We start from the raw sequence: 288,358 nt of genomic DNA, 5'->3' as shown, positions 1-288,358 counted from the left end.
TCAGATGATGAATAGTCAGGCGACAAATACAGTCAGATGATGAATACAGCCAGATGACGAATAGTCAGGCGACGAATACAGTCAGATGATGAATACAGTCAGATGACGAATACAGTCAGTTGATGAATACAGTCAGGCGACGAATACAGTCAGATGATGAATACAGTCAGATGATGGATACAGTCAGATGACGAATACAGCCAGATGACGAATACAGTCAGATGACGAATACAGTCAGATGATGAATAGTCAGGCGACAAATACAGTCAGATGATGAATACAGTCAGATGATGAATAGTCAGGCGACAAATACAGTCAGATGATGAATACAGCCAGATGACGAATAGTCAGGCGACGAATACAGTCAGATGATGAATACAGTCAGATGACGAATACAGTCAGATGATGAATACAGTCAGATGATGAATAGTCAGGCGACAAATACAGTCAGATGACGAATACAGTCAGATGATGAATAGTCAGGCGACAAATACAGTCAGATGATGAATACAGCCAGATGACGAATAGTCAGGCGACGAATACAGTCAGATGATGAATACAGTCAGATGACGAATACAGTCAGTTGATGAATACAGTCAGGCGACGAATACAGTCAGATGATGAATACAGTCAGATGATGGATACAGTCAGATGACGAATACAGCCAGATGACGAATACAGTCAGATGACGAATACAGCCAGATGATGAATAGTCAGGCAACGAATACAGCCAGATGATGAATACAGTCAGATGACGAATACAGTCAGATGATGAATAGTCAGACGACGAATACAGTCAGATGACGAATACAGTCAGATGACGAATAAAGCCAGATCACGAATACAGTCAGATGACGAATACAGTCAGATGACGAATACAGCCAGATGACGAATAGTCAGGCGACGAATACAGTCAGATGATGAATACAGTCAGATGACGAATACAGTCAGATGATGAATACAGTCAGACGACGAATACAGTCAGATGACGAATACAGTCAGATGACGAATAAAGCCAGATCACGAATACAGTCAGATGACGAATACAGTCAGATGACGAATACAGCCAGATCACGAACACAGTCAGACGACGAATACAGTCAGACGACGAATAGTCAGACGACGAATACAGTCAGACGATGAATGCAGTCAGATGATGAATAGTCAGACGACGAATACAGTCAGACAATGAATACAGTCAGATGAATACAGTCAGATGATGAATACAGTCAGATGATGAATACAGTCAGACGACGAAAACAGTCAGACGATGAAGAATACAGTCAGACGATGAATAGTCAGATGATAAATGCAGTCAGATGATAAATGCAGTCAGATGATGAATACAGTCAGACGAAAAATACAGTCAGATGACGAATACAGTCAGATGATGAATAGTCAGATGACGAATACAGTCAGATGATGATACCAGATTATCCCAAAACCAAGGTCCGTACCGAACCGTGACTTCTGTGTACCGTTACACCGTTATAAAGTGATATGAAAGTACAGAGTAGGATTTGCTCAAAACGAGGAAGAATTAGAATTATTTGTTTACAGCTGATGAGTGACACATTGTTCACAAATTAGACTGTGTCTGTTATTTCACATCCAATCAGAATCTAGAGTCTGAACTATCTGTTTATTAGTAATAGTAATATTATAATACTGATAGTTTGTGAAATTAAACACAATGCACGACTCACCTTTGCGACCCCTGACTTCTGTCACATAAAGCAGCCGTGTGTTTCCATCTGATCATGGTGTGGAAGAGGCTTTATCCTGAATAAAACCAAACGCAGAAGTTCATATTCACTCTATACTCAAACAGAGACTGAGAAATACTCAGTGATTTCTGATGAAGAATGACTGCGATCCCGTAATGTTTATTCTAACAAAGCACAAACATCAAGTCAATTTATTTACAGCTCTTTTTTACAAAACACAAAGTAGCTTTAAATATTGCTGTATTAATGTCACAAGTGCTCATTAGTACCAAAGTTTGGGAACTAACCCTAATAGTATATATCAATAATACTAAAATAACACTGTATATGAACAGGCATGATATAATTACCAAAATATGACGAGGTGTGGCAAAACACACATCACTGTTTTAAAAAACCTGTTCATTCAGTGTTGCCCAATGAAAGTTAAAGTCAGAATAGCAAGGGGGAAAAAAAATAACTGAAGTTCCCTAAACATAATTTACCAAGGGCATTCATAATAGTTTCTGCAAAAATACTATAATTACTGCAATAAATCACAATAAGGCTTGAGACACAATTACCACAAATGAAAGACTCGTCTTACACAGGGCCATCCCATATTCCTTTAAATAATTGTGGTATTTTATGGTAATATTGTGTGCAGGTTCAGTTAGACACACCGAAACAGCAGGAACACAATGACATGAACACGTGAAGCTACAGCTTGTATATAGATTGTGTGTACAATCACCATCATATAGTCTCAAACGCGTGTGATGTCACTCGCGACCCCCTTATATGACGGTGATGACGATGATCTTTCCCAGCAAATACTATTATATAACATTACAATATTAAACTGCGCCTCTATATGAAGTATAATCTTATGTTATTAACAGTTAAAATGCGCTGTCATTATATATTACAAGAGGAACAGAAAACGAACCTTGCGCGAGATCCTCATCCTCAGCATCCGCTCCGCATCATCAACATCAGGAAGCAGAAACAGCAAACGCTTCCTATTGGCGGATCGTGATCCCCCCCACCCCCGGTGACGTCAGCACGCGCGCCCTGGATGCTGTAAATCACAGTCTGTTACAGAATTTTCAGCACATGCTGTAATATTAAAGCTAATCAATCACCTGCCTAAGATAACAGTACAACATGAAATTGTGACAACATGCCCCAATCTGGCCTTCATGAAGAATACTCTTGTCCTGAAAAGGCAATTTAAGAGTTCTATTCAAATCTGCCTTTAATCTTAAAGTGACTCTTGTGTAAATGTATTGTGCTCACAACATATCAGTGTTATTTTATGATCACTGAGAGAACTGGAATGCCTCGGTCTCTGATGCATTTTGAAAAGGGAAAAGGGTGGCAATACAGTCAACTTCAAAATTATTGCCACCCCTAAAAAAAAAAAACTACACAAAGATATGAATATATTAATATTATATAATAATATTTCAAATCTTCCTTACAATGTTTGGAGAAATTGCGCATTCATTTAGTAAAATTTATTCCTTCAAAAGTGGTTTAATTTTTTAAGTAATAGTGTATTCTTTTAATAACATATATGGACCAAAATTATTGGCACCATTTTTGTTTATGACCATTCTGTTGTCCAAGGGTATTAATGTGAGGTTGCACATTTTAAAAATCATTTTCTCATCCATCAACACGGGTAAAACCATTTGATTGTAGCGCTGCACAGATTAGGGAATAGTCATAAAAAAATCAGTAGTCAATTGAAATGAGCAATTTGCACAATTAGGGCAATTATAAAATATAAAAAGCATGAAACAGTTGTAATTTTGCCAGGAAGAGGACGGATGCACATAGAATTCTCATTCAGTGAGGAGGATGATAAGAGAGTCAAAGAAGATTTGGGAAAGCATCATTTAGTTTTGGGGTTTTCACATTTTAAAATCCACCAAAAAAGCCCTTCCTAAGAGCAAGCCACAAAATGCAGTGCTTGAACTTTGCAAAACATTATTGTAACTTTGAGCTGAATTGTGTGATGTGGTCAGATGAGACAAAAATTTGACGTATTGGTCATGCACATATTCGTCATGTTTGGTGGTAAAAAGGCAGTGCATACAGAGAAAAGCACCTGATTCCCGCTGTGAAATACGGTGGTGCATCATTGATGCTTTGGGGCTGTTTTGCTGCTACTGTCTTGGGACTCAAGATTGAAGCCTTAATGAATTCTCCAAAATACCAGGAAATTTTAACCCCCATATCTGGTTGCCTTTCAGCAAGAGAACGACCCCAAACATCCATCAAAATCCACACAGAAATGGCTTCAGGAGCACAAATTGAAAGTTTTGCAATGGCCTTCTCAGTCTCCAGATTTGAACCCTGAATGTAAAGAACGTAAAGAAACTGGAAATATCCTGCAAAGCATGGCTAAAGATTCCTCAACAGGTTTTCTCCAACGTTGTTAGAAATAATCTCAGTGCTGGTATTCTTGTCAGAGGAGGATTTAGCAAATATAATGGGGGGTGGCAATTTGTGGGAAATCAGTATTTTAATTAAGTTACCACAGAAAACATTATTTTGTTCCAAAAAACTGTGTAAAAATAAAGATATGCAGTGTATCCTTTAACTTAAGCACAAAATATAATTTATTGCATGTGTTGTTATTGAAAACTGTTCATTTTAGATCATTTTCGTAAAATGTGCCAATAATTTTGCATTATACTGAGTCTGTATAGGCCTGTGTGTGTGTGTGTGTGTGTGTGTGTGTGTAAAGCAGGGCCATAACCATGCCTTGATGTCTTTTTAATAAAAAATAAAATAAAAAAATGTAGCCTATTTTATTTGAAAATATGCACACATTCACTCTTCTTCATGTAAAAAATACAAAACGTTTTTTGTCTCGTAACATTCACTTATGAATTACAGTGGTTACAGCCCTGGTGGAAAGTAAAGGAGACAGACAGTGATGAAACAAAATAAATTTTAAAAGGTAAATGCTTCCCATTTTTAAATAGATCTGTAGCCAAGTATTCGTCACGCTCCCACTATTAGCTAATCTTGTATTAGGCTACATTTATGAAATCTAGTTCAAAACCACCTGATGCTTTGGTTGTATCACGTAATAGGCCCTAATGTAAAATATATGAATTTATGTATTTTATACCACAATAAAAAGCATGTATTAAAATAATGTATAATAAAAATACATACATTTCCAATCAGGCACTGACTCAGACTCCGTCGTTCTGGGGTCCTTGAGAGGAGCGTTGGACGCGCCCGCGACTCACTCGAGTCACTCCGCGAGGATAAACAACGGACGAGGTGGGTTCAATATACCTGTAAATTACTATAATGAGAGAAGCATAGGGCTTCAGTATATGTGAAATCAGTTACCAGACTGTAAGTTGAAAACGCCAGTCACTGTCACGCACTGCGGGAAGTATAGCTTTTTGTAATGAAGAATTAAGTAACTTTTACTACATTGGTGCAGCCTTGTGTATAATAACGTGGATCGAAGAGTTCGTACTTAAACCTTAAAAATAGTATTGTTTCTTTCATCAGAAGCTGTAAAGACTTTTAAAGATTTATCTGATGATAAATGTTATTTAAATCGGCGGTATTATTTTGGGGTCTAGGGTGGAGGAGTGAATTTGGCGCGAAGAACTCGGACCGCCTGTAAACTGTTATAAACTGGAATAAAATCTTGCCAAATGTTCATTATAATGGCACCTGAGAGACCATATCAAATTCTACATTGAGATTCGTTATTTTTGGACAAATTATTGTTCGATTGGCGAAGATAGTCCTTCGAGGAAGGCTTTAAGAGCGGGCAGAATCTATGGAAGTTTTTTCCTAACATAATTAAAATGAAAATGCTTAAAAAGATCAAATAATAAATCAAAGTCTCAAAACAACTGTTCAAACAACTGTTCAAATGATAAATCAAATGGTCAAAATATTAAATAATAAATCAAACTCTCAAAATGGCTGCACAAATTATAAATCAAATCATTTCCTCATTCGGATTTGATTTTTCATTTTCATTATCAACCCAGTATAAACCTGTCATAATTAAATCTATAAGTCAATGCTCAAATTATAAATCAAATGCTCAAATTATAAATCAAATGCTCAAATTATAAATCAAATGCTCAAATGACAAATCAAATGCTCAAACGGAAGCCGGAAATGATAAATCAAATGCAAATGAGGAATGTCAATCAAGTAGTGTGGGCGGAGCTTTGAGACAGAACTGCCGGGGTACCTCAGCCGCTATCTGTGTACATGACTGTGTTTACCTCATCAACGACATCGATTATTTTTATTTTTTGTATATAAAATGGGCAAAAGTTTAATAACTAAACTTTTAAGGGATGCAGCAGAGGCCCTGGAGCAGAGCTCATTGACAACAGGTGAAGCAGTCGATTCAATAATTGACAAGGTAAACATGGTGACACCTTTTATGTTCCCTGTATGAAATAAAAATGAATAAATATGACTAAACCCATATATTGCTATTATTACCTTCTTTATTATTTTTCACATGCAAGATACATGGGTGCAACATAACATTCTAATCATTATTAATTAACATACAATTTCAGAGGGCACTAATTAAATCAATCAATTAATCAAGTTAATGAATGGTGTTATAAATTGGGGAGATGACCACACAACATTGCCACCTGAATTTCTATTTTTGCTGTCACATTCCAATAATGGATCCAAAAATGTATGAAGAAAACATGAGCTATAAAACTCTAGGCACATACCCATTTGGCATAAAAAAAAAAATATTCTAAATTATAATTATTCTAGACAGTGGAGATAATAATTCCACATACAGGAGTAAGGTATAGTGATATAACAAGAAGATACAAACAAAAAGCCCATACTTGTCCATGGACTATAGCTTTTTTATAATTTACTTGCCAGCAACTATTAGAACATAAAAAATAACCTATCCTGCAATTTCAGTTTAAACGAGCCTATTTCTTTCATTGGGCCTTCAGAACCTCTTTAAACCTTAATAAACATTGCACTGAAATAAATTTGAAAAGAAAAGGGTGGATTGAATTGACAGATGGGGAAAACTCGCTTCGAATAAAAAAATTAAATAAAAATATTTTCGGAAAAAAATACAATACTTTTTAAACCTTTCGGCATCCCGTACATTCAGTTGTGCTTCTTGCTCGTATTCAGTTCTGATTGTACGTATGGTAACGCGGCAACTACGCATGACTTGTAGGCTAGTATGATTGCCTAAAGCAGGGGTGTCAAACTCATTTTCACTGAGGGCCACTTCAGCATTATGGCTGCCCTCAAAGGGCCGGTTGTAACTGTAAGACTTTTAAAATGTTAATATTGTCTCTTTATTTGATTATTACTTATTTAAGTTACAAATATTGTATATGCATTTGCAAGGGTGTTTCTAGGTTTTAAAAACATCAGGGGATGAGCCCGAAACATCAGGGGCTGGGTAATAATGATTTGATACAGAGAATAATCATGTATTGTATATATGCAGGGGCAAACTGGCTCAAAAAGTCAGCCTTGGCACTGTAGCCACTCCAGCACACATTACCACACAGTCATGCGTATTCAAATGTGAGGTAGTTAGGGGGGTTTGGGGACATGCTCCCCCGATAAAATTTGGATTTCTCGGACCTACATATGTGCATTTTAAGGTGTTTAAAAGCCAACAAATTTGGATAACAATAGCTTTAAAAGCATGTCAGTGGGCAGTAGCATAAATTATTTGTCAAGATAACAGATTCTTAAAAATGAGAATGAGGATAAATATTGCAATAAATGATCCACACTACAAAATGGAAATGCAGAATGTTTCTGCTTATTGTTGACAATACACAATCACATATTCCAAACAGGAATGGTCTTAAATGAGAAATCTTTCAAGGATTATTTTGCATAGATGTTACATTTCAATCAAAAACCAGTGCAATCTTTTTGTGTCCAGAGGAAAATGAGCAATTTATATTAGCATTAAAGATTGGTTTCAGCAACTTGTTTCTTTCCTGAGTTAATCAATGTTTTTGGCACTAATCAGTTTAAAGTTCAATTGTTCACTCATAAAGACAGTCACTTGTCGCCACCTACTGGCTTAATGATGCAAGTGGCGCAAACTAGAGCCCTGCACGGGCCTCAAATCTAGGCCCGAGATGCTCAGGCCCTAGCCCGACCCGTGTCCGACAGCTCATCAGAATTATCAGCCCGAGTCCGACCCGAGCCCGTTTTTTTTTTTTTTCACAGCGGCAGACTGCCATTAAAATATGTCCGTTTTGTTAGTTATGTTTCTTTTCATTTCTTTATTAAGCTAATTTAGACAAATGTTTGGAGCATTTAAAAAAAATTACGACCAAGCAAGCCGAGCCAACAGCGAGTAAAACATGTTTGATCAATCTAAACAAATTAAATTAAATAAATCAAAAACAAACTTGCAGGTTATCTTACCTCAAAAATGCACCACAGAACATGGGCATTCTTTTTTCCAGTAGTTTCCAACAGTTAAACGAAGTCCAATCAAACGAAAAGTTAGAACAGTCTCTTACAGAGCATCGTGGAGAAAAAGAATAGCATCCACAGTGGAAGATTTTAACCCAGTCCTCTCTTCTAGCACTCGCGATTTTTCTCTTAATACTCTCCATTATTTGCACATGAGGTGAATCGTTGGTTGCGCTGACGGGAAACCTTCTGTGTGTGCGTGTGCGTGCGTGCGACTGTCATGTCAATCATATGTCAGTGTAATTATAAGATTATGAAAGTTATGAGGTTATTAAATGTCTTTCTATGTTTGTTTTTCTATCGCCGACGTCAACTTCTCATATTTTTTTTAATTAATGTCTAAAAATATAAAAAGAAGGATAACTCAAAAAAGGCCCGAGGCCCGGCCCGCATGTGAACTATGACGTGAAAATTGGCCCGAAGCCCGGCCCTAGGGGCGTAAAAAAGTCGGGGCCCGTCGGGCTCGTGCTGAAATGCAGGGCTTTAGCGCAAACACAGACAAGCGGAGTGATACAAATGGTGAAAAGGATAATACTGGTAGCCTACATATTATATTAAATATTATGTAATATATTTAAATAAATATATTATTATATTCAAATAATATAAAATATCAATATATTGTTCTTCAATCAGTTCTATGCAGCAGAATCAGATTTAACAGATTTATTTTTTGACCAATTGTCAAAATAAAGTATAGTCCTACAAAGCTATTTTTATCAGAGCATGAGCAGAGCAGGGAGAACGAGAGGATCGTGATTCGTGTAATTTTACCATGGCTATACACACCATGTTACAGCACAGTAGTGCTATTGCAAAAAGAAACAAGTCCAGAGAAATTACATGTCGGCACGTTTTTTTTTGCGGACTTTGCCTTTGCCTTAGCGGAGTTGCCTTCGCAACACAAACACACACACACACACGCACAGAGGTTGCTTGCGGAACATTGAGCAGAACGCGCTGTGAACACGGAGCGGAGAGCACAGCGCACACACACAGCGGAACGCGCTTAGAAGTTATGCATCTTCGGAAGCGGACTCGCACGCAAAGTCATAAAACACGCTGAGCCAGAGTCAAACCATCGCCGAACACGGAGGGGCGCGGCGGCTTTTTAGTATCTTTCGGCCAAAAAAACGAAAATGTTATTTTCGGCCGAAAATTTTTGGCAGCCTAAAGTTCGTTGTATCCCTAATTTTAAGACGCCCATATGCCCTCGCGGGCCATATAAAATAATGTGGCGGGCCGGATTAGGCCCGCGGGCCTTGAGTTTGACACATGTGGCCTAAAGGGAACAGAATCGACTGCTTCACCTGTTGTCATAGTTCCTTATGCCATCACAAAATGTTACAAATGGTTTATTGCACATCACATCATTTTGTGTCACACACTGTGTGTTTGGACTTTTTTGACACATCTTTTCTTGCAGCTATTCGGTGTCCGATGTGCCCGGCCCGGCTGATTCACATCACTGAGCACTTGAGGGACACCCACAACATGCTCAACCTCGAGCAACGGGCAATTGTCACCAAATTTGCCCGCCGCAGAGTGAAGCTGGCCAACGTGGCCTGCCCACTCTGCGGAAAGGTCGTCAAGTACCCGGAAAAACACCTGCTGAATGGGCACCGGGACTTGACGGTAAGTCACTGTTAAAACTGACACGATCGTGATTGACCCGTTGTTTTAAATCAGTGTATGAAACAGCTGTCTGTTAATTGTTGATTTAACGAATGCAATCATGTTTTTTATCATGTTTCAGACCCGCTCGAGGTCGAGGGCAGTGCGGGCGTTGGAGAGGGTCGGTGACCGACACCTGAGCCGGTCGGTCCTCTGCCTGGGAGAAGTCGTGGACCATGGGGATGGCTGGGTCGCTGTCACGTAGAAGCTGCAGCTTCCCCATGGTCCACGACTTCTCCCAGGCAGAGGACCGACCGGCTCAGGTGTCAACCCTGCCACCTCAAGTGCTCGCCTCACCAGCCGGGACGGAGGTGGACGAGCTGCAGGAGATAGTTGGTACGAATCCGTTTATCGTCACAATCCTAACAGTAACTCAGATTACTTATTAGTTATTAACAGCTACAATTTTATTATATTTTTTTTATCAGACGAACTTTTTCCCCCAGTCGAGGACCTGGCGGAGCCTCTTCCCCTGTACGAGGAGTTGCTGCCGGGCGGGCCGTCGAGCCCCGACGACCTGGAGGCCCTCATGAGTATGAATCCGTTTTTATAATCACAATCCTAATAGTGCTGCAGTTACTCGATAAGTGGTCCACTAAATTGATTTTTCATTTTGTATTTCAGATGAGAGCTTTAATGCCCCCGATTTGGGAGACGAGTGGGAGTGTTTGTTTTGATTTTTGTCTGTTCGTCTTTTCTTTTCTCTGTGTTTTTTATAAATAAAGTTTTAAAAAATTTGAAGTTGGGTGTCTGTGTCCATTGTGTTCTTGTCTTTCTCGTGTTTTTTTAGTACACCACCAATCGGACACGTTCCACTAACTTTCAAATGATTTCAGTGCTCAGTTTTGCACAAAAATGCATTTAGGTTTAGGACCTAGCACAGTGTCCGACCCTAACACTGCTTCGAAAGGGCCGATCGACCAGAGGGCGCCATTTTCCGTCTCGTCACGGACCCCTGGAGCGGGCTGAAAAGTTTGGTGGACCTGCGACCTCGTTCAGGGGTCGAAAGGCCGAAAAAGGGTGAAAAACACGCGTTTTGTATTTTGCACTGAATGAGGTCCCGGAAGGTCACAGCAAAAATGTTGGCGTTTTACATTTAAAACTATCATTTCTCAGTCTAAACCTAAAGTGACGTTGACAAACTATATATCATTTGGAAGCTCAGAGCATCTAGTTTTGATATTTGGTGTCTGATTTTCAATACATACGACAAAGGAACAGAAATGTATTCATTTGTATTCATTTAGTTGTTTTTAGCTTCCGGGACATTATTATTATATATTTTTTTAACCACTGAAATGACTGGAAAATTAGTGGATCGTGTACAGTTGAGCGTGCTTAGTACACCAGGGGTGGTTTAATACACGTTTTCATTACTTAAAACGAACGAGGCCCCGTTCAAAAATGTCATACACTGACAAGGGGTCAAAAAGGTCAAAAAACGGAACGCGCATCCGTAAGGAGTCGGAAGGTCGTAGGACGCCGAAACTCGGCAAGTTCCGTCGTCTAGTGCCCTTGAGTCGGGCCCCAGAGTTTGAGGGCCCTAGCCGCTTTCTAAGCATTTTTCCATCCCTCGTTCATGATGAGACCAGAGGTTGTGGATGGTGACTGACAATGTGGATGGTGACTGAAATTTTGAATGTTGATTAAACCACCCCTACTGTACTAAGCACACCCGACTGAACACGTCACACTCATTTTCAAGTCATTCCAGTGCTCGATTTGCATAAAAAATGCAGTGTCCGTGAAACCACTGATTTGCGGCCACTGAATAGGTTGGATCTGGGACATTTATGTCCTATATATAACCTATATATAGGTTATGTGTCCCTAACCCTAACCAGAATCCAGAGTTTCGAGAAGATCAAAGAAACTTTAATTTTCAACCCCCAAAAAATGACAGGCATACCCCTTATATAGCCATCAAACTCATTCCACTTTCGTATACAACATAGAGGCTGAAAAAATTTGCCTTTGATCTAGAGCCCTGCGCTTTCGGTATGTCGATCGGGGCATGCCCAGGGGTCACCGTGCCGAAGCGTGAAACTAGGTCCTTTCGAAAAAAGATCAAACTCGGTCCACTTTCGCACCACTCATAGAGGCTGAAAGTGACTGGTGATTGGACGACCTTTTCCTCAATCCACCTTCGCATCCCCTAGAAGCTGAATGCGGAGCTCAAAAGTCTATAAATGATCCTTGCACTGGTTAACCTTTGTCATTTTCACCCACGATTTTCACATTTTTACTCACCATTTCACTGCCATTTACACACAAACACACACACTGCACCCGGTTCTTGACGCGTTCCTCACTCGTTTTATTTATTTGTATATTTTATTTGAAAAATACGAGTCCATCTTTTGGTGGGTCTGTTTAAGCTTGAGTGGGTGTGTTTGCTGACTCTTTTCCTTTATCGCTCTTTGCAGGAGGCGCCGACTGCAGCGAGGCAGAGGGACCTCGATGCGGCGAGGGGCTCCGCATTTCCGCCGGACCTGAGCCATGTTTATATTTTGTTGTGTTTAAATTTGATGGTTTTTTTTAAAATAAATGTTCTAAAGTTCCCTTTGTCTTGTCTTTTTTGATGCTTCAATATTGCACAAACACATATAATTAAAAAAAAAAAAAACAGACAAAAAAAACATTGATAAAAAAAAGATTATTTTATTTCATAATATTTTGATGAAAAATTTCGTTGACCGTTTGGACGCTTTCTGAAGCTTGGGACTAGCTAGAGATAGTAAAAAAACTACTGGGTGGATTTTTATCATTCTAGGGTGGTTTTGCTCACACAATGCCAACACACATTTATGTTCAAACACCATGTAAAAGTGAATTTTGCATAAAAGGTGCCCTTTAACCTCCACAGTCTGCATGGCAAACCTCATCAGCTGTGGAACTGTGATGAGACGGGCTTCGGAGATAAGCCAAAGTCTAAGGAGAAGGTGATCTGCCAGAAGGGAAAGCGACACATCTACCGGCAGCAGACGAGCACCAGGGAGCACATCACTGTGCACGTAGCAGTTAGTGCAGCTGGTGAAAGTGTCCCTCCCTTCATAATATATCCCCGCTTCCTTCCCAGTGTGGCGTATGCCTTGGGTGGGCCAGAAAATAGCCTTACAGCTACGCGGACAAAGGCTGCATGACGGCAGAGCTGGTTGGACCATTTCATTAAGTATGCCCCTCCTGCACGCCCTCTAGTCCTTATAATGGACCAGCACGAAACCCACTGTGGCCGTCAAATAATAGACATCTGCAGGGAAAACCAAATTGACATTCTCCTCCTACCCCCCCCACACAACTCACATGCTGCAGCCACTGGACATTAGTGTTTTCAACCTCCTGAAGCATGGGCCTGGTGAGAGGAGACATGGTGGTGGGCAAGAAGCACTTCTCCTCTGAGCTGAAGCATGCCTATGAAAAAGCCGTCACTGCAGCCAACATCAAGGCAGGATTCCGGAAGGCCGGCATCTATCCTCTGTCAAGAGAAGCACTGAACATGACACAGGTTAGGTTCTTCATTGTATTCCCTAAAAAATGTCTTATTAATTGTGTTAAGCAACTTAAATCTAACATAATTTGAAGAATACCAGTTTTTAACTTGAGCACTCTCTATCTAGATTGTAAAGCTCGTGCCCAGTGCAGCCGATGCGCCCACCTCCTCCACGGCAGCTGCTGCTCCCTCATCTGCTGTGCCCACCTCCACCACTTCACCTGTCTGTCCTACTTGCAACAAAAGTACATAAAATCACTTGGTGGTAACTGGCCTCACTCCACAATATTTAGCGGACATCCTGCTCACACCCACCTTTGGCCAGAGAGCGGAAGGGATACGGCGTCGGGTGCCACTGCAAGCCCGGGTCATTACAAGTGACGATTATGTGGCACACTTTGACAACCTGGAGGCCAAAGAAAAAGAAAAAGAAGAACAGAAGAAGAAAAGGAAGGAGGAACAGGAGAAGAATAGGGAAGCAAAAAGGGCTTGACAGGCTAAGGCAGCAAGAAGAGGAGTGCCTGCAATGGATGATGGCAGCTACTGTTCTGTTTGCAAAAGCACCTTGCCACCAGGGTCCAACGCAGAGGTGGATGAGTGGATCCAGTGCGACCTCTGCCAGCTGTGGTTCCACATGGCGTGTGTGGACGCAGACACTGTTCCTGACGGAGAGTGGCTGTGTCACTTGTGTGGTGTCACTATGTAAATAGATATAGAGACAGAGCTCATTCAGTGAAGTGAGTTTAATCAACAACGTACTCAATGCTCCAAGGTATGACACTTCTACACTACTTTCTAGTCATTCTACAAGAATAAAAGAAACATCAATGTATCATGGAAACGCTTCCTCGTGCCGAAATCCTGCAGTAATAAAGCAGACATTATGTAAGATCTTTCAGACTGCTAATCATGCGAAGGTCCTATGGGATCCGAAAGTGAAACCGAGAGGACTTTTTGGCGGTCATTTGAATATAAGAAGCATTGTTGTAAAGAGTGAACAGTTGTCTCATTTATTATCAAATTCAAATTTGAACTTCCTTTGTATCTCTGAAACGTGGTTGCAACAATCATCATCTTCTAGTGTATTTATTATGCCTGGATATCAATGTTTTAGACTGGATAGATCTTCTGGAAGGGGGAGGGGGAGTGTTAATTTATGTTAAAGACAGCATTAAGTGTGAACGTCTCATGTTTAACTCTGCTAATGATTTAGAATTTGTGGGGTTGAAAATGATTCTATCTCCTCAAATGTCATTTACTGTTTTATGTGTATATAGGCCCCCTTCTGCTAACAATACATTCTATGATCAACTTACAGGAATTTTAAAAGAATGTAATCTTAACAAAGAAATAATTCTTATGGGTGATTTTAATTTGAATTGGGAAGATAAATTAAAGAGGAAAAAATTGCAAATTGTTGCAGAAAAATTTCATCTAAATCAGTTCATTAAAGGACCAACTAGAATTGCTAAATCTTCAAAGACACAGTTAGATCTAATATTTGCTAATAAACCTGAAAGGATAATCAAGAGTTATAATTTAATCACTTATCTGATCACAATTTAACCTTAGTTGCACGGAAACTAACGAAAAACAGATTTAAAAATAATATAGTAACCTCTACTAATGTTTTTCATTGTATACCTAAAGGAAAATTAGTAGCATTTGATGAGGAAATAGCTGATCTAAAGTGGAATGATATCTTATCTTCCAAGGATATAGATTATGGTTGTAATACATTTTATAATAGAATTAATACTGTGAGAGATAAATTTACTGCTAGTGTTCAGAAAAAATTCAAGCATAAGAATGTTTTACCGTGGTTCAATGAGTATTTATGGAAGCTGATGAAGAATAGGGATTCAGCATTAAAGAAAGCTATTAAGACTGGAAGAGACACAGATAGGCTTTGTTACAAAGGTCTGCGAAACAAAGTTATTCGAGAGCTGAGAGTAGCCAAATCCAATTATTATCTTCATCTAATGAATGAGGCAAAAGGTAATAGTAAGCTAATTTGGAAAAACATAAATACTCTTTTACGAAAGGGACCAAATTTTTATAGGAGATGTTAAACTTAAAGTGAAGGGAAAGCTAATTGAAGATGATTGTGCCATTGCTACTATTTTTAATAACTTTTTTATTGACTCCGTTAAAGAATTAGGGGATACATTTTCAAGAATGGAAATAAATATTAGTCCAATTGAGGATGTACAGTATGTAAAAGTTTTAATCTAAAGACAAATGAAACGCAAGTTAATAAAGTTATTAGCTCATTGAAAAATTCTAAATGTAAAGATGCTCATCATTTGGATACTATGTTTGTTAAAACTCACAAAGATAGTTTAACCCCGGTCATCACTCATTTAATTAATTTGTCATTTGAAGGTAGTGTTTTTCCTACTGCGTGGAAAAAAGCCATTGTTACTCCTATTTTTAAATCTGGAGACCATATGAAGTTAGTAACTACAGATCCATAAGCATACTGCCAGTACTCTCAAAGGTTGCAGAGAAGATAGTTTTTGAACAGCTGACATCCCATCTTAATACCATTGAGTCTGGCCTACATTGTATGCAGTTTGGTTTCAGAGTAAACCATTCTACCGAAACAGCTACTTTACATTTAAAGGGCATGTTGCAGGTTAGAGTACCCAGTAAGCCAATTTATAGAAAAATAATGTAGGAACTAGATTTAAATATAAACATATACTTATAAAACGCTATTTAGGCTTCTGGAGTCGTTTTTGTGAGAAAATTTTACTTCCGCATTTGAAAACCGCCGAACCTGAAGTGACGTAACGGGAGGGAGAGCGGTCAAAGTAAACAATAGGAAAGCAATGGATCGCAATGACAGCTCGGAAGCTGAGGAAATTGTAGCCTAAATGTTTACTCGTATGATATATATAATTCATGTAATTGATATATATATATGATGATATCATATAATTATGAGCCTGATATGAAGCCAAGTGAGCAGGACAGGCCAGGATTAGACAGAACAACGGTGAGTTGTGGTGTGAGGAGAACAGGGCGAGAGAACAGTGTTAGCTTATAGATGTATTCACGTTAGCCGACGACATGTATAACACTATGCTCAGATCACAATACTGTACAGATTATTATCATCATGTATCAGGCAATAGCAAAGCTAGTATTTAGACCCTTACCTGCATGTGTTGTGTGTGTCAGCCATTAGGAGACAGTTTCCAGAGGAAGAGGGACTTTATAAAGGCTTTGAATTGACCCATTTGGTGACACAATCGGCAACACAGGATAGTTTATCTTACAGAAATATAATGTATAAAACTGACATTTGGATATTTGACTCACCAGTGACCAAATGTTTAACTTGCTGCACACGTAGTGTATTTTTAGTGCACACTGAGTGTCAGGATCCCACAATTTACCCATTCGTTCCAGCCTGTATCCACTTTTATGTCCTCAAACGCTCGTTTTTTGGGGTCGAGAGCTAATAAAAATCTTATTTCTGGGTTTTTTAGCTTGTTTGCTGTACACCTTGTCACACAGCAGCTTTTAGGCATTTTTCTGTCTTTTGTTAGAAGCAAGAAATGACAAGGAGGCAGCCTCTCGCAATGCAAAGTCAATGGAGACGGTTGGATTGTTTTCCCCCTTGGTGGACGTGGTCTTCAGATTATGACGCGTTGCGTCTCTATACTCGAAAAAAACTTTCCGAAACTTGTGACAAACCAGAAGGAGTATTTTTGGCACAGAAATACTCCATCAAACGTACAACTTAATTTTTTAAACGTTGTCCATGTTTAGCATGGGAATCCAACTCTTTAACAGTGTAAAAAACTCAGTATGCATGAAATAGCATGTCACCCCCCCTTTAACATGTCGTGAAGTCAGCTAAAATGGGCCATCAGGTAAATTGGGCTAAATAAGGTTGTAGCATCATATCTCTTTAAATTATTACAGCCAATCACAATAACTGATCTTGCATTGTTGCTTCAGATAGATAAAATAAATTATTATTTATAAAGTAAAATTCTAGCTTCCGGCCAAACGGCCTACGCTGTCTACTTGCACCTAAAGTGCAACTTACACAACTTGTGAAATACAAATGTTCATTCTTTTAGCAGGAAGCTAGTTATTTTACTTTATAAAGTTTTAAATATGGACATTTTTCTTACACAAACACATCACTTCACTTCAAAAGGCCTTTATTAACCCCCCGGAGCCGTGTGGAGCAGTGGCGCCTCCAGGATTTTTTTCATAGGGTGGCCGAAAGGGGCCAGCAAAAATGTTAGGGTGGCACAATACTGTTGCATGCCTAATTCTAATGGCAGACAAAAAGTTTGGCGTTTTCATTACTTTTCAAGCATATAACGTTATAGGCTTCAAAACTTCAGTACTACTATTCATAGAGCAAAAACAAAACAAAAAAACAAACAAAAATAATTTGCTGTGCAATTTAACTGGAAGTAGCCTGTTTATTTGGAGTGCTCATTCATTTCAACAGAGAATAAAAGTAAACAAGAAAGCGTAGATTGTTAACTCATCACTTTATTAAAACAATTGTTACACTGCTGCAAATGTAATACAATGTAAAAAGTTGAAAGAAAACTAACCGTAGACATTTTACAGTTAACAAAGAAACTTTTTACAAGTTATATTGCATATTATTCTTAGTCACATATTTATACTACAATTACTAATTATAAAATAATATTTTAGAATATTATTTAAGAATATAAAAGCAGAGTAAGAAGATATACTAATTCATATTGAGTTGTGTGCATAGGGTGTAAGAAGGCATAGGTTATGTAAATGCATTTTATATATGCAACAACCTAATATATATATATATATATATATATAATAAAGCCCTAACAGCCCTAACCATAACAGCACATTAGCTACTTTTGTCTATTATCCATTTCCTTTGTCTGTAGTCACAGTTGTCTTTGCCTGTATTCGCTCAAAATCAAAACAGCTTTATTCTCCTGTTTCCATGTCTTCTTGCAAATACATCAACAAAATCTTCCAGGTTAATGGCCCGAGCTCTTTCTGATTCTACACTCAGAATTCCTAAATTACTCAGTCTTTCATCGCTCATGGTGCTTCTTAGGTAGGTCTTAGTTCGCTTAAGTACAGAAAAACTACGCTCACAAGCTGCTGTGCTGACAGGCAATGCAAGTGCAATTTTACAGAGTTTAAAAAACTCATTAAACACCTCTTTAAAAGGCTCAATAAACACTATCATTTCAAGTAGATTTTCTGGTGTTTTTAATCCATTTTTCTTCTTTCTCATAATTAGTCTTTTTATCTGAGGAACTTCATATTTCAGGTCATCAACGCTGCAGTTGTATTTCGAGGCAAACACAGAAATAGCATCTTGATCACAGAATGTTGGGCTGGAAGGGTTTACAACCTGTATTCCAATCAGCGTGTCACAGTTGTCTTTAGAAAATCTTCTCTTTAATTCACAGAGCAGAACATCAAGGACAGGTATAAATGTGGATGTATGAAAGGTGTCTTTGTCCATTTCCATTTGTCTTTTTACTATTGGAGAGGTAACCCAATGTCCATCTAGTCTGGAGCTGACTTTTACTTCACGCTTTGGAGTTAAAGGTGAAATGTTGCACTGTTGGGCAAGATTCACACTATTGTCCCAGATCTGCTCAAAGTGTGATCTCTCTCTGTAGTCAGTAAAAGTCTCAATAAGAGAACCAACAAGGGCAATGGCAGTGCTAAGGTTAAGTTGTGGGGACTGTAAAACATCAGACAAGTGTTTTGCATCTCCAAAAACTTGAGTGAAGATTACGAGCAGTCCAACAAATTTCAAATCAATTTGAGCTAATATACCACGTGCCTCAACAGCCCTCTCTCCATTGGATTCCTGTGAAATTTCTTCAAGTACTTTGATGATAGCCGGTAGTCTGTCTTTCACAGTTTTACAGGCAAAATATCTACAAGCCCATCGAGTGTCTGATAGTCGTTGCATTTCATGAGGTGGCCCCTCATACATTTGCTTCTGAACATCTAACCACTTTTGGTGGACGTAAGACCCTGATATAAAGACATACAGCTTTTGAAGCAGTGAAAAGAAACAATGCGCATCAGGGACTGTTTTAACAGTGTCCACAAGTACAAGATTTAGGCAATGCGCATTGCAGTGCACATAGAATGCCAAAGGAGCTTCCTTTCTAATCCGTGCTTGTACCCCAGAGTTTTTCCCACTCATTACTGAGGCACCGTCGTATGCTTGGCCTACTAAATTATGTTTGTAATCAAGGCCATAAAGCTGAAGCTTTTGAATGATTTTGTCTGTTAGAGCCGCAGCATCCAAGTGTTGCGCAGCCTCAAAATGTAGTAAGCTTTCATGTACTGTGCCACTGTAGTAATATCTTAAGACCATCGACATTTGCTCTTTCTTACTCACGTCTTTTGTTTCATCAACCATTACACTAAAGCATTCACTCTCTTTAACCTCCCTTCTTATAGATGAACGGACCATTTCAGCAAGACAATCCAAAATTTCATTTTGTGTCCCGTGACCTGTGTAAGTTGCATTGTGTTGCTTTGACATCTTTCTTTTAACCGTTTCATCATGTTTAGCGATCAATTCCATTATAGCAAGGAAATTACCCTTATTACCATCCGTATCTCTGTGGCCTTGCTGAGCTATATTCTGTGTTGCTGTAAGTAGCAGTACCTCAGCAACTGTCTTTATATATTCACGATTTGCCTTGACCAGTTTATCGTATTCATTACTTAAAGAGTTCAGCAGAGAAGAGCTGGTTGTAGCTGATCTTTTATACTCTGTCCATGCTAGCATTGCATTGATGTGAGATTCTGATTTTGTGTGCGCTGCAAACCCTCCGTCTTTGTAAGTGGCCTTTTTCCAGTTTCGAAAACCCTCAACAGATGTAAAGACTGAATCACCAGATTTTGGAAGACAGAAGTGTCTGCAGGCGTAGCAGTAAGCAGAGTCCTTACTTTGAGAGTATTCAAGCCATTTGTGAGTCTTAAACCATTCTGCTTTAAAACAGCGTCTTCTATCCCCCTGGGCAGTTCTTGGAAAGAGCTTTAGATGGGGCTGTTTAGGATCCTCATCTCTTGATTTTGATATATCTATAATGAAGCAAAAATCAGCATTAATAGTGCAATTCGTTAAGTATATGATCATTCATTATATGATTTATTTAATGCTTATGTTTTAGACAGATACATCTCCCCAGTTTACTTAAAATATTTACAAATGATATGAACAATTTTAAAGTCTAAATAAAGTAGTGCTTACCAATCTTTTTAAATTCAAGGCCCAATTACAATTTCTACTCAAAATGTCATAAAAAGCCAAATGCTAACAAATATCCTTATTTTTACTTGTTTTAATTCATTTGAAAAAAATATTAAATTATTTTAAGACCCCCTTGGACATTTGTTAAGGTCCCCTGAGAAAAGCCTAAACACCTTCAGGAATATTTGCTAAGTGTGCTGTTAGTGAGTGCAGCACAGCAGTCCGTACCTGATGGGTCACAGTCTGTGTGTGCAGTTGTCTCTTCCAGCTGGTGTCTGTCCGTCTCTTGCCTGTCCGTCTCTTCCAGCTGCTGTCTGTCCGTCTCTTCCAGCTGGTGTCTGTCCGTCTCTTGTCTGTCCGTCTCTTCCAGCTGGTGTCTGTCCGTCTCTTGCCTGTCCGTCTCTTCCAGCTGCTGTCTGTCCGTCTCTTCCAGCTGGTGTCTGTCCGTCTCTTGTCTGTCCGTCTCTTCCAGCTGGTGTCTGTCCGTCTCTTGTCTGTCCGTCTCTTCCAGCTGCTGTCTGTCCGTCTCTTGTCTGTCCGTCTCTTCCAGCTGGTGTCTGTCCGTCTCTTGCCTGTCCGTCTCTTCCAGCTGGTGTCTGTCCGTCTCTTGCCTGTCCGTCTCTTCCAGCTGCTGTCTGTCCGTCTCTTGCCTGTCCGTCTCTTCCAGCTGGTGTCTGTCCGTCTCTTGTCTGTCCGTCTCTTCCAGCTGGTGTCTGTCCGTCTCTTGTCTGTCCGTCTCTTCCAGCTGCTGTCTGTCCGTCTCTTGTCTGTCCGTCTCTTCCAGCTGCTGTCTGTCCGTCTCTTGTCTGTCCGTCTCTTCCAGCTGGTGTCTGTCCGTCTCTTGCCTGTCCGTCTCTTGTCTGTCCGTCTCTTCCAGCTGCTGTCTGTCCGTCTCTTGCCTGTCCGTCTCTTCCAGCTGCTGTCTGTCCGTCTCTTCCAGCTGGTGTCTGTCCGTCTCTTGCCTGTCCGTCTCTTCCAGCTGCTGTCTGTCCGTCTCTTGTCTGTCCGTCTCTTCCAGCTGCTGTCTGTCCGTCTCTTGTCTGTCCGTCTCTTCCAGCTGCTGTCTGTCCGTCTCTTGCCTGTCCGTCTCTTCCAGCTGCTGTCTGTCCGTCTCTTGCCTGTCCGTCTCTTGTCTGTCCGTCTCTTCCAGCTGCTGTCTGTCCGTCTCTTGTCTGTCCGTCTCTTCCAGCTGCTGTCTGTCCGTCTCTTGCCTGTCCGTCTCTTCCAGCTGGTGTCTGTCCGTCTCTTGCCTGTCCGTCTCTTGTCTGTCCGTCTCTTCCAGCTGCTGTCTGTCCGTCTCTTGCCTGTCCGTCTCTTCCAGCTGCTGTCTGTCCGTCTCTTCCAGCTGGTGTCTGTCCGTCTCTTGCCTGTCCGTCTCTTCCAGCTGCTGTCTGTCCGTCTCTTGTCTGTCCGTCTCTTCCAGCTGCTGTCTGTCCGTCTCTTGTCTGTCCGTCTCTTCCAGCTGCTGTCTGTCCGTCTCTTGTCTGTCCGTCTCTTCCAGCTGCTGTCTGTCCGTCTCTTGTCTGTCCGTCTCTTCCAGCTGCTGTCTGTCCGTCTCTTGTCTGTCCGTCTCTTCCAGCTGGTGTCTGTCCGTCTCTTGTCTGTCCGTCTCTTCCAGCTGCTGTCTGTCCGTCTCTTGCCTGTCCGTCTCTTCCAGCTGGTGTCTGTCCGTCTCTTGTCTGTCCGTCTCTTCCAGCTGGTGTCTGTCCGTCTCTTGTCTGTCCGTCTCTTCCAGCTGCTGTCTGTCCGTCTCTTGCCTGTCCGTCTCTTCCAGCTGGTGTCTGTCCGTCTCTTGTCTGTCCGTCTCTTCCAGCTGCTGTCTGTCCGTCTCTTGCCTGTCCGTCTCTTCCAGCTGCTGTCTGTCCGTCTCTTGCCTGTCCGTCTCTTCCAGCTGCTGTCTGTCCGTCTCTTGCCTGTCCGTCTCTTCCAGCTGGTGTCTGTCCGTCTCTTGTCTGTCCGTCTCTTCCAGCTGCTGTCTGTCCGTCTCTTGTCTGTCCGTCTCTTCCAGCTGCTGTCTGTCCGTCTCTTGTCTGTCCGTCTCTTGTCTGTCCGTCTCTTCCAGCTGCTGTCTGTCCGTCTCTTGCCTGTCCGTCTCTTCCAGCTGGTGTCTGTCCGTCTCTTGTCTGTCCGTCTCTTCCAGCTGCTGTCTGTCCGTCTCTTGCCTGTCCGTCTCTTCCAGCTGGTGTCTGTCCGTCTCTTGTCTGTCCGTCTCTTCCAGCTGCTGTCTGTCCGTCTCTTGTCTGTCCGTCTCTTCCAGCTGCTGTCTGTCCGTCTCTTGTCTGTCCGTCTCTTCCAGCTGCTGTCTGTCCGTCTCTTGTCTGTCCGTCTCTTCCAGCTGGTGTCTGTCCGTCTCTTGTCTGTCCGTCTCTTCCAGCTGGTGTCTGTCCGTCTCTTGTCTGTCCGTCTCTTCCAGCTGCTGTCTGTCCGTCTCTTCCAGCTGCTGTCTGTTGCATTCTGTACTCTCTTGGACTTGGTCCTCCATCCTAACTGCCTCATCACCTTTCTCAGAATGTACAGACCTTTTGCTGAAGAAGGTGGATATGTCGACTGCCTTCCTCTTCATTTTGATTAATCATCATAAACCCTATATTTGTGTGAAAATATCCAGTCAGAGTTTAAATTGCATATTTTCTGTTTCTGTTGTTTAGACATACATTAATAAAATAGTACTTGTCACAATAGTCTAATAAATTAATGGGAAACACTGACTAACTGTTCTACATTTGTAACCTTAGAGCAAATAACAGTGCATTAAATGTTACCCAAATATGCAATAATTTATAGACAAATTGATGGAGTAATATTAAGGGTTAATTAACCCAAAAATGAAAAATCAGTCATTAAATATTCATCCTCATGTTGTTCCAAACCCTTAAGACCTACGTTTATCTTTGGAACACAAATTAAGATATTTTTGATGAAATCCGAGAGCTGACCCTCCCATAGACAGCAAGGGTACTACTACGTTCAAGGCCCAGAAAAGTATCAAGATGATCAAAGAAAATAACAGCTTTATTCCACATTTTCGTCTCTTCTGCGTCACTTGTGGAAGCGCGCGTGACGCACCATGACGCACGCGTGTGGCACCGCCGGGCCGGGGCTGTTGCTTTCGTGATTTGTTGGCAAGCAGCTTACAGGTGCATTACCGCCGGCGCCACCGACTGGACTGGAGAGTGGACCAGGATATTTGCATATACATGGTGCCGACCCAGATAAGGCGTTATGACATTGAACACATGAGCCGTGCCTTGTTTACACACGGAGAAAAAGACTCTGTTATATGTTCTCCATGCCTATATATGCTTTGGCAATGCAAAATGTGCTTCTGTCATGCCAATAAAGCTGTTTAAATTTAATTGAAAGACTCACGCTGTATGAAATCTATCGAGTCGGTCAGCGCCACCACCAACACATGCAAGTGACGCAGACAGAGATGAAAATGTGGAATAAAGCTGTTATTTTTGTTTTTGTTTTATTTGCGCAAGTATTCTCGTAGCTTCGTAAAATTACAGTTTAACCACTGATGTCACATAGACTACTTTTTCGATCATCTAGGAACTTTTCTGGGCCTTGAACGTCATACTCTGCTGTCTTAATTTGCATTCTGAAGATGAACGGAGGTCTTACACGTTTAGAAATGACACGAATGTGAGCAATTAATGACAGAATTTTTATATGACATACAAAAACCAAGTTTTACTTACATTATAAGTTTCCTCTCCTGCGTTGCTTGATCCTCCTGAACTTGAACGAACCACGTGCTGCATGCTTCGCGGTATTGCGGCTGGCGGCTGCACGTGTAAGTGCGCGAAGTTGCCGCAATGCACGTAAAGAGGGGGAGGGGTTGAGAGCTTATTATACAGTTCATATAATACAAGTTTATTATTTTAATTTTTTAATATAGTGTTTCATTAATGTCTATTAATGTCTATGTTAATTTATAAAATAAAATCACTATACTAAAAACTCCACTCTTTCTGGTTGGGGGGCCAATGGGGTGGCCAGTGTCATTTTGGGGGTGGCCGTGGCCCCCCCTTGGAGGCGCCACTGGTGTGGAGCACTTTTATGATAGATAGACAAACTTTTATGGACTTCAAAACAGAAACGGCCATTCACTATCATTATAAAGCTTGGAAGAGCCAGGACATTTTTTTAATATAACTCCGATTGTATTCGTCTGAAAGAAGAATGTCATATACACCTAGGATGACTTAATAGTGAGTAAATCATGGGCTAATTTAAATTTTTGGATGAACTTTAACATCTATACTTTTAAGTTGCCCTTTAACATCAGTATTTTGATTTGTGAAAACTTTCCCAGTAGTTCTATAGTCAGTTAACCCTTCCTTCAGTGCCAAACTTCACTGTTCTGATCTGTGAAACGTTTCACAGTACACTTTTGACCAGTTAACCCATCCATGAGGTTTTTAACGTCAGCATTTTGATTTGTGAAAACTTTCCCAGTAGTTTTAGTCAGTCAACCCTTCTCTGGCTGTTTAATTTACACATTCTGATTTGTAAAATCTTTCACAGTATTGTTTTGGCCAGTTAACCCTTCCCTTTGTTACAGTAGGTCGCAGGGAGACACATGACCATGATGAATCAGACTCAAACAGACTTTGATGATGAAGAAAACGCCTCGGTTACGACTGTAACCTCGGTTCCCTGAAGAGGGAACGAGCGTTGCGTCGAGAATGACGCTATGGGGAACGCTTTGCGTGATGACGTCTTGAAGCACATGTAAAATCAGTCCAATGGTGTGGCGGAACGTCAGAGGCGGGTGACGTCACGTACCAGGAAGCTATAAAAGCCGGCCCGAAACAGAAAACGAAAGCTTCGTAAAAGTCTGAAGTCGAGCTGACAGGCATGAAGGAGATATGGCAAGGCGACGCAACGCTCGTTCCCTCTTCAGGGAACCGAGGTTACAGTCGTAACCGAGGCGTTCCCTTTCAAGGGAACTCCCGTTGCGTCGAGAATGACGCTATGGGGAACGTCTATACCAACGCCTCCATAGCTACGAATGTCTGTCCTGTGTGTAATCTGGAGAGCAGCACTAGGAAGACAAAACATGAGACCCTGGAGCAGAGTCTAGATCCAGAGAGTAAAACCTGACGAAAGTGTGCGGTGAGGACCACCCTGCCGCATCACAGACGTCCTGTAAAGAAACTCCTGAAATAAGGGCCTTAGAGGCCGCCATACTCCTCGTCGAGTGCGACCGGACAGCCAAAGGAGAAGGCTGCCCAGCCGCCTCATAAGCAAGTGAGATAGCCTCGACCACCCACTTACTCATCCTTTGCTTAGACACTGGACCTCCTCTGTTAGGGGACCCAAAGCACACAAATAATTGATCACTTTTTCGCCACAGGGCAGCTCTGTGGACATATGCGTCTAACGCCCGCACAGGGCAAAGCAAATTATTAGCCTCCTGGTCCGCATTTTGAAAGGGAGGAGGACAGAAGGCCTGCAGAACAATAGGTCTGACCACATTAGTGGGGACCTTGGGGATATAGCCCGGTCTCGGATGAAGAAATGCTTTGATCATACCCGGAGCAAACTCCAAGCATGACGGAGCAACCGACAACGCTTGGAGATCCCCTATTCTCTTGAGAGAGGAAATAGCAAGAAGGAAAAGAGCTTTCAGCGTTAAAAACTTCTCAGGAACCTCCTCAATAGGCTCAAAGGGGGCCAGGGACAAGCCTTGTAACGCAATGGACAAGTCCCATGGTGGCACCCTAGAGCGAACTGCAGGCCTCAGCCTCCAAGTGCCACGAAGGAAACGAGATACCAAAGGGTCTTTCCCCACAGACATTCCACCCAAAGGAATGTGGTAAGCACCTATGGCCGCCACATAAACCTTTAAAGTGGACGGGGTTAGACCTGCTGTGAACCGGTCCTGCAGGAACTCCAGCACTGTACCAATTGGGCAGTTAACTGGGTCCAACCGACGGTCACTACACCAAGAAGTGAAGACTCTCCACTTCAGGGCATAAAGTTTCCTCGTGGAGGGAGCTCTGGACTGTAGAATGGTCTCAACAACCTCAGTTGAGAGACCTGACTCTATGAGCTGGGCCCCCTCAGAGGCCAAGCCCACAGGTTCCACAGTTCTGGGCGGGGGTGAAATATTGAGCCCCCTGCCTGGGACAGAAGGTCTCTCCTGACGGGTAACTCCAGAGGATGCCCGTCGAGGAGGGAGACCAGATCGGGAAACCATACTCTGCCCGGCCAGCGCGGGGCTATAAGAAGCAGGCAAACCCGGTCCCTGCGAACTCTCTCCAGAACTCCCGGGAGCAGAGCAACTGGGGGAAAGGCGTACAGACGTAGCCTCGGCCACGTCTGAACCATAGCATCCAGTCCAAGAGGAGCTGGATGCGTGAGGGAGAACCAAAGTGGACAGTGAGACGTCTCTCGAGACGCAAACAGATCCACTTGTGCTTGGCCGAACTCCCTCCATATCAGCTCCACCACCTCGGGGTGGAGCCTCCCTTCCCCGGGCCTCGGCCCCTGCCTCGACAGAGTGTCTGCTCCTATATTCTGGACCCCGGGGATGTAAGCTGCCCTGAGTGACAGTAACTTCCCCTGGGACCACAAGAGGATATGGCGTGCCAAGTTGGATAACGGGCGCGAGCGCAAACCCCCTTGGTGGTTGATATAGGCGACTACCGACGTGTTGTCCGTGTGTACTAACACATGGTGTCCCCTGAGATCTGTGATAAAGCTCCTCAGAGCCCGGAAGACAGCTAACATCTCTAGGCGATTGATATGCCAGGAACGATGATGGTCTTCCCACAGACCTTGAGATGAGCGACCCTCCAGGATCGCTCCCCAACCCGTGAGGGAAGCATCCGTCGTTAGCAGTTTGCGACGACAAGGAGCTCCCAACACTGGGCCCTGGGACAGGAACCAAGGTTTCTTCCACATAACCAGGGCACGTAAGCATCGCCGCGTGACCCTGATTGTGCGAAATGGGTTGCCCCTCGGGGAAAACCCCCTGGTCCTGAGCCACCACTGCAGGGGCCTCATGTGCAGCAGTCCAAAAGGTATCACGTTGGAAGCTGCTGCCATGAGACCCAACAGTCTCTGGAACTGTTTGACAGTGAGTAGCTGGCCTAGCTTTACACTTTTCACAGCTGCAAGGATGGACTCTATACGTGGCGGTGACAGGCGCGCCTGCATCGACACTGAGTCCCAAACCACGCCTAAAAAAATGGTCCTCTGGAGTGGAGAAAGCACACTCTTCTTGGCGTTCAGCCGTAACCCCAGCTCTTTCATGTGGGCGAGAACAACATCTCGATGTTGAACCGCCAACTGATGCGACTGAGCTAAAATCAACCAATCGTCGATGTAGTTCATGATGCGAATACCCTGGAGGCGCAGCGGCGCCAGAGCTGCATCCATGCATTTGGTGAAAGTGCGGGGTGATAAAGCTAGGCCGAATGGAAGAACACGATATTGGTATGCTTTGCCCCCGAAAGCAAACCTCAGGAACTTCCAATGACACGGACGGATGGAAATATGGAAATATGCGTCCTTGAGGTCTATCGTGACAAACCAGTCCTCGGACCTGATCTGTGGCACGATCTGTCTCAATGTTAACATTTTGAACTTGAGCTGCATGACTGACTCGTTCAGAACTCGAAGATCTAAAATGGGACGCAATCCCCCGTCCTTTTTCGGAACTATGAAATACCGGCTGTAAAACCCGGTTTCCCTGTTGGAGGGAGGTACATATTCTATGGCCCCTTTCTCTAACAGAGTGTTTACTTCCTGTTCCATAACCAGAACCTGCTCGGGGCCCACCACTGTGGGCAGGACCCCCATAAACCGAGGTGGGCGTTTTTTGAATTGTATCTGATACCCTTTTTCCACGGTCTGCAGGACCCAACGAGAAACATTCGACAGTAGCTTCCACGCTGTCAAAGATTCTACTAGAGGTACCAGCCTCTCGAGACTGGTTTCTGGATTTCGTTGTTGTTGAGTAGTCAATTCGTCGCCCTGTAACGGCGCACCGGCAGGGAACGACCGAACAGACTGCTCTAACACCCTCCTCGGAGGGGGCGGGCATCCCGAGGCCACTACGTTTCCGGGTGGTCCTTGAGATATGTGCTCGCCGGAGACCGCTGCGCCCTGTAACACCTGAGGCGGCAGGGTTGGCAGAACGGTCCCCTGAGGGTACCGAAGAGAGACGGGCACCGTAAAAAGAGGTGTTAACCGCTCTGCTTCGGGGGGGACTACCCTCATTTGTCCTGAGCCCTCGGACGTCAGGACTTTTTCCCAGCAGCCTTCTTGGCGGTAATAACGGTCCGCAGATCCGTTCTACCCCTCGAGGGCTGCTGGGTTTGAGAGCGCCCTCCGTGTCCCCGAGATTTTTGTGGGGGAGCACGAGAGGACACACTCTGTTTTTGAGTGGCACGATGGCTAGCGCTCTTTTTAGAGGAGTGAGGCTGCTCCCGCTCAGCAGCCTCATAGAATGAACGGCGGGGGAGAAGTCTTTGGAGTGCAACTGCCTGTTTAGAGGCCTCTTGTGATTTAGCTATCGCACTGTTCACAACATCACCAAATAGACCATCAGTGGAGACCGGAGCATCTAAGAGAACATGTTTTTCTTTTTCTTTTATATCGCTCAGATTGAGCCACAGATGCCTCTCAGTGGCCACCAGGGCTGCCATAGACCGCCCGATTGATTTAGCGGTCTCCTTGGTGGCCCTGAGAGACAGATCCGTGGCTCTGCGTAGTTCAGCCACTGTGTCTGGACCAATACCCCCGCCCTCCTCTAAATCCCCCAATAATTCAGCCTGATAGGCCTGCATAATAGACATCGTATGCAGACACGCTGCAGCTTGACCAGCGGCTGCATATGATTTATGAACCAGCGATGAAGTAAATTTTACTGGTTTAGAGGAAAGAGAGGGAGCCTTCAAGGAAGATGCCGTCGCTGGAGAGAGATAGCTCGCGAGCGTCTCTTCCACCTTCGGCATCTTCCCATAACCATACTCTTTATAATTGTGAATGGAAGAGTAGTGAGAAGTTTGTGTTGTGTAAACTCTGTAAGACATAGGTTTCCCCCACGATCTCGACACCTCGGTGTGGAGATCGGGGAAAAACGGAAGGCTTTTTCTCTGAGGCTGTGCACGAGATGGCAGGAAGCGTTCGTCGAGCTTACTTTTCGAGCGAACGTCCTGCCTATCCTCTGGCCACTCAATAGATAGTCTGTGAACTGCTCTCGTGACAACATCGAGCAATTCCTCAAAAGCGTGAGACTGAGGTGGCGAATCCTCAGACTCAGCTTCAACACTAACAACGTCCAACTCCTCAGAGCTGGACAATTGCAGTATTGGTGCCTCCATCGGGGGGGAAGAAACCGCAGCGCGTGCTTCCACACCCTGATGAGAGGCACTGGATCTATCAGAAGGTTGCTGAGATAAGGCAGAGCCCGTCTCAACATCCACTGATAGATCCATTTGCGAACCCCAGGTCTGAGATCGACGCTGTGCCTCGGCAGCAGCGGGACCAGAGCCCTGGGGAACGTGATCGGGATTGAACCGTGCCAAGCGGGATCGGAGCGTACGCAATGGAAGCGCACAGCAATGCACACAGTCACCACCCTCGAGTGCTGACTGGGCATGCTCCTCTCCCAAACAAACAACACAAAGAGTGTGTGTGTCACCTCCCGTTAAATAACGCGGGCAGGGATGGACACACACTCTAAACTGCTGCTTGCTCGCCATACTGAATATATATATATATAGACAGACAACACCAAATAACAAGGACAGATTTCAACACAGAGCGCGACTGAAGACTCAGAAAGCTTTCGTTTTCTGTTTCGGGCCGGCTTTTATAGCTTCCTGGTACGTGACGTCACCCGCCTCTGACGTTCCGCCACACCATTGGACTGATTTTACATGTGCTTCAAGACGTCATCACGCAAAGCGTTCCCCATAGCGTCATTCTCGACGCAACGGGAGTTCCCTTGAAAGGGAACATAGCATTAGCGAGACATGACCTATCACAAATGAAACTTAAGGGTTTAAATACAAGGAACATACAAAGGGAGCTAAAAAGAACGCAGCTTAACAGAATGACTAATCAAATGAGTAACCATAGAAATTAACAAACTAGGGCAGGAAGGAAAACAGCAACACCAGAAAACAAGCTAAAAAATAACATAACAAAGAATAAATAAAAAAGAATGTGATACCCTGAGAGCTTAACTTCACTATTCTGATTTGTGAAATCTTTTACAGTACAGTTTTGGTCATTTAACCCTTTGTTGAGTCCTTAACTTAACTATTCTCATTTGTGAAATCTTTCACAGTGCAGTTTTGATCAGTTAACCCTTTGCTGGGTTGCCTAACTTCACTATTGTGATTTGTGAAAGTTTTCACAGCTCAATTCACAGTACAATTTTAGTCATTTAACCATTTCCTGAGTGCCAAACTTTACAATTGTTATATGTGAAAAAATGCACTGTACATTTTTTTATCAGTTAGTAATCCTCCCCTGAGATAACTTCACTAGTGAGTCGTGAAAGGTTTCACATACACTTTTAGCCAGTTATCCCTTCACTAACTGCTTAACTTCACTATTCTGATTTGTGAAAGAAGAGTAAAGTTAAGGACTCAATGAAGGGTTAACTGACCAAAAATGTATAAATAGTCTATTTTTGAGGCTATACCTGACTAGATTTTAAACTTATAAGCCGATTTATCTAATGGCTTGGACTGTTATTTATTGGCACAGACTGTTATTGTTAAACAAGAAAAAGAGGACAGAGCAGTGAGAAACACGATAAAATATGATTTGTGAAAGTTTTCACAAATCAGTCTTGTAGTGGGAGTTTTTGACTTTTACCTATACACATAATGATTTTACTTGATTACACAGGATTAACTTCTAAGTGTGCTGCTTTGTGCCGACTTTGAATGTAAATGACTGATGTGGACTCTGTGGGACAGGGAGAGAGAGACGGGGAGACTGGGGTTTGACCCCTAAGGTCAAACAGCATCCAATTTGGGAACTTGCAAGTTGCAAGCAGAGCTAAACCTAAACTCAGTGGATAATGGGATCGCTGAACAGTTTCTTATCCATTTAGGGAAGAACGGAACAGAATAGCCTTGAAGTTGATAGTATAAGAACACAGCTCTGACTCTCTCTCTTGGTCGCACTTGTTCCACAGACTGTACTGGTGACTTCTGTGTGGCAACTGGGCCTTCTTGCAATAATAAAATACTTTTTAATGATCATTTGAATTTCAGAGTGTCTCTTACGCAGTTGATGATTGTTTAATGAATTTTTGCCACAACAGTCTCAAAAACAAGTGATTTTGTATCAACTCAGTCGGCATGTTTATAGGAAATAGACAAACAGTGAACGACTGTTTTATTAACAAAGGATAGGCTACAATAGAATCAAAGGTAATACTTTATTATAAGTTCTCATTTGTTGACATTAGTTAATGTATTTACTAACAATGAGCAATACATCTGTTAAAGTATTTATTAATCTCTGTTAATGTTAGTTAATAAAAATACAGTCGTTCATTGTTTGTTAGTTCACAGTGCATTAACTAATGTTAACAAATACAACTTTTGACTTTAATTAATTAGTAAATGTTGAAATTAATATTAACTAATATTAATAAATGATGTAGAAGTATTGTTAAATGTTATTAATATAAATTTTATTAATAAAATATCACTATTGGACCTTATTGTATGTAAACATATAAATGTATGTGTGGTAGAACCATACTTTATGTAAAAATACACACAAATACTCATGAGATCATGTTGTACTCACATGTGAAATACATTCCAGAAGTGATTTACAGCAGGAAGAACAGAGAGAGAAAAACAAAAACTGAATTCCATAACCTCTTAACCCTAAAACCGTATTCTGGACAAATGTGGGCAAAATAATTTTGATTTATTTTAAAAAATACTTCCCTTGATCTGAGTCCCTTGACAAGACTTGGCCACTTTTCCTAAGTTTGCCTCGTGAACACACACAATTTTTTTTGACTCAATTCTACAATGTTAAGTGGGTGAAAAAAAAAAAATCCTTAATCTTGTATTTGGGTCAAAAATGGGCACCCATAGAAATGAATGGGAAAAAGTGAAAGTGACAGTGAAAGTGAAAGTGAAAGTGAAAGTAATGTAATTTAGAGCAAAAACTGTAATTTAGAGCATTCTTCTTGTTTTTTTGTAAAAATAAATCAATAGATCCAATACAATGCATATCTAACATACACACAAATGAAGGGCTGATCCTGTACAACATTCTCATGCCAAAAACTCACACTCAAAAAAATAAGCATAATTTACATAGAAAATATGGTACTTTTTGAAGTAAATAAATTCAAAAATACCCCCAAAATAAAAAAACACACCATAAATGGATAGACAAAATTTTATCGAAGACAGTGATATAACATTTATAATAAATAAAAAATAGGGTCACATCTGAGTCCTCTGTGCCCACATTTGTCCACAATTACAGAATTAAGGGCTATAAAGTGAATACGGTTTGAGGGTTAAGAAACATTCTTAAGAAAGCTTTCGAGTGCCACCTGTTCAAATGTGTCAAAACAGGTTGTCCCACAAGTAATACCCACGCATTGACAGAAAATAAATTCCGTAGAGGTGACTGTGCATTAAAATTAAGTTTCATTTGTAAAAAAAAAAAAAAAAAAAAATCCTGCAGGAACAACAATAGAGTGGGAAAGGTATTGTTGACATGACATGCAAACAGCACTGATGTTTTTGTATGTCTACACATTGAAGCCAAATGCATGCTTAACAAGAGTATCTAAAAGACAATTTTGAAAATAAATCTATATCAGTTTTGTTTTCTGTGTAAATAGACGATACTCAAAAAAAAACTTGATTCAGTTGTAGACAGTGATCTTAGTTTTTAGGTTATCTATGTGGCACATAAGTAAGTTAAAAAATATTGTCCTGTTGGTGTACCCTTTCAAACTGTATTTTGTGGTACTAATATGTACACTTAGAAGTAAATAAGGTACAAAGGTGTACCTTTTGAAAGGGTATTACCCAAGTGACAGCGGTTGTGCATTTCTTCAGAATGTGTGGTTGAACACATAGCTGTGGTTGTCAGCTAAGAATGTTGCTTGCCATGTTTTGTGCATGTGTATGTGTGTGTAGCTAGTTTTGTTTGCTTCTAGTTATTGTAAACAGGATCAAGTGAAACTATTTCCAATAAATCTTCAACAAATAATTTAATAATCATGAATAGACTTGATAAAGGAAGATCTGTTGGGGAATTAGCTGATATGGTTTGTGATGGGCCAGTTTTTACTACAATTGTATTTATTTATTATTTTATTCCCAGCTAATTCATTATGAACAATGACACTCCAAACTTATCTGGCACATACTCACAATATCTTCTGAGAAGACAGTCAAAAAAAGATGTGATTTGAAATAACCTTAGACTAGTTGAATAGTTGGTTGCAAGATTTCGGTTTAAACGTAATGTAAATTAGTCTTAGCACACATCCCTATTGTTTTTATACAGGCCTAAGTCTGATCTAAAATCCTCTCCTCAACAAGCTGCACTTTTTGAGGCATCATTAAGATTCATATCACCATTTTGGGACAAGTGATTTTATGGAGTGTAATAATTAGGGTTTGGGGTTTGTTAAAATTTCAAACAATATTATGCCATTTGCAACTAATATTGTTTGTCCAGTTCAGCATTGTTTGTCGGCTCAGCTGTTATGAAGATATCAAACGTTGGGACTTATTTTGTCTGTATTCCATGAGAGAGTATTATATATGGAGAGTGCAATAAGGAGGCTTAAACAAACAGGTTATCCAAACACTGGAAAGAATGTAAATGCTTTGCAAAACAAAAGACAGTACTGGACAAAGACCTAAACAAAACTGAGGTCATCAATACAAGGAGCTAAGGAGGAAGGGCAGGTGAACATAATTAGCTATGGTGACAAATGAGTGGTGGGAAACATAGGGGACAATGGCAAATTTGAATACAAACAGAAGAAACAAGAAAAATCAAACAAATGAATGCAAACATAAACCTGGTACATCCACACAAATGTGCTATTTATTTAACATAATACAAATATATTATGAGTGCGCATCGCAGGATTTTCCGTCAACTCGCTCCGTGTCCAATAATAACAATCCACGTACACCGTTTTCTTCATGTAAATCTTCCTTTAATCCACACTCGTTAGAAAATCAAACAAATAAAAGAAAATAAACAAAATATAATTTTAAATCCTAAATATCACGGATGCGGTAAAGAAAACTGTGCGACTCCACTCTATTTCCTAAAGGACGAACAACCGCATCTCTTACGGTCGCAATTCTTAAAGGGCCAGTGCAAAATTTTAACATATAACATATTTCAATGTAAATATAGAGAATTATGTATCTAAATAGTACACACAAATAAAGAAACTTTACAATCAAACACAAATATTCAAATACTGAAATGCAACACCTAATATTCAATAATTGTCACTGAACATAAGCAAATTAGGCTCCTACATTTCTGGCCTCTAATTGTTCTCAAACTTTTTGAAACAATTACTTAAATTTAAACAGAAGGAGCCGTACTACTTTAATATCCTTAGTAAATTCTTAGTCCAAAGTAACACAAATTTGGGTTCTTAAAGATGTAATGCCTTTACTATATTCATTCTGCCTCCTGCAATAAGCAAAGTTTCGTTATGGGTCTTTCCAAAATGTTAGTTTTTGTCTTAATGCGGACTTGTCGGACGAGACCCTTCTTGTCAGGAATGGTTTCAATGACCCTTGCTAATACCCATGAATTCCTGGGGGCGGAGTCATCAATTACCAGAACAATATCTCCAACAGAGAAGTTTCTTGTCGTGTTATTCCACTTTTGTCTCTGTTGCAACTGCGGCAAGTATTCCCGACACCAGCGTTTCCAGAACAGATCAGAAATGTACTGAACCTGTTTCCATCTGCGTCGAGAATACATATCATCTTTGTCAAACAGTCCTGGAGGCAATGATGGCTTTGACTTGAGTAACAACAAATGGTTCGGAGTCAAAGCTTCCAAATCATTTAAATCACTTGATGCTGCTGTGATTGGATGACTATTGATTATAGCCTCTGCTTCACAGAAAACTGTTTGAAGGCATTCCTCGTCAAGAACTTGTTCTCTGATTGTAGCATTAAGGATCTTTCTTATTGAGCGTATCAATCTCTCCCATGCCCCGCCATGGTGAGATCCAGTGGGAGGATTGAAAACCCACTTAATTCCTTGTTGACTGAGATGGTCCTGAATCTTTTGGTTGTTCCATTTTCCAATGGATTGCCTTAACTCACGCTCAGCAGCTACAAAATTGGTCCCATTGTCTGACCTGAGAATTTTCACTTGTCCTCTTCTGGCTACAAACCGGCGTATAGCATTTAGACAGGAATCAGTGTCTAGTGAAGAAGCAACTTCAATGTGCACTGAACGAATTGCTAAACAAGTGAATATAACGCCATATTTCTTGACATGGGTTCTTCCACGTTTAACCATGAATGGTCCAAAGTAATCTACACCTACTCTGGTAAAAGGTGGATCATCTGGCAACACCCTGTCTGATGGTAAGTCTGCCATTATTTGTTTTCCTGTTGAGGAATGTAAACGACGACAGATAACACATCTTGCCAGCATTTTTCTGATTGCAGATTTGGCACCAGGTAATCAGTATTTCTGTTGCAGTGTTGAAATCATGTGATTTCTACCACCATGTCCTGTTTTCTCATGAACATTCTGGAGGATTAAGTTAGTGACATGAAGATCCTTTGGTATAAGCATAGGTCGCTTACTTTCTTCTGGCATAGCAGCATTGCTAAGTCTTCCACCAACATGTAAAACTGGGGGTTTAATCTGTAGATCGAACTGCCTCTCTTTGTGGCATGTCCACTTTGCAGTGCTGAAATCTCCTCAGTGAACTTCTCTCTTTGACAGTATTTTACAATTTCAAGCTCAGCCTCTTTCAAATCATCAGCAGAAATGTTGCTTCCTTTCCATTTGGCTTTAAACTCTACCATCCTTTTGTCCAGAAGTTGCTTGCTTTTGCTTGAGTTGGTTAAAGTCTCTGCAGCAGTAAGAGTCTTTCTCTTTTGCGCAAGTTCCAACAGCATGGTTTTCAATTTTAGCATCCACGCTACAATGCGCTGAAGCTTTATCCAAGATGAGAAATGATTCATCAGTTGTCTAACTGAACTGTTATTTTGTTGGGCTTGTATTGAATTGACCAACACTGACCTCTTGATCTCTGGATCATCTGCAGATATCATCATTTGGTCCATGTTCTTTGGCCACTCATCTGTGAATTCGTAAATAAATTCTGGGCCTGAGATCCATTCTTCATTTTGCAAGAAAGTGTTAACCTTCTGCCCTCTCGAGGCACAATCTGCTGGATTTGAGGCAGTATCGACATAGTTCCATTGTTCAATCTTTGAGACCTTTAGAATATTTGTGACTCTGTTTGCCACAAATGTTCTGAACCTTGTGCTCTCATTTCTGAGATATTTAAGCACAACTGTGCTGTCTGTCCAGTAAACTGAAGGTTTAAGTTTCAGTTGTAGTTCTCTTTGTAACATCAGATCCATTTTTGTGGCCACTGTTGCAGCTGTCAGTTCCATTCGTGGAATTGTAGGTCTTTTTAGAGGGGCAACCCTAGCCTTCCCCATCATCAATGCACAGTGCACTTGATCCTGATGATTACGTAGAAGAAGATAACTTGCTGTACCATACGCATCCTCACTCGCATCTGCGAAGTGATGTAGCTGTGCCTCAACAGCTTCTCCAAACCCTGCTGGTCTAATGCATCTATTCACCTTGAACTCTTCAAGTTGATGTATCCCATTGAGCCAGTCCGTCCAACTTTGTTTTACTTGCTCTGGAAGATTATCATCCCATCCTATTTTCAGTCTGCATAAGTCCTGCAGGATCCTCTTTGCTGGTAAAACTACAGGTGCAAGTAACCCCAATGGGTCATAGATAGAACTGACAATCGAGAGCAATCCTCTTCGAGTGAGTGGACGATCTTTAATGACTATTTTGAATTGAAACGTGTCTGACTCAACATTCCAATGGATGCCCAATGCTCTTTCGATTGGCAGTGTTTCTTGGTCAAGGTCCAAGTTTTTCACTCCATCAGCTCGTTCATTCTCAGGGATAGCTGTTAAAACAGCACGACTGTTGCTTGTCCACTTAACCAAGCGGAAACCTCCTTTGGAACATATTGCTCGTAGACCATGATACAGCTCTATGGCTTGTGTCTCAGTAGCTGTGGACTTTAAACAGTCATCTACATAAAAATTTCGTAAAACAGCATCAACAACGTCAGCTTTGAATAATGTGCTATGATCTTCAGCACACTTCCTCAAAGCAAAGCAGGCGCAGCTGGGCAAAGAAGTAGCGCCAAACAAGTGGACAACCATTTTGTGTTCCACCAAGTCTCCATTATAATCTCCGTGAGGCCACCACAGGAACCTTAAAAGATTTGAATCCTCTTCATGGACGCGAACTTGGTGGAACATAGCTTCCACATCTGCCATAATAGCGATACTTTCCTGTCTGAATCTTGTAATGACAGCGACAAGATTACTTGTGAGGTTAGGGCCTTGTAAAAGTTGTTGGTTCAACGACATCCCTTGAAAAGATGCCCCACAATCGAAAACAACTCTCAGTTTTTGTTTGACGGGAATAGCCTTGTTCTTCAAAGGCAGGCACAAGCTGTAATGACCATCTTCAAGTTTAGCTGACTCAGACATCATTTTCATAAATCGGTGGTCTTCCTTGGAAAATCCTGTTTGAATTGCTGTTGCCTCAAGTCTTCTAATCTGGCTACTGATATGCGGTTTACAGATACTTGAACATTCCTTCCTTTTCTTGTGACATGATTACTGTTCCTGAGGGGTCCATTAACTGTCCAGCCCAACTTGGTTCTTACTGCAAAAGGTCCATTGTCTATACTACTAATAACTTGCCAAGGCTCCATGACTTCAGGCACATTAGCTCCTATTAGCAATCCGATTTCTGCTTTGATAAACCTCTTTAAGATATGGCCATCTCTCCAAGTCCTTTTGCTGTGGAATGTTACCCTTGTGAACTGGAATTGTTCTCTGTGTGAAAACATCTGGAAGTTGAATGAATTTATCATCATCTAGCCTACTAATCTCCAACCCAGACACTATATGAGTTTTGACTTGTTTTTCATCCCCCATTGTTCTCAGAAGTATATCAGTCTTTCTTCCATTCACATTCAGTTCAGACATCAAAGCTTCTGTACAAAAAGTATCTGAACTACCTTGGTCGAGAAAGGCATACGTTTTGACCAGATGCGTACCTTTCGTTGTCTTGACCTGTACAGGAACAATTGACAATGTACAGTCATTCTCACAAAAATCTATGCCTACACTGGTGTCCTTTTCTGCACAGATTAATGCACTTGTGACAGACTGTCTATCTCAGTTATCCATTTTGTCTTTCTGAGGATGTGCAGTTTCCTTTGGTTTCATATGCAGTATGGTTGGATGAGGCAAAGAACATTCACTGCAGCTAAGTCTTTCTTTGCATTGTTTACTCATGTGACCATGCTTTAAACAGCCAAAACACAAGCCCTTGCTTCGCAAAAAGTCAATTTTCTCCTGATGTGTCTTGCTTCTCAAACTTCTACAAGATTCCAGGTTGTGTTGCAGTCCTTTACAAAGAAGACATGATTTATTCTGGCTGCTTGGATGTTTATTTTGTGATCCTTGAACTGAAAGTCTCTCGTCATCTTTAACCTTTTTGTCAATTGGTACAGCACTAGTCGTGAAGACCCTTTTTGTTAAAGCCTTTTTATAAGCACTTGCTTCTGCATGTAACTTATCTTGTCCTTTAGTTGTTGAACTATCCTTTATGTCTCCAAAAACTGGATGAAGAGAAATCTTAGCTTGCTTGCTAATAAAATCAACTAAATCTTTGAACTTCACTCAAGCATTTTGCTTCTCTTGAATTTCACATGCCACAGATCGCCATTTTTCTCGTAATTTATATGGAAGCTTTAACACAATGGCTCTCAGATTTGCTGCGTTATCCATTTCTTCCATGTAAGTGTTATCTGACATTGCATTGCAGCATCCTGACAGAAACAATGAAAAGGAGTGAAGTGCTTCTCCGTCTTCAGGTTTGATAGAGGGCCAATGTAGAGCTTTGTTCATATATGCTACTGCAATCTGATACTCATTTCCAAAATTCTCTCTCAGAAGCTGCTTTGCCTTAAGATAGCCTTCAGCTGGGTTCATATGTAGACAACTACGAATCAACTCCTTTGGCTTTCCAGTTGTGTACTGTTCCATGAAGTACAAACGGTCCACAAAGTATCATAATCCGTACGATCTTCAACACCATGTTCGAAGGCCCGAATAAACAGCTTATATTCAAGAGGATCACCTTTGAAAATGGGTATGTCAACTGAAGGAAGCATGGACATTTTTTGATGCTTCACTAAGCACTCAGTGATATTGGCTTGTCATTCCATGGCATTACACAACGTATCAACTACATCTCCCTCTCTACTTGAAGAAAGCTCTCTTGGTATGGTGTTGTTAGTTTACTGTGGCCATAGAGGTTGAAACACATTATCAAGCAGACTTTCCTGTTTCAGTTCATCTTCATGAGATGTTATTCTACCTGACTCCAAATCTATTTCTTTGTTATACAGATGATGACCGACTGCTTTCATATTGCTTAATAACTTTCATTTTTGCATCTGAAGCTGCAAGTTCTACTTCTAGCTCAAATTCCTCTCTTTTAGCCTTTAGTTCTGCTTCTTCTCGTTCAATAGCTTGTTTCTTCTTCAATGCAGCATGTTTTACGAGTAGTGCAGCTCTTTCTACTTCAGCGGCTATACGTGCAGAAGAAGTTGTAGAAGCTGTAGATCTGCCATCTACTGATCCATGTTTCTTATGCTTCTTACTTGAAGTCACTGACACAGAAGAAATGCTATCTTCAGGATTCACTTCTAGATCACACTGTATCGCTTGTTTAGCATTTTCTGCAATCTGTTTCATCCACTTGTTGACTGCATTAATGAATCTTTCACATGAGAAGGCTCTTGGTTCAAACCATGTATGCTGGTCCTTTGCATAGTCTTCATCAGACATAAATTCCTCAATTTCATGATTCAACTGACAGAAATCTTTATGCAAATCTTTGTATTCCGTTTCAAATTTAGTTTGAACAGTTTCAACATGTGCAGCATCATCCATAAGTTGTTCAATTTCCTTAGATTTACTTGTGAGCTGAGATAGTTTCGTTTTCCTTGATTGCACAAGTCTTTGCAACCTTTCTTCCTTTGCTTTCTCAGTCATTTTTACTGATCTTTTAGCACGAGTGCAATCCTCAGTTCTTTTCATAATATCATCACTTATTTAACCTCCAGCATCAAATGAAGTCCTTGCCCTTATATTATTTATTGAACTGTTCAGTCACATTTCAATTTTTACCTCAGAAATCCTCCTGGAACAACGCCGTTAAATCGCGTGTAGATAATCGCGCTCCTCTGAGGTAATTCTAGCACATCCTTTCACTTCACTTCAATCCTACACTTCAAGATCCATTGTTCCTTAAAATATCCATATATCTTCCTTTCAAACACGTCCTTATCCATCTGAAGTTAGTTTTCTTTACTAATATGAGTGCGCATCGCAGGATTTTCCGTCAACTCGCTCCGTGTCCAATAATAACAATCCACATACACTGTTTTCTTCATGTAAATCTTCCTTTAATCCACACTCGTTAGAAAATCAAACAAATAAAAGAAAATAAACAAAATATAATTTTAAATCCTAAATATCACGGATGCGGTAAAGAAAACTGTGCGACTCCACTCTATTTCCTAAAGGACGAACAACCGCATCTCTTACAGTCAGTGTTGCCAGATTGGGACAGTGATTTCCAGCCCAAAAGCTCACCAAAACCCGCCCACTACAAGAAAAAACTGCCCAAAATTTTACTGCCAAAATAATATTATATAATTTCATTACCATGTCATTCAAGGTTGATAAGCACAATTTGTATCTCCTTAAAACAAAATAACAATGATAAAATAAAATAAAAAATAAAAAAAATTCAGGAAAACAGATCAAAACAGGGCAATAATTAAGGAGAATTAGCCAATATGACTAAAATGTCCAGATGGACACTGTCAAAACGGCAATCAAGAAATGAACCGATGACTTTAACCCTCGGAAGTACACATTGCAGAACATAACGCAGAATTTAGCAGTAAAAACGGATTCATCGATTCAAACCTTTTTCAGCAGCTGTCAGGGTCGAGTATAGTGCAGTCTGGACGGTGTAAAAGTTGCCGATGTCTGGTAAGGTTAGGCTAGTGTTCACATGACCATAGACAGGAGTCGTCCCATATTTGATTTCATTTCAAGTCATTCAACTGTGCTCTCTCCTCTCAGAGTTATAGTCACCATCGATATCTCCCACCACATGTACGTTTTTAGAGTTGCTCACTATCTCACTCTTTACTGTGCAGATACAACTTACTGTTTAGTAGGCTCTCTCACTTTGGCATTAGCGATCACTTGAATATACGGAATATACAGCTACAACTTATCGCGCTCATTCGCATCTGCCTGCTGATCGCTGATTGGCTAAAAGTGCGTGCTCGTCGGTGATGTCAACACTAACGCCAGCTGACTCTGCATGGGCGTGTGTGTACAGTAATGTCATGATGACTGATTTTATGGACTACATGCACACTTTAGTTTAGTTTTTTAACCAATTAGACTTTAAAATGTAGATGTTTGAAAACCGCCGAACTGACCCCAAATCAGCCCAAATTTTGTCCACCCGCCCAAACCCGCACTTTTTTACCCGCACAATCAAATTCAAAACCGCCCAATTGGGCGGCAACCCGCCCAATCTGGCAACACTGCTTACAGTCGCAATTCTTAAAGGGCCAGTGCAAAATTTTAACATATAACATATTTCAATGTAAATATAGAGAATTATGTATCTAAATAGTACACACAAATAAATAAACTTTACAATCAAACAGAAATATTCAAATACTGAAATGCAACACCTAATATTCAATAATTGTCACTGAACATAAGCAAATTAGGCTCCTACATATATAATCAAAGAAATAAACAAAGAAATCCACATAAAACACGCAGCATATTGTAGATGATAGGATATGTCATCCTATTGTTATTTTTGTTATTTTGTATTTGAAATTTACATCTGCCAGTTAGTAAATGTGTTTTGCAGGATCTTTATCCACAAACAATGCACAGATAGGCTAATATTAAGATAATAAAAGTACAACAAAATACTCAAGACTTAACAGCAAAATTACAATAATTGAATAATTGTGGCTAGTAAATCAAAGATAAAAGTATTATGGATATATCTGGTGTAAAGGGACCCTATATGCTCATATACAGGTTCATAATTTGTTTAGGGGGTCTAGAATAGGTTTACATGATCTAATGTTAAAAAACTCATTCTTTTTCTTACAGTTTACATTGTTGCCGCACTTGTTTTCACCTTCTGTTTGAACACTCTTTTTCTTTAAAGTCTGACTTCAGTCCGTTCTGATTATTCTGGTGAAAAGCGGGGGTTTTCTGTTGATTAACTGTTTGCTGTGGACTTTACTTTGTAACTTTGCAGATTGTTTACATGCACAAACAACTAATACACACTAAATGAAAGGTAAAATCCAAAAAGCTTAACAGGTCCCATTTAACATTTATTTAAAAATATGAATTTAAAGATATTCATACGCAGATTAAGAATTTATACTCAAGTAGACAGCATTTTTGTAGAATTTCAAAAGCCGTAAAAGTCTAAGACAGTCAAAACATTTTTTAATTCATTCTAATCCCAGAACATACATTTTTTAAATTGTATCAACAATCTTAAAAAACTTTCAATTGTCTGAATGTCTGTTCAAATTAGCTGAGACTGTGTGAAGTAGCAGACATTAGTGTTGTCAGAGCTTTTGCTTGCTGCCATTATATCACTTTCCAGTTGTTTCAATGCCATTGTAAGAATGAATGTGGTCAGAGCAGGGCAGGCTTGAAAAAATACTAGTTTTTCTAGTCATTTATGGAGTGCTTGGCCTTAGGGAGAAGATTTTCCAGAGTGCTGAAGTCCTTTGGTGATGTAAGGGTAAAATGTTTAAGAGACGTAAGTGACGAGAGACTTTGATTCAAGAAGAAGACATCTTGACTTTTTTGGGGCATTCTGCAAAAGTTACACGATCACTGTACTACCCTTTTTCTTTTCCTAAAAGATGGCATTAGAAACACTTGAAGGCGTTTGGCTAAAATGTGAGCCAATATCAAATAGTCAAGATTTAAACAATCCGTACTGTTTGAATAAGCAATGACTCAACAAAACATTTAGGAATATATTTAGACTTTAGCATCATGTTGTAGTTTATCATTAATATTTCTGTCATTGGAAGATCTTGTAGACACAAATTCAAGTTTCAGGGCAGCGCCCCCTTGTGGTCAAAAATCGCAATTTAATTATATTATAAGCAATTATGTCTCATTACAACTCATGTATTTATGGGCTGGCAACCATTTTGCTTAAAATTGTCTAAAATTTTCTTTATTTACTGTTTTTGCAGTTGGTCTGCTGCCAGCTTTGTTGTTTGCTTCTGTTGTGCTTGCAGCTATATTTATTAGCCTATTACTAGGGGCCAAGCACTGTAGGCATTTATTCAAATCATTGGCGTTCTTATTCTTCTTCTTCCATTTCTTCTTCTTCTTCCGCTCTGGAAGTCTATGGCAGCCCAAAGTTATGAAATTTTGCACACTGATAGAGGATTAGAATTAATAAACAATTAACACTGAGTGTTCACGGGACGAACAGGTGAATTGATTGTAATGTTAATTCTACTACATTTGTCACGGTTTATGAATTCACTGTCTCCTTTTTTCGTCTTGTGTGAGTGTGCGATTGTATTTCAGGTATTTACAGATGGGTCAAAGGATCCAGAGTCTGGCAGAACAGCAGCAGCTGTATACATCCTGACATTTAAAATATAAATTTCAAAAAGAATATCTGATCATGTGTAAGTATTCACTACCGAATTAATAGCAATCATACTAGCTCTACAGTGGATAGAAGTTCAACCAGCAAGAACTGTGATATGTCCTGACTCAATGGCTACTCTAACTAGCCTATTAAGTGGAAAATCTGAAGCTCAGCAAGATTTAATATTTGAAGTTGTACAATGTTTTTATGTGTATGACTGAGTGAGCATGATTCAGTAGTCATGAGTCGCACTGGAGTGACATCAACTCTTCGATTGATTGGCTAGAGGAGGAGCTGTCAATCTAGAACTAGTGAACTATGTGATGCTTAAGCCCGCCCTCATTTACATGAAACTCGAACTGCAACATTTGAAAGAGCAAGCACAGAACATGGAAAGAAGAGCGAAGAGAAAAACAGCACAAGCGTACAAAAAAATTAAATCCAGAAAATGCAAGAGAGCATAAAGTACAGAGTAATACAGTTTTTTACGATTGCTATGACAGATTTTTCAATACTTTTAACAATTTTCCAAAACTCTTAACACAGTTAGCACTACATCCGCCTGTGTAAGCTATACTATTAACACATTTCTTGTTGCTTTAACACAAAATGCATACAATTAACACAAATTTAAAATGCTTGAACTTCTTTTACAGACAAGCTCAAACAAGAACAAAACAATGGATTTTTACTGCCAAATTTACCAATGCTTTAACACTGTATGTCAGAACAGATAACACCATGTTCTGAACCTAACCTTACAGGCTAAAGTCAAGGTAAACAGCTGCTTATATTGTGAATTGAAACACAAATATATCCCCTGTATTTTATTCTATTCTTACTGAGAAACAGCTGATAGAATTATGCAAATAATTAGAAGATGACTCTTTTTAAAAAAATTTTTTTTATTCTTCTGGTGCTTTTTCCAACACTATCTCACGACCAATTCGTACGAATTCGTACGAATGATAAAAAGATGGCTAATTCGTACGAATTCGTACGACCTCACTCATACGAATTTGTACGATTTGTCTAAACCCACGTGATGGGTAGGTTTAGGGGCGGGGTCAGGGGTAGGTCATTCATATGAATTCATACGAATTGGGCAATTCGTAAAATATGTACGATTTTGCAAAAATCTTATGAATTCGTACGAATTAGCCACCTCGTAGAATTTGTATGTTTTCCCGTGAGATCGGGTTGGCTTTTTCTGTTCGTATATTTTGTATTTTCACATTATTCCATTGCTAGTGAGAAACAGCTGATTGAAGTTATGCAAATATGGGACAATGTGGCATTCCACCATTCCCGTCTAGTCACAGCCTGGTTTGACGCCCATCAGAGGATGATGTCTATTTTCCTTGCCCCTTACTTCCCTTTCCTCAACCCCCATTGAGGAGTTTTCTCCGCCTGGAGATGAAAGGTTTTTGACCATAGTCCACAGGACCAAATGTCCTTCCTGTATGCAAAAGATGCTGCATACCAAGACATCACAGCTGAACACTGCCAGGGGTAGATAAGGCATGTTACTGTAAAAGATTCTTCCTAAGATGCCTTGCCAGGGAAGATATCAGGTGTGATGTGAATGAGAACATGTGGACAAATGCAGAAGACCGGGCAGATTAGAAGATGGCCTTTTCTGTCTGTATATTTTGTATTTTCACATACAGTAATACTGTAAATGGCAGCTATATTGCATATTTTTGTTATCTTGCAGAAATGTCCTGTAGCAAATAAAGCCGTTACTACAGCAATTCTGTCTCTGTCTTCTTTTTTTCACAAACCATACATTCTATAAAGCTACTCTAAGAAGGGTCATTTATTTTGTTGTATTGAATTTCTGCTGCAAAAAAACAACAACAACAAAATGCATGCATTTACATTACAAACAAAACAAAAATATAGAGACTTCCAAAAAAAAAAAGAAAACTGCAGTGCAAAACACAATCTATGATCAGTACAATATACTGTCTATTGTATAAGGGCAGACCTGACACACATAAAATAATGCAGTTTCTGTAATTTCAGCTGATGATAGTGTTTTTTTTGTCATTGTGTTATGATTGACTAAATGTTCCTGTTGGAAGAGAACATGTGTTAGTGTTTTGAATAATTATTTGATTTTGAAACAAGTTTGCAGTGTTTTGTTAGACATTATGTTTTGTGTTAGTGTATTATTGTATTTTGAAAATTAGTTTTGGAGTTTAGTTTACAATGTGTGATTTTGAGCATGAAATTAACCGTTTTGCCAATTGTGTGTTTTAGGTGTGTTGGTGCGTTAAGAGTTTAGGAAATTTGTTAAATGTATTGAAAAAACTGTCATAGCGATTGTAAAAAACTGTAAAACCAAGGAAAACATAATTTTAAAGAAAACATGAACATAAGTTTAAGTTTCGTACAAAATAATTTTTAATGTGTTTAAAGTTTTTATTCATGCTTTTTATTTTTTGATTCACGCTTATTATATTTTGATCTGTGACCACGCTGTTTGCTATTCTGATCATTTTGCATTATTTTTTTCAGTTTGTGCAATATATTTTTACATGTGTTTTTACATTTTTGGCAGAATATTGATCCCATACACTAGTGCTCTTGCGCCATTTAGACCATGCACTTATATCGTTAAAATAGGGCCCTCAGACTGCCCAAACAGATAATTACAACCCTCCACCATTTACTAAAGGTGTGACAATTCGTAGACCCCCGATGTATACACATCTTGGTCTACAGGTCTTGAGCACCATACCAACACCTATTTGCCTTTAGGAATTCTAAATGGCCCTTGTGGTAAGAAAGAGGACGTTGAAAAATAAAGCAAATGTCTTTGTTCATTTTCAAATATCTTTCATTATTTTGAACCCTACACTATAAGCTGTTTTAATGGTATTTAAGACAGTAAAATTATTTGAATATTTCAATGTTAATGTTTTTTAAACAACTCACAGTAAACAGACAAAACAGATTATTTAAAGGTGTTACCTTAAACGAATGTATGGATGACAAAATATAAAATAAAATAATATTAAGTTTGCCTAACTTTATTATTGTTAACATAAAATGGTGGAAATAAATAACATTTCCTTCAAAAATCAATCAGTGTAATCACTATTTTTTTCAAGATGTGGATGTGACCTTGAATGTGGTCACCCTGATTTTCTCATGTAGATGGCATCTTTTCCTCACTCTTTAACACTTTTTCAGGAACCTTTTTAGAGAGGTAGGTAGAGTCAGTCAAACACTAATCATTCTTCATCTTTAACAAATTAACTAGCCTGACGTCGTCATACTCAGATTCTAGTCAGAACTTCCCGACCTAAACATTTTGTGGGCGGGGCTAAGTTCGGCTGGCATCCAGGCTACAAATTAACATTTTTCAAAGTTTAAAGAAAAAAAAAAAAATCTATGTATCATTGATTTCTGAAACTAATTAATATTAAATTAATATTAATATTTTTTACAATCTTGTGTGAGTTTCATACCAGTTCCGCTGAGTGTCTACATCCTTTCAGGGATACACAATAAACAAAGTAATTTAGTTGTTTACAGTCAGTGTTAATAATTTATTACACAACACAGATCTTTGTACACACTACACAAACTGTTTATCAGAACAAGAACATAACGAGAATCACAAAATTCTACATGACATACAACCCAAGAAGATTAAAAATGTGTGATTGTGTTTGACCAAGCAAACATCATTGAGGTACAACATATTGGCTGTTTATTATTACTTTTAAAGCACATATTAATGCCTTATTCTACATGAACATTTTCTACATCCCTTAATCCTATACCCAACACCCAATACATAAACTTAACAACTACAAACTATTAATAAGCAGTAATTAGGAATTTATTGAAGTGAAAGTCTTTATTTGCATTTAACATCCATGGTCTCCTTTTTATTTATAAGCATCAAAGTTAGTGGATACTTTTGTCACAATTCAGTACAATGTATATCCCGGAAAAGGATATCTAATTACTAGTCTTAAGGATACTAGTCTATAAGTAAGGAAAACTAATACAAATGTTTAATTTTTGTTGCAACGGTTTCTAAAAACGGTTACACTTTATTTGAAGGTGTCATTGTTACAGTGTAATTATATATTTAAGTACTGAGTAAAATTAAGCAACTACATGTATTTACTATAGGGTTAGGGTAGGATTAGGATTTGGTTTAGGGTTAGTTGCATGTAATTATGCATAATTTACTGTTATTACTATGGTACATGTAACATATGTAACAATGACATAATGCTCTAATTTGGGAGCACCGATTCTGTTTCGTCTTTTTTCTGTTCATGGACAGAGCATGAAAGCGAAATGTCAAAAACGGTTTGAAATGGTTCAATCTTTTGTTCTAGAGTAGATTGATCATAGTTCATGTAGATAGTAAGACACTTTCTATGATGACAAACATCAACAACAGATTCATCAGAATCCTCCTGTAAGACACTGGCTAGATATTTCAAAGTCAATGTCAAAAGGGTTGGTGTAAGTGGGCATCCCTCTCTGAGCTGTACACTTCTGTTAGTTTTTGGAAGCAGTTTCTTCAAAATCCCAAAACCTCGTGGGGGTGATGGGTGAATGCGCTTCAGTGATTTAAAAGCGTTGTAAAAAAAGTTCTCATCAATTGTTTTAGGGGCAGTATTAAAGCCAACAACACCAATGTTTTGATAACTCGTCTTTATGTTTTTGGTTTTGAATGAGGGCTTAAGGAATGTCTCTATGCGCCTAACAAGTATTGTGGCAAGTATCATGTACTCTGCTTTAAAGAAGTGCCATCCATTTACTTCTTCAGTTTCAATGAAATCTTCTGGTATCAATTCAGTTGTGATCATTCCATTGAAACACTTCTTAAGCTCTCTTGCTTTATGCTCTTTGTTCATCCTGATGTCCTCCAGGCTCTCCCCAGTTGTGGTTTTGCACTCTATCAGAGAAGATATAGCTTTCAGGACCTCAGCCTCACAAATTTCAGCTGCCTTTGTGCCATTTGCCTTATGTGTGACAGGAATACATGCTGCCTGATCGGATTCCTGTAAATCCAGATACAGAATTACAGGGCAGTGATCTGAAAAACTCCTTTTACGTCCGATTTTACAATCCTTCACAAGCCATAAAGCACTCCGTGGCATATGGATCATATCTAGTCTTGATGCACCCCTCTTTTTTGATGATTCCCATGGGAAACGAGTGAATGAATCTCTATTAAAAGGATTCTTAAGTCCCCAGACATCCACAAGCATTAAAGATGAGATGAACTCCTCAAGATAAGGTCTAAGGGGCTCTGTATGTCCAGTTGGAAACTCCCGGTCAAGATCTGTGTTTAGAACAGTATTGAAATCTCCTGCAACTATCAAGACGCCTTTGGCAGTCTGACAAAGATATTCAGAAAGACACTGCAAGACCTTGTGTTCTTTTGCATGGTTATATACATTAACTAGAGTGAAGCATTTACCGTATAATTTGCAGATAAGTACAATGTAGCTGCCTGTGGGGTCCACATCATGTTTTATATACTCAAAAGGCAAATCATTATTTATCAATATCGCAACACCTTTGCTACGTGGATTATGAACACTGTAAAATGTTTTCCAGCCAGAAATTCTTTTAATATGAGTATGATCTTTGACCCCTATATGTGTCTCTTGAAGAAATGCAACAGATGCTTGTTTTTTAATTAGTGTTTGAAGGATCTTTCTTTTTTTGTCAGGGACCCTGTAAGTGTCTCTAATTCCACAAGTGTTCCATGTAAGAAGTGTGAAATATCCGGCCATTGTCTCTAGAAGGGAAAAAATCTGAGGGGGATAAAAAAAATACCATAGGGCAAAATTATTTACAAATACGTACAAAATTATATAGTAGAGTGAAGCTATTATTGTGTGTTCACAGAATATACCAACTCATAATACCAAGCCTATACTGTAAATAGTGGCTAATGAATTTAAACTGTAAACATTTTTTTTTTTCTGAATTGCTAATACACTAAACCCCATTCTCGAACCAAATTCTCAATAGCCTAAACCAATTTGTCAAATAAATCACTCTTTCTGTAAAACATTAAACAAGTTCATGTAGTTAAGACACCATTTGCAAATCTCATGCACTCTTTTTGCAAAACTCTAAACTTCTCAACTCTTAAACATTCTCACTCTCTAAAACACATTTTGCACTGTGATGCACTTATGTTTCAAAATGCTAAACACAGGCAGGCAAAAGTTAATCAAACTACAACACAGTTGTCATCGTTTACACACAATGACTCAAAATTGTTCACACTTATTTCTACTGATGATGATGTGATCTAACCAACTGTACAAAATAAGCCAGTTCAGAGTGCAGTGGCAAAGGTGCACTGAATGATGATTCAAACAATAGATGGAAACAATCTGAGAGGGAGAGGAGGAATTAGAGGTGGTGGATGAGGAGGACGAGAAAGAGCAAGGTGTGGAGAATGTTGTCAAGGCTGGATCCGGCACACTATAGGGTTTTTCCCTTTGCCTGACAAGAAGTGGCATTGCCTGTGATGTGGACAAAGTCCTCAGGCCAGACCGGAGCATGAAGACAAGATGCTAACATGCTAACGCAGGTTGAATCTCATTGACCTTGATTTTGCAGGTGCACAACTCTTCTGAGTGTACTGTAAAACATGCTTTTCATTTAGAGATTTTTTTTTTACTTTTTTTTATTACTTTTTTTGGATTTTGCATGCAGTTGGACTGTATTTTTACACAATGCAAGTGCTGTATATACAGACATTCAGTAATATTCAGTACAATACTACTTGCAGTGCATACAGTATACAATTTATTCACCTTATACTGTTAGTTGCGATTACTATAGTTTTTTACATAATTTGAAAAATGTATTTACTATTACAATATTCTTTTTCTGTAACTGCATGCTTTGGATTCTGTGTTCTCCATTTTTGTATGTAGTGTCTATGATCTGTAGTTTTTATAATATTGACTCGTCGTATGTATGATCTGAAAGCATTGTTCGATTTTGAGCACAGATATAAAAAAAAAATTTAGGCAATTGTTTGATTTTGGCAGAATAGTCTGAATGTTCTCTGAATGTGGTTTGAAAATTTGGTTTTGTATTTAAGGTTTTGAGAAAGTGAGTGATTGTTTCAAGAAATGTGTTTTAGCAATGAAAACGATGACAACTGTGTTGTAGTTGTGTTTAACTTTTGCCTGCCTGTGTTTAGCATTTTGAAACATAAGTGCATCACAGTGCAAAATGTGTTTAGAGTTTTGAAAAAAAAGTGCATGAGATTTGCAAACAGTGTCTAACTGCCTGAACTTGTTTAATGTTTTACAGAAAGAGTGATTTATTTGACAGATTGGTTTAGGCTATTGAGAATTTGGTTCAGAGAATGGGATTTAGTGTTTTAGCAATTTAGAAAAACTGTAACAAATGCCTTCTCTATTTCAGTACTACTATTTAGTCTACATTTTCTTAAAGGGATACTCCACCGTTTTTTCATATTAAACTATGTTATTCCCTTATCTAAGACGAGTTGATACATACCTCTCTCATCTCATTTCACTTAATCGCTCTAGTGCGCGGTGACACTTTGAAAGCACTTAGCTTACCCCAGTATATTCAATGGTATCTAACAGCAATGAATTTAGAAGTGACCAAACACATCAACGTTTTCCCTATTTAAAAACAGTTACACGAGTAGTTATACGACCAAGTATGGTGACACAAAATAAAACGTGGCGCTTTTCTAAGCCTTTTAAAAGTCACGCCTGATCCTCTTCCTAGTGGGTTCCTAGTGGGAAGAGGATCAGGCGTGACTTTTTACTGCGCCTGTCGAAGTACTTCCAAAAGTTCTATTCCGCCATACATTATAGTTATCCTTTTTAACCCGCTTAGAAAAGCGCCACGTTTTATTTTGTGTCACCATACTTGGTCGTATAACTACTCGTGTAACTGTTTTTAAATAGGGAAAACGTTGATGTGTTTGGTCACTTCTAAATTCATTGCTGTTAGATACCATTGAATATACTGGGGTAAGCTAAGTGCTTTCAAAGTGTCACCGCGCGCTAGAGCGATTAAGTGCACGCACTGAGACGAGAGAGGTATGTATCAACTTGTCTTAGTTAAGGGAATAACATAGTTTAATATGAAAAAACGGTGGAGTATCCCTTTAAAAACTGTTGTTCTCAAAAGTAAATTTTTGCTCACCTTAAGTGCTCTGAAAACTCAACAGAATGCCGATGATGTTCAAATAGACCATTCACGAACCTCTGGAAATGTGTGTTGAGGCAAATGAGGCAAGTGTCAGGAAGTCTTTTCTCCTTTTTATGGCATGAACAATTGCTGTTGGGTGTGTATATATTTCCCTTGCAAATAAATGTCATTACGAACTTTCTGCTCCTCACCACAGGGCTTCTCAGCTGCTGCGAGCAAATCACTCCGCCCAAGTAGCAGTGCTTCGCCTTCTGAATATGAATATACTTTCCAGTATGTATGGTTAGAAGATGTCTGTGTCTCATGTGACCTTGTACACGTTGTGACTATACAAATCACAACATAGGAAAATGTTGGGGTTATTTTGTCACTTATTGGTGACAGTAGGGCCATTTTTATTTTTTTTACAGATCGGGATCGGGCTCGGGTCGGACTCAGGCTCATTTAGCTTATTTCCTTTCATCGTGCCCATAATATACAGTATGTGCAGAGCGCAGGCTACTGTATGAAATATTGTTATATTGATAATATTATAAATATGCAACGCAATATGCGTTTACGTGAGAAACGCGACGCAAGTGCATGCATTAACGGTGCGTGTCCACTGGCACGGTGCGAGCGGAGCAGAGCGAGCGTTTTCAATTCATTCCTATGGAAGTCGAGCTTCACACTCGCGCAGTGCATTTTGGGATTGACAGCGGACCGGAGAAAGCGCTGAGAGCGACTGAGAGCGTCAAAAGGTTGGGCAGTTCTCGACTTTATGCAAATATAAAGCGAAAAACGCGGTCGGCAGCCAATTGCTGTGAGGTTCGGGATGTGACGTCTGTTTTGAGAGTTTAAAAATATGCTAATTGTGCCGGAGTTTATGCTGGATTTAATGCGTAAATCATTTTGTTTACAAATTAGATGCTTTGCAGTTGTTATATATGTTAAAGATTTTATTTTGGATGTGTTCATTGTGATTATATTGGCTGGGCCTGGGTTTATAAAAGTTTATAAAATTGAAAGGATCTTTGCTTGGTGCATTTGGAAACAAAGCTTGTCTATTTCTAAATGTAATCACGTGCATCGCTGGTGATTATACTGTCCGTGTGTTGAAAAAAACTTAGATTAAACGCAACAGACACACCCCAAAGCGGAGACGTTACAGCGTTGCCAGCGGCATTGAGCGGAGTTTTGCTGCTGTAGTGGACACGCACCGTCAGCCTTTATACTTTCGCCTGGCTCCGCAGCGCGAGTCTCCGCAGACTGCGCACGCACCTCCCCAAACGGATGAGGCGTTTATACTTGACGCGCTCGCCGTTGTACTATTCTTTGAAACGACAGGGGATCAGGAATCAGCGGTGAGAAGAAGAAAGCTACACACACGTGACAATGTTTATTTTAGTACACCACCACCAATACCACACTACAAAAAGAATCATGTAAAACCCAGTAAACCCTGAGATTATTACTCGTGACAATAAAACAAAATATATGGATATGAGAATGTGTATACAACATAACTAAATTAACGATCTCTTACATATTTTCTAATTTCACTAAACATTTCATTAAGTTTCGTGAACATTTTTATTAAACATGGACCTTTATGTTCATTAAAAATACTTTTTATGCTATTGTATGCTCATTTTTTAAATGTAAGCAACTCAAAAGACGTGCAAACTGGGTGCCGGTGTGGTAAGAAGTTCGAGCTCGGCCAGATTCGGCTCGAAATCGTTCATCTTCGGATGCAGCGTCGCGCGCGTTGTTAAAGGCTCCATTATACTTCTGCGTCGAACTCACGCCGGAGCCTCTACGCTGTAGGCAACGTGTTGGTTTTCATTTATACTTCTGCGTCATTGTGCGCGTTGACGCGCGCAGAGGGAGCATGTGAAACCCGAGGGAGTGATCCTAGCAGACCAATCACAGCGCTTGCGTCCGCGTAGAGTTGATGCATTGTTACATTTTTGGAGAGGTGCACGTCAGGGTACGCCGAAGGGTACACTACACACAGCCTACGACGTAGCTACGGCGTGAGTTCGACGCAGAAGTATAAATAGGCCTTTCGAGCTCAGCCAGATTCGGCTCGAAGTCGTTCATCTTCGGATGCGGCGCCGCGCGTGTTGTTACAAAAAATGTTGTGCACACCGCCAGGCGAAATTGGGTCTTGCGAACCCAACGCGCGCGACCGCCCACACCGCAATGACGTCATTTTTGCCGCGTGCACCTTCGCGCTCGTGCGGACACGTTGAGTATAAACCAGGCTTAAGGCTGATTTATACTTCTGCGTCGGACCTACGCCGGAGCCTCTACGCTGTAGGCAACGCATTGGTTTTCATTTATACTTCTGCGTCGTTGTCCGCGTTGACGCGCGCAGAGGGAGCATGTGAAACCCGAGGGAGCGGTCCTAGCAGACCAATCACAGCACTTGCGTCCCCGCGTAGAGTTGACGCGTTGTTACATTTTTGGAGAGGTGCACGTCAGGGTACGCCGAAGGGTACACTACACACAGCCTACGACGTAGCTACGGCGTGAATTCGACGCACAAGTATAAATTGGGCTTTAAACCAGGCTTGAGGTGACAACTGACCATGCATAGCATCAGGGAGAAGTTGGAGCGTGGGGAGTTACTTAAAGTTCCCAATACTGGGAAAAGTCATTTTGAAAGAATTTTGATTTGATAACCACAACAAACAATGATCCTGAAGCCTTCAACAGTGGATGCTATTCTTTATTCACAACACTCGCGAATGAACAGTGAATGATGACCAATGTAGGCTACATGTAGCCTACTCAGTTCAACAGATTTTTTATTTATTTATTTATTATATTTGTATTATTATTTAACGTTAGCCAGTTGGCGAATAGTTCTTTGAAACGTTGTTCTTCAGTAAAGTTACTTAACATCAAAAAAAGGTAGGCCGTAAATCTTTATTTACTGCTGGATCCCATTTGATTTGGCTATATAATATTCTCTACTGCATGCTTATGCTTCTCAGTAATGGACAGTCTGTATTAATATTTGTGGGCATATAATAAAATTGTAGGTCTTATCTCTTAGTAGCATGTGTGTGTGTGCGTGTAGCAGAGACAGCGTGCATCAGTGCGCGTCAGAGAGAGCTTAAAGTGATATTGATGTTGGTCTAGGATCTTTTTTTTTTCTTCTTTTTTTTTTATTCTTGTAATGTATTTTTTTTGTGGTGAATTTGTTAGCAATTTGTATGAATAGTTATACACCCCATCTCAACTTGTCATTTTCATAAAATATTTCCTAATACACTCTCAGTCTATATACATACATATTTATGGAATTTGTTTCTAGCCTAGTCAGGACATTAAGAAAAAATTGTGATTTCAATGGTTTCTTTACAAAATGCATTAAAGTTATTTTGAAAAATTCTCCCATCTTTTTATTTCATCAGTTAAATTCTGTGTATTACATTAATATTCACATAATTTCACTCTAATTTCACTTTCCTGAAATGTAGCCTACTTATGGTTAGGGTACTAATACAACACAATTAAGGAATTAGATTTCTTCAAATGAACCTTGTGGCTTTGTGTTTCTTTTGTCTGTTTTCTTTGTTTGTTTGTTTTTTATATAGACAAACATCTAAGTTCTATTATCTTGTCATCAACAATAGACCACAGATGTTGTTTATAAATGTCAGCATGTTTTTAAAGATTTAAATATTCATGAAAAGACTGGCCAATTTTAAAACTGCTTGAGGTGCGCTTAAGCAAGGCACCTAACTGCCCACTGCTCCAGGTGTGTGTGTCCACAGGTTGCAGTGTGTGTTCACTACTCCTGTGTGTGCACTAACTTGGATGGGTTAAATGCAGAGGACAGATTCCGAGTATGGGTTACCATACTTGGCCTTCACATGTCACTTTCACTTTCTTTTCTATTAGGGTATTTCAGATAAATATCATATGGCCAGTATTTGTATGAATTTGCATCATCCCTCATCCTTGAGTTTAAACAAATTCAGACTTGTTTGCGATGGAAAGTAAAGGGGTCAAAGACGAATAAGGTTTTCAAAGTAGCAAAAAATAAAACAGCAATTACAATTCCCTAAAAGGCTTTTTTATGTTCTTTGGAGTGTCACTTATGCCCTTAGTTATGTTCAAGAATAAAGCCAATAATTAATTTTTATTGTGATTGATTTGAACGTACTGTCACAGTATGAAAAGGACCCAAAAACGAAAGCTGGTTGCAGAGGTTTATTGAGGATCAGATAAATGACAAAGATAGGCTGTCTGCCGATCACCGGCCATCTAGGTGGACACAGAACAGGACAATGAAACTGAAAGGACCAGGCTGCAACCAGGCAGGGTGAAAGGCACAGGTAGTTGCTGTCAGGAAGTGCACACAGGAGATGATGAGCACTGACTCCACTTGGCGGACACAGCAGCACAGACTAGCAGGCTTGGTACAGGATAACAGGTGATAACTCTTGTCTGATGTACGCACACACAGAACAAGATTAGGCACAATGATGAGGCGTCTGTAACAGGCATGAATGAGCAAACAATAAACCAACAAAGAGCGGAAAAGAACACGAGATCTAGATACCAAGGAGATTAGGACAAATGGGAAACAGGTGTGGGAAGATGAGTGAGGGATTGAGATTGTGCTCAGCTGTGCGAGAGTGCACGCGAAGGAGAGGGAGATTTAATGTTTTGTCTGAAGCCCCTCGAATTTACCACTAGATGTCGTTATTTCAACCCAGATTATATCTCCTTTGTCAAATTGTTGTAAGTAATGCCCTCACCTGTGTTGAATTACTTCTAATGACAAACCCTATTTAAGGCCCCACTGTCTTGATGTTCAGTCCTGATGTTGGTCTAAGCATTGTCATTTTTCCTGCCTTCTAGAACTTGGATTCTATGTTTTTTTTGTTTCCTTTTTGTGGTCTCTTGGATATATGTTTCTGGACTCATGTTTAAGGATATCTCTTCTATTTTGGATTACCCTTTTTTGTATTGCCTCCCAAACGGAGTTGTTAGAGTTGGCTTTATTCTCTGAAGTAAAGAGCCAAAGATAAAACTCAGACTTATGCAATTTCATTGTTTTCACATTCCTCTGCACTTGGGTTCAACCTCCTCTAGTGGTGGAGTGGTCAGCATCAAGGACACACATACACACATCGGAGACCCAAGTTCGATCCCCAGCTGGATCATAACAGTAGGACTGAACCATGGACACAAGCCCAGTGGAGGAAGCTCAACCATTGTCCAATGCAGAACGCATCTTAGCTGCTGTTTCAAGCCAGGCAGCCACCATTGAACGACATGAACAAGTTCTTGCACAACAGGAAGTTGCTGTATCAAAACTGGGCCAAGCCATCACAGAGATCTTGCAGCACCTTCAAGCTCTTTTGAACCCACAGCGGGATGCTGATTCTCAACCCCAAGCTCCAACAGCACCTCCCAGCAACTCTGAGGTTCGTCTACCACACCCTGAAAGGTATGATGGAAGTCCTGGCAGATGCAAGGGCTTCCTCACACAGTGCTCACTGAACTTTGAATTACAACCTAATAAGTTTCCAACATCACGTAGCAAGGTAGCTTATGTCATTACCCTTTTATCTGGGAAAGCCCTAGCCTGGGCCACTGCACTGTGGGAGCAGTCTCCGCAACCAGCAGTCTGTTCTGATTACAGTCGTTTTATTGACGAGATGAGGAGGGTGTTTGAACATCCAGTAAGGGGACGTGAGGCAGCTAGCCGCCTCCTTCAGCTAAGCCAGGGTACTCTAAGTGTCGCAGAATTAGCCGTGGAGTTTCGGACTCTAGCTATGGAGAGTGGCTGGAATCCTGAAGCATTGACTGTGGCTTTCAAAACAGCACTTTCTGATGAACTCAAGGACGAATTGGAAGCCCGGGATCCTGCAACAGACCTAGAGTCCCTGATTGCAATGGCAATTCAGTTAGATAATCGTCTTCGAGAGAAGTGTCGGGAGCACACAATGTCTTCTAGGTATGTTCCCAATCAACATCCCTTGGTACTGCCCCTGCCTCATGATCACCCTGCCTCATCTGTAACCTGCACTGAGGAGCCCATGCAGCTGGGCCGATCACAGCTCTCCCAGTCTGAGCAGAACCACAGAATCAAGGATAAATGCTGCCTGTACTGTGGTGAACCTGGCCACTTTCTAGCTCTCTGCCCGATCCTTTCGGGAAAAGCCAACTCTTGTCCAGTAAAGGGAGGTCTGTGATGAGAGAGACTACTTCTCCCAACTCAGCATCTTCTGGGGTTTTCTTGTCTACTCGTTTCTTATGGAACAATCAGTCACATCCCCTAAAGGCCTTTGTGGATTCTGGGGCTGCTGGGAACTTTATGGATTTGGAAATTGCCAGACATCTTCAGGTGCCACTTACCAACCTTGATGACCCCCTGACCATTACAGCATTGGATGGAAGACCACTGGGTTCTGGTCGGGTGAGTCTGAGCACTATTCCTATACTTCTTCGGGTTGAGGGTCACCGATAAACTATACAGTTTTATGTAATCAAGTCACCAGAATTTCCTTTAATCCTTGGTTTTCCTTGGCTAGCCCTTCATAACCCCCAGATTAACTGGTTCTCTGGTAACATTGTCAAATGGGGGCCTCATTGTAATAACTTGTGTCTCTCTACTTCATCTCTTGAACTTCTTGTCTCTCCCAAGTTAAGTCAGACTACCCTGCAATCATCCAGAACTCCTCCTGAGTTATCCCGTGTTCCCCCTGACTATGCAGACCTGCTAGAAGTGTTCAGCAAGAAGGCAGCCTCATCCTTGCCCCCTCACAGACCTTATGATTGTGTAATTGAGTGGTTGCCTGGAATGTGCCCTCCAAGGGGGAGACTATTCTCCATTTCACCACCAGAGAGGAAGGCCATGGAGGACTATATTCACGAGGCCCTGAAATCTGGCTTTATACGTCCCTCGACTTCACCAGCAGGAGCTGGATTCTTCTTTGTTGCTAAGAAGGATGGGGGACTCCGACCCTGTATTGATTACAGGGGTCTCAATAAGATCACCATAAAGAATCGTTATCCTCTTCCATTAATGTCTACTGCCTTCGAGTTGCTTCAGGGGTCTACTGTATTCACTAAACTGGACCTTCGAAATGCTTATCATCTGGTCCGCATCCACGCTGGTGATGAATGGAAGACCGCTTTTAATACACCAATGGGCCATGAGTATAAAGTCATGCCTTTCGGTTTGGTAAATGCCCCTGCTGTATTTCAAGCTTTGATTAATGATGTGTTAAGAGACATGCTGAACAGATTTGTATTGTATATTTGGATGATATTCTTATCTTTTCCAAAGACCTCCAGGAACATGTGCAGCATGTTCGCCTAGTCCTACAGCAGCTCCTGAGAAACCATCTGTTCATCAAACTTGAGAAGAGTGAGTTCCGTGTTCAAGAGGTCTCCTTTTTGGGCTTCACTGTATCTATAGGTCATATCCAGATGGACACTGCCAAAACCAAAGCGGTTAAAGATTGGCCTCAACCCACTTTCATTATGCAGGTACAACGTTTTCTTGGCTTTTCCAATTTCTATCGAAAGTTCATACGAAATTTCAGTGCCATCGCTGCTCCACTTACGACTCTTACTAGGAAGAATATTAAGGGCTTCCAGTGGACAGACGAGGCTGAGAAGGCTTTCTGCAAACTAAAAGACAGATTTACTTCAGCGCCCATTCTCACTATCCCCGATCCTGAGCTGCCCTTCATAGTCGAGGTGGATGCCTCTGAGGTAGGGGTAGGAGCTGTATTTTACCAGCAGGCCAGAAGAGACCATATATTGCATACTTGTGCCTTCTTTTCACACAAACTATCTTCTAGTTAAATAATTTATGATATTGGTAACAGGGAGTTATTAGCAGTCAAGCTAGCATTGGAAGAGTGGAGGCACTGGTTGGAGGGCGCCAAACATCCCTTTGTTGTATGGACTGACCACAAAAATCTAACTTATATCCAAGAAGCCAAGAGACTGAACTCTCGCCAGGCCCGATGGACTATATTTTTTAATCGCTTTGACTTTGTTCTCTCCTATCGACCAGGCTCTAAGAATCAGAAACCTGATGCTCTCTCCAGGCAGTTTGATCCACAACAACATGGTTTCAACCCCGGTGACGATTATCCCCCCTCCAAGATTCTGGCTTCAGTTAGATGGGGAATAGAGACCATTGTTAGATAAGCACAGCAGCAGGAAGCTGACCCGGGTAATGGGCCATCTGGCCGTCTTTTTGTACCCAAAAGAGTGCGAACTGATGTTTTACAGTGGGGGGATTCCTCATCAATCACATGCCACCCAGGAGTCAGTAGGACTCTTGACTTCATTTCCAGATGCTTCTGGTGGCTAAAGATCGCTGGTGATGTCAAATCCTTTGTTGCTGCCTGCCCCATTTGCGCCCAGCATAAGGATTCCAGGTCTCGTCCACAAGGTCACCTGCTACCCCTCCTGGTCCCTGCTCGGCCTTGGTCACATATTTCTATGGACTTTGTAATGGGTCTACCACTCTCCCAAGGTAACAAAGTGATTTTGGTAGTTGTGGATAGATTTTCAAAAGTTTGCCACCTTATTCCATTGCCAAAACTTCCTTCAGCTCCACAGACTGCTGAGATTGTACTGCAGCATATTTTTAGGTTGCATGGCTTTCCCCAAGATGTGGTTTCAGACCATGGTCCTCAGTTTGCATCCAGGTTCTGGAAGGCCTTCTGCCAGCTGATTGGGGCTTCAGCAAGTCTGTCATCTGGTTTTCATCCCCAGTCTAATGGACAGACTGAAAGAACTAACCAAGAGATTGAGACAACCTTGAGATGTCTAGCTTCATCCAACCCAATGACCTGGAGCAAACACCTGATATGGGCAGAATTTGCCCATAATACTCTTCGCCATTCCTCAACGGGTATGTCACCTTTTGAATGCCAATTTGGTTATCAACCTCCTTTGTTTTCTCAGCAGGAGTCTGAGGTGGGAGTTCCGGCTGCCCAACATCTCGTTCAACGGTGCCACAGGGTGTGGAAGAAGGCCCGAGCTGTGCTTCTGAAAACTTCACAGCTACAACAGCAACAGGCTAACCGTCGCCACAGACCAGCACCATCTCTACGGCCAGGGCAGAAGGTCTGGTTGTCCAGCAAGGACCTTCCCCTCTGAGTTGAAGCACGCAAATTGGTTCCCAGATTCATAGGTCCCTTCAAGGTTTTAAGGAAAGTAAACCCTGTTTCCTACCGTCTCCTACTTCCCAAGTCGTTGCGCATTCATCCCACCTTTCATGTTTCCCTCTTAAAACCTGTCAAATACAGTCCTCTGTCTCCTGCCACCAGGCCACCCCCAGCACCACAGATCATTGATGGCCAGCCAGCATACAGGGTCAAGTGGATATTGGACACTTGACTGCTCCGTGGTAGACGGCAGTTTCTAGTGGACTGGGAAGGATATGGGCCGGAGGAACGGTTTTGGGTCCCCACTCACCATATCCTGGACAAGAGTTTGATCAGAGATTTTCATCGTCTCCACTCAACCCGAGCTGTTGGGAACGTCAGGAGCCGTTCCAAATGTTTTGTCTGAAGCCCCTTGACTTTACCAATAGATGGCGTTATTTCAACCCAGATTAATTCTCCTTTGTTAAATTGTTGTAAGTAATGCCCTCACCTGTGTTGAATTACTTCTAATGACAAACCCTACTTAAGGCCCCACTGTCTTTTTGTTCTTGTTCAGTCCTGATGTTGGTCTAAGCATTGTCATTCTCAAGGATTCTTTGGGTTTGAGATTTTTCCTGCCTTCTATTTTTGAACTTGGATTCTATGTTTTTTTTTGTTTCCTTTTTGTGGTCTCTTGGATATATGTTTCTGGACTCATGTTTAAGAATATCTCTTCTGTTTTGGATTACCCTTTTTTGTATTGCCTCCCAAGGGGAGTTGTTTGAGTTTGCTTTTTTCTCTGAAGTAAAGAGCCAAAGATAAAACTCAGACTTTTGCGATTTCATTGTGTTCACATTCCTCTGCACTTGGGTTCAACCTCCTCCAGTGGTGGAGTGGTCAGCATCAAGGACACACATACACACATCGGAGACCCAAGTTCGATCCCCAGCTGGATCATAACAGGAGAAGAGAAAAAAGCTGAGGAATCAAACTTGACTCCTGACACTTACCCTAGTAAAATGTCATTCAGTATAACACTGTGTATTTAAAAAAATATATAATTTAATGCCCATTTTTCATAATCACAAGGTTATATGTCCATGCTTAGACTTGCAAAAATATACCTACCCGGAAAAAAATTACATTATTTTATTTTGAATACCTCATATTTGACGCGTTACAGGTTCAACTCAAAATTACAATTTTTTTAACAAATATTTCCTGTCTTAAACTGAAAAGAAATGCTAAAATCTATTAAAAGTATCTTTCACTTCATCCTTTGAGATTTGTTTTCATCTCTCTGAGTCAATAAAACAAAATTATTGTATTTTAATATAAAATACTGGTGTTATACTGTATGACAGTATTTTGTTACCCTGAACGACACGTATCACTACGACCCCCAAATATTGATTAAATGTGATTCCTTCAGCAATAACAATAGTGATATGAACTATTATTAGTAGCAGCAATAGTATGTTTATTTTAGCCTTTTTTTTTTAAGTTATAAAACCGTGTAAAAAACTGAGGAAGATGTTTAAAATGTGCAAGCTAGCTGAACTCTCCATATACCGGAGAGCGAGATTTTGCATTTTACTATGCACCATAGTTTATCATAAGCAAGCGGTACAATTTCATTCATGTAGGATTAAATCAACATTGAACATTTCAAACAAAGCCATTAATAACAAAACATTCCAAAAACATTGTGCAAAAAACTGTAAAAACGTTATAAGTTTTTGGACTAATAATGCTCCTTGTATGGATTGGTGGATGATCAGGAGTGACATCCTTCTTTCTTCACTGGTAACTAAAAAATGAAATTTTGATAGTTATGACACTGGTACAAAATATGAATTGCATCCATTGAATGTTATTAGTAGTCCATTAATAGTAGGTTATAACACTTAATCAAAGTTTAAAAGTTAAACCAACTCTACCAAACTTGTACAGTATAAATTGTTCAAGTGCCCAAAATAAAAAGCAGCTATTAGCTAATATGATTCATAATCAATTTGAATCCATAATTGTATGTGCATGTAATATTATATTAACTAATATAATCCATCAGTTATACCTTAACGGCAGTGCAATAAAACCTTAACTACAGTGTAATAGTGCACCTTAATGTTAAATCTTATCCAACCAACTTTATATCCTATATATTTTAATAGCATGAAACCATGAAAACAATACCTTGCATTTCTTCTGGCTAGTCTTTATTCCCTAGCAGTGTCAGGGATCAGCCAGGTTCCACTACCACCCAATCACTGAGATCACTATCACCTGAATATTAATCACCAGCACCTGCACGCCATCATCTCAAGCACTTATAAGCACACACTTCACTCTGACACTCTGTCTGGTCTCGTACATGAGTAAGGACTACCCAAGCCTCATCACTTACCTTTAAAGCTATTTCGTCAAAAGTATCTACGTCTTCCAGTCCATGTTCCTGATCCTCCTGTGTCTTCTGAATTCGTCTTCCTTCATTCGTCTCCTTCATCGTGCCTGCATATCATCACGTCTCTCTCCAACACTGGTGTGTGCTTCATCTCCCAAGATGAAGGGAGATAGTTGTCATCCATCATCCTCAAAGACAGTCAGTATCTCCGGATCCATTTCCCCCCGTCATTATCTCCATCTCTACAGTTCCCGTTATTGCTTTTATATTTATTCAATAAACTGTCACTCATCTCAATCCACCTGTTTGGAGTGTCTGTTTCGTTACAGAAGACCAGACCAACACCGCTGAGATGAGTGACCCCGATCCATTTCAAGATCTGTTGGACGCGCTCAAACGTACACTCTCTGTACCAACTTCCGTATCACCCGTCACCGCCTCTCCTTCACCACCAATGGCCTCCAGTCCCGTGGCCAACCCGGCGCCCTTCTCTGGTCTGGCGGAGGATTGCGATGGATTTCTCCTTCAGTGTTCGCTGGCCATGGAGATGCAGTCATCCCGCTTTCCCATCGAGAGATCTAAAGTGGCATTTATTATTTCTCTGCTGACAGGGCGAGCGCTCAACTGGGCCCGAGTCCTTTGGAACCAGAATGTGCTACGCAGACTCTGAATAATTTTACCACTTACTTCCGTGAAGTTTTTGGATTCCCAGAGGGTGATTCATCCGTCAGCGAATAATATCATATTCATCAAGAGAAGGAGTCAGTTTCTGATTACACCATCAGGTTCCGGACTCTAGCGGCCGCTAGCGGATGGAACGAATGCTCGCTCCTCACTACATATCGGCAGGGACTTCATCCTCGTTTACGACTGCATCTCGCTGCATACGATGATTCCATGGGTCTTGAACGGTTCATGCAACTCGCCATCCGCACCGATCGTCGTATGCAGCCCTGTATGGAGGATCTACATGGCCAGCTATCACCTTTCCCGCGCCGCCAGCCAGAGGATACCAGCACTCCAGAACCAGTCCCCATGAAAGTGGATAACACCCGCCTGACACTCACGGAACGGCAGAGGAGACTGGCTCAGGGTCTGTGCCTATACTGCGGCGCTGGAGGACACGTCATTTCAACGTGTCCCATCCGTCCACCACGACCCATGGTGAGTGTTATTCATACCACCTTGGTCAATATAAAAAAACTCACCACAGAAGTCATATTATCTACCTCCCACACTTCATTTCCAGTACGTGCCCTCCTCGACTCCGGTTCAGCAGGAAATTTCATATCTGACTTCCTCTGCCGCCAGCTCAACCTCCAGAAAATCTCCATTGAAACCCACTACCAGGTACACTCGATAATTGGCAAGCCTCTCAACAAAAAGTATGTCCGTGGGCCCTCTACACATGCAGGTTGGACTCCTCCACTCTGAATCCATCACCCTACTGGTTCTGGAGAATTCCACCGCTGGTATCATCTTAGGGCGTCCGTGGTTCGTGCAACACAGTCCCATCCTCTCCTGGAACACGGGAGAAATCCTAAAGTGGGGCGATAACTGCTTTCCCGAATGTTTTCCACACCTTCCACAACCAGTAATACCCATTCCAGTCAACACCACCTCCATCGAGAGTCCTCTGGAACAGCAGTCTATCGACATTCCGACCTGTTACGCCCCCTTTAGCGATGTCTTCTGTCCCAAACGGCTTCATCGTTGCCACCACATCGGCCATGGGACTGTGCCATCGACCTTCTTCCGGATGCGCCAGTGCCCCACGGTAAAATCTACCCTCTATCTCTTCCTGAACAGAAGGCCATGGAGGAGTATGTGGAAGAAGCCCTCCAACAAGGTTACATCCGCCCTTCAGAGTTTTTTCTTTGTGGCGAAGAAGGACGGAGGCTTGCGGCCCTGCATCGATTACCGTGCCCTCAACAAAGTTACTGTTAAATTCCGTTATCCACTTCCTCTTGTCCCAGCAGCCCTGGAACAACTCCGTGGAGCGACCGTGTTCACTAAGCTGGACCTCCGCAGCGCTTACAACCTCGTCCGGATACGTGAGGGGGACGAATGGAAAACTGCCTTTGTGACTCCAACAGGACACTATGAGTACTTGGTTATGCCTTATGGCCTGGTAAACGCCCCCTCCGTATTCCAGGATTTCATGCATGAGGTGCTCCGGGAATTTCTCCATCGTACGGTAATCGTCTACATCGATGATATTCTGATATATTCCCGGAGCCTGGCCGAACACCGCCACCACGTTGCGGAGGTCCTTCAACGCCTCCGTGCACACCAGCTCTTTCTCAAAGCCGAGAAATGCTCATTCCACCAGTCCACCACCCAATTTCTCGGCTATAACATTAGTGAACATGGCATCCAGATGGACGAGAGGAAGGTAGAAGCTGTCAGAAACTGGCCCATCCCATCAACCATCAAAGAACTTAAGCGTTTTCTTGGATTTTCTAACTTCTACTGCCGGTTCATCCACAATTACAGCTCCATCACCTCGCCACTAACCAATCTCCTCAGAAATAAGCCCAAGTCTCTGTCCTGGACACCATCTGCCCATCAAGCCTTCCAAAACCTCAAGGATTCCTTTACCAATGCGCCACTTCTAGTCCACCCCGATCCCAATAAGCCGTTTATTGTGGAAGTAGACGCCTCGACCACTGGAGTAGGAGCGGTATTATCTCAGCAGCAGGGGAAGCCACCTCGTCTCCATCCATGTGCCTTCTTCTCCAAGAAATTATTCCCGGGGGAGGTGAATTACGACATCGGTAACCGAGAGCTACTTGCAATAAAGCTTGCCTTAGAGGAATGGAGACACTGGTTGGAGGGGGCTAAGGAAAACTTCACAGTATTTACTGACCACAAAAATCTGCAATACCTCCGTGAAGCCAAACGACTCAACCCCAGACAGGCAAGATGGGCTTTATTTTTCACCCGGTTCCACTTCACAATCTCCTACCGTCCTGGTGTAAGAAACTGTAAGGCAGATGCTCTATCTCGTATCCACACTTCCAAAGAGAAAACAGAAGAACCTGAACCCATCCTACCTAAGAAAATATTTGCATGTCCCATCCAGTGGTCACTCGACTAACAACTCTCCTCCAGTGTCTCCGAGCCATCTCCGCCGGGGTGTCCTCCTGACCGTACCTACGTTCCCAGGTCCCAACGCACTAATCTCACTCACTCGGCACATACATCAGTGGGCACTCCAGGGGCCAGGGGCCAACCGCACCCTCTCACTGCTACAAGATCGCTTCTGGTGGCCAAATATGGCTAGGGACGTGAGAAGGTTCGTACAAGGATGTCATGACTGCGCCATCTCAAGGACTCCACGCCACCTTCCATCTGGCAAGCTCCTACCGTTGCCTGTTCCTCATCGGCCCTGGTCACACCTGGGAGTAGACTTCGCCACAGATCTACCTCCATCTGACGGTAATACCTGCATCCTTGTAATAATTGACAGATTCTCTAAATCCTGCCGTTTGATCCCCCTTAAAGGTCTACCCACAGCCATGACTACTGCAGAACTCCTCTTCAACCATGTATTCGGTACTATGGAATTCCCGAAGATATTGTATCCGATCGAGGCCCCCAATTCATATCCCAAGTGTGGAAGGCGTTCTTCAAGCTCCTAGGTGTGACCATTAGTCTGACATCTGGATACCACCCACAGTCGAACGGCCAAACGGAGAGGAAAATTCAAGAGATTGGTCGCTTTCTACGAACCTTCTGCCATGGCCACCAGAACTCTTGGAACCAATTCCTAGGCTGGGCCGAGTACGCACAAAACTCCCTCCGCCAGGCTGCTACTGGACTCACTCCCTTCCAGTGCGTGCTCGGCTACCAGCCTCCACTGTTCCCATGGTCCGGGGAACCCTCCGACGTTCCCTCCGTCGACTATTGGTTCTGAGAGAGTGAGAGGGTCTGGGACGACGCTCATCATCACCTTCAAAGGGCAGTGCGCAGGCAAAGGTTCCAGGCTGATGCTCGGAGGACGGAACCACCCATCTTTCAGCCCGGGCAGAAAGTCTGGCTGTCCACACGGGACATCAAACTGCGCCTGCCCTGTAAGAAGCTGAGTCACAGATATGTTGGCCCCTTCACCATCACCCGACAAATCAACCCCGTCACCTACCAACTCCGGTTACCCTCACACTACAGAATCCACTCTACATTTCATGTTTCACTCCTCAAACCTTATCACTCACCTGTATCTGTTCCCTCCACAGAGCCTGGCCCGACAGAGGAACCCCCTCTTCCACCAATTCAGGAGGATGGAACCATCTACACGGTCAGAGAGATCTTGGACTCCCGGCGCCATGGTGGTCGTCTGGAGTATCTTGTGGACTGGGAGGGCTATGGACCAGAGGAACGTTCATGGACACCTAGAGACGACATCCTAGACCCAACTCTCCTTACTGCCTTCCACGAATCTCACCCAGACCGTCCAGCACCCAGAGGAAGAGGCCGACCACCACGACGGGGGGGGTACTGTCAGGGATCAGCCAGGCTCCACTACCACCCAATCACTGAGATCACTATCACCTGAATATTAATCACCAGCACCTGCACGCCATCATCTCAAGCACTTATAAGCACACACTTCACTCTGACACTCTGTCTGGTCTCGTACATGAGTAAGGACTACCCAAGCCTCATCGCTTACCTTTAAAGCTATTTCGTCAAAAGTATCTATGTCTTCCAGTCCATGTTCCTGATCCTCCTGTATCTTCTGAATTCGTCTTCCTTCATTCGTCTCCTTCATCGTGCCTGCATATCATCACGTCTCTCTCCAACACTGGTGTGTGCTTCATCTCCCAAGTTGTCATCCATCATCTTCAAAGACAGTCAGTATCTCCGGATCCATTTCCCTCCGTCATTATCTCCATCTCTACAGTTCCCGTTATTGCTTTTATATTTATTCAATAAACTGTCACTCATCTCAATCCACCTGTTTGGAGTGTCTGTTTCGTTACAAGCAGCTGGATCTGCGTTGATTTTTTTTCTGTGCCGTGCAGCCCTCTCCTTATTAGACAATGGCATATACAGTATAAAGATAACGTCCCTTGAAATACCTTAAAATGCCAAATAGTTTAATTTGATAATATTCAGTTTTCATAAAGCAAGTAAATTTGAATTTCATGATTTAAATGGTGTAAACTACTGAAAACGTGGGATAACAAAGCCACTGTCATTTAGCATAATGTGTGGCATTGTGGTATAACATGAAACTTTTGTTGTGCTGAAGGACAAAAAGCGTGATACTGAAGGACATTTCATGCATTTACATATTTAACATGCAGTTTCTTGGCCAACTATGTAAAGTAATGACCTTAATCTATAAAGATTATCCTTACTCTTTATATTTAATATAGCTTTTTAATAAAATAATAACATTAAAAGTATATTTTCTGTGTTGTACTGAATGACGTGCTTTTGTTACAAAGGTTACTAAAGGGTGAAAAAGTGAAATCATCAGATATTTCAGAGAGATTTACTTACCTTATCCCATAGATAGAGGGTCTTCATGGGTCTTTGTGATGTCACAGTCACACACTGACACATACCATCATGTGATATGCTTTAAAATTACTTTTTATCTTTGTTATACTGAATGACATTTATGAAGCACAAAAGTCCTGACAAATATTATTAAAGTTTTAGAATTTTTTTTAGATGCAGTATGTTGCCCATTGTTATATGCAGAGGACAAATTCCAAATATAGGTTACCATACTTGGCCTTCATACTGTATGTCACTTTCACTTTCTTTTGTTTCAGGGTATTTCAGATAAATATCATATGGCCAGTATTTGTATGAATTTGCATCATTCCTCATCCTTGAGTTTAAACAAATTCAGAAATTTGCAATGGAAAGTAAAGAGAAAGTGAATCTTTGGTCAGACTATTTTATTTATTTAAGGAATTTATTTTTACAATATTGAAATTAAAATCAAAGTTTGAAAATGCAAATATTTAGAAATCTGAGTTTTCAGAATAGTGTGAAATCACAACTTAAGTTTATATATTGTATTTTTTTACATATCAGAGTAACTAAACACTATTACAATATACTTCAGAACTTTAGATTCTTGTTGGATTTGAAGAATTAAAATTTTATACTTTTTAGTGTGTCTGACGGAGTTGACACAAATCCAGTTCTGAAGAGAAACATGTTTATTTGTTAAAAATGTGTTTTTATTTAGAACCTGTTCCTTTACATGGTTAAATAGCTAAGACCTTTCTCTGCAGAAACATATAACTCTAATTGATATAGTGTGTATTTTAAAAAAAAGTTTTTTAAAACGTGTTTTGTCCCGACTCTCAAGAATCAGTGATCTCTGTTTGAAATTACAATAATTAAAATAAACTACAACTTAATATTTAAATAGTTGTTGTTATTCATTTCTATAGTATATTCACTCAAAACCTTTGATGGCAGCATTCAGCTTCATGAGCCACTCTCCACCGGATAAACACACATCTGTTCATCTGTCCCTGTAACATCCAGGGCCCGGTTTCCCAAAGCGTTCTTATCTCTAAGTAGTTCTTAACCTATTCCTTAACCTCTCTCTTAACCTTATGGCACGATTCCCGAAATTTTAAACATTTACAGGGGTAAGTCGGTGATTTTAGTGCCGTCCGAATCCATAATATCAGTGTTTTTCTCACCCAATCCGCGTAAAAATCCCTGGCCAAATTAGTACCTACTGTTTTTTGACAAACAGGTCGTGTGGTAATTTAATTGCCGTCTGAATCCACATCTCTGAGTTTACAAGAGATTCAAAATTCACAGTTTAAATCCTTTTTGATCACTGCCGAGCACCGTACGCAAGATGTACACTTTTATTACTGAAATGCTGCAAGTATTTACAAGAACAATATTTCATCGCAGCTCCATCTCAGCGAACAAAAATGGGAAAGAGAAGAGAAGAGAAGAGAAGAGAAGAGAAGAGAAGAGAAAAGAGAAGAAGGCACGTACATTTTTGAAAAGGTTATTGTGGCAGCAATATATGTTACAATTTTAAAATATGTAGGCTAGGCTATTATAGGCTATTATAGTTTGGATTATTTTTTATAATATCCAATAATTATAATAAATTGCAATTTCAACTATTTCTGAAGTGCTTCATTTATAAAGATCACCGCTTTCTCACATAAACAGCCCCTGCACGAGAGAATAATTGATTCTCGAGCCATTGATATCAAACAATTCAGCACCATCGCCACGGACAGCGCCGGGTAACGTCGCACGAAGGTATATCTTAAGCAGCTTCCTAAGGTATGGTTCGGGGAACACACTTAGGAACATAAACAACTTTGGTAAGATATATCTTTCGAGCTTTCTTAGCGCGCTAAGAGTGAGCGTTATCGGGAAACCGGGCCCAGATTCACATTACCTCTGTGATGAGCTCAACACTACATTTGCATGTTGAGGTTGTTTCACATAAATGTTCCTCAATTTATCAACAGTACTAATGGACAAATAAAATAGATAACTTATGTTTAGTTACTTTATAGATTTGTTCTACATAATAGCACACATACATCACTCAGATGTCATTTCATGTTGTGATGTGCTCTTCTGCAATACTTATTGAAGATTTTCCTGTCAGATGTAAATAGACATTTAAAATAAGTGTTTTTAAGATGTATATTGTTTATGTAAATCCACTTTAGAGACGTAACTTATGTGTCTGTACTGGAGCTCCCCTGTTAGCTATAATGTTACATAATAAAACGTGTTTTTACAGCAAAATCACAACTATACTGTGTAACGTCTTTACACCTTCAAAAATTCAACAGTTTACTCTACAGTAGTTCAACACATGCGATTTTAACACAAGGAACCATGTTTACTCGCATTTGAAAGCACCCGCGTCGCTGATCTCTGCGATGTTTGATAATGACGTATCCTCTCGCCTGGCCTCCTGGGATAGAAAAGTATCCATCGGTTGAGCACTCGAAAATCTGTCCGGAAGCAGTAAGCCATCCGGGAACTTCTCGCCTACTCTTTTATGAATACTGATGTTTCGAACATACTTTTTCTTTCACGTACTGTTTTCGCCTACTATATAGTAGGAAAGTAGGCATATTCATATGCACTATAAGTATACGTATGTCCAAATCTTGCGATAATTAGTACGTCACCCAGGTAATTCTCGTCTACTCTTTTATGAATACAGAGGATTTGTACATACTTTTTCGCTCGCCTACTTTTTTTCCCCTACTATATAGTAGGGAAGTATGCGGTTTCGAATGCAGCCACAGACTCAGTGTTAGAGATAATTTGATACTTATGTGATTAATTGAGTGATGATTGTTTGATTATTGAAGACACCTGATGTTAATGAGCAGAATCACTGAAGAAAAGAGAAACACAAGAACTACAACTGACTTCAACCACAGCTTTAGATGAAATCAACTGAAAATACATTAAATATCTCTTCTTACAAACCAGACTGACTTTATTTCTGTCATGTGTCTACAATTCTTTTTGAGAATTAACAGAGGTTTAGATGTTGATGTTTTATTGAAAATGTGTGGTCACTATTATGGTGATTAGTGTTTTCCTTTAGTTGGGCAGTTTGACTCTTGGCTTTTTATGTGAGTTTGTGGTTTTTGTAAAAGTGTTACAAAACACTTGGGGAAAATCTATCAACAACGAACAACCACACTGATAATACTTGCTGTAAAAAAAGATAAAGTTCTGATATTATTATACCATTTTCCATTAAAAAGATAATTTACCGTAGAAAACTATGCATTCTGGGATGTGTTTGTCGTTTAACACCGTGTTCATATGGAAACCATGAGCAGGGTGTTAAAGAAACACAGACTCAGTGTTAGAGTTAATTCGATACTTAAGTGATTAATTGAGTGATGATTGGTTGATTATTGAAGACGCCTGATGTTAATGAGCAGAATCACTGAAGAAAAGAGAAACCATTATGGTGATCAGTGTTTAGTTGGGCAGTTTGACTCTTGGCTTTTTATGTGAGTTTGTGGTTTTTGTAACACATAATTTGTTGCAAAGCATATACAAAAATAATCAGGTGATATAGTTTTCATCACCATAAAGAACAATGTTTGACTAAACTTATAACTGACCAAACCTGCACTGTTAGACCTTACCAGGCTTCTTTTTTTACAGTAAAATAATGGCAACACTGTGAAAGCACCATGTGTACAGTTCTTTAATCAAATTAACTAATTTCACTTGCAGAAACCGACTGCCTTAAATCAACCAACTGTCATTTAAATGTATTAACTAAAATTTATAATGCACAAATAATGTGAGCAAAGTATTACTGTGAACTTAATTAATTTGAGACCACTTAAAAAATATTGTACATAAAAAGATTTCCACTGAACCAGCAACTAAACAGTCACTGCCTCTTAAATAAAGCAACATGCAGGATATCATCAAAGTTTCTAGATCTTCTCCTGGACTGAAGCACAGGCTCTACTCTTCAGCACAATGGTGACCCAAAAAAACTAAATTTAACAGTAAACTACTGGCAACAGTGTTGCCAGTAAATAACCGTTTTATAACTTACAGTTTATTACTGTTAAAATACATTTTGTGGGTGTGTCTTTTTTATCTTACACTGTTAACCCTTTCAACCCCACAGGAAAATCCACACTACAAAGAGTAAAAAGTAACATTGACGCAGTGTTGCAGTGAGATAATTAAAGGTGGGGTATGTGATTCTCTTTTTTGTCCATTTTTTCAAAATCACTTGAAATCCTATTCCTAACCCACTTACAGCCACTGAGTTAGAAGCACTGAAATGAAAATTAAGCAATTTAATCTGTGGAACTGGCAGGACTCAAAAAACTCCAGCCAATCATTTCCAAGACCACCTAGAATCATTGGACAGTAAGTTCGTCAATCAAACGGTCGTACCATACCCCCCTCCCCCCTGAAAAAAGCAGCACGTCTCTTAACAATGGTGGCAATAATTTATTTATTTATTCATGCAGCAGTGCATGCTGGGAGTTTTATACTATTCTAGAACCCAGCATGCATTGCGACATGAAACTTTTGATTGTCACCATTGTTGAGATTCATATGCTGATTGTTGTCGTCTGTGTGTCTGAGTCAAGCAGGAGTTCAAAATGTTTTAATGCACTATATGATTTCGACTATCCTTCAGAATAACTGATTACAGAAATATTGCTGATTTCATGTTGTAGATTAACAGGTATATGATAATCATTATACAATATCCATAAACTCAAAGCTTATATACAGGATGAGGTCAGAGAATCAAACGTGTCCAGAATGATTATGGCATCATTACAACAACCAAAAACACCTGATCAACTTTCTCTCTGCTTTTTCGTGCCATAACAGCCAGAGACAGGGGCGGCTGGCCAATAGAGGGCGCTAGGGCGACAGATGGGGGTACGGGAACAAAATGCTGAATTTTGCCTTTCCTTTAATACTACCTCACCTTAAAATAAGATTTAAACTGAGCATGCATTTCTATCAGGTAAAATGCTGTAAATACATGACATCCGATCAAATGACCTCATCTTTTGTGGTCAAAACTTTCTGCATTTAAGCAGCGTAGGCTATATGACAGGTCTCGTGCAGATTGCTGCATTGGCAAATCGCGCTATAGGCCTACTGCCGTTCTCGACCATGTACGTTACCTTTGTAAAAGTAGAGATTCAGCACTTACTAGCATGAAGAACAAATATAGACACAGGCTGTGCATGGAGATCGATATAAGATTCAAACTCTCTTCGATACAAAGACATACCCTGTGAGTTCCTGTGTTTAATGTTGATCACATTATATGAAGATCCACACGATTGCAAATGTGACATTGATTTTATACAACAGTTCAACAAACGAAATATTAACATTAAGTGATGTTCATTTTCAACACAGTTGTCAGTATTTTTTTACAACAAAATAATAGCTCCAACGAAAGCCACAGCAGAACTGCAGCACACAGCAGTGTTTGTGAACGAATCTGCGGTTGTGAACGAATCATTAGAGTCAATGATTCAATTATTAATTCATAAATACAGCCACTTGCTTAATTTCTGAATGAATGACTCGATGACTCATCGATGATGACGGAAAACAAGCGGTTTTAATTTAATATTTAAAAGCATCACTTCGTTTTTACCATCATTGCATATTTCTCTATTGAACATTTATTATGAACATTTATTATTTAAAGCATTATTTATTTTATAAAGGTATTTGTAAAGGTAAAAATGCACTGGAAAAATCGATTTAAGGGGGCAAATATTGTCCCTTACTTAAAAAGGTGTGACTGAAGAGTGAGGGGTACGCAGAAGGATGTTAAAAGCCTCATGGGGTACAACTCTAAAAAGTTTGAGAACCACTGGGACTGGGTTAAGGTTAAGGAACAGAACAAAATAAACATCAACATCAAAGCACAATACACATACCAAGGGCAGAAAGTAGGCCTGATATACAGAGGTCACTTACAAAGTTGGTTAAAGACACAAACAAAGAGGGATTCAAACAAATAGCATATCAATAACAATGTAGAATTTACAGACTGAGCTGAAGAGTAATATTCAGAAAAAAAAAAAAGTGTTTTTGAAGGAGAGAAGGGTGGATGTTTCACGGATGTCTTGAGGAAGAGCATTCCACATCCTCGGAGCCACTACGCTAAAAGACTCCCATGGTTACCAGACTATTGACACCGACTGAATATGACACAGCCCCACCTAAGATATTTTTCACCAGCCGCCACTGACCAGAGAGAAACTAATGTTAAAAATTCATGGGTCAAGAGCCCAACTAAAGCAAACACTGATCTCCATCATGGTGACCACAAAACTTTACTATTTTCAATAAAACATCAACAACTAAATATTTGTTAATTCTCAAACAGAACTTTGGTACATGTATGAAAGAAATAATGTTAAACTGGTTAGTAAACTGTTTACACACACTGTAGTTCTTGTGTTTCTCTTTTTTCTGTTCTTGTTTCTCTGTCCTTCAGTGATTCTGCTTATCAGGTGTTCATCAGAGTCTGAATTCACTCACTGCTTTTCATTCAGGTGGACTATATTAGTGAACTAATGTAGGGAATAGTGAATGAGGGTATAGGGTGTGATTTTGAACACAGCCTCTGAGTGTCGACTTTGAGCGCTGTTAATTGACCCTTCGCTGGGAGTTTGATTGACAGGCGATCTGACCAATCATAATCCGCCAAATCCGGCATTTTTGTCCGACAAAGCAGTCAGGAGTTAGTTGATTAACGTTGGAGGATTTGAACTTGAATAACTTTCTTATTTTCTTTCATTTGATGCTATAAATGAACTACAAAGAAGAGATGATCGGTTCACGAGCAGCTTTAACTGAGGCTCTACAGCGATCTGTCATACACATTAAACAGCCACAAAACGGTATTTATTGTTGAAATATCTTTTTTAAAAATGAACAAATTTGAAAGGTGAGACTTTGTTTCATATCAAAAGTAACCTGGTCTGTCCTGCCCCTCAGCGCGTTGTCAGTGTCCTCTCCGCTCCGCGATGTATTTTTCACTGTGTGAGAACAGGCTTGTCTTTGCGAACGGTCAATTCACAGTATATTCTTGTACACTACTTTCTCAAAAACAACAAATATAACCCAGAATGCATTGTTTTCTATGGTAGATTTCTTTTTTTAATGTAAAATGATATGATACTGTTTTAACAGTAAGGGTTAACAGTGTGGTTATTCATTGTTAATATATTTTCACCAACAGTGTTTGTAACACTGTTACAAAAACCACAAACTCGCATAAAAAGCCAAGAGTCAAACTGCCCAACTAAAGGAAAACACTGATCACCATAATAGTGACCAAACATTTTCAACAAAACATCAACATCTAAACCTCTGTTTATTCTCAAAAAGAACTGTAGACAAATGAGAGATATTTAATGTATTTTCAGTTGATTTCATCTAAAGCTGTGGTTGAAGTCAGTTGTAGTTCTTGTGTTTCTGTTTTCTTCAGTGATTCTGCTCATTAACATCAGGTGTCTTCAATAATCATCACTCAATTAATCACTTAAGTATCGAATTAACTCTAACACTGAGTCTGTGTTTCTTTAACACCCTGCTGATGGTTTCCATATGAACACAGTGTTAAATTTCACTGACAGTAGAAATGATGCACCCCCTCATAAACTACCCAGTTGGGTTATAATAACCAGTTGCTGTTTTGCCAAACTTGATTAAACTGGATTGGTAATTTTGTCTTCTGTCCAAAGAGGAAACTTCTTGAGGTGAATTAAGGTTTCTGCAAATCATGCTTAATAAGCTGAATGTCCTTCCTCTGTCGTTTATGCCGTTGTCTTCTTCTGGCACTCTTGCTCTTCTTCACTGTAGTCTTCATCCTTTCTCATCTCCACAGGCGGTTTCAACACGTTGTCTTCACTCCTGTGTATCCTTTTGATAATCTCTGTGGTTGGTTACAAAACATTAAATTCAAGAACCTAACTTTCAAATATTTTGCTCATCTCATCCTGCTCTACAAAAAAGAGGAAGTCAGAACTTGATCCCATGTTTTCTTGCTAAAAAAAAACACTTACAGCCGCCAGAGAAAAACTGACATTAAATAGTCAAGGCCAAAGAGCCCAACTAAAGCAAACTGACCTCCTCAAAGGTGATTTCAAATGAAACAAATATCAACGTCTAAACCTCTGTCAGTTCTCATTATGAACTTCTGTAGACATCTGACAGAAATAGTCAAAGTATCTGTATTTTATGTCTGTGATTAAGAGCAGCACAAGAGGCTCAGTGGGAAACACTGTCTGAGCCAGAAAGTCTTTCCTTCAGATCTGGTTTCTCTCACGATCCAAAGATGTGTGAATTACAGATGCTAAGTTGTCTAAAGGTGTGAGTGGTTTCTTTTATTTTTATGATTTTTGGAAAAAACACACTGTCTGTGAGTTGCTTTGCAATTACAGATGGAAATTAGATTGAAATAAATGTGAGTTTAAATTGAATGCATCCTGAGAGTGATTATTTGGTCCAGAAACAGTATAAATCGTCAAAATGAGACCTTAAATGTTTAAAATATGTCCACAATGACCACATTTGAACTGGTTTTTAAACTTGTATGGAGGTTCCATGAACGGCTATATCGGACGTGCAGAACTCGTCAAAAAAGACGTCGTAAAAACGTTCATTCTGGCTCCTCAGTGGACGTCTCTTCAACGTACGCTTTTGTGACAAAGACGAATATAATTTTGTTTAGAGGGAGACCATTCTGTGTGGAGTTATATCATTCTGTCTGCATCCCAGAAAGCAACAGAGTCTGGGCCAAATCCAGCTTACATTTGGCACTCCTGACTTCATTCTGGTTTTTTGTTGTTGTTTTTTGCAATCTTGTGTCAAAAGGCATTAGGCTGAGTTCTGAGTATTTTTCATTGTTTTTTATCAGCATTAATACAACTTTATACTTTGCATTTGCTTGTTTTCTGTACAATAAAACAAAACATTTCCAAATCTACAAATATTATGAAGCGGCCGTTTTCTGACTGTTGTTGGTGAGTTCTGGGGTAAAGGCAGTGGCAGTTTGGGCTCTTCTGGCTGGCATTTGAGTTAAAAGTTAAAAATGAACTTTTTGCAAGTAGCTTCTGGGCCAATCTTGGGCCATATTTTCATGTGGTCCAAACTCACAGCCAAAAATCAACCAGATTGGTCCCAAAATCAATTTGCTATCTGGGATGTATTTAAACTGTAGGGTAAACCAGAGTCCCCAGAGGAAACCCTCATACAGTATACTGCGTTAGACTAAACTGGGAAGGGTCACAGCACTTGCATATTGTTGTCCTATTGTTAGTTTAACTGCTTCTATTGCACTCCTCATTTGTAAGTCGCTTTTGATAAAAGCGTCTGCTAAATTATTAAATGTAAAATGTTAAAAAGGACAAGAAATATCATAAAAATTGTCCATATATCCCATGTGCTACATTGCAAGTTTTCTGAATGTAGTTATTCACTGAAAATTCTCTTTGTGGAGCTTGACAGGCATGGACACCATATCCTTTTGCCATTATATCTTTTCTTTTCTTTTCTTGGTCTTCTTTTTCTTCCCTTTAACCTTTGCTTTGCTGGCGGGCTCAGGGTTTAACGCCGGCCTGGATCTGGTCAGGTCAGCGGTGGGGCTGAGTTTACTGCTGGCCACACTGGGGTTAGACGTGGAGTGCAATCCTTGAGCATAAGAGGGTTTGCTGGTCGATGGTTTGGGGATGCTGGCGAAAAGATTCGGTTGTGAATATGAGCGCACGTCTGGTGATCTCGGGGGGTTCCCTATCATGGGAAGGTGCACATGCTCGCTGCTCATGTTATTGACGGAGTAGCGGCTGCTGTTGGACATGATTATATGGTGCCAGGAGCTGAGCGGCGTGGCAGAGAAGTGCTGGGGGCCGCTGGAGTCCTCTTTGCCGGCTCCTGGTGATATTATCATGGAGCTCCGAGGGGTCACGGCCTCTACGGCGCTCTCGAAGGTTTTGAGGATCCTGTCGCTCTTCTGCTTCTCCTTCTTCTGCCGCGACTTCACTTTACGCAGTTGGCGCCGGTGGTCTCGCATCATCTGTTTCCTAGTATCTGCCAGGCCTCTGTGGGGTAGTAAGGCAATAGTTCAGCAATAATAATTGCACTTGAAGGAATTTTTGGTCAGCAAAGTGCAATGAGAATGGAAAGTGGTGTAACAGACCTATAATTCTATGCTTATTCTAGGCTTAATGCACAGATTCAATCTTTTGACAATGCCCGTTTTATTGTCCCACCTTTTTACATTCAACTTACGACTTGACTTGTATCTGATTTATGTATTTACATAAATCTCCAGCTCAAACTGAAGATTGCATTGGCTTTTAATGTGAGCGCCACATTGACCCTCAAGTTTTGAACGGTTTGAATGTCGGTCAGTTGAGAAACATGGGTAAGACCTAGAAGGCAAGAGTGGTGGGAATAAGTTTACACGTTTAACGAAATGTAATTATGGGTTCAAAATATCCGCCTCAACAAGAGAAACTTTGAGTTTTGTACAAGTGCTTACGTTTGCAAATGCGCTAACATCTTTCCCTCACTATCACACACTGGGGAATCGGATTTATGTGTTTAGACGTAGGCCAGATGAATGATATAAAATTTGGACTTGACAGATCATTGTGCGTTTTTTTGTTTTGTTCACACCAAATGTGCCACACTCATCCTGAAGAGTGAAGCCAAAGCATTTTAGTCTCCTCCTGGTTGCTGGCTGAATAAAGGTCTAAAGGTCATAAACCCCACCCTCTCCATGTTACTGAATGGGATGCGAGTGTATGACAGACATATCAGACACACAATTATTTGTTATATTTAACAAATAATCCATAATATACCTCACCCAACAAGCAAACCATGGGATAGAGTTATCTGAACTACCCCCAAAGTGCAGCTAACACACAGGCAGAGCCAGGTGTCCAGTTACAGGACACATTAAGACTGTTTTATGATGCAAATGAATTTAGAGAGAGTTTTGTCTCGTGTTGAAAAGGACAAATAACCCCTTTTAATCCTACATATTCTATATATATATATATTCATATTCTATTCTATATATAATTCTATATATAACCGCTTAAGGAATGTATAAACTTTTCCAATTTTCCCATCTCATGATTTTCCTTTTATAGGGTTTTGTCAGCAGCCATATCACCCTGTAGCCCAAGACTGGTTGCCCACTGAAGCTAAGCAGGGCTGAGCCTGGTTAGTACCTGGATGGGAGACCTCCTGAGAAAAAACAGGTTGCTGCTGGAAGAGGTGTTAGTGAGGCCAGCAGGGGGTGCTCACCCTGTGGTCTGTGTGGGTCCTAATGCCCCAGTATAGTGATGGGGACATTATACTGCCAAAAGAGCACCGTCCTTCGGATGAGACGTTAAACCGAGGTCCTGACTCTCTGTGGTCATTAAAAATCCCAGGATGTCCTTCGAAAAAGAGTAGGGGTGTAACTCCGGCATCCTGGCCAAATTTGCCCTGTGGCCTCTGTCCATCATGGCCTCCTAATCATCCCCATATACTGATTGGCTTCATCACTGTCTCCTCTCCACCAATAAGCTGGTGTGTGGTGGGCGTTCTGGCGCAATATGGCTGCCGTCGCATCATCCAAGTGGATGCTGCATATTGGTGGTGGTTGAGGAGATTCCCCCATCTATGTAAAGCGCTTTGAGGTCTCAGAAAAAGCGCTATATAAATGTAACAAATTATTATTATTATTATTATAGGGTCTGGCGAATTGCATACTATGGTTAACTAAGATCCATGTGTACCATGTTTGGCATCTATGAGTTTTTGTTTTACTGAACTGTCCTGAATGATCATTTACATTATATGTTGATACCTATGCAACATATTAGTATTATAAGAATCTAATATGTAATTATAAAGGGTTATAATTAATTATTTCATATTTCCCGTGGGCTAATTTACTACTACACAAGCCAAAAAAAAAAAAAAAAATCCAGTTACACTTCAAATGTTGCTATTTTTTGTCGATGACAGTTTCTTTCATTTTAGGTAGTTCTTATAACGCTGACGTATGTATATTTAATTAACTGTCATGACCCTGGTACAGACTAATTACAGAATCACTGACTGGGATTTCACCAGTTCCTGTCACTCCTAAAGTGAGTTGTGGTTTTTAGCGATCACTCAACTAAAATTAAATCACCACCTCATTTAATGTTGACACCTAAGGTTTGATGACTAATGGCCCTGAAAAGGTGATTAATAATTATAACAACCAAACAACAGCTAGTACAAACAAATTAAACATACAAGAAATACACGTGCCCCCACATGCTTACTGAAATATTGCAGTGAAGCGCTGATGTTTGAACACTCTCAAAATCACTCACTTGACAGTAACACAGCTTGCTAGGGTATCGATCAGAGTTTATGATTTATGACCTTCTGTTAGTGTGTGAACATGATCATAAAGTTACAGTATTGGTGAGAACGATCCCGGTCTGTGTGCTTTATCATGCATTTAATATTTGATAATTACATTATCTCAGTGTTTGTGTTAGAGCAGTAAAAGACAGTCCACCTGTAGTCCACTATGCCTGTTCGGTCTCTGTCCAGTCTCTGAATCAACTCCTCAATCTGGAATCTCTCCAGTGGGATGCTGGATTGCTGTGAGGTGGGATCAGAAACAACAACACATGTCAGTTGATGCTCAGGGTTAGGTTTTCTTACATAGTTTTACACTACCAGACGTTTGGACTCATCTACTCATTTTTAAACTATTTTCTACAGAATAATAGTGCAGTCCCAGATGACAGAGAACATTCCCAGAACACTGGCTAAAGTTCGGGCAAGGTTCTCTCAAGGTTATGAACTAACGTTAATAGAACATTTGTTCAGAATTATCTGGTCTTTAATCATTTTAGCATAAAAACATTTATTTATTTCTGAAACATTTTAGTTGGATGTTTGTTTAACATATTATTATTATTATTATTTTTATTTTTTATGTAACTAGTTTGGGAATGTTCAGAAACAAAAGTAACGTTCTTGGAATGTTTGCAAAATGATGAAATGGAATGTTCCCTTAATATTCAGAAATAATGTTGTCGTAACTTAATGGGAATGGTAGCAAAACGTTCTTAGAACATATTTTTGTTGGCTGGGGTGATGATGAACAAATAAAAACTCTCTTTTATTCGAGCTTCTTCGTTGTCTAGATTGAAGCTCTGCTCACTCTGGACATTCATCAAGCAACTTCATGGATTTGACTTTGTAATTTTAGAAAAATGGGACTTTTAAAGACACAGTATCAATACCTGAACGGCTTTTCTGAAGTCTACGACAGGAACGCGCATTGTCCCATCCTTGTCGATGTTACGGAAGAAGTCCCACAGACGAAGCTTGCGCTGATCAAGGTAATCCTTTCGAAAAGACAATTCAGCAAAACCATCAGACTTGAGAAAGACAAAAATCCAAATTTTGCCAATTTGCTTATTATACTTAAAGGGATAGTTCACCCAAAAATTAAAATTACCTCATGATTTACTCATCCTCAAATCATCCTAGGTGTATATGACATTCTTCTTTCAGACGAATACAATCGGAGTTCAAGCTTTATAATGGCAGTGAATGGCCAGTTTCTGTTTTAAAGTCCATAAAAGTGCATCTATCCTTCATAAAAGTGCATCTATCCATCATAAAAGTGCATCTGTCCATCATAAAAGTGAATCTATCCATCATAAAAGTGCATCTGTCATCATAAAAGTGCAATAATAATTAATAAAGGCCTTCTGAAGTGAAGCGATGTGTTCGTGTAAGAAATATATCCATATTTAAAACTTTATCGACTAAAATAACTAGCTTCCAACAGACGTCCGAACGCATTGATTTACAGGGAAAGACTCACCCCTGACCCGACGCACAACATAATGACGAACTGGGAAGCGCAGAAAATAGAGCAAAACAAAACACCATTCACGAATTAGAAGTCTAAAACGAGAATTTTTACAGAGAAATGTTGAAAGAGCTTGAGTTTGTTGCCCAGCCCTGTTTGTTTGAACCACGAGAGGCGTCAAAGTGTTTCTCTTGTGGCGTAAGTCGACTTGCGTACGGCCGTCTGCCGGAAGCTAGTTATTTTAGTCGATAAAGTTTTTAATATGGATATTTTTCGTATACAAACGCATCGCTTCGCTTCAGAAGGCCTTCATTAACCCCCCAGAGGAGTGTGGAGCACTTTTATGATGGATGGATGCAGTTTTATGATGGATAGATGTGCTTTTATGATGGATAGATGTGCTTTTATGATGGATAGATGTGCTTTTATGGACTTCAAAACAGAAACGGCCATTCACTGCCATTATAAAACTTGGAAGAGCCAGGACATTTTTTAATATAACTCGTATGTCATATACACCTAGGATGACTTGAGGGTGAGTAAATCATGGGGTAATTTTCATTTTTGGTTGAACTAACCCTTTAAGCTGTTTTAATTCATGAGTGTAGAGTATATAATGTATATAACATTGATATAAGCGATCAGCTGGATTTATTCCTATATTCTATTTATATAAAGCGTTCACAGGCAAATTTGCTTTATGTAACGTTATTTACCTGGCGTTATTTCAGGTACAGAAATTTGAATAAAGTAATCAAATGTAAAAGAACACTGCATATTCATTACTGTATAAATTAAATATAGATGGATCTTTTTGTAAAGTTACAAAAGGTAGCCTATTTAGTCGTCAAGTCAACGTCATTGTACAAAAATTAACAACGAAATTTCTTAGCAGCAGTTCACCCAGTAAACACAGAATCTAAATTTAAAAGACAAGAAAATAAATTGTAGAACAATATCATAATAAATAGAAAAATTACACACACTAAAAGTACTAGTTATTGCACGTGGTCCGTATGTGAAGGTGTGAGTGTGTGTGTGCGTGCGGTGAGGTGAGGTGCTAGTGGCCATGTGCATTCAGTATATTGATGGCTTGTGGAAAGGAGCTGTTCTTGAGTCTATTTGTCCTGGTCCTGATTGGCCTGTAGCGCCTGCCAGAGGGCAGCGGGTCAAACGGGGTAGGCAGGATGGGTGCAGTCTTTGATGATTGGATGAATCAGCGGGATGAAGAGTTGCAGCCGATGATCCTCTGTGCAGTGTTGACCACTCTCTGGAGCTTCTTCCGTTCTGCCTCAGTGCAGTGGGAGAACCACACCGTAATGCAGTACGTCAGGATGTTCTCGACGGTGGAGCGGTAGAAGGTCACTAGCAGCTCCTTCCCGACGTTGTTCTTCCTGAGCACTCTCAGGAAGTGCAGGCCTTGCTGTGCCTTTCTGAAGACAGCTGTGGTGTTTACTGTCCAGGAGAGGTCGGCAGAGATCATGGTGCCCAGGAAGGTGAAGGTGTGGACCCTCTCCAGGCAGTCTTCGTTGATGTAGAGGGGGATCAGATCTGCCTTGTGCTTTCTGAAGTCCAGAATGATCCCCTTGGTCTTTGCTGTGTTCAGAGCCAGGTTGTTAGTCAAGCACCACTTGGACAATTCCAAGACCTTCTCTATAGGCTGACTCGTCTCCCTCAGAGATCAGCCCGACCACTGTTGTGTCGTCAGCAAACTTCAGTATGGTGTTGCTGGTGTGGACGGGTCTGCAGTCGGCGGTGTAGAGGATGTAGAGCAGTGGGCTCAGCACACACCCTTGTGGGGAGCCAGTTCTCAATGTTCGAATGGAGGAAAGGTTGGGTCCAAGTTTTACTGACTGGGGTCTGTCAATAAGAAAGTCTTTGATCCAGGAGCAGGTGAGTGGGTGGAGTCCCAGATCAGACAGTTTGCTGACCAGGATGTCAGGAATGATTGTGTTGAAGGCTGAGCTATAGTCAATGAAGAGCATCCTGACTTAGCTTTCTCTGTGCACCAGGTGGCTCAGCACGGTGTGTAGGGTGATGGCTATGGCATCCCCAGTCGATCTATTTGCTCTGTAAGCAAATTGGGGGGGTTGAAGGAGGGAGGAAGTCAGTCTTTGATGTGACCAGCCGTTCCAGGCACTTGGTGATGATGGGTGTTAGTGCCACTGGGCGGTAGTCATTGAGGCTGGTCGTATTTGATTTTTTGGGTACAGGAATGATGGTGGCCGACTTCAGACAGGCTGGGATAGTAGCCTGTGTCAGGGAGAGGTTGAAGATGTTAGTGAAGACCTATGAAAGCTGGTCAGCACAGGCCCTAAGTACTTTCCCAAGAACACAGTCGGGTCCCGCTGCTTTCCTGGGGTTCACCCTGCTGAGCATCTCTTTCACGTCCTGTACCTGCACAGTCAGTGGTTGGGATCTGGGAGCTGGTTATACATAAACCAGGTAACAGTTCATGTTTTACTTGCATATACGATTTAGTTGTAATCCAAATAACACATGCTGAGTGAACGATCAGCAATCAAGAGCATTCAACAGAAGTGGTCTCTCTCTCTCTCTCTCTCTCTCTCTCTCTCTCTCTCTCTCTCTCTCTCTCTATATATATATATATATATATATATATATATATATATATATATATATATATATATTTAAGCTACATGCCTTGTTTTTCTTTCTTTGCCATTGACATGCGACTGAACTACAAACTTTCCTCTGATGTCTGTGAAAAAGGGATGCACTCGACCAGCTCGTGCATCTGTGCCGTTGCACGCTCAATCCACTGCGCGTTTTTCTCTGATCAGCTCACGCACCACAGCTCTATAGGCCAGCGTTACTATATTTCGTTTAATATTCCACTAATTAGATTTAGTTCATAGAAAGTCTTCTTTTTTATCCCCATAATACTCTCTGTTGTCAGTGTTTCTTTGTCTGGACACACACACTGCCTGGTATCGGTTGTTGGTACAAGCACATGAGCTCAGTATCGGGCCCCATCCCTAGTTTTTACTCAAATTTCACTTCACGAGTTCATAACATCAGAGTTGAGTGTTTGAAATAAATTGCTTTTGTGATCTGACTTTGCTTATAGCATGAGGCAGAAATTATATTATTTTATACAGTGATAAAGGCTACTGTATGTCAGTTAGCATTGCATTAGAATAGTATGTATTGTCACAATTGTATGTTTATTGTCTTCATGTTTCATCAGTAAAAACGTCTCTATCTGTGTTTTCTGCTGCAGAGTTAGCTGGATGCCTTTGTCCATATGAGGGATTTCCTGGAACATAAGTTTTATGACTTCTAAGAGTCTCTCTTGTGGACTTTCTGTGCGAGGGCGCCCTCTGGCTACGAGTACTCACTAATGCTGACTAAATGCTCACTAACACCCCATTTAGGTAGAAATAGGAAAAAATAAATACTTCTCTCTAAAGAAATTTGAAGTAAACATGCAAATCCATAAGTTTTTTCCAGGAGTGGATGCAAAATATTTCCTGAAATTATGAAATTACTGTTACAGATATGTATCATTAATATTTGACAATAAAACTTTACACCTTTCTAATGATTTATTGGAAAATGGAGCTGTATTTTCAAATGCTCAAGCAAAACAGATGGATTTCGTTTGGATTGGGATTAATAATATTGGGCTGTATAAACAAAATTGACTTAATGTTAAGCAAGAGGTGTTACGTTCCTGAAGTCTGCCATTTTTGGCAAATAAAGAAAATGTTTGTCTGAAAACATTTCTTGCTAACGTTTGCATTTCATGTGGCCTGTTATGAACATTAACTTTGTCAGTCACATGCCTGTTGATGAACTGCACCTACTTGTGGTTGTTTTCAGAGATGGTAACAGACATTTTATTCTTGTGCAACAATTTTGTGTCCTGTACGCTACACAGCTTTGAATCTCTGTTGCACCAGTTCTATGTGCAAACAAATGTTTTTTTCTGGTACATTTATAATGGCTAAAAATATACTAAAAATAAATATATAAATATAAAATGCAAAAAAAAAACAATCTAAATCTATTTTGTTTGCATTTCTTGTGTCAGGTGTTGTTTAACACAGAAAAAGCTTCAGGGAGGCAAGAGCCTTTTCAAGAGTCCCACGAAAAGAGAAAATCATTACATTTCCGTGAAGGAGAGGATGTACTGTTGGAAAACAAGAAAAAAACAGAACACGCATGTGTGGAGAGCGGCTTGACCGGACCGTTCCTATGGAGGAAAATCAGTCTCATTAATTATTCACGCAAAAAAACATGATGCATACATGCATAGACAATTTCACATGCATGAAACCTAATTCACGTACCCAAAAAAAAAATTCACGTGCGTGAAAAAAAAAATAATTCACCAAAAGCAATTCACATGCGCAAAATAAAATTATATATTCGTAAAATATATTTCACAAATGCAAAACACAATTTGTAGAAATACAACTGTGCACAAAAACCTTTGAATCATCCTACACAGATGAGTCGTACTCTTTAGCCAATCAGATTTAAGCTTATCAATCGACCAACCAGTATCATGTGAGGGTGGGCCTACCTCCATGTTACGTCATCAGCTTTCGACCAGTTCGTAGCTAAGCAGAGGTATGTGTAGGTGAACGGTTCATTTCTGTTTACTGAAGTAAAAAAAGTTAGAGATCAGTTGAAGCAATAGTTTATGAACTACTGTTTAGTCCACATGTGAACATAAACATTTATTGTTAGTATTGACGGATTTCCATGTCTTGTGCTGTCCACACATTAATGTATGCATAGGAGACATGTTTTGTTTTAGGCTGCATATATTATGTAGTTTTATTGTTTCAGATTTCCGAGACATATGATGTATGAAGATGCAGACAACCAGTACTGTGATCTTACCATTCCTACTGTAATTTTTTTCAGAACAGTCACGTTTGCAAGCCATCCATTTTAACAGTTGTTTCAACAAGAGGTTGAAAGTGATGTATTGTTACTGTATTCATTTGTGTCCTGTGGACTATATGTACACGCTCTAGGAATAAAGCACTGCTATTTATTATTCACTATTCATATTCATATGTCACTGCATTATTAAATATTCTTGTCAGAATTAAAAGATTCAAAGACATAGTTACATTTGATGTACACATTTAATTTGAAAGTTTCCGAATAATGTATAAAAATAAAATATACATAAAATGACTTGATCATGATTAATGTCCCTGTTACATATGAAGATCATGAACTGACAATCTTAAGTATGAAGAACAACATTCAGTACAGAGAAATATACGTCTCTTCCAGAGTTGTGAGATCCAGTCAGAGTCTTCTTTGCTGTGAAAAGTTAACAAATGAACTGTTCAATCCAGTCATCACTAGACCTCTCTATTAGGACATATCATATATTGGTCTAATATTTAAAATAGTAAAAACCTATAGTACAAGAGGTGCAGACATAGGACGTGGGAGATTAGCCTAAGTGATGGTATTTGAATAGAGTTTACTGAGTAATCTTAATTGTCTCTCTATGTTAAGTATACCTTTGTCTGATCAGCATAAAATCAGATTCGCCTATTTTACTAGGCAAAGTAAAAATGAATGCTTCACAACATTGTCTCGTGACACTCAAAATCTTGAGATGACAATACAGCACAAAACATAAGGAAATAAATGTTGAATATATTGGTAACACTTTACAATAAGGTTCATTAGTTAACATTAGTTAATGTATTAACTAACCATGAGCAATACATTTGCTGCTGTGTTAGTTAATCTGTTAACGTTGGTTAAAAATACAGCTGTTCATTGTTAGTTTACAGTGCATTAACTAATGTTAACAAGATGTTAATGCAATTTTAGTAAGTTAGTAAATTGAAGTATTGAAATTAACATTAACAAAAAATAATAACTAATGTATACAGGCAGGTCATTTTTAGTTCATGTTAACTAATGAAATGTTATTGTAAAGTGTTACCAATACATTAATACAAAAAAAAAAGTATAAAAGAGAATAAAGAAACAACATGAATTAAGATGTTTGTGACTGCTATCCAGATGACATGCCACAGGTGAGTAATCCTGAAAAATGCAGGGAAACAACAAGTGTTTAATAATTGAACAACACACACAAATGGCGAATTAACACTGGGTCCTCATTAAAATAGGTCTATATAATATTTAAAGAACAATATCGATGAGGCCAGTGCTAAGAGAGCTAGGGTGGGATTGTTTTGCACTTATTAGCGTGATTGTTGTAGCTGTGAGAGCTGTCTGTACCTGCAGCTAAAATACAACAACAAGCGTCATTCTTCTTCATTTTTGACACGATATGGGACATCTTATTACCACAACACTTGCTTAAATCAGTAAATAGAATCATAAACTATATTGCTTCAACTGATCTCTAACTTTTTTTACTTCAGTAAACAGAAATGAACCGTTCACCTACACATACCTCTACTTAGCTACGAACTGGTCGAAAGCTGATGACGAAACATGGAGGTAGGCCCGCCCTCACATGATACTGATTGGCCGATTGATAAGCTTAAATCTGATTGGCTAAAGAGTACGACTCATCTGTGTAGGATGATTGTGCTGCCAGGAAAGTCTCAAAAACACACACACACACACATCCAAGGCGATTCACACACGTGAATGACGATTTGTACATTCACATTCAAGGATAAACTCGTACATTTTAAACATTCACAGGTTTTTGTGCACAGTTGTATTTCTACGAATTGTGTTTTGCATTTGTGAAATATGTTTTACGAATATATAATTTTATTTTGCGCATGTGAATTGCTTTTGGTGAATATATATTTTTTTCACGCACGTGAATTTTTTTTTTGGGTACGTAAATTAGGTTTCATGCATGTGAAATTGTCTACGCATGTATGAATCATGTTTTTTGCGTGAATAATTAATGAGACTGATTTTCCTCCATAGAACTTGGCTCAAGGTTTATTAAAATTCTGTGTATTCAAATTGTCAATCTAATTTATTTTTTAACATTCTCAGTTCATACCACTGACCACGACTACAGTAAGAAAGCAGACATGGCTGTTGATGGTGCCGATGCATCAGTCTGAGGTATGTTGTTTGAAAGCAAAGTTCTCAATTTACAAGCATGTTTGATCAAATCAGATCATCCGAATCTGAATATATAAATATATCAAATATATAAATACAAATCTGAATATATATATATATATATATATATATATATATATATATATATATATATATATATATATAGTTAAATGCCTGAATATAATATAATAAATAAATGTAAACCATGACAAATCAATGTAAACCCGAATGTATAGTTATAACTATATATTTGGATTTATAATTATATTGTCACAGTTCAAAGAGTCCAAAGATGAAGATGAGTCAAAAGTTCTAATCCAAAGGTAATTAATAAAAGAATAAACTCAGAATAGCCAATGGGACTATTTGGTATTGAACAGGCAGATGCTGCAGCAAAGAAAATCTCTGTCTCTGAGAATTACAGATTCATCCATTGGATCTCAAACCTGTACTAAACTTGTGTGTATATACAAAAAAATTACAAATGGAATGGGACAACTGCATTAATAAGCTATATGAAGTCAATCCAATCATAAATTAAAGTTTTTTTGCAAGTCTTATTTTTGACTCTGAATGTACTGCTTTAAATGCCACTAGGCAACATTTTTACTCAAAGTTCCCTAATGGATGTTTTCAAAAACATAATCTTACTTTTTTTTTTTTTTTATCAAATAATGAAATGGAAACTCTTATATAATGTTTGTTATAACGATGTGAGTTGTTTTTCATTACTACTGTATGTTACCACTATTTGTTTCTTTTAAAATGTATTGATCTTGCCATGAAAATAGCTGTAGATGCTGGTATGGCATCAGAACACCGAACTGCGAGGGAAGACGCGGTAGCACTGATTCACTCGCGCTGTCTGAGCAATTAAAGTCTGACAGAAGATTTCAAATTATTAATTTGATCTGTTCATCTGGATGAATGAATTAACTCATACATCCTGCTGCATGCTATAGTGAATAAATATTTGCAGGAATTTTTCCACACTATAAGAGTGGAACTTGCGGAAATTAGTAAAATACCCGTCCAGGTAGTGTAACCATTGTTCCTTTAACTTTGAACTTGCGAATTATGCTTTCAACAGAGTGTCTGGGAACATTTAGTGCCTAATCTATCTTTTTGTATCCTGTTCCTTGTTTGTGAAGGACAATGATATCTTCTCTTAAATTTTTGAACCATTCTTTGCCATATTTCTAACATGCAGTCAAACGTGACACTCATAAACCTAGCTAATTCAGATATGTTATGTGTTCTAGCTCAAGCACACCTGGTGCAACTAATGAAGCCCTTGATGAATTGTATAATGTGTGCTTGAGACTAGAGTTCTCAACGGGCCTGAAAATTACAACCCGACCCGACCCGTGGCTTTTAAAGCCCAGACCCGATGTAACCCGACACATCAACATGAATTATCTGCCCGGCCCGCGGCCCAACGCCGCGTCAACATTTTTTTTTTCTCATACACGTATTATCATGACCAGCAGACGGGAATTCAAATCAACCTTTAATGTTCACGCCTTTTAACAATACAAACAATACAAACAACTGAAACAATAAACTTTAAATATATAAATAGGCTGTAGTAGCGACGGTGAATTCACCTGCGGTAAGTTTACTTTTCACCAACTCCATCTTCTTCTCCAGGCTAAAGGCGTGCACGCAGCGGCGTCAGGTCTGCCCCCGCCCCTCTCCATGATGCACGTTGCACGCAGCAGCCAGACTTTCTTTACGGTGAACAGCAGCGATGATTAATACATGTTTTTTTTTTTTTTTTTTTTTTCACTGAGCGGAAAAGATTAAGCCCGAGGTCCGACCCGACCCGACCCGAGTCATTTGCTTATTTTTTCGACCCGAACCCGCGGGTCCCATCGGGTTTGTCGGGCCGACCCGACCCGTTGAGAAGTCTACTTGAGACAACACCTGTTTTGCAGATTTGTGCTGTTGTGAGGGATTCTATTCAGGGGGTTGAATAATTTTGAGACTGCGGATGTCATTAAAAGTTGCATTTTCAGTTGAGTTTGGGGAAACTACTTGAAACATTTTTTCCCTTTCAGTCGGTCACTCTCGGCGTCAAGTCTGATGACTGACGGATAGGAATCTTGCTAGAGAGGTCAATCTACTTTGAGTGTAACTAAAACGAGGCATGCGATAATTGCATCAGCTGCGCTGCATCGCGGCACGTACATATAATGAGCAGCAGGTGCTTCGCATCTTCAGCCTTTCGCTTCGGAGCCGAACGGTTCATATTGTGTGCTCTCTGTGACAGTGTTCTTTAACAAACAGCTCTTTTTGGAGAAGCTCTCTCCTCGTCAGTGTTGGAGAGACAGTGTTGCAGCGGGGCCGGATTTCCTCTTGTTCCTCTTGTTTTTTTTGTTGTTGTTGTCTAAGCACACCATAGGCTGCACTAACCCTATCTGTGTTGCTGCGGCCTGATGATGACCGAAGATGACCATCGCAGAGTTCCTTAGGGGAACCAGCTCCCCAGCTCCGCTCCGCAGCCAGTTGCTTCAGGAATGCGTTGGACCGTCTGAAGGCGTTATAACAGCCATATCCTTTGGGGCTTCTCCTGACGATCAGATGTAAATCGCTGCATCTGAGGGTGAACCAGACCCCTTTGGAGATGACGATTCGGCTATGCTGCCTCCTTTGGGAACCATAGCGCTACCCAAATCAGATCCTGAGATTATGGCTATGCTTTCCGGGGCCGCTGAGAGGATCGGGCTCGAGTGGAACCCATCACCGTGTCCCGAGCCCTCACGGCTGGATGATTGGTTTCTCGGGGTGGCACGTGCTGGTTCTCAGTCCCACGAGGTACACAAGGAGCTCACTAGGACGTGGAGCTATTCACTTTTACTGCCCGAAACCGTCTTGGTAGCTTCTCCCCCCTCACCACCCTTGATGGTGGGGCCGCTAAGGGTTACACAACGATTTCTCCTGTGGAACGGCACGTTGCAATGCAACTGGGAACTGCCTCCCCTGTACTGTAGTAGGTGAAATCACCTCAAAGAATGTTCAGGCCTTCAAGAAGAGACTAAACAAACACCTCCTTAGCAAAAAAACTGTAATCTCCTGATGCTAAATGTCACTTATCCTATATATCTGGTCCTGAGTAGCTGCAGATCACGATAGGCTCTCGGAACATGAACTGTTAAAGCCTGTATCTGCTTAAGCTTAAATAAAAAAAACAAAAAATAAAAAAAAACTGCCCTAACTGCACCTGGCGGGGGAATCAGTGTCTCCCTTCCCGGGCCTGTAAGCACTCGTTGGATTTAACCGGCGAGGCTTACCAGGCTTGTGGGAAAGCTGCCTCTGCCATACACACCATGGCGTTGTTGCAGGTCCATCAGGCCAAGGCATTGAAGGACCTGCACGAGGGTGGTCACAACCCAGAAGTTCTGCACGAACTTCGCACCGCAACGAACCTCGTGGGTTGTGCGATGTCCACATTAGTGGTCCAGGAACCAACTCTGGCTGTGTCTGGCCGACATGAGGGCTTAATTCCCCCATGTCCCAGACCGGCCTCTTCGGCGACGTGGTTGAGAGCTTTACCCAGCAGTTCTCAGCCGTCCAGAAGCAGACTGAGGCTCTCTCACACATCCTGCCCCAGTCGTCCGCTGCTGCATCACCAAACTCTACTCGTCGCCCCGGCCGCAGACAGGGCGCCCCGCCAAACCAGCCGGGAAGCACAAGGGTAAGAGACTCTAGGACGGGTGACCTGGAGATGGAGGGGATTGCTCTTCGGGAGACTGTGACCGCACCCCCGGAAGAGGGCCGGGTGGAGAATCTTGTGTTCCGTTTTGTTCATTCTGGTGCTTTGAGCACTTCAGAGCGCGCTCTTCGAGCCTTTTCAGTCAGCAGATTTAAATATTCTGTCTATAAAGACTTTATTGCTGGTTTCATTGGTCTCCATCAAGAGGGTAGGGGGCCTGCAGGCATCTTCAGTCGACGAATCGGGCGTAGAGTTCGGGCTGGGCAACGCCCACGTGGTACTAAAACCCCGGCCTGGCTATGTGCCCATGGCTCCAGGCTGCGAGCTCACTCAACAAAAAGTGTTGCATCCTCCTGGGCGTTGACGTGTGGTGCGTCGCTAGCAGTTATTTGTAGAGCTGCGGGCTGGGCGGCACCCAACACGTTCCCTGGGTTCTATAGCCTACGTGTAGAGCGTTTTCTGTGGTGCTTTGGTAGGGGATTCCTGTTAGTCGGTCATCTGAGTGACCAACTGATAGGAAACGTCTCGGTTACATATGTAACCCTCGTTCCCTGAAGGAGGCAACGGAGACTTTGCGTCCCGTCGCCACATCTACTGTGCCCCGCTGGTCACCGGCTCGGCTCCTCAGCGAAAACCTTAAGATGCGATGCACCTGTCATCGGTCATCCGACATGACGTCTACGTTCCCTCCTTCAGGGAACGGGGGGTTATACATAACCGAGATGTTGTGTTGAGCTATTTCAATTACTTTTGTATGATTTGTTCATAGTCTGTAAATTCTGACTATAAACCTTATTTGCAATGGGGGTGGGATCATTTTAATTACAACTGTATATATATTCAGACTTATAACTATATATTCAATTTCATATAATTATTTCCTTTCAGGTTACTTTATTTATACCCGTAGGTAGATTTGTTTTGCAATGTCAGAGTTATCCACACATTTTAGAAACAAACACAGACAATAGACATTAGACAATATATAAACATCATAAACCAATAAATAAATAAAATAGATAAATAACATTGCTCTGTGACATCTGTGCATTGCGTTCCTCTGAACGATGGCTGCTGGAACAAAACTATTTTGATACCGATTTGTTCTGCACTTTGGGACTATAAACCTTTGTCTAGAGGGATGAAGATGAAATTCACTGTGCAAAGGGTGTGAATCATTTAATATTGAGCCAGTTATCCGCTGTAGCTGTCTGGTTTACAGGGATACTGGGTTAAGCTGTGACACACCAATCAGCTTACTAGACCATTTAACAATTTGATTTAGTTTCTGTTCTTTAAGGATAGGTTCCCAAACCATGACACCAAAGAGAAGGATAAGATTTATTGAATAAAAGCATAGTAGAATGCGACCATTAAGGTTTTGTCAATGTTAAAATAAGACAGTTTTTTTCCCTCAAACAAAACAAGCGCTGGTGCCCCTTTTTGCACACAGCTTCACAATTTGCCTCAAAGTTCAGTTTTGAATCGATTATTGTCTGAAGATATTTGTAAGATTGGGTACATTCAACTGTCTGACCTTTAATGGATGTGACTTCATGCGTGTGGCCATGTTTTCTGAAATCAATGATCATACTGTATGTTTTGTTTTAGATATGTTTAATTGAGGGTAGGATGTTTAGCCCTTCATAGTGTGTTTATATATCCCATGTTTTTTGGTTGAAGAATGCGGTTGTCACTCCCATAAAATACTGAACGTGTGTATAGAATGGGATTAAGCACTAAAAGGTGAACTGACAACCAAATTTAGATTCACTGTGTACATGGCTCTTTTTAATGTTACTTTTTTATGTTTTTTTCTTACAGAAACGTAACGAAAATCACCATGTGCCGCTGTTTTCTGTTTGCCTCATCACTGGCTTGTTCTAATGCTGGCACTAGGAGCGTTTGTGATCATGCACACTGTTGTATAAGGTAATGTTGCTGTTGATGCAGAGAAGGCAGTGTGTGTTGCTTCAGTCTGAAGGCTGCATCTCCCAGCATGCATTGTGTGCAAAGAGACCAGTCCAGATGCTTGCACTTCCACACTTCAAGATGTTTGATTAAAATACCTTTTTTTATTCTTCCAGTTCATCAGCAGTCATGAATGGCAAGTCAGAATCATAAAACTTTGAAGAAAAGACTTTGGTTATTCCTGTTGACTGTATAAGTTTGTTTTATATGTTTATAGCTGAAGCACTTTAGTTTATACTGTCAGCTTTTAAGCTTTGAATGTTTCACAAAAAGTAAATGTTTGGTAAACCTGCACAACTTTGATACACAAGATTATACCATGCAAGAGGTGATGCTTGTGTGTAATTTTATTGTGATATTTGCATTTCCATAGAAAAGATTACATTGTCAATTATCAGTAAAGTTTGAAAGCAGTAGTTTATCTAAGCAGCCTTGAACTTCACATTGTAATACACATAGTATCCGTTGTTGTACATGTAAAGTTTCTGATCGGCAGGATTGTAGTCCAGGTACACGTAAAATTCCTGGAACTTCTCAAAGCGAATGCTAACGTGGCTTTCCTCGTTTTTATTGGTGTCATAAGTGTAAAAGATCTCCTCTGTTTGGGTATCTACTGACCTGGTCGCGTACAGAACGCCGCATATCATGAATGCGTTTGTGATTGACTGCTTGTATTCACTGGTCTGCCAAACCTGCTCTACTTCAAATGTCTCCTCATTGATCTTCCCTAAAACCAGGTTACCGTTCGATTCCTCCGTGGCGTACGTTACCCACAGGCCGGACTCATCGGCTGCGAAGTCCAGATTCTGGTTGGCCGAGTAATGGTATGAGAATCTGGCGCTGGCCTTGGGAATCACCTTGTTCTGAGCTGTTAAACTGGTCATGTTGAACTTTGCCATACCAAAAGTGCTTCTGAACTGATAGTACAGGGTGTTTTCTCGCACAATGTAGTTGTTTCCAGTGCCTTGCCAATCATATTGATATTTGACGTAAAGCTCATGTCTCTTAAAGACCTGTCTCATGATCAGCTTGTAGTAGTCTGAGTACTGTGTGATTTTAGTGACCAGAGTGTCCGTATAGCCGTAGTACCAGTGCATGTTCTCAGAGCCAGGCAAGGGCTTGGAGTCTTTACCCCATCCTCCATACTTGAAACCTCCATTCAGGTCTGCATTTAGCTGGCTGACGACGGGTTTTCCAATCCTGAGAATGCCTCCATGCTTACAGGACCCTTGGAGATTTTAGACAAAAAAACTTTTATAATAACACTTAACACTTAATTTGTTAACATTAATGAATTAACTAAAATGTATAAATATTGTTGAAGAATTTGGTCATATGAAACCTGACTGTAAATGTTTAATTGTAAAGTATAATTGACATTTAACCAGGCCATAAAACAGTCACATTATTTATATATATATATATATATATATATATATATATATATATATATATATATATATATTAGGGGTTGCACAACTACTGATTTCTGCTAGTCGATTTCTTATCAAAACAATACTCGAGTTACTCGACTACTCGTGGTTCATGCTACTGTAAATGGAAAAAACATGAAATGGTTCTTATCAATAAATATTAATTCATAGCCTAATGCAACAATTACATAAGTAAACTCTCAAAACATTATAATTATGACAATACAGATTTTAATTTATAATATATAATAAATAAATAGCCGTTCTTGCCTTTCATTTCAGACGCAATGTCCGCTTTTAGGGGCCGTTCACATATCACGTCTTTTGCGCACTCAAGTTCATTATTTCAAATGTAGGCGCGTGACAAGCGCACTCATAATGGAAACAACATGGTCGCAACGCGCATGCGGTGCGCTAGTTTTTCCAGGCGCGCAATGCCTCTGCGAGATGAAAACATCTCAACTTTTCAGAATGCCGCGCAAGCGCACAGCAGGTCTTCGGCCTTTCCGTAACATCATCGAAAGCTCGGCCGAACAGCTGATCATAGCTGTACAGGGTGGGTTTTTATTTCTCATCTCCATAAATATATCTCGTAGTAAAGCTAATGCAAGGGCTAGAAATCAATAAATACTTTGCTGATACTTCATCATGGAGAGCCCAGTTCATGGTTGCATAGCAACGACAGACGCCATGGGAGCGCAAGCACTTGTGGAAAGGAGGAGAAAGCGGCACGCGATATGTGAACGGCCCCTTACAGAGTTGGCAAACTACGATATTATTGTCATCCTTGATGAAATACTGATGTGTGAAACGTGGAAGGTAGCTATAGCCAGGGGCTCAAGCCCCAGAACCTAACTTACCCCCAGATGAAATCAAGGCATTAGGAGAATTGTCTCGCAGACGAGATATTGTTAATAAACCCGCAGACAAGGGTAGTACGGTAGTAATTATGGATAAAGCACAATATGTGCAGGAAGGGCTAAGGCAATTGACAGATGAGTCCTTTTATTCCAGGTTAACATCCCCTATCTTTATGGAGTCAATACCTCGCATTGAAAGGGTTGTGGATGACTTTTTGAAGACTAGGTTTATCTGTAAGCGACAAGTGAATTATTTGTTAGGGGAAGTCAGGCCCAGGCCAAGGCGGTTTTATTTACTTCCCAAGGTTCATAAGCCTCGGGACAAATGGCCTAATCCCTTTATGCTTCCTGGTCGCCCGATAATCTCAGACTGTGGGAGTGAGAGTTATAGGTTGGCGGAGTTTATTAATTTCTACCTGAATCCTCTTTCGACTAAACATTTTAGTTACATAGTTAAGGGTTTTCTGTTAGAACGGTGTCGTGTTAGCGGCCCCTAAGTTAATGACTAATGATCTTCGCAACTTCACTGTTACGCTAATTTCTATTATCACTGTAAAGTTGCTTTGAAACAATCCATACTGTTAAAAGCGCTATATAAATGAAGGTGACTTGACTATATGCCATTTTGTATTATAAATTGAGCGATTAGTGTATTCACACTGTAAATTCCAAAAAGAAAAAGTGCACTTTAAATACTGTGGAGTTTTGGACCCCTCATGCATTCGACTATCCCAGCTTTAGTTGCGTAGCAGAGTGGGAGGGGCTTCAGACTCCGATGATGATCTTTCATAACTAATTCATACACTATATGGTTGAGTACATAGTGCAGAGTATAAGTATGTAGTGCGTCATTTTGGAGAACTTCAAAATTTCTGAAAAAATTCATGATGGAAAATGACAGTGATATAGGGTCTACCAGTCAAATCTTGAGGCAAATTCTCAAAAAGAATTTTGTTACTAGCACTTAAAGGATTAGTTCACTTCCGAATTAATATTTCCTGATAATTTACTCTCCCCAACGTCATCCAAGATGTTCATGTCTTTTCTTTCTTCAGTCGAAAAGAAATTAGGTTTTTGAGGAAAACATTTTTCTCCATATGCAAGAATGCAAGATTTTGAAGTTGGACGAGAAAAAGTTTTTCGCCCTTCTACATTTTTGAACCGGAAAACGCGTGTCCTTCCAGTGTGATTCCAATGTGAGAGCTAATTTTATTTTATTTTTTAAATTACCAATGGTTTGTCTAGATAAGACTCTTATTCCTCGGCTGGATCGTGTCGAGACTTTGAAGCTGCACTGAAACTCACATTTGGACCTTCAACCCGTTGGACCCCATTGAAGACACTATATGGAGAGAGTCCTGGAATGTTTTCCTCAAAAACCTTAATTTTTTTTCGACTGAAGCAAGAAAGACATGAACATCTTGGATGGCGTGGGGGAGAGTAAATTATTAGGAAATTTTAATTCTGATGTTAACTAATCCTTTTAAGGTTCAAAAGTTATTTGCATAAACATGAGTACAAGTTTGGTCAGCTAGTGGTGCTAGAGGGATTGAGTTAGAGACTCCAAATTTGCTGTGGATAATGTTGAGACTGTCCTCTATCTCTGTGCCAAATGTCATTACATTCCCTCAAGTGGTTCTGTGGGCTGCCATAGACTAAAGATCAGAAGAACTAGAAGAATAAGAAAGTTCATGGATACAAGAGATTCCTACGCATGTTTTGTGTAATAAAATCAAAATAATAAAAACCTTCTTGTTACATGTATCATATACAACACTTCAAATAAGGCAAAGGTGTATAATTTTCTCAGAAAATGAGTATTAGCCTACCTATTTGTGCATTAGAGTAGTCATCCTTATCATCCTGACATTTCTCCAGTTTCCGCTGAAGTTTGGCGAACTCGATGCGAATCACTTCTAAGTTACTTCGGTCGTAGCTCTCCAGTTGGTCCACAATTAAACTCATATTGCGAATCTTACAAAAGAAAACAAATTAGAGTCATGCAAACACTATAATGCCATGTTTTGTGTAAGTGAAGGAAGTTTCACCTCTATGAAAAGACTCTCGAAGGCGGGTGAAGAGGAGTTTAGAGAAGTTTTCAGTTGCGTGACCAGAGCCTCAAACTCTCTGAGCTCAATGCGGAGGAGCTCAAACTCTAGTTTGATGAACTTGTCCGGTCCGCTCTCCAGACTCTCCACGCGAGCCGTCAGGTTGGAGAGCTGGCCGAGGAGAATGACTAGCTGAACTTTCAGACTGCTGACCTGAGCACATTAAATATAATAACAAAAAATGAGAAATAGATGATTAGCATAGGAAAATGCATTGATTTAATTGACTTTTAACAGCGAGATAGATAATATCTTTAGTTGATGTCAACGGTTGTGTGTTCGATCACAAACTCTTCTGTCAGTTGGTAGAACTCATCAAATCAAACAGATCCTCATCCTCAAAAAAACATCAAGAAAACTACACTAGGTCAAAGAAAATACGACAAGGATGAACATGGTCTGTGCTGTAAATGATAGTCTGCAGAAAGCCATCAAATTCATTGAGATGACTGAAAACCAATGGAGGCATTTAGAAACTAAATACTCAAACCTTTATTATATAAAGTTTTTGGTTAAATTATTAAATTTGTACAAAAAACAGTTGTGGTAATTAGGGGTGTAACAATAAATTGTCACAATATATCGCAATGCAAAAATGCAACAATATGTATTGTGTATAGTTCACCCAAAATAAAAATGACTGTGTGAGAAAAAAAAAGAAAAATCACATTTACAGAGTTTTAGTATCAGTACTGCATGAAACTACTATATATAAAGTTGAATATAATGTATAAAAATGCTTTGGGGAATATTTATGTGTCCTGATAATGCCAAATGTCTGATGTTACCAGTAAAAGTGTCCTACATTATTTTAAATTTATCTAATCAGTGACAGAGATCAAGCATATTCATCTACAATAATTCAGTATTTTCATCTTCAGAATCATGAATATTGTTATTCTGGTGTCTCTATTGTCCTGTTCATTGGGTTTCAGCACCAAGTCCAAGCCTGTTCATTTACACACACAATGTAACACCAAATTAAACAGCATTTTAATCAACAGTACATTTTTTGTTAACCTTTTAACACCCCGTCTTGGAGTATCGCAATAATATTGTATTGTGATGTGTATCGAATCGTGACACGAGGGTATCGTTATACCCCTAGTGGTAATGTGTTGGCTCCAGGGTTATTATAGTTAACTAAAACTAAAACCGTAAAAAAAAACTAAAACATCTTTGTTACCTGAAATAAAATAAACATTAACGGAAATAAAATAAACATTAACTGGAATAAAATTAAGGAAACATTTCTCATTTTCATTTAGTTTATAACTTCATGTACTAAAATAACTAAAACTGAAATAAAATGAATAAAAACTATATAGACATTTAAAAAAATAAATACAATTAATTAAATTAATAAAAATTCTAAAAGCATCTCAATGATGTTAAAGCTACAATATGTAAAAAAAAAAAAAAAATTGTTGATGACGCAGTGAAATGCGGAAACCGAGGATAGCGCGGATATTGCGTCATTGACAGGTGACATTTTTTTCCGGGACAGGCTATTATTTAAAATTGGAATTTCTCTGAAATAAAAAATCTTTGGAGACTTTTAGGATATTGTAAGTACACAACTGCAGGAAATATATCACACTGTGCAAGTGATTTTTGGATATTGTATAACAAAATTCTTACATATTGTACCTTTAAAATAACACGTTGGGTTGAATACAAAATCCGCTTATCAAGACTATATAAACATAAATGTACCTTGCTGATGTGGAGTTTGATTTCTACAGAGAGCTGATTTGAGGACGTCTGCATTTGCTCCACACGGTCCGCTGGGAATGAAGTATCAGGCAGGAACACGTTGCAAACACACTGTCCAAACTCCCCGACGGAGCCGTCGACTCTGCCAGAGCCCCAATCCTCTAGAGACTGGAGAAACATTATGGGATTATTCATCTTAACGTTAAGATATGTTTGAAAATCAAATCTTTGGAAATGGTTCAGCAATGGATTAAAACTGAGATAGTGAGTGTCAAAGTGACTCTTAGTAAGTCTCTTACCAGCCATGTGTGAGCAGGAGCCGCGAGCAGGAGCACGAGCAGCAGGAGATCCATCATGTGTCCAAATATGTTTCTCTCTCTCAGCTACGGTCTTATATGCAGCATGTTATCAGAACTAATCTACAGCACATGTCTTATTCTCATGACAGTTGTGTTTGACATCCAGGGGATGTACGATGAAGTTCCTCATTAAGACATATGCACACAGTTCATGTTTGCTTAATACGTTGTTCGTGTTTTACTGTTAGATTATCATAAAAGACATAGAGTCATAATCAACCTGAGAGGAAACATTGTTTGCCAAACCTGGAGAAGGTTCATGGATTACTGTAATAACATGCCATCACAATGACTGAGTGCTGGTGTGATCCAGACCTCTGTCTGTCCGCCTTTCTGTGCGTCCATCTATTCATCCGTCCATGCTAAAATAATGCAATAAACTCTATGGAGTGTCTAATAAAAAGCAGCATAACTGCTAACACACAATATTTTTTAAATAAAAAAGAAATTTATTTTAGGGGTGGTCTTGATAGAGTTAAATTTAAGTGTTCTTTTTTTGTATGTGGATCAATTCAAAAAAAGTTATCTCAGGGAATGTGTCTTTCTAAATTATAAGGTGATTCAGATTTTTCACTTGCAAAAAAGAAAAAAATTTCAGCAATATTTTGTAGTAAAAGTATACATATTGCCTTAAGTATACAACTCGACGACTGAGCAATCTCGAAATGTGAATGGAACGAAGCGACCTCAGATGCTTCTGACTCCATGGGAGGAGATGACGGGCAAGTTGGGACATGTGACAGAAGCCTAGACCCTTTTTGATGATTGATGTACGCAGCGGCCGCAGTGCGGACCAGTACAAGCTCACTTAGTAGCGGCTATTTGAAGCGGCCCAGGTGGGGGCCCGTCCACATAACCGAAACTGCATGCCCGTTGTACGTGGCACCACAGCCGGTGGTGGAGGCATATGTGAAGACAACAGCATGGTTGGACACTTGCTCTAGGGGAACTCCTGCCTGTAGAAACAAAGGGTCTGACCAGTGGCTGAAGGGGCTCAGCAGACTTGCAGGGTACACTTCAACCCTGAGAGGATTATGAGAGGAAAAAATTAAAGCAGGCTTTGGCGGCTTTGTCGTTCCATTTTTTTTGGCAGCAATATGCTTCCATATTGCCAAAGTTCTTCAGGCACATCTGGGAAGGCGGCACGGGGGGCGGGGCAATGCCATTTACCCCCAATGTAACAGCCCAGGAAAGCATGGCTGTTAACTCAGAGTCTGATTCAGCATGAGCACACCATTATAGTGGGAAGCTCAGCATCACTTTCATCTCCAGAACGTAACAGCCCTCTTCCCAATGCAGCGATTGACATCTGATCCTCTGCTGGAGCCCCGAATTAAATGCTGGGTCACCCATGAGAAGGACCAGCAACCCCATCCGGAAGCTTCACAGCTTGCAATGCGGTAGAGGAGTGAGGGGCCCGTGGAGATGTACTTGGCGGGGAAGCCCTCACTGTAATCCACAGGTCACCCTGGCTATTCGCCGTAGTCGTCCTCTTCTGAAGCCCAGGGGGAGTACTACAGAAAATGTCTTAAGTCTTAAGATATGACAAGTTAATTTAGGATTTTTCACAAATTCTTATTACAGAAGCAAATCTTAAGTTGATTTAAGATTCTTATCCTATCTTACAAAATCTCATCTTATCTGTAGTTTGGAAATCTTAAACCCCTCCATCGAGTCGGGAATCAACTCTCAGGTCTGTTACCAAGCAACCTACGACGCACAAACAGCTGCTGTGTGAAGTAAAATGGAAAAACTCTAGAGATTAAAATGAAGAAACAAAATAAGTGGTTGTAACAAAGGTATGTTGTTGTGTGAAGGAGGCGGGAACTGGCAAACATTTAACAACTTTAATAATCATAAAATAAGAAAAAACAGAACGAAAGTAAAGGCGGCAGCCCCTCACAGCCGTCTGCCACACACACAAACTAAACAAAACATAAAATAACATAAATAGTCCAGGCCTGGTCCTCTCTCGTCACCCCTCTTTTCATGCTTCCGAAGCTGATGTTGCTCATCATCAATCACGCCACCGGCCTGCTTGCCACAGGGGTACTTTTTTCATTAAATTGAAAAAAGTTAATTTTTCAATTTAATGAAAAATTAAAGAGAACACCTCTCCAAAGTGCCAGACGCCATCGAATGTGAACATTTGCCCACTCAAGTCGGTTACGATGACGAACTGCAGTCAGGTCGAGACCCCGATGAGGACGACGAGCATGCAGATGAGCTTCCCTGAGACGGTTTCTGACAGTTTGTGCAGAAATTCTTTGGTTATGCAAACCGATTGTTGCAGCAGCTGTCCGGGTGGCTGGCCTCAGACGATCTTGGAGGTGAAGATGCTGGATGTGTAGGTCCTGGGCTGGTGTGGTTACACGTGGTCTGCGTTTGTGAGGCTGGTTGGATAGACTGCCAAATTCTCTGAAACGCCTTCCCAGGTGAAAAAAAAGTTCACTAAAATACATTTTATTTAAGTGCACTTAGTACACTTCCATAATGTACTTCAATAATGTACTTAAAGTGCTCTATTTTCGCGCACTTATTTTGTACTTAATATACTAAAAGCTTATCTTTAGTACTTCTTAGGATAAACTTAAGATCATCTTAGTGTACTCAACTGTGCTATTTTGAGACACACTGAAGATGAACTAAAGTGTATTTTTAATATACTATTTCAGCTTTAAAAAAAAATGTATTTTGTTACCACTTTTAGTAAAACTGAAACCATCTTTAATGCATTTTAAATACAATAATAAATTAAAGTGCTCCATTTTCGCACACTAATTTTGTACTTAATATACTAAGTTTTTCTTTAGTACTTCTTAAGATAAACTTAAGATTTTAGTGTACTCAACTGTGCTATTTTTAGACACACTGAAGATGAACTAAAATATGCTTTTAACATACTATTTCAGCTTTAATTATTATTTTTTGTTACCCCTTTTAGTACAATTGTACCCATCTTTAATGCATTTTTAAATACACTTATAAATTATTTAAAATATAAGAATATATAATATATACAAATCATATTTATGTATTGCTCACATATTTTTTATATAGTAAATTTATTTCAAATATATTTTAACTATGTTAACAGCACCTTTATAAAACATAATTAAATATGTTAATGGTGTATTTTAAAAGTAGTCAAGTACACTATTACTGTGTTATCAGTAGCATTTTCTGCCTCATTTATGCTAAAATTATGAAAATAATATATTTTAATGTATTACAAATACAGTGGAAAAATGATCATTCAATAAAACACGGTAAAAAATATTTGTATAAAACACACAAACACACTTTGAAAGCTAGTAAACTTTAATGTACTACACCCAGTGTACATCAGTACAGCAGCATATGTAAACTGTAAAAAAAATACATTAACATAAATATAAATAAACCTAACTACAGTCAATAAAGTGCAGTCATTAATAGCTGCAAACAGTTACAGTACTGTTACAACTCAAACCATCTTCATCCTTCAAGTGAATTGGAGTGACTGGTCTTTGAGTTTGCCTCATTGCATTTCCTTCGAATCAGTGCTCGCACCTCAGACATGTTGGAAATTGTTTGATCACAGTGTCTGTGAAAGGGGAAAAAGATGAGTTTATTTTTATATTAAAGCAAAATTAACCCCTGTTAAAAAAGTAACTGTTCCCTTTCAAAAGGGAACTTGCACTGCTTCGATGATGCTATTGGGGAACGATGTTCTCTAGGCGCCTCTTTAATACTTCTGAGTCGCACTAGTAGTGTCATAGGCTGTCGTACTGTGTTGTAATAAAAAACGTCTAGGTTACAATCTCTGTTCCCTGAGAACAGGGAATGAGACACTGCATTGATGACGCTATGGGGAACACCCTCCATGTGAACCGGTGTTTGAAAAGCTGTACAATCACAGCAATAGAATTTGACTGGCGACAGCCTATGACACTACTAGTGCGACTCAGAAGTATTGAACTGAAACCCTCCAAAAATTACATACAGTATACACTAAACTGGGAAGGGTCACAGCACTTGCATATTGTTGTCCTATTGTTAGTTTAACTGCTTCTATTGCACTCCTCATTAGTAAGTCGCTTTGGATAAAAGCATCTGCTAAATTATTAAATGTAAAATGTTAAAAAGGACAAGAAATATCATAAAAATTGTCCATATATCCCATGTGCTACATTGCGAGTTTTCTGAATGTCGTTATTCACTGAAAATTCTCTTTGTCAAATTCTCACTTGGACAATTCTAAAACCTCTTCTCTATTGGCTGACTCGTCTCCCTCGTCTCCCCCCCCCCCCCCCCCCCCCATGACCTCAGACATGTTGGAAATTGTTTGATCACAGTGTCTGTGAAAGGGGAAAAAGATGAGTTTATTTTTATATTAAAGCAAAATTAACCCCTGTTAAAAAAGTAACTGTTTTCCTCTGGGGACTCTGGTTTACCCTACAGTTTAAATACATCCCAGATAGCAAATTGATTTTGGGACCAATCTGGTTGATTTTTGGCTGTGAGTTTGGACCACATGGAAATATGGCCCAAGATTGGCCCAGAAGCTACTTGCAAAAAGTTCATTTTTAACTTTTAACTCAAATGCCAGCCAGAAGAGCCCAAACTGCCACTGCCTTTACCCCAGAACTCACCAACAACAGTCAGAAAACGGCCACTTCATAATATTTGTATATTTGGAAATGTTTGGTTTTTTTTAAACTACAGAAACCAAGCAAATCCAAAGTATAAAGTTTTATTAATGCTGATAAAAAACAATGAAAAATACTCAGAACTCAGCCCAATGCCTTTTGACACAAGATTGCAAAAAAAACAAAAAAACAACAACAACGCCAGAATGAAGTCAGGAGTGCCAAATGTAAGCTGGATTTGTCCCAGACTCTGTTGCTGTCTGGGATGCAGGTCAAACTCCACACAGAATGGTCTCCAGGTTCAGCCGGGACTCGATCCGGGAACGCTTTGACAGTACGTGATTTCAGGCGCAGCTATATTGTAGATCTCAAAGTGTCCGTGGTGTCAATGCTGGGGACTTTTATCTTAGTTTGTCAATTATACCATAGTTTTTTTTCTCATATTTATGTTTATATTAATATATATTAAATGTTTTATTTGTATGCAAATTATTTGGGAATGTGAATGTAAAATATTTGACATCAATAAAATGTAAATTGACAGAAAGAAACGATTTTAGTGTATGTGATTCCAGGTCGATTCCCCAAATTAAGTAAATGAAAAAGTATTTAAATGATTTGCAGAGCTCCAGTAAAATTATATATAGCTTTATATAAAGTTATTTATATATATATATATATATATATATATATATATATATATATATATATATATATATATATATATATATATATATAGCATTGGTCATGTCTTCTACCACCAATACTTCTCCTAATTACTGCTTCAGTAATTTTCTAAATGCCACTTTAACGTAGCATACAAAGCACCAGGATACACATACAATTTATTTGTCCATTCAAAATTATAGCTGATATCAGTATAAATTGAAAAGTAATTGCCGGTTATGATTTATTGCTCAAAATATTTACAGGGTTGCAGATTTAGCCCAAATTAAGTTACTCAATAGTGTCTTGCTTATTTGGGACCATAGTTAATTTTGCTTATAGATTGTTGGTAAAAAAAATATATAAATAAAGAGAAAACATTTTATTCTAATATCCTATTTCTCAATAATAATTTGGGTGACCTGATGATAACAAACATCCGTAAGTGTTTCTTTACATCATTCCTTTTTAAGTGCTAGTTTATCTAAATTACACAACACAGCCGAGTCTTGTCCTGAACTGCTGATGACATATTTCATGTGAATACACACCTGTTTTTCCTCTCTCAGTTTCAAGTTTATACCCACTGCCTTAAATCCATAAAATAAATTGCCTTTGCACTGTTGTGTAAAAAACAAATTTGAACATCGTCATTTGTCAGACAATAATGCTGTGAAAAATCCAGATGCTGTTTATGGCATGTAAGATAAGATCATCTTTAAAAGCCAGAGAACTCTGTTCCTGCAACACAACTAACTCATGCACGATGATCGTCACACTTCTTTATTTCGTCCTCTTCAGGTCTGCTGTGGTCGAGGGGGTGAGTTCAGTTCATTTCTTGATGTTTGAAAGCAGCAAAAAATGAAAGTTCTTTACAGATAAATTAACAGTAAGCAGAGGATATATGATACTTACTGATCCCATTGTCATTGCTTTGACTCAGCAGCAAAATGAAAAAGTAGGTCTTAAGATGAGATCTGAATGGTTTAACAATATAAAATGATTACAGTGTAGGAGACACCAGAGAAACCATGCTCACTCATAGATTTTAAATTGGAATATCTCAGATACCTGAAAATGAATTAAAGATCAATGCAATGTAGTTTTGGTACTGAATCTTGTAAAGCCTTAAAGGGTTAGTTCACCAATAACTGTCATCAATTACCCTCGTCGTTCCAAACCCGTAAAATTTTCGTCCATCTTCTGAACACAAATGAATATATTTGAAATGAAATTGAGAGATTTTTGTCCCTCCATTCACAGTCTAAGCAACTACCATTTGTTGCTTCAAAAAGTACACACGAATCAAGTGGTTTAGTCCTAATGTTCTGAAGAGACTTGATCGCTTTATATGACGAACAGATTGAATTTATTCATACTTTGATGCTAGAACTTGAGGTGGGTCAGAGCTGGTATTATTTTGTCATGCCTGCAGTAGAGCAAGGCACCAGCAACACCAAGGTCATGGGTTTGATTCCCAGTGAAGGCATGAACTAATAAGATGAATTCCTTGAATGCAATGTAAATCTCTTTAATTAACAAATACATGAATGCAAACTGATGTAGAAGAGGAGAAAGGCTGATGGCTTTCACCTCTCTTCTGTTGGCACAGGGTCTCTGGACTGAGGGCAGTGGAGATCCCATTGGAGAATGCAGATGTGAGGCTTTCCTGCCCAACAGCACATTTCCAACTGGAGAGCTCATCTCGCTGGAGAGCACAGCAGTTGATATCAACCACAAACTGGAGATAGAGATTAGCAAGGTTGGGTACAATCTCAAGAACTCATGAGACTAAACTGAAGTAGCATGCTGATGCTTTAACAGTTATTTAACTGTTCTTGTACAGGTGGAGACTTACGAGGTTAAACTAAGCATCTACATTGCAAAGATAACAAACCTGACAGTGCTGATCAAGCTGATGGAGAATGACCCCGACTCCTACAGTGAGCTCCACTTGGAGGAGGTGAAAATCAAGATCATGCAAGTGGAGGCTCTAATTGTGGAACTGCAGGCGTCTATACAAACCACCTCTGCCGTGCTTATAACCATACGCAAACAGGTGACACTTTCTGAACCTCTGATCAGTCAGCATAAACTGCACTTAAAAAAAATGTTTGGGTTGACAAAGCAAACCTACAGCTTTTGTAAAAGCTTGAGTTTGATTCTTTTCAAAAATCTCTGTTCCAAGACCAAAATTTCAAGAAATTTACGATTTTTCAACTATAACTTTTCCCATAGATTTCAAGCTACAGCCACAAACTAATCTTCACCAGCTAAGCTGGTGTAACAGCATGGTAAAGCTGGTTAAACAGCTACACTAGCACCAAAAAAACACTAATCAGTCAAAACCAGTCTTGCATGGAGATTCATGCTGGTCTTTTCAGCAGGGAATTTAACCTTCAAACTCTTGCCAATGTCCAGGCGAGTCTTTGCTCAGCCAACAATCAAAGTTGGTCTTTTTGAGTTTCTAGTTCTCAAGCGGAGGCTCAGTGGGTATCACTGCTGCGTCCAGCAAGAAAGTCCCGTATTCCTGCTTGGCTCGAGAGGCCTTTCTGTATTAGGTGAACGTGATTTGACCAAATACAACGTGTTCCTGGATCAACATCTTGGTTGATCCTGGAACAACATTCCAAAAAAATAATCATATTTGAGGGACAATTTTACAGTTTAGGCTTACAAACAGGGCTAGGTGCTTCTACATCATTATTATTCACCTATCATTTCCCTCTGATTTAAGTGATGAGTTATGGTTAGGGTTAGGATAGGGATATGGTTAGGATAAAATTAAGACAGGAATGTTGTTCCAGGATCAACAAAATAGGTTGAGTTTGCATGTTCTCTAAGTAAGTGTTGCTGGGTGTTCAACAAACCAAAGACTTGAGGTGAATTGGTGACTATAAAATTGCATAATTGCATGCATGTGAACTCTGTGGTGGACTATTCTGGGTGATTTCCTGCATTTGGCTTGAGATTAACTTGATCAAATTTTCTTTTTGATGAAAACAGATCAGTGTCATGGTTTCTGTGCTGACTCAATTGGAGATCACCTACGACAAGAACCTGGTTCTTGTGACACGTCGAGAATATTTAATTCTTCAGAAGAAACTAGAGGCGTGTGAGATACGCCATAATGAAATCTTTAACCCCAGCATTGGTAAGTCTTTCTGTATCAAAATACTAAATGTGTACCCGTCTTGAATAATTTATTAACTAATTTACATGTTTTAACAGGAATCTGCAATCACAGTGGAATTAGAAAAATCAGCAAACCCATCATCAGCCATTTAAACGCAGACCTGAATGGAGGTTTCAAGTATGGAGGATGGGGAAAAGACTCCAAGCCCTTGCCTGGCTCTGAGAACATGCACTGGTACTACGGCTATACGGACACTCTGGTCACTAAAATCACACAGTACTCAGACTACTACAAGCTGATCATGAGACAGGTCTTTAAGAAACATGAGCTTTACGTCAAATATCAATATGATTGGCAAGGCACTGGAAACAACTACATTGTGCGAGAAAACACCCTGTACTATCAGTTCAGAAGCACTTTTGGTATGGCAAAATTCAACATGACCAGTTTAACAGCTCAGAACAAGGTGATTCCCAAGGCCAGCGCCAGATTCTCATACCATTACTCGGCCAACCAGAACCTGGACTTCGCAGCCGATGAGTCCGGCCTCTGGGTAACATACGCCACAGAGGAATCGAAGGGTAAACTGGTTTTAGGGAAGATCAACGAGGAGACATTTGAGGTAGAGAAGGTTTGGCAGACCAGTATTTTCAAACCATCTGTAGGAAACACTTTTATGGTGTGTGGGGTTATGTATGCCACACGGTCTGTAGACTCTAAAACTGAAGAGATCTTTTACACCTTTGACACTCGCACAGAAAAGGAAAGCTATGTTAGTGTTCCCTTTGAGAAGTTCCAGGACTCCTATGTTTACCTGGACTACAACCCCACCGATCAGAAACTTTACATGTACAACAATGGTTATTACGTCAGCTATCATGTTTGGTTCAACCGTGAGGGCTCAAGAGATAAACTCTTGATTGGCGACTGACCTGAGAATTAAGAATATTTGATTAAGCTGTCAAAAACAGAACAGCAATGAATGTGCTGTATTTCACTTTGTGTAATAAACTCTTATGAGCATTATGATATAAGTGAGATTTCTTCTTATGCTAATCAATAACTGTGCCTAATTCATTTTTGTCTTTGAATTCCTTATAATTTCTCAATCTTCTTCAAACTATGCAGTCATGATTAATTTACCATTGTAAATATAAGTTTTTGTGATCAATGCATCTTCAGGAGTGGAATTCTAAACAGAATTCTTGATTGGAAGTCTTTTGATTAACAGTTGGACCATTCCCGAATGATAACTACGAAGATATCACTACGCCACTACAAATGCAACCCTAATATTACATTGAAACAAAAGATTTTATATTGTACCCTGTATGATACATGTTATGAGGGTAAATTTGCTTCGGCACAACAATTTTACCTGCCATGGCATGTGGTAAATGTGGTATAACTGTGTGGAAAGTTTGGTTTTAACGCTGATCAGGACATTGTACAGTCAAAAACATATACAGATGCACATGTCCGCATGCACACTCATCCAAACCCATCTGATAAGGTTATTGTAATGTGCAGGAGCAAAGGACAGGGTGTCCACATATCCTTTAACAAATTTAAGACTTTTAATTTAAAAATAAGCATTAAAATGTCTTAAATCCACGTTTCAAAGGTCTTAAAATGCAACCGGATAGTCACCGCAGTGAAGATTAATATTTCATTTTCACTCGTTGCTTTCTGAAATCTTACAACCGTCAATGCGTTGTGCCATGACTGCTTAAAGTAGCCTAACTGACGCGTTTAAGCGATAAAGAAACTTGGGTGAATGAGAAAATAAAAGGCAAAACGTGCTTGATAAGTTATTAAAATTGCAATAAACCACGCAAGAGATCTCAGTCATGAAAACTGGTCAGGGGTAAAAAAGGTGAGAAGGATGCGGCAGCAAAAAATCCAATCCAATCAACTTTTTATATAATATACAGTACATATACATATATATATATATATATATATATACAGCTGTAAGCTGCATTGGCATAGCAATACCAGTGTTTCTCACAGGATTTTTGGATCACTGTGGTGAGTCGACCTCTGTCCCTCTAGGGGGGTTCGGGGACATGCCCCACCGTAAGAAAATTTTGTGCTTTTTAATGTTAAATTCATCAATCTGGTGCAAATTAAACAGAGAAAAATTCAAACCTCTTATAGTTACAGTGTCTGTCTACATTACTACTACATAATAATAGTTATAATATTAATCTCATGATAGTAATAGCCATATATTGTAAAACAAATGCACTGAAAAATAAAGGAAACTTTCATAATTAGTTTTGTACTAATTTCTATACTTGAAAGAGTATATTTCTATACTTCACATTAAAGATGTGATTGGGCTAGCCCAGTGTCAATCAAGAAAAGAACCAATGGGCCGCTGATCTACGTGTTTCATGGGGTGTCAGAAAAAAAACTAACGCTGACTTTTTTTTAACCAATGCATTACACACTAATTACGCACTAACCCAGCGCCGCCAATTAAAGGAGAACTCCGGTCAATTTTAACATTGAGCAAATTTTTTGGTAAATTTGGAGTGCTGTCAGTACAGAGAACAACGACAAAAATCGGTGTTGCCTACACCGTGTTTTCCTCTTTTTAAAATCTGCACCCTGTTGATTTAAATGGGGCAAGTTTTAAACCTGCTTTTAGCCTCTTAACATCCTTGATGTGTCATTACAAGTGCCCAGCCATGTGAGTGATTCCTTCAGAGTGAACACAGTGAATCTGACTGCAGTAGATGTGAAAGATATGAATAAAAGTGATGTTAATTCAACCAGCGCACATACCTGTATTTACTTCCTGTTTTCGGTCGAAGTCCACAGTAGTCGATTGTCGAGTTATCCACTGTTGCTTAGTTACCTATGATCACGCGTGTGAACTCGACAATCGACTGCTATATCTTTCACATCTACTGCAGTGAGATTCACCGTCTACTGCAGTAGATTCACATCTACTGTTGCCTTTCACCATCCACTTATTTAGCTGCTGTCGCATCAATTGACTTGCCATCTCCTTTCTCCTCTTTCTTTTTCTATTTTTAGCCCCCGACAGCTTTTTTGCTTAATCCATCTTTTTCGACGACAACTCACTACTCGTTCCTGCTCGCACAGCGCTCACGGCGCCCGCGCCTGCTCGCGATATTATCCTGCCCTCTTCTATGTCAAAATTAAAAATAATGACATTGGCAACATCGCTGTTTGTATCTGACAGGACAGTTAACATTGTAAGCTAACTTACCTCAGGCTTACCTCAGGCCAGTTGTCAGACTCGCGGTGTAAAAGACTTTGAAAACATTTCTGCCCTACTCTGACTCGGATTGGCTGTCAGGTTTCGGCATTAGGAATGATGATTGTTTTTTTAAAGCTGCGAAGTTTATGGTAACTATAGAGATATAGAGGGTAAATGCTGGCCACGACCCCCCCCCACCCCTCGCATGCTGACAGGCAGCCCTCCGTGAGCACATATTCGAAGCATGCGCACTGAAAGCCTTCTGTCAGCATTCGAGCACCCAATTCAGTTCTCCTGCGCTTTACCGATCAAATGCACGCACTTATGTGTCAAAATGGCGACTTGACAAGCATTCACGTAAACACAGTCAGTTATGTCTTAAGTGAACATAAAAAATAGGGAGAAAATCGGATGCACGTCAGTCATGACGAGCATTCACGTAAACGCAGTCGGTTATGTCTTAAGTGAACGTAAACAATAGGGAGAATATTGGATCCGTGCATTAGGTCTTAAAGTGACAGCAGCCTAATACACAGGTATTCTGCTGTCTGTCATTGTAATCAAACAACAAAAGACAAAGACAGCTTTTGAGACTCAATAGCTTTTGAAGCATATTTAATTCATACAGTGAAAACTATGCAGTTTTTTTTATTTGATGACTATTCAATTGATGTAGTATGTAAGTGGTTAGGACTAGAAGTGTGGAGAAGAGGTGGTGGAGGGATGCTGCTAAACTGTCAATGGATTGAGGTAAGACTGGTGCATCTATATCTAAAGTTTAATGCGTATTTGACATGCTTCCGGGGGAGGGCTCCAAGCTCGGAGTTCGGCCCGAACCCAGAGTACTCCCCCCAAAAGGCTAGAGAGCAGAGGACAGCCGCCGGACAATTCCTTTGATCAGGAGGGAGGTTTGTGAATTGTATATCTCGGGGGAGGGAGCGCCGTACATCAGTTTATGGAAAAACTAGATGCCACTCAAGTAACCTTTGATGGACCTGACTTGTAGGCCCTTAAAGCTATTAAGGTAGTAAATAAATGAGGTGATTGAAAGAATAGAAAAATCAGGGAACGGCATGTTATAAGAGACATGGAATGCTTTGAAACATCTCCAAGCAGTCACGTAGGATTGGAGGGTCCCGGGAGAAACTGCTTGGAGGATGGTGTCGAGCGATGCGTCGAGGAGGGGTTTTAATGGGTGGGTTACGGGAATATTAGTTCCGAATAGCGAGGTACTGGAGTTGGGAATTGATCCACCTCTGGAGCCAGCATTCTGAATTTCTGAAACAGGAAACGAGACAGGGAGTCAGTGATTTGATTTTCTGACCCAGGGACGTGTTTAGCAATTATGATGAATTGGTCGCAGGCTGAAATCCAGGTGGGGCGCCTTAAGAGTGGCATCAGAGCAGGTGAATGGGAATGGCCTTTGTTAATGCAATACACTAAAACGCTACTAGCGGCCCATTCTTTCCCCCACAGAAAAGCTGCGACTACTAGAGGGTATAGCTCGAATAGAGCTGAGGATTGAGATATGTTCTGGAGCTTCGGTAGCCACGGAGACGCGAACCAACGACCTTGATAAAATCCCCCGAAACCGATTGAGGGGGCGGTGTCTGTGAACAGTTGGATATCGGTGGGGGATGAAACGAGATTGCTACAGAAAAGGGAAAGGCCGTTCCACTGGTTTAGAAATGTTAACCATAGCCTGAGTTCGTCGCGACATGCTTGAGTTATGGAAATTAGGTCCTCTAGCGAGTGGACGGAGGACGCGAGTGAGAGGAGATGCGATATGAAGGGGCGGCCCTGCGGAATGATGCGAAGTTTAAATGGCCGAACAATTCGATTTTTTTAGGAGAGAAGATGAGACGAGAATTATTCGGTCGAGTTTCACTTTGGGCAGGGATGCTTGGAATTTGTCTGAATCCAAATGAATTCCTAGGAACTCGATGAATGATGCAGGGCCCATGTTTTTTTTCCTGTGCGATGGGGATTCCGAGCTCAGAAAAAGAGTTTTGGACTGTGAGGATGTGCGCGGCTGGGATGGCATTGGGAGGCGAGATTATTAAAAAATCATCTAGCAGGTAAATGAGGTGGGGAATGGCGTAGTTGTTCAACAAAATCCAGCAAACGGCTTCTGATAGCATGTCGAATATTTTAGGGCTGCTTTTGCATCCGAAAGATAAACACACTGCGAAATAATATTTCCCGAGCCAGCGAACTCCGAATAGGTACCATGAATCTGGATGGATAGGCATTACTTTGAAAGCAGACGTAATGTCAATTTTGGCGAGCCAAGCGCCCCGACCTGCGATTTTAATCATGTCGATTGCCTGATCTATGTCGTGGTATTTAAGCGAAAATTCATTGAGAGGGATCAAGCTGTTTATGCTTGGGAACGAGGGGCTGACAGGTCGATTATTAGGCGTTTTTTACCCAAAAATCTTCTTGTCGCCACTCCAATGGGGCTGATGCGAAACAGATTAAATGGAGGATTGTCAAACGGGCCGATCATGAAGCCTGACTCGACTTCTTTTTTGATCAGATTGTCTACAACCTCAGGTTCTATTAGGGCGGATTGAAAATTATTGCATATGATGTTTTGGGAGAGCGGGCATTCTAGGCCGAGTTTAAAGCCGTTTTTTTAGGCCTGACAGCAGATAATGAGTAAATTCAGCGTCCGGGTGATGAGCAAAATAAACGCTACATCCGCATGCGCAAAATATTTATGGGAGTCGCCAAATAATTAGATTTTTTATTCACAGATTTTTACACTGGACATACAATGCGGGCATGAGCGCCGCCACAGAAGCTACAGATGTGCATGAACCGGCAGCGTGATCTGATACATTTACTCGAGTTGAAATAGTTACAGGGCTGTCTGCTTTCGTCAAAAGAGGAGACTCTCCTTTCGAAATCCTGGTTTGCGCTGGTGGTTGCTGCACGAGGCACGTAGCTGGTGGATTTAGCAGTGCTTGTTCCCGGGCCGGAAAGAGAGGAAGGGTTAACCTGCGGGCACGGAGCAGTTGAGTGCGCCACTGACCTGCAGACCGCACAAGAAATGTTTTTGCAGCCTAAAAACACCCTGCTGTGGAGATCTGGGTCGAGTGCACCCCAGTATGTGCACTGGTTCCACTGTGCGACTCGCATGGCACTTTTGGCTGAAAAAAGTTTATGGTACGTGTAGAAGTGCCCTACCCCATAGGACAGCGTGAGCTCGGCTATGATTGATAGATAATCATTCAGTTTGCGCCGCCTGTGGGGGAAAGCTGAACAGATAATTTCAGTGAAACGAGAAAAGGCAATTGAAAATTCAGAAAATGAAAGAACGTGGGATGAGTGTGTGTTTGTGTTTTTCAGGGTAACGGAGAAATCACCACAATCTACTTGACGGTCTGGTTCAGCAGCGGGGAGTAGAGAGAGAAGAGAAGAAAGGTCTACATCCGCACCTAAGAGGATCTGAGCGCGGATGCTTTGACACTGGTGGTGGTTCCATGGCGACGGCGTTGGATGGAACGGGCATCGGTGTTGCTGTGAAGAGAGAATGTGGTTTAGGTTGTATGAGAGAGCTGGGAAGGGTATAAGCCGGGGCTGCGAATGTCGGTGGCGGCCTCACGCTTGGATTACCCGCTGTGGCTTGGAAAGGAAAGTTAGTTGGATGATAGGAAGGAAAGGAAAGATGGTAGTATGAAGTGTGGGCTTGTGCTGCAAGCGGAGGCGAGCTCGTGCTTGTTTGAGCTACTGGAGCTGCAGGCCACTGGATGTGGGCGGGGTTGTAACCTGTTGGGTAAGACTGTTGAAATGGTTGGGCCTGTGTTGCTAGCGGCGATAGCCTCGCGCTAGTGTCTGTGACGGGAGCTGGAGGCCACTGAAAAGGAAAAGGGTTATAAACAGCAGGAGTATAGAACTGAGAGGCTGTGGGGAGGCCGCTGGGCCCGGCTGCATACGACGCTGCGGCCACAGAAGCCATGGTGGAGGGCTGGGCCTCGTCGAGAGGTCGGCGGAATCTGGGCCGCGGCCCAGGCTCGCTGAAGGCCTGTTGTTGCGGTTCGATGGGCGAAGCGAGCATGGATCTTATGCGGGAGGACAACGGTGGTGTCTGCGGAGGCGACTTTTGGGCCCTGCGGGCTTTGCTCTGCCTGCGAGCCGTCCTGGGAGTTGGTGCAGACTTTGGAAAGAGGTTGGCTGACTGCAGGGTAACGTACAGATCATACAGCTCCGCTTTATTCATTTTTCGCGACACCTGTATGTCCGAGTTACCCAGCGCTTGCCTCAATCCTGCTACAATCTACTTCCCGATAGGTGGGATCGTCGGGACGGCCGAGCGGTAGGAGGAGTATATTAGACAGGTATATTAGAATGTACCAACTTCTAATGTATTATAAACATTTGTCAACTATTATTAAGCATTGCAATAAGCACTTAAAATTAATGTTGTTCACTTTTACTTGTTTGTAGGCTATACTTGTAAAGGGCTAGGCTGTTGTCCATTACATGATATGTTTTTACTACTGAAATTCCCACAAGGATATCAACATCATATTATTTTAAATGCATCATAGATGCATTTTCCAAAGACGTTTAAATGTTGTCCAAAAATATGTTGTACTTGTTTAAATTTGAAAAATACGAATAACATACGTGACTAATCCTGATTGGTTCCAGAGCCGTTGAACGGCTGTGATTGGTTCTTGTGATAATAATGAGCTCACTCATACCTCACTCAGAGCTTGCTGTGCGTTCCTTGAATGTGATTAGATTTCTAATAATTTAGATTAGAAATCTAAATTTAAACTGGAGCGATCATGTTTCTTTAGAGGACTTGGAGGAAACGCGATTCATATGGATTAGGTAATGTTTTTTGCGATTAACTTTTTCAAACGTGAACAGTTTTGGTGAATCGTTCATCAGAGAGATATAAGTTAAATCTCTCAGGTTTCATTAGCCTACGATATCTCAGTTTTTCTTTCGAAGATTAACGGAATTCTTAAATGTTTTGCAACTACTTAAGGTTGAGTGATCATGACAGCATTTAGATTTTTTTAAATTTTTTATCTAACGTTAATACAAAACGTAACTGTTAGTGTTGTTTTTATTTTTTCCCCATCTTCAAGTTTATCATGACGTGTGACATTTGGAACCTCATTATGTTTCTAGGTAAGATTTGTGTTACATTTACGTTTACTTTGCCAGTCGCATTTTTGACTCGGTGTAACAGCACGTCTTTTTCAGTTCAGCTACATTCAATTTGACCAATCAGAGCCAAGCTTTTCAAGTCGAAGTCGAATCAGACTCGAAGAGATGAAGATAGTGCTTCATGATCAGAAGTTCAGGCCGCATTATACTTCTGCGTCAAACTCACGCCGTAGCTACGTCGTAGGCTGTGTGTAGCGCGCGTACCCTTCGGCGTACCCTGACGTGCATCTCTCCAAAAATGTAACAACGCGTCAACTCTACGCGGACGCAAGCGCTGTGATTGGTCTGCTAGGACCGCTCCCTCAGCATGTGTAATTGCATGTCAGCGCTAACAGCGATGCAGAAGTATAAATGAAAACCAACGCGTTGCCTGCAGCGTAGAGGCTCCGGCGTAGGTCCGACGCAGAAGTATAATGCGGCCTTTACTGGTAAGTTTTAGTTGCTGTTTGCATAAATAAATAGCTCACTGTTTACTTTAGTTTTTTTCAACTTTTTTTCCCCAACATTTTTTCCTAGTTTCCTAGTCTAATTTGTGTTCATTCATGTAAAAATCTGTTTATTTAATTGCTTTTTGGGACAGCTGCAAGTCACTTGTCCTGGCTTACAATATTTTGCACTACTTCTAATTTCCTTAAATCTTTTTTAACAGAGGTGAAGAGTGTATGTGTTTCTGTACATCACTTTTTTTTTTTTTGCTCTCAAAGTCAAAGGGGGCTGACTAAAACATTAATGCTAAAAATAAAGATTAGCATTTGTTGTACATTATAATTATTATTCTTGTTGGCTGGGTATACTTTTTCAGTTAAACAGTTAAATTGCCATTTTTTGCTGTGATACAGTGACATACAATGTAGACTTCACAGTTGTTCAAGAGATATTTTATTAACTCCTTTTCTGAATTACATTAACATTTTATATTGATTGTCTACTGTTAAAATATATGAACTAAGCATTACATGCCATGTTAAAGAATTCCATTTTTACCAGGTGAAAAAGACTTACTATTAAATGTATTAAATATGTACTTAAGTATGTTTTTAGTACAAAACAAATGTACTTTAATGCATTTATAATACATTTAACAGTACGTCTTTTTCACCTTGTATGTACAACATAGGGAAATGTCAAAACATCATACTGTGTTGTAATAAAAAACGTCTAGGTTACAATCTCTGTTCCCTGAGAACAGGGAATGAGACACTGCATTGATGACGCTATGGGGAACACCCTCCATGTGAACCGGTGTTTGAAAAGCTGTACAATCACAGCAATAGAATTTGACTGGCGACAGCCTATGACACTACTAGTGCGACTCAGAAGTATTAAAGAGGCGCCTAGAGAACATCGTTCCCCAATAGCATCATCGAAGCAGTGCAAGTTCCCTTTTGAAAGGGAACAGTTACTTTTTTAAAAGGGGTTCATTTTGCTTTAATATAAAAATAAACTCATCTTTTTCCCCTTTCACAGACACTGTGATCAAACAATTTCCAACATGTCTGAGGGTAGTCATTGAGGCTGGTCGTATTTGATTTTTTGGGTACAGGAATGATGGTGGCCGACTTCAGACAGGCTGGGATAGTAGCCTGTGTCAGGGAGAGGTTGAAGATGTTAGTGAAGACCTGTGAAAGCTGGTCAGCACAGGCCCTAAGTACTTTCCCAAGAACACAGTCGGGTCCCGCTGCTTTCCTGGGGTTCACCCTGCTGAGCATCTCTTTCACGTCCTGTACCTGCACAGTCAGTGGTTGGGAACTGAGAGCTGGTTATACATAAACCAGGTAACAGTTCATGTTTTACTTGCATATACGATTTAGTTGTAATCCAAATAACATATGCTGAGTGAACGATCAGCAATCAAGAGCATTCAACAGAAGTGGTCTCTCTCTCTCTCTCTTCCGGTGTGACGTGTGATTGTTTGAGTGTGAGTGGAGCGATTGCGATTGAATCGGAGCTTGTGAGTGAATTTTTCTTACTTTTCCTTGCTTTTCTTTCTTGTTTAGGTTATTGTTAGAAAGTGGTGGTTTATTTGATTGTTCGGGCCGCGTGCTACCGTTTTCCTTTGCGGGCAGCATGACGGCCCCGCGAATGCAAGGTTTGAGTAAACTCACGCGGCGCCACGGAGTGAAAGTGGCGTCCGCGGTGAGCGTTGAAGACTGTTGCCTGGCTGCAGGAGAGGTTGTTGGGCATGAACATATCATGTCGGCCTCTAGAATGAACGGTGCCACAGTCATTTTTCTTAGCTCCGTTGAAAAGTCAAACGAGTTAGTTGAGACTGGAATAGTCATTGATAACCTTTTTACCCATGTTCTCCCACTTTCTATGACATCCAAAAAGGTGCTGTTGTCTAATATTCCGCCTTTTATAAGTGATAAAACTTTAGTGAGAATTTTGTCCCGATATGGTAAATTGGTGTCACCTGTTAAAATGATACCAATTGGAAGTGGTTCTCCTCTTTTGAAACATGTGGTTTCGTTTAGGCGATTTGCTTACATGATTTTAAAAGATGATCAAGATCTGGATCTTTCACTGCATCTCAAAGTTGACGAGTTCGACTATGTTATTTATGCTACTACGGACAAGATGAAATGTTTCAAATGTGGTGAAGTTGGCCATTTAATTCGTGCTTGCCCTGGTAAGAATAAAGAAAACAGCTCAGTGGCTGATGATATTGTTAATAATGTTACTGAGCCGGTCGAGGCCGGTCCGTCAAACGCGGTTCGGCCTGTGACAGAGACGGGTGCGGCAGAGACAGGTGCAGTGGGGGATCGAGCGGTGGAGAATCCCCCCGCAGCTGAGAGTGCGGCGATTCAGGTAAATTATCCCAAAAATGTGGGTGAGGAAAATATGCTGAATGATGCTGAAACATCGAATATTCGTTCTTGCAAGTCGAATATGCAAAAAAAGGATAGTGCACCTATTGTTTTGCTGCCCGAATTGTTTTGTGATGGCATTGAAATGGAGACAGAGCAGAGTGAATTCAAAATTCCATCAAAAAGGAAAAATTCGGACGTTTCTCAAACGGTTAGAGCTAAGAAATCTGACGGAAGATCAATATGGTGACAGTGACAGTGAGTCTTGGAGGAATGCTGCTGATTGGGCTGAGGAGTGGGATGGGGTCTCTGTGTTGAGCCACAACACCTCACTTAGCGGAGGGGTGGCTATTCTTTTTTCTAAGAGCTTCAATCCAACTTCTTATCAGGTTGATGAAGTAGTTAAAGGGACATTGTGTAGGAATTTCTCCCATCTAGCGGTGAAATAGTATTTTGCATTCAAACAAATAGTGCTCTCCAGCGCCTCACATTTTCAAATGCGTGTTGCATCTACGGTAGCCGTTATGTACCATAAAGCTATGACAGGATGTCTTATAATAGCACTTCATCGAGTTTTCCTTCGGGTGAACTGGTTTGTTATTTCAAACAAACTGCAACTTGACACAACGAACAAACGAATGTTACAGTTTTGAACAAACAAAACTTACAACCTTGTTTTTAGGGCCTTCTCTACTTTACTCACTAGCTGCTATTCATCAAAGAGTCTGTTTAACTTTTAACTATAAATGTTCTACTGTCTATATAATAAAGTTCACAACCAAGCAATGAAAAAAAGCTTGTAATTAACACTAGAAGTGCCATGGCGGTCATTTTGACCGTTTTGAATTTTATATCTGCAATAACTTTGTTGAAAAAATAAATAAAATCCAGCCGGTACCTGACTTTTCCTAAAAGTGTCTGTATTTTCATTTAAAATGTTTTTCATATAAATTACACATAAGGCAAAAAAACAAATGAACATTTACCTATATTTCGGCCATAGACGGTCAGATTGACCGCAATGAATTCCGCGGTATTATTATAGGCTATACACAACAATAAAATGTGGTAAAAAAAATACACAAACATATTCAACAACAAATCATTTAAATGTAATGATATTCAGAACAGAACAAGAATGAAAAAATAACTATAAACAAGCCAAAATGAAATGCTTTATAAGCGAAAGTGAAAGTAAGCGGCGTTAGGCTCACGTAACTCTCTAATTAGAATCAAAATGTTTCAACATTTGCGATGTATTTGGATGGTAAACTATTCTTTATTACAGGCTTTGTACTTCACTCACATTCCAATAGCGACGGAAAAATCATCCTCTTCACACGCGCAAAAATGGTACGAATTGTACTAGGCTACTGACTATATAAACAGAGCAGTGGAATTTTTATATGTTAGGTTGACTATTTTATTATGGCTATAATGAACAGGCTGCAATGTCAAGATTGCAATGCTGTAATATGGTGTGTGTGTGTGTGTAGGCGGGCGCGGGCGTGATCGAACAGTGGAAGCATGAAAACATGCTAGGCTACTCTGTCATTTTGTTCAGGACATCTACGGATATTATTTATTTATAAATGTATAATTAAACTTGTTTAAATGTACAGTTTGGTGGTGTTTTGTTTTTAAAAGAAAATCCTAATACAATAAATGCATTAATCTCTCAATTGGTTATTTATCATTAAAGATATAGAGTTTGGAATCTATTTGACCGCTTGCGGCAGCTCTAGTAGTTATGGAATTCTGGCACTTCTAGTGTTAAGACCGTAACATTGACTTACCTGTCGAGAAGAAAGCAGGCAACTTCAGCATTTCTTTTGAAAGCTTTCTCCTGCATTAGCTATCCCGACATTAACACTTGTTTTTTGTAATCTCCGGTCACGTTTCCTTTTACGGTCTATTTCGGACTTTTTCGACGACAAGGACTCCTTATCCTGTGACTCAGCATTTGTATGGTCCTCCATTATAAATAACGTGCAGTGCAGCCTTTTAAACTTGCCGCGGCAGTGACAAGCGCATCTCACTGCTCTGCTCCTCCGCTTCTGCTGGCTTCAGTCACGTGACGCTGGCTCTGAATGAAAACGCGTTGTGGAAACGCGTTGGCTTAGTACTTTTTGTCCCTCTCTGCTATTATAGTTTTTCAAGATGGCGGAACTACATGGAAGCCTCCGTGGACCTACCCGTCCCATGTATATAAAGATAATAAATTCTTCATTTACGAGGATAAGTCAGATAATTAGCAGAGGTATTTGTATACCATTGAGGACATATTTATGAATAAAAATATTGATTTTAGATAATAAAATACCTAAAAACCTACACATTGTCCCTTTAAAGGTAGGCTCTTAAAAGTAAGAGCTACTTTTGGGAATTTTATTTTTGTTTTTATTTGTGTGTACATTCCTACTGCACCAATACAGAGAATGTTGTTTTTAAATACTTTGTGTTCTGTTTTACAAAAATGCTGTGTAGAAGAATATTTGGGTCAATGACGTATAAGGATTTTCGACAGGTCAATTTTAAAATACTAAAAAAAATAATACCTGTTGCAATTGTTCAAACATTAAGGATGTTGTGTACACCTAAATTCATTTAAAAAAATTAATTTAAGTGATTTTAGTGTTTTTTCATCTAGATGAATTGTCCGTAGCCTTAAAAAATGTCATGTGGTGCGACCGTAATTTATCTTAAAATTAATTAATTTCCTTAACATGGTTAAACATTTTTTTTACAAGTTCTTAGTAATTAAAGTGTTTAGAAACCAAGTTTTGCATTTCTTTTGAGTTTTTGTAAATAATGATCTCGTTTTTTGTTCTATAATTTCTGAGTTGCCTTCTTAAATCTAGTTAACAGACTTACTTTTCCTGTAAATCACATAAAACTGATATAAATGTTTTAAAAATATCATTTACTAAAGCATACTGTATCAGTGATTCATATTTCAGCCACAGAAATAAGATATTTTATTTTACATTTAATACAGTGATTGCTTTTATTGGTCGCACCACATGATAAGTGGTCGCTCCAAATGATACGAAGACCTTATATAGTTAAAAATCTATTTAAAGAGATCAATGAACAATACATTTTATACAAAAAAAAATTGATTTAAACCAGATTTCATACAAATTTCACAGAATTTTCCTGAACATAAACTTTTTTTAAAAATAAAAATCACATCACAAACACAAGTACACCATTTCTTTTAACTTGACTTAGAATTTCTTTCTAACAAATAATGATGTTATAGATATAAATTATTTCATAAAATTATTGTATACAGGTAACATTTGGGGTCAATAGTTTTTTAAGTAGCTAATTAATACTTTTATTAATCAAGGACACATTCAGTTGATAAAAAGTGACAGTAAAGATATTTAGGCTATAATGTTACGAAAGATTCTATTTCAAATAAATGCTGTTCTTTTGAACTTTCTATTCATCAAATAATCCTGACATATAAAATGTATCGGTTTCCACAAAAATATGAACATTGATAATAATCAGAAGTGTTTCTTGACCAGCAAATCATTAGTGACCCTGGATCACAAAAAACAGTCACAAGTCACACAGGATATATTTGTGGCAATAGCCAACAATACATTGTATGGGTCAAAATTATCGATTTTTCTTTTATTCCAAAAATCATTAGGATATTAAATAAAGATCATGTTTCATATTTTGTAAATGTCCTACCATAAATATATAAAATATGTATTTTTGATGAGTGAATATAGCAATATCGCAAACATAAATGGACAACATTAAAGGCGATTTTCTCAATGTTTCGATTTTTTTGCACCCTCAGATTCCAGATTTTCAGTTGTATCGGCCAAATATTGTTCTATCTTAACAAACCATACATCAATGGAAAGCTTATTTTTTCAGCTTTCATATGATGTATAAATCTCAATTTAAAAAAATTGACCCATGTGACTGGTTTTGTGGTCCAGGGTTACATATTAGAATGATTTCTGAAGGATCATGTGACACTGAAGACTGGATTAAAGATGCTGAAGATTAAATTTAGCTTTGATCACAGGAATAAATTACAGTTTACTATATGTTCACATAGAAAACAGATATTTTATACTGTAATAATATTTCACTATTCTCCTATCAAGGTACTCCACTCTTGCTGCAGGGTCAGAATTTTTTCGCTTGGCAGTGGCATCTGGTAAAATAGATTCAAATAGTTTTAAATAAATAAATAGGCAATAATAAATACACTACTAATAAATGCATAATTACTAAACTGAAATTACATGCTCTAATTTTTTGTTGTTGCATTTTTCTCATATTGTACAAAGAGTAAACAAACTTGAAATGTATGAAGAAAATATCCCAAATTGCATAAAAATCTATTCCAAATGATACTAAATTAAAGTATTTTTTGTATATAAACTGTCAATTGAATATAAAAGCATAAAACTGCCAATCTAGGACATATATCTATCATGGAAAACAGTCTGCAGTGGTCGCACCACATGATATTTGGTCGCACCACATGATATTTTCAAATTCATTCAAAATTTAAAGGCACAGAATTGGCCACCTAAACAAAACAAGCTAGCTTCCCAAAAAAAGGTCACTATGAAATTTATAATACAAATATATATTTGTAGAAATAACTTTAATATTAATTTTTTTTTTGAGGTCATACCACATGACATCCAAATGTGGCAACTACATACCAACCATTACAGAGGTTTATTTTTTTTCCAATTTGAGAGAATTACAAACCTGCTTGCTGCTTCCATGGGTCCTTGGTAAATTGGTATATGATGTAACGTCCTGTGTTTGAATAGTTTTCAACATAAAAGTCCCAAAATGGTAGTTCCTTGATAGTCACACCACATGATATTTCATAAAATGGACATCATCGGACAAAGTTTGTTTGTATATTATGATGGAAATATAAATACAAATGCTTTGAATTTTTTTAAAGGATTACAAAACATTTTGGAAATCATGCCAAATAAATTTGAATAAATTCAGAGTAATTTCAAAGACGTTTTCAAAACAGAAGTTATGGCCGGACGGTCGCACCACATGATGTTTTGACACTTTAAATAACAAAAAAAATAACAAATAAGTAAAGGTTTTTGATGAGTTAAAGTGAGTACATACATGGGAGAGGTACTTCAAATATGCAGTATCTTTTTATGCATTTAAACCCGTTTTTGCCTGAAAAAATGCAATCGGACAGAAAATGTAGGCGTCACGTCATTGACCCATTTATTCTTAGGTGGTGACTTTAACTGTACATTGTCAAACTTGGATAGGAATCATATTGAACCTCACTTGCCCTCTCGTAACCGGTTAGTCCAGCTTGTCAAAACGCATGAGCTCTGTGATGTGTGGAGACAGTTTTATGAGACACAAAAGCAATATACTTGGACTCATGTTCGTGACAGTGTGATTTCGCTGGCAAGATTGGATCGGTTCTATGTTTTTAAGTATCACTGTAACATTGTTAAGAAATGTTTAATCACCCCACTGAGTTTTTCTGATCACAGTATGGTGCAGTGTTCTGTGTTTTTAAACTCTATTAAGCTAAGAAGTGCATACTGGCAGCTTAACACTACTTTAAGTGACAGGTACTTTAAGAACATGTTTAAACTGTTTTGGGATGAGTTCAGAACCACAAAGGGATCTTTTAAGTCGATACGACAGTGGTGGGATTTTGGGAAAGCCCAAATAAAGCAATTCTGTTTGCAGTATACTCAAAACGTCACTAGAGAGACAGTTTTGATTATGAACACCTTGGAGACTGACATTTTGAAACTTCAAGAATTAGTTGAGTCGACTGGTGGCCAGAGTTATTTAGATTCTTTGTCAAAAAAAAGGACGCAGTTGGCTGATTTACTGGGTATTAGAACACAGGGGGCTCTGGTCAGGTCGAGGTTCCAGAGTGTGGACCAGATGGATGCTCCATCCAGGTTTTTTTTCAACTTGGAGAAGAAGAACGGTCAGAGCAGAGTCATCCATGCTCTGCGCTCTGAGTCTGGAGGATTATTGACAGACCCTGCGGACATTCGCAAGAGAGCAGTTGTTTTTTATGAAAACCTGTATAAAAACGAACTTGGGGCAGAATACAGGAATGTCAGCGAATTTTTCAACGACTTACCCCAGGTGTCTGAGGAAGTCAATGCTGAGATCTCTGGTGCTTTGAGCATGGGCGAACTGTACAAGGCTCTCCAAGGAATGGAGTCTGGAGGCTCCGGGCATTGACGGCCTGCCAGTTGATTTTTATAAGTCTTTCTGGTCAGAACTGAGAGAGGACCTTCTGGAGGTATTGAACGAAAGCTTGGCTGAAGGCCAGCTGCCTCTGAGCTGTCGTAGAGCAGTGTTAACCCTCCTGCCCAAGAAAGGAGACCTTACGGACATAAAGTGCTGGCGGCCCGTATCGCTACTCTGCAGCGACTACAAACTGCTCTCGAAAACCCTGGCTAACAGGCTAGCAGGAGTGATGGATGGTGTCATCCATCCTGACCAGACCTACTGTGTTCCTGGTAGGTCAATATTTGACAATGTTTCTTTGATTCGTGATATTGTAGAAGTCTCCAAGATGGTAAATCTAGATTGTGGGTTAATCTCGTTGGATCAGGAGAAGGCATTTGACCGTGTTGAGCATCGCTATTTGTGGAGAGTTTTAGAGGCCTTTGGGTTTTGCCAAAATTTTATAAATTGTATTAAAGTTCTTTAAAGTGGCGTTGAGAGTATTCTGAAAGTGAACGGTGGTTTATGTGCTCCTTTTAAAGCTCATAGAGGTGTCAGGCAGGGGTGCTCATTGTCTGGTATGCTCTACTCTTTGGCAATAGAGCCACTTTTACAGCAAATACGGGTCAAACTTTATGGTTTATGTTTGCCAAACTGTGCAAAAAATCTTATATTGTCAGCTTATGCCGACGATGTCATAATTATGATTAGTAGGCAAAGTGACATACAGGTTTTGTCAGGTTTACTTAAAACTTTTAAAGGGTTATCTTCTGCTAGTGTGAACTGGAGTAAAAGTGAAACTTTATTGTTAGGTAAGTGGACAGGTGGGAAACCAGATCTCCCAAAAGGGTTAGGTTGGGGAAAATCAGGTTTTAAATACTTAGGAGTGTATATTGGTGATGAGTTAACAGTGCAAAAGAATTGGGAAGGAGTCAATGAAAGAGTGAAAGGTCGTCTGGATAAATGGAGATGGTTAATTCCAAAAATGTCATATAGAGGGTGTATATTAATTATAAATAATCTAGTTGCTTCTTCACTATGGCATAGGGTTGCATGTATTGATCCTCCATCACATCTGTTAGCAAAAATCCAGGCTATTTTAGTAGATTTCTTCTGGGATAAACTGCATTGGGTCCCACAGAGTGTGTTGTTCTTGCCTAAGGAGGAGGGTGGGCATGGCTTAATACATCTTCAAAGTAGAGTAGCAACTTTTCGGTTGCAATTCATTCAAAAACTTCTTATTGGTTCAGTTGAATTTAAATGGTGTTCTGTTGCATATGTGATTTTACATAATCTTGAGAATCTGAGACTAGACAAAACTCTTTTTTTACTCGACCCAACGAAATTGAACACTTCTGGACTACCAGTTTTTTATAGGAACCTCTTTAAGGTGTGGAGTCTTTTTGTTTTAAAAAAACCCAGAGGATTCAGAGTCACTTCATTGGCTATTAGAAGAGCCTTTAGTCCGTGGAGCACGTCTGGATTTGTCTGCCAGTGGACTTTATCCAGGACTTAACAAGGCACTCATTGACAGTAAAATTACCACTTTGGGACAGTTACTGGAAGTATCAGGACTTGATTTTATGAAAAAAGAAGCAACGGCTCAACATCTGCAAATTCGGTCAACCCGTCTAGTTGCGCAGCTATTGGTGAAATGGCAGACGGTTCTTAATGCAACGGAAAGAACTTTGTTGACTGAGTATTGTGATGGTCGCTGTAAACCAGATCCTGAAGACTCGTTTCCTTGTCTGTTTCTTTCAGTGAAACTAGAAGAGGTTTCTGGAGTGTTTTTAAAAACTGTTGAATCCCTGTGTGTAGATTTCTTTTCTTGTTCTGGGAAAACTTTGTATAAGTATTGTGTTGTTATTTTTAACAAAAGAATGTTAAATAAGAAAACTGATACTCCATGGCGTGATTTTTTTAAATTGAATGTGGATAGAAAACCTGAGTGGAGAGCACTTTATAAACCACCGTTGACAAAAAAGACAGGTGATTTACAGTGGAGAATCCTCCATGGCGCTGTCGCCGTCAATGTTTTTATTTCAATTCTAAATCCTGAGATTGATGCTGAATGTCCGTTTTGCACTGAGAGAGAAACCATCTTTCATGCATTTGTAAAGTGTGCAAGATTAGAGCCTTTATTTCTGCTTTTAGGAAACATTTTTCAGAGGTGTAATGAAACTTTTTCTACGGTGTTATTTATTTTGGGTTTTAAGTATGTGTTGAAAAAAAGATTAGTATGCCAGTTGTTGAATTTTGTTGTAGGCCAAGCAAAATTGGCTATTTATATAAGTAGGAAAAAGAAAGTCGAACAAAATTTGGGACAGAATTGCAATGTTTTCAAACATGGTGAAAGCAAGAATATTGATTGATTTTGCTTATTACAAGTATATGGATGACCTTATCACCTTTGATGGTATTTGGTGTTGCAGTGAGGCTTTGTGCTCTGTATCTGAAGGTGATTTGGTTTTTGCACATTTATTGTGAGTTGGGGTTGCTCTTAATATTTATGCACATTGTAATTTAAATGTATTTGTAATAAAAGTTTGTCAAAATTCAAATTCAGTTCTCTCTCTCTCTCTCTATATATAAGCTACATGCCTTGTTTTTCTTTTTTTGCCATTGACATGCGACTGAACTACAAACTTTCCTCTGATGTCTGTGAAAAAGGGATGCACTCGACCAGCTCGTGCATCTGTGCCGTTGCACGCTCAATCCACTGCGTGTTTTTCTCTGATCAGCTCACGCACCACAGCTCTATAGGCCAGCGTTACTATATTTCGTTTAATATTCCACTAATTAGATTTAGTTCATAGAAAGTCTTCTTTTTTTATCCCCATAATACTCTCTGTTGTCAGTGTTTCTTTGTCTGGACACACACACTGCCTGGTATCGGTTGTTGGTACAAGTACATGAGCTCAGTATCGGGCCCCATCCCTAGTTTTTACTCAAATTTCACTTCACAAGTTCATAACATCAGAGTTGAGTGTTTGAAATAAATTGCTTTTGTGATCTGACTTTGCTTATAGCATGAGGCAGAAATTATATTATTTTATACAGTGATAAAGGCTTCTGTATGTCAATTAGCATTGCATTAGAATAGTACTTTATTCTTATGAAAATACGCAGAGTTGTGTAGAAGAACAGCTATATATTGTCACAATTGTATGTTTATTGTCTTCATGTTTCATCAGTAAAAACGTCTCTATCTGTGTTTTCTGCTGCAGAGTTAGCTGGATGCCTTTGTCCATATGAGGGATTTCCTGGAACATAAGTTTTATGACTTCTAAGAGTCTCTCTTGTGGACTTTCTGTGCGAGGGCGCCCTCTGGCTACGAGTACTCACTAATGCTGACTAAATGCTCACTAACACCTCATTTAGGTAGAAATAGGAAAAAAGAAATACTTCTCTCTAAAGAAATTTGAAGTAAACATGCAAATCCATAAGTTTTTTCCAGGAGTGGATGCAAAATATTTCCTGAAATTATGAAATTACTGTTACAGATATGTATCATTAATATTTGACAATAAAACTTTTTATTGTATAAAAAATACACCTTTCTAATGATTTATTGGAAAATGGAGCTGTATTTTCAAATGCTCAAGCAAAACAGATGGATTTCGTTTGGATTGGGATTAATGATATTGGGCTGTATAAACAAAATTGACTTAATGTTAACCAAGAGGTGTTACGTTCCTGAAGTCTGGCATTTTTGGCAAATAAAGAAAATGTTTGTCTGAAAACATTTCTTGCTAACGTTTGCATTTCATGTGCCCTGTTATGAACATTAACTTTGTCAGTCACATGCCTGTTGATGAACTGCACCTACTTGTGGTTGTTTTCAGAGATGGTAACAGACATTTTATTCTTGTGCAACAATTTTGTGTCCTGTACGCTACACAACTTTGAATCTCTGTTGCACCAGTTCTATGTGCAAACAAATGTTTTTTTCTGGTACATTTATAATGGCTAAAAATACGCTAAAAATAAATATATAAATATAAAATGCAAAAAAACAATCTAAATCTATTTTGTTTGCATTTCTTCTGTCAGGTGATGTTTAACACAGAAAAAGCTTCAGGGAGGCAAGAGCCTTTTCAAGAGTCCCACGAAAAGAGAAAATCATTACATTTCCGTGAAGGAGAGGATGTACTGTTGGAAAACAAGAAAAAAACAGAACACGCATGTGTGGAGAGCGGCTTGACCGGACCGTTCCTGGTGAGAAATATTTCAAGCCAAGGTCAGGTTGCATGGGCAGATGAGTCGGGCCGCATTGAGAAAGCAGCCGTGTCCCGTCTGAAGACATACTTCAAATGCGAACATGAGTTGGACGCTGGGACAAAAAATAATTAGTCAGAACTAGATTCTATGTATTCAAATTGTCAATCTAATTTATTTTTTAACATTCTCAGTTCATACCACTGACCACGACTACAGTAAGAAAGCAGACATGGCTGTTGATGGTGCCGATGCATCAGTCTGAGGTATGTTGTTTGAAAGCAAAGTTCTCAATTTACAAGCATGTTTGATCAAATCAGATCATCCGAATCTGAATATATAAATATATCAAATATATAAATACAAATCTGAATATATATATATATATATATATATATATATATATATATATATATATATATATATATATATATATGCCTGAATATAATATAATATAAATGTAAACCATGACAAATAAATGTAAACCCGAATGTATAGTTATAACTATATATTTGGATTTATAATTATATTGTCACAGTTCAAAGAGTCCAAAGATGAAGATAAGTCAAAAGTTCTAATCCAAAGGTATTTAATAAAAGAATAAACACAGAATAGCCAATGGGACTATTTGGTATTGAACAGGCAGATGCTGCAGCAAAGAAAATCTCTGTCTCTGAGAATTACAGATTCATCCATTGGATCTCAAACCTGTACTAAACTTGTGTGTATATACAAAAAAATTACAAATAGAATGGGACAACTGCATTAATAAGCTATATGAAGTCAATCCAATCATAAATTAAAGTTTTTTTGCAAGTCTTATTTTTGACTCCTGTCTTTAAAGCATTTTTTTAGGAATGTACTGCTTTAAATGCCACTAGGCATGCTATAGTGAATAAATATATGCAGGAATTTACCACACTATAAGAGTGGAACTTGCGGAAATTAGTAAAATACCCGTCCAGGTAGTGTAACCATTGTTCCTTTAACTTTGAACTTGCGAATTATGCTTTCAACAGAGTCTCTGGGAACATTTAGTGCCTAATCTATCTTTTTGTATCCTGTTCCTTGTTTGTGAAGGACAATGATATCTTCTCTTAAATTTTTGAACCATTCTTTGCCATATTTCTAACATGCAGTCAAACGTGACACTCATAAACCTAGCTAATTCAGATATTTTATGTGTTCTAGCTCAAGCACACCTGGTGCAACTAATGAAGTCCTTGATGAATTGTATAATGTGTGCTTGAGACGACACCTGTTTTGAAGATATGTGCTGTTGTGAGGGATTCTATTCAGGGGGTTGAATAATTTTGAGACTGCGGATGTCATTAAAAGTTGCATTTTCAGTTGAGTTTGGGGAAACTACTTGAATCATTTTTTCCCTTTCAGTCGGTCACTCTCGACGTCAAGTCTGATGACTGACAGATAGGAATCTTGCTAGAGAGGTCAATCTACTTTGAGTGTAACTAAAACGAGGCATGCGATAATTGCAACAGCTGCGCTGCATCACGGCACGTGCATATAATGAGCAGCAGGTGCATCGCATCTTCAGCCTTTCGCTTCGGAGCCGAGCGGTTCATGTTGTGTGCTCTCTGCAACAGTGAGTTTTAACGAGCAGCTCTTTTTGGAGAAGCTCTCTCCTCATCAGTGTTGGAGAGACAGTGTTGCAGCGGGGCCGGATTTCCTCTTGTTCCTCTTGTTTTTGTTGTTGTCAAAGCACACCATAGGCTGCACTAACCCTATCTGTGTTGCTGCGGCCTGATGATGACTGATGATGACCAGCGCAGAGATCCTTAGGGCCACGGTTGTTAAACTGGGGTACGCGTACCCCTAGGGGTATGTGGACTGATTTCAGGGGGTACGCGAAAAAAGATCTAAGTCATATGACTTTTCATATGCGAAAAAAAAAAAAAAAGAGATTTTGATTAAAAAAAACATTCATATTCATATATTAAATAACAATTAGAAAACCTGTATAAACTGAACACCAAAGAATAATATTAACTATTGAGCGGTGGGGACGCGTTCATGTGTAAGGGTGGCGCTGCCAATAACACCTAAAAGCTGCCACAAAGAACTGGGAAAAGTAATGATAGATTATTAATATGTCAAATATATCAAGGAGACATTTCAATTGTTTATTAATAAACAAGTGTTTTCTGTGTCAAAGATGAAGTTGACTATGCTGACTCGCGATCTTCGCAGCAGTGAACGCGCCAGAGAGAAATGCATTTTTACGGATTAGCCTACATAAGCAGAGAGCAGTCTGTTTTCTTTCGTTTTGAATTGTTTTGTTACACATGTTTAAGTACACATTTCATGCTTTCTATATATATATATATATATATATATATATATATATATATATATCTCAGGTCTGTGAGGCAAGTAGCTTATACGCTGAGTTTCGGTTAATTTAAGAGACGATCTCCAGTTCACGTGCCGGCGACTCCATGTCCTGATTTATTGCCTGCTATATTTTCTTCTTATTTATTAAATCTTATTTCTTAAATTTATTAAATTGGTAGATGAAACATTGATTAAAATTAAGATAAAATTAATACAAAACGAAATTCACTTTAAAGAAAGGTTTTCTACAAAAACAAACTCAATAAAGTGGTCAAAATATTGTCTGCCCACTCCATTTGTCTCTCGATATTTTCGGGATCATCTTATTCATGATTTTCACTTTTAATATAGTCAACATAAAATAAAATAAATATATATTATTTTATTTAAACATGAATATGAAACTAAATCGTTTTTTAATGACTGGGCTACAACGCATAGGCTAAAGTAGCCTATAGGCTACAGAGAAATGTAATGTCGGAGCGTCTTACCGGTGAGCATGTGGGGGGAGAGATACGATTTTCGTTCAATAATCGAATATTATTTTGCTTGATATTCCAATTCTTAATATTTGGTGTTTTAAATGCATGTTTGAGATCTCTGTGAAAGTTTTAAAGCAGTTTTGTAGTGTCGCTTTCAGAGTGCTCACGTCCGTAACATTGTTTGTTCCTCATAAATGCGAACATGAAAAATTAAATAAAATGAATACATTACGTTCTGTGGAGAGCAAACCCTTCTTCATCCGGTGGGTATATTACTTTAGGTTTGCCAGTGTAATTCATAGAATTACTACTAAAACATATTTTACCACCTAAAAGTTAAAGATTTTTTGTGTCAAGTCCGGACCGTAACGCAAGTGTTCCCTCTTCTCATATTAAATATTAAACGCATGTGTATAGCCTACTGATATTTTTCTAACGTCTGGGCTCCTTTGTTAAGGCAGTATGGATGTATAAACAGACGTTTCAATATATTAAACGCATTTTCTGATGAACGCATTTTTCTCCCTGAGTGTCGCGATTTCGGTTTCATTTCGCATATAGGCCTAGCCTACAGCCCTTATAATCATAGATGACGCCACGGTTTTTTTTTTGTTTTTTTATTTTATTTTTTTAAAGAGCCTAGCCTACGTTTGTATGTACGAGTATGGGTCATTTATATTGACAATACTTACTAAAATATAATTAATATAATTTTATTGCATTTGTATTAATTGTTTGAAGAGTAAAAAATAAAATAAAAAAATCAGTAGGTCTTATTTTTTAACAGTCTATGGTCTTAACGCAAATTTACAACCGGCAAGTCGGTCGGACTAAAAGGGGGAAAAAATATTATTTGTGTCGGCCCTAAATTGACAGGGTCGATCGGGTTACGGCAAACAAAAATATTTTTAAGGATGGCCTTAACTTCCGCATTTGCACTGCACATTAAAAACTTATTTTCTCCGCATTAACAAAATATTCGAGAGTGACAGAAAGGGTAAAAGTAGAGCTTTTATGATGATCTTTGCAATGATCTTTGCAGCCTGCTGCAGTGCTGATTACAGCTCTGCGTCATAATAAACGTTGCTATGACGACAAATAGTATTTGTCGCGCAGCGCGCAAATTAAAAAAAAAAAAATCCTGTCAGAAATCATCCCAGTTACGTCTATTTGACAAAAAAATCAATTTCAATCGATGGATAAATGGCTGAAACGGGTTCAGGCCATACCCAGAACGACAACAGAAACTTCACAGGAGTCACCTGCTGTCGGGACAAGCTTTTCAGGTCAAGACACTATCATAGCAAATCCTAACTCTGACGAGAGGCCTGATGCTAGCCAAACCATTAACATGGACAGTGATGGAGACGGGGAGACACAGACTCTTCCCTCAAGACAACAAGGTGATGGTAGGGAGGCACACTCAAAGATAAGAAGATATAACGGAGATTATATAACTCTGGGCTTCACATACACAGGCAATGCGAATTTCCCTCAGCCACAGTGTGTCATATGTGCGCAAGTTCTGTCTAATAACTCATTGAAGCCTTCACTCTTACAAAGACATTTAGAAATGAAACATGGCAATTTGAAAAATAAGCCACGGGAGTTTTTTGAGCGACAATTGAGACTGCTTTCTAACACCAAGAAATGTCTGATTGCGCCAGATGCTGTAAATAAGGCAGGAGTAGAAGCGTCTTACATGGTCAGTTACAGAGTGGCTAAGGCAGGCAAGCCTCATACTATTGTGGAGGAACTGATTGTCCCTGCTGCTATGGACATGGCTGAGAAAATGTTGGGGGAAAAGGCTAAACATACTTTCCAGAAAATGCCTTCATCAGACAATACCGTGTCCTGACGGATCAGTGATATGTCAGCAGACGTTTTGAGACAGTTACTATGTCGCATACATGCCAGTGAATTCTATGCATTACAGCTAGATGAGTCAACAGATGTAGCAGGCCTGGCTCAGTTGTTGGTGTACGTCAGGTACACATATGGAGGGTCAATCCATGAGGACATCCTCTTTTGCAAACCATTACCGACGAGGACAACGGGGCAGGACATTTTTGGACTCATAGACTGTTTCATACGATCACACGGAATAACCTGATTTCTGGATTAGTTTGCGGGCAGAGTATCCGGACCTGGCAAACCGAGCGATTAAGACGTTGATGCCTTTTGCTACAACGTATTTATGCGAGACTGGATTCTCAGCTTTGGTCTGCCTTAAGACCAAGTATAGGTACAGACTGTTTGTGGAAAATGATCTAAGACTGAAACTGTCCCCAATTCGGCCTAACATCGCTGCATTATGTAAGAACATCCAGGCACATCCCTCACATTGATTAAACTGGTGATGTGGATGGAGAGGTGGTAGGCCTATTCTGTGTGGTTTACTACAATTTAAAAAAATAAATATTAATAAAAAAAAAAAAAACTTGTTGTTAACAATTGGTGGTGTTGGGGGTACTCCGGAAGATCTATAATGTCTCAGGGGGTACATGCCTGTTAAAAGTTTGGGAACCACTGCCTTAGGGGAACCAACTCCCTAGCTCCGCTCCGCAGCCAGTAGAGTTGCTTCAGGAATGCGCTGGACCGTCTGAAGGCGTTATACCAGCCATATCCTTTGGGGCTTCTCCTGACGATCAGATGTCAATCGCTGCATCGGAGGGTGAACCAGACCCCTTTGGAGATGACGATTCGGCTATGCTGCCTCCTTTGGGAACCATAGCGCTACCCAAGTCAGATCCTGAGATTATGGCTATGCTTTCCGAGGCCGCTGAGAGGATCGGGCTTGAGTGGAACCCATCACCATGTCCCGAACCCTCACGGCTGGATGATTGGTTTCTGGTCCGTGCTGGTTCTCAGTCCCACGAGGTGCACGAGAAATTTTCGACTAAAAATCGACTAAAAATTACGTTAGAAAAAAAAAACGTTAAATTAATTAATGCGCACTGTGCGCAGTACTTGGTAGCCTTGTTGTCCGCCTAAATGAATTATAAATAAACATAAACAACTAGTAGGCTATTTGCAGTATATTAAATCGTATTGACCTAATTATTTTGCACTGAAATGAGTCTGACACTTGAGTCTGTCAGCTCTGACAGCGCTGCATCACGTGCACCTGCGCAATATCATAGCTTATGATTTCCGAAAATAGTACTATGTTGTCAACTAGTGATATCATCACAAGAACTGTTGAGGAATATGCAACATAATTTAGACAATTATTTTTGTCATATGTTATAATAATAAGTTATAACTGTCAGACACTATCATTTCACCGTGCATGTCCTCGCACCGAGCGAGGCTGAACATGAGCTCAGCTTCGCAGCTGAGACACGAATAGACTATTAACTAAAGCTTTTACTCTTAATAAACACAAAAGGCACGTCCACTTTAATAAAAAAAGAATATTTATTAAACAAACCAGATCAAGAGCAGAAACGAAATAAAGTGCATAACTGAAAAATAAAGCATCCTAGGCTCAAAACTAACACAACCAACAGCACAGCGCAATTGCGCATTAGGCTCCAAATAAAAAATAAAAAGGTTAGGTTATCACACTAAAACATTGAAATATGCAAATTCTGATATGTTCATATAGCCTACTCAAAACAGACAGGGCAAGCTAACGCAGACAAGTGAGCTTACCACTTTTAGATGATATGTCATGTTTGTCGTCGAGCTGTGGAAAACTGTTGCTTGCAAACTTTGCATTCGACCTTTTTCCTGTTATCAATTTTAACAAAATGCTGCCACACTGTCGATTTCTTTGTTGTTGACATGTTAGAAGAGGACTGACTATTAAACGCTCTCACAATTAAATAAATAATATTCAGCATCAAACCTTCTATGCTCGACGCTCTCTCTTGGGTTGGGCTAATCCAAAAAAGGTGAAAACAAGGGGGGTGTTTTGAAGACAGACTGTTACAGTGAAACAAGGGTACTCTGAAAACACCCCCATTAGCAGTTAGTGCTTTCCACCTGATGAAATGAGCGCGCCTCAGCGCGGCAAAACTGATGAAATAAACGCGGCAGAAAATCGACCAATCAGAATTTTGGTCGAACCAGAACGTATCGACCAATTAATCGACTAATCGACTAGGACAGTACAGCCCTAATAGACATTAGACAATATATAAACATCATAAACCAATAAATAAATAAAATAGATAAATAACATTGCTCTGTGACATCTGTGCATTGTGTTCCTCTGAACGATGGCTGCTGGAACAAAACTATTTTGATACCGCTTTGTTCTGCACTTTGGGACTATAAACCTTTGTCTAGAGGGATGAAGATGAAATTCACTGTGCAAAGGGTGTGAATCATAATTTAATATTGAGCCAGTTATCCGCTGTAGCTGTCTGGTGTACAGGGATACTGGGTTAAGCTGTGACGCACCAATCAGCTTACTAGACCATTTAACAATTTGATTTAGTTTCTGTTCTTTAAGGATAGGTTCCCAAACCATGACACCAAAGAGAAGGATAAGATTTATTGAATAAAAGCATGATAGAATGCAACCATTAAGGTTTTGTCAATGTTAAAATGTTAAATAATTTTTTTCCCTCAAACAAAACAAGCGCTGGTGCCCCTTTTTGCACACAGCTTCACAATTTGCCTCAAAGTTCAGTTTTGAATCGATAATTGTCTGAAGATATTTGTAAGATTGGGTACATTCAACTGTCTGACCTTTAATGGATGTGACTTCATGCGTGTGGCCATGTTTTCTGAAATCAATGATCATAATGTATCTTTTGTTTTAGATATGTTTAATTGAGGGTAGGACGTTTACCCCTTCATAGTGTGTTTATATATCCCATGTTTTTTGAGATTAATTCGGTTGAAGAATGCGGTTGTCACTCCCATAAAATACTGAACGTGTGTATAGAATGGGATTAAGCACTAAAAGGTGAACTGACAACCAAATTTAGATTCACTGTGTACATGGCTCTTTTTAATGTTACTTTTTTATGTTTTTTTCTTACAGAAACGCAACTAAAATCACCATGTGCCGCTGTTTTCTGTTTGCCTCATCACTGGCTTGTTCTAATGCTGGCACTAGGAGCGTTTGTGATCATGCACACTGTTGTATAAGGTAATGTTGCTGTTGATGCAGAGAAGGCAGTGTGTGTTGCTTCAGTCTGAAGGCTGCATCTCCCAGCAATTTTTTTATTCTTCCAGTTCATCAGCAGTCATGAATGGCAAGTCAGAATCATAAAACTTTGAAGAAAAGACTTTGGCTATTCCTGTTGACTGTATAAGTTTGTTTTATATGTTTATAGCTGAAGCACTTTAGTTTATACTGTCAGCTTTTAAGCTTTGAATGTTTCACAAAAAGTAAATGTTTGGTAAACCTGCACAACTTTGATACACAAGATTATAACATGCAAGAGGTGATGCTTGTGTGTAATTTTATTGTGATATTTGCATTTCCATAGAAAAGATTACATTGTCAATTATCAGTAAAGTTTGAAAGCAGTAGTTTATCTAAGCAGCCTTGAACTTCACATTGTAATACACATAGTATCCGTTGTTGTACATGTAAAGTTTCTGATCGGCAGGATTGTAGTCCAGGTACACGTAAAATTCCTGGAACTTCTCAAAGCGAATGCTAACGTGGCTTTCCTCGTTTTTATTGGTGTCATAAGTGTAAAAGATCTCCTCTGTTTGGGTATCTACTGACCTGGTCGCGTACAGAACGCCGCATATCATGAATGCGTTTGTGATTGACTGCTTGTATTCACTGGTCTGCCAAACCTGCTCTACTTCAAATGTCTCCTCGTTGATCTTCCCTAAAACCAGGTTACCGTTCGATTCCTCTGTGGCGTACGTTACCCACAGGCCGGACTCATCGGCTGCGAAGTCCAGATTCTGGTTGGCCGAGTAATGGTATGAGAATCTGGCGCTGGCCTTGGGAATAACCTTGTTCTGAGCTGTTACACTGGTCATGTTGAACTTTGCCATACCAAAAGTGCTTCTGAACTGATAGTACAGGGTGTTTTCTCGCACAACGTAGTTGTTTCCAGTGCCTTGCCAATCATATTGATATTTGACATAAAGCTCATGTGTCTTAAAGGCCTGTCTCATGATCAGCTTGTAGTAGTCTGAGTACTGTGTGATTTTAGTGACCAGAGTGTCCGCATAGCCGTAGTACCAATGCATGTTCTCAGAGCCAGGCAAGGGCTTGGAGTCTTTACCCCATCCTCCATACTTGAAACCTCCATTTAAGTCTGCATTTAGCTGGCTGATGACGGGTTTTCCAATCCTGAGAATGCCTCCATGCTTACAGGACCCTTGGAGATTTTGGACAAAAAAAAAAAACCTTTTATAATAACACTTAATTTGTTAACATTAATGCATTAGCTAACAATTAATGCATGTAGTTAACAAATTAAATCTGACTGTAAATGTTTAATTGTGAAGTATAATTGACATTTAACCAGGTCACATTATTTATTTAAAAATTGGATGAACGGTCTAGGAGGTGGAAAAAATAGATTAGGTTGTGTCCTAATTCACATACTTATGCTCTATTCTATGCCATTTTGTATTATAAATTGAGCGATTAGTGTATTCACACTGGAAAGTCCAAAAAGAAAAAGTGCACTTTAAATAGTGTGGAGTTTTGGACCCCTCATGCATTCGACTATCCCAGCTTTAGTTGCGTAGCAGAGTGGGAGGGGCTTCAGACTCCGATGATGAATGACAAAATAATCTTTTATAACTAATTCATACACTAGATGGTTAAGTACACAGTGCAGAGTATAAGTGTGTAGTGCGTCAATTTGGACACAACTTCAAAATTTCTGAAAAAAATCATGATGGAAAATGACATAGTAACGTAGGGGTGCAGTCGAATCTTGAGGCAAATCAAAGGATAATTTTGTTACTAGCCCTTAAAGGATTAGTTCACTTCAGAATTAAAATTTCCTGATAATTTACTCTCCCCACACATCATCCAAGATGTTCATGTCTTTCTTTCTTCAGTCGAAAAGAAATTCGTTTTTTGAGGAAAACATTCCAGGATTTTTCTCCATATGCAAGAATGCAAGATTTTGAAGTTGGACAAGAAGTTTTTCGGCCTTCCCTACATTTTTGAAGCGGAAAACGCGTGTCCTTCCAATGTGATTACGCATCTGACAGATACAATTTTATTTTATTTTTTTAGAAAGATAAGACATGAACATTCTTCGGCTGGGATCGTGTAGAGCCTTTGAAGCTGCACTGAAACTGCAATCTGGACCTTCAACCCGTTGGACCCCATAGTCACTATATGGGGAAAATCCTGGAATGTTTTGCTCAAAAACCTTCATTTCTTTGCGACTGAAGCAAGAAAGACATGAACATCTTGGATGATGTGGGGAGAGTAAATTATTAGGAAATTTTAATTCTGAAGTGAACATCCTTTTTAAGGTTCAAAAGTTATTAGCATAAACATGAATACAAGTTTGGTCAGCTAGTGGCGCTAGAGGGATTGAGTTAGAGACTCCAAATTTGCTGTGGATAATGTTGAGACTGTCCTCTATCTCTTTGCCAAATGTCATTACATTCCCTCAAGTGGTTCTGTAGACTAAAGATCAGAAGAATAAGAAAATTAATGGATACTAGAGATGCCTACGCACATTTAGTGTAATAAAATAAAATAATAAAATCCTTCTTGTTACATGTATCATATAAAACACTTCAAATAAGGCAAAGGTGTATAATTTTCTCAGAAAATGAGTATTAGCCTACCTATTTGTGCATTAGAGTAGTCTTCCTTATCATCCTGACATTTCTCCAGTTTCCGCTGAAGTTTGGCGAACTCGATGCGAATCACTTCTAAGTTACTTCGGTCGTAGCTCTCCAGTTGGTCCACAACTAAACTCATATTGCGAATCTTACAAAAGAAAACAAATTAGAGTCATGCAAACACTATAATGCCATGTTTTGTGTAAGTGAAGGAAGTTTCACCTCTATGAAAAGACTCTCGAAGGCGGGTGAAGAGGAGTTTAGAGATGTTTTCAGTTGCGTGACCAGAGCCTCAAACTCTCTGAGCTCAATGCGGAGGAGCTCAAACTCTAGTTTGATGTACTTGTCCAGTCCGCTCTCCAGACTCTCCACGCGAGCCGTCAGGTTGGAGAGCTGGCCGAGGAGAGTGACTAGCTGAACTTTCAGACTGCTGACCTGAGCACATTAAATATAATTTAAAAAAATGAGAAATGGATGATTAGCATAGCAAAATGCATTGATTTAATTGACTTTTAACAGCGAGATGGAGAATATTTTTAGTTGTTAATGTTAACGGACTCTTCTGTCAGTTGGTAGAACTCGTCAAATAAAACAGATATGAACAGGTTGTGTGACGCCCTCATCCTCTACTACACTAGGTCAAAGAAAATACGACAAGGATGAACAAGGTCTGTGCTGTAAATTATAGTAGTAGTTAATAAGGTGCACAGAGTGTCAAAATGATTGGTGACCTCTTGACCTTGCCACACCCACTGGACCACTGAATGGGTAGGCCTACTATGATATTAGACCACATAGCCTATAATAAAAGATAATGAATTCCAAACCTGAACCAAACATATTTTGACAACAGTCTGTCATTAGTCTTTAGTCTGCCACAAAAAAAACCAAAACATTAAAATCATGAACTCAAATGTCATGGTGAATAAAATGACCCACTCCTCCTGGTACCTGCAGAGACGTTTTTGCTTTTTAGCGGCGTGTTGAGGTTCCGGTACACCAGCCATGTCAACGAAACGAATGAATGAAAATTAGCCTATCAATGCAAATCTAAATTCGCGCCTTTGGTATCTTTGTAGAACTTTAAAAAAAATAAACAGAAAAGATGCTGCAGCCATTGAGCAGCCGGCGGGGGCTGGCTGCAGGACGACTCAACCTTCATGGGCAGTTTTTAATGTTTTATCAGACAACAACTACTCAAGATTTTGCTTAAGTATAATTTTTTCGGGACAATTAGGGCCGGATTCGGGATTCGGGACAACAGCTTAGATTTCGGGACTGTCCCGAATTATTTGGGACGTCTGGTGACCCTAGGGTGGTCAGTGATCAGGATGAGACATTGTGAATGTTTTGTTAGTGCTGAATTTATTTCAAATTCTAATCTTAAAAGTATATATTATACTTCTTAGATATTTTAAAAATAAAAGATGTTTTAAATTAAATGTAATGAATTCTTTAAAGTCTTGATAAAAAAAAAAAATTCTACATCGATGGTCTATGGAAAAACTTGACTTAAACTTAAAGTATATTTTTTATTTATCATGGGGTATGTAAAATACTTTAAAATTTGAAGTGTCACAAGTCATCTCACACATGTGAAATGTTCAGTATATTCTTAAAGGGATACTTCACCGATTAGCATTAAGCTTTGTTGTTATGGGAAGGAGGAGGCGGGAACCTGCGAACATTTAAAGACTTTAATGACATAAAATAAAACAAATATAAAACGAAAGTAAAAGACAGCAGCCCCTCACGGACGACTGCTGTCACATCAAATAAAACATAAACATCAAATAAACTCCAGGCTGGCCTCTCTCGATCTCCACTGTCGTCGCTCCTCCTTTATGCTTCCGCTTCTCCATGAGAGATACGAGACCGGTGCGTCTCACAGGTGTCGCTCATCAGTTCTCCCACGGCCCTCAGCCTCGTCCAGCTCGCCACAGTGAACATAATGAATGGCGACTGTAGAACGCAAAAGCTGAATCCCGGACATTTTGGGCGATCTCGAAATCCCGGCCGGACATGTCCGAAGAGCCCGGGCAGACTTGAGCTGTGGGCGGACTAACTCGTCACGGAGACTCACGATAAAAAGGCGTGTTTTCAGTTTCGAGTCAACTAGTAGCCTAGTTGTATAATTTCTTCCGATACTGCCCTCTGTAACCGGTAGGCGTGGCTTGGGAGTGGCCTCGTATAGGGCAGCGAAGCAAGTGCATTCTGGGAGTTGTTGTCTTTCATCCACATGAGCCAAAAATACATTTTCTGGCTTTTCTCAGTCTAGAAGGCACCAAATTCTAAAATAATTTCACATTTCTACTACATAAATGACCCAATTTAAATACACATTCATCTTTCCAGCGAAGTATCCCCATAAGAAATTCACCACATAGCCCTATCTTCAGAGAGAGAGAGAAACAATGCCTCAGGCGGCCCCCATTGACGGGATGCTTAAAAGGTCCTTCCGATCACCGCCGTGTCTTCAGATAAATAAGTTACTTGAGTATCATTAATGATAGTTTCAGGATATAGGGTGACAGACCAGATGAGCCTTTGGGCATCATGTCATAAAACGTACTCAGTGATTGCTTCTCCACTGAATTCGCTTTTGTTTAGCATCTGCGCAGCCTACGGGCACAATGCTTTTCCCATTCATCACGCACATTGATAAAAATACTGCTGCGTCAATGAATTACTCCTGAGAGCTTTAAAAAATACACAATAGGTCTCTGAGCACCTCTGTGAATCACATCGTAAAATGATGTCCGCTGAATTATCCATTGTTTCGTATCCTTGCAGCTTATGTCTGTGACATTAAGTTTTCCTCACAGACCATAGAGCACTGAGGACATCTGGCGCTCAAACTCTGTCATGTATATAATGATATGTATACACAACAAAAATATCTTAAAAGTTGCTTATATTATAATACAATCATATATGTGTATATATACAGTGGGGAGAACAAGTATTTGTTACACTGCCAATTTTGCAGGTTTTCCCACTTACAAAGCATGTAGAAGTGTAGTGTAGAAGTGTAATTTGTATCATAGGTACTCTTCAACTGTGAGTGACGGAATCTAAAACAAAAATCCAGAAAATCACATTGTATGATTTTTAAGTAATTAATTTACATTTTATTGCATGACATAAGTATTTGATACATCAGAAAAGCAGAACTTAATATTTGGTACAGAAACCTTTGTTTGCAATTACAGAGATCATACGTTTCCTGTAGTTCTTGACCAGGTTTGCACACACTGCGGCAGGGATTTTGACCCACTCCTCCATACAGACCTTCTCCAGATCCTTCAGGTTTCGGGGCTGTCGCTGGGCAATAAAGACTTTCAGCTCCCTCCAAAGATTTTCTATTGGGTTCAGGTCTGGAGACTGACTAGGCCACTCCAGAACCTTGAGATGCTTCTTACGGAGCCACTCCTTAGTTGCCCTGGCTGTGTGTTTCGGGTCGTTGTCATGCTGGAAGACCCAGCCACGACCCATCTTCAATGCTCTTACTGAGGGAAGGAGGTTGTTGGCCAAGATCTCGCGATACATGGCCCCATCCATCCTCCCCTCAATACGGTGCAGTTGTCCTGTCCCCTTTGCAGAAAAGCATACCCAAAGAATGATGTTTCTACCTCCATGCTTCACGGTTGGGATGGTGTTCTTGGGGTTGTACTCATCCTCCTTTCTCCAAACATGGCAAGTGGAGTTTAGACCAAAAAGCTCTATTTTTGTCTCATCAGACCACATGACCTTCTTCCATTCCTCCTCTGGATCATCCAGATGGTCATTGGCAAACTTTAGATGGGCCTGGACATACGCTGGCTTGAGCAGGGGGACCTTGTGTGCGCTGCAGGATTTTAATCCATGACGGCGTAGTGTATTACTAATGGTTTTCTTTGAGACTGTGGTCCCAGCTCTCTTCAGGTCATTGATCATGTCCTGCCGTGTAGTTCTGGGCTGATCCCTCACCTTCCTCATGATCATTGATGCCCCACGAGGTGAGATCTTGCATTGTGCCCCAGACCGAGGGAGATTGACCGTCATCTTTAACTTCTTCCATTTTCTAATAATTGCGCCAACAGTTGTTGCCTTCTCACCAAGCTGCTTGCCTATTGTCCTGTAGCCCATCCCAGCCTTGTGCAGGTCTACAATTTTATCCCTGATGTCCTTACACAGCTCTCTGGTCTTGGCCATTGTGGAGAGGTTGGAGTCTGTTTGATTGAGTGTGTGGACAGGTGTCTTTTATACAGGTAACAAGTTCAAACATGTATAGTTAATACAGGTAATGAGTGGAGAACAGGAGGGCTTCTTAAAGAAAAACTAACAGGTCTGTGAGAGCCAGAATTCTTACTGGTTGGTAGGTGATCAAATACTTATGTCATGCAATAAAATGCAAATTAATTACTTATAAATCATACAATGTGATTTTCTGGATTTCTGTTTTAGATTCCTTCACTCACAGTTGAAGAGTACCCATGTTAAAAATTACAGACTTCTACATGCTTTGCAAAATCGGCAGTATATCAAATACTTGTTCTCCCCACTGTACACATTCATCTTTCCAGCGGTGAAGTATCCCTTAAGAAATTCGCCCTATCTTCAGAGAGAGAGAGAGAGAAACAATGAAATAATTTAGAGCCTGTGATGCCTCAGGCTGCCCCCCATTGACGGGATGCTTAAAAGGTCCTTCCGATCACCGCCGTGTCTTCAGAGAAATAAGTTACTTGACAATCATTAATGATAGCTTCAGGATATAGGGTGACTGTAACGTGCTGGAGAAAGCAGGCGAAGGCGAGGATCTATCTGCAGGGTTTTAATGAAATAACACATATAGAACAAATAATAAAGAACTCCAGGGATAAAGAAACAAAACCACGAGAATGACCGAACTAGAAGCAACCATACATGTACAACAACTGACAAAGTAACAAGTGAAACACAAGGGCTATAAATACACAGGGGCAAACAAGCTTAACTAGGAAATGAGGAAACAAGATGCACCTGGGGAGACTACTCGACATGAAAAACTACATAGGACTACAAGACTTAGCACAAGACAGGAAATGACAAAAGTACACACAAAACAAGTGGAACACAAGACAGGAATTATGACAGTGACAGACCAGATGAGCCTTTGGGCATCATGTCATAAAACGTACTCAATGATTGCTTCTCCACTGAATTCGCTTTTGTTTAGCATCTGCGCAGCCTACGGGCACGATGCTTTTCTCATTCATCACGCACATTGATAAAAATACTGCTGCGTCAATTAATTACTCCTGAGAGCTTTAAAAAATACACAATAGGTCTCTGAGCACCTCTGTGAATCACATCGTAAAATGATGTCCGCTGAATTATCCATTGTTTCGTATCCTCGCAGCCTATGTCTGTGACATTATGTTTTCCTCACAGACCATAGAGCGCTGAGGACATCTGGTGCTCAAACTCTGTCATGTATATCAAATTTAAATGTTAAAGATTAAAAACAATAAGTAGAAATAATTAATATAAACACTACAAAAATATCTTAAAAGTTGCTTATATTAAAATACAATCATATGTATACATATAATACTTACATAATTATGTAATATTAATTATATCAAGGAAAGCGATTGATAGTGTTTACTAACCGAAATATGCAAATATACTTTTCCATATTAGTGTGTGTATATATGTGTATGAAATGAATATATATATATATATATATATATATATATATATATATATATATATATATATATATATATATAATATTATTATTATTATTATTATTATATATTATTTCTCTGAAGACACGGCGGTGATATATATAATCTAAACACATATTATTCATACCATTATTTCTTTTTGATTTGAGTTATTTAATTATATCAAGAATGCCTTACACCGTGTCCTAACTACACGCGACGCAACGCGCGATAAAAGGTATCTTTTCCATGTTAATCAGAATTTTTGTCCTAACCAGGCGCGACGATTCTAATTTAGAAACGGTTTCTATTTTTCTGCGACGTCGTGCTGGAACAACAAACACAAAGTGTGGCGATGATAATCTCAGGTACTGTTCATGTGCTTTATTTAATGTTAAAAGCGTGTAATGTGACTTTGAATATCATTTAGTGCTCCAGCTTTGTAGCTGTAAAAGCAACAATGGATATAATTCACCTCAGATCTTGAAATTAAACAAACGGAAACATGAACGTTAAAACTGTGAACAAACAAGTGTATTATTTGACAAAGATTAGTTTTTGTAACTCAGTAGCCTATGTATTTTTTAAATGGTGTAATATTTGTGAATTTGATTATGTAGCTTCTACTTATCCATTTTCTTGCGAGTGCTGTCAAGATTACTCTCTAGTGCTGTGCACTTGCCGTGAGACTCCGCCCACACGCTGTTCTGATTGGCTGTGATTTTTGATTGACGTTGTGGCGTCTCACAGTCGCGTCTAGTGTGGACAGACACACTGCCTGTCGCTGGAATCGTATCGCGTCACGTGTAGTTAGGACACGGTGTTACACATAAAACAAAAAGGCATCAAATACAATCGAGGATAAAAACACAAAGTCAAGGACTTATTTCCATTGTGGTCCTCAACACATAACATCAGGACAAGACACTTACAAATTGTGTGATAATCAATGACATAAAAAGTGCCAAGTCATCAGTGTACAGAAATGTTAAAAATAAGGACGGTCCGAGAATACTTCCTTGTGGAACGCCACATTCAACTATACAAGGGTCTGACAGGACTCCCCCTAAGACCACCAATTGTTCCCTCCCTGATAGGTAAGATCTAAACCACCTACAGGTGGAGTTGTCTGCCCCTAAGGCCTCAAGTTTGGCAGTCAGTCTGTCATGATTCACCGTATCAAATGCCGTTTGAAGATCCAATAACACCATTCCGCAGAGATTTCCATTATCTATTTCCCTGCGTATGGTGTTGGATAAATAGAGTAGGCATGATTCGGTAGAATGTGACTTCCTGAATCCGGATTGGAATTTAAACATGAAGTTGTTTTTATTGAGCAATCTTTCAAAAAATGTGTGCAATAAAATTGAGACCGGTCAGTAATTACCAGGATCGTGGCTGTTTCCCTTTTTAAAAAGGGGGACTACCTTGGCCCTCTTGAGATCATTGGGGAAAACACCAGTTTCAACAGACAGGTTAAAAACATGGGAGATGTATGGGGCATTTGGGCAGCGGCATCTCGTAAAAAAACGAGGGGATAACCCATCTAACCCAGGGCCCTTAGAGCAGTCTAGCTGTAATAGCTTTTTTCCATCTCCCCTACCTCAACCTTCCGTAAGGAAAATAAGTTGGGAAGTATTCCAAGTTTATTATAGAAAGATTTCACCCTATTAATGTTGAATAACCCATAGGAAGGTCGAAGATTTGAGACCAGCTGTTCTGCTATAGAAGTGAAGTACACTGTTAACCCTTGCTGTAAAAAAAACCCTTGCTGTAAAATTCTGACAATATCATACCATTTTTCATTAAAACAGTAATATACCGTAGAAAACAAAAATGGCCTACAGGAATATACTGTAAATGAACACTCAGAGGCTGTTTTCCCAATCACACCCTATACCCTCATTCACTATTCCCTTAGTTCACTAATATAGTCCCCTTGACAGAGTGAATGAAAAGAAGTGAGTGAATTGAGAAACTGATGAACACTGAAGGACAGAGAAACAGAAACACAAGAACTACAACTGACTTCCAGCCACCGAGTGTGAAACCAGTTTACAAACCAGTTTAACATTATTTATTTCGTACAAAAGTTATTGTTGAGAATTAACAGATATTTAGTTGTTGATGTTTTATTGAAAATAATAAAGTTATTATCACCATGATGGAGATCAGTATTTGTTTTAGTTGGGCTCTTGAACCATTGACTTTATTATATCAGTTTTTCTCTGACTGCTTTAACTATGAGTTTATAAAACATTTGTTATGGCAAGAAAAAGTCAAGAGAAAGATGATAAGGTGTTTATGACTGTTGTGATGATTACATAATCATCCTGGACATGTCTGATTCTCTGATCTTAACCAGTGTAAAAGCTTTGGATTTATGTGTTTTTTCATATTAAACATATCTTTTAATCTATAATGTGAAATACAGCAATGTTTCTGTAATTAAAGTTAGTCTGAAGAATATTGAAATAATGTAGTGCAGTAAAACATTTTGAACTCCTGCTTAACTCAGACACACACAGACATCAACAATCAGCATATGAATCTCAACAATGGTGACAATAAAAACTTTCATGTCGCAATGCATGCTGGGTTCCAGGATTGTATAAAACTCCCAGCATGCACTCCTGCATGAATAAATAAATACAAATAAATTATTGCCACCATTGATGAGAGACATATGCAGATTTTTGATATTTCTGTGTTTCTACAAGACAGTCCCCTGACAACCTTCAAAAGACAGCTGAAAACCCATCTCTTCCGTGAGCACTTAACCGCATAAAAAAAAAAAAAAAAACACCTCCCCTTTCCGTCTAAAAACCTCACCTATCGGGCTTATGCTACTCTGAATAATGCCTGAACTTCGTATCTTGAGCACTTCTTGCGCTGTTTTTGTTTTTGCCTCTTCATGATGACTCGCTTAATCTAGTCCTAGTTTGTAAGTCGCTTTGGATAAAAGCATCTGCTAAATGACTAAATGTAATGTAAATGTAAGACATTGTAGCTCTGTTTCTTTTTTAGGCTGTGCATTATGTGTTAAAAAAATATATCATTGTAACTTATTACTATGGTTTCACAGTGGTGGTAATATAACACTTTTGATACAGAATTAAAAACTGAAAGAGATTTAGTGTATGAACAGGCTGTACGATGATTTTTTCATCATAATCAGTATAACTGGAATCATTCACAAACTGTGTGTGCACAAGTGCAAAGACACAGGTCATTCGGCCAGTGAAATACTAATGTTAAATAGTCAAGGGTCAGCATCCCAACTAAAGCAAACACTGATTTCCATCATGGTAACTTCAAACCAAACATTTTCAATTAAACATCTCAATAACAACTTCTGTAGATGTATGACAGAAATAAAGTCATACTGTTAATAATAAGTGTAATCTCAGCTCGAAATCCCCAGCCAACAGCAACATAACCGCTATTTGGGCGAGACCCTGGTTAGTTGAGTGTCTCTTGCCTTTGTCTAACGAGGACGGGGCACTAGCATAGCCATTTACCAGCAACTTTGAGTATAGTACGTGTTGGCTTCTTGCCGCAGGTGTAAACAAACATACCTCAGCCCCCGAAGATAGGATTGCATGCCTTGTTTAAACGGCAGATGCCCGCTGCTGTCGTGCCTGCTCTGTGGCGGCCATCTTGTTTTGGCCATCTAATAAATATTTTAATCCTTAAACAAGCGAAAAGCTTTATTTTTGTTTTGTAAATCCATGAAAAGGAACATATATTTTTTGCAAGAGACACATTCTTGTGTAAACGATGAAAAATTCTGGCGTAATCAGTGGGGGAGCACTATTTCTTTCTGTCATAACTCCAGTTCATCAGGTGGGGTCGCTATATTACTTAATAGTGGATTTCAAGGAAAGGTTATAGAAACGCTTTCTTCAGGGATTAGAAGGTGGATTATCTCAGTTATTCACTTGGATAGCAATTTTTTAATAATGATTAACATATATGGGTTCAATAGTTCTGCAAACAACAAAACTCTATTTGATAGTATAGTCATTTATATAAGTAATTTAAAACTTAAATATCCCTCTGCTTTTATTTTATTTGGTGGCGATTTCAATGAGGCACCAGATTTAGTTGCTGATAGATTTCCGCCTAGAAATGTGTCTAACAGCGTCAACCACCTAATAGCAAATCTCTGTAATTGCCTGAACCTGATCGATGCACACAGATATTTAAACCCCGATATACACATGTACACTTGGTTTAAATCAGATTTTTCTCAAAAATCACGTATAGACCTGTGGCTGATATCAGACTCTTTAATTTCATTTTTGGTATCAGCAGAAATTTCACCCTCACCTCTTACAGATCATGCAGTAATTGACATTACTTTATCGGATGATAAATCCAAGCGGAGAAGAAAAGTGAACCCTGGGTACTGGAAGTTAAATTGGTCCTTTTTATTGTCTGAATCATATTGTCAGGAGATTGAGAAAATCGCAGAGAGTGTTAAATCTCAGACTAATATCTCGGCCATTTCTAAATGGGAGCTATTTAAATATGAATGTAGGAAATTCTCGGTTAAATTTGGGAAAAATAGAATGTCTGTTAAAAATAAGGAAATTACAGACTTAATTAAAAAAATAAATGAAATATTAAAGAACCCTAACCCGGGTGAGGATGACAAGGAATCTCTTTATACTTCACAAGCCTGTCTGGATGATCTTTTTCTAGAAAAGGCAAGGGGCGCATTTATTAGGTTGAGATCAAAATGGCTTGAGTTTGGGAAAAAAAATTCTGCCTACTTTTTCAACCTAGAGAAGAAACGCGGCAGTAATAAAAAAATCTCTTCTCTATATATTAATAATACATTATCTAATGTCCCCTCTGTGATTTCTTCCCATGTTTTTACATTTTATCAAAATTTGTATACTTCCTCTTTTGACCCCAATGCTTCATCTTTGTTTTTTCATAAGATTCAATCTGTTATTCCTAAAATTAATGACCAAAATAGGAAAATTTGTGAGGATCCTTTTAATATAGATGATCTTTATAATATAGTCAAAAGAATGCCAAATAATAAATCCCCAGGGCCAGATGGGTTACCTTTTGAATTTTTTTAAGTCTTTTGGGATTCCATTAAACTTCTTCTTTACGAAGCCCTTATTGAGTGTTCAATGAAAGGTGAATTGGCAGAATCAATGAAACAAGGTCTCATGTCTCTTATACCCAAGCCTAATAAGGATAACAAATTTTTAGATAATTGGCGCCCGGTCACCCTTTTGAACTCTGATTATAAGTTATTGGCTTCTATATATGCTGAAAAGCTCAAGCCTTGTTTGGCAGACATCATTTCTGACACTCAATCTGTTTTTCTAAAAGGTAGACATATCTCTAATAATATTAGATTAATTATAGATATTCTTGATTACTCTGAATTTATAAACAAAGAGGCTTTAATTTTGTTTATCGACTTCTACAAAGCATTCGATACAGTTGAGCATTCCTTTATTTTTGAAGCCCTTTCTAAGTTTGGTTTTGGTTGTTCTTTTATTAAAATGATTCGTACACTTTATAATGGTATTAACAGTTGTGTCTCTTTAGCTTCCGGAACTTCTCCCTGATTTTCAGTGAGCCGAGGTATTCGCCAGGGATGCCCCATCTCTCCTTTTCTTTTTCTATTGGTAAGCTTCTAAGTTTGTATATAAAACATTCAAATATTGAGGGTATAAATATTGGTGAGAATACTTTAATAATTAGTCAGTTAGCTGACGATACTTGTCTCTTTCTTAAAAATGATTTACAAGTCTCTGGTGCCCTAAGCAGTTTTAATCTTTTCTCCAAAGCTTCTGGATTGGTGGTAAATCCTACGAAAAGTGAAATTTTGTATGTGCATGATTCAGATAAAATTTCTGTTGATGGTATTAAAGTTAAACATCAGGTAAAATACCTTGGGATTGATATTTGCAGATCAGGTTCAGAACGTCTTCATAACAATTTTCAACCAAGATTAGATAAAACCAAAAAAATTCTATGTTGCTGGCTGCAGAGAGACTTGACAATTTATGGGAGAGTCCTGCTGTCTAAGGCTGAGGGCATATCGCGCCTAGTTTACCCTGCTCTTTCCCTATTTGTTGATAAAAAAACGATTAAATCTATCGACTCTCTGCTATTCCGTTTTATTTGGAAAAATAAAGTGGAATGTGTTCAAAGGAAATCTTTGATAAGAAGTTACAAGGAGGGTGGTCTTAACGCTTTAGATTTTCAAACTATCAACCAGACATTCAAAATTAATTGGATTAAATATTGTATTTCTAATAATAGTTTACCCTGGTTTTGGATCCCTAACTTAATCTTTAAACACTGTGGTGGCCTTAAATTTTTATTATCTTGTAATTTTAAGTGCAGCAAATTACCTATTAAACTCTCAAATTTTCATAAACAAGCTCTAGAATCCTGGAAGATTGCTTTCAAACATAATTTCTCCCCACACACGTATATTATTTGGAATAATGAAAATGTACTATGTGGTAACAAATCACTTTTTTTCAAGGAATGGGTGGATCAAAATATTCTGTTTGTTTCTGATTTGTTCAGTGCTCAAGGAGACCTTCTTTCTTTTTCTGAGTTTATGTCCATGAAAGGTGCTGTGATTTCTGTACGAGATTTTAATAAGGTGACTAAAAGTATTTCTGTCAGTGTAAGAACTTTGTTTAAAGCGCATTTAAGATACTACTGTTTAAACAACTATATTCCTACACTGGCAATCAATGGTGTTAATGTATTAGATAAAAAATGCAACAATTTCTTTATTAGAAATGCTCTTTCTTCAACTCCAAGATCTCTTCCTAAAGCACGATCTAAATGGAGTATCTGTTATCCAAACTCAGATTTGAATAACTTATGGGCATTTTCTCACAAACTTTTTATCCCTAATAAAATTAAAGAACTCCATTTCAAAATTGTTCATAGATATTACCCTTGTAATTTATTTTTGAGCAGGTTTTCTGAGAATGTATCTTCTTTATGTTCCTTTTGCAATATTGAAGAAGAATCTATCCTACATTTATTTTATCAGTGCCCATTTTCTAAGTCTTTCTGGTCAGATGTTACCTTGTTAGTTTTTTGCTGTTGTAGCAAATTGGTACAAATGTCAGAATCTATCATTTTTTTGGCAGATTTTCATTCTAACGATGTTAATCTTAATTATACGGTATTATTACTTTGTCTTCTGGGCAAGTTTCATCTTCACAAAGCCAGAACCATTCATTGTAATCCTGATTTTAGAATATTCTCCTCTGATATAAAGTCCCTTTTTTCTTCCTTTAAGAAAATGTCAAAACCTTTAAACTCAAAGGTTTCTAAAACAAATATTATCCTTGAGTCTGTTGTAAAGAACCTTTAATGTGTCATATTGACAAACTGTAATATTGTATTGATTTGTGTAGCCTATCTCAATCTCTTTTGATGTCCGTATACCCCCCTTGTTTTATTATTATTTTTCTCTGCTCACTGTTAATGTATGTATTTTTAAATGTGCAATAAAAAAAAAAAAAAAAAAAAAATATTTTGTTTAAAAAACCTGCAGATGGCAGTATTAAATCCCTAACACATAGAGCAATGTCCAAAAACAATTTAGATTTAATTTAGATCATAATTTAAGTGATTTTTTCATAAATCAATTTTTCATGAGCCAATTTATGGGATATTTAAAAGATCTAATTTAAACTTCTAAGATTATACTTTGAAATAAATTCAGCACTAACAAAACATTCACAAAGTCTCACCCTGATCACTGACCACACCCCTCCCCCCTCTGACTCAGAGTCTGTCAAACGCTGGTGTGAGAAGCACTTACTTCACTCTGAGATCTTTTGTATTTCAACTTATTGCAATTTTGTAAACCCCTTCATATGTGTTATGGACATTGATGTGTTAGGAACTACTTCTTAATCTCTCTGAAAATGTAAGATGATTTTATAATTTTTTTGTTTATCTAAAACTAAAATAAATGGTTGTGTTTCAGTAAATTAGAAAGGTGTTTATTTGTATATTGAGTGATATTATCATTTAATTTATATTCTTTTAAAAGAATAGAATTTTTTTCACCTTTTCAACTGTAGTTAGTGTGTAATACCAGTTTGAAGTGTGTGCGTGTGTGCGTATGAGCATGCGTGCATATTGTGATATGGGCTGTTAAAATTTTTCCTTAATCTCATCATTAGAGAGGAGACCCCCATTTACATAAGCATGAGATGGAATGCGGATGCAACTGGATGTCAAAGCTCAAAAATGAATCAAAGGACGTATTATACTCAGGAGGTCATAGGCCAACATAGGCAAACCAATCATCCACTGGGGTCATAGGTAATTTTCATCCCCGGAGGATACCCAAGGTCAAAGGTGACACCGGCCTGGGTGGTCAAGGTCGTCGGTAGGGCATGACCTGAGTGGTTCAGTGGGCATGGCAAGGTCAAGTGGTCACCATCAATCATTTTGACACTCTGTGCACCTTAATAACTACTGATAGTCTGCAGAAAGCCATCAAATTCATTGAGATGACTGAAAACCAATGGAGGCATTTAGAAACTAAATACTCATAAAGTTTTTGGTTAAATTATTAAATTTGTACAAAAAACTGTTGTGGTAATTAGAGGTGTAACAATAAATTGTCACAATATATCACAATACCAAAATGCAACAATATGTATTGTGTATAGTTCACCCACTGTGTGTGAGAATTTTTTTTACAGAGTTTTAGTGTCAGTACTACATTAAACTGCTATATATAATGTTGAATATAATGTATAATAATGCAATGGGGGAATATTAGTGTGTCCTAATAATGCCAGATGTCTGATGTTCCCAGTAAAAGTGTCCTACATTATTTTAAATATATCTAGTCAGTGACAGAGATCAAGCATATTCATCTACAATAATTCAGTATTTTCATCTTCAGAATCATGAATATTGTTATTCTGGTGTCTCTATTGTCCTGTTCATTGGGTTTCAGCACCAAGTCCAAGCCTGTTCATTTACACACACAATGTAGGATTTTACATTGTGCATTTAGCATTTTAATCAACAGTAAATTTTTGGTTAACCTTTTACCATATGTCTTGGAGTATCGCAATAATATCGTATCGTTATACCCCTAGTGGTAATGTGTTGGCTCCAGGGTTATTATAGTTAACTAAAACTAAAACCATTTAAAAAAAAAACTAAAACACCTTCGTTACCTGAAATAAAATAAACATTAACTGGTATAAAATTAAGGAAACATTTCTCATTTTCATTTAGTTTATAATTTGATGTACTAAAATAACTACAACTGAAATAAAATGAATAATCTCTCTCTCTCTCTCTCTCTCTCTCTCTCTATATATATATATATACACATATATATATATATATATATATATATATCATTAATTAAATTTATATATATAATTAATTAAATCAAAACTTTAAATTAATAAAAATGATAAAAGCATCTCTATGATGCTAAAATAACACTGGTTGGGTTGAATATAAAATCCGTTTCTATATAAACATAAATGTACCTTGCTGATGTGGAGTTTGATTTTTACTGAGAGCTGATTTGAGGACGTCTGTATTTGCTCCACACGGTCCGCTGGGAATGAAGTATCAGGCAGGAACACGTTGCAAACACACTGTCCAAACTCCCCGACGGAGCCGTCGACTCTGCCAGAACCCCAATCCTCTAGAGACTGGAGAAACATTATGGGATTATTCATCTTAACGTTAAGATATGTTTGAAAATCAAATCTTTGGAAATGGTTCAGCAATGGATTAAAACTGAGATAGTGAGTGTCAAAGTGACTCTTAGTAAGTCTCTTACCAGCCATGTGTGAGCAGGAGCCGCGAGCAGGAGCACGAGCAGCAGGAGATCCATCATGTGTCCAAATATGTTTCTCTCTCTCAGCTACGGTCTTATATGCAGCATGTTATCAGAACTAATCTACAGCACATGTCTTATTCTCATGACAGTTGTGTTTGACATCCAGGGGATGTACGATGAAGTTCCTCATTAGGACATATGCACACAGTTCATGTTTGCTTAATACGTTGTTTGCCAAACCTGGAGAAGGTTCATGGATTACTGTAATTACATGGCATCACAATGACTGAGTGCTGGTGTGATCCAGACCTCTGTCTGTCCGCCTTTCTGTGCGTCCATCTATTCATCCGTCCATGCTAAAATAATGCAATAAACTTTATGGAGTGTCTAATAAAAAGCAGCATAACTGGTAACACACAATATTTTTTAAATAAAAAAGAAATGTATTTGGGGGTGGCCTTGATAGAGTTATATTTAAGTGTGCTTTTGCCTACTTTGTTTTATTTTCATGTGGATCAATTCAATAAAAAATGTATCGCAGGGAATGTGCCTTTCTAAATTATAAGGTGATTCTGACTTTTCACTTGCAAAAAAGAAAAACAATTTCAGCAATATTTTGTAGTAAAAGTATACATATACAAGTATACATTAAGTATACAACTTCTATTAATTTTAAGGTAGTTCATACTAAAAACATTTTTTTACTGTAAAGTTACATGTATTGTCTTTTAAAATATAGGTAACAATGGGGCTAAAGGCACAACTTAAACAATTCGCTTTTCACTATTCACATTGTGTATGATTGCAGAAAAAAATGTTAGTTTTTTGTGTGAAAATAAATCATAAAAGTAGTTTATTTTGTTTAAAAATCGTATAAATGTACGAGGTCATGAGGGGGTCTTTTACCCCACAGACACGGTGAAACCAGCACGGGGCAAAAGAGACAGTATTGATACAAATACTACTAAATAAAATGTTTTTAATAATGTCGAAGTTAATACTTATTCAAAACAATCACTTTAGTTTCTGTTTATTTTGATAAATAAAATAATTCATTTTTGTTCACTACATATAATGTCATTAAAATGTTCATATAAAAATATTTTTAAAAAATACACAATTATATATAAAAAAAAAAAAAAGATTTTAAAGATTGTGAAAGCATTGAATGAAATCCCATAGTTTAATATATATTTACAGTAGTAACATTAAATCATATTTTAATATGATATGATATACACTCACCTAAAGGATTATTAGGAACACCATACTAATACTGTGTTTGACCCCCTTTCGCCTTCAGAACTGCCTTAATTCTACGTGGCATTGATTCAACAAGGTGCTGAAAGCATTCTTTAGAAATGTTGGCCCATATTGATAGGATAGCATCTTGCAGTTGATGGAGATTTGTGGGAAGCACATCCAGGGCATGAAGCTCCCGTTCCACCACATCCCAAAGATGCTCTATTGGGTTGAGATCTGGTGACTGTGGGGGCCATTTTAGTACAGTGAACTCTTGTCATGTTCAAGAAACCAATCTGAAATGATTCGAGCTTTGTGACATGGTGCATTATCCTGCTGGAAGTAGCCATCAGAGGATGGGTACATGGTGGTCATAAAGGGATGGACGTGGTCAGAAACAATGCTCAGGTAGGCCGTGGCATTTAAACGATGCCCAATTGGCACTAAGGGGCCTAAAGTGTGCCAAGAAAACATCCCCCACACCATTACACCACCACCACCAGCCTGCACAGTGGTAACAAGGCATGATGGATCCATGTTCTCATTCTGTTTATGCCAAATTCTGACTCTACCATCTGAATGTCTCAACAGAAATCAAGGCTCATCAGACCAGGCAACATTTTTCCAGTCTTCAACTGTCCAATTTTGGTGAGCTCGTGCAAATTGTAGCCTCTTTTTCCTATTTGTAGTGGAGATGAGTGGTACCCGGTGGGGTCTTCTGCTGTTGTAGCCCATCCGCCTCAAGGTTGTGCGTGTTGTGGCTTCACAAATGCTTTGCTGCATACCTCGGTTGTAACGAGTGGTTATTTCAGTCAAAGTTGCTCTTCTATCAGCTTGAATCAGTCGGCCCATTCTCCTCTGACCTCTAGCATCAACAAGGCATTTTCGCCCACAGGACTGCCGCATACTGGATGTTTTTCCCTTTTCACACCATTCTTTGTAAACCCTAGAAATGGTTGTGCGTGAAAATCCCAGTGACTGAGCAGATTGTGAAATACTCAGACCGGCCCGTCTGGCACCAACAACCATGCCACGCTCAAAATTGATTAAATCACCTTTTTTTCCCATTCTGACATTCAGTTTGGAGTTCAGGAGATTGTCTTGACCAGGACCACACCCCTAAATGCATTGAAGCAACTGCCATGTGATTGGTTGATTAGATAATTGCATTAATGAGAAATTGAACAGGTGTTCCTAATAATCCTTTAGGTGAGTGTATATATATATATATATATATATATATATATATACCACCTTATCACCATATTTATAATGAAACCATATTTAAAAAGGAAGCGCAGGCTGTGGTGAGAGCTCGTCGGCTGCACAACTGAGCAGTCCTGAAATGTGAATGGAACGAAGCGACCTCAGATGCTTCTGACTCCATGGGAGGAGATGTGACGGAAGCATAGACCCTTTTTGATGATTGATGTACGCAGCGGCCACAGTGTGGACCAGTAAGCGTAAGCGTAAGACGCACTGCTAGCAACTCGAGGCAGTTGATGTGCCAATGCAGGTGGGGGCCCGTCCACATAACCGAAACTGCATGCCCGTTGTACGTGGCACCACAGCCAGTGGTGGAGGCATACGTGAAGACAACAGCATGGCTGGACACTTGATCTTGCTCCTGCCTGTAGAAACAAAGGGTCTGACATAACCGACTGTGTTTACGTGAATGCTCGTCAAGTCGCCATTTTGACAAATAAGTGTGTGTATTTGATCGGTAAAGCGCAGGAGAACTGAATTGGGTGCTCGAACGCTGACAGAAGGCTTTCAGTGCGCACGCTTCGAGTATGTGCTCACAGAGGGCTGCCTGTCAGCAGATCTCTTGCGTGGTTTATTGCAATTTTAATAACTTATCAAGCATGTTTTGCCTTTTATTTTCTCATTCAGCCAAGTTTCTTTATCGCTTAAACGCGTCAGTTAGGCTACTTTAAGCAGTCATGGCACAACGCATTGACACGGTTGTAAGATTTCAGAATACAACGAGTGACAATAAAATGTCAATCTATCCGGTTATTCCGGCATTTTAAGACCTTTGAAACATCGATTTAAGACATTTTAATGCTTATTTTTTACATAAAAAGGCTTAAAATGTCTTAAATTTGTTAAAGGATATGTTGACACCCTGGCCTTTGCTCCTGCACATTACAATAACCTTATAAGATGGGTGTGAATGAGTGTGCTTGCAGACATGTGCATCTGTATATGTTTTTGACTACAATGTCCAGCGTTCAGCAATCAGCATTAAAACCAAACTTTCCACACAGTTATACATTTACCACATGGCAGGTAAAATTGTTGTGCCGAAGCAAATTTACCCTCATAACATGCATCATATAGGGTACAATATACAATTTTTTGTTTCAATGTAATATTAGGCTTGCATTTGTAGTGGCGTAGTGATATCTTAGTAGTTATCATTTGGGAATGGTCCAACTGTTAATCAAAAGACTTCCAATCAAGAATTCTGTTTAGAATTCCACTCCTGAAGATGCATTGATCACAAAAACTTATATTTACAACGGTAGATTAATCATGACTCTGCATAGTTTGAAGAAGATGAGAAATTATAAGGAATTCAAAGACAAAAATGAATTAAGCACAGTTATTGATTAGCATAAGAAGAAATCTCACTTAGATCATAATGCTCATAAGAGTTTATTACACAAAGTGAAATACAGCACATTCATTGCTGTTCTGTTTTTGACAGCTTAATCAAATATTCAGAATTCTCTTTTATCAGAATTCGAGTTTATCTCTTGAGCCCTCACGGTTGAACCAAACATGATAGCTGACGTAATAACCATTGTTGTACATGTAAAGTTTCTGATCGGTGGGGTTGTAGTCCAGGTAAACATAGGAGTCCTGGAACTTCTCAAAGGGAACACTAACATAGCTTTCCTTTTCTGTGCGAGTGTCAAAGGTGTAAAAGATCTCTTCAGTTTTAGAGTCTACAGACCGTGTGGCATACATAACCCCACACACCATAAAAGTGTTTCCTACAGATGGTTTGAAAATACTGGTCTGCCAAACCTTATCTACCTCAAATGTCTCCTCGTTGATCTTCCCTAAAACCAGTTTACCCTTCGATTCCTCTGTGGCGTATGTTACCCACAGGCCGGACTCATCGGCTGCGAAGTCCAGATTCTGGTTGGCCGAGTAATGGTATGAGAATCTGGCGCTGGCCTTGGGAATCACCTTGTTCTGAGCTGTTAAACTGGTCATGTTGAACTTTGCCATACCAAAAGTGCTTCTGAACTGATAGTACAGGGTGTTTTAGAGAGAGAGAGAGAGAGTAGCCTTTATTGTCACTAGTCACAAGTACCAGCGAAATGTCATTGAGGAAAGAAATACAGCATAACATGAGGAGAGGTGAGGAGAAAAAAAGGCAACCCCCAGACTATGCTCCTGTAAGGAGTACAGTTTGGGAGCAGTAAAAAAACCTCAGCAACATTAGCACATAATCAGTACACAACATGAACACACAAGACTTGCAACAGGGGAGGGGAGTGGGGGATGGAGGTAACCCAGCACAGGCAAGCAGCCATCCGGTCCTGCAGCCATTTCGGCGCTGGTCACAGACCCGCCTGTCAGACTGGTGGTACAAAGCGTTGAAGGCGTGGGATTTGGGGGTGGGGTGGGTGACTGCATATCTGTATATATGTAAGAGTTCGTGTATGTGTAGGCCTGGGGAGTCGCTACGCCTGGCATCCTAATCTAGGTGCCTCAGTCCGCAGGATGTCATAGCGATACACAGCAGTTGCCATGGAGTCAACCTTGATCAGGTCCCAGACAGAGTCAACAATCAGCAGGTGTCTGTGGGGAGTGGGGGAAGGAACGCAAGAGCGTCTCGCTGCAATGCTCTTCTGGGGGAGTTGTTATTCCAGCAGCAGCCTCTGCCAAGGCCAGTGTTGGTTAAGGGGGGCCGAAAGCAGATAAGATTTGGGTTGTTTGGTCTCGGGACGAGTGGCCGCATTCCAATTTACACAGCTCCTGGTCCATCTTAGTCTCCGAAACGATCCATTTTCCTTTGCAAAGCTGTGAGCTTCTCCATGATGTTATCCATATTTTGGTTCATAGTCACCAAAGTCACAGTCTGAGTGCTGACAGCTCTGCCCACTGCTTCAATCATGATGGGCAGCCTAGTGGGGTTTTGGACAGCTGTCACCGTCTTCTTAATTTCTCGATAAACCAGGGCAATGCCTAATCCAACATGGTTCCGAATAGGTAGATATCTTCAATGTCCTCCACGGAAAGAGCCGCCAGACACACGACCCGCCACCTCTCCCACGCGTCCAACGTGTAGCCAGCTGCGAACGTTCCGTCAGGGCAGTCAGGTTCCCCCGAACCCAAGCTTCTCTTCGAGAAGATGGTGTCAATTGCGTTGAGAGACCAGTTGATCAAATCCATAATTTCTTAGTTTGGAGAGCAGTGCGGAGAGAGTCTCTTCAAAGTACAAATAGACTAAACGAGACGAGAGGAGCAAAGCAGGGGAGATAAGGGAGAGGAGGGTAAGAAAAATGCGACCGCCTTCGTTGAGAGCCAAAGAGAATGAGAGAATTTTCTCGCACAACATAGTTGTTTCCAGTGCCTTGCCAATCATATTGATATTTGACATAAAGCTCATGTGTCTTAAAGGCCTGTCTCATGATCAGCTTGTAGTAGTCTGAGTACTGTGTGATTTTAGTGACCAGAGTGTCCGCATAGCCGTAGTACCAGTACATGTCTTCAGAGCCAGGCAAGGGCTTGGAGTCTTTACCCCATCCTCCATACTTGAAACCTCCATTCAGGTCTGCGTTTAGCTGGCTGATGACGGGTTTGCTGATTCTTCTAATTCCACTGTGATTGCAGATTCCTGTTAAAACAAGTAAATGAGTTAAATTATTCAAGACGGGTACACATTTAGTATTTTGATACAGAAAGACTTACCAATGCTGGGGTTAAAGATTTCATTATGGCGTATCTCACACGCCTCTAATTTCTTCTGAAGAATTAAATATTCTCGACGTGTCACAAGAACCAGGTTCTTGTCGTAGGTGATCTCCAATTGAGTCAGCACAGAAACCATGACACTGATCTGTTTTCATCAAAAAGAAAATTTGATCAAGTTAATCTCAAGCCAAATGCAGGAAATCACCCAGAATAGTCCACCACAGAGTTCACATGCATGCAATTATGCAATTTTATAGTCTCCAATTCGCCTCAAGTCTTTGGTTTGTTGAACACCCAGCAACACTTGCTTAGAGAACATGCAAACTCAACCTATTTTGTTGATCCTGGAACAACATTCCTGTCTTAATTTTATCCTAACCATATCCCTATCCTAACCCTAACCATAACTCATCACTTAAATCAGAGGGAAATGATAGGTGAATAATAATGATGTAGAAGCACCTAGCCCTGTTTGTAAGCCTAAACTGTAAAATTGTCCCTCAAATATGATTATTTTTTTGGAATGTTGTTCCAGGATCAACCAAGATGTTGATCCAGGAACACGTTGTATTTGGTCAAATCACGTTCACCTAATACAGAAAGGCCTCTCGAGCCAAGCAGGAATACGGGACTTTCTTGCTGGACGCAGCAGTGATACCCACTGAGCCTCCGCTTGAGAACTAGAAACTCAAAAAGACCAATTGATTGTTGGCTGAGCAAAGACTCGCCTGGACATTGGCAAGAGTTTGAAGGTTGAATTCCCTGCTGAAAAGACCAGCATGAATCTCCATGCCAGACTGGTTTTGACTGGTTAGTTTTTTTGGTGCTAGTGTAGCTGTTACACCAGCTTAGCTGGTGAAGATTAGTTTGTGGCTGTAGCTTGAAATCTATGGGAAAAGTTATAGTTGAAAAATTTGGTCTTGGAACAGGGATTTTTGTAAAGAGTCAAACTCAAGCTTTTACAAAAGCTATAGGTTTGCTTTGTTGACCCAACCATTATTTATTTTTATTTTTTTGATCAGAGGTTCAGAAAGTGTCACCTGTTCGCGTATGGCTATAAGCACGGCAGAGGTGGTTTGTATAGACGCCTGCAGTTCCACAATTAGAGCCTCCACTTGCTTGATCTTGATTTTCACCTCCTCCAAGTGGAGCTCACTGTAGGAGTCGGGGTCATTCTCCATCAGCTTGATCAGCACTGTCAGGTTTGTTATCTTTGCCATGTAGATGCTTAGTTTAACCTCGTAAGTCTCCACCTGTACAAGAACCGTTAAAGAACCGTTAAAGCATCTGCATGCTACTTCCGTTTAGTCTCATGAGTTATTGAGATTGTACCAAACCTTGCTAATCTCTATCTCCAGTTTGTTGTTGATCTCAACTGCTGTGCTGTCCAGCGAGATGAGCTCTCCGGTTGGAAATGTGCTGTTGGGCAGGAAAGCTTTACACATGCATTCTCCACTGGGATCTCCACTGCCCTCAGTCCAGAGACCCTGTGCCAACAGAAGAGAGGTGAAAGCCATCAGCCTTTCTCCTCTTCTACATCAGTTTGCATTCATGTATTTGTTAATTAAAGAGATTTACATTGCATTCAAGGAATTCATCTTATTAGTTCATGCCTTCACTGGGAATCAAACCCATGACCTTGGTGTTGCTGGTGCCTTGCTCTACTGCAGGCATGACAAAATAATACCAGCTCTGACCCACCTCAAGTTCTAGCATCAAAGTATTAATAAATTCAATCTGTTCGTCATGTAAAGCGATCAAGTCTCTTCAGAACATTAGGACTAAACCACTTGATTCATGTGTACTTTTTGAAGCAACAAATAGTAGTTCCTTAGACTGTGAATGGAGGGACAAAAATCTCTCAATTTCATTTCAAATATCTTCATTTGTGTTCAGAAGATGGACGAACATTGCATTTGCATTGATCTTTTATTAATTTAAAAGATTGAAAAAGATTAAAAGATCTTTAATTCATTTTCAGGTATCTGAGATATTCCAATTTAAAATCTATGAGTGATCATTGTTTCTCTGGTGTCTCCTACACTGTAATCATTTTATATTGTTAAACCATTCAGATCTCATCTTAAGACCTACTTTTTCATTTTGCTGCTGAGTCAAAGCAATGACAATGGGATCAGTAAGTATCATGTATCCTCTGCTTACTGTTAATTTATCTGTAAAGAACTTTCATTTTTTGCTGCTTTCAAACATCAAGAAATGAACTGAACTCACCCCCTCGACCACAGCAGACCTGAAGAGGACGAAATAAAGAAGTGTGACGATCATCGTGCATGAGTTAGTTGTGTTGCAGGAACAGAGTTCTCTGGCTTTTAAAGATGATCTTATCTTACATGCCATAAACAGCATCTGGATTTTTCCACAGCATTATTGTCTGACAAATGACGATGTTCAAATTTGTTTTTTACACAACAGTGCAAAGGCAATTTATTTTATGGATTTAAGGCAGTGGGTTAAGGCAGAGAGGAAAAACAAGTGTGTTTTCACATGAAATATGTCATCAGCAGTTCAGGACAAGACTCGGCTGTGTTGTGTGATTTAGATAAACTAGCACTTAAGAAGGAATGATGTGAAGAAACACTTATGGATGTTTGTTATCATCAGGTCACCCAAATTATTATTGAGAAATAGGATATTAGAAAAAAAGTTTTCTCTTTATTTATAAAAAAAAAATGTTTACCAACAATCTATAAGCAAAATTAACTATGGTCCCAAATAAGCAAGACACTATTGAGTAACTTAATTTGGGCTAAATCTGCAACCCTGTAAATATTATGAGCAATAAATCATAACCGGCAATTTCTTTTCAATTTATACTGATATCAGCTATAATTTGGAATAGACAAATAAATTGTTTGTGTATCCTGGTGCTTTGTATGCTACGTTAAAGTGGCATTTAGAAAATTACTGAAGCAGTATTTAGGAGAAGTATTGGTGGTAGAAGACATGACCATGCTATATGTAATATATATATATATATATATATATATATATATATATATATATATATATATATATATATATATATATATATATATATAAATAAAACTTTATATAAAGCTATATATAACTTTACTGGAGCTCTGCAAATCATTTAAATACTTTTTCATTTACTTAATTTGGGGAATCGACCTGGAATCACATACAATACAATTGTCTCTTTCTGTCAATTTATGACTTGATGTCAAATATTTTACATTCACATTTGCATATAATTAGCATACAAATAAAACAACAAACATAAATATGAGGAAAAAAAAATATAAGGTATAATTGACAAACTAAGATAAAAGTCCCCAGCATTGACACCACGGACACTTTCAGATCTACAAAATAGTTGCATCTGAAATCACGTACTGTCAAAGCATGAACTGCATTTGATGTGGAACGAACTTCTCGAGGGAAGCACAGCAAGAAGGTTCCCGGCTCGAGTCCCGGCTGCCCACTAAGCAAACTTATGTTCAAAAGATGTCTTTTCAACGCCTTTGTCACAAAGGCGTACTTTGAAGAGACGTCCACTGAGGAGCCAGAATCAAAGTTTTAATGTCGTCTTTTTTGACGAGTTCTGCACGTCCGATATAGCCGTTCATGGAACCTCCATACAAGTTTAAAAACCAGTTCAAATGTGGTCATTGTGGACATATTTTCAACATTTAAGGTCTCATTTTGACGATTTATTCTGTAAAACTGTACGATATATTCTGGACCAAATAATCACTCTCAGGATGCATTCAATTTAAACTCACATTTATTTCAATGTAATTTCCATCTGTAATTGCAAAGCAACTCACAGACAGTGTTTTTTCCCCCCAAAAAATCATAAAAATAAAAGAAACCACTCACACCTTTAGACAACTTAGCATCTGTAATTCACACATCTTTGGATCGTGAGAGAAACCAGATCTGAAGGAAAGACTTTCTGGCTCAGACAGTGTTTCCCACTGAGCCTCTTGTGCTGCTCTTAATCACAGACATAAAATACAGATACTTTGACTATTTCTGTCAGATGTCTACAGAAGTTCATATTGAGAACTGACAGAGGTTTAGACGTTGATATTTGTTTTATTTGAAGTCACCATTGAGGAGGTCAGTTTGCTTTAGTTGGGCTCTTTGGCCTTGACTGTTTGATGTCAGTTTTTCTCTGGCGGCTGTAAGTGTTTGTTTTAGCAAGAGAACATGTGATCAAGTATGTTGGCTACTTGTTGATAATAAAAGTCTTATCATAAAGTAGTGGCTTGATTTCATTCAGGAACTGAATGTCTGGTATCAATTTTACATGATCATAACAATGTAGGATTTCTACACCATGAGATCCTGCCACATTTTAATCAGAAAATCTGGAGTATTTAACTTAAAAAACTCATTCAGTGAGTGAATCTCAAAAATGGTGACATGCTTCATGCCGCAATGCATTCTGGGTGCATCATACAAAACTCATCAGTGGCTCCCAGAATGCATTGCAGCATGAAGCATGTCATCGTTATTGAGATTCACGTGCTGATTCTTGAGGTTTGAGTGTGTCTAAGTGAAACAGTAGTTCAAAAGTTTTATTTTTATTTTATTTTTATATTATTATACAGATTTTCTTATTTAAATATGATTGGATGTCATGCTATAGAAACATTACTATAATCAGTTATTTTAAATTAATAACACACGTGACAGTCTAGAAGAGATCAGATGATAAGAGCACTACATGATGATTATATACTGTCATCATCAAGTAGCCAACATATTTGATCACATGTTCTCTTGCTAAAACAAACACTTACAGCAGCCAGAGAAAAACTGGCATCAGATGGTCAAGGCAAAAGATCACAACTAAAGCAAACACTGACCTCCTCAATGGTGACTTCAAATGAAACAAATATCAACGTCTAAACCTCTGTCTAATGTGATCAAAAGCGGTTGCTTGTTAGGGGTTCAAGCACGTAGTGCTGAAACCCTATTGTTATTGTTCATTTTCCCATGATGCAGCATTCTCCATCTAAAACTGATCGGGCATACCGAACTGTAAGTCGTAAAGACTTGAAACTTTGAGGGCTGGTAGTACTCACACCGCCTACAACGTCACCAAGGCCCGCCCCGATCGGCCTGAGGGGGGCGCAAGAGCGGTCAAAAGTATGATATGGCTCATAACTCCTAAACCGTTAGGCGCAGGCTCAAGTGCCTTATATCATAAGAATTCTTGGCTCAAGACAGACAAAATACATGCTTCAGATTTGCTCGCCCTTTGGCGACAATTTTGAGTAATTTTGGATTTTGTGAAAAACTTACTTTTGCGCACTAGTCCTCGGCTTTTGGCCCAATCGGAACCAAACCAGTACAGCAAGATTCGCTGGAGTTTGATTGTCAATAATTATCAATAATAATAATAATTCGCTGCACGGTCGCTAGGGGGTGCCAAAATGTTCTATATGTCAGCGGCCATATTTACAAAAATGGCTATAACTCATGAACGGAACTATATATTTTTACCAACCTCAGGACACATGTGTATGAGCTCAATCTGAGATTACTTGAAAGAAATCGCGACGATTGGCCACTTGGTAGCGCTAAAACAACCATTATCCCAAATGACTTGATAATTGGCATGCGCTGTCTTTGTACGAGGTGCCACGATAGTCTATGAGGACACTGGCGTATCTCAAAAAACATGGCCACCAATGAAATTTGAGTAGCTATCAGACAGGGTTACCAAAGGCTGATCAGAACGAAACTCAGTGAGCATGTTCGACTCATGGCTCTAGAGTTCTGTAAGAATTTTGAAAGAAATCGGCCCCTAGTTGGCGCTAACTAGTTTTATGCCTCTGTAATCACGTTGTTTTTCACACATGCACACAATTTCATATCATTTGCTCCATAGACAAAATAACAGCTGAAAAGTAATGTCAAACTAATAGCTTTTTTTGTGAAGCAGGTGATGTATTATTAGTTTTATATATTTATCATTATATTAAAACTGTGATTCTACAACATAAGAGCTAACAGTTTTGTGGCAAACAGATAAAGTGAAAGATTTAACAAACAGTTTGTGCACAAAAAGATATCATCTAAAATACTCTGAAAACAGATACATCTAAAAATCTCTGTGGTATTATGCTGACTCACACAGACATTAAGAATCAGCAAATAAATCTCAGCAATGGTGATAAAAGTATTTGTGCTACAATGCATGATGGGAGTCTGGGTGAGTACCTGTGCTGGTACCCAACATGCACTGTGACATGAAACTTTTAATGTCACCATCGTTGAGATTCATATGCTGATTCTTGATCTCTGTGTGAGTCAGCATCATACCACAGAGATTTTTAAATCTGATTTTCACATCAATGAATCTTACAGTATCACATTTCTACTATAATTAATAATAAAAAACTAATAATAGATCACCTGTTTAAACAGAGATTAGGCTCTGGATAAAAAGGGGTTATAAAAAGGTTAATATAAAGGGGTTAAATATCTATATCTTAAACACAAAACCACCACACAATAGCAGAGGATGGCAGTCATTGGCTCATTCTGCGCTGTAAGATAATTATTTTCAAGGGTTTTGCATTTGAAATCATATTTAAACATTATAAAATCTTTAAAATAACATTATAAATGACTTTATCAAAATTTACCTCTTCAATTGTTCATTTTATGCATCATGTTTTGCAATATCACATTAGGATTGCAATGACAACTGAAAATTATATTTTAAATGGGAGGCCTGAAATAAGCATTTATTTAACTAGCGTTTATTTCAAATATCTATATCTACAACAAATTGTGTGTGTGAAAGCATGTTTAATGGAGTTAACATGGAACATGTGCCTTGCTTTAGTGGAGAAAAACGGACACTTTTAAAACAGACACATTTAAATGAAAAGCTAATGAGTGGTCCGATGCTGGTTTAATAGTCTTTTTTTTTTCTTACTACTTACTAATGTGTTTCTATAATTCATACTTAGAAATTATAAAATCACTATTATAACATTTACAATCATATTTTATCAAAATCCATCACTTCATATCTATTGAAACATTAGTTTTGACAATTGTGCTACATTATTAGTAATGTGAAACCTGAAAATGGTGTTTTACAAAGGACACTTGCAGAAAACATTTTGTTACCCATCGTATATATTTCAAATATCTGTATCTGTTTGCATGTGTGTGTGTAAGCATGCTTAGTCTATATTAAGTATTATTATTTATGCCTTTCATTCTTTTGTGAATGTGTTTTAGCATATTCTCCATCATGGATATTTTGGGCCCTATCTTGCACCCAGCGCAATTGACTTTGTACACCGACGCATGTATCATTCCTATTTTGCACCCGCGCACAGCAGACTTTTCCCTCCACAGAAGCACGTCGGTTAACTAAGAAATACACTTGCGCTCCCAGGGGCGGTTCAGCGCAAAGAGGAGGCGTGTTCCGGCGCAAACGTTCCCTCATGCTATTTTACAAGTTTAGAAAACAATTCCGCCACTAACCGAAAAAAACTAGTTTAAAGTCAGTGGCGCGTTGCGCATGTTATTCATATGCTATTTTAAGCCATAAGCCATATGCTATTTTGGCCATAATCAATGTAGCGTGTGCACAACGCGCATACACTTTGATTCTCTCATCTACACAGAAGCAGCAGTTTTCATTTTTGCAAATCATACATTATTACGATAGATAGATAGATAGATAGATAGATAGATAGATAGATAGATAGATAGATAGATAGATAGATAGATAGTTTATTATAAAAGCATACATCTAGCTTACACATTTACCCAAATTATCATACGCCTGTTTAACCTAAGTTAATTTGGGTGTGTTTCTCCATCCCCAACGTCACTTCTCTGTGTTTTACGGCCCTGACGAGAACGTCGTCTCCTCGGCTGTGAACCGCTCCTGGCGTGCGCCTGGCAAATCCGCCGTTATAATAGCAATCCGCCATGGAACAAGCGCGCCTGCTCTTAAAGGGAATGTGAGATGTCGCTCTGATTGGTTTATTTCACGTTACGCCCAAACCACACCTATGAGTAATGAAGCTACTTCAGACCAACCCATTTTAGATTTGCGTCGGGCGTAAGAGTCATTTATCCCGCCGGTATAATAGCAACAGCACCCAAGACCCGCCCACAAAGTTACTTGCGTTTCGCGCTTGATACTTGCGTTTCAGATCGTTAAAATAGGGCCCTTTATGGTGTCAGGCTGTCAGCCCTACATTTCGGGTTGGCCTAGACCTTAACAGCATAGTTGGCATCTTAAAACGCTTGAACCCCGCTAATTGCTGCTTGCAGCTATATTTATTAATATATTTTCACCAGCAATGCTTTCTTGCCAGAGATCAAACATTCTTAATTTAATTTTTAAATACATTGTAAGAAAAGAAAAACCTTTAGATACACACACAAACATCAAGAATCAGCATATGAATCTCAATACATATTATGCTACTGTTGTTATTTATCTGTAGTGGTTGATGAAGATGAGTGTCATTAGTGTTTGTTTTTGTGTTATTGATGTGTTATACGTCATATTTTGAGAAATAACAGTATTAAGGCCCGTTCACACCAAGGACGATAACTATTAAGATAACGATAAAAATATAGTTCTTAAAATCGTTCTAAATATTATAGATAGTAGAGTTTACACCACGGTTATAACGAAAATAGGCATAGAGAAGCGATATTGTTGGAATCACTTTCAGAATGATTTTTTCTCCAGCTGATGAACGTGTTTTGGATATTTTACCTGTTTCAAAGAAATATTATTTGCTTGCTTTTAAGTTAATGCCATATAAAGATGCTTGAATGCTGCTTGGAAAGAACCTGCATTACTTAAAATGGAGTTGATGTAGAAACAAATGTATTTGAACTCTTTTTTGTAGAGCAGGATGAGATGAGCAAAAGTTTTGAAAGTTAGGTTCTTGAATTTAATGTTTTGTAACCAACCACAGAGATTATCAAAAGGATACACAGGAGTGAAGAGAACGTGTTGAAACCGCCTGTGGAGATGAGAAAGGATGAAGACTACAGTGAAGAAGAGCAAGAGTGCCAGAAGAAGACAACGGCATAAACGACAGAGGAAGGACATCCAGCTTATTAAGCATGATTTGCAGAAACCTTAACTCACCTCAAGAAGTTTCCTCTTTGGACAGAAGACAAAATTACCAATCCAGTTTAATCAAGTTTGGCAAAACAGCAGCTGGTTATTATAGCCCAACTGGGTAGTTTATGAGGGGGTGCATCATTTCTACTGTCAGTGAAATTTAACACTGTGTTCATATGGAAACCATCAGCAGGGTGTTAAAGAAACACAGGCTGCGTTCGAAACCGCATACTCAACGAGTAGGTACTTAACCCTTGTGCATCAATTTAAAAAAGTTACTCATAGGTCCAAAGAGGACAAAAATGTCCATGTCAAAAAACTGTCATAAAAAGTTGAAGCTTGGGAGCACAGACTTAACTTTGGTATCTATCTTTGGTATTAACTTTTTTCCAAAAGTAAATCCAAAAAAAAGTTATATAGGTTTAAGTTTATGAAAATTATTTATGAATATTATTTTATATAAAATATATATTTTATGAAACAAGTTGAACTCTAAAACGGCTAGAAAATCAAAGCCATAAATCTAAATAAGTTGTGTTCCAAATTTGAGGTTGATATCTCAAAAAATGAGCTTTCAGTAAGATTTTGTTTGGGCGCAGTACCAAACTTTCCCCATTGGATCCCAGCAAAACTCCACTGGTGAACACAGTGATTGGCTTTGTTATTTGCAGTTGATTTTTTCTCTCTCAATATTACAAACACACACATGCACACAAACACATTTTTTTTTATAACACACATACCAACCACACTCTGACATCCATACCAACACACGCACACAATTATCATTGCATAATTTATCCAACTGGCTCTATAATAGCTCAAAATTCATGCAGTTAACATTAACAAAAAAACAACAACTTACTCATAGGTCCAAAAGGGACAAAAATGTCCAAGTCAAAAAACTCTCATAAAAATGTTATGCTTGGGAGCAAATACTTAAGTTTGGTCTCATTTTAAAGAAGACCCTTGGCAGATTGTTGTTGAAGTGAAAAAATTGAAAAAAGTGCAACCAAAAAAATGTTATAGAAGTTTAAGTTTATGAAAAATATTTATGAACATTATAATCAATATTTTATATACAAATATATTTTATTTACTGATATAAATTCAAAGCCATAAATCTAAACAGGTTGTGTTCCGAATTTGAGGATGATATCTCAAAAAATTAGCTTTCAGTAAGATTTTGTTTGGGCGCAGTACCAGACTTTCCCCATTGGATGCCAGCAAAACTCCACTGGTGAACACAGTGATTGGATTTTCGATTTGCAGTTGAGTTTTTCTCTCTCAAATATTACAAGCACACAAACACACTTTTTATTTTATTACACACATACAAACCACACTTAGACATCCATACCAACAAACCCACACAATTATCGTTGCATAATTTATCCAGTTGGCTCTATAATATGCCGAAGCAGAAAACAGGAATAAAGCGAGTATTTGCTTTATAGGCCTAACCTGAAAAAATGGCACCATCTGATAAAAAATGGTAAAAATGTAAATTTTGAAGCCTTGCCAACAGAATGAAAGCCTATTAAAAAAGATTGCATCATTTTATAGTTAAACGGCACAGGGATTAAAAAATGCAGTTTTAATGGGTTTCAATGGGGCCATTTTTGTCCAAAAGGTCCTGAGAGGAAGTATTTTGTGTAACTAGTGCAAAATAGATTTTTTAAAGGAAATGGTGATGAAATAGTAAAATTCCAATAAAAATACACACCCGTGCCAAATTTTATGCAGTTAGCATTAACACAGGCAAAGTGATCAAAAAAACAAAACTGAAAAGGACAAAAATGTCCTCAAGGATGCACAAGGGTTAATTTCAATAAGTACTTACTTAAAGGGACACTCCACCCATTTGCACTAAGCTTTGCATTGTTAGAAACCCAGTCATACTATTGAATGGTCGTGCAACACTCTCTCATTTTCCCCTGAGACGGGAGAAATCCGTTATTTACCTCTTACACTTCCTCCCACAATGACGCAAAAATCGTCATTTTGCATCATTGTCGGAGGAAGTGTAAGAGGGGGGGATTTCTGTTGAGACTACAAGCACTAGTTCCTCATCTCTCCAATCTTTCCCAGGGGCGGGACCCGCTCACGCTACAGACCTATTACAGATCAGTGGGTGGGACTTTACTCTCTGAAACTGAAAGCAATATCCTCCATCTTGTTTGAAGCTAAGCTAACAGGCGCTGTGGAGACAGATGTAAAGTTATGACAATAGCGGAGGAGAGTACCCAATATGATATAGAAGAAGAGGATTTCGGAAGTCTGATGCTTGAATCAGGTGTTTGTGGCTACCTTTACAAGCCGCATTATAGCGAAGAGCAGCCGATGCAGAAGACCTGCCTGCCACGGACGAGGAGCCCAGACTGGCTCGAGTTAGGGCGGACTGGTGGCGCCGGTGATCTCACTATGCAACTACGAACACAGAGATAGAGTCCGTCTGCGGCAAAGAATTTCAACGATGACAATTTCGCCTGGACGAAATCTCTGAATCAGACGAGGACACGGACGTTTGTGTTGTGAACTATCCTAGTTTCGCACTGCATATGTTCTGACTGAACATCCCGGTACCATGCCATAATTCACCTTTTCAAAAGAAATAAAAACGAGGAGTAATGCACTAATGAGTTCGCCAACTAACTAGATATTCTGTGTGAAATGAATTCCAAGCTCTGGTGGTAGCTAGCCTTGTAGACGGAAGAGTGATTTCTCTTATATGCAGATATGCGCTGTTCTGGATTAGTGGGAGTGGCTTGCGGAGCTGTGCAATGTGGTGCATTGTGGGAGTTGTTGTCTTTCATACAAATGCGTCCTGAAGTTATTTTTTTGTCTTTCCTCGGTCATGAAGGCACCAAATTCAAAATTTATTTTACATTTCGACTACATATATGACCCACTTTCAATAAAAAACAATGTTCCTATGGGTGGAATGCCCCTTTAACGAGCGCTAAAAGAGTAGGTACTTTATAGCCTGATCTCGTTAAGTATGAATGCGAACCGGACATCTGCCATGTTGACGTCTGCCATATCCTTAACGATATTATTTATTTTTATTACGAAATCACAAAATTGTCATCTCTTGAATATGTTGTTAATTTCTTTATTTTATATCCAAACGTTTTCATCCACAAGCAAAAGTGGCAAACTGCTTTATGTTTTCCTCTTTTTCTTGTTGAATTTAACTCTCGTTTCATCCCTCAGGCCTAGGCCTATAAATAACAAAAAAAATAAATTTTTAAATGTATTATAATGAATTATTTAAGAAAATATATATTAAGATATTCAACCTTGTAGGTTCTTTTTTCCTGTGTATAAAATCCTCATATTATGTATGCAAACCCATGATATATATATATACCTCATAACATCAGTAACTCGATAGCCCTACCTAGAACGGTTTTCCTCAGTGTTTGTAATGTCTGCACAAAGGGCAGCTGTGCGAAGATTCGCCTTTGGAGAAAACTGTTGATTTTATACTCAAAAAATGTAAGTATCATTAATATTAAAAATGAATATTACCCCAGAATGAATTGCATTGCTATCCCATCCCAAAACATACAATAATAACAACGATGAATGCTGACCATTACTTAATTATATTACTTTTTACTGAAAATGATATAATTCAATAAAACAAACAAAATGTAATGTATGTGTCACATTCACCATCTGTCTTCGTCTGTGTCTGAACTACACTTCCCAGAATCCTCCATCATCACCTTCACCTGCACATCGTCATCATCATCCTCTTCACCTGTGTTCTCCCATCATCATCACCTTCACCTGTTGTCTTGTCATTATCTTCTGTGTATTTAAGTTTCCCTGTTCACTTGGCTGGTGTCGGTTATTGTTTGTGCACTTGCACACTGTTTTGTGTTTGTTTGGATTTTGCCTATGGAAATAAATATTGAGTATTTTGTATCTTCGCTTGACCTTCGTCTTCTTCAACCCGCTGACGTTACAGAATAACCGACCACCCATGAATGAACGGGTCAAGTTCATCACCGTGGCTCAGGAGAACCACGACCTGCTTATCTTCTCCAGAAAGTTTGTTCAGCTCGCCCTCACAAGCTCTTTGGAGGACGAAACCCTCAGCACCCTGTTCTGGGTCGGGGCCACTTTCCATCGTCCTCTCAACCTCCCAGACACCACCCGACTGAGTTGGAAAGAGACTGTAATCCGGTGTCTGGAGAGCGTTGCACCCCGGTCCGGAACGCCACCCAACCCAGCTCATCACGCCAGTCCAGCCGAGCCTGCACTTAACGCCAGTCCAGCCGAGCCTGCACTTAACGCCAGTCCAGCCGAGCCTGCACTTAACGCCAGTCCAGCCGAGCCTGCACTTCACGCCAGTCCAGCCGAGCCCAAGGCAGTATGCGTCATGCCCGCCGCCCCTGAGACTGTGAGCGTCATGCCCGCTGTGCCTGTGACCGTAAGCGTCATACCCGCCGAGCTAGAGACTGACTGCGTCATGCCCGCAGAACTACTGTTTTCTTTTATCCCGCCGGGCTTGAAGGTCCCTTCGCCGCTGGTCCTGCCCAGCTCAAAGCCCTCTTCGCCGCTGGTTCCGTCCAGCTCAAAGCCCTTTTCGCCGCTGGTCCTGTCCAGCTCTAAGCCCTCTTCGCCGCTGGTCCAGTCCAGCTCTAAGCCCTCTTCGCCGCTGGTCCTGTCCAGCTCTAAGCCCTCTTCGCCGCTGGTCCTGTCCAGCTCTAAGCCCTCTTCGCCGCTGGTCCTGCCCAGCTCTAAGCCCTCTTCGCCGCTGGTCCTGCCCAGCTCTAAGCCCTCTTCGCCGCTGGTCCTGCCCAGCTCTAAGCCCTCTTCGCCGCTGGTCCCGCCCAGCTCTAAGCCCTCTTCACCGCTGGTCCCGCCCAGCTCAAAGCCCTCTTCATCGCTGGTCCAGTCTAGCCCAGAGCCGCCTTCGCCGCTGGTCCTCTCCAGCCCAGAGCCCCCTTCGCCGCTGGTCTTGTCCAGCCCTGACCCACCTTCACCGCCTGTCTCATCCAGCCCTGACATGCCTTCGCCGCTGGACTCCTCCTACCCGGAGCCTAAGCCTGTTAACCTCCCCAAGAAAATGTTTTTGGGGGGGCAATAAGCCCTCTGGGGGGACCGTGGAGGCCCTGCCGAGACGGTTTCCAGTGCTGCCTAGTCCTTCTGGGACGCCGCTTCAGCCTGCTCCTCCATGGCCACCCGAAGGGTCGTCTCCGCCATGGCCGCCCGAAGGGTCGTCTCCGCCATGGCCGCCCGAAGGGTCGTCTCCGCCATGGCCGCCCGAAGGGTCGTCTCCGCCATGGTCACCCGAAGGGTCCTCTCCGCCATGGTCACCCGAAGGGTCCTCTCCGCCGTGGTCACCTGAAGGGTCCTCTCTGCCGTGGCCACCTCCTCAGTCTGCTTCACCATGGCCACCTCCTCAGCCTGCACCGCCATGGCCCCCTGACCAGCCTGCTCCGCCTGGACCGCCCGAGGGGTGGTCTCCTGCTCAGTCTTCTCTTCCTCGACCAACCGAAGGGAGGTCACCGCCTGGACCATCCTGGAGTCCGTCCAGCTGCACCCGGTCCGCCTTCCCCTCACGGACTCCAGGATGCCCACCCCCCCGCCTAGCGGGAGGGGGGAGTAATGTCACATTCACCATCTGTCTTCGTCTGTGTCTGCACTACACTTCCCAGAATCCTCCATCACCTTTACCTGCACATCGTCATCATCATCCTCTTCACCTGTGTTCTCCCATCATCATCACCTTCACCTGTTGTCTTGTCATTATCTTCTGTGTATTTAAGTTTCCCTGGTCACTTGGCTGGTGTCGGTTATTGTTTGTGCACTTGCACACTGTTTCGTGTTTGTTTGGATTTTGCCTATGGAAATAAATATTGAGTATTTTGTATCTTCGCTTGACATTCGTCTTCTTCTTCAACCCGCTGACGTTACAGTATGTCATATGACATAGCTATGCATGAATACACTCTAGATGTGTATATAGTGAACATATCTACATTTTTATTCAAACAATTAATTAAAGCATTAATTAAATAATTATATTTTATTTACTGACAACAATGATAAACATTAATAAATTAGTAAAAGAATGAATGAAAGTCACCATCACACAATGAACAAATGCATATAATAGTCAACACATGAAACAAAGCTTTATTCAAACTATAATCATGTATGTAGGCTAATCAGCTGACCACCAGAGGTGAGCCGTGCCTGAGGTTGTTGCGTGATTTGTTGTGCTTCACAATCTCATAAGGGCAGGAGGGTCTCATAAGGGCAGGAGGAGAGATGGAGGGTCTCGTAAGGGCAGGTGGAGTGATGGAGGGTCTCGTAAGGACAGGTGGAGAGATGGAGGGTCTCATGAGGGCAGGAGGAGTGATGGAGGGTCTCGTAAGGGCAGGAGGAGAGATGGAGGGTCTCGTAAGGGCAGGTGGAGTGATGGAGGGTCTCATAAGGGCAGGAGGAGAGATGGAGGGTCTCGTAAGGGCAGGTGGAGTGATGGAGGGTCTCGTAAGGACAGGTGGAGAGTTGGAGGGTCTCATGAGGGCAGGAGGAGTGATGGAGGGTCTCGTAAGGGCAGGAGGAGAGATGGAGGGTCTCGTAAGGGCAGGTGGAGTGATGGAGGGTCTCATAAGGGCAGGAGGAGAGATGGAGGGTCTCGTAAGGGCAGGAGGAGAGATGGAGGGCCTCGTAAGGGCAGGTGGAGTGATGATGGGTCTCGTAAGGGCAGGTGGAGTGATGGAGGGTCTCGTAAGGACAGGTGGCGTGATGGTGGGTCTCGTAAGGACAGGTGGAGTGATGGAGGGTCTCGTAAGGGCAGGAGGAGAGATGGAGGGTCTCGTAAGGGCAGGTGGAGTGATGGAGGGTCTCGTAAGGACAGGTGGAGTGATGGAGGGTCTCATAAGGGCAGGTGGAGTGATGGAGGGTCTCATAAGGACAGGTGGAGTGATGGATGGTCTCATAAGGACAGGTGGAGTGATGGAGGGACTCATAAGAGCAGGTGGAGTGATGGAGGGTCTCGTAAGGACAGGTGGAGTGATGAAGGGACTCATAAGGGCCAGTGGAGTGATGGAGGGTCTCATAAGGACAGGTGGAGTGATGGACGGTCTCATCCATGGCACCATCTCCAGGGTTCAGCTCTGGGCTCCTCATCCTCAGTGCTCACACCAGTGTGCTGACATTTCAGATCCTACAAAAATGCACAAACATAACACAAAAGCAGTCATTTTAACAGCACAATGTCATTTGATTTCAGTATTATTTAGAAGACAAAAACACTTTTTTTCACAAATGCCGCCATCATCTTCCCTTGCAGGTCCTGCTCCACCACAAAAGCTGTGCAGCAAATGCATAGAAATCAAGAATCAGAAAAGTGCTGTAATAGCTCACTGATTCTTGAGAGTCGGGACAAAACATGTCCCACATAGAAAAGTCTAATTTATAGCAAAAATTAAGCAATTCATCATGATTGACATACTTACAAAGTTAAATCTAAAGGAATTCTATATACCTATCTGATTTTTAGAATAAACTTTTTTATCTTTTTGGGGAAAATTTGTTTAAATGTATGGTCTGTGGTTAGAAGGTCCATGTTATTGCACTTGTCCTCAGCAAGAGGTCACAATATTAACCATCCCAAAAAACTTAAAAAAAGCTCTACAATTGTGAAAACATATATATCAAATAAAAAATAAGGGGTATAAATATAAAAAACAACGCATGAAGTGAACATCAAACAATATTTTCCATAAAAATCTGCCTATTAAAGTTGTGTCCTCAGTTTCTGTCAACTCCGTCAGATTTTTTCATAAAGCTCTTTAAATCAGGAAATAGCATGGTCAGCTATATCCCTGAGGACCCCTTTTCATCTCCCTGCCTGTGGTGAATGCAGCACTACCACACATGCTCTGGTACCTTTTAATTTTTTTTATATTTTAGACAAACAATGTCAATATTCCTATGGTCACAGCTGCATCATGTCAATACCATCTTTCTGTTAAGATACTTTTTTTTAAACCATAGTGGATTGAATTTAAGCATTTTAGTGAGGTTATTGGGACAGCTATCAACTGAGGAAAAACTACCTAGCTGCAGTGTACAATACATATTTTGGCGGGAAAATACATGCCCTTACGTCAACTCCATCAGATGTCGGACGGAGTTGACCTGTAAGCCGGAGTTGACAAATCCACCAATAACCTGTTAATGTGCGAATATAATATTATTTGTGAATATAGTGAAGGGTTAAACTGTTATTTCAGGGTTTTATTTACACATAAATGCACATACATAGCATGCATTACATTATTTAACCATACGCATCTGACTTGTAGATAATGGGCAGGCAGTGGTCTGCTTATTATTGTGTAACGTGTAACTTTGCCAGCACTTTAATATATATATTTATATATGTAGAGACAGAGATAGAAATGAGAAGCCAGTGTAGGGCTGGGCGATATGTCCAAAAAAAATTATCACAATATTTTTTTTTATATCAGTCGATATCGATAATTATCACGATAAATGTCTTTCAAGTTTAAAGGCAGATTTTTGCTCCTAAGTGAAAGTTGTAGAAAACAGAGCGTTAATTGTGGTTTTAAACTACTCTTTATTGTCAGAACATATCATGACAAACAGGTGAACATTTCACAAATCTGAGGTAAAACATTCAAACATTTTTCGTCAACACCGTCAGTTTTCCGTCAACACCGTCAGATCTTCGTCAACAGCGTTGTATGTATGTATGTTTTTGTTCATTTTTTGGGAAAAAAAAAATTCTTCCTTCAGTTTATGTTGTTTTTGTAATAAAGGACCATCTGATCTACATCCTCTTATGTTTTATTTATTTAAGGAATTTATTTTTACAATATTGAAATTAAAATCAAAGTTTGAAAATGCAAATATTTAGAAATCTGAGTTTTCAGAATAGTGTGAAATCACAACTTAAGTTTATATATTGTATTTTTTTACATATCAGAGTAACTAACACTATTACAATATACTTCAGAACTTTAGATTCTTGTTGGATTTGAAGAATTAAAATTTTATACTTTTTAGTGTGTCTGACGGAGTTGACACAAATCCAGTTCTGAAGAGAAACATGTTTATTTGTTAAAAATGTGTTTTTATTTAGAACCTGTTCCTTTACATGGTTAAATAGCTAAGACCTTTCTCTGCAGAAACATATAACTCTAATTGATATAGTATAAAAAAAAGTTTTTTAAAACGTGTTTTGTCCCGACTCTCAAGAATCAGTGAGCTCTGTTTGAAATTACAATAATTAAAATAAACTACAACTTAATATTTGAATAGTTGTTGTTATTCATTTCTATAGTATATTCACTCAAAACCTTTGATGGCAGCATTCAGCTTCATGAGCCACTCTCCACCGGATAAACACACATCTGTTCATCTGTCCCTGTAACATCCAGACAAGATTCACATTACCTCTGTGATGAGCTCAACACTACATTTTAACATGTTGAGGTTGTTTCACATAATGTGTTTCACACATGTTCCTCAATTTATCAACAGTACTAATGGACAAATAAAATAGATAACTTATGTTTAGTTACTTTATAGATTTGTTCTACATAATAGCACACATACATCACTCAGATGTCATTTCATGTTGTGATGTGCTCTTCTGCAATACTTATTGAAGATTTTCCTGTCAGATGTAAATAGACATTTAAAATAAGCGTTTTTTAAGATGTATATTGTTTATGTAAATCCACTTTAGAGACGTAACTTATGTGTCTGTACTGGAGCTCCCCTGTTAGCTATAATGTTACATAATAAAACGTGTTTTTACAGCAAAATCACAACTATACTGTGTAACGTCTTTACACCTTCAAAAATTCAACAGTTTACTCTACAGTAGTTCAACACATGCGATTTTAACACAAGGAACCATGTTTACTCACATTTGAAAGCACCCGCGTCGCTGATCTCTGCGATGTTTGATAATGACGTATCCTCTCGCCTGGCCTCCTGGGATAGAAAAGTATCCATCGGTTGAGCACTCGAAAATCTGTCCGGAAGCAGTAAGCCATCCGGGAACTTCTCGCCTACTCTTTTATGAATACTGATGTTTCGAACATACTTTTTCTTTCACGTACTGTTTTCGCCTACTATATATATATTTTGAACACAGCCTCTGAGTGTCGACTTTGAGCGCTGTTAATTGACCCTTCGCTGGGAGTTTGATTGACAGGCGATCTGACCAATCATAATCCGCCAAATCTGGCATTTTTGTCCGACAAAGCAGTCAGGAGTTAGTTGATTAATGTTGGATGATTTGAACTTGAAAAACGGTGTGTACTGATGTCTTTCCGCGGTTAAAACAACACTCCTTCTTATTTTCTTTCATTTGATGCTATAAATGAACTACAAGGAAGAGATGATCGGTTCACGAGCAGCTTTAACTGAGGCTCTACAGCGATCTGTCATACACATTAAACAGCCACAAAACGGTATTTATTGTTGAAATATCTTTTAAAAAAATGAACAAATTTGAAAGGTGAGACTTTGTTTCATATCAGAAGTAACGTACTCGGTTACCTAATGTAACCTCGGTTCTCTCTAGAAGAGGGAACGAGTATTGCGTAAGTTGCTTACGCATCGGGAAAGTCTTCTTTCTTCGAGATCTGAAGCCAAAAATTATCCTTAATTTTGTATTCATTGTCAACGCAGTGCGGCAGCCGGCAGACCTAGGCAGGCTGTATAAGCGTGCTCATTGGCTGCTCGGCGGCAACTGCTTAAGCCTATCAGTGAGCACTCTGAAACGTGGCCACCAATGCTTCGCGCCCTCCACACCCTTCTAACCGTCAGAATGGGTGTGGCCAGCGTGTATATAACCAGTGCTCACAGGCTAAAAATCTGGTTTTCGCAGTCAGAAGCGCAAAAGCTCGTGGCGCGACACGGCAGGTTACGCAATACTCGTTCCCTCTTCTAGAGAGAACCGAGGTTACATTAGGTAACCGAGTACGTTCTCTTACGAGAGGTTCTCTCGTATTGCATAAGTTGCTTACGCATCGGGAACCCTTTGTCAACGCCGTGTGCGGCGAGCATCCAGCCCATGAATCCCAGGGAGACCGGGGAAAACATTCTGCTGGAATAGGTGGCCGGTCGGAGAGACGGGCCAACACAGTACAAAGCACTTCACTCAATATATGAAATAGAGCGGCGCGGCCGGTCTATAAGCGTATAACAGTGCAAAATAGTAGGGCTGGCAGAGCGAGCCCACACAGTACATATGCTAGAATAGGTGGCCGGTCAAAGAGACGGGCCAACACAGTACAAAGCACTTCACTCAGTATATATAAAATAGAGCGGCGCGGCCGGTCTATAAGCGTATAACAGTGCAAAATAGTAGGGCCGGCAGAGCGAGCCCATACAGTACATAAGCACTTATTAGGGTAAGAAAAAGAGCGACATAGTCGGTCTTTCATGAAGAGAATAGACCCCCGCGCCACAGAGTGGAATACGGGCGGCCAGCAGCGCGGGCCAACACCGGAAAGCAGCGTGTAAAGGGGAATGAGAAACAGAGCGGTCCAGCCGGTCTGAGTATAAAACACTTCACCCCAAGTACCATTCCAGAAATATCGTCAGCATGTAAACGTAGTCTGCACATGAGAGACTGGGCAGAGCATATATGTCACTTACACTGACAGTAGTTTTGCCTGTAAGGCGGGAACTTCCAGGTTATAAAACCTCACGAATGTTGATGGGGAGGCCCAGCCCGCCGCCATACAAATATCGTGGATAGAAATTCCGCTGGACCAGGCCCACGAAGAGGCCATGCCTCTAGTAGAGTGGGCTCTGATACCCAGAGGGCACTGCAGGTGTTTGGAGGCATAAGCTGCTGCAATCGCGTCCACTATCCACCTGGACAGGCTCTGTTTCGAGGCGGCGAGACCCTTGGTGCGTCCGCCGAAGGAAACAAAGAGCTGCTCTGAACGCCTGAAAGCGGTGGAGCGCGTGATGTAAACTCTCAGCGCCCGGACAGGGCATAGGAGGTTATCACTGTCCCCATTATCGGATGCTGGCAGAGCCGAAAGGGAAATGACTTGTGCCCTAAAAGGGGTTCCAATCGCTTTGGGGACGTAACCGTGTCTCGGTCTGAGAATGACTTTCGAGTCATTCGGTCCGAACTCTAACTAACAGATAGCGCGTGCAAATCCCCCACACGTTTAACTGAAGACAGAGCTATCAGAAAAACGGTTTTAAGCGACAGGTACTTTAAATCCACGGATTCGAGTGGTTCAAAGGGAAAAGCCTTCAGGGCCTCCAGGACCAAGGACAGATCCCAAATAGGAACCGAGGGGGGCCGCGGGGGATTCATCCGTCTAGCTCCTCTGAGGAAGCGGATAATGAGCTCGTTCCTTCCTATTGCCCGGCCGCGTCGTCTCAGCGAACGCCGCAATAGCCGCCACATACACTTTGAGCGTGGAAGGGGACCTGCCCTTTTCCAACAGCTCTTGTAGGAAGGAAAGCACCCGCGGGACCCCGCGTGCGCGTGGATCCAAGCTCTTAGTAGCGCACCATTTAGAAAACACTGACCATTTAGATGCGTAGAGCCGTCTCGTAGAGGGAGCTCTAGACTGTGTGATCGTGTTCACGACCCCTTCTGGCAGGTCAACGGGTATCCGTTGATCACCCATGCATGCAGAGACCAACGCTCTGGATGGGGATGCCAGATCGATCCACCGGCTTGGGAGAGGAGATCCTTTCTCACCGGGATCGGCCATGGGGATGAGCGCGACAGCCTCACTAGCTCTGGGTACCAAGTTTGGTTCTCCCAGCGCGGGGCTATGAGAAGCACTGAGTGGTGCGTTTCCCTGATCCTCGAAATGACCTGTGGCAACAGGGAGATCGGAGGAAAAGCATACAGCAGGAGGCTGGGCCATGTCTGGGACAGCGCGTCCTCGCTTTTCGAGAAAAATTTCGGGCAGTGAGCGTTGTCTTCCGACGCAAAGAGGTCGATTTCCGCTTTGCCGAATAGGCGCCAGAGAAACTGGACTGTCTGGGGGTGCAGGGACCATTCTCCCGGGGGAATGTTGTCCCTGGACAGTCTGTCTGGGCCGATATTCAAGTGGCCCGGCACGTGCGCGGCTCTCAGCGAGCGCAACGAGCGGTAAGCCCACACAAGAAGGCGTTCTGTCAGCTTGCACAGATTCCTGGATCTGACACCGCCCTGTCGGTTCACATAGGATACCACGGACATGTTGTCCGAGCGGACTAGCACATGGTGATCCTGTATGAATGGGAGGAAGCGCTTGAGCGCGTTCTCGACCGCTATCATCTCCAAACAGTTTATGTGGAGGCATTTTTCCTGGTCTGACCACAGGCCAAAAAACGGTTTGCCCTCGAACAGAGTGCCCCAACCTGAGGTGGAAGCGTCCGTCGAGATAACTTTGCAGTGTGAGATGGCTCCCATTGTCACTCCCCGCTGGTACCAGTCGGCCACTAACCAGGGCTTCAGTGCTGAAACGCAGCTCTGAGTCACTCTGATTCGGATGCCGCCGGAAGCCCAGGCTCTGTGAGGCACTCGGGCATTCAGCCAGCGTTGTAGCGGGCGCATCCGTAAGAGACCCAGCTGAAGCACTGCTGCAGCTGAGGCCATACAACCCAGCAACCTCTGAAATGTTTTGAGAGGTGCGGTGCTGCCCGGCCGGAAGGACGCGGCCAGGCGTCGAATGCAGCGCGCGCGCTGTGTCGACAGGCGGGCCGTCATTGCCACAGAGTCCAGATCCAAACCCAGAAAAGAGGTTGATTGACTGGGCACTAGCGAGCTCTTGGTCCAATTGACCGTAAGCCCCAGGCTGTCCAAGTGGCTTAGAAGCACTGTTCTGTGGGCGATGAGTTCGGCCTCTGACTGTGCTAGAATCAGCCAATCGTCCAAGTAGTTCAGAATTCGCATTCCCCGACCCCTCAGGGGAGCGAGAGCCGTGTCCATGCACTTCGTAAATGTACGGGGTGCCAGAGACAGGCCGAACGGCAGGACGGTGTACTGATATACCTGACCGTCGAAGGCGAATCTCAAGAATGGCCTGTGACGGGGTATTATCTGGATCTGAAAGTACGCGTCTTTTAGATCGAGAGATATAAACCAGTCCCTCGGGCGAATCTGCGCGAGAATTTGTCTGGTTGTGAGCATTTTGAACGGTCTTTTCATAAGAGCCTTGTTCAAACGTCTCAGATCCAAAATCGGTCTGAGAGCTCCGTCCTTCTTGGGAATGAGGAAATAACGGCTGTAAAAGCCCGACTCGCTCATGGAAGGGGAAACCGGTTCTATAGCCCTTTTGCACAGAAGTGTAGCTATTTCTGCTCGAAGTAGATGTGCTACTTCCCCATTCACTCTGGTCTCGATACGCGCTTGAAAGCGCGGAGGGCGGCGAGCGAACTGCAGAGTATAGCCCTGTTTTACTGTACTCAGCACCCATTCTGACGCGCCCGGAATAGCTTCCCACTCTTTCGCGTGTACAGCCAGGGGCAGAATGGCCTCCGGGCTCTGATCACCGCTGATCGCGGGCTCGAGAGCTCGAAACGGAGGGGCGGGCGCGGTGCGCGCGCTCTCGGTGCTTAGATACGGCGGGTCGCAAGCAGCGATAACTGGCCGTTTTACACACAGCGTCCCGGTGGCTTTGGACGGGGAACATACAGTGTGGGGCACAACGCTTGAAAGCGGCGTCGGGGGCGAAGTATTCGAGAGGATGTGTGAGCGCGTGGGAGCGGGCACAGCATCTGTATTTATAACATGACCGGTCGTGAGGGGTTGTGTAACAGAGCGGGCAGTGAGTAGGTGTGGGCACAGCGGGGTGGACACGTGACCTACTTTTAACGCTCGAGCAGCTTCTGCCTGCTTTATGCGAGCGGGCTCTGTGAGAAACACGGGGTTTATGGTGCTTGTGTGCAGAGGTGAACACAGATAAGTGGGCACATTTACTGCATTTGAAACACACACAGCGCGAGTCGCGCGACCAGGCATAATGCTCTTTTCGAGATATCTCTGGGTCGCCGTGAAAACGGCGGTTGTGTGCAGGCGAGAGGGTGAATTCACCGGCTCGTTGGCTGCGAGATGAGGGTCTGCAGTAACCGTAGCAATGGGGACTGACAGAGCGTGAAGCTTTGACGATGGTCCGGCCGCGGCGGGACACGATCGTCGCTTCTTTCCTCGGGCTAGGAGGTTTTTGCAGGCTCAGGCTTCACCGCGATCCTCTGCCGGGGTCCCCGGGGAGGAGGCGGCCTGACGCGGCTGGTCGAGCGAGAGCGAGGGTGGCCGCCCTGTCGTCGCTGCGAGGACGGAGGTCGAGCTGGGCGCTGGGCAGACGTTTGCGCAGGCTGGTCACGAGGACGGCGTGCAGCAGGCCTGGAGCGCCGAGGCAGAAACAAATTCATAGCCTGTGTGGTCTTCTGAACCTCCGAAAAGCGGTCCACGATCCCGTTTACCGCTGGGCCGAACAGGCCGGTGGGGGAGAGGGGGGCGTTAAGGAACACCGCGCGCTCAGACTCCCTCATATCCGCGAGCGTGAGCCAGAGATGCCTTTCTGCGACAGTCAGAGAGGCCATGCACCGTCCAATGGCCTGGGCAGCGGATTTCGTGGCGCGAAGGGAGAGGTCCGTCGCGCTCCTCAAATCCGTGATGGAAGCAGACTCCGAGCCCTTCTCATCCAGATCACGGAGGAGGTTAGCTTGGAGGATCTGCAGTATGGCCATAGAGTGGAGTGCAGAAGCAGCCTGTCCGGCGGCGGAGAAAGCGCGGCCGACGAGGGCTGATGTGGTCCTGCAAGCCTTAGACGGGAGGGCAGCCTTTGAGCGCCAACCAGAGGGCGGGCAAAGGTGCGCTGCGACCGCCTCTTCCACGGGGGGAATGGCATTATACCCCTTCTCAGCGGCGCCGTCAACCTGTGAGAGCGTCGATGAGGCGTGTGAAGAAACTCTCGCGGAGAATGGAGCATTCCACGATTTAGAGAGCTCGCTGTGAAGCTCAGGCAGGAAGGGTGCGGTTCTGGCCGCTGGCTGTCAACGGCGATGATGAAGGAAGCAGCCGTCGAGTCTGTTCGGTGCTGGCTCCTGAGGAGGAGACCAATCAAGGCCCAGCTGTTCAACAGCTCGCGTGAGGAGGCGTAACAGTTCCGCGTCCTCGCCCGCTCGAGTACGGCCCGACTCCTGGACTGAAGAGGAGGCAGTAGACCACTCCTCGCTGTCAGAGGCCAGGATGGAACAGCTGTCTGCGGCGCGTTCATCAAACTCGTCCGCCTCATCCCCTGAAGCGGCGGCGGCGCGGGAGGGGGGGCGGGGAAGGCGAGAGGGAAGCTCGAGGGAGAGGATCCTTCTTTTTGCGCGGCCCAGCAGGGACAGGCGGAGCGACATCCTGGTCAAAAACTTCAAGTCGAGCCCGCAGGGTCGACATTGAAAGTTCTTCGCACTCAGGGCAGCCGCCCGTGGAGAGTGCGGTGGCGGCGTGCTCGCGGCCCAGGCAGAGAGCGCAGATGAGGTGGCGGTCTCCGTTGCTGAGCGGAGCGCGGCACGAGCCGCAGGAAAAACGGGGCATTTTGAGAAAAACGCCCCGTGCTCTTTTAGAGAGAGAGAAAATGTGTGTCGCAGTAGGCGAACACACAGCAGTAAAGGATATGATGCCGGATAGCGTAGCAGGCACGGAAGGCTGAAGGCGGCGAAGGCGACCGGCTTCTTCAGGCGCTGTCCTAAGCTTGCTGGTCACTGGTTTCAACGGCGGCGGCTCTCAAGATCCAGCGATGCGAAGAGCTTCGCTGAAGACAAGAAAATCAGATTTTTAGCCTGTGAGCACTGGTTATATACACGCTGGCCACACCCATTCTGACGGTTAGAAGGGTGTGGAGGGCGCGAAGCACCCTCATTGGTGGCCACGTTTCAGAGTGCTCACTGATAGGCTTAAGCAGTTGCCGCCGAGCAGCCAATGAGCACGCTTATACAGCCTGCCTAGGTCTGCCGGCTGCCGCACTGCGTTGACAATGAATACAAAATTAAGGAAATTTTTGGCTTCAGATCTCGAAGAAAGAAGACTTTCCCGATGCGTAAGCAACTTACGCAATACGAGAGAACCTCTCGTAAGAGAACCTGGTCTGTCCTGCCCCTCAGCGCGTTGTCAGTGTCCTCTCTGCTCTGCGATGTATTTTTCACTGCGTGAGAACAGGCTTGTCTTTGCGAACGGTCAATTCACATTCTACTTTCTCAAAAACAACAAATATAACCCAGAATGCATTGTTTTCTATGGTAGATTTCTTTTTTTAATGTAAAATGATATGATACTGTCAGAATTTTACCATTTTTTAACAGTAAGGGTTAACAGTGTGGTTATTCATTGTTTTTTTTTAATGTTTTTTTTTATTTAACAGACAGACATACAGACAAAAATAGTGCAGTAACGAACAATCTAGTAATTCCAGAATTCCAGAATTGAAATAAAAGTGTGTAAATGTATAGGTGTGTGTGTGTGGGTGTATGTGTGGGTTGGTGTGTGTGTGTGTGTGTATGTATGTGTGTGTGTGTATATGCATAGGCAAAGTAACCATTTATTATTTATTACCATCTTCATTACCATCACCACCACCACTCCTCACTACCATTATACTGCCAACATTGTATTAGTCAATTTTTGTTTTTTATTTCTATATTTTCTCCTATGTAACAATTACCATTGTCAGCACTCTCTATAGATTAATTAATTTTTAGATAGTAAGATAATAATAGAAGACAATATAATAAGATAATATAAGATAACCCTCCCCCCACATCTCTTCAGACCCAATGAGAGCAACGACAATAACAACAGCAATTTCAACAATAATAAAAATAGTAATAATAATCATAACAATAACAGTAATGAAACAGTAACGGTTATTCATTGTTAATAGATTTTCACCAACAGTGTTTGTAACACTGTTACAAAAACCACAAACTCACATAAAAAGCCAAGAGTCAAACTGCCCAACTAAAGGAAAACACTGATCACCATAATAGTGACCAAACATTTTCAACAAAACATCAACATCTAAACCTCTGTTTATTCTCAAAAAGAACTGTAGACAAATGAGAGATATTTAATGTATTTTCAGTTGATTTCATCTAAAGCTGTGGTTGAAGTCAGTTGTAGTTCTTGTGTTTCTGTTTTCTTCAGTGATTCTGCTCATTAACATCAGGTGTCTTCAATAATCATCACTCAATTAATCACTTAAGTATCGAATTAACTCTAACACTGAGTCTGTGTTTCTTTAACACCCTGCTGATGGTTTCCATATGAACACGGTGTTAAATTTCACTGACAGTAGAAATGATGCACCCCCTCATAAACTACCCAGTTGGGTTATAATAACCAGTTGCTGTTTTGCCAAACTTGATTAAACTGGATTGGTAATTTTGTCTTCTGTCCAAAGAGGAAACTTCTTGAGGTGAGTTAAGGTTTCTGCAAATCATGCTTAATAAGCTGGATGTCCTTCCTCTGTCGTTTATGCCGTTGTCTTCTTCTGGCACTCTTGCTCTTCTTCACTGTAGTCTTCATCTATCTCATCTCCACAGGCGGTTTCAACACGTTCTCTTCACTCCTGTGTATCCTTTTGATAATCTCTGTGGTTGGTTACAAAACATTAAATTCAAGAACCTAACTTTCAAATATTTTGCTCATCTCATCCTGCTCTACAAAAAAGAGGAAGTCAGAACTTGATCCCATGTTTTCTTGCTAAAAAAACCCACTTACAGCCGCCAGAGAAAAACTGACATTAAATAGTCAAGGCCAAAGAGCCCAACTAAAGCAAACTGACCTCCTCAATGGTGATTTCAAATGAAACAAATATCAACGTCTAAACCTCTGTCAGTTCTCATTATGAACTTCTGTAGACATCTGACAGAAATAGTCAAAGTATCTGTATTTTATGTCTGTGATTAAGAGCAGCACAAGAGGCTCAGTGGGAAACACTGTCTGAGCCAGAAAGTCTTTCCTTCAGATCTGGTTTCTCTCACGATCCAAAGATGTGTGAATTACAGATGCTAAGTTGTCTAAAGTGGTTTCTTTTATTTTTATGATATTTGGAAAAAACACACTGTCTGTGAGTTGCTTTGCAATTACAGATGGAAATTAGATTGAAATAAATGTGAGTTTAAATTGAATGCATCCTGAGAGTGATTATTTGGTCCAGAAACAGTATAAATTGTCAAAATGAGACCTTAAATGTTTAAAATATGTCCACAATGACCACATTTGAACTGGTTTTTAAACTTGTATGGAGGTTCCATGAACGGCTATATCGGACGTGCAGAACTCGTCAAAAAAGACGTCGTAAAAACTTTCATTCTGGCTCCTCAGTGGACGTCTCTTCAACGTACGCTTTTGTGACAAAGACGTTGAAAAGACGTCTTTTGAATATAATTTTGTTTAGAGGGAGACCATTCTGTGTGGAGTTATATCATTCTGTCTGCAGAGTCTGGGCCAAATCCAGCTTACATTTGGCACTCCTGACTTCATTCTGGTTTTTTGTTGTTTTTTTGCAATCTTGTGTCAAAAGGCATTGGGCTGAGTTCTGAGTATTTTTCATTGTTTTTTATCAGCATTAATAAAACTTTATACTTTGGATTTGCTTGGTTTCTGTAGTTTAAAAAAAACCAAACATTTCCAAATATACAAATATTATGAAGTGGCCGTTTTCTGACTGTTGTTGGTGAGTTCTGGGGTAAAGGCAGTGGCAGTTTGGGCTCTTCTGGCTGGCATTTGAGTTAAAAGTTAAAAATGAACTTTTTGCAAGTAGCTTCTGGGCCAATCTTGGGCCATATTTTCATGTGGTCCAAACTCACAGCCAAAAATCAACCAGATTGGTCCCTAAATCAATTTGCTATCTGGGATGTATTTAAACTGTAGGGTAAACCAGAGTCCCCAGAGGAAACCCTCACAAAATGACATACAGTATACACTGAACTGGGAAGGGTCACAGCACTTGCATATTGTTGTCCTATTGTTAGTTTAACTGCTTCTATTGCACTCCTCATTTGTAAGTCGCTTTTGATAAAAGCGTCTGCTAAATTATTAAATGTAAAATGTTAAAAAGGACAAGAAATATCATAAAAATTGTCCATATATCCCATGTGCTACATTGCAAGTTTTCTGAATGTAGTTATTCACTGAAAATTCTCTTTGTGGAGCTTGACAGGCATGGACACCATATCCTTTTGCCATTATATCTTTTCTTTTCTTTTCTTGGTCTTCTTTTTCTTCCCTTTAACCTTTGCTTTGCTGGCGGGCTCAGGGTTTAACGCCGGCCTGGATCTGGTCAGGTCAGCGGTGGGGCTGAGTTTACTGCTGGCCACACTGGGGTTAGACGTGGAGTGCAATCCTTGAGCATAAGAGGGTTTGCTGGTCGATGGTTTAGGGATGCTGGCGAAAAGATTCGGTTGTGAATATGAGCGCATGTCTGGTGATCTCGAGGGGTTCCCTATCATGGGAAGGTGCACATGCTCGCTGCTCATGTTATTGACGGAGTAGCGGCTGCTGTTGGACATGATTATATGGTGCCAGGAGCTGAGCGGCGTGGCAGAGAAGTGCTGGGGGCCGCTGGAGTCCTCTTTGCCGGCTCCTGGTGATATTATCATGGAGCTCCGAGGGGTCACGGCCTCTACGGCGCTCTCGAAGGTTTTGAGGATCCTGTCGCTCTTCTGCTTCTCCTTCTTCTGCCGCGACTCCACTTTACGCAGTTGGCGCCGGTGGTCTCGCATCATCTGTTTCCTAGTATCTGCCAGGCCTCTGTGGGGTAGTAAGGCAATAGTTCAGCAATAATAATTGCACTTGAAGGTATTTTTGGTCAGCAAAGTGCAATGAGAATGGAAAGTGGTGTAACAGACCTATAATTCTATGCTTATTCTAGGCTTAATGCACAGATTCAATCTTTTGACAATGCCCGTTTTATTGTCCCACCTTTTTACATTCAACTTACGACTTGACTTGTATGTATTTACATAAATCTCCAGCTCAAACTGAAGATTGCATTGGCTTTTAATGTGAGCACCACATTGACCATCAAGTTTTGAACGGTTTGAATGTCGGTCAGTTGAGAAACATGGGTAAGACCTAGAAGGCAAGAGTGGTGGGAATAAGTTTACACGTTTAACGAAATGTAATTATGGGTTCAAAATATCCGCCTCAACAAGAGAAGCTTTGAGTTTTGTACAAGTGCTTACGTTTGCGAATGCGCTAACATCTTTCCCTCACTATCACACACTGGGGAATCGGATTTATGTGTTTAGACGTAGGCCAGATGAATGATATAAAATTTGGACTTGACAGATCATTGTGCGTTTTTTTTTTTTTTTTCACACCAAATGTGCCACACTCATCCTGAAGAGTGAAGCCAAAGCATTTTAGTCTCCTCCTGGTTGCTGGCTGAATAAAGGTCTAAAGGTCATAAACCCCACCCTCTCCATGTTACTGAATGGTGTACGACAGACATATCAGACACACAATTATTTGTTATATTTAAATAATCCATAATACATGTATACCTCACCCAACAAGCAAACCATGGGATAGAGTTATCTGAACTACCCCCAAAGTGCAGCTAACACACAGGCAGAGCCAGGTGTCCGGTTACAGGACACATTAAGACTGTTTTATGATGCAAATAAATTTAGAGAGAGTTTTGTCTCGTGTTGAAAAGGACAAATAACCCATTTTAATCCTACATATTCTATATATAACCGCTTAAGGAATGTATAAACATTTCATATTTGATGACTACATTATCTCAGTGTTTGTGTTAGAGCAGTAAAAGACAGTCCACCTGTAGTCCACTATGCCTGTTCGGTCTCTGTCCAGTCTCTGAATCAACTCCTCAATCTGGAATCTCTCCAGTGGGATGCTGGATTGCTGTGAGGTGGGATCAGAAACAACAACACATGTCAGTTGATGCTCAGGGTTAGGTTTTCTTACATAGTTTTACACTACCAGACGTTTGGACTCATCTACTCATTTTTAAACTATTTTCTACAGAATAATAGTGCAGTCCCAGATGACAGAGAACATTCCCAGAACACTGGCTAAAGTTCGGGCAAGGTTCTCTCAAAGTTATGAACTAACGTTAATAGAACATTTGTTCAGAATTATCTGGTCTTTAATAATTTTAGCATAAAAACATTTATTTATTTCTGAAACATTTAGTTGGATGTTTGTTTAACTTTTTTTTTTTTTTTTTTTTTTAAATGTAACTAGTTTGGGAATGTTCAGAAACAAAAAGTAACGTTCCTGGAATGTTTGCAAAATGATAAAATGGAATGTTCCCTTCATGGAATGCTCCCTTAATATTCAGAAATAATGTTGTCGTAACTTAATGGGAATGGTAGCAAAACGTTCTTAGAACATATTTTTGTTGGCTGGGGTGATGATGAACAAATAAAAACTCTTCTTTTATTCGAGCTTCTTCGTTGTCTAGATTGAAGCTCTGCTCACTCTGGACATTCATCAAGCAACTTCATGGATTTGAAAAATCAATACCTGAACGGCTTTTCTGAAGTCTACGACAGGAACGCGCATTGTCCCATCCTTGTCGATGTTACGGAAGAAGTCCCACAGACGAAGCTTGCGCTGATCAAGGTAATCCTTCGAAAAGACAATTCAGCAAAACCGTCAGACTTGATAAATACAAAAATACCAATTTTGTCAATTTGCTAATTATACTTAAAGGGATAGTTCACCCAAAAATGAAAATTACCCCATGATTTACTCATCCTCAAATCATCCTAGGTGTATATGACATTCTTCTTTCAGACGAATACAATCGGAGTTCAAGCTTTATAATGGCAGTGAATGGCCAGTTTCTGTTTTGAAGTCCATTAAAAGTGCATCTATCATGATAAAAGTGCATCTATCCTTCATAAAAGTGCATCTATCCATGATAAAAGTGCATCTAACCATCATAAAAGTGCATCTATCCATCATAAAAGTGCATCTGTCCATCATAAAAGTGCATCTGTCCATGATAAAAGTGCATCTATCCATCATAAAAGTGCATCTGGCCATCATAAAAGTGCATCTATCCATCATAAAAGTGCATCTATCCATGATAAAAGTGCATCTGTCCATCATAAAAGTGCATCTATCCATCATAAAAGTGCATCTATCCATGATAAAAGTGCATCTGTCCATCATAAAAGTGCATCTATCCATGATAAAAGTGCATCTATCCATGATAAAAGTGCATCTATCCATCATAAAAGTGCATCTGGCCATCATAAAAGTGCATCTGTTCATCATAAAAGTGCATCTGTTCATCATAAAAGTGCATCTATCCATGATAAAAGTGCATCTATCCATGATAAAAGTGCATCTATCTATCATAAAAGTGCATCTGGCCATCATAAAAGTGCATCTGTTCATCATAAAAGTGCATCTATCCATGATAAAAGTGCATCTGTCCATCATAAAAGTGCATCTATCCATGATAAAAGTGCATCTATCCATGATAAAAGTGCATCTATCCATCATAAAAGTGCATATGGCCATCATAAAAGCGCATCTGTTCATCATAAAAGTGCATCTATCCATGATAAAAGTGCATCTGTCCATCATAAAAGTGCATCTATCCATGATAAAAGTGCATCTATCCATGATAAAAGTGCATCTATCCATCATAAAAGTGCATCTGGCCATCATAAAAGTGCATCTGTTCATCATAAAAGTGCATCTGTCCATCATAAAAGTGCATCTGTCCATCATAAAAGTGCATCTATCCATCATAAAAGTGCATCTATCCATGATAAAAGTGCATCTGTCCATCATAAAAGTGCATCTATCCATCATAAAAGTGCATCTATCCATGATAAAAGTGCATCTGTCCATCATAAAAGTGCATCTGTCCATCATAAAAGTTGCGAGGCGTCAAAGCTTACGCTACTCCTACATCTATGTCATACATCGACAAGTGTTACTCTTGTGGCGCAAGTCGACTTGTGTAGGGCCGTGTGTCGTAAGCTAGTTATTTTAGTCGATACAGTTTTTAATGTAGATATTTTTCGTACACAAATGCATCGCTTCGCTTCAGAAGGCCTTTATTAACCCTTTTGTCATGGACGGATGCACTTTTATGGACTTCAAAACAGAAACTGGCCATTCACTGCCATTATAAAGCTTGGAAGAGCCAATTTTTAAATTATACATTTTTTAATATAACTCCGATTGTATTCGTATGTCATATGGGATGACTTGAGGGTGAGTAAATCATTAGGTAATTTTCATTTTTGGGTGAACTATCCCTTTAAGCCGTTTTAATTCATGAGAGTAGAGTATATACCTGAATGACTTTCATGGGGTCAATGCGTTTCCGGGGCTTTTTGGCGATAAAGCCTCCAACGCCTCCATACTGCACCTCTAGACTGGGATGTTCCTGACAGATCAACTCTAAGAGCTGCACAAAGTTCTCGTTCACCAGCACGTTCTACAGCACAACACACACACGCATCATGTGCAAAGAAAACATTTTACTCCAATTCTGTATTTTACTGTTATATTCAGTTGACCAGTGGTTCTCATCTATATGCAACTAACCACTGTTAGCACAGTAAAATAAGTTACAGTAAAAGGGCAAAGCACTTCCTGTGTGTGATATCAAAGGTCATAAAGGTCAATTAAACTCTACAGAATTTTACACAACTACAAATCACATTAAAAGACATATTTATCAAAAATGACAAGATTTCTTTTGGAAAATATGGAAGCCTGTATTTATGGAAGCTTGTTTCCACCAGGGAATGAAAAATAAAAAATGTAATTCTGACTTTATAACTCACAATTGTGAGAAGAAAAATCTATACTTAGTTTATCTATTTTTCTTAATGCCTTAATCTTTCACATTATTTAAAAGTACTGTACTGCTGATTCCCTTTCTGAACCTCACAGTTGTTGAAGTGTTAGCCTTATCAGAACAATAAATAAAGTTGATTAAAAAAATACATTATTTTGCATACTGATTGGTCTATGCAGGTTATGCTCATGTTAATACATTTCAGTACATTTTGTAGGATAAGCAAACTGCATTTTGTAGGATAAGAAACTTTTCTGTGTACTTTGCTGGCTCAGCCCTTAAAATCAGAGTCCTAAAGCAGCACTCACACATATGTTGATCTCCTCAATGGCGGTTTTCGGTGTGTTCTTGACTACATTGATCAAAGTTAGAGCCCCCTCTACTGTCAAAGAGTTATACGCCAGCTGTAAGGAAACATTTATCAGTATATAACAGCAGCTGACACTTCAAAATATGTGTAGTTTTAGTACAATGTGTAAGTACACTGCAAAAAACATTTTCTTCCTCAGTATTTTGTCTAGTTTTCCAGTACAAATGTCTAAACATTCTTAAATCAAGATACATTTACTAGAGAACCAAAATATTGTGTTATTTAAAAAAAAAAAAAAAAAAAAATCATCAAAATTAAGCGAGTTTCTGCTTAAAACAAGAACAAATATCTGTCCGCAGGGTAAAAAAAAAAAAAAAACGTCACTTCATTTTGACACATTTTTCAAAAAGTAAATGTATCTTGATTTAAGAATGTTTCGATTTTGTACTGGAAAACCACAAAAATACAGTAAGAAAGTGTAAAAGTGTAATTGCTCATGGAATGAATATGAACATATTGCATTCCATTTAAAACGGTGAATCCAAACTAATCTGGCACAGTAATCAGTATTGTGGAGTGTAAAGGCACACACACCTGCAGCACTCTGAGCGTATCGTTGGCCTCCAGCCCTTTACACAGCAGGCCTGCTCCTTCATCAGTGATGCGGTTGTTGTTGAGGTCCAGGTGCACCAGCGTGTTGTTGAACTTCAGTGCTTCACCCAGAGCTAAAGCGCCCTCGTTTCCAAAGCCGTTCCAGGAGAGGTCTAAGTGCTTCAGAGTCGTGTTGACCTGATGAGAGGGAAATCTCTTGATTTGCACAATGTGACACTGAAAAGCATATGATCCTTCGAAAAAAGAAAAAAAATCATAATTTTATACTGTAAAGAATGTTAGTAATCACTGACCTTAAAGAATTTAAAATATGAATCCTGTACATACGCTTAAAATGACATGCAGCTGTTCTGTAACATAATTGTTCAAATTTTTCATAAATTTCATAAACCAACACAATAACAAAATATCGTCTAATAATCGTTATCGAGAAAATCCCAGAATTTGTCAATATCGCACACCCGTAGACAGGAGAATGCATCAAAATTCAATGAGTGTGTGGTGTGACCCATAGTACATCCGTAGGGCCCTAAATACTATGTGTGTGTGTGTGTGTGTGTGTGTGGCCGTACCTTTAGTCCAGCACAGAAAGCTACAGCTCCTTTCATTCGCAGATGATTCCAGCTCAGATCAAGAACTTCTAAACCGTCATTATTTGCTGCATGAACAGACATTTAATCATCGTGCTTTCTTTCATTCTATTGTACGTTTAACTCTATCACATCACACGTGTGTTATCTACCGATCATTTGCCCCAGGTGTTCGCCGCCTCGGCCGCAGAACTGGTTGTGGCTCAGATCCAGCTCCTTGACTCTGTAGTTGCTCTGAAAAGATACAGATGAGATGTTTCTATTCTCAAAAACAAAAGTTCAGTTTGTTTAAACACAATTTCTTGCAATATAACTTTTGTTTTCCGCATTACTTGTTAAAGGCGCAGAGTGTAATTTGTGCACCAGTAGCAGTGCAGTGCTCAGTGTCTATCAGAACACAGCACGCTATCATGATGATGCTTTGTTCTGGATCATCAAGAGTCTTTTAAACCAGTTTGCACTATGCTAAGCTAAACTGAAAACACTAAGAAAGGGAAAATGTTTCCTTTGACCATTTTAGCTTTGGTAATATAATGTAATGTGTGCTTTAAAAATACATTTTCTATCATAACATTATCTATAAAGTGATTTTCTACAATATTCATGAAAACCAACCAGGGAATATTTTGAGAACAAACGTTCCTCCAGTAACATTAATAGAACGTTCGTTCAAAGTTATCTCGTCTTTAATAATGTTCTCAAAACGTTAGCACAAAAACATATATACATTGTTCATGGAACATTTTTTTTTTTTCTGAAATGTTAAAATTTTACTACTTGTTTCAAAACGTTCAGAGAACATTCAAAAGTAACGACCCCACAATGCTTGCAAAATTATAAAATGGAATGTTCCTTTAAAGAAAGAAAAAAAAAAAAAAAAAAAAAAAAAAAAAAAAAAACACTGGACATTTTGAAGTTTTTGAAGTAATGTTTTCATAACTTAAAGTCACCCTGTAGTGAATAATTGTATCCCTTAAAACTCTGATCACCAAACGGACATATTTAAACATTTTTCCTTGAAAAAAATGATCTTCTTCATGCCTTAATATAGCTTGAATGTAACTCGACACCCTTGCCTCATTTAGTATGCGCAGTTCTATGAATATGCAAATGAGCCCCGCCTCCACTCACTCACTCAGCTCAGAGATCTGTGGAACCACTGGTTGAAAAACACACATGTACAAACTTTGTAACTGTGTTTCTTATTGAGATTGAAAATGATTAATTAAACAAAGTGCCTAAAAGAGTTTTGAGTGTGGATCACAGCTGTATTCTAGGAATAATTAAATAGATTTAAGCACCAAAACAAGATACAAGACATGAGACGAGAGAGCGCGGTGTAAACAACTCTGTGGAACTCGATTATTATTGAGATTTAGCCACACCTAGTGTTTCTTTACCTAGAGATGAATGTGTGACTGGCAACTGGATTTGTTTTCTGTTCTGTTTGCTGCCATTCATTTCTATACTTACCGAAAAAGAATCTGCAAACCATTTGGCATCATGTTCAGCAAATTTATTCCCTGTGAACGTAAACATTGTGGTCTGTGTCAGTGTGAATCAGGTTCACTGTGTGAGCATGTGCTACTGTGCAATGGAAGCCCATTTAAGTAACAAAATCATGCTTTGGTAAATCACAATTATGACATAAAAGTTGAAATTATGACTTGTCAATTATGAGATAGTCTCATAACTATGACTTAGTATGTCAAATTTCAATTTTTATATCATAATTATGACTTGGTGTGTCATAATTGACTTCTTATCTCATAATTATGAACTAATATGTCAATTTCACTTTTTATCTAATAATTGACTTTTTATTAATTTTGACTCATAATTATGACTTATGTATAACTTAATATAATAATTATGACTTAGTCAATTCTGAGTTCATATCATAATTAAATCATAATTGTTAGATAAAAAGTCAAAATGATCAAAGTGAAAATTCTGACATGAAAAGTCATAATTATTAGATAAAAAGTGAAACTGATATATTAATTCATAATTATGAGATACCAACTCAATTATGACATACCGTTCGAGTCATAGTTCGTCAAGTTTGACTTTTTATCTCATAATTATGACTTGGTGTGTCATAATTGAGTTTATCTCATAATTATGAATTAGTATGTCAGTTTCACTTTTAATCTCATAATTATGACATTTTATGTCGTAAGATTTACCAAAGCATGATTTTTTCTTATTAGACAGAAATGGGCTTCCATATTATGCACATATACATGAAATACCTGCAAGTTTTAATGATTTAATGGAAATGTTTTCCAAGAGCATTTTAGCAACACACTCCGCTCCAGCGGACTGAAGGTGATTGTCGGAGAGATCCTGCAAGACGCCAGATGTCACATGTTAACATTTTGCTTCCCTCTAGTGGACAAATGTATAGCAACAGGTACATGAGATGATGAGACAGACTTACGAGGTTCTGAATGGTGAAATTGGCCCTCAGCATCTCCATGAAGTATCTGGCCCCTTCGGCTAGCAGAAAGTTGTCTGCTAACTCCAGTGTTGTGGTGTGCATGTCTGTCTGCGCACACAGAGAGCGAGAGCGCACGTCAGCATCGCCACATCAGCTTTAGTCTAACTAAATCTGCCTTACCACGAGGGCGATCGCGAGGGCTTTTCCTCCCAAGGGCCCGAGTCCATGGTGGTTGAGGTTAATGGTGGCGGAGCCCAGGTTCCTGAGGAAATATCTGACTGGAACGACACGCACCAGTTTACAGGCCTGCAGGTATAACTCTTCAGTGGACAAATCCTGCCTGACGGGCTTCAGCTCTGATACTGTACAAACACACACATGCTTTCTCATCGTCATCATCATCATCGTCATCGTCATCATCATCGTCATCATGTGATGCTGCTGAAGTAGTGATGCAAACAGGGCCGGGTAAAATTCACTGTTTAAGAATATTACTGTATTTTTTGTTCATCATGTCTTGATAAATGTCTATTTATATACAGTACACTGCCGTTCAAAAGTTTTGGATCGGTAATATTTTTTATGTTTTTAAGAGAAGTCTCTTCTGCTCACCGCGGCTGCATTTATTTGATTAAAATACACACACACACACAAAAAAAACCATTAATATTGTGAAATATTATGACAGTGTAAATCATCTGTTTTCTATGTGAATATACAGTAAAGTGTAATTTATTCCTGTGATCAAAGCTGAATTTTCAGCATCATTACTCCAGTCTTCAGTGTCACATGATCCTTCAGAAATCACTTGATGCTCAAGAAACATTTATGATTATTATCAAAGTTGAAAACAGTTGTGTAAAATTTGTTTTCAGGATTCTTTGATGAATAGAAAGTTATATTTCATTTATCTGAAATAGAATATTTTGTAACATTATAAATATCTTTACTGTAACTTTTGATCAATTATTTTATCCCCCCTGGTTTGTCTAGATAAGACTCTTAATCCTCGGCTGGATCGTGTCGAGACTTTGAAGCTGCACTGAAACTCACATCTGGACCTTCGACCCGTTGGACCCCATTGAAGACACTATAGGGAGAACAATCTTGGAATGTTTTCCTCAAAAACCTTCATTTCTTTTCCACTAAAGAAAGTCATGAACATCTTGGATGACGTGGGGGAGAGTAAATTATCAGGACGTTTTAATTCTGAAGTGAACTAATCAAGCGCAGCGTCAGTTCTGGCAGGTCACGTTAGTCAAGCTCTCATCAGTGACTCTCAGCTGATCCACATCTACCTATAGGAATACGACGCCTATCACTGTATACATATATAAGCTCCTTCAGTATTATCAGCAGCTATCGCTTTCTCAGGAGCAAATTACCCTCCTCCCTCCCCAGCTCCTCCTGTCTCAGTCAGGATTTGGCATTATGATTCCTCTTTGAATCAGACTAAATTATCAAATTATGTTGTACATTAGAATCTTGAATTAATGATATGTGCAATACATTCATGTTGGTTCTGTTCGGTTTACCCTAAGGAGGGTTATTGGGTTATTGTATCTCATTCATACTAGGCTGCCCAGAACACAACCAAACCGCCAATCCAAACTGTATGCTAATTGTCAGTCGTATTTGACGACAGTGGTCCTGACAGAAATCCTTTAATCTAACGCTACAACTATAGAAATATGATAACATGTTTATGGGTAATTTAAATACTGAAAAGGAAATGTATTATTATAAACACATTTTGTTGCATTTTAATTACTTAAAGTACTATTACAAATCGGCATCCTGTTTGGTATCGGATTTCAGCTCGGCACACAAGCCTGAAGGCTTCATAAGCACAGAAGGATTGAGTTCTCCAGCGTCTCCAGTCTTACCCGGAGCGTCAGCTTCATCCTCCAGGATCACCTCGTGTGGATCCTCGTGTTCGGTCAGGCTGAGGGAGTCCAGAGAGAGGCTGTGGACACCGATGCCGTCAGCCTTCATCTTCTACACACACTCCGACAGCGCTCTTGCTGATGTGTGTAGGAACATGAAGCTGGCGTACGTGTCTTAGCAACAGGTGTATATGTGACACCTGCACTAGTGCTGGAATCCAGCGAGGGAAGAGAGAGAGACATTAAAAATGCATGTCAGACACAGTCAGAGAGAGACTCACATTCCTACAGATGAAGCCATAGTAACAATAGTGAACTTAAACACTTAAAAACTAGCAGAATTATCTGGAGTCCCCCTGTGGTGGAAATCCAGCTTTTAATGTTGTTTATGTGTCAATGTGGTGTTTTTAATGTGCTTTAAGACAAAGCATGTGTAAATTCATAAGTCGACACCATTGCTGAATATTTTCTCCTTAAAACTGCAGTGAACCAAAGACAGTCTCAAAAACACGCTTTGAAATCGCTGGTGTTTCTGACGTCACAAACTACCTTGTAACCAATCAGATCAACGTGTGATCGTCAACCAGTGGATCTCTGAGCTGAGTGAGTGAGTGGAGGCGGGGCTCATTTGCATACTTATATAGCAGCATATTCTAAATGAGGCAAGGGTGTCGAGTTACATTCAAGATATTTTAAAGTCCGCGTGAACCAGAAGTTGCAAACGACTTTTCTCCAGTGTTGTGACGTATTTCCCAGTGAAAGGGAATATTGAACAGAGGGCAGGGACTGACTTTAGCACTCCTCCTCTCCATCTCTGCTCATAGCAGACTAGCGGTTTGAGGAGTGGTTTAGCGTTTTCAACCCAAGCCGTCAAACTGACATCATCAGAGAAGGAACGCCATTCCAGACCAGAAGCAACTTTTCTGATTTTGTTAAAGATTACGACGGCAAACAGTTTTTTTCTGTGTATTAACTTGCAAGGATTATTTGTTCACCACAAGACTAGTAATATGCGCTAGCAAAGTAAATAAGGTCAATTTTGGTTTCATGTCGACTTTCAGGCATGAAGAGATTTTCTTCAAGGAAAAAAACATTTAAATATTTAATTTTGGTGATCAAAGATGAGTTTTAAGGGATAAAATGATTGACTACAGCGGGACTTTAAAATAAGTTGCCATGGTAATGCATGAACAAAATAAATACAAACAATTTGCTTATTTAATTGTTATAGCACGAAATTGAAAAGATGTCCTAGTAGTACCTTGGAAAAGACTTATCAAATGACAAAAACAACAACAACAACAATAATAATAATCCTCAGAATTGGTCAAATGGAATAAATCTCACAAATGTTCATGTTTAGATCAAAACATGTGTAAATGTAAAATTGTAAAATTAAATAAATAGCCATACATGTTTTGATCTGAGCATGAACAGTTTGTATGCATTACTCCATCTGAACAATTTTTTGAGGATTTTTGTGTCAACTGTTTTCCAAGGTAGGAGGCTATCTTTTCAATTTTGTGCTATAACAACTAAATATGATGCATTATAATTCTGTGCATGCTAAGCTCATCACTAAATACTGTATGATGCAATTTAGATGCAAATGCACGCAGTTCTGATAACGTCATCCATAAATTCATCCAATATTACCGATCAAAAACAGCTTTTATGAACTCATAACATTGCAAACAACAATCATATTCAGGCACAACATATATAAAAGATACTGTATACTGAACGAATACAATTTAATGAAAAATAATGAATGTTTTTAAACAAAAACATGACAGGTACGCTTCTGTTGGTCGTGACGTCATCCCGCTGGCGTTGGTCGTCATGCTGTTTACGTTCAGCGTTATGAATAAAGTTTGTTCTTGTGCTCCTGTGAATCATGATAGCGAGTGTGATGTTGTATGTGCTCTATCCGCTCTCGATGTTCATCGGAAGACTCTCAGGTAAGAAGTTCTCTGTTTCGTTCAGTTTGCTGTTTGTTGATGTTGCAGAACGAGGACGAGCACGAGCACGTGCGCCCGAGGCTAAACGAACCACAACAGCGTCCGTGAGACGCGCAACATGTCGAGGTTTGGGTTGAATAATGCATATAAAGTGTGGCGACAGAATAAGCGGTCAGCAGATGCTGACATACAGTTGGGTTCTGCGGGCCTTCATTTATGTGCACGCTGTCAATCAATCAGTCATCCATCCGTCAATGCTGTCAAACCACCCAATCAAATCATTTCTAACATAACCCATCTGGTGCAGTGATGGTATTAGATGGGAATACCATGGTATTTTGATTTAGGAATAGTCCGGGGCTGGCTGTCACACTTTTTAATCAAGTAAATATCTCTAAGGGTTGGTTTATTTTTGAATGTTTCCTATGAATTCCGTTCTATTTTTGTTTTCATGGACTAATTTTCTTCAGAATTCTTCAGAAACTTTTTTTTTTTTTTTTTGCATTGTTGTGTGACTTTATATCAAATCTATGCTTTAAATGTTTTGTTTTGTTGTCATGAGAAAAAAAAAAAGAAAAAAAATCTAATATTTTAGATAAAATACACATTTTAGTCGTGTCCCCGGGTTTTCACTCAGTCCTCCTGTTACCCTAACACATGTCCCCCTCTGAAAAACTTGGAATATTCCACAAGACACATTTTCAACAGGAAGTTGCATCATCTGGATCTTCTGAAGGCAATGGGAAGACCAAAAGTAAGTCCTCTCATTTTAATTTCTGTATATTTGACTGAGAAGGTCAATCTCAACATACTGTCCTGTTACCTAAATTACTTCTTAGATGTTATTTGTTTATTTTAAAAATATTAACTTTTGGTAAGTCACTAGAATTTGCTCAGTGTCCTCATGCTATTAGCATGTATGCTGTGTGGCCATATGTCATGTATTTGATAACTTTTTCCTTAAAAACTCAATCCTGTTACTTTCAGTCCTGTTACTCATGAAAAATAACAGTGAGTTAAAGTAACAGGAGTGAGTAGAGTCCTCTGTTTTGTTGATTTAATACTGTAAATATTAGTTGATCTAATACTATTCACCTGAATTATGAGTTTTAAGGTTGCAATTACTTAAATTGTAGACATTAGTTTTACGATGTGAATGCCATACTTCCAGGGAGCCAGTCCACCACGAAGTGACAAACATTTTGTATCTCTTATATTTTGTAGAAGATGGAGAAAGCCCATACTCTGCAGGTGCCAGAAACACCCAGCTATGGCATATTGCAGTGGAAGGAGCGAAACACACCCGCAACCCTCTCTTTTCCCCCCTTTTTGTCTTAACTTCCCTCTTTCTCTGTTTCTCTCTCTTCTCCTCTCTCTCCTTCTTTCTTTTTCCACCTCCTTCGCTGTGAAATAACACAGAAATCGTATACACACACAGTCATGTACACGCTCTCTCATGCACACACATATGGACACTCATTCCTGTTACAATTTTTTTTTTTCTAAAAAAATAAAGTTAAACCACTGTTTTTTTTTTTTTTAATCAGTTTTGTTTGGTCCATCATTTATTCAATTGTTTAATAAATTAAGTAATAAAAAGATTATACATTTGAGGCTTCGGACTTCTTTAAAATGAAAAAATGGCTTTGTGTTTTTTACTAAAATACACCTTGCCTTAATATATATATATATTTTTTTTTGTCACAAATATCAATTATTTGAACATATAACCAACAATTTCTTTAAAATAAACACTTTCTTTTGGGGAAAACAATGGATTTAATTGAGATGCTTTTAAACATGCTTTTTAAATGGCACATGAGTTTCAGTAACAGGACTGAGAAAACATGCATCCATCTTCTGCTTAGAATCCTTGTAAAAAAAATAATAAAGTTGCCTGAGATTGACCAATACACATTTTGAATAGTTAAATATGTGTAGGCCTAGTATTAGATTCATTGTAGAAAAAAGATAAAAAAAGTAACGTTTAATTTTGAAGAGTTACAACAAGTAAATGTCACCCATTCGGTGGAATGGCTCTCTAAGGGCCCTAAGAAAGTCACCATGAAATAAAAATGGACAATTGTTTTTTTTATGGAACATTGCAGTATTTATTATAATAATTATTTATTTTATTTTATTTATATGCCTCGTAATCTTTTAATCAGAGTGATGAGAAGAGTGAAGTCTATTATCTGATGACGAGGGCGGGGCTATAACCTGTCACTCGCATGAGATCCATTAATAGCAAACCACAACCATCCAATCAATTCCCTATGGACAAAATAAAGCCCCGCCCACATTTGTTCTTTTTCCAGAAGCGTTTCACTCGATATACGGCACAATAGAGGAGAAAAGACTAGCATTACTTCCATTTCATGCTAACTTTAACCATCAGGCTCACATATCCGCCATGTTTGTAGTTTTTTTTAACTCTTAAAGGACAAATCCAGTGAAAAATGAACCTAGGGGTAATTAACACATGGTTACTGAGTCGATCGTTCCCTGGGATGCGTTTTCATGAAAATCGAATGTAAAGAGTTTTATCTTTAAAAACAGATTAGCTCATAACACTAGTATATGGGGCACAGAGTAAGTAAAAGTAAATCGCTAGTTAATACCACTAACAAGGCTCAAAATAGCCTCACACTAACACGGTAGCATAATGAAGGTCCCTACATGCAAACCGAAGCATTGAGAACTTTGTTAGTGTACAGACAGTTTAATAAGAAGATACTTTATAAAGACAGTACATTACGCGTTTACAGACATATACTAGTGTTATGAGCTAATCTGTTTTTAAAGATAAAACTCTTTACATTCGATTTTCATGAAAACGCATCGCAGGGAACGATCGACTCGGTAACCATGTGTTAATTACCCCTAGGTTCATTTTTCACTGGATTTGTCCTTTAAGTCGTGTTTGTAGTTCTGAACCGGATCCTCCTGCATTAGTGCCGGATTTTTTCTGTGGGGTTGGTTCCAGAAGTATTTTTTTTTTTAAACAAATAAGGATTTAAACAAAATCTTTTCACAACAGGAAGAATCACAACATCATAAACTTTGAATTGAAGCAAAAAAAAAAAAAAGTATATGAACATTAGACAAAAAGACAGAGATAGAAGACTGTGAACTTTAGTGAGGGAAAGAACTACAATCCCATGAAGCATTGTGAATGACAAACTAATTAAAATCAATAGAGAAAATTTAAAACCATTCATTTAAATTTGTTGATTACATCTGTAGAAAGAAACAATATATTTTGACTTGATCACATCATCTGCGGTGCTTCATGGGAGTGGGCGGACCTAAAGAACTCTTTTGGCACGATTTGATCACTGTGACACTCTAATTGGTGGAATTTTCTGCACAGCATCATGGGTAATGTAGTTTTTCACCACAAATTTTCTGATTTTGAATACCATTTAGGATGGATATGATGTGAATTGGGATGCAGCAACAGTTCCTAAATTAATCAAATTGGTTGAATGAATGATTCAATGACTCACTCATAAAGACTTTGTCGCCACCTACTGGTGTAACACTGTAACATGCAGAAAGAGTCACAGTAAAATCCTCACCTCCAACACACAGACTGACAGTCTGTCTGGATGGAACATACAAAGACAAGCCGAGTATAACACAAAAAGTCATAGTGGAGTTTTGGAAGAATTCATAACCTGATTTATGTACAATTTAATTTTTTATTTAAAATCTGATCGTTACATCATGACAAGTTCCCCATGTGACAGCTAGCCCCAGTCTGCCCTTGGCTCTGAAATATTACCATATTCATACACTATCCTTTTCCAAAAAACAGAACCTGATGTAAATTTAAGAAATAAATGACACTGTCTCTTCAAAGTGAGTGACCTAGTCATGGAAATGACACTGTGTGAAACACATTTCCAAATTAATCTGTGTGTCACTTTTATATTTTCTCTCGACAGAATTGTGGCGCAAGGCACCGTTTGTGTATGTTAATGGGAAAGAGGTCTGGGATGGTGGTGGCGCTGTTTCTGGACCACAGCAGACGGGCCTGTCACTGCAGTGGCACAGCGCTGGAGACACCGACACCGGTCCCGATCCGGACCACACGGAGACAGAGAGTCCTCAGGGAACGCTGGAGGTAACAGATGGACCGGGTCCCTGCGGTCCTTAAAGTCTTCAATTCAGTTTTATCAAATTTAAGGCCATAAAATGCCTTAAAGTCCCCCTGTAGTCAATTGTTGTATCCCTTAAAACTGATCTTTGATCACCAAAATAACTTATTTAAATGTTTTTTTTCCTTTTTCAATGCCTTAAAATATCTTGAATGTAACTCGACACCCTTGCCTCATTTAATATGCGTGGTTCTATGACTATGCAAATGAGCCCCGCCTCCACTCACTCACTCAGCTCAGAGATCCACTGGTTGACGATCACACGTTGATCTGATTGGTTACAAGGTAGTTTGTGACGTCAGAAACACCAGCGATTTCAAAGCGTGTTTTTGAGACTGTCTTTGGTTCACTGTAGTTTTAAGGAGAAAATACTCAGCAATGGTGTCGACTTATGAATTTACACATGGTTTGTCTTAAAGCATATTAAAAACACCACATAGACACTTAAGCCCTATTCGCACGGGATTAGTATTACCCCTGGACCTCTGTAATTAAGAAATTACCCCCTGACGTCTGTGTTTTTGGTGGCTCATTCACACAGGCAAATAAATGTTCGTAATTCCCTCGAGTTTACGGACTTTACAGCGTGCGCCCACCCATTCACACTTCACTAGCTGAACGTGCTGAAACGAAGATCGCGCTGCAGTATTGCAATTCAAAAAAATAACTTATTTAAAACCAATTTATTAGAGAAATATATTATATATATATTATAGAATATCATATTATTGTATAAATATATATCTTCTTTTTCTTTTATTCTTTGTCCATATTTACAACAAGCCTGCCTGAAGAAGGTATTATAAATACCGAAACGTCGCGATAGGCTTGTTTTTCTATTCATTTTATTTGGTTTATTTCATTTTATATCATTTTTACTCTTTCACACTTTGATTTCTTGAGATACTTACAGGATGGACGTCTTTAGAGGCCATGTGAGACAAAGAAATGCTCCACGATACAGAAGTTACACTACCACAAAAAGCGTCCAAACTTTCCAAATGAGCTTCCATGTTGCGCCAAAATACTTAGGCTGTTTCTCAATTCCAAGAACGCAGAGAACGGACTTGTGTTCTCGTGGAGACCGGTCTTGCCAAGCTTCCTTGGAAGAACGAACTCGGAACCGGCCGCAATGACTTCTGGGACACCAGGCGAGTACTAGCTCAAGTCTGCATTCGATGCATCCTCGGTATCAAGAACACATCCGGGTTCTTTCATGCGTCCTCTGTACTTGCGTTCTTGAGAATTGGGTCTGAACTTCGACGGTTATGATGACGTAAAACGAGAACACAAGGACGCAAGATCGCTGAGGAACGCATATTGAGAAACACCCATTAATTTGACGTTTCCATGACAACGGTCCGAGTTGAGCTTCCGGATCACGTCCGTAGTACTGATAGTAGTTGTTTTTTCTTTTGCAGCACTTCATAGTTTTTATTGGAGAAAAACGGACTGTTAAACGGCCCATAATGGTTATTACGTTCTTTAGAAAACGATAGGCTCACAGAAAAACAGCCCAAATCACAGACATGGGGATTCGCACGGGACTGGTATTATCAGAGGACCCCTGTGTTGGCCGAAATACGGTAGGTAATTTTCGGGGGAATTTTTACAGACATTTTTACAGACATGGCAGATTCGCACGGGATAAAAATCACAGACGACCTCTGCGATTATTACAAATTACCGGAGGTCCCTAGGTAATACTAATCCCGTGCGAATAGGGCTATAAACAACATTAAAAACTTGACTTTCACCACAGGGGGACTTTAAATATCTTAAATGGTTCAAGAAAAGTCTTATTTATCATTTCAAGAGGTCTTAAATTTGGAAACAGAAATCATAGTATGGCTTAATATGATTGATTATTAAACTTCAAAAGGTGATGATGTAATAATAAGCGCTGCATGTGTCAGAGTAAAATGCTGTGCTGTTGCTCGTTCTACAAGCTCGTGGTTTCAGAGCAGTTCACAATCAGTGAAAACTGCACGTTTATGCCAAACGATCACTTATTGATCTACTGTTGATGAATTATGACATTGTTTACCTTATAGTGTTTATATATTGCATGCAAAATTGTGGCCTTTTGGAGAAATTAGCTGTTCTAATTTGCACAGTGTATACAGGGTTTACCAGGGTAAGCGCTATATTTCTGCTGTTCCATCAGCAGCACCTGCTGTAAATCATCACCAATTTGAAGTAAAAAAATCAATCACATTATTAAGCCATATCGCGATTCCTTTCTGTATCCAAGTTTAAGACCTCTTGAAATGCAGTTTTCTAAACCGATGGATCAAAAAGAAGCAAATGTGCATGCTGAGGCATATATAATATATCATGCATAATCATGCATTTTAAATATATAATATATATTTAACAAACAGAATATGAATATAATCACTTTTTACTCTAAAAAGAAGCAAATGTGCATTCTGAAAATCTAAACATGTATATGCATATATAATATATCCTGCATAATAATGCATTTTAAATATATAATATATCCTACATAATCATGTATTTTAAATATAATCAACAGAATATAAAAATAATAATTTATAATTTTGACTCATCCCATAAAAAATGGTTTAAAGGATGAAATGTGAGGTTCACTTGTTGTTTTTGTCAAAATCTGTATATTGTAGTTTTCACAGTCATAATTATGCTCTTCCCCCCCGCCCATGTGGCAATCATTTTATGCAGCTCTTAAAATCTGATTTTTAAAACCCTGCAGATCGCCTGCATGGAAACTTCTGTGAACGATGGAAACACAGACGATGAGAAAGTGGCTTTGGTGCTGGAGGAAGAAACGAATGATCGTGACCCTGTGATGAATGAGTCTGCGTTTGCCAGAACTGACTTTCAGAGTCACTCTGATATGGACGAACACAGCTGCGCTCAGACTGATGCACATGCGGGATGTGATGATGACCGTATAGTGGATTCCTCCCTGTCTGACATCTACCTGGGCTTTGACTCTGACTCTGGAAGCGAGGCTCTTCTCCACACCGGCAGCCCAGTGTTTGACCTGGCAGCTCTGCTTGCAGACTCTCAGGTTCAGACAGAAGCGGAGCCCTTCGGCTGGCACTTCCCCACCGGTCTCGGACTGTCTCAGATGTGTTATTGCCCTTACGTGCAGTTTCCTGACGTCAGCTACTATCCTGCCTTTCAAGACAATGACAGTATTGAAGGTGGGATTCAAAAATATACACTCTTCCAGACAGAAGTTTAGACGCACTGACTGAATGATTTTAAAGATGTCTGCTTCGATTACTGAAATATGTAAAAACTAGGGCAGTGCAAGGATTAATCACATCCAAAAAAAAAGTTTGTTTACATAATATATGTGTGTGTACTGTGTATAATTATTTTGTATATTTAAATACACACACATGCATGTATATATTTAAGAAATATTTGCATGTATATACTGTATATATATATATATATATATATATATATATATAATTTATATTATATCAAAATATATATATATTATAAATAACATATTTTTTTCTTAAATATATACATGCATATGTGTGTATTTAAATATACAAAATAATTATACACAGTACACACACATATATAACACAAATAAAACACAAACTTTTATTTTGGATGCGATTTAATCATTGAACAGTCCAAAAAACAAACAAAGACAAAACCATTGTTTTTTCATGTGCTGGTCAGGTTTGAGATTTTGCTTCCATAACTTGTCTTCTTTCAGACTAGTGGAAAGAAAACATCCAAAACACACAATTAAGTGTTTTTTTTCTTCTTCACTTTATCTATTTGCATCGGTAGATTTCAATTACAAGTCAGAAATCTCCACTTAAGCAGCTTTACACACACCACACTTTACAGTTTTATTCATACAGTATCTATATTTTGAAGGTTTGATCATATAACATTCCCCTGGTTTAAAGAAAAAAACATGGGAAAATTTTATGTTTCTGTCCGTTGAAAGTATTTTCTGCTTTATAAGAAATCCAAAATTAACTCTAATATACTAACAAAATAAAACAAGAATTGTGAACTTGGCTTTATCCAATGTTCAGATTTCTGTTCTGGAAATGTATACATATTGGTGCGTATTTAATTAGATAATACATAATTTGCATATTTAAACATTTCAGAAAAGCAATACAAAACAATTTCAGAAAAGCAATAAAAAATTGTCTTAATGTACATGGTTAATCAAATGGGTAAAAGTATGGTGACATTTTTACATTTAAATTCTATCTCAAATAAATGCTGTTCTTTTGAACTTTCTATTCATCAAACATTCCTGAAAAATAAAATGTATCATTTTTCACAAAAATATGAAGCAGCACAAAATTGATAATATGAAATATGGAAATAATAATAAAGAGCCGAGTAGATGTGTCCAAACATCTGACTGGTAAAGTTACACATAGATATCATCTGCTAAATGATTGTGTAGACGACTCAATCTTCCTTTTAAATGACTGTACATTGTAATCACACACAGTGTCCTTTGTCCTCTTTCCAAGTGGCGTGGCGAGTGTGGGAGGACTTTGGTGAATCCCGGACCGGCGCCTTTGTGGACGCGGCTGATGCGTTTGACTTCAGCATCATGTCGTACAATATCCTGGCTCAGGATCTGCTGGAGGCGAATCCCGGTCTGTACACACACTGCCCGGAGGAAGTGTTAGCGTGGGACGCCCGGCTCCGGACCATCCTGAAGGAGCTGCAGATCTGGCAACCTGACGTAAGACCACAGGCAACCCCAAACACAGAAACATGACGGACCATTGATTCTAATAGAGTGCATTAGCGCCGTCCACTTCTTCAGCACCGCTGGTTCCTGGAGTATTTTTTCCATTCATTTTTCCCATGGGGATATTAAAAAGTCCTTGTTAAAGCATTATGAGCCATGAACAGAACCAACCAGCTATGGGGAGAATCACATCAGCACAACCTTTGATTCTATTTACACTATGTAAAAATAGCAGTATTTTCTTTACAATAAGTATAAATAGTAGTTAGATGCTATTTATACTTAAAAATAGTGGCAGATACTATTTGCTACACTGTGGTGTTGTACATTAAACCGCATAAAATAATAACATACAGAGTAAATTGTTGTATTTATTAAAATTATTAAATGGATTCCTCCCTACAGCTACCCCTAACCCTAAACACTTTATTATTAAACACAGGTTAGACACTTTATTTCCACTTTTTTAATATTTTCTTCATTTTTACTGAAAATAAATGCCTCTCTGATCTGATCTGTGATGGGAAAAGGGAGTAGGGAGAGTTCGGCAAAAGGTGGATTCAAACTCGGGTCTATTTGTGTCAAAGCTTTCTGCTACACGCCTGACTCCTACAGACACTATTGCTACTGCTGACAATACAGTGTATTCCCTAATTTTGTCTGGCCCAATCAGATGTCAGTGGGCGGAGTTAGTGTAACTATCCGTTTTGTTGGCAGAGGCTAGTTACACTTAGTGTAAATAGACACCCCGAAAAATAAAATGTAAAATTTAACAAAAATACAAGACTGTGAACTTGATGGCTTGATGACAAATGAAATAAAAAACGAATATGAAACTATTACTGAGAGCGTAGGGAAACGGACTTGATTATATCATGGGAGTGGGCGGAGCTAAAGAGCTCTTGAACAATTTTGCTTGCCGCGACTCTGATTGGTGGAATTTTCTGCACAGCATCATGGGTAATGTAGGTAAAATAACGTCTCAGGTTATGACTGTAACGCTAGTTCCCTGAGAAGGGAACGAGAGGCTGCGTCACTTTGCCGTACTCCCTGCATTCCTGAGATCGACTTGCTTCGGCTAAATCGAAGCTAACGCCGGTCAGACCGGATGTGCTTTTATTTACTGTTGCACTAATATGAATGTTTCCTCTTCTGTACAGATTATTTGTCTTCAAGAAGTTCAAGAAGATCACTTTCATAAGCAGATGTATCCTGTCCTGACTGAAATGGGTGAGGTGCTGAACATAAACCGCTGCCAGAATTATTCTGGGAACATGAAATGAACCTGCCGCTGATAACATAACAGAGAGGATAATCTTCCCCTATTGAGGAACAAGCCTGCAAAAAAAAAAAAAAAAAAAAAAAAAAAAAAAAAAGCCTAATGAAATAAATGACCCAATGTGTAGATAAATTCAAGTCAAATGTGTTTGTATTGTGCTTTTCAAAGCAGCTTTGTTAGTTACATTTTACAACGATGCAAACAATCTCGCAGATAAAATTTGTTAAAGCTTTAAAGTCCCCCTGTAGTCAATAATTTTATCCCTTAAAACTCATCTTTGATCACCAAAATGTGATATTTAAATGTTTTTTCCTTTTTCAATGCCTTAAAATATCTTGAATGTAACTCATCACCCTTGCCTCATTTAGAATATGCAGTTCTATGAATATGCAAATGAGCCCCGCCTCCACTCACTCAGCTCAGAGATCCACTGGTTGACGATCACACGTGTTTTTGAGACTCTTTGGTTCACTGCAGTTTTAAGGAGGAAATACTCAGCAATGGTGTCGACTTATGAATTTACACATGGTTTGTCTTAAAGCATATTAAAAACACCACATAGACACATAAACAACATTAAAAGCTGGATTTTCACCACAGGGGACTTTAAGCGAGTGCACTGAGTAAGTAGTTGTACCGTATCATTCGTTATTAAGTATCCTTTATTACAACCCTGATAATAAATGTCACTCCATGGCTTCCAAATGCATATGAAAGGTGTCCGGCAGTCTTAATTTTGTGTTTGAAGAGCCTCTTTGTCATTTACAACTTGTGCAAATTTTCCAATTGCAACAATTAAATCCCTTAATGCACATTTTTCACATGAACACCTGAGTTTTGAGAACTTCAGTCAGACAGGTGCTGAGTTTTCTCTTAATCACCCATTCAATCATGTTATTTTTTTTCATCAAGGTTACACCTGCAGCTTCAAACGACGCACAGGAACCAAAACGGACGGCTGTGCGGTGTGTTATCACAGGGAGCGCTTTACCCTGCTCTCCGTCAAGCTGCTGGAGTTTCGGCGACCGGACTGCGAGCTGCTGGATCGGGACAACGTGGGCATCGTGCTCCTCCTCCAGCCACTGTCAGCGCAGGCCAAAGCGTTCAGCCCCGTGTGTGTGGCCAACACACACCTGCTGTTCAACCCCAGGAGAGGAGACGTGAAGCTCGCGCAGCTGGCCATCGTGTTAGCGGAGATCGACATCATGATCAAGAAATGCTGGAGTGAAGGACGGCGCTGTGAGGTTGTCTTATGTGGGGACTTTAACGCTTTACCCAACAGCCCTCTGTGGAGGTTCATCAGCAGCGGACAGCTCTACTACCACGGGCTACCAACCTGGATGGTGAGTGACCCGTTTACTCGTGGGACAGCAGAGGTTTCACTACAGGACCCAGATTTAAGTAAGGGATGATGTACATCCAGCCGGTTGTTATCTCAGAATAAACCCGGCAGGGTGATCAGTAGAGGTCGACCGATAGTGGATTTTACCGATACCGATATATTTAGGTTTGACCGTACGTGCCGACAACCGATTATTCAACCGATATTGTTTAAAATGGATTTCTGGGATTAAAAACCAACATAACACGTCTCTCGAGCTGTCGCAATCTTTTTCTGCTCTATCACTGCAGTGCCTCAGTTCAAGCAAACGGCAGCGCGAGCGCACATGACCTGATCCTCTTAAGCTTTACAGATGACAGTGGATTCTACGTGGGCAAAGACATAAATCTTGTGTCCATCGGAAAACTCAAAAATATTCCTATTGTGTATATTCCTATTAATATTTCCTGTTGTGTGCTTCTTGTATGCGTGTATGATTCTGATCACTGCTGCTGTTTGTAGAAAACACTGAATGTATTGTTTGCCTTTGCAGGTTTCAGGACAGATGGATTTGTCATATAAAGTCCATCAGGCGAGGCTTTTCGCCCCCTTGTGGCCCAGCAGCCTCGGCATCAGTGACCGCTGTCAGTACAAGTCTGAATCCCAGACCGCAGCGTCAGGTCAGTGCCAGTCACATCGTTTCAGGACAATCTTTCTGTGGTTGCTTGAAATTGAAAATACTGTCTATTATTGTTACCTTTACACCTAACCCTTGTGCATCAATTAAAAACCGTTACACATAGGTCCATAGTGGACAAAAATGTCAAAAAAAGAGTCATAAAAATGTGAAGCCTGGGAGCACAGACTTAAGTTTGGTCTCATTTAACACACCCACACAATTATCGCTGCATAATTTATCCAATTGCCTCTATAATATGCAGAAGCAGAAAACGGGAATAAAGCGAGTATTTGCTTTATAGCCCAAACCTGAGGAAATAGCACCATCTTGTAAACATTTTTTTTTTATTTACATTTTGAAGCCTTGCCAACAGAATGAAAGCCTATTAACAAAGATTGCATCATTTTATAGTTAAATGTCCCTGGGATTAAAAATTGCAGTTTTAATGGGTTTCAATGGGGACTGTTTTGTCCTGTTTTGTTCTGAGTAGAACTATTTTGTGTTTCTAGTGCAAAATAGATTTATTAAAGGAAATGGGGATGAAATTGTAAAATTCCAATACAAATACACACCTGTGCCAAAATGTATGCAGTTTGCAGTTGACATTAAACAAAACTGAAAAAGACGAAAATGTCCATAAGGGCTAAATTAGTGTTCCGGGTCAAAAATGGCCGACCTTTTAAATTGCGTGTAAATCTCTAATCATGCTATATTATTACCAAATACTGGATTCAATCTTTTGTCAACTTGTTTTCTTTCAGTTGTCACTGGTTTTGTATGTCTTTTTGGAAGTGATTGATCTGAGCTCATGCATTTTTGAGGTCAATTAGCTTGTGTAAAAGTTTTTCCTTCATACATGAGGGGCATGAGCTCAGATCAATGAGGCCTACGATCAGTCAGTAAAAAAAAAACATACAAAACCTGTGCTAATTGAATGCAAACAAGTTGATAAAAAAGATTGTATCCAATATTTGGTGATTACAAAGCGTAAAGAGAGATTTATTAGCAATTTTTTGTTGGCCGTTTGTTTTTGACCCAGCAAGCGTAAAAATGTGGTGGAAAAATACCCTAAAAGTTCAAAACTTTTTAAAAAATTGTTTTTGGGTAGTTGTTATACTCTGTGTGAACAAAGCCGGTAAGTTTTCGTCCAATGCAAAAACATTAACCAGCATTTTCAGAAAAAAGAAATTCTTCTCCGAGTCAAAATTACTGGAGCAATATTAAAGGATTGGTTCACAAATTAAAATTTCCTGATAATTTACTCTCCCCCACGTCATCCAAGATGTTCATGTCTTTCTTTCTTCGGTTGAAAAGAAATGAAGGTTTTTGAGGAAAACATTCCAGGATGTTTCTCCATATAGTGTCTTCAATGGGGTCCAACGGGTTGAAGGTTGTTTATATATATATAAACAATTTATATACTTTTAAACACAAATGTTGGTCTTGCACTAGCTGTGATGCGCCACGCATTACGTAATCACATTGAAAGGTCAAGTGTGTTCAGGTTTATAAATGTAGGGAAGGGTGAAAAACTCCATGTTATTTTCTCCTCCAACTTCAAAATCGTCTGACATCGTTGTTTTACCTTGTTTTTGTATTTTTTTTGTTTTTTTGTAAATGACGTTTGTCTTAGTCTTTGCACGTTCGCTGTGTAAACACTAGGTCTGTTCTTCCGCCTACGTTACGCGTGAATTATCAGGAAATTTTCATTCTGAAGTGAACTAATCTTTAAGATATGTAATCAAACATAGCATTGTTTTTTGTTCAGTGTATAATGTATATAATCGTTAAGGAACCAAAATCATCAGTAGGTTTTGATTCCCAACATGCATGTGTTTAATTCTGTGCATAAAGGTATTTTTCCAGTGTATAATCTCCAGTACAGCCATGACTCGATGCTTCAGCTGCGTTACTGTCCGGCGGCGTGTGTGCGGCCCGCGGATCTGGAGCTCATACCAGGAGTCACCGACAAAACACCAGGTGATCGATTCACACTGGCTGCACTCGAGTCAACGCTAAGCCTAGTTCTGACATTAATCCGCACTGAGATACAATTAATGCACTATTCAATTGATTTAAGAACAAATAGTGCAACAAATGTACAGAGTTTATTACAAACTTATTATCTAGTAGTTACTAAGTCTCTAGAGTGGATTTTAATGAGCGTAACTGTGGACTGTGGACGACTTCTGCATGTGTCTGAAGTGTTTGCAATGATGGTATTTCTTGTTTTTATTTCCAGACCCAGAAGACATGGAAATGTTCAGTAGGAGGTGAGTCAGCTGGTGTTCAGGTTTAACAAGTCTTTGCCAAGCCATAATCCTGAGGAGAAAAGCATTAATCAGAGAATCGGCTTCTTCCATGAGACACTTGAGACACTTATTTAAATTGCCTTTTTTTCCTATCGCATATTTTAGTGATCATCGTAAATTAGGTATCATGCACAAAAGGCACTTATGGAGATTTTCCATTTACAGATATTTCCCTGCCCTTCTTTTCTCTGTAAAGTAAGGGTTCACACAAACCTACTTAGCAGTCAGATGTCTGTATGAACAAAGGCACAGATGCCTCAACAGGTCATATCTGCTGCTAAACCTATTTTAATATGCACCATTTTGCGCTGTGCCGTTTATATTTGCACCAGAACAGTGGATTGCGGCTTTGAAATCGAGTGCATTTGGACTTATTTTTCCAAGTTGTCTTTAGTAAAACACTATAACGTCTCAAATCACGCTTTTTTTTCACCTGTCGATGTGTATGAAGGAACTGACCGATCCCCACTTTTGCCTCCGACATGGAGAACAGACAAGATCACAGCACAACTGGCAAAATGTTGGTGACATTTATTGTCATGTAAACATAATGGGCGATATATTGCGTCACCAAAAATTATTGAGGTCATGTACATATATTGTGCGATAAGTCGATATATTGATTATTGCGAGAGCCTATATACATTTAATCTATAGTTTTATTTTGTACCATAATTTCAGTTCAATGCTGTGCATTTCTAGCGCTTCACATCTGGAAGCTCATTGGTCAGCTGGTCCTTATGGTCCATGGAGAAAACGAAGAGAAACTCAGCGCCTCATTTATAACCGTTGCATCGCACAAAACAGGCCCTGAAAGAGCCGTATGCCACTTCCCACACTTAAGTTGTGATTTATGAAAGCAAACTTGACGGGAGAATGTGCGGACCTGTAAGAAAAATCTGACCCATGCGTACGAACATTCTGGAGACGTTTGGCGACACCGATGGTGAGCTGAGGGACTGACGGCATAAATACAGTCCTAATCATAAATACAGTGCATGTTCACAATAACAGTTTAAATTAATAAAATAATGATTTAAACTATGTTTTACATCAGATATACACATTTAGATTAAATATGCCATTCTCATTAATGGAGTTAAGCACTTAAACTACATGAAATCATTACTGAGAAGTTACAAAATTCTATTAAATATAAATATTTGTAGTGGATGCGCTGCTTTTGAACACTTTTCCTGTGGCATGCTGTGTTTTAATGTTTTAATACAGCGAGGATTAAACATGGTATCACGTGGATGAATATGCATATGCAAATGATATGCAGATGAGGATATGCATAGTAAAACGAGGCGTTGTAAGCGCCATATATGGTTATTTTGGGGAGGAGACGCATGAGTGCACAATCTTCCGCTGACTGGGATTTATAAAGGGAATTTTGCGCAGGTTCTGGCGTACGCACGGTTTTATAAGTCTGAATATTCTTTGCCGTAAGCCATTTTAGGCTTTCGTGCGCACATACACTTTTAGTAAGGATCCTACGCACAGTTTTGTACAGTTATTATAACCCAAGTTCAGAAGCATCTCCCGTTCCTCACATGAATCTGATTGTGTTTGCAGGTTCGGGCTCACCTTACATCACACGCTGAGCCTGGCGTCAGCTTACAGCGAGGAGCGTCCCGACACTCAGACCCCTGCGGTCTCCACACTGAACTCAGACGGGGCGGCCATGGTCGACTACATCTTCTACTCCACCCGGAGGAGCGGATCTGCTGGAGAGGAAGGTAATGACCTGAGCTCCATCAACTATCATCCAGCATGAAGATGAGCTCAGTTTAAGGCTTCGTCTAGATCAGTGGTTTTCAAACTTTTTCAAGAGCGACCCTTTATTTTATTTTTTTTATTGACGCGACCCATAGGCCTATATAGGCCTATTCTTAAGCCAAGCATACAGAATACAATGGGCTAAACGCGCATTAGACTTTATTGTCATTTAAAAGTGCTCTGTTGTGCACAGCTGGCACAAAAATTCAGCTCAGCACTTTTCTTAACAACCGCTTTTGATGACGCACGTGCAGTGGCTTATCCGTGACGCGATCGCAACGCAAAGTTGATTCTGCACTCTTTTGATCTAGCTAAAGCTACAGGGATGCTAATTAACCGGTTAACCATTGACCATTGTAAGAATTTTAACCAATTAATAGCCTACTATCGTTTGCTGTATGCTTAAAAAATACACTAAAAATATTCCACAACAAATCCTTTAAATTCAATGATATTCAGAACAGAACAAGAATGAAAAAAAAAAAATCTATAAACAAGCCAAAACGAAATAATTTAAAGCGAAAGTGAAAGTAAGCGGCGTTGGGCTCACGTAACTCTCTCATTCGAATACATTTTTTTCCATATTCGCGATTTATTTGGATGTTAAACTATTATTTATTATAGGCTTCTAAGAAAAAAATTAAAATGATTATCCCCCCAAATTTTAAATATTTATTAGGCTTCAAAAAATATAACAACTTTTAATTTAAGTGAACTTAAAACAAACCTTACATAAACCCATTATAAATGTCATATTTACCTGTGCCTTTCCTGTCTTACAGGTATGAAATGTACATAAATTGAATAAGGTTATCAAAACATTCCGCACTGCATAAATTATAAACTAAATATAGATAAATCCTTATTAAAGCTACAAGCATTCTTTAGTCAAGAGCAGTGAGTGATTTTCTGTGTTTTCTTTGTCCTTTGGTTAACTTTACTGACAGAGAGAATAAGCTGCTGCCACTTTAGGACCAGCGACGATCTCACGCATCCCATTCTCTCACTACTCTTTACTTTCATTTAAGATTTTATTTAACTCATTTAAGACTTTTCTTGTGAGGATACTCGACAAAACGGACATTTTGGCATACATGTATGTTGTTCATTCTAGCGCGAAAAAGAACTTGATACTGGCGTGTCTGTGCGATTCTGGCGCGTGTTTATCGGTGGGTCGTGCGTATGTGTGTGTGTCAGGAGGACATTCACTGACAGCGCGTTCTCTTTTGTCTTGTCGCGCATGAATGGTTTAAAAGCATTTGCATGAATAAGAGCGGGATCATATAACGACAGCTAAAGTCACCTGTTGTTGTTTCTGGCGTTTCATCTCCTGTGCCGCAACCGCGATACCACGGAGGAGCAGGACCTATGTCGATGCGCGCGTCCAGGTCCAGGAACATCGCGTGCACACTATATAAATAAATAACAAAAGGGATTTTGAAAAGTGGGGGGGGGGACATGTCCCCCTGTCCCCATATGAAATTACGCCCGTGGGCTTCTTTGTACTTCACTCACGTTCCAATATCGATCCTTCTTCAAAGAAAATCACCCTCTTCACATGCGCAAAAATGTGCTTGGAAACATCAGTGGAGCGGTGCTTACGTGGCACGAATTGTAGGCTACTGACTATTTAAACAGAGCAGTGTAATTTTTATGTTAGGTTGACTATTTTATTTTGATAATGAACCGGCTGCGATGTCAAGATTGCAATGCTGGAATATGTTGTGTGTGTGTGAGGCGTCGGCGCGATGGAATCATAAAAATATACTCCGTTATTTTGTTCAGGACATCATTCGAAACTGCAAAGTATTTATTTATATTTGTGTACACTCGCAATAAAACACAACATTGTACTTTTGTAAAATAAAGAAAACAAACAAACTGCCGTCTCGGTCTGCCGCGCCTCACAGATATGAAACAAACTCAGCAGCATGCTGTCAGTTTTTTCTTTCGTTTTATTAATCTATTAATTGTTTAAATAGCCATATTTCGCGTTTCTTTTATATAGACCTATAGACAATGATTTAATGAAAACAAATTTTGTTTTTTAATTTAATTATATTTTCCTTAAATCATCCTGGCGACCCATTTTATAAGTGAAAACCGCTGGTCTAGATTAATCCAGATATATTTGAAAACGCCGTTTTCGTTTCAAAGCGCTCTCCGTCCACACTGGCGTTTTCAGTGGTTTTCCAAAAGCTTCTCATCCACACTGAAAAGTAGAAAAACACTAAATTCACCTTTACTGCGCATGAGTACATCCTCACAAAAGCTCACTGAGATGGAAAGTAAATAATAAAGTTATCGCGCAATTATTCTGACAGGATCATTTTATTTAGCAAAATATCTCCTCATTCACTGAAGCGTCTCTCTCAGTCACCATTATCTGTTTGGTGTAAAACGCTAAAACTGCTCTCATGTTTAGCAAATGTGAGTGAATTTTCTGTCATTTGCAGGACTGTGATATGAAGAGTTTGCAAAGTAACATATTTTAGCAACTGTGTGAAAGTGAAAAGCTCATAACAGGCACAATACTGGTATAAACATGAATATCTATTGGTACAATATGTGTCACATGACTAAACTTACGTCATCGTTTTCAAATAGTTTTCACAGTCCACACTACAACACGAAACAGCGTTTTCAAATTTGTCCACTTTGGAGAGCGTTTTCAAAAAGCTTCGTTTTCATTAAAGTTCCCCTATTATGCAAAATTCACTTTTGCATGCTGTTTGGACATAAAGGTGTGTTGGCAGTGTGTGTACACAACCAGCCAATAGTGATAAAAATCCACTCACTCCTTTTTTTATTAATCCCCATAAATCATCAGCAGTGTCTCCCAACGACCTGTTTTCAGAATGCTGTTTTATTGACGTCACTAAAGCCACAGGCCCCGCCCACGAGTGTTGACAGACACTGCCGTTCTAACATAGCCCCGCCCTGATCGAGTTCACAGCCATAGATGAGAATGTCTCCCAAGCGTTGTAGGTGTTGTGTGGCTGGATGTATTAATCCACATAGCTCTCTCTATTTACTCCCGAAATCTGAGGCAGCCGCTGAAGACGAGGTGGAATTATTTTGTTTTTAAAGAAAATGCTCCCTCAACTCTACCGAAATTCGTTTATGTACTTGCGCACTTCTTATAACTTACTGTGTTTACTCAGCTCTTACGGTGATTTTCTGAAGTAAAACTGACGCTTCATCTTTTGTTTGATGTACAATAAACTTTATTAAACTCATCAGTATATGTTTGATCATCATTCAGACAGCAGACTTGTAGGCTATTAATAATGGATACATACAAACAGATGACAAATACGTTATAACCGTAATTAAACTACTAAACTATACCTGTTTCATCTCTATACAGCACTCTGACTCTGTAGGCATTATTGTCCGACTCGAAATGAACACCGTTACTGAGAGTTTCTGATATTATCATCATTCCGTGAGATGAAATTGTCCTGAGAGACTGAGCGCAAGCTCATGAAGCTCCGCCCCCTGTGCCGTGCAGCAGCTGCTTATTTGCATTTAAAGGGCACACACTAAAACAGCACGTTTTTCTGAGCCCCAAAAAATGACAATTTAAACATGCTGTAAAAAATTATCTGTTGGGTATTTTGAGCTAAAACTTCACATACACACTCTGGGGACATCAGAGACTTATTTTACATCTTGTGAAAAGGGGCATAATACGGGACCTTTAATAAAAATGCGTCTCAGTGTGAACAGAAGCACAAAACGGAGAGAGAAAGATGCATTTACAAACGAAAGTGTATTAGTGTGGACAAGGCCTAAAGCCATCAAATATTTGTAACCGCACTGACTTTGATCCGTCCCGAATCAAACATTGTAATTTTATCTGTTGAATTAGCATTTAATTGTCTTTTTAATTTTCAACAATTTGTGTTAGTGCTACTGTATCATATTTATAAGGTCTTTAAGTCCTCAACATGATCAGATAAACCTGTCGCACACGATCTCCTCCTGAAACTGAAGCAGCTTCGATTTACTTGATTATCATACATCATTTATAGAAAAATCATGCGTATCAAATATGATCATCAGGCTTTTGAGGAAGGTTTATTTGTTCATCTCTCAATCATCATTATATTGCATTGCATTATATGATTTAAAACTACAGAGCTTTGATCATAAAACTAAGCATTTAAATATCATCTAAATAAGACATTATTGGCAGATATTGATATTTAAATGCGTTTTATGTAAGTATCTGCTGTTATAAAGATCTCATTGATCACAAGCATCAGAATTTCATCTTTTTGTTCATAATAATATCAGCATCTGCCACAAATTGCATATTTTTGCTCACTTTGGGCCTGTGAAAACTGAGCTGTTTTTCCTCCATATTCTCACTTTATCAGACTATACGAGCCATAAACGCCTGATGTATCAAATATGATACTCAACAAAAAACACATGCAAACTTCTTTTTTTTAATATTTTGTCTAAAAGTTCAATAAACTGTATATATTTTTTGACTGTTATTTGATGGTATTATTGTTTGAAGCTTCAGGCTCTGTTTGTTGACTGTCAGACGACTGATGATGTCACACGACTGATGATGTCACACGACTGATGACGTGATGACTGATGACGTGACGACTGATGACGTCACACGACTGATGACTGATGACGTGACGACTGATGACGTGATGACGTCACACGACATGACTGATGATGTGACGACTGATGACGTGACGACTGATGACTGATGATGTCACACGACTGATGATGTGACGACTGATGACGCTGATGACGTCACATGACTGATGACTGTCACATGACTGATGATGTCAGCATGTGTGTGTGTGTGTGTGTGTGTGTGTTTCCGCACAGAGAGCGCTGGTGGTCTGCAGATGTTGGGTCGTCTGTCTCTGCTGTCGGAGGATGATCTCTGGTCTCTGAAGGGTCTTCCCAACCAAACTTTCCCCTCCGATCACCTCAGTCTGCTGGTCAAGCTCCAGCTCCGCTCACTGCCCGACTCTAATAGTCGTCTAGTGTAAGGATCGTTTGTCTTTAATTGCCTTATAATTGGATTGTGAATGGAAAAAAAAATATATATTTTTGGTCAGATGAATATTTTGTTCGTGTGAATAATGTGTGAATATTCTCCAGCATGGCATTTGAAGATGCACCATTTACGCCTCCAATAGTTTAATCAAAATGCACTTGCATTTATGATACACTTTTTGTATTTCTTTTGTTTTGGTTTTGAATTTATACTTTGAACAGACCTGAATAAATAACTGCATGTGCTGCTGTTGTTTTTGCTTTTAGTTTAAGTGCTGTGCCGGTTTGAAGACGCACACATTAGCAGGGTTCGTAAAACAGCATTATCACCTTTGTGATGCATTTGTTCTAGTTTTTCACAGGCATCAAACATTTGCTTCTCAACAGGTAAGGCTGGTCAAGACACAAACTATCATTGGTTTTTAGGCAGGGGACAGAAATGTTTGGAAAACCTGTCTGGAAATTATAATTTTTCAATTCCATTAGGTGCAGAAATTAAACACGTTTGTTTCATTTTTTCATTTTTTTTCATTTACAAAGATAAAAATGAGCAAGTACATCATAAAACCATTTTCGAAATGGTATAAATCACTATGGTAAGCTTATTTTTATTTTAAAGCTGTCTGGACTTTCATCATTAGTCTGTGTGTTTACATCATATTCATAATAAATGAAAGGTCAGGCTACTATTTGGCTATATGCAGAAGCTTGAAGCCCAACAGCTGAACATCGAACTGAAAAGAGTTTGCAAGTAAAAAGGAAAAGCAGCAGTTATCCGCAATAAAACATGATTCAACATGGTTTGTGTGGCGTCACATTTGTTGTGCTGCTTGTGTGTTGAGTCGGATCTGCTTTACACAAACTCCATCTTCAGTGCAGACGAATCACATCTGAAAACTGAGTGTAAGAGACGACCATTCCTGATCCGCTCCCGACGTGACGAAGATAAATCCTGATCCGCTCCCGACGTGACGAAGATAAATGCTGCGTCTCAGTTCGGCTAATTATACTACACCCTAAAAGTATGTACTCTTTTTGTGAAGAAAAATATACTTTTGTATGGGACGAATTTAGTCTCAAAATGATTAACACATGCATGCACAATTATGCATAAACTTGATAAATGTAAGTCAACTCAATGGATGTTTTACTATCCACTAACCAAATGCCTTTCAACTTGCGTGTGCAAAATTCAGAATTAAATAAATGTGCAGTATTTTGTATAAATAGATTCATTTTTGTTAATACAAATGTTTTCTTTTGTGTTAGTGTTAAATGATTTGCGCATACAACAGAAGATGTGCATTTGTGGATCAGGCGACACACATTCATTGACTTCTTTTCTGAGTCAATCTCATTTAATTAATTTGGATTTTGAGACTTTTCGCGGTTTTTAAGTATTTCACAAACCACACACAAACTACAAATGAATAGGCCTGGTGCTGATTATTGATGTGTGCAAAACTACCCATCTGTTTGACAAATTCACAAATTTGCGTTACTACATTTAAACTAATAGCATACTTTACAACTTGTGTGAGCATAATCCAGTGTTACATGAATTTGCAGCATTTATATAAAAAGCATAAATATAAAGGCTGGATTTTGCATTAATGTTGGTCAGAATTTGTGGATGCAACAAGTAAGATGTGCATTTGTGGATCAGGTGACATGCGTGCATTCATTGACCTGTTTCTGCGTCGGATGGCAGTAGCTGCTAAAACAGACAGCGGCACCGTAATCAAGGTTCCTTTTCGTATTGCGTAGCTACACGCAGTGGGGAAAATCCTTTTCCTCGATAATACTGAAGCCTAAAATGTAAAACGCATTTGCAGCTGCACAGCTAGCACAGTGAGTGTCTGGCTCATGTCAGAGACCGCCAAATTGGGTGTGGCTAAGTCTATATTAGAGCCCGAATTCGCCATTATAGCAAATTTATCTAGCCTGGATGCCAGCCGAACTTAGCTTAAACACAAAATGTTTAGGTCGGGAAGTTCGGTCTGGACTTGATCCGTTGAGGAGCTATTATCGGACCAATCAAATTGTCAGGGCGGGCTTTATACTATGATGGACAGATGATCAACAGTAACGTAATCATCCACGTCACCAAAGAGCGCTTGGGTTGAATTTGTTTACAACAAAGATGACTGCCCCTGGAAAATTGAGATTTCACGAGTTCACACTTACAAATAAGTCAGATAGAATAAATGCATATTTGGCGTGCTTTTCGAGGAAAGGCTCCGGGCTCGGTATTTGGCCCAAACCCAGAGTACTCCCGTATTCCAGGCTGTGGAAGAACAGTCCAAGAGTGAGTGGAGGGATGCTGAAAACTGTCAAGGAATGTTAGGTGAGTTGACACAGTGAATAAATATATGCTTCCTCTCATGCTGATAGGGTAGACATGGTAATTGTTTGATGACAAGTTGATTGGATTGATTATTTGAACGTGCTCCTCCCGAACTTTGTTTATATAACATCATGTGTAGATTCCGCCATCGCATCTGTTATAGAAGATATCGACCGCGATCAAGGCATTTGTCGATCGAAAACATGAATGAAAAATATATGTCACTTACTCCGTTGCTCTGATTGGTTGTAGGTCTATCCAATTGAGTGCAGAGGCATTTTCTTTCCTGGTTCGGTTGAAACACGCCCCATAATCACAGCCCAATGGAGCAGTATCAGACTCACATTCTGACTAGAATCTGAGTATGACAAAGTCAGGCTAAGATTTATCTCCTTCAGCGACACAATTTACGTCTCTGACTCCTCTGCAAGCCTTCGCCGTAGAAACAAGCCTTTTACAGCCTGAGCCTGAGTAAAAAGCCGTTTTACTGCAGACTACGCCTTCAACACCTGAAGTCGTTTTTCTCGTATCGCCGTTCTCCTGTGGCCATCCGGCGATTGACGCGTATCCTTTTCATTGCATTATTGCAACTGTGTGTTCGCAACTGCGTTCACAAAGTCTAAAAGAGCAAGCGAGCGTTGTTACAAATGCCTCGCTCTACATGTGCCACGTGCGGATGCCATCTGCACTAGGCCGACGGGCACACAAAGTGCGTCACATGCCTGGGAACCCCCCCATGCTGAAGCTGCACTCTCTGCCGGAAGCTGATCTTTCTGCGAGAGTATGCCTGTTCTGTGACTGCGCACGCGGCTAGCTCTCTGCTAAGATGGCGACGCCGCTTCTCCTGCTCTTACTTTTACCGGAGGAAAAAGAAGCGCCGCAGCCGACGACAGCCCGAAAGAATGGAGGTGAGCGAACACACGCCGGCCACGTCCCCGCGTGCCTCGTTCTCCCCATCTCAGTCTCACTCGCTGGTCCTGTTCACTCAGGCAGACCTGCAACCGTCCCTTCGAGCGGCGGGTCTCGTCTCCCTCGGCGGATCGGCTTATTTACACCCTGCGCTCGCAGCTAGCTCTCCTTTGGACGGCAAACAGCCTCTTGCGCTCCCCCCGTTTCTTCCCTCGTCGAGCCTCGACGGAAGAAGTGCGCGGGTAAATGTTCGCGCGGCTAGCTCTCTTTACGACACAAGAGAGCTACACCACCCTCCGTTCTGCACGTCACACAGAAGCGCGTTTTCTCTGAAAATGTTCTCTCTCATGCGTTTCCCAGCTTCCTTCCCTCATTGAGCCACGACAGAAGCGCGCGGTCAGATGTTCACGCCTCTATCTCTCTTTATGACACGAGAGCTACCGCTCCCTTCTGTTCTGTTCATCACGCAGTACCTTCTCCGTGATTCAGACTCAACAGTGCGGTTTTCATGCCTGGAATCAAACCACGCTGAAACTGCTCTCTCTCATGATGGCTGTTCTCACTGATAAGAGCTCTTATCTGTCAATACCCCCCTGTGGCTCAGTGGTGGATTCTAAGACTTTCGCGCCAGAGACCCGAGTTCAAATCTCGGCTGAGCTGAATCTTTTCACCAAAGTGAACAAGCTCACATCGGCCCCGCCCCCGCATGACTCACTCTCTTTGGCAGTGTCCGAAGAAGGGGTTGGTCGGGCTCAACGTTGATCCCGCCCCCCCCATCTAAACCCAGCAGGAGTGCAATTGGACGAGGCATGGCTTCGGTCATAGCTGCAGTCAAGGGGCCCGCTGTAAACCGTGCACCGCTGCAAACTAACGTTGTTCTCACAGCAGCTCAAACTTTCTCCTCTGAGGCATCAGGAAGTGCACATGCTAAATTATTTTGACGACTGGCTGGTCCTGGCATAGTCGAGAACCGAACTTTTGACAAACAGAGCTTTGATTCTCAGCCATTTGGAATGCCTGGGTCTCAAAATCAACTTATCCAAGAGCAAACTGAACCCCAGCTAGAGTCTGATCTTTCTGGGCACAGTTATCGACTCTACAACTATGAGAGCGCGGCTTACGCAAGAGCGCACGCGCTCTATTCAGCAGCTGGCAGCCTCCTTCAAGGCAGGCGAGCGCACACCCTTAAAGGTCCCGTTCTTCGTGATCCCATGTTTCAAACTTTAGTTAGTGTGTAATGTTGTTGTTAGAGTATAAATAATATCTGTAAAATTATAAAGCTCAAAGTTCAATGCCAAGCGAGATATTTTATTTAACAGAAGTCGCCTACATCGAACGGCCCGTTTGGACTACATCCCTCTACTTCCTTCTTTAATGACGTCATTAAAACCGTTTTTTGACTAACCTCCGCCCACAGGAATGCTCCCTCAACTCTACCGAAATTCGTTTATGTACTTACGCACTTCTTATAACTTACTGTGTTTACTGTGTGATGTACAATAAACTTTATTAAACTCATCAGTATATGTTTGATCATCATTCAGACAGCAGACTTGTAGGCTATTAATAAATAATGGATACATACAAGCAGATGACAAATACGTTATAATAACCGTAATTAAACTACTAAACTATACCTGTTTCATCTCTATACAGCACTCTGACTCTGTAGGCATTATTGTCCGACTCGAAATGAACACCTTTACTGAGAGTTCCTGATATTATCATCATTCCGTGAGATGAGATTGTCCTGAGAGACTGTGCGCGAGCTCATGAAGCTCCGCCCCCTGTGTCGTCCAGCAGCAGCTCATTTGCATTTAAAGGGCACACACTAAAACAGCGCTTTTTCTGAGCCCCAAAAAATGACAATTTAAACATGCTGTAAAAAAATTATCTGTTGGGTATTTTGAGCTAAAACTTCACATACACACTCTGGGGACATCAGAGACTTATTTTACATCTTGTGAAAAGGGGCATAATACGGGACCTTTAAGAAGTTTCAGAAACTTCTCGGTCTCATGGCAGCCGCATCGTCAATACTCCATATGGGATTACTGCACATGCGCCCACTGCAGCACTGGCTCAAACGCTGTGTGCCAGCCTATGCATGGCAGTCAGGCAGCTTGTGCATCATGGTGAATCACGGTTGTTTACGGACCCTGATTCCCTGGCGGGCTTAAGACTGGTACCACGAGGGCGTGACCTTGGGGGTGACTTCCAGGAGGAAAGTGGTTTTCACAGACGCTTCCAACCTAGGTTGGGGAGCGCTGCACGAGGGCAAGCCTGCCTCCGGCCTCTGGTCGAGCACGGAGCAGAGCTTACATATCAACTGCCTGGAAATGAAAGCAGTTTGTTTGGCCCTCAAAATTATTTCTGTCAAACCTCAAAGGACACCACATTTACATTTATATTTAGTCATTTAGCAGACACTTTTGTCCAAAGCGACTTACAAATTAGGACTAAATTAAGCAAGTCATCGTGAAGAGGCAAAAAACAACGCAAGAAGTGCTCAAAATATGAAGTTCAGGCATTGTTCAGAGTAGCATATGCCCGATAAGCGAGGATATAAAGGGAAAGGAAAAAAAATATTTTTTTTTTTTTATGAGGTTAAGTGCTCACGGAAGAGAAGGGTTTTCAGTTGTCTTTTGAATGTTGTCAGGGATTCTGCATTCCGGATGAGGGTGGGGAGAACATTCCACCAGCATGGAACTGTGAATGAGAATGTTCTGGAAAGTGATTTTGTGGCTCTCTGTGATGGAACCACGAGACGTCGCTTGTTGACCGCTTCTGGTAGGGATGTAGACTTGTAGGAGTGAGTGAAAGTAGGAGGGAGCTGAGCCTGTGATAGATCTGTAAGCAAGCGTCAATGCCTTGAACTTGATGCGAGCAGCGAGAGGTAGCCAGTGCAAAGTGATGAACAGAGGAGTGACGTGGGCTTTTTTGGGCTCGTTGAAGACAAGACGAGCTGCAGCATTCTGAATCATTTGTAGAGGTTTAGTTGCACATGATGGAAGCCCACCCAGAAGAGCATTGCAGTAATCAAGCCTAGAGATGACCAGGGCCTGGACGAGAAGTTGTGTTGCATGCTCAGTTAGGAAAGGCCTGATCTTCCTGATGTTGTGCAGTGCAAACCTGCATAATCGAGCTGTCTTTGAAATGTGATCTGTGAAGGTCAGCTGGTCATCAAATGTTACTCCAAGATTTCTGACCGACCTTGATGGGGTGATTGATGATGAATCTAGCTGGATGGTGAAGTCGTGCTGTAGAGACGGATTGGCAGGGAGGACGAGAAGCTCAGTCTTTGCCAGGTTGAGCTGCAGGTGATGTTCCTTCATCCATGTCGAGATGTCCGCCAGACAGCTTGAGATCCGTGCAGCTACTGTGGGATCATCTGGTTGAAATGAGAGGAAAAGCTGTGTGTCATCAGCATAGCAGTGGTAGGAGAAACCATGTGCCTGTATGATGTGTCACAGTGACGTGGTGTAAATGGAGAAGAGCAAGGGTCCAAGAACTGAACCCTGGGGAACCCCTGTGGTCATCTGATGTGCTCTGGATACCTCGCCTCTCCATGCGACCCTGAAGGACCTACCTGTGAGATAGGACTCAAACCAGTGGAGGGAAGTTCCTGTGATGCCCAGTGATGAGAGGGTGGACATAAGGATCTGATTATTCACAGTGTCGAAGGCAGCAGATCCAGGAGAATGAGAACTGAGGACTTGGAAGCAGCTTTTGCGATCGGTAGGGCTTCTGTGACCGACAGTGATGCAGTCTCAGTAGAATGCCCTTCCTTGAAGCCAGATTGGTTGACATCCAGCTGGTTGTTCAGAGACAAGAAGGATGTTACTTGGTTGAAAACAGCTCTTTCAAGTGTTTTCGCAATGAATGGTAGGAGAGAGATAGGTCTGTAATTCTCTACAAATGATGTGTTTAGTGTTGGTTTTTTAAGCAGTGGAGCTACCCGAGCCTGCTTGAATGCAGTAGGGAAAGTGTCCTGTCACAGTAAACTGACCTGTCAATCATCTAAAAATCAGTGAAACGCTTATAGATAATTAATTAAATGTACCGGCTATGAAAACACACAGACTGAGAAACTGCTTCTTTCCGAGAGCTGTGACCTTCATTACTCCCGCCACACACACACACACACACACACACACACACCTTCCAGCTAGTGACATAATTGCACTTTATTTTGCTGTAATTGTTGCTGTTTATTATTAACAAAAAGTTTTGTTTTTGTTAGGTCTTTTACCGAGATTAACTAGACAGAATTACGTTGAACTAAAAATTACAATAAAGTCTAAAGTTAATTTTTTTTTAGACCCCAATAAAACATTTAAAATCTTCATTTAAAATGAAGAGACAATTTCATTTACTTTTTAAAATTTCTATAAAGACATTTGTTGTTTAGGTATGAATAATAAAACAAACACTTGTGTGTTAAACTGCAAGCATAAGGTTAGGAGGAAAACTATATATAGAAATAAATTATACAAATGAAAAGAGCCTTAAGATAAATAAGGTTTTGAGCTGCAAATTATCTTCACATTCATTTAAAATTGCCCTGTGACATCCATCCTATGACGTGACTGAAGACAGAAAGATAAAGGAACAAGAGAAAAAGCTAATATGACAGTGTTTAAGACAGAAAAAGACATTTCCACAATAGAATACATTATGCATATTTCATGTACATTAGGGACCGTTCGGTATTTATGGAATGGACCACCAGAGGAAAATAGGGGAGGGTCATGTCTTTTTTATTCTTTGTTGAGGCGAGGGTCATCCAAAATGTTTTAGTCTAGGGGGAGGGTCACCCAACTTTTGTATTCATGAAAACAGCAAAATTTCAAAGTGGCTTGTTTTGTGCATATTTTTCCATCGCTAGCAGATGGGTCTGACCCCACAAAAGTTCAGTTTGGCGCTGTTTGACAGTGCGTGCGCGCTTCGGGGCGTACACGCTCAGAAAAAGTGCATCATGTCAGAACAGAAAGCCAATGAAATGTTTACCCGGCAAAGCTTTAAAGCACAAGCAAATAATGGACTTTTGTGGTTGTGAATAAGTGCAGTGTCCTGTGAGTAACTCTACCGCTGCATTAACATACCGGTACAGTATTGGGACTGAGGCGCCAGAACTGCAGCTGATAGAATGTGCGCTGTAGCATGATACTACCATATTTTAGTTTCCATGCTTACTGTTTCCACAACAATGTTAGTGAGTAAATCTACTGAAATGGCCACCATAACAGTGGAGTGTGATGTGTAAGATGAGAAAGCAGAGGTTAACGCCTGTTTCACACATATTCCATGTGCAGTGTGTATGCGGTGCAGGAGCAGCACGCTATAGTGCTTTCAAATATGCTGCGTTTGCAGTGCGTAACTGATCCATGGCTGTACCACAAACACATACTCACTATTTTTATTTAAAATCCAGAAGTTATCAGCAACTTTTATTTAAAAAAAAGTTTTGTCAGCATTGCGATTCTCTCTAGGATACACATACACTCTTTAATAAACTTAAATTTAAAATTGACAAAAAAAAGCCGACTCTCATGCCTTTTCTTTTGCATTAAAATTTTAATACAATAAATATTGTATCTCACAAAGAACTTGTTTTTCCACCTCCACGAATGAGACGAGTGTTGTTCATTATGTCGCCTTGTTGAGGTAAATTGTAGTTTCCCTTGCTTTACCCCAGTCTTAAAGTAAAAAATATGACTGAAAAATAGTAGTATTTAATTAAATACATTTATGGTGAGATTACTACATTTTATTTAATTAAATGCATTTATGGTGAGATTACTACATTTTATTTAATTAAATGCATTTATGGTGAGATTATTATATTTTCATGTCAATCTGTGTTCATTTTGACCACGAACCATGCGCTGTCACTTTAATTCAGCGCGTGCAGCACAGCAAAAATAGACTCGGTGCGATCTCTGCACTGCTGTATACGCACCGCACCTGGAACGCATTGCCGGACCGCATCCGCGTGCAGTGTGAAAGCTCTAACCTGTTAACTTGGGTACAGAAAAAAAGACGCAACACATACGCACTGCAAACGGAGTATGTGTGAAACGGGCGTGAGTCGTTTGTCATGGTTGTAAAAAAACAATGGCTATCTGACATCTTTGCCAAGCGCAAACCAGGTCATGCCTTTTTTCACAATCATTTTGGAGGGTCATAGAAAAATGTATTGCTGGCGAAGGGAGGGTCAAGTCTATTTTGACTATAGATCTCAAAACTCCTCCGGTAGCCCCTTAAATAAAAAACAAACAGTCCCTTAATTGATATTACATTAAGGACGTCTCTACAGTTATTAACTCAGAAAAACAAAACAAAACTATGCTTGACACACTTGAGTTTTCACAATTCCTAATTAATAATTAACCATTTAAAAATGTCAAGCTCTTAACCAGCAAGATTCTTAATAATTTCAGACAGAACCTTTTTCGTACTCCACGTAGATCATAAACCACTGAAATCAGTTGAGAAATATCAACGTTATTGTTCTTTTTGTCCAGAAAAGCCGCAGCTCCTCGTTTACTTGTATTTGTTTATAGAGCGGTCTTGTCCTGATCAATATGGCCAACTCGTTGACGTATTGCAGCAACGGTCCAAACCGGCCAATGGGGCGTCTATATATTAATTATGTCTATGCTCTCATCTCCTTATAATGGTTGGGACGGGTGGGACATGTCCCCACCACTTTTTGCCAGGGTCAATTTTGTCCCCACCACTTTTTAAAACATCTTGCAGCACGAATGTACCAATTCTACAAATAAACAAAACATCTCCAGTTAACTGGCAGAGCATTAATTTCGTTCGTTTTTTAAATAAGAGACGATCTAGCACTGAAATGTGTTTTTTAAATCAATGGATCAAAGTGCTCGCTGCCGCTGCAATCAGTGGCGCAAATACAGTGTTTTCTCGTGTGGCTCGAGCACACACCACACTGTCTTCACTTGGACGCGCGCTTCAGTCCGTTGCGGATACTCTCTATTCGTTCTGGTGAAATCACAAAACATAATGCACACAAATGTGTCCCTTCCAGATATACAACCACTGATAAACATAATCGGTTTTGATGAGAGAAAAAAAACTATACGAGAAAAAAAAAGCTATACAAGTGTGGATTAGAACCCAGAACCTCCGACACACTTGGCGAAAGTTCTACCACTGGACCATTAAGATACACATCTTATACACATACTACATATCATTAAACTACAAACCCCATGTAGCCTACTATTTAAATCTATTGCTGGACATCGTAATGTTATTGCACATATATCTGATTTAGCATTGTATTAGCAACCCCCACCCCACCTCACCCCACCCAACCCCACCCCACCTGTCCCACCCGACCTGTCCCACCCACTTTTTAAAACAATGTTACGCCACTCCCTATTGACCGGTAAGATCCTCAGAGAGCCATAACAATGGAAGAATGGAAAGAGTGTGTGAGTGAAGGTGGTTGTGAATGTGTGTAGATGTGTGTTAGTTACAGGATCAGAGAACGACACCGTTCCTCCGTCATAGTCCAGATTTACTCTCACACGATCAAGCTTCTGTTTAACACGAAAACCTAGAGTCCATCCGTACGACACACTCCAGACATCAGTGTTGAAGAAAACACTTCCCTTCCTCTGGATTGATGCTGTAGTTACTCCAAGAGTCCAGTGTTTATTCTCTTTAACCTCCACATCCCAGCAGTGTGTTCCTGAGTTAAAACCCTCTGAACCCAGAACACAGGGAAGAGAGTCAAATCTCTCTGGATTATCAGGAAGAGGTTGATTGTTCCGGCTGTATCTCACACTGGTCAGATCATCAGACACGACGAGACGTGGATCTGCAGTGTTTGGATCCAGAATCACAGGAGCTGATGAGACACAATCAACAGATGCTTTTATTCTGATCTTCATATAATGATCAACAGTGAACCCAACACAGATTATTATGAATTATGACACTCGTCCTGTTGATCAAACACATTTTCCTCTGATCACTGTCAGTGCTGTTATTAGTTTCACACTCGTTTCTATCATCATCATCAGTAAATATGGGATTCAGACATTTGTGTCCATCAAGAGAAACTGATACTTTGGGAAATTTAAATAACAACTACATTAAAAAGTTAATCGAGACAAACTTTAAATTGGCTTGAGAAAGTTTGGACCAGAAAGTTTGAAGTAGTTTGAAGTGTAAAGTAGTTTGAAGTTTAAATTAGTTTTTAAGTTTAAATTAGTTTGAAGTTTAAAGTAGTTTAAAGTAGTTTAAAGTTGCTAGGGTGTTTCTAGTGGGTTGCTAAGGTGTTCTGGGTGGTTGCTAGGGTGTTATGGGTGGTTGCTAGGGTGTTGCTAGGCGGTTGCTAGGGTGTTCTGGCTGGTTGCTACGGTGTTGCTAGGTGGTTGCTATGGTATTCTGGGTGGTTGCTAGGCGATTGCTAAGGTATTTTGGGTGGTTGCTAGGGTGTTCTGGGTTATTGCTATGGTGTTGCTAGGCTGTTCTGGTTGTTGGTATGGTGTTCTGGGTGGTTGCTATGGTGTTACTAGAGTTCAGAGTTTATTAATTTATGAGTTTAAGAGTTCATAAGTCTATGAATTCATGAGTTAAGTTAATTAGTTTATAAGTGTATGGAGTAGAGAGTTTATTAGTTTAAATGAGTCTCAGTGGCTCATATAGTATATAGAATGGCAGTTTGATTGAGTCTAGGGCTTCAATTTTAATTTTTGAAAGTTGGGGAGTTTGAAAATCTGAACATTCCGCAATGTTAAGTCAATGGGAGTTTTTCCGAGTTTTGATTATTTTTAGAAGAAAAAAAAAGTCGCGTTTGGAGTATGTAGAGTTAAAGCTCGAGTTTGAGTCAGAAATTTTAGGAGCAGAAGAAAAAGAATAATAATAATAAGTTTATTAGGATTTCAGTAAGTTGGCTCTCTAAAGCCAACTTTATAACTAGAATGTACATTTCCTTAAGAAAATGTGAGTGGTGCTTGCAGTGGCAAAACTTGCCACTGGGTAGATGCTAACACAATTAACATGTTGTGATACCATGATATACCACGTTTTAGCATGATATACCAAAATTTACCACATTATAACATGATTTGCCATGTTTCTATGATGATTTACTACGATTTACCACATTCTAGCATGATTTACTATGATTAGTATGTTGTTAGAATGATGCTAGCATGATTAGCATGTTGCTAGCATGTTTTTAGCTAGATGCTAACATGATTACCATGTTGCTAACATGATGTTAGCTTGATTACCATGTTGCTAGTATGTTTTTAAAAAGTTGCTATCATGATTAGCATGTTTGCTAGCATTATTAATATGTTGCTAGGGTATTCTGGGTTGCTAGGCAGTTACTAATGTGTTCTGTGTGGTTACTATGGTGTTCTGGGTGGTTTCTAGGCAGTTGGTAAGGTATTCTGGGTGGTTGCTAGGGTGCTGCTAGGTGTTGTGGGTGGTTGATAAGTAGTTGCTAAGGTGTTCTGGGTGGTTACTAAAGCGTTTTTAGATGTTGCTAGGGTGTTCAGGGCAGTTGCTAAGGTATTTTTGGTGGTTGCTATGGTGTTACTAGGTGATTGGTAGTTTTCACAGATGGTTACTATGGAGTTTTTATAGAGTTCTTAAAATCTTCTCTTAAAAAGAAAGATTAGTTAGAAAGAAAGAAAGAAAGAAAAGTTAGAAAGACAGAAAGAAAGAAAAGTTAGGAGAAAGAAAAGTTAGAAGAAGAAAAGTTAGAAAGAAAGAAAGAATAGTAAGAAAGAAAGAATAGTTAGAAAGAAAGATACATAGATTAGTTAGAAAGAAAGAAAGAACGATTAGTTAGAAAGAAAGAAAGATTAGTAAGAAAGAAAGAAAGACAAATTATTTAGAAAGAAAGATAGATTAGTTAGAAAGAAAGAAAGATTAGTTAGAAAGAAAGAAAGATAAATTAGTTAGAAAGAAAGACAAAGATTATTTAGAAAGAAAGATAGATTAGTTAGAAAGAAAGAAAAATAGATTAGTTTGAAAGAAAGATAGATAGATTAGTTAGAAAGATTAGGTTGAAAGAAAGATAGATAGATTGATTAGTTAGAAAGAAAGATAGATTAGATAGAAAGAAAGAAAGAAAGATAGATTAGTTAGAAAGAAAGATAACTAGATTAGTTAGAAAGAAAGATACATAGATTAGTTAGAAAGAAAGATTAGTTAGAAAGAAAGAAGGAAAGAAAGATTAGTTAGAAAAAGAAAAATAGATTTGTTAGAAAGATAGATTAGAAAGAAAGAAAGAACTAAAGAAAGAATAGTTAGAAAGATAGATAGATAGATGATAGATAGATAGAAATAAATAAATATATATTAGTTAGAAAGAAAGGAAAGAAAGATTAGTTAGAAAGAAAGAGACAGATAGATTATTTAGAAAGAAAGAAAAATAGATTAGTTAGAAAGAAAGAAAAATAGATTAGTTAGAAAGAAAGAACGAACGAACGAAAGATAGATTAGTTAGAAAGAAAGATAGATTAGTTAGAAAGAAAGAATAGATAGATTAGTAAGAAAGAAAGAAAGATAAATAGATTAGTTAGAAAGAAAGATACATAGATTAGTTAGAAAGAAAGAAAGATTAGTTAGAAAGAAAGAAAGATAGATTAGTTAGAAAGAAAGAAAGAAAGAAAGATTATATAGAAAGAAAGAGATTAGTTAGAAAGAAAAAAGAAAGATTTTAAAAAGTAAGAAAGATAGATTAGTTAGAAAGAAAGAAAGAAAGAAAGAAAGACAGATTAGTAAGAAAGAAAGATTAGTTAGAAAGAAAGATTAGTTAGTAAAGAAAGAAAGATTAGTTAAAAAGAAAGATTAGTTAGAAAGAAAGATATATTAGTTAGAAAGAAAGAAAGATTAGTTAGAAAGAAATAGACAGACAGTTAGATAGGCTCATTTTGAACATTCTGCAATGAAAGTCAATGGGAATTATCCGAGTTGTAGTCGTCATTTTTAGGAAAACCGTAAGTCGGATCAGTCTGAAAAGATATAGCAACTCGAGTCAGAACAGTCTGAAGGTCTGAGCCGAGTTTGGTGAATGTAGCTTGAAAAGTCTAGGAGGAGTAGCAATTAGAAATTTAGTCTAAATAAGTTCGTCGAAAGTTGGCTTGAGAAAGTTTGGACCAGAAAGTTTGAAGAAGTTTAAAGTAGTTTTAAGTTTAAATTAGTTTAAATTAGTTTAAATTAGTTTAAAGTAGTCTGAAGTTTAAATTAGTTTGAAGTTTAAAGTAGTTTAGAGTTTAAAGTAGTTTAAAGTAGGGCTGCACAATATATCGAAAAATTATCATTATCGCGATAATAGTATATGCGATATCCGTATCGCAGAGAGGTGTAAAAAAAAAAAAAGTATGTGCCAACTTCTGCCAAGCATTTGTGCGTTGCATGCATAGGTTGTTTATCCAAATTTGACCAATCAGATGGGGCCTTACTATCTTTATACACGTCTCCCCAGTAAGAGGAACCTAGTGGCTCAGAGCGCTCAGAGCAGATGGTGGAAAACTAAAACTAATGGCAGGTGTTGAGACAAGCGAAAATGACAGTAGCGAAGAACTTGTGGCTAAAAAGAACTCCAAGTCAGAAATATGGCAATATTTTGGCTTCTCGAGAGGAGACGTGTCACAAGTGCAGGTACTGTGTAGGTCGTGCCGAACAATTGTGGCCACGTCGAGAGGAAACACAACGAATCTCCACTCTCACCTGGAACACAACCACAGGGAGCTATATAACGAGTTCAAAAGTACGCCCAAAACTGCTAAAGAAACAGATAAGCATTGATCAAAGTTTTGCAAATGTAACTCCATATGAAAAAACGTTGAAACGCCACAGGGAATTAACAGAAGCTATCACACGCTTTTTAGCTAAAGACATGATGCCTGTTAACACCGTGAGCAGAGAAGGCTTTGTGAGTCTAATTAACAAATTGGACCGGAGATATCAGCTGCCATCGAGAAATTATTTTTCTCAAGTTGCAATTCCACAGATGTACGACACATGCGTGAAGACCGTGAGTTCCGAGCTGCGCCAAGTGGACTTCTACGCTAGCACCACTGACCTGTGGTCCAGTCGTATGACTGAGCCCTACATGAGCTTTACCGTTCACTTTCTTACTCAAGATTTTGAATTAAAAGCACGTTGTCTGGGTGTTGTATATTTCCCCGAATCCCACACCAGTGAAAACATAGCCCATGGACTGCGGGAAGTTTTAGCCAGCTGGAACTTACAAGAAGAGAATCAAGTGTCCATTACTACAGACAACGGCGCTAATGTGGTGAAAGCTACCGAACTTAACAATTGAGTCAGACTACAATGCTTTGGTCACCACTTGCATCTGGCCATCGGTGAGTGTTGAATGTTTATATTTGCAATAATTAAATGAAAACAGAAAAAGGTATAGTTGTTGGTATAGTTGAATGTAGTATATAGGCATGATTTTGGATATTATAAATTATAATAACTTATATTTCTTTTTTTTAAATATAATATTTAAAGGAGCTGTATGTAAGATTGTGGACAAAACTGGTACTGCAATCACTTTCAAATTACTGTAGAGCGGTGTATCCCCTCCCCCTCCCGCCTGACTCGAGGTTGCCAGATAGGCTGCAGAATCCAGCAGGAACGTTTGTAGCTGCAGCTGTGGTAACTAGAGCAGAGCTGGCAACCCGGATGCAGAAACACTACTGACTTCGTGATTGGTAGATAGGTGGAGGGTGGGGCATCAGGCCAAAACACAACATGACAACATCAACATCAGTTGAGGGCTGCAACTTCACTTTTTAAATGACAATATCCTAGCCGGACTACTGTTGTCAGTGATATAAGTATTTGAAATGAACATGATTTCTTACTGTCTAGTGACATATCAGGGCCATTTTATGATTAATTGAAATACATTTCTTACATACAGCTCCTTTAAGATAATGTGTTTATTTAAGAAATATATAGTAAATTGTAGCTGACTGTTTTCTATATCTTCTGTCTTCTGTTATATAAAATTGTAATTATAATATTGCAATGTTATTTCACCCTGTATGTCCTTGTTTTGTTTTGTTTTGTCTTCTCTCTTCAGAAAATGCTGTTAAAGGTGATGAGCGCATTACTTGAGCTGTTGGTCTTTGCAAAAGATTAGTGGGACATTTCTCCCACAGCTGGAAGAAGATGGCCCTGAAAAATGCACAAAAAGAGCACAACCTCCCGGAGCACTACCTCATCACAGAATGCACTACAAGGTGGGGTTCGAGACAGAAAATGATTCAGAGAGTTCTGGAGCAGCAGCGGGCCATAAGCGACGTCCTGTCAGCAAACAGAAAGTCAAGACATTTGGTTCCTTGGCAGGACCTAGATGTACTTGAGTCTATAAACCAGGCATTGCAGCCTCTGCAAGAATTTACAGATGCTCTGTCAGGTGAACGTTACGTAAGTGTTTCGTATGTGAAACCTGTACTTCACTTGATGAACACCTCAGTTCTTGCTGCAAAGGAAGAAGACAGTGATTTAACAAAGTCCATAAAGATGAAGATTCTATCTAGACTACATGAACAGTAAGTACGACAACCCAGCAACTCAAGAACTTCTGGACATGACCTCCTTTATGGACCCCAGATTCAAAGTCGGCTACATCAGCAGTGACAAGGTGTCAGACATCAGAGCCAGGGTGATGTCTGAAATTAAAGCAACTGTGTCAAAGGTAAATGTTAATGTCACAATAGAAAGTGATAATAATACACTATTACTAGATTTGATTGCAATATTTACTTTATTTCTCTATTTTAGAAACAAAGCCTAAGTAATCAAGATCACCAGGGCATGGGTCCATTAGATGTCATCCTAAAGAAGGCCAAAACATCCCTGGGCAGTTTCTTCAAGACATCCCCAGCTCCGTCGTCATCTATGGTACCATTGCACGCTGTGGAGGCTGAACTGAACAGCTACTTGGTGTCTCCCACCATAGAGCGTGAGATGGACCCTCTCACTTGGTGGCGACTCCATCAGGTCAACAACTCAAGTAAACTAGCCCACAACTGAGTAAACTAGCCAGGAAGTATCTCTGTATACCTGCAACTAGTTCACCTTCAGAGAGACTTTTTAGTACAGCAGGAAATGTTGTGACATGCCAATGCACATGTTTAAAACCTACCAAGGTCAATATGCTAGTTTTCCTGGCAAAAAAAACTGAAATAAAATTGTTTCAGTTTCACTGTTAAGCACATATGGCAGTGCAATTGCATTGTGCTGAAATATAGGTTTACATGTTATTACTTAATGTTTACATGTTAATACTTAATTATTTTATTCTTGTGGATGTTAGTATTTCCACTAAATAGTAATTTATTTAAGGCCTGTAAACTTTGTTTAATAGTATATTTTTATTTTAAAAAACAGGCAAGAAAGGGAATATTTTGTTAAAAAATGCTCTTGTTTTTGTTTCAAGATGCTCTTGATTGCATGGTTACATGTGAATAAAGTAATGTTTGAGAGTAATGCATTTCTTTGTGTTTGCAGGTCTATGGTAACAGCAAACCAGAAATCAGAATATATGCCGAGGTTTTCAGTCATTCAAAGTGTTTTAAAGTCTAAATGTTTGCACCTTGACAGTTAAAAAAAAAAAACAATTTAAAAAAAGTGAGATGAGACCTGTTTAATTGCTTTTGTTCACAGTGCATTTAATTAAATCAGAAGAATATCTCTTACCTGTTTATTTTAGTATGATCATTACATATATAATTTTTTTTTAAAATAGCTAATAAAACTAGCATTTCTCTAGGGAAATGTAATATCGCAAGAAATATCGTTATCGCAATATACAACAACATCGCATATCGCATATTTTCCCAATATCGTGGAGCCCTAGTTTAAAGTATAGTTTGAAGTAATTTAAAGTTTCTAGGGTGGCTGCTAGGCAGTTGCTAAGATGTCCTGGGTGGTCGCTATGGTGTTGCTATGCGGTTGCTAGGGTGCTCTGGGTGGCTGCTAGGCAGTTGCTAAGATGTTTTGGGTGGTTGCTAGGGTGTTCTAGGTGGTTGCTATGGTGTTACTAGGTGGTTGCTAGGGTGTTCTGGGTGGTTGCTAGGCAGTTGCTAGGGTATTTTGGGTGGTTGCTAGGGTGTTCTGGGTGGTTGCAATGCAGTTGGTAGGGTACTTTGGGTACTTTGGTTGCTATGGTGTTGCTATGCGGTTGCTATGTCATTCTGGGTGGTTGCTATGGTGTTTGCTAGGCAGTTGCTAGGGCGTGAATACACAGTTACCATGGTGATATTTACAGACTGTTTCCCAAGCGAAACAAATGAGCCAACCCCCATCTCTATATGATGTTCTGTTGCAGAGATAGGTCTTGATAAATGGTTGTTAGGATACTCTGTTTGGTTGCTAGGGAGTGGCTTGGCAGCTGCCAATGATGAAACTCCAAAGGCTGCTTGTCAGTATGAATGAACCAACTCCCATTCGTCTGTGACATTCAGAATGGAAGATATCCCTCTTTGGATTTTGGTTGCTAAGGTGCTCGACAATGGTTGCTAGGGTGTTCTGGGTGGTTGCTAGGGCATTGCTAGGTGGTCTCTAGGGTGTTCTGCGTGGTTGCTAGGCAGTTGCTAGGGTGTTCTGGGTAGTTGCTAGGGCATTGCTAGGTGGTAGCAAGGTTGTTCTGGGTAGTTGCTATGGTGTTGCTAGGCGGTTGCTAGGGTATTTTGGTGGTTGCTAGGCGGTTGCTAGGGTGTTCTGGGTGGTTGCTAGGTCATTGCTAGGGTGTTATGTGTGGTTGCTAGGTGGTTGCTAGGGTATTTTGGGTGGTTGCTAGGTGGTTGCTAGGGTGTTCTGGGTGGTTGCTAGGGTGTTCTGGGTGTATTCTATGCCGTTGCTAGGTGGTTGCTAGGGTATTTTGGGTGGTTGCTAGGGTGTTGCTAGGGTGTTCTGGGTGGTTGCTAGGCAGTTGCTAGGGTTCTTCTTTCACCTCCGTCTCTTAGCTAAGGTTAAACCATTTTTGTCTGGTAAGCACTTTGAGATAGCTATGCTTGCTTTCGTAACATCCAGATTGGACTATTGTAATTCTTTATATATTGGGATTTCTCAGAAACACATCACCCGTCTACAAATAGTCCAAAATGCAGCTGCACGCCTTCTCAAAGGAAAATCTAAATTTGTACATATTACACCGGTTCTGATCTCGCTTCATTGGCTACCGATTAAATTTCGAATAGATTTTAAAGTTTTGCTTTTTGTTTTTAAATCTATACAGAACTTAGCTCCCCAGTACCTATCTGAATTGCTTCATCCAGAAATTAAGTCAAGATCACTAAGATCGGGGGACTTGAACTTACTTTCTGTCCCCAGGACCAGATTAAAAAATAGGGGTGACCGTGCTTTCGCAGCTTATGGACCTAAGCTATGGAACAGCCTACCCCCCAATATCAGATCTGCCCAAACTCTGACACTTTTTAAAACTTCTCTGAAAATGTATTTCTTCTCACTAGCTTTTAATATACCCTGAAGTGTCTGACTTTTTCTCTTTGATGTGTATCTTTGCTGGTTTTGTGCTTGTATTGTCTACACTTATTGGCCTTGTTAAGCACTTTGGTCAACACCAGTTGTTTTTAAATGTGCTATACAAATAAAATTGTTGTTGTTGTTGTGTTGCTAGGCAGTTGCTAGGGTGTTCAGGGCGGTTGCTAAGGTATTCTGGGTGGTTGCTATGGTGTTACTAGGTGGTTGGTAGTTCTCACAGATGGTTACTATTGGAGTTCTTAGCATTTTCTTGGCATGATTTAGCACTTACCTAATTGCTATTAGCATGTAGCTATTCATAGCTAGCATGTGTAGCATGTTGGAAGTCCTGTTTGCTAGCATGAGTCAAAAGAGCCAACCCCCATCTCTATATGATGTTCTGATGCAGAGATATAGGTCTTGCAAAATGGTTGCTAGGGTACTCTGTTTGGTTGCTAGGGAGTGGCCTGGCAGCTGCCAATCATGACACTCCAAAGGCTGCTTGTCAGTAAAAATTATATAAACCAACTCCCATGCCTCTGTTACATTCAGAATGGAAGATATCCCTCTATGGATTTTGGTTGATAAGGTGCTCGACAATGGTTGCTATGGAGGGGCTAGGAAGTGTCGAAGTGATTCATGATTGGCTGTTTGCTGCCCCGAGTCAAACGAGACCACCCTCTTGTTTCTATGACTCTTCTATCCAGAGTAGGGGTCGACCGATTAATCTTTTTGCATTTTTTAACATAATCGGCATCGGCCAACATCCAAGTATATCAAGCCGATTATTAGGCGGGCGCATCTGTGGGCAGCCTAGTGTTGTTGTTGTTGTGGAACACGTGTTCGACGCACGCTGCGCCTAGAGTTATTTTCCAGCAGAGTGAGCAGACCTCATTCAGTGCCTAAGGAAGGAGCTAAGTTCCTTGGAGAAAACTCCTTTATATTTAATTAAAAACTTTTGATATGTTACTGCCAACTTCGAGAAAAAAATATGAATAGGCGACATGACGTTCGGCTACTTTGGATATTGATAGCGTAGTTGAGGTTGCATTAGCACAGCAGAAGGGTTGCTATCATGTCACAATAAGTAAGCAAGAATTTTGCAATTACAGACAGAGAATCTGAGACTTATTTGTTCTGTTTGAGTGTCTTATATTTGAGAGGGTTGTCACTCAATGCAGAGAAAATAAGTAATAAAAAAGAGACCAACGCACTATAGGCTAGTGAAGGACTGGCTTTGCTTTGCTAGCGTGCTACAGACAGACCCGGTGCTAATACGGCACTGGTGCCTTAACGACCATTATCTACCGGACCGAATATCAATGCGGATTTCTGTGCTTCATTTCGGTGCTACTGTTATGCCTGTGCTTCTCTTGGATGCTCTGAAAACGGACGTTAGAATAACAGAAACATCGCTTCGCTGAACGTGACGCTAGTCAGCAGCTAACTTTAGCATACCGTTAGCTAGTAGCTGGATTAAACACGGTTAAAATGCTGGCCAAACGTGGGTGGAACGGTACATGTATTCATATTGAACCGAAACGGTAAGGGTGTCACAGTTCGGTGTATAAATTTACACGGAGAATACATGGTATAAAAATAAATAAAACTCGCGTGCAAATTAATTAATGTAATGCAGAGCTACTGTACTGTTAGATATGCGGGTTCTTTAGGGACACCTAATCTGTAGCTCCACCTTAGCTCTGAAGCAGGCTGCGATGTAAAGATTGCAATGCTGGAATATGTTGTGTGTGTGTGTGTGTGTGTGAGAGAGAGAGAGAGAGAGAGAGAGAGAGGCGCGGGCGCGATCGAAAAGTCGTGTGTGTTTAAAGTCGCAAAGTGTTTACTTATATTTGTGCGTGTGTGTGTGTGTGAGGCGCGGATGCGATCGAACAGTGGAAACATAAAAACATACTCCGTCATTTTGTTTATACAAGACATCATTCAAACTGCAAAGTGTTTAAGTTACTGTTTATTAAAATTTTAAGGAAAACAAATTAATATTAATCTGAAATGTAGCAAATTAATTTTCAATTAATTCAGGTACAATTACAAAACATATCTCAAGGTATTTTTGTCTTTTGTACAAGTGCAGATTGGTCAAGTGTTCAATAAATGTTTTTGTTGAGAAATCTTGTCTATCTTAAGTAATTATTTGTGTTACATTTTATCTTTCAAATAGAGTTTAAAAACAAGCACATAATCGGCCAAATATCGGCCAAAATAAATCGGCAGCATTTATCGGCCATCGGCCGACCCGGATTTCAAAAGATCGGCATCGGCCTGAAAAAACCCATCTGTCGACCTCTAATCCAGAGATATCCCTTTGATCTCTTTCAATGGAAGTCTATGGAACTTGTTGCTAAGGTGCTCTAAATAGTTGCTAGGGTGTGGCTTGATAGCTTCACAATGATCCTGAGAGACTGATTGGTCATCTGAGTAAAATGAGCCTACCCCCTTGTCTCTATGACACTGTGATCCAGAGCTATGTTCAATACAAAATCCCTATGCAATTTACCATAGTAGGAAAAACACATGCATTTCCTGCCCCCCAGGGATGCAACTTTTACCCCATTATGAGGTATGGTCTTACAGAGCCTGTCAGCCTCTTCAAATGTGGTAAATCACACGTTTCCGCGAAATCCTCGCTCTGAGCTATGACTTATCAAAATTTGTCGCAATGCTAAGTCTATTGGATTTTTAGGCCGCTTTTTCGCCCCTGGGGCGAACACCATACCCCCGGATCACTTAAAAGTCATAGCACACCATTCCCGAATAATCCGCATGATGTGGGTCTGTGACAAAAGCTGCGGGAGGAGTAGCGCGTAAAACTTTTGGCGGAATAAAAAGAATAATAAGTATGAGCAATAACAATAGTGATGCCTTGCCTTTGCCAAGCACCATTAATAAATATGCAAGAGAACACTAGTGATGGCTTGCCTTTGGCAAGCACCACTAATAAGTTTATTAGGATTTCAGTAAGTTTGCTCTCTCAAGCCAACTTAATAATAAGATTAAATACAATATCAGTAAGTTGGCTTTTTCAAGCCAACTTAATAAATCTGTTGAGATTTCTGCTGTAGATTTCTGCTGGTGTGGTGTAATACTGAGGACCCCAGTATTATGCCTGATCTAAAGCTGTTCTCGTGATTCTTGATGTAATCAAACTTTAATCCATGTAATAATCTTTCATTTTTTATCCTGATTATTTATATAGTTAAAGTGAAAGAAATTGCATTTTTAGGTGTTTTGCAAGATTTATTTTTAAATTACAAGCATGTAATGTCATAATTAATTCTTAGATGTATGCTTGTATCATATTTGTTATCAAAGTTTTTTATTGAAAAATATTGCATATGATGAAAAAAAACGTTATCTATAATCATTTTGGATAGCTGTATGCAATGCTACTATCTAAGCTAACTAAAAAAACACTAAGAATGAGAAATGTTTAATTTAACAATCTATAGCTTCGGTTATATACTAGTATATGAAACATAAGTTAAAAGACATTCATGGTCGTTAAAACGTAGTTCAAACGACTTATATAATAAAGTGATATCTGATTTGTTACCAGACACTAAAGCGATTACCCATCAAACGTAATTCACGCAAGGAAATGGAATCATGGGAGCTAGAAATAAGGTGGACAGTCTGTTATTTTGGACTGAGAAATTATTATTATTCTAAGACTAAATGTTCTAATTGTAACTCTCCTAACAACCTCCAACCTCGGCTCAGACATTCAGACTGTTCTGACTCCGGCTTTATCTTTTATAACTGATCAAACTTACAGTTTTCCTTAAAATGATCAAAACTCTGAAAAATCTCATTGATTGTCTTTGACAGAATCTTCAAATGAGCCAAAACTTTGACACAACTGACAAAAAAGCTAAAAAATCCAGAAATAAAGTTTTATAAGCCATCGACCTAAAAAACGAGCGTTTAAGGACACAAATTGGATTGTTTTCCCCCCGGTGGGCGTGATTTTCAGATTAGGAAGTGTGTCGCTCTCTCTCTATTAGACTCAATTAACCTGCCATTATATCTAATATTTCTAATCTGTGACCCTGGACCACAAAACCAGTCACATGGGTCAATTTTTTTAAATTGAGATTTATACATTATCTGAAAGTTGAAGAAATAAGCTTTCCATTGATGTATGGTTTGATAGGATAAGACAATATTTGGCCAAGATACAACTATTTGAAAATCTGGAATCTGAGGGTGCAAAAACACAGAAACATTGAGAAAATTGCCTTTAAAGTTATCTATCTATCTATCATCTATCTATCTATCTATCTATCTATCTATCTATATATCTATCTATATATCCTTCTGCTCTCTTCTACTGTCAGACTCACTGTTTTGGACGATGTCCTGCATCTTCTTCCAGACTCTGAACAGCAGGTTGCCCAAGTATCGTGGCGAATGAATCAAAGCTCCAGAAGCCATCTGTGGATCCGGCTGTGAGCTCTGGACTCTGGAAGAACATTCAGGAGTCAGAACTGCAGTGGCTTTGGATCAGAACCAGAGAGACAGGAGCTGATCACTCACCTTTCCATTGAGACTGTAAACTCCTGCAGAACAAACACCATTTATCATCAACAACTCAATCAATCAACCAATGATCAACCAATGATCTGAAATCAGACCTTCAGAAAGCAGACGTCATTGGCTTTCATCATCTCCTCCATGTCTTTGATTGTGTGTGAAAGAGCTGAGATGTGTGTATTCATCTCCTCCAGCTTCTCCTTCATCATCTGCTTCTTCTGCTCCTCTTCCTCCCTCAGTGCAGTGACTGTAGCTTCTTCTTCATCTCTGAGAAACTGATGAAGCTTCTCAAACTGCTGTTTAATCTGACGCTCTGTGTGCTCAGCTTGAGACTGAAATCAATCGACACACATCAACACTTCACATCATTCATATCAGAGATAAACTCAGATACCCGACACAGAAGCAGATTGATGCTCGTTATTTACAGAAATAATCAACTGGAATCCATTATATAAAATCATAACTGTATACAGTGATACTATACATGACTTTTGATTCTGTTTCCTCACCTTGATGTGTTGAACTGTTTTCTCAAACTCTCCTTTCATTTTTTCATTGCGTTTAAGTTTCTCTTGTAAGGTCTTCAGTGCTGTATTGAGCTCCTCCTAGAATTGAACAAAAAACATAAAACACAAGATTACAGTGAAGAGCTCAAACATGACAATCTGGGGCTCAGTTCAGGAAGCAGACAGACTGGCTAAACCGACCATCTGCCAGCTGTCTCACGTCACTAAGGTCAGATAAATCCCATCACATAGAGCCTCTTTCACCTAGACATCATCATATAGAGACCGAATGTTCCCCATATGTTCCCCGAATTAGGACTTAAAAAAAAAACAGATATAATACAAATGAGCAAATGATAAAGCTTGGGTTGCTGAATATTAGATGCCTTACTTCAAAAGCACTCATTGTTAATGATATGATTACAGACTATAATCTAGATGTGCTCTGTTTGACAGAAACCTGGCTAAAACCAAACGAGTAAATGAGTCCACCCCGCAAGATTACTGTTATAAACATGAACCTCGTCTGAAACGCAAAGGGGGAGGTGTTGCTGTTATTTATAGTAATATTTTTAGAATTACTAAGAAGTCTAGTTTCAAATATAATTCTTTTGAAGTGTTGGTGCTTATTATAGCAATATATAGTGTAAATGATAAATCACGTTTGAGATTTGTGCTGGCTACTGTATACAGGCCACCAGGGCACCATACAGACTTTATCAAAGAATTTGCGGACTTTCTATCAGAGTTAGTACTGGTTGCAGATAAAGTCATTATTGTTGGTGATTTTAATATACATGTAGATAACGAAAAAGATACATTTGGACTGGCATTTAAAGACATTCTTAACTCTATTGGAGTTAGACAACATGTATCAGGACCTACTCGTTGTCGTAATCATACCCTAGATCTAATATTATCACATGGAATCAATGTTGATGCCGTTGAAATGCTGCAGCAGAGCGATGACATCTCTGATCATTATCTAGTCTCGTGTAAACTTCATTTAGCCAAGGCTGCAAAGCCGACTCAGTGTTACAAATATGTTAGACCTATCACTTCTGCCACTAAAGATTGCTTTATTAATAAACTTCCTGATCAGTTTCATCATCTCAGCATCCCAGATAGCTTAGAAGAACTCGATATTGCGACAGAAACTTAAAGAACTCCATTGCGCTTAAAGAAGATTAAAGAAAATAGTCCAACGCCGTGGTACAACAAGCACACTTGGGCCCTTAAGAGAGCAGCCAGAAAAATGGAGCGCAACTGGAAGAAAACAAAACGTCTCGGTTACTAATGGGATAACGCCTAGTGAGCCCGATCACTCTGATTACTCTTAAAATCAAGCCAACAAGCTTTGGCAGGTGCGTAATCAACGCCCCGCCTTACCCTGCGGGTATAAACACGGAAGTGGATGCACCTACCAGTTGTTTTTCGCTGAGGAGCAGATCGTGCCCCAGTCAGCGGTGGTCCAGTAGAAGTGGCAAGAGGACTAAGTCTCCGTTCCCTCCTACAGGAAACAAGGGTTACATTGGTAACCGAGACGTTCCCTTTCAGTCGGGTAACGTTCGACTTAGTCGATCGTACCGACTGTATGGGATCCTCTAACACGCCACTACTACTGCCACCTTCCAGTGCCTTCCAGTGCTGGACACAACGAAGGAAGATACGAGCTAACTGTAGGAAGCATGTCGTAGAGAAATACACATATGGGATCACCGTAGGGATCGCAACGTATGGGCCCCACCTAACAAGTTTCACAAGCATACAAGTGATAGGAATAGTATCAGACGCTCCGCCACGTCTACTACCGACAGGGGGCTCAGAGGAACTCACTAGGGTTCCGTAGAACTCACCAGAGTAAATTTACGCACTTATCCAGTCCATAGGAGGGGAATGGCGTAGCAAGCTGACACTAAACTCTGGCTAAGTGAGGCTGACTTCAATGAAGGAGCCTACTAAGCCATGAGTTCAGTACACATTAGTGTAATGTCGCCCAACCCCTAACACAATATCTGTTCAGCGAGGCACCCATGTCGACACTTAGGAACGAGCACACGCTCCAGATGGAGGGACTCTTAACCCAAGTGGACACGGTGCACCTTGGACTTCCACCAAGATGATGGCCACACATTCCCACGTGGGCCAACCATCGCACAGGGAACCGCCCTCCTTTCTGCTGGTCCCCAAACAGACAAGTAGTTAGTCCGGTACCGAGACTTTGCGTTCTGTTCTACCACCGCAGAGCGAGAGAAGCAGAGAAAAGTCAGGGCTGGGTCTGCCTCCTCCGAGGCAGTGCTCGCAGGCTCACTATCTATTCCCATCACAGGAATGATAGGAGCCTTGGCATATATCCAGCCCAGGGTCCCCTGCAGGAGTAGCCCTGGCCCGAATCCAGGCACACTTTGTCAACTGAAATGATGCAAGTTCCCACCTTCTGAGGAGTAAAACACAATAGGAGAACTGTTACTTAAAACAGGTTTTTAACTCGCTACCTGACTACTCAGGGGACCGCTCCGAGTACATGGCATTGGAGAAGTCTCTGAGAAGGTAAGAGCTATGCAAGAAGGATGACCCCTTGCATTGCTCAGGAACCAGACGATCAAATTGTACCCCCCTCAGAAGCCGCACCGTGACGTGCCCATGAGAACAACGTCACCCAGAAAGGTGGAGCTGAAGCCGCACCACACAATTCTAGTGCAGTAGGGAAGTGACAAAATGACCGAACATCTTAGGGGTTCTTATTTTTAAGAACGCCAACGAACCGGTTCTACTTCAGATCACCAGCAGGCCTCCAGATGGAGGGGGCTCACGCAGAAGTATTAGTATCCATAGCTCTTTCAGAGGTAGATACTGAACCACCACAACCAAGCTGCCATTTAGGGCTCGTTGTGGGTGCCATCGATGCCCATCTCTGAGTGACTCAGAGGAAGTCAGAAGGCTCTCAAGGAATAAGTCTAGTTGGGCCAGAACGGGGCAACTGAAGACTGTTCCATTCTGACATAGCACGCTGACGGGCAAGAAAGCTCACCGGGGAACACCCTTAGCGTGAACCCTGGCGTCAGTCCGTTCCGATACAACCACTATTCCCAGTGAGTAGCGAAAAGGCCCTGAGGCAGCATGATTGAGCAGGCCAGAGTTCTACTGTGGAGAAGCGTACCCAGCTTCAGCCCCATCGGAGGTAGTGGCAGGCGAGTTTGGACCAGCGAGGAAGCCCTTGAATTATCCTCGCTGAAACTCTAGGCGAAAAGACGGCAATGTAGACTGACACGCCCAACCTAACTGACTACATGCCCGTTATACATGGCACCTGCGCTCATGTCCCCAGATCTGGTCTAGAGTCACTGACTCGAAAACCAAGACCTGTACACGGCTAAGGGTTTGGTAGCACACCACTTGAGTGTGCAACTCTGCCACGGCCACTAGCGAATTTGGTCATAAAGTCAATGTTGAAGCGGTCAACACATGGAGGAAACCATCCAGGATGGCTGTGTCTCACACATGCCCCGGGAGTCTCTGAAATTAATCAATGGGACCCTTTCTCACCCCAACACTGACCGGACATGTCCCCTGAGGAACATGTAAACCAAGTTCACCTCCAGACTAAGAAAGGTTCCTCTCTGTTTAGGAAAGGAACCCCTCTCAGTTGACCTGCGAACCCCCTGGCTATGCAGCACTCGTAGGGTAAGGACCCGTACCGAGACCTCCACCCCAGACGCCAGGCATGGGATGACCCATGTCTCGCGGAAGAGTGGAGCCCAAAGTACTGATCCAGCAGGTCCTTCGTTGCAACCACTGAAGGACCACAGTTTTACCTGCTGTGTGAAAACTGAACGGGGGCTTTTTATCTTCCAAAAAAGGCCCGAACAGTAAACACCGATCCCAATGAACTCATTGTAACCCAAGTATTACAGAAACGGATCCCATAGAGACCCGTTTCCATATCGGCTGGAGGAATGGCCTCACCGCGACCCTCACCAGTGGGAAGCGATGACCACGCTCGTCACGGTACTACCTGCTCACATAGTGACACAGGCAGCAGCGGACCGAACGGGTGCCAGACGAACTGAATCGCCTTAGCCGAGTCAAAAATACACAAACCAATCGAGACGATCAGGAACACTTTTCAGCGCTACAACTGACCACCCAAAAAGGCTCAGCGTACCAGACCTACTCAGAATGAGGCAACGGTTCGGAGGCAGAGACCTAGCTTCAGAGAGCCCGTAGGCGGCCAAAGACCAGGTCTGCCTCCTTAGTTAGCAGCCGAGTGCGTGAGAAGGCATGAGCGGGTCCTCGAACGCATTACTGCTAACTAATGAAGCTGAGTCTCTAGCAAAAGGAAAAAAGCTGAAACAGCCAGGAACACCTTACGGTGCTACACCGGTGAATCAACAGAATTCCAGATACCATCAACCACAACTTCAGTAAACAGGGACTCTACTCGGAAGGCCCGTAGGCGGCCCGAGACTGAATCATGTGCACATGTAAGTGCACTTACCCGTTTCCCTCGTTTCAGAGGATCTCAAAATAGCGTGAGACGGCCAATATGATACGCCACCATAATGAGGGCTGATGATACAGACGTGACTGTTGGTGTCAGGCTCCTGGGTTGCACACCTACAGCTCACCTCTGCTAATGCTCAGGGATAAAGAAATTTGCTCTTTCTTTGAAAATATAGGTACTGCTGGCCCTTACAGGGAGCCAGCGGCGGAACAGACCTACACAAACAAAGACTCCCCCCGGTCCTCCACCAAGGGGAGGGAGTGAACCGGTACCATCTACAAGAACAAAATCCCATCCCTGGGCGGCCCACCTCACTACCGCTTGTGCTTACCATCTGGCTTGGCAGCACCTGAGGTGGGCGGGGCGCTAAGCCTGCTTCTGGATCCACGCTGAGCCCCGGGTGAAGGCTGCCGCACGTGCTCAGCGGGAAAAGAGGCAGACGCAGGGGGACGCCCTCGGCGACGGGCAGGCGGAGGATCTACCCCCGACGGCCGGATGGAAGCAGCAGCAGGCCGTCAGGGAAGGATGTGCCGGATGGCCTCCGTCTGCTTCTGTACAGTGGAGAACTGTTGGGCGAAGTTCTCCACCGCGTCGCCGAATAACCCAACCTGGGAAATGGGGGAGTGAACCTCGAACCTTGTCCACTTCCATCATATCCGCCAGGTTGAGCCAGAGATGGCGCTCCTGGACCACCAAGGTAGACATCGCCAGACTGATCGCGTGAAGCTGCAACCTTTGTGCCCCGGAGGGCCAAATCGGTTGCAGTGCGGAGCTCACCCATGAGCTCACGATCTGCACTACTCTCGTGCATGTCCATGAGTGCCTGGGCCTGGTGGCCCAGAAGCAATGCCATGGCATGCAGCAAAGATGCGGCCTGCCCACAGGCCTTGTAAGCTCTGCCCGCCAAAGCAGACGAGAACTTACAGGCCTTAGAGGGGAAACGAGGGTCTCCCTTCCAGGAGGTAGCGGTCGCTGGACACAGTTGCATCGCAACAGACCGCTCCACTGGGGGGATCACCTTGTAACCCTTATCCACACCTCCGTCGAGGGTAGTGAGGGAGGAGGAGCTACCAAGCCTGTTTCTGGCAGAGAAAGGTGCCTTCCACGACCTAGTGAGCTCCTCATGCACTTCAGGAAAGAAAGGTACCGGAGCGGCGGGCTGAGAACCAGACCGGCCTGCTCCAAGAAACCAATCATCCAACCGAGACGGTTCAGGATGCGGTGGAGTATTCCACACGAGCCCGACCGCCTCGGCGGCCTTCAGTTCAGTTCAGTTTGTTTTTATTTATCCCTTAGGAAATTAGTTTTGCACAGGTGCCACACATCACATAAACACAAAAACGCACAAGTAGACAGGTTAAAAAAGGCAAATGGTTACAGGCTATTCAGCATTAAAATAGCAGTTGGTATGAATGAGTTTTTGAACCTCTTCGTTTTTTCCCCCATTGCTCTATATCTATGGCCTGATGGGAGCATAACAAACTCTTTGTATAATGGGTGTGATGGGCAGATATTTATCGAATTGGCTTTTTTAACAACCCGTTCCTTAACAATGTCCTGGAGCAATATCTGTTGAACTCCAATTACTTTAGAAGCAGTCTTAATCAGTTTAGTCATTCTGTTTCTATTGGACAGGCTAGTACTATCAAACCATACAATGGCACAGTAAGAAATGACAGATTCAATAAAACTCAGATAAAACAGTGACATCAACACTGAACATACTTTAAAAGAGTTCATTTTCCTTAGGAAAAACATACGCTGTTGAACCTTTTTACAAATAGCATCAGTGTTGGCATTAAAGTTTAATTTGTTATCAATCACAATACCAAGATATCGATATTCGTCCACAAGCTCAATGTCCCTTCCATTTATAACAGTAGGAGAGGCTAAAATGGCAGATTTTCCAAAGTCTATAATCATGTCTTTGGTCTTTGATATATTTAAATTTAGATTACAATTTGCACACCAAGAGACAAAATCCTCCACCACAGGTCCATGAGATGTCTCTTCATTTGCTAGGAGACTCACGATCACAGTATCATCTGCAAACTTTAACATATCTATTGTCAAATGTGCTCCTACAATCATTCGTGTACAAAATAAAAAGCAAAGGTGAAAGAACGCACCCTTGAGGGGAACCAGTAGAAGAACATAACTTAGAAGAAAGCAAACCATTGACTCTCACACACTGAGTCCTGTTCAATAAAAAAAGGACAATCCATCCTTCTAAATTAAGATCAAGGTTAAATAATCGGACAAGTTTATCAGCTAACACATGTGGCCTAATTGTATTAAATGTGGATGAGAAATCAATGAAAGCTAGTCATGCCCTTGTTTTTGGGGTCTCCAGATGTTGAGCTACTAAATGTACAAGAGTAGTTATGGCATCCTCAACACCCCTCCCTGCTCTATACGCAAACTGGAGAGGATCTAAATTGACTTCTACATGCTTCAATATCTCCTCTCTCACTATTTTCTCAAATGTTTTCATCACCAAAGAGGTGAGGGCTACTGGTCTGAAATCATTTAAAACCTTTGGACACCTACATTTCGCCACAGGAACAATTGTGGCATGTTTCCAGATTTGTGGGACGATTTGCATTTTAAGTGACATATTAAAAATCTGTGTAAATGTGCCACTAAACTGTAAATTACACGCTCTCAACACCTTACCACTAATATTATCTGGTCCTGGGCTTTTTTTTACTTTTATCCTTTTAAAAAACCTAGCCACCGTGGGAGCATCGATATTAAACACCATATTACCTTGCCAAGATTATCATCATCCACATTAAATCTTAAATAAAATTTGTTAAGTTCATTCGCTAAACACGCATTAGATGTATGCCCATTTAAAGATATCACAGTTCTATTACTTTCCTGTAAACCTGTCATTACTTTCATTCCATCCCAAACTGCCTTTTGATCAGCATTTAAGAATCTGTATTCTATTTTTTCTTTGTAATTATGTTTAGCCTTCACAATAGCTGCTCTTACTTCCTTCCTAATAATAAAATAAGCAACTTTATCACCACTTTAAAAACAGCACTTTTTTCCTTAAGAAGATTTTTCAATTCTGCATTAAACCAAGACTTATTATTTGAATGATGGTTAATAACCTTAGTATCAATCACATTATCAACACAGAATGAAATATAACTACACACCACATCAGTCCACTCATTTATATTGTCCGACGATGCTTGAAAAACAGACCAGTCCGTACACTCAAAGCAACCTTGTAGGGCCATTATACCATCCTCATTCCATACCTGGGCCGTCCATGATTCTGTGCCTCTCCTTTGCAGCACAGTCCTATATGTTGGGAACAGGTGCACCACACAGTGGTCAGAAGAGCCCAATGGGGGCCCAGCAACGGATCTGTATGCCCCACGTATAGATCCATAACATAAGTCAAGAGTCTTATTTCCTTGAGTGTGATAAGTGATGTACTGGTGAAAATGGCTAAGTGTTTTGTTGCAGTTAATGCGGTTAAAATCACCCATAACAAGACATGGGGCATCAGGTGAGATGGACTGAAGTCTTTGTAACACGGAGAACAACACCTCGTTTGCATTTTTAGTATTAGCCTCAGGGTGAATATACACAACAGACAGAAACACTTGAGGAAATTCCCTTGGCAAGTAGTATGGTCTCACCGAAATTGTCAATAGCTCAATGTCCGGTAGGCAAATTTTCTCCCGTACCGTCACATTATTACACCATCTTGGGTTAATATAAAAACATACTCCACCTCCTTGCCGCTTCCCCGTCGTACATGGATCACGATCGAGACGTATTGGTACCCCGAATCCATCAATGTCAATGATAGAATCCATGTCTACGTCCGTCAGCCACGTCTCAGTGAAGGCTAACACACACGCATCTCTTAACTCCCGTGTGTATGATACTCGTGCCTGCAGTTCATCCACCTTGTTTTTCAGTGATTGGACATTAGCCAGGACTATTGAGGGTAGAGGCAGACGTCTCTTCCTTGTTAAGATTCTCACGCGCTGCCTCGCGCCACCCTTTTTACCTCTTTTCCGTATTTTTCTTCGAGTCCTGCCATCTTCTTCAGAACTGAAGTGCTGGCAGTTATTATAAGCCATAATGTCCTTAAACAGGGGGGAATTTGCAAGTTGCCTCGACACCAAGCTGCCTGTATTCAGTTCAAGGAGAAAATCTTGTGTATATTGGATCCGGTTCGGTAATGTTCCAGCAGCCAAGTTGAGTAAAACACTTCCCACATCTTTTTTTAAAAGTGTGTTAGACTGTTTAGAAGCAGATCTCATAGAAGTGGTAAATGCCTCACTTTTCTATGGAAGTTTTCCAAACTCCCTTAAAACTGCTGTTGTCAAACCCCTCCTGAAAAAGAGCAATCTGGATAAGACTATATTAAGCAACTATAGACCGATCTCAAATCTTCCTTTCACAGGCAAAATCATTGAAAAAGTTGTCTTCAATCAGCTGAACAAATTCTTAAACTCAAATGGATACTTTGATAATTTTCAATCTGGCTTCCGATCGCATCACAGCACAGAGACAGCGCTCATTAAGATAATAAACGATATTCGCTTAAATACAGATTCAGGCAAATTATCAGTGCTGGTTCTACTCGACCTCAGTGCTGCATTTGACACTGTCGATCACAAAATACTTCTGGACAGGCTGGAAAACTGGGTGGGGTTTTCTGGGACAGTTCTAAAATGGTTCAGGTCATACTTAGATGGGAGAGGTTATTATGTGAGTATAGGTGACCATAAGTCTGAGTGGACGCCCATGACATGCGGAGTCCCTCAAGGCTCAATTCTTGCGCCACTCCTGTTCAACCTGTACATGCTCCCAATGAGCCAAATAATGAGAAAGAACCAAATCTCTTACCACAGCTATGCAGACGACACACAGATCTACTTAGCCCTATCGCCTAATGATTACAGCCCCATTGACTCTCTGCTTCAATGCATTGATGAAGTCAACAGCTGGATGTGCCAAAACTTTCTACAGTTAAACAAAGACAAAACTGAAATCATTGTGTTTGGAAACAAAGATGAAGTTCTCAAGGTGAACGCATACCTTCACTCTAAAGGTCAAACAACTAAAAATCAGGTCAAGAATCTTGGTGTGTCTTTAGAGTCAGACCTTAGTTTCAATAGTCATGTCAAAGCAATAACTAAATCAGCATACTATCATCTGAAAAATATTGCAAGAATTAGATGCTTTGTTTCCAATCAAGACTTAGAAAAACTAGTGCATGCTTTCATCACCAGCAGGGTGGATTATTGTAATGGACTCCTCACTGGCCTTCCCAAAAAGACCATAAGACAGTGTCAGCTCATACAGAACGCTGCAGCCAGGATTCTTAGCAGAACCAGAAAATATGATCATATCACACCAGTCCTCAGGTCATTACACTGGCTGCCAGTTACTTATAGGATTGATTTTAAAGTATTATTACTAGTATATAAATCATTCAATGGCCTAGGACCTCAATACATTGCAGATATGCTCACGGAATACAAACCCAACAGATCACTCAGATCACTAGGATCACATCAGCTAGAAGTTCCAAGAGTTTACTCTAAGCAAGGAGAGTCTGCTTTTAGCTATTATGCCAGCCGCAGCTGGAACCAGCTTCCAGAGGAGATCAGATGTGCTCCTACATTAGTCACATTCAAATCCAGACTCAAAACACATCTGTTTAACTTTGCATTTAATGAATGAGCACTGTGTCACTGTTTGTCCGACTGTTTATACTGTGTCTTATTTTAGTCTTTATTCTAAACTGTTTTAATTATTTTTAGTTCTTTCTCGTTTCTTTATTTTAAACTGTTCTTTATTCTAAACTGTTTTAATTATTTTTAGTTCTTTCATGTTTCTTTATTTTAAACTGTTTTGTATATTCTTATTTCTTCTGATTATTTTTAATAGTATGTAAAGCACTTTGAATTACCATTGTGTATGAAATGTGCTATATAAATAAACTTGCCTTGCCTTGCCTAAAAGTATTAAAACCAGCAAAAATATAATCCCCATCTTCCTTAGAACCATCACGGAATAATAAATAAATAAATAAATAAATTATTTAAAAAGTAAAAAAGTAAGAATAAAAAGAACTGCAAACAAGCCAAGAAAAACATAGTCTACTCCAACACACATCAATCACACTCAATCACAATCAACACTCAACTGCGAGCACCTGTTGGAGTTCTTGAGCATAGCTGTCATCTCAGGATCCAACATTGGCGTTGCCACCCTCCTGGTGGAGGGCAACGGCACCGAGTCTTCCTCCGTCAAATCAAGCTCCCCCTCCGATGCTGCGATGGACATCACATCGTCCGGAGTCGCCCCAAAAGAAATGTCCGGTCGGTCCATCACAGAGGGACCGGCGCATTCCTGCTGAGCTTCCCCCGGCTGCGATGCCTGAGAAACGGGAGGGATCCACGCCGGGCGGATTCCCCCTCACCGTAGCTCCCAGATCACCCGTACACTGCGGCATTCCAGGTTTCCCCTGGAAGTTTTTTTTTTTTTTTTTTTTACCCAGGAGGCGCTCTAGAACTCTCGATCTTAGCAGCGAGATGATCATATCCCCGTAATCAGGACATGAATCATCCACAAGAGCCGCTTCAGCGTGCTGAATGCCCAGGCACGTGACACAGCCCTCGTGGCCGTCAGAGGACGACAGAGACCGACTGCACCCAGAAACGCACGGATGAAATGGCATCTTGAAAAAGACACACAAATCACAACCGTGTTTGCTCTTTTAGAAATGGGACCCGTCACCAGTGCCGGAGCACACAGGGGAACAACCGCAGCAACACTCGAAAGTGAAGCACTCACTACTTCCGCCCTCAACCGCGTCAACAAAACACTCTTACTAAGAAGAAAAAATGCTGTGGAAACAGCTGAAGAGAGCTTTCGTAGCTTGCGACCACCGCTGTAATTGCTGTAAACACCGACACCAGGAGAGTCTTCCAAAAGAACACCGGCACACTCGTTGTATATAGTTATAGAGGCCATCGGAATGAACCAATCAGTTTCGAAAGCGAAACACAACTGGTAGGTGCATCCACTTTCATGTTTATACCTGCAGGGTTGATTACGCACCTGCCAAAGCTTGTTGGCTTGATTTTAAGAGTAATCAGAGTGATCGGGCTCACTAGGCGTTATCCCATTCAGTCGGTACAATAGACTAAGTCGAACGTTACCCGACTGAAAGGCAACTCGAGGTATTTCGCATTTCATGGAAAGACAGCTCGATTGCATACAGAGAGGCCTTAAAAGCTGCTAGATCTGCTTATTTTTCAACCCTATAAGAAGAAAATAAACAAAACCCAAGGTATTTATTTGAAACAGTGGCTAAACTAACGAAAAATAAAGCTTCGAGCCCAGAAGTTTCCAAGCAGCACAGCAGTAATGACTTTATGAACTTCTTCACTTACAGTATAAGATTGATAACATTAGGGAGAAAATTATAACTATGCAACTGTCTACTACAGTATCGCATCAGGGAGTGCATTGTAGTCTCCCAAAGGAAAAATTCATTGATTCATTCATTGCTATAGAAGAGGAAGAATTTGTTACACTCATTAAATCATCTAAATCAACAACATGTATGTTAGACCCTATTCCGACTAAGCTACTGAAAGAGATGCTTCCAGAGATCATAGATCCTCTTCTTAATATCATTAATTCATCTTTGTCTCTAGGATACGTACCAAAAACTTTTAAGCTGGCTATGATTAAACCGCTTGTTAAAAAAAACACAACTTGATCGTACAGAATTAGTCAATTACAGACCGATCTCGAATCTACCTTTTCTGTCAAAGATACTAGAAAAGGCGGTATCCTCACAACTATGTTCCTTTTTAGAAAGAAATGATATCTGCGAGGATTTTCAGTCTGGATTTAGACCGTACTATAGCACTGAGACTGCTCTCGTTAGAGTCACAAATGATTTGCCCTTATCATCCGATCGTGGTTGTATCTCTCTGTTAGTGTTACTCGATCTTAGTGCTGCATTTGATACTATTGACCACAACATTCTTTTAAATAGACTCGAAAATTATGTTGGCATTAGTGGAATTGCATTAACATGGTTTAAATCATACTTATCTGACCGTTATCAGTTTGTAGCAGTAAATGAAGAGATGTCTCATCGATCACAAGTTCAGTATGGCTTACCACAAGGCTCAGTACTAGGACTGTTGCTTTTCACTCTGTACATGCTCCTCTTTGGGAGATATCATTAGGAAGCATGGAATTAGTTTTCACTGTTATGCTGACGATACTCAGCTCTATATTTCTTCACGCCCTGACGAAACTTACCAATTCACAAAATTAACGGAATGCATAGCTGATATAAAAACTTGGATGACTAGTAATTTCCTACTGCTTAATTCTGAAAAAACAGAGATTCTAATTATTGGACAAAAAACTTCCTCACGTAATAATCTAGAATACTGCCTAACACTTGATGGCTGCTCTGTCAAGTCTTCGTCGTCGGTTAGGAACCTGGGTGTGCTCTTTGATACCAATCTTTCATTTGAAAGTCACGTGTCTGGTATCTGTAAAACCGCATTTTTCCATCTTAAAAATATATCTAAATTACGTCATATGCTCTCATTGACAAATGCAGAACAATTAGTCCATGCGTTCATGACCTCAAGGCTAGATTATTGTAATGCTATTATGGGTGGTTGCCCTGCACGCTTAATAAACAAATTACAGCTGGTCCAAAATGCAGCAGCTCGAGTTCTTACCAGAACCAGGAAGTATGACCATATTAGCCATTGGTTCCCTATTAAACATTGTATAAATTTAAAAATATTGCTGATTACTTACAAAGCACTAAATGGTTTAGCTCCGCAGTATAGTCCTTCACGTATTGCAATCTCAAAATTCCGGCCAGTTGATAATACCTAGAATATCAAAATCGACTGCTGGCGGTAGATCCTTTTCCTATTTAGCACCAAAACTTTGGAACAGCCTTCCTAACATTGTCCGGGAAGCAGACACACTCTGTCAGTTCAAAGCTAGACTAAAAACACATCTCTTTGACCTAGCATACACATAACACATTATAGACTTTTATAATTCAATGTTAGGCTGCATAGATTAGGTCAGCCGGAACCGGGAACACTTCCCATAAATCCTGATCTACTCGTTACATCATAAGAAGAATGGCGTCTACGCTAATATTAGTCTCTCTGTTTAACCCGAGGTTTAACCCGCAGTCCGCCGGATCCAGGCTGTATCCAGATCTGATGAAGGACCTGTGCCTGGACGCGACGACAGTGCAGTCCTGAAATGTCAACTAGGCTCTTCCCTGTGAAAGCAGGGAAGCTTTCCTTGTTTAATAGTGAAATTTCATATTTACTAATTCCTCAAATCTTTGAAATGTATTTATAGTGCGGTTCACTACTATAGTGCTAAACACAACCAGTCCTGATTACTGAAGCCCTATTCAATCAAATCAACACTTAAATAGGTATTTTTCAACAGCATCAAGTTTGTTAAAAGGTCTTAAAGTGCCCCATATGCTTTTTCGAATATTCCCTTTCATGCAGTGTGTAATACGGCTGTTTGTGAATGTAAATGTTCTGCAAAGTTGTAAAGTGGAAAGTGCACGATAAATAAAGTTATTGTCTCCCAAAAGAAATAATTGAGTCTGAACCGCCTAAATGAGTCATCAGTAACTCAGTCTCACTTCTCACTGCGCACATTACTAACACGCTCTTTAAATAACAAAAAAATATTGCGCCATTGACTTTAGACCAGATTTCAGTTGGTCAATGGCTCAGTCTATTTCAGTTCCTCAAAATAGCAACGGACCAACAATGCGCCTGAACACACTCCTGGTTTTCAGACCAGCAGTCCATGGGTGCACAGATGGGCGCAAATGCATTTGCTATTTAAACAATGTGGGCAGGACGTGAAAATGAAAACTTTTCAGGCTGAAACTAGCAAAACACTTGCGCCGCTCCTGGCGCTGCATTGCTCCGGATGTATGATAGGGCCCTGTGTGTGTGTGTGTGTGTGTGTGTGTGTGTGTGTGTGTTCGAGTGTGTGCGAGTGTGTGTGTGTGAATGAGTGTGTGGGTATTTACTACTCTCTTCATGTCACTTTCAGTTTCATTTACATGTAAAACAAGAGATATTTGTCTTACCTTATATGATGAAACCACTTCACTGATGGGTCTGAATTTATGATTGTCATGTTGTTGTGAAGTAATACACACTAAACACACAGGCTGTTTGTCCTCCAGACACAAGAGTTTGAGTTTCTCACTGTGTAAACTGCAGATCTCCTCAGATCCTGATGAATGCGTCTCATTTCTCTCCTTCTGGATTGACTCGCACAAGTTTTTTAATGCCAGATTAAGAGGAGGTTGATCTTTTGTGAATCTTCTCCTGCAGACAGGACACTCCTGAGTTTTCTTGGTTCTCCAGAACTGTTGAAGACACTCTTTACAGAAACTGTGACTACATGATAAAAGAACAGGAGCCTTGAAGATTTCATAGCACACGGGACAAGAAAGCTCTTCAGCAGAGACATTTAGTGAAGCCATTTTCACCGTTTGAGCTCCAGCAACACAAACTTTACTTTCACTTTCTGAATAACGGTTTAAAAAATGAATCGCCTTGAGAATCACAGCGATCTGCTGTCTGTTCAGAAACAAATGCCTCAAAAATCCTTCTTGAAAGTGTTTATCATTATTCTCCACTGATCGCTGCTTCTTTATTGCTTTTGTCGAGAGAGAAGAGAGTCAGCATGACAGAAAAGAGAAATAATAAGTCAGTCTCTTCCTGGTAAGTGTTGAAAGAGGGTGGAGTTTATGATCACATTTGGTACAAACAACAACATCAGGATTTCTTCAAATTAGATTTGAACAAAACTTCCATTGAAACTGTCACGGTTCATGAATTCACTGACTCTTTTTCGCCTTGTGTTGTTGTGTGTGCGTGGTCACTAATCACTACCGCTGATCAGCAGCACCATCTGCATCTGATCAGCGGCTCCTATTTATGCTCACAGTTTGCATCTTGTATTTGTCAGATCGTTGTGGAGTTGTCCCAGTGTGTTTCCCATCCTCCGCCTGTCCCCGAGTTTCCAGTGTTTCACAGTGGATTTTGTGCACAAGTCCGTTCTCTATGCCGTCTGCTACAGAAGTCTTCCCTTCGAGATCCTTTGGGGATTCTGAGTTCCAGTTTGGACTTCCTTCGCTCCTTCATCCACTTCGGGATCGGGTTGCTCATTGGCATCCCTGCGTCGCCAAGACAGACTGTTCCGGGTACTTGCTTTCTCTCACCACTCACTTCCAAGTTATTCTGCTCCAGAAATGGAGGCCATGGAGAAATACATTTCTGATTCTCTAGCATCCGAGTTCATCCGTCCTTCTTATTCTCTAGCGGGGGCAGGGTTCTTTTTTGTGGGGAAGAAGGATGGTTCCTGCGACCGTGTATTGATTACAGAGGGTTTAACAACATCACGGTAAAGAATACTTACCCTTTGCCATTGATGTCTTCATCCTTCGAGCAGTTACAGGGAGCCTCTGTCTTCACAAAATTGGATTTACGCAATGCACATCATTTGGTTTGCATTAGGAATTGGGATAAATGGGAAAACCGCATTTAACACACCCAGGGGTCATTTTGAATATTTGGTTATGCCGTAGGTGCAGTCCTCTCCCAACGCTCTCCCACAGACGACAAGATGCACCCTTGCGTGTTTTTGTCCCATCGTTTATCACCTGCCGAACGTAATTATGACATTGGTAACAGAGAGTTGTTGGCAGTCAAGTTAGCGTTGGAGGAATGGCATCATTGGTTAGAAGGGTCGGGGGTACCTTTTATCGTTTGGACCGATCACAAGAACCTGGAATATATTAGAACTGCCAAAAGACTCAACTCCAGGCAGACTCTGTGGGCACTTTTTTCGGCCGTTTTGATTTTTCCCTCTTGTACCGCCCGGGTTCCAAGAACATCAAACCAGATACTTTTTTTAGCGCACCAGTCCGTTCTCTCTACCGTCTGCTACAGAAGTCTTCCCTTCGAGTTCCTGTGGGGATTCTGAGTTCCAGTTGGACTTCCTTCATCCACTTCGTGGGATCGGGTTGCTCATCGGTGTCCCTGCGTCGCCAAGAGAGACTGTTCCGGGTACTTGCTTTCTCCCACCACTCATCCCATTCCATCTGACTATCATCAATAAAAACTATTTTACTTGCATTTGAATGCGTTGTTTCTATATAATTACAGAACGATCTGACCAATCATGGATTCAGCAAGTACTCCTGATTTGTGTGAGTTTCTTTCTTGCAGTATTTCTCAAATGGATCAACAAGAGGAGAATTTGGCCGTTACTGGTCGTGCAGTGCAAGCCTTGGTGACGCAGGTGTCCGAACTCACTCTGCAGCTTCAACAACTAGCGGGTCCCACTGCGCCACCCACGCCACCTGTTCCCCCCACCCCTCCAGCACCCAGCCGTCAACCGGAGCCACCGTTACTTACTCCAGAGCCTTATTCGGGTGAGCCAAATTTTTGCAGAGAATTTTTAACCAAGTGCTCGATGTTTTTCTCCCTTCAGCCACAAACCTTCAATACCGTTGTTTCTATATCATCACAGAAACTTTCTCAGGTATAATGCTATAAATTAAAACCTTGAATCAAACACTTAAGAACAATGAAAAACACAAATATTGGCAATAAAAAATACACTTTTTTTTTGTGTGTTTTATTTATTGCTCTTTATTTTTAGATAGATTGTTTGTTCAAGTATCCAATTGTAGCGGACTATGTCTCGCACAAAGAAACTCCCCGACACCACTGGCTTCGGTGGACCACGTCTGCAGTTTATTGACAGAGGACAGACACTCAACACACAAGCCTTCAGGTTCACTCTCTTTCAGCTGAAGGATGTATAAGAAAAGACACGTTAAGTACCGTCCTCCCTAACAGCAACTGCAATTCATCTAATGCACAGGTCACACATATGGCTATAAACATACATTTTAATATCCAAATGAAAACTACACACATTTAATATACTAAACGACAATTCCACAGACTCAATCCACCAAAATTATAAGTGGAGAAAATTATTAACAGGGAAAAACCTGCACTCTAATTTGGCGCGCAGGAGGCAACATAAAACAAACACGTGTGTTTATAAAACTCCGTAAATACATTGAACTGTTGGCAGAAAAATGCATATATAAACTTGTTCCCATTTTATGACACTTCTATAATAAATTTCAACTTGAAACTTTACTTAATACAGCATATTTTCGCTCTTAAATACAGAGACATATCTGACTCTCTCCAGTCACAGGCTGTTCTGAAAGAGCGCAGGCGCGCGACCGGTCCATTACCAATGACGTCACTCACAGAACAAACTCAAAATATTAATTATAAACAAAAATACATATTTTCCCTGTCTTGCAGAGCAAAATAAAGATTATATTGATAAAGTAAGTAATTGTTTTAAATTCTATTTAACCAATTTAATAATTAAAGAAATAAAAGTGTGCTGGAACAGTTACCAGGAAAACTCCAAAAACTACACAATGATTTATCTGATTTTGGTTAATCCTTATGTTATTTAAACCATTTTGTAACTCTTCATCACCATCACTGGACTAAAATGTTACATGTTAATTCACAGCTACTCTTGTTCTGCAGTTTTTTCTGCAATATGCTCACCATTGGACTAAGAGCCCTGGCGGATGCTGTATATTGCATGTATGTGAACACAAATAAACCGGAGAAGACGTGAATGAATGCTTTATGAGTAGGGCTGGGTATTGACACAAATTTCACAATTCGATTCGATTTCGATTCACAAGCTTGCAATTCGATTCCGATTTCGATTCGATTCGATTCAATATTGATTATTTTGGATATCAGGTACAATACATGGCACATTTTCTCAAGGAAAACAAATCTCTTAACTATTATTTATTGTTACTATGGGAGTCAGTTGTAGCCTATAGGCTTCATTAGCCTACTATAATATTGAAGGTAAAAATTAACTGATTTGTATACAAACACTTAAAATACACTTTTATTTATTTTTATAATAATAAAGTTATATGAAATTATATAAAAATTTAAATAGTGGCTGTCATAAAAAACTTTCCAGATTTATTCAAACATGCATTAAATATTGAAGAACATTAAAAATTATAATGAATATGTAATATGGTGCATATATTTAACAAAATGCTCCTCTCTAGAGTTAATTCTTCTCACTGACTAACGAGTTTATGGTCACTGGATATGTTTTTTCTGAGGTAAATGTGACGTTACATGACGTTGACGTACGTCTTTCCACGGTTGAAACACTGATTGAGCGATTCCATGTGACATGATACGGACTTCGATAAGTTGTACTCTATCTTTTAACACACTTTCAGATGCTCATTCATGTTTATTTCGCGCTGTAACTGGTATTATTAAGGCGGAAGAGAAGATCATGTGCGCGCTGCTGCTTCTCTTGAGCTGGACGTAATTTGAAATCTGAGACTTTGTTTCATATCAATAATAACAAAGCACAAAGATTATTGCGATTTATTGGATGGGATGCGTGCAACAATGTTCCATTCATTCATCAACTGAAAATTCATCATTTTTACGAAACGATACTGAAAACAGGATGACTAATTAGTCATCCTGTTTTCAGTATCGTTTCGTAAAAATGAGAATCGATTAAAATCGAGAAATCGATATTTTTTACCCAGCCCTATTTATGAGTGATGATTTCTATTCAAAATAACGAACGTTACAGATTAATAATTTTATACTCCTGTCATAAATTAAGAAATTAATGTCACTGCAAACCAGTTTCATCATAAACAGTGGTCAACTATCAAAGCTGGAATCTTAAATATTTCTAATGATGCTCAGTTTGTCCAGATCAAGTAAGAGTGTGATGTTTTAACGAGTAATGAATGTTGAGCAACAGTAATCTGGGGCCGTCTGTGATCTTTGAAAGTGTTTAAGTGGTTAAATTAGTGTTTTTGGTGATCCAGTCCGGTAGGTGGCACTGTCACAAAAAACAAGGGCCTAGAACTGCGGTCCTAGAACTAAGGTCCTGAAACTGCAGCCTCCGGTTGTGCAGGAATACCCTTCTCCTGAAACCACCGGAAGTGTTCGAGCGGCCATCTTACGATTCCCTACCAGCAGAGGGCTCCAAATGCCGTTATACAGAGATTGGTTGCTCCGACGGCACTTTTAAGATGACCCGCTGTGCAGCATACAAGTGTAAAACGACGTTCACAAAAGGATGTAGAAAAACTGCCCACAGGTTGTAATTCAAGCCCTATAAGTAGTAATTTATATACACAATTGTCGCTATTCCCGTGTTGTTTTCTCCGAGGCAAGAGTAATGCTTCTTCAAAAAAATAAATAAATAAAAAATAACTAAAATACAAAATGTCAAACAGTCAACAGTAGCCTATAAGAAACCTCAGAGCAACAATAATCATTGTAATTAAGTGTCCAATAGCGACACCATTTGACAGCTTCAAAAGAGCTTCTTGCAGAGTCCGTTTACCATTACTTACATTAACCCATACAATTTGTATTATGCATTTCCTGAACATGTACTTGCTAACTAATCAAACACTTTATTTGAACAAACTACTGATCTATAAAACACAATCGGTCTTCTGACCTTTTACTGTCGTGGCAACTGATTTTGATAAGCGCGAGGGAGAGAGAGCAATACAGCACTTGTGTTGTTTGAAGACGGTGAGAGTGCGTGCGCGCAGCCGGGGCTCGCTCTCTCTCTCACTCTCTCTCTCTCTCTGCTCGTTCTTATATGGGCCCTGTCCACTGATCTAAATAATTTGTTGTTACGAGTACGACGACTTATTTGTTCCCTCGTTTTAATAAATCGCAGACACGTTTAACTAATTCCGTCCCTCATTTTGATTTAACGAATTACAACGTGGCCACAATATAGTAAAACGATGGAGCAAATTATTAAAGCGTGCTGCTGAGGTATTATTAATTCATGGCCACGAAACAATATTCACCAAGTCACAAAAATATAGGTCTTTAGCATTCACTATTTAATTAATAGTATCAAACTGTTTTTCTTACCTGTGAAGATAGCTCTTCAGTAAAGGCCGACTAGTGTTCTCGTACAGCTTTTTATTCCTTTTGCAAAGAAATTGCCATTTTTTAATAAGCTGGAAAAATGTCAGACTTTAAACAAATGCCCATTTAAATGCTTAGGATGTTTGCGTTGTAAGAATGTACAGGGAGACTTTAGATTTAAAAACGATGTCTCATTAGGCAATGTTTTCTCAGTCAAATCATAAAATTTCCTATTGATTCAATAGAGCGTGTGAGTTCACTAGGGAATAACAATATGGCGGCGCAGTGGCTTCACTGTTTATGACGTCATGAGCTATCCAGTCATTCTATAGATCAGTGGTTGTAACACGTATATGTTTTTCTTACCATAGTTTAACTTCGTATGCTTCGATTGTATCCTCTAACTAGTCCACATTTGATTATTGCAATGGCTGATTTAGAAAGTTTGTAGCGTGGCCACATAAAGGGAAGTTTTTAAATAAGGTTAGTGCCATATAGCGAAGTATGTTGTGTCACTTTATGTATTACCTTGTCGGCTTTCCTCTGTACGCTGTATATGCCTCTACTATTGTGTATTGGGAACCTCATTATTGTTCACGCGAGATCTGCGCGTGACTTCTCGTCACGTGGCTTTCGTCCGGTAAACAGGAAATGACTATGAGCTTGGCAATAAAAGGAACCGGTATGCCGGTCTTCGGGAGAAGTGTCTTCTCATTCACAAACCTGACGGAGTGTATGTGGATTATCCCGTGGTTGACTGTCTTGGAAGCGCCGGGTCGCCGCTCCTCCTGGGAGTATTTCAGTGGGCTCGCTGCCAGGATTACTTTGTTCGGAGGACTTAGGACAGTTTTCTACTTCATTGATCACGCTCTCAGTTGTTTAAATAGCAGCGGAGTGTTACATAGTGGTGGCCCGTACAGGGACGTACTGTTTCATTGTGATATATTGGTTTCTTGTATGTCCATAATTATGGAGGGAGATACAAATGTGAACGATGAGAGAATTATTCAGAATGCAAATGATGATGACACCCATACTCAGACTGTAAATACAGATAACCCCGATTATAATGTACCGGTATCGAGAAGGGGTTCGAATGAGACACAAGTTGCAGATTTCACTGCAGGTCCATTCGTAACTAGACGTAATCCTACCAGGGAAATAACATCTATGCTCAGTTCATTGTATATTTCCGATGATGAGGGAAAATCTGATGATGATGATGATGATGAAAGCTGTGTGTTGAATGGAAATGTTGTTCAAACAATGCAAACTGAGATTGACAAACTCAAAGTGGATTTATTGGTCCTTAGTGCTAAAGTACAGACAAATGAACATGATTTTAAACAGTCAGTTGAAAGTGCACTTATAATCGTGAGACAAGTTTCTGTGAAGCAGTGGACGCTGGTTTGGCAAATTTAGAAGATCATTTCCACCAATCAATAGAAAAGTTGGAGAGAGTGGTTGCTGATTGTTTCCTGAGAAGAGATGCAAGATGGGAGACTCAAATGAAAAAAACTGCGATTCACCCAGTAGCCCTTTTCTTTCTAGATTACAGCCCTACACTCCAGCTACCTCCGTAACATCTGTTCATGATTATAGAACTTCCATGTCGGCATCTAGAGTCAATTTTCCTCCTTCTAAGACAAGCAATGCTACGTATGATATAACTCCTGTAAGGTCTGTTCCAACTATTGTGCCTAACCCTCCAGTTGTTCCCAATATCTCATCCTTCTGCGGTCGGCCTCCGATTCGGTTGGAGTTTCCTTCTTTTGGTGAGTCCTGTGAGACTGCGGATGTGCTCAACAACAGTGCGAGAACTATCTCGACATCAGGTCCCTTCCCAGTGTGGAACTGGTCGGCGCCCTGAGCACGGTTCTGAAAGGACCCGCGCTGAGCTGGTGGAAAGCAGAGAGGAGTAAGGTGACAGATTGGCAATCTATCAAAGAGGCATTTATGGATGCCTTTTTACCAGATGATTATCTTGCCGAAGTGGAAGATAAGCTAAGGTCTCTGGTTCAGCAGCCACGTCAACGCCTAAGAGATTTTGCCTATGATTACCGAGCCCTCTGTCTTAAGTGGAAGTCTGATATGTCTGAGGAAGAGATGGTGAGCCGCATCCTCAACAACACCAACCCCAGGGTTGCAGGCTGTTTGAGGGGAACAGTGAAAACAGTGGAACAACTGGTTAAAGTGGGTTCAATGGTGGAAAAAGATTGCATGGGAGCTAAGGATTACTGGCAGAAGGTGGACAGTCAGAATGGGAGAGAAAAGACCCATAAGAGACCAAACGAACGTAATACCTCTAAAAATCTGGCTGGCTTATCGATCGCACAACCGCATCCTATAAGTTCCCTTCTGGTAGTGCCGGTAACGATAAGGGGCCAAGAGGTGAAGGCTGTACTGGATACAGGGAGCACGTACACCCTGATGCAAGAAAATCTGTGGAGAAAGTTAGGGGGTGAAACGAATGCTGACCATCCAGTCCCCCTTCAACGGTTCATTATGGCAGACGGGAAGGTACATCAAGCTTTCAATAAGAAAACCATCTGTTACAACTGGCATGAGAAAGTATGTGGGGTGGATACATATATCATGAAGGATGCTCACCTGGCGTTTCCCTTGATCACAGGCTTGGATTTCCTCAGAGCCACTGATGCTATCGTGGATGTAGGCCAAGGTAGATATGGGCTGAAAGTGGACAAAGGTTATATGTATCACTCTTTTATAACAGCTATCATAAATCCAGGAGTGGCTACGATTCTGGTAGGGGAAAGAGGACACACTTCCGCTACAGTGAGTCTTTATTACACCTTACCTTCAACATGGCAGCCATCTCTCGCTTCCCCCGGCCACTGAAGTTACTCCCAACTGGGACTCCGACAACCAGGTGGAGTTGCGGAAGCTGATCGAGACTTGGCCTCATACCACTTCCAAGCTGCTCGGGAAAACATCTGTAGAACAACACAAGATCCTCTTATGTGATGAAATGCCTGTGAAACATAGGGCTTACAGAGTTTCTCCATTCAAGAAAAAAATAATAGACGAGCAAGTCGAACAAATGCTAAGTGACAACATCATCGAACCCTCTTTCTCTCCATGGGCATCACCCGTAGTCCTGGTCCCCAAAGCGGATGGGACTTACAGGTTCTGCGTTGACTATAGGAAGCTTAATAGTAAAACCTTACCTGACGCATATCCAATGCCACTCATCCATGACATACTGGAATCCATGGAAGGCGCCTCCTGGTTCAGTACATTGGACTTACGGTCAGGATATTGGTAAGTGGAAATGGAGGAGGCTAGTAAGAGTAAAACTGCCTTTATCACTACCCAAGGGCTCTATCAATTTCGCTCTATGCCTTATTGTTTCAGGAATGCCACAGCCACTTTCCAAAGGCTGATGGAGAAGATCCTAGCGGAATTGAGGGGGAAGATTTGCTTTGTTTATATTGACGACATTATAATTTATTCACAGACATTAAAAGAACATGTACAACACCTGAACACCATTATACACAGACTCAACCAGGCTTCACTTACTCTCAACATGAAGAAGTGTCACTTCTTTAAACGTCAACTAAAATTCCTGGGACACATGGTGTCGGAGAGAGGAGTAGAAGTGGATCCAGAAAAGACCCAGGCAGTGGCTGATTATCCTCCTCCTAAAGACCTTAAAGCACTCCAACGCTTCTTGGGATTGGCAGGTTTGTACCACAAGTTCATTCCTCGCTTTGCTGACATCACTGCTCCTTTAAACAATTTTAAAGAAGAAAGGGGTCAAATGGGAATGGACTCCTGAGTGCCAAATCAGTCTGGAGACTATCAAGCTGAGATTGCAAGATCCACCCGTCTTAATGCAACCGGACCTCAGTCAACCCTTTCAGGTACACACCGATGCCAGTGATGTTGGACTAGGGGCTATTATCTCCCAACTTACACCAGAGGGGGAAAGGGTAATAGCCTATGCGTCCAGAACCTTGAGAGGACCAGAGTTAAACTATTCTACATCTGAAAAAGAGTGTCTAGCAGTGGTCTGGGCAGTGGAAAAGTGGAGACATTATCTGGAAGGAAGGCTTTTTGACATTTATAGTGATCATTCTGCATTAACGTGGGCTTTCAATTGCCCCAAAACCTCTTCACGGTTAACCCGGTGGACGCTGAGACTGCAACAGTTCACTTTCCAGGTACATCATCGTAGAGGATGTCTCAATCTAGGTCCAGATGCCTTGTCTAGAGCTTACAAGCCATTGGAGAGTGACAGTGTGCCCTGTATGACCATAACCACACCCAAATGTGCTTCAGACATACCTCACACTCTAGGAGAAATCTCACAGGCCCAAAGTCGAGACAATGCCATTGCTCTCCTGCGGGGATCCCACCAAACCTGTAAGGCTCAAGATCAACGGATCACCTTCGAAGAACACCAGGGGGTGGTATATTGGCGGATACCTGGCAAGAATATCGAAGAGAGATTCCAGTTGGTAGTGCCTCAGGAGATGATACCAGGTTTTTTGCATTACTTCCATGATAACCCGTTAGGAGGACATCTGGGCTGACTAAAAACCTTGTTGCGGCTATTGGAAGTAGCATGGTGGTCATCTGTCTGTAAAGACGTATGGCAATACGTCAAGGGTTGTGAGATCTGTCAAAAATACAAACATGACCATACGAAACCTAGCGGATTCCTACAGCATACCCAAGTTCATGAACCGGGACACACTTTAGGGATGGATTTCATGGGACCTTTTCCGCTGAGTAAAAAACGAAACACATACCTTCTGGTGATTGTCGACTATTTCACAAAGTGGGTAGAGCTGTTCCCCTTGCGAGATAGTAAGACACAGAAAATAGTTAAAATTCTTAGAGAGGAAATCTTCACCAGATGGGGAGTGCCGAAATACCTGGTGTCGGACCGGGGAGCACAATTCACATCCAAAGTGCTATCTGAACTATGCAGGTCTTGGGGAAGCATCCAGAAACTCACCACCAGCTATCACCCGCAAACCAACCTGACTGAAAGAGTTAATAAGACTGTAAAAACCATGATTGCATCCTATGTAGGACAATATCATCAGACGTGGGATCAGTGGTTACCGGAGCTAAGGTTCGCCATCAATACAGCTCACCAAGAGACCACCGGTAGAGCTCCGGCTGAGTTAATGCTGGGTCGTCAGCTTCATTGACCTCTGGAGAGGTTGATCCTTAGATCCCCCATGCCTGACCAAGCTTCATATACTCTAGTCGAACGTCAAAACAACATGGCAGAGGAGGTAAAACTCAGAGTAGGGGTACAACAAACCAGACAAGCTAGGTATTATAATACATATATTTATGTGGCCACATAAAGGGAAGTTTTTAAATAAGGTTAGTGCCATATAACTAAGTATGTTGTGTCACTTTATGTATTACCTTGTCGGCTTTCCTCTGTACGCTGTATATGCCTCTACTATTGTGTATTGGGAACCTCATTATTGTTCATGCGAGATCTGCGTGTGACTTCTCGTCACGTGGGTTTCGTCCGGTAAACAGGAAATGACTATGAGTTTGGCCATAAAAGGATGCCGGTATGCCGTTTGGCCATAAAAGGATGCCGGTATGCCGGTTTTCGGGAGAAGCGTCTTCTCATTCACAAACCTGACGGAGTGTATGTGGATTATCCCGTGGTTGACTGTCTTGGAAGCGCCGTGTCGCCGCTCCTCCTGGGAGTATTTCAGTGGGCTCGCTGCCAGGATTACTTTGTTCGGAGGACTTAGGACAGTTTTCTACTTCATTGATCACACTCTCGGACTTGACATTGTTACCGGTGAGGCTGATCCTAACATTGTATATACACGCTGGAATATAAGACAGTTCGAGAACACACACACACACACACACACACACACTCGTAATCAAAGCTTTCTGTATTATCTATGTGGTATATGGGTGTGTTATTTATGTTCTGTGAAGTTGTAAATACACTGAGGTTGTTTGCTAAACTAATCTCTTTGTGATATTTGTGATCTCTTGTGAATCTGCAGAGGTGTAAAGTCCAGGTTCATAAAGTAAAAGTCCTCCTCAGTATTTTGTTCCAATCACCTGGATTTGCTAATTCAGACAAGAGAGAGAACTAATTAGTGAAATCAGCTGACTGAGTTCATGGGTGGAATAAACATATGGCAGGACTTTTACTCTTTGGCCCCTGGATTTCCCACCTCTGTGAATCTGTGATTTGTATGTGGACTAGCCATTGGGAACAGGCGTTCCAATTTATAGTGGGCACTCAGTTGTTTAAATAGCAGCCGATTGTTACAAGTTACAGTATGTACGGTGTATTATTAAAGTTAAATAAAGTAGCAGAGGCTATTATTAACAAACCGGGCATGCTTTGACGACTAATTCGGAAAAGCACGAGATATTCCATTTTTCCTCATCTCCCATTAAAACGGAAGTTTCAGGAACAGACGATGTCTCATATTTCATAGAAATACGCTTTACCATACATTCAAATGCAGTGAAAACTGCAACCCTATCTGCTTTTGTATGCCTAGGCTAAATATTATATATAATATAGTATATAAATATTATTGTCACGGAAACACCATCAACAGCACCAGACCTCAACACTCCGCCCACTCATTCCATGTCTCCTGAGTATTAATCACCTTCACCTGTCATCACTAGGGTGACCACCCGTCCCGCTTTGCGTTGTACTGCACAGCATTTTCACCCCTTGTCCCGCACGTCACATATTGAGAAAATGTCCCGCATTATCATCAGTCGGTTGGTTTTTAATTACCATATTAAGAAAACGTGCATGCGTTCTTTTACCTTTATAAGAAAGCATTTTATTTATTATTTTTGCTGCGTAGTTTTTCACCTATTAACAGCCTACTACAACAGTCGTTTTTTAAATCCTATCCAATGATTGAAAAGAAAGGAGTAAACACAGTCACTAGTAGGTTGTGACAGCTGTCAATCAAAATGTGGAGCGGTGATTCGTTCCGTGTTTCCTGTCAGAAAACAAATAGATAATAGAAATTAAATTTTTACAAAGCCGCATAATGGCAACAAAAAAGAGAAAATGTTTTTTTAGTAAAGACTGGGCTAGGACATATACCTGGGTGAGGCCGATAGAAGGGGATACCGAAAGAGTGTTTTGCAGTCTATGTAAAAGCAGCTTTTCTATTTCACATGGAGGAGAATATGACGTTAGGTGTCACAGCACATGCGAATCACACAAGAAAAGGGAACAACAGAAAGAAACGTCCAAGTCAATGGAATCGTTCCTTATGTTCAAGGAGGATGGCCAGGTTGATAAAATCACAGCAGCTGAGGTAACCAGTGTTTATCACAGTGTGCAACATGCGCAATCATACAGATCCTCCGACTGTGGTAGTAAGCTAGCCCCGGTCATTTTCCCAGACTCTGAGATCGCAAAGAAAATGTCATGTAGTCGAACGAAAGCAGCATCCATAATAACAGACGTCCTTGCACCTTCTTCTGTGGAAAGCTGTTTAAGAGAATTAAAAACACCGCTGGTTCAGCTCCCAGAGAAAAAAATCACACACACGCCTTTTTTTTCTGTGGCTTCCAACGCGTCAAATCACGGCAGCACAGAACTTTTCCCACTGTCACTGAGATACTGGACACCAGAGCTGGGATTAAAAAGCAAGCTGCTTGATTTTTATGAAGACAGTGACGAATCATCTACTTCAATACACCGCCAGATAACGAACAAGCTAAAAGAGAATGACCTACAGCTTGATATGATTTCTGCTTACACTGCTGATAATGCAAGTGTAAATTATGGCAAACACAATTCTGTTTTCCAAAAGCTAAAAGCAGAAAACTCTGGATTTATAAAGGCAAACTGTATGGCTCACATTGTGCACAACTGTGCAAAATATGCTGGAGACAGACTGGAAATAGACATTGAATCCACAGTCAACAAGATTTTTAGTCACTTCTCATCCTCCTCAAAGCGCACAGAAGAATTGAAAGCCATGTTTTCATTTGTGGAGGAAGATTATCAGGTTTACTGAGACGCATACCAACAAGATGGTTAAGTATATGGCCTGTTGTCTCAAGGCTACATGATAGCTGGTCTGCAATCAAGGCTTATTTTTTGTCGCTGGGGGAGGAACATTGTCCGAAGATGCTATGGAAACTATTTAAACAGGATCAAGACAGTGAGGGGCATCCTCTTGAGTTACAGGCTTACCTGTCCTTCCTCAATAATGGACTGAAGATGTTCCATGAAGTGGTTCTGCTTTTGGAGGGAGATGGTCGTACTGTCTGTGAGCTGTATGAAATTATGTCCACTCTCAGAACAAAGCTTCAACAGCGACAAGTGGACAGCTTTTTTGGTGTTGAGACCGGTGCTCTCCTCCAACAGTTCACAGACCAAAAGAGAGCAGCAATCAAACAGGATTTTTCCAATTTCTATGAGTCTGCACTCAGCTACCTTGAAAAATGGTACGACTTCTCAGACAACAACTACCACAAGAATGTTGCAGCCTTGGGGCTGAAGAGAGAGTTCACATTCTCCTATCTTTGTGATGTGGTGGAAATCCTTCAGATAAAGGAAAAACTGGACATAGATGAACTGTATGAAGAATACTGTGTTACTTTGCCACGCCAACAGGAAATTGTAAAGACAACAGCTCCTGTTGCTAAGAAGTGGTCAACCTTGCTCCAAGACACAAATACACCAAATTTGACTGCAATTGCATCCTTTCTCTTAAGCATCCCTGTTACCAATGCATTTGTGGAGAGAATTTTTTCCCTGATGACGACGACATGGACTGACCAACAAAACCGGTGCTCTGTAGATCTCATAAAGTGTGAAATTCAGGTCAAGAACAACTTTGGATACAGCTGTAAAGAGTTCTACAGCTATGCACTTAAGCAGAAGGCCCTACTGGAAGCTGCACGTTCAAATAAAAAGTATAAATTCAAGAACAAGTAAGGTAAAATTAATTCTTCACAATATAGAATATATCTATATTTTTACAGAATAGAATAATGTGATGTGAGCCTCCTGTATGACTTTTATATTTGGTTGGTATGTGCTGTTTTCTTGTGTTTCAGCTAAGTATGCTGTCTGGTGCTAGAGGAGAACAGAATTGATCTACTTGTTGCCTGCTGTGGTCATTTGAATTCACATCCTTTCTAAAAAATATGAAACTGTCAATTAACTAATTTCATGTTGTTTTATATTTTATTTGTTCATTATTTATTTTGTTGGATTTTAGTTGGACTTAACTGTTTCAAAAATAGTTATCTGCATGATGCCTGCTGACTTTGGGCTCAGTGATATTGAATTTAAATTACATGTAAAATAAAGACATTTTATGTTACATTGTGATGTAATGGTGTTTTCTGGAAGGGACTAAAGAACAAAGTATAAAAAAAGGGGAAAAAAAGAACAAAGTATTTTTATCAGCTGAAAGGCAGAATACAAATGTTTTTATTAAGTTAGATAGACATTATATAACCGTTTCACTTTATGTTTTAGTGTTGGTAACATGTCCCACATTGTCCCACACAAACTTATAATCGTCCCACATTTGGTTTGTTTGATGGTGGTCACCCTAGTCATCACCACCTGTCTGCAATCATCACTCTCATCACCAACACCATAAAGACACTACGCTATCATCCTCTACGCTATTACCTCGACAACCTGACTCTCCTTCGGGAACTCTCCAGCCTGTTAATTCAGACTTACCTGCATCCTATATACTCACCTGGCGTCCATGAGACATCCTTCAGCCACACTGATCCTCCAGTCTTCTGCCTGCCGTCCATCAACTTCCCATCACGACATCACCAAGCCTGCACCAGATAAGAGACTCAGTCAATTCCAACATCTGTATCTGTTATCTAAATCATTCTTCAATTCATCTACTCACCTGCCGTGTCTGTTCCTAAGTGCTTTAAATAAACCATCTTTTACTTCACCTGTTTGTGTCATTCTGTTTTATGACAGTTATAAATCAGTTTTATGTTTTATGACAGTTATCAGACAAATTGATTTTACAAAATTAACAATTGTGATCTCAGATAAATATAAAAATGATTATTCATACTCTATAAAGGGTCAGATATGTCTGAATCTCAGGAGGATAGGCCTACAGGTGAAACTCGAAAAAAATAGAATATTGTGCAAAAGTTCATTTATTTCAGTAATTCAACTTAAAAGGTGAAACTAATATATTATATAGACTCATTACATGCAAAGTGAGATATTTCAAGCCTTTATTTGTTATAATTTTGATGATTATGACTTACAGCTTATGAAAACCCCAAATTCAAAATTAGAATATTGTGAGAGCTGTTTTCATAGTTGTAAACTAGTGAGCTCAGATTTTTCTCCATATAGTGTCTTCAATGGGGTCCACCGGGTCGAAGGTCCAGATGTGAGTTTCAGTGCAGCTTCAAAGTCTCGACACGATCCAGCCGAGGAATAAGAGTCTTATCTAGACAAACCAGCGGACATTTTATAACAAAATAAACATTTAAATACTTTTTAACCACTAATGCTGGTCTTGCACTTGCTGTGATGCGACACACATTACGTAATCATGTTGAAAGGTCACGAGAAAGGTCAAAGAAAGACATGAATATCTTGGATGATGTTGGGTAGAGTAAATTATCAGGAAATGTTTATTCTGAAGTGTCAGGAATGACACTAATCCTTTAAGATATGAAATCAAACATAGCATTGTTTTTTGTTCAATGTATAATGTACTGTATATAATCGTTAAGGAACCAAAATCATCAGTAGGTTTTGATTCCCAACATGCATGTGTTTAATTCTGTGCATAAAGGTATTTTTCCAGTGTATAATCTCCAGTACAGCCATGACTCGATGCTTCAGCTGCGTTACTGTCCGGCGGCGTGTGTGCGGCCCGCGGATCTGGAGCTCATACCAGGAGTCACCGACAAAACACCAGGTGATCGATTCACACCGGCTGCACTCGAGTCAACGCTAAGCCTAGTTCTGACATTAATCCGCACTGAGATACAATTAATGCCCTATTCAATTGATTTAAGAACAAATGGTGAAACAAATGTACAGAGTTTATTACAAACTTATTATCTAGTAGTTACTAAGTCTCTAGAGTGGATTTTACAGATATTTCCCTGCCCTTCTTTTCTCTGTAAAGTAAGGGTTCACACAAACCTACTTAGCAGTCAGATGTCCGTATGAACAAAGGCACAGATGCCTCAGCAGGTCATATCTGCTGCTAAACCTATTTTAAGGTTTATATTTGCACCAGAACAGTGGATTGCGGCTTTGAAATCGAGTGCATTTGGACTTATTTTTCCAAACTGTCTGTAGTTGTCAGGAAAACACTATAACGCCTCAAATTCTTTCACCTGTCGATGTATATGAAGGAACTGACCGATCCCCACTTTTGCCTCCGACATGGAGAACAGACAAGATCACAGCACAACTGGCAAAATGTTGGTGACATTTATTGTCATGTAAACATAATGGGCAATATATTGCGTCACCAAAAATTATTGAGGTCATGTACATATATTGTGCGATAAGTCGATATATTGATTATTGCCAGAGCCTATATACATTTAATCTATAGTTTTATTTTGTACCATAATTTCAGTTCAATGCTGTGTATTTCTAGCGCTTCACATCTGGAAGCTCATTGGTCAACTGGTCCTTATGGTCCATGGAGAATGGAGAGTGGATGCGCTGCTTTTGAACACTTTTCCTGTGGCATGCTGTGTTTTAATGTTTTAATACAGCGGGGATTGAACATGGTATCACGTGGATGAATATGCATATGCAAATGATATGCAGATGAGGATATGCATAGTAAAATGAGGCATTGTAAGCGCCATATATGGTTATTTCGGGGAGGAGACGCATGAGCGCACAATCTTCCGCTGACTGGGATTTATAAAGGGAATTTTGCGCAGGTTCTGGCGGACACACGGTTTTATAAGTCTGAATATTTTTTGCCGTAAGCCATTTTTGGCTTTCGTGCGCACATACACTTTTAGTAAGGAATCCTACGCACAGTTTTGTAAATGAGACCCCAGATCAGAAAGCGTCTGCCGTTTCTCACATGAATCTGATTGTGTTTGCAGGTTCGGGCTCACCTTACATCACACGCTGAGCCTGGCGTCAGCTTACAGCGAGGAGCGTCCCGACACTCAGACCCCTGCGGTCTCCACACTGAACTCAGAGCACAAGCTTCTCATCCACACTGAAAAGTCGGAAAACGCTAAATTCACCTTTACTGCGCACGAGTAAACCCTCACAAAAGCTCACTGAGATGATACTGACGGGAAAATAAATTTTAAGTTATTGCGTAATTCTTCTGGCAGGATAATATTATTTAGCAAAATATCTCCTCATTCACTGAAGCGTCCAGGTCTCTCTCAGTCACCATTATATGTTTGGTGTAAAACGCTAAAACTGCTCTCATGTTCAGCAAATGCGAGTGAATCCTGTCATCTTTGCAGGACTGTGATATGAAGAGTGAGCAAAGTAACATATTTTAGCAACTGTGTGAAAGTGAACAGCTCATAACAGACACAATACCGCTATAAACATCAATATCTATTGGTACAATATGTGTCACATGACTAAACTAACGTCACCGGTTTCAAATAGTGTTCTCAGTCCACACTACAACACGAAACAGCGTTTTCAAATTTGTCCACTTTGGAGAGCGTTTTCAAAAAGCTTTGTGTTCAGTAATAAAAACACGTCTCTATGTGGAGGGAGGACAAAATGGAGAGAGAAAGATGCATTTTCAAAAGAAAACGCATTAGTGTGGACAAGGCCTAAAGCCATCAAATATCTGTAACCGCACTGATTTTGATCCGTCCCAAATCAAACAGTGTAATTTTATGTTAAATTGGCATTTAATTGTCTTTTTAATTTTCAACAATTTGTGTTAGTGCTACTGTATCATATTTATAAGGTCTTTAAATGCTCAACATGATCTGATAAACCTGTCGCACACGATCTCCTCCTGAAACTGAAGCAGCTTCGCTTTACTTGATTATCATACATCATTTATAGAAAAATCATGCATATCAAATATGATCATCAGGCTTTTGAGGAAGGTTTATTTGTTCATCTCTCAATCATCATTATATTGCATTGCATTATATGATTTAAAACTACAGATTTGATCATAAAACTAAGCATTTAAATATCAGCTAACTAAGACATTATTGGCAGATATTGATATTTATATGCATTTTATGTAAGTATCTGCTATACCGTTATAAAGATCTCATTGATCACAAGCATCAGAATATCATCTTTTCGTTCATATTAATATCAGCATCTGCAGCAAATTGCATATTTTTGTTCAGTTTGGGCCTGTGAATAAAACTGAGCTGTTTTTCCTTCATATTCTCACTTTATCAGACTATATGAGCCATAAACGCCTGATGCATCAAATAAGAAAGCAGAAAACACATTCAAACTTCTTTTTTTAATATTTTGTCTAAAAGTTCAGTAAACTGTATATGTTTTTTTACTGTTATTTGATGGGATTATGTCACGGTTCATGAATCGGCTGTCTCATGCTGATGTGTCTGTGTGAATGTAATTGTGTGGGTGTGGTTACTCGTTGTGTTGATTAGTGTCTCCAGCTGTCACCAATCTCAGTTCCCTTTATATGCCCAGTAATTTCCCTCTCATGTTGTCAGATCGTTGTGGTTGTTCCTCGGTGTGTGTCCTGTTCCTGTGCCTCGTCTGCTAAGATTCTTCGTTCTGGATTTCGTCAGTTCTTCGTGTCGTTTGATGTTCCACGGTTCCTGGTTGTCTTCACTCGAGCACGCAGTTCACCGCACCACCACCGGATCGCCATCTCGTCCCTGCTTCATCACCACCTGAGTGTTTGTCCCCGGCCTGTGTCTTTTTCTGACCACCTTTAATAAACTGAGTTTACTTGCAATTTGCATCCTCCTGTTATTTCATCACAGAACGATCTGACCAGATCATGGATGCAGCAAGCCCGTCCCAGATCAACGATTTCATCGCTCACAGTATCTCACGTATGGACCAGCAAGAGGAGAGCATCTCGGGCACAGGTCGGGCGGTGCAAGCACTCGTGAAGCAGGTGTCCGAGCTCACCCAACAGGTACAACTTCTACGGACTCCCACTGCGCCCCCCACTCCGTCCGTTCCCCCACCACCAGCGCCTGCTGCAGCAGACAGCCCAGAGCCACGCCTACCCACACCCGAGGGTTATTCCGGCGAGCCGGAATTTTGCAGAGCGTTCCTCACGAGATGTTCCATGCATTTCGCTCTACAGCCACGCACGTTCCGGAGCGAACAGGCTAAGGTGGCATTTGTGTTGACCCTGCTGTCAGGGAGAGCAGCGCTTTGGGGAACGGCGGTGTGGGAGAACGGAGACAACTGCTGCACCTCG

General features: G+C 40.1%; 9 protein-coding genes across 9 annotated transcripts in view; 3 read left to right on the top strand and 6 right to left on the bottom strand.

Moving 5' to 3' along the window:
* rps6kl1 (ribosomal protein S6 kinase-like 1) overlaps positions 1-2,755 on the bottom strand; it is a 22,577-nt gene extending 19,822 nt beyond the window's left edge. The window contains exons 1-2 of the mRNA XM_084097322.1: positions 2,656-2,755; positions 1,707-1,782 (exon numbers count right to left, since the gene is read on the bottom strand). The gene's annotated coding sequence lies outside the window, so the exon portion shown is untranslated. The remainder of the gene's footprint in view (positions 1-1,706; positions 1,783-2,655) is intronic.
* A 49,758-nt stretch (positions 2,756-52,513) lies between these two features.
* LOC311072354 (uncharacterized protein) lies at positions 52,514-246,008 on the top strand. The gene is made up of 4 exons (XM_084097319.1): positions 52,514-52,709; positions 243,834-244,145; positions 244,874-245,491; positions 245,578-246,008. The coding sequence occupies exons 3-4, from the start codon at positions 245,339-245,341 to the stop codon at positions 245,827-245,829; spliced, it is 405 nt and encodes a 134-aa protein (XP_083953445.1). The 5' UTR covers positions 52,514-52,709; positions 243,834-244,145; positions 244,874-245,338; the 3' UTR covers positions 245,830-246,008.
* LOC311072518 (olfactomedin-4-like) lies at positions 96,924-103,175 on the bottom strand. Its single transcript, XM_084097572.1, has 5 exons — positions 103,011-103,175; positions 102,712-102,879; positions 100,936-101,148; positions 100,717-100,861; positions 96,924-97,822 (listed from the first exon to the last, which is right to left on the bottom strand). The coding sequence occupies exons 1-5, from the start codon at positions 103,065-103,067 to the stop codon at positions 97,017-97,019; spliced, it is 1,389 nt and encodes a 462-aa protein (XP_083953698.1). The 5' UTR covers positions 103,068-103,175; the 3' UTR covers positions 96,924-97,016.
* On the top strand, positions 109,039-112,434 carry LOC311072315 (olfactomedin-4-like; the record flags this gene model as incomplete). Its single annotated transcript, XM_084097277.1, has 5 exons — positions 109,039-109,187; positions 109,980-110,129; positions 110,214-110,426; positions 111,374-111,521; positions 111,599-112,434. The coding sequence occupies exons 1-5, from the start codon at positions 109,053-109,055 to the stop codon at positions 112,432-112,434; spliced, it is 1,482 nt and encodes a 493-aa protein (XP_083953403.1). The 5' UTR covers positions 109,039-109,052.
* Positions 141,431-159,455, bottom strand: LOC311071798 (olfactomedin-4-like). The gene is made up of 5 exons (XM_084096335.1): positions 159,293-159,455; positions 158,994-159,161; positions 143,990-144,202; positions 143,771-143,915; positions 141,431-142,329 (listed from the first exon to the last, which is right to left on the bottom strand). Exons 1-5 carry the CDS (start codon positions 159,347-159,349, stop codon positions 141,524-141,526), a joined length of 1,389 nt encoding a protein of 462 aa, XP_083952461.1. The 5' UTR covers positions 159,350-159,455; the 3' UTR covers positions 141,431-141,523.
* On the bottom strand, positions 163,180-167,854 carry LOC311072251 (olfactomedin-4-like). The gene is made up of 6 exons (XM_084097118.1): positions 167,702-167,854; positions 166,807-166,956; positions 166,510-166,722; positions 165,467-165,614; positions 165,065-165,392; positions 163,180-163,808 (listed from the first exon to the last, which is right to left on the bottom strand). The coding sequence occupies exons 1-6, from the start codon at positions 167,834-167,836 to the stop codon at positions 163,277-163,279; spliced, it is 1,506 nt and encodes a 501-aa protein (XP_083953244.1). The 5' UTR covers positions 167,837-167,854; the 3' UTR covers positions 163,180-163,276.
* Positions 193,724-205,355, bottom strand: lrrc74a (leucine rich repeat containing 74A; the record flags this gene model as incomplete). The annotated part of the gene is made up of 13 exons (XM_084097488.1): positions 193,724-195,357; positions 196,391-196,476; positions 197,101-197,205; positions 198,896-199,039; positions 199,714-199,809; positions 200,310-200,504; positions 200,900-200,985; positions 201,070-201,151; positions 202,391-202,440; positions 203,173-203,266; positions 203,361-203,468; positions 203,541-203,722; positions 205,247-205,355. The coding sequence occupies 13 exons, from the start codon at positions 205,353-205,355 to the stop codon at positions 194,793-194,795; spliced, it is 1,902 nt and encodes a 633-aa protein (XP_083953614.1). The 3' UTR covers positions 193,724-194,792.
* angel1 (angel homolog 1) lies at positions 207,057-229,318 on the top strand. Its single transcript, XM_084096334.1, has 11 exons — positions 207,057-207,207; positions 211,158-211,336; positions 214,105-214,561; positions 215,885-216,102; positions 217,272-217,341; positions 218,303-218,733; positions 219,265-219,391; positions 221,245-221,370; positions 221,633-221,663; positions 223,281-223,444; positions 228,345-229,318. Exons 1-11 carry the CDS (start codon positions 207,144-207,146, stop codon positions 228,509-228,511), a joined length of 2,034 nt encoding a protein of 677 aa, XP_083952460.1. The 5' UTR covers positions 207,057-207,143; the 3' UTR covers positions 228,512-229,318.
* LOC311072463 (nuclear factor 7, ovary-like) lies at positions 238,739-268,553 on the bottom strand (the record flags this gene model as incomplete). The annotated part of the gene is made up of 7 exons (XM_084097487.1): positions 268,016-268,553; positions 253,347-253,442; positions 252,936-253,166; positions 252,838-252,860; positions 252,645-252,763; positions 239,132-239,659; positions 238,739-238,785 (listed from the first exon to the last, which is right to left on the bottom strand). Exons 1-7 carry the CDS (start codon positions 268,415-268,417, stop codon positions 238,739-238,741), a joined length of 1,446 nt encoding a protein of 481 aa, XP_083953613.1. The 5' UTR covers positions 268,418-268,553.
* Positions 268,554-288,358: the final 19,805 nt, after the last annotated feature.

This window comes from Abramis brama (genome assembly GCF_963993115.1).
Source record: "Abramis brama genome assembly, chromosome: 21".
Classification (NCBI taxonomy): domain Eukaryota; kingdom Metazoa; phylum Chordata; class Actinopteri; order Cypriniformes; family Leuciscidae; genus Abramis; species Abramis brama.
The sequence above is the reverse complement of the archived record's forward strand: the minus strand, read 5'-3'. Positions and strand labels throughout refer to the sequence as shown.

Excerpts from the sequence above, each read along its gene's own strand:
- angel1 (XM_084096334.1), top strand. The coding sequence starts at position 207,144 with ATGATAGCGAGTGTGATGTTGTATGTGCTCTATCCGCTCTCGATGTTC. Across the intron at positions 221,371-221,632 it reads AGTCACCGACAAAACACCAG|ACCCAGAAGACATGGAAATG; the intron begins GTGATCGATTCA and ends TTTTATTTCCAG. Across the intron at positions 221,664-223,280 it reads ATGGAAATGTTCAGTAGGAG|GTTCGGGCTCACCTTACATC; the intron begins GTGAGTCAGCTG and ends TTGTGTTTGCAG.
- LOC311072251 (XM_084097118.1), bottom strand. The coding sequence starts at position 167,836 with ATGCTGTTTATGGCATGTAAGATAAGATCATCTTTAAAAGCCAGAGAA. Across the intron at positions 166,723-166,806 it reads TGGAGATAGAGATTAGCAAG|GTGGAGACTTACGAGGTTAA; the intron begins GTTTGGTACAAT and ends GTTCTTGTACAG. Across the intron at positions 165,615-166,509 it reads TTATAGCCATACGCGAACAG|ATCAGTGTCATGGTTTCTGT; the intron begins GTGACACTTTCT and ends TGATGAAAACAG.
- LOC311071798 (XM_084096335.1), bottom strand. The coding sequence starts at position 159,349 with ATGATGGATCTCCTGCTGCTCGTGCTCCTGCTCGCGGCTCCTGCTCAC. Across the intron at positions 159,162-159,292 it reads CTCCTGCTCACACATGGCTG|TCTCTAGAGGATTGGGGTTC; the intron begins GTAAGAGACTTA and ends ATGTTTCTCCAG. Across the intron at positions 143,916-143,989 it reads TCGAGAGTCTTTTCATAGAG|ATTCGCAATATGAGTTTAGT; the intron begins GTGAAACTTCCT and ends TTCTTTTGTAAG.
- LOC311072518 (XM_084097572.1), bottom strand. The coding sequence starts at position 103,067 with ATGATGGATCTCCTGCTGCTCGTGCTCCTGCTCGCGGCTCCTGCTCAC. Across the intron at positions 100,862-100,935 it reads TCGAGAGTCTTTTCATAGAG|ATTCGCAATATGAGTTTAAT; the intron begins GTGAAACTTCCT and ends TTCTTTTGTAAG. Across the intron at positions 97,823-100,716 it reads CTACTCTAATGCACAAATAG|GGTCCTGTAAGCATGGAGGC; the intron begins GTAGGCTAATAC and ends AAAATCTCCAAG.
- LOC311072354 (XM_084097319.1), top strand. The coding sequence starts at position 245,339 with ATGAACAGTAAGTACGACAACCCAGCAACTCAAGAACTTCTGGACATG. Across the intron at positions 245,492-245,577 it reads TTAAAGCAACTGTGTCAAAG|AAACAAAGCCTAAGTAATCA; the intron begins GTAAATGTTAAT and ends TCTCTATTTTAG.